General features: G+C 37.8%; 7 protein-coding genes across 10 annotated transcripts; 5 read left to right on the top strand and 2 right to left on the bottom strand.

Annotated features, from left to right (window-relative positions):
- Window positions 1–21,701: 21,701 nt before the first annotated feature.
- Window positions 21,702–22,512, bottom strand: LOC116158235 (ferritin light chain-like). The gene has a single exon (XM_064485280.1). It carries the CDS (start codon window positions 22,334–22,336, stop codon window positions 21,809–21,811), a length of 528 nt encoding a protein of 175 aa, XP_064341350.1. The 5' UTR covers window positions 22,337–22,512; the 3' UTR covers window positions 21,702–21,808.
- Window positions 22,513–23,705: 1,193 nt separating this feature from the next.
- Window positions 23,706–41,639, top strand: ALB (albumin). Of its 2 annotated transcripts, XM_064485353.1 has the most exons (16): window positions 23,706–23,728; window positions 25,781–25,818; window positions 26,554–26,611; window positions 27,586–27,718; window positions 29,022–29,230; window positions 29,783–29,915; window positions 30,761–30,858; window positions 32,391–32,520; window positions 33,434–33,648; window positions 34,797–34,929; window positions 36,050–36,147; window positions 37,302–37,440; window positions 37,984–38,207; window positions 39,396–39,528; window positions 40,139–40,206; window positions 41,466–41,639. In XM_064485353.1, exons 1-15 carry the CDS (start codon window positions 23,721–23,723, stop codon window positions 40,178–40,180), a joined length of 1,791 nt encoding a protein of 596 aa, XP_064341423.1. In that variant the 5' UTR covers window positions 23,706–23,720; the 3' UTR covers window positions 40,181–40,206; window positions 41,466–41,639. The 2 variants fall into 2 exon arrangements, with proteins under 2 accessions (XP_064341423.1, XP_010981066.1); XM_010982764.3 differs by lacking the exon at window positions 23,706–23,728 and having other exon boundaries at window positions 25,691–25,818.
- A 13,782-nt stretch (window positions 41,640–55,421) lies between these two features.
- On the top strand, window positions 55,422–74,466 carry AFP (alpha fetoprotein). The gene is made up of 15 exons (XM_010982772.3): window positions 55,422–55,896; window positions 56,433–56,484; window positions 57,425–57,557; window positions 59,499–59,710; window positions 60,831–60,963; window positions 61,915–62,012; window positions 64,363–64,492; window positions 66,145–66,362; window positions 67,993–68,125; window positions 68,667–68,764; window positions 69,338–69,476; window positions 71,124–71,347; window positions 72,481–72,613; window positions 73,907–73,961; window positions 74,318–74,466. The coding sequence occupies exons 1-14, from the start codon at window positions 55,812–55,814 to the stop codon at window positions 73,949–73,951; spliced, it is 1,833 nt and encodes a 610-aa protein (XP_010981074.3). The 5' UTR covers window positions 55,422–55,811; the 3' UTR covers window positions 73,952–73,961; window positions 74,318–74,466.
- Window positions 74,467–82,836: 8,370 nt separating this feature from the next.
- Window positions 82,837–101,765, top strand: AFM (afamin). The gene is made up of 15 exons (XM_010982784.3): window positions 82,837–82,955; window positions 85,080–85,128; window positions 85,433–85,565; window positions 86,271–86,482; window positions 86,675–86,807; window positions 87,414–87,511; window positions 88,281–88,410; window positions 91,145–91,359; window positions 94,338–94,470; window positions 96,435–96,532; window positions 97,603–97,735; window positions 98,477–98,700; window positions 99,535–99,667; window positions 100,840–100,901; window positions 101,612–101,765. The coding sequence occupies exons 1-14, from the start codon at window positions 82,868–82,870 to the stop codon at window positions 100,873–100,875; spliced, it is 1,815 nt and encodes a 604-aa protein (XP_010981086.3). The 5' UTR covers window positions 82,837–82,867; the 3' UTR covers window positions 100,876–100,901; window positions 101,612–101,765.
- Window positions 101,766–105,322: 3,557 nt separating this feature from the next.
- LOC105091321 (alpha-fetoprotein) lies at window positions 105,323–142,898 on the top strand. The gene is made up of 14 exons (XM_010982794.3): window positions 105,323–105,407; window positions 106,547–106,598; window positions 106,746–106,887; window positions 108,216–108,427; window positions 113,370–113,502; window positions 116,415–116,512; window positions 117,529–117,658; window positions 120,143–120,357; window positions 121,816–121,948; window positions 123,575–123,672; window positions 125,917–126,055; window positions 128,513–128,739; window positions 137,973–138,105; window positions 142,006–142,898. Exons 1-14 carry the CDS (start codon window positions 105,323–105,325, stop codon window positions 142,048–142,050), a joined length of 1,842 nt encoding a protein of 613 aa, XP_010981096.3. The 3' UTR covers window positions 142,051–142,898.
- Window positions 142,899–144,214: 1,316 nt separating this feature from the next.
- On the bottom strand, window positions 144,215–192,440 carry RASSF6 (Ras association domain family member 6). 3 transcript variants are annotated; one of them, XM_031470532.2, is made up of 12 exons: window positions 192,167–192,440; window positions 179,611–179,708; window positions 164,214–164,292; window positions 160,209–160,348; window positions 155,131–155,228; window positions 153,570–153,754; window positions 150,424–150,525; window positions 149,947–149,998; window positions 148,729–148,847; window positions 148,531–148,628; window positions 148,383–148,431; window positions 144,215–147,549 (listed from the first exon to the last, which is right to left on the bottom strand). In XM_031470532.2, the coding sequence occupies exons 2-12, from the start codon at window positions 179,673–179,675 to the stop codon at window positions 147,526–147,528; spliced, it is 1,011 nt and encodes a 336-aa protein (XP_031326392.1). In that variant the 5' UTR covers window positions 179,676–179,708; window positions 192,167–192,440; the 3' UTR covers window positions 144,215–147,525. The 3 variants fall into 3 exon arrangements, with proteins under 3 accessions (XP_031326392.1, XP_010981115.1, XP_010981108.1); XM_010982813.3 differs by having other exon boundaries at window positions 144,215–148,431; window positions 192,285–192,440; XM_010982806.3 differs by having other exon boundaries at window positions 144,215–148,431.
- Window positions 192,441–273,422: 80,982 nt separating this feature from the next.
- Window positions 273,423–276,481, top strand: CXCL8 (C-X-C motif chemokine ligand 8). The gene is made up of 4 exons (XM_010982823.3): window positions 273,423–273,580; window positions 274,397–274,532; window positions 274,817–274,900; window positions 275,324–276,481. Exons 1-4 carry the CDS (start codon window positions 273,517–273,519, stop codon window positions 275,343–275,345), a joined length of 306 nt encoding a protein of 101 aa, XP_010981125.1. The 5' UTR covers window positions 273,423–273,516; the 3' UTR covers window positions 275,346–276,481.
- Window positions 276,482–288,358: the final 11,877 nt, after the last annotated feature.

Below are 288,358 nucleotides of genomic sequence, written 5' to 3' on the forward strand. Positions count from 1 at the left end.
GTTAAAATTTCAAAGGTTACCATGCTGTGGTTTTAGAATTTGTTTAGAGAGAAGCAGTGATAACCTTGACTCTCTCTCAATGGAAGTACAAGTTTATTAATCTGAGGCCCATCATCTACATTTTAATCATTAATGTTTACCTCGAGATGCAGGTAATCATATTCTACCATACGTTATTTGGTTCCACAGATGGGTGACTATATTTTATGTTTGCTTTTTCCATGCCCCACAATTTTAAATTGTTCCTTTTAGAGTTTAATTTTAATTCAGTTTTACTCAACTCAGTATCAGGTGGCCTAACACAGTCATTGGTGACCTTCAGTGGTCTCTGTGCAAACAACAGGCTTGCAACTTGATTACTAAACTCAAGTTTAGACTTTTTCCTGTTTAGTTTCTTAGTTGTGGTAACAGAAATATCTATAAACCAGATATCTTGCTTTTTTTAATTGAAGAGATCTTTTGTGAACTGGCTAACAAAGACTGTGAGCCAGATCTGCTGAAGGCCTTCAAAAGTCAGGAGGGAAATTCAAATGAAATTCAGACTGTAATAAGAAGGATGGCAAAAAAATCTGAATTCCTCATGGGACCTCCACTTTTAAAATATAATAGCAAGTATCATTATAATATTGAGTGGAACTTCAGGGTTATATTATTTTTTTTCAAGGTTAGGTTACTTTAACCATAGTTAAATCAAGTTTGCAACATCAGGAGTTTTGAGTCACATTTCCTTCCAGAACTCTGACAACACACTTGTGGTCCACCCTGCCCCCTGACCTTAGTTAATGTGTAGGGAATCTGAAGAGTTCTGTGAGTCTGAAATAATCAGTGTTAAGCATATGGATAAAGTCTGTGGGCTCTGTGAATCTCAGGCATGCAGTAGAATAGATGGCAAAGAGAACTGATGCTAAAGCCCAGCTGCCTGGGTTTGCATCCTGACCCAACTACTTACTAGCTAGCCGTGCACCCTGGAACAAGCTAAACTACTTAACCTAATGCTTCATGCTCCTCGTCCATTAAATGACCCATTATAATAGTACGTGCCTCAATTGTGAGGATTGAATGCGGGCATAGGTGTAAAGTGATTAGAACATGGCCTGGTCCATCATAAGTGCTATTTAAGTGTTTCTTTGGAGGAATAAACACCCATTTCCCCTGCCTGATGCTGTACAGCCCTACTCTTAGGGACTTGCTAGTTTTTAGACATGGAGAGAAAAATCTGCACTTTATAGTGGTTTCAGAGAAATCAAAATTGTGGAAAGTACTTTATGCGTCATCCAACCCCATCCCTTCATTTTATAGATGAGGAAAAATTGAGACTCAAAGAAGTTTAATTACTTGTCCAACATCACTTTAAATAAACTCCTATTAGGCAGGTAAACCCATTATAGCTTTGTTACTGATGGATATCCTAATCTATCTGGGATTATGAAATATCCAGATTGCTTGAGCCCCCTTGAATTACAAAGACCCACCAAGCTGAACTGAGATCTAAGAGCTTCAATTTACCCAGTGCTACAAAGGGAATAAGAAAACCTAAGTAAAGCTTGAGTTTCCTGATTTGCATTTACTGTCTTTCTCTGATTCAAGATGTAAGATCAAGAAAAACCTATTTAAAAAGAGTATTCTGACTGTATTAGATAAAACACTAGAAAAAATTTTATTGCAATGCTTGCTTCAGCATGAAAACTCCTAAGTACATAAATTAACTAAATTTAGTTTAATTCAATTATCCATAAAAAATCTTGTATGCCATACTGGGGAAAGCACACATAAAGAGATAAGCAGTAACAGATGTGTGTATTAAGGGAGAGCTATTCCTTATATGGAGCATTTCTAAAAAAGTATTTTTTCCCTAAGATTTTGATGTATGTTAGTTCTTTGTTGGAGCTAATTGAGTCTCTTCTTGACCCTCAGATGAGTTTACTTTTTTAAAAATTAAAGTATAGTCAGTTACAATGAATCAATTTCTTGTGTACAGCATATTGTCCCAGTCATAAATATATATACATATATTTATTTTCATATTTTTTCATTAAAGGTTATTACAAGATATTCAGTATAGTTTCCTGTGCTATACAAAAGAAATTTTTTTAATCTATTTTTATATGTAGCGGTTAACCTTTGCAAATCTCAAACTCCCAAATTTATTCCTTCCCACCCTCTTCCACTGGTAACTATAAAATTGTTTACCATGTTTACGAGTCTGTTTCTATTTTGTAGATGAGTTCATTAGTGTTCTCATTTTTGTTTGTTTCTTTCTTTTTCTTTTTCTTTTTCTTTTTTTTGTTTAGATTCCACATATGAGTGATATCACAAGGTATTTTTCTTTCTCTTTCTGACTTACTTCACTTAGAATGATGATCTCCAGGTCCATCCATATTGGGGCAGATGGCATTATTTTATTACTTTTTATGGCTGAGTAGAATTCCATTGTATAAATATACTACATCTTCTTTATCCAGTCATCTGTTGTTGGACATTTAGGTTGCTTCCATGGCTTGGCTATTGTAAATAGTGCTGCTATGAACATTGGGGCTCATGTATCTTTTCAAATTAAAGTTCCCTCCAGAAATATGCCTAGGAGTGGAATTGCTGGATCATAGGGTAAGTCTATTTTTAGACTTCTGAGGGATTTCCATACTATTTTCCATAATGGCTGCACTTTATGTCACTCTCCTAAAGTTCAATACATATTGGCGATGATAGATCTTTAGAAATTGCAGATTTAACACAAACACAATTTTAATTATTTTCAAGCAACTCTGAAAGTCCTTTGCATGTACAAGTTGTGCTAAGACAGACATTTTAATTAAGAATATTGGGATGTGGAATGAGTCACTCATTCTCTCATTCACTGAATAAATCAAATAGTTGTTCTGCACTTACTATATGCCAGCCAGTCACCTAGGAAGTCTAGCCAGTGCCCAAAATATTTCAGTATTGTTTTCTGGGTTTCTATTTTTCATGGTTTTTCCAGTCACTCATTACTGTGATACTGGCAAATTCAGAGTTAAGAAGACAATTTTAAGAATCTACTTACTATATATTCTCTCATACATTTTGATCTTTAAAATGATATTTAACATGGAAAGGTCCTTGTGACTAGGTCTGATGAATTAGGTGTAATTTACTTTTCTACTGTGCCTGATTCTCTAATTATTTGGCTGATACCACATATCTCTTGGTTTGTTTTCCCAGCACTCAGAATACCATCTTTTGTGTTAATTTGAATGAAATCAAGTTAAATTCTGTTTAAACATGTCCTGAATTCATTATCTCTATAATTTCTCTGTTGGTATAGCTAACTTGCTATGGCATATACTCCTAAACATAAACTTTGTTACAATTTATTCTGAAAATTCCTTAATTTTTAGAGTTTTAAGACCAGAACATCAGATACTACAATGATCTATGAATTTGATGTATATTCAGAATTGACAGAGTGTGTGAGAAGGTATGTATGATCTCTTAGGTATTAAAATTGGCTGATCAAGTCTGATAGCAATTGATAAATTCAAATAGATTTGTTATTTGAAGCAGTGAAGCTTTCTATATTGCTAGATATTGCCTTGACAAAAGATGTCTATTAATTTGCAAGGAACAAGTTCATTTAGATTTGTATTCTGCACTCTGAATTGCACAAATAATCCTGTTAAATGGAAACAAAACGCTAACTTCAAAAATAGCCTTTGAAGCACTATATACAATAGCCAAGACATGGAAACAACCAAAATGTCCATCTACAGATGACTGGATAAAGAAGTTGTAGTATATTTATACAATAGAATACTACTCATTGGTAAAAAATAATAAAATAATTCCATTTGCAGCAACATGGATGGACCTAGAGATTGCCATTCTAAGCGAAGTAAGCCAGAAAGAGAAAAACACCATATGATATCATTCATATGTGGAATCTAAAAAAGAAAAGAAAAAAAGGACACTAATGAACTCATCTATAAAACAGAAATAGACTCGCAGACATAGTAAACATAAAAGAGAAATAGACTTGCAGACGTAGTAAACAATCTTATGGTTACCGGGGATAAGAAGGTGGGAAGGGATAAATTTGGGAGTTTGAGATTTGCAAATGTTAGCCACTATATATATAAAAATAGATTAAAAAAACAAGTTTCTTCTGTATAGCACAGGGAACTATATTCAATATCTTGTAGTAACCTTTAATGAAAAAGAATATGAAAACAAATATATCTATGTATGTACATGACTGGGACATTGTGCTGTACACCAGAAATTGACACATGGTATCTGACTGTACTTCAGTTTTTAAAAATGGCCTTTAAAATACCATAGTGTCCTAATCTAAGGTGAATATTTGTCTTATCATTGTAACTTTTCTAAAATGAGGGAGCATCTTGAAACTAACATGTGTTTGTTTGTTTTTTTTGATGAAGTCCAATTGACAATTTTTTTTATGTATCTTTAAAAAAACATTTGTTTTTCGTGGGGAGGTAATTAAGTTTTTTTTTTTTAATTTTGTTTTTCAAATGGAGATGCTAGGGATTGAACCCATGACCTCATGCATGGTAAATATACACTCTACCACTGAGCTATATAGCCTCCCACCCCAAATGTGTTTTTTAATGGTGTCTTTCTTCCTTCTTTCCTCTACTCCAAAAAAAGTTATTATATTAAATTATTATTAGATTATTAAACTGCATCTATAACTGATGACATATTAAATTGGAAGAATAATGTAAATCAAATGGGATATGAGAGGGTCAGTTTTTATTTCATTTCAATTTCATGTAAGATATATAATTAAAAAGACAAATTGAACAGCTATTCCAGTGGATTTTTGATTTTGCTGGCATTTCCAATTTCCCATGATTTTTGCTAACTACAGAATTCTAGTACTGTATCATGTCACTATACTCTCTACACAGACTGGATTTTATGAACATGTATTAGAAACTGCATGTTGAAAATATTTACTTTTGACTTTACTCAACAATGATGTGTTGAGAACAAGGCATTTTACTTAACACCTTAGCATAATTCTTGGCACTCTGCAGGCATTCAGTAAATATTCATGGAATGATTGACTAAAATAATGAATGCTCAATATATTTAAAAATTAAAGGTTTCTCTAAAAATTCTTACTAGGATATATGATTAAATTCTATGAATATACTTAACAATGAAGTAAAAACAGAAGGACATGTAGCAAATCCAGCTTGTCAGATTGAATCAGAAATCTGACTCCCATTGTTTAAAGAAATAACTAGTAGAAGCTATTGAAAAATCACATGTGTAGTTATTGAATATGAGCAATTATATTTAACACTGTGACTATATATTGAAAAATATGTATTTTGAGATTTGATGATGTCACCAAAATGAAGGAACTTTTGAAAATGGGTTTTATATCTGATTTCTCCTGAAAATCTTTTAATGTGATTTATAAATAATAGAAAAAATAGACCTGAATGATTAACTATTTGATTTTTAGATTATTTGTACTATCTTGGGTTCTTAAATGTATCATACATTTGTGAAACCGCTAGCCTTTGCTAAAAATCTAGATCAATTTTCAAAGAAAAATAGTTTTAATTTACTTAAATACATTTGTGTGTTTTGTAAATAAAGCAGCTGTGTAAGAATATTAACTTTCCTTAATTTTTTCTAAGTCAAATTTATTTCAATTTTGAACATGCTCAAGTGGAGCAGTTTTCATCTCCCTCAGTTTGGGATTGCTGAAGACACTCCCCCCAGTCATTTCCTCTCTGGGTCTTGTTCCCTCCCAAACCCTTCCTGGAATAGAACAAAGGGTCCTTCTTTCTCTCAAGATACTAATTTTTTTCTATATCTTTCCTACACTCTTGGAGAAAAAGAAAGCTTCTCAGACAAGTCTTTCTCTCTGATCTCTAGGGACAATATTCCTATATATTCTCCTCTCCCCAGCCTGATAGATTGTTTCTTTTCTCTTCTCATGTCCTTTGCTTTTCCCCAAGTACTTCTCCCAAACATTTGGTCTACTTCAGGAATACTTTCAGTTCCTCTAAGAGCTTAAGTTTTAGAAGCCAACGTCGAAAAAGACTTTTGGTCTTTTCATCCTTTTACATCCCTCCTCCAAAGCGTTTAGCACAGAAAAGCCTAACTTCTTATGGCAAAAATCAACATTTTCTGAAGAAAGGAAGAGAATTTCCTAGATAAAATGTTATCCCATCACATAGGTACTAATATTTTATTTTATGGGAACAGGTCACCTTCAGTTTGTGAGTATTTGGTAAATATCCAGTGATGGTAGTGTCAACCCCCCAAATTTGGGGAATTTTCATATAAAATAAGGGGGATCCTGAAGCATTCTTTAGTGTCAGATTAAGATAGAAGGTAAGGATCTTTAGAGAAATGATCGCTCCTACAATGTATTGGAGAATGATAAAGTAGAACTGCTTAACAGTGAGACTTAATTCATTTAAAAAGTTTTAAAATAGTGCTGAACACCAGAGGAAACATGAATAATACATAGTAACTATTATCTCTTGCATTTAACACTGAGACCGAAGTAATTCACTCCAAGTTCACAGACTGTTAGGGGCCGAGTTCAGAACTGACTCTAGCTCCTATTTTAACATTCATCTTATATCAGAATTCTGCTAAGTGCCTGGCACTATTCTAGGCACTTAACATGTATATATAAATTGAAATAAAATAACAAAATTTTCTAGTATTTTAAAAAAATTTTCGACAATGAGTGTGTATATGTCCATGAATAACTGAAAAATTGTGCTGAACACTGGAATTTGATACATTGTAAAATGATTATAAATCAATAAAAAATGTTAAAAAAAAATTTCTCCCCTTAGGGATTCCATTATTAGTCTTGGTTGCTTTTAACTGTGCCATTTTAAGATTCTGAAACAGGGAAAATGTAAAGGTTCTTCACAAAGAATGTGTAGGTTAGCCTTGCAAATGTTTCCTGGAGTCGCCTGTTCACGTAACAGTAACAAAGAATAAGATAGATGTGAGTGGCTGTGTGTATTCTCTCTTTCGTTTTCTCTCTCTCCACCAAGAGCATATCCTGTTTGCTAAACATATTGGACCCTTCATTCCCATTTTTTTGCTTGTTTTTTTTTTTTTTGACACCATAATTGCCACATACACATGTACCTGTGTGCTTACAACATGCAATAGCAATAAAAATAGATACAGTAATAATAGCCAACATTTACCAAGTACTTGTTATGCACCTGGTGCTCTCTAGGCACTTCACATGTATTAAATCACTGAATCATTTAAAACAAATTCATATCCCCCATTTATAGTTGAGGAAATTTAGGCATAAGTTAAGCAACAGGTCAAATGGCAAAAACTAGTAAATGGCAGCCTGTGAGCTTGGTCACTTCTCTCTGAACGTAGAAGTGGCATGTAAGAGCTGTGTGGTCTTCTTGTACGTCATGAGGTTTTGACAGCAGATCAGAGGAGAGAGGACTTCTACAAACTAAGTTTAATGTCCCTGGAATCATTTTGCTAATTTGTGTGTAGTATGGCACCCACTGTGATATTTTAAAGACTTACCACATTGGAAGAGGTAAATTGATGTCAGGTATTGTAGAAAACTGATCTTATAATCCCTTGTGTTACTTCACCTTGTTGTCCCTTACAAATGCCTCTTCACTGATGTGTTAAGGGGGCTCAGCAGAACATGTGAGACATAACAAATATTTTAAAGTATTTCCCCAAATTAGATCATGTCATATTCAAGTTAGTGATTCTTAGCATTGAAGCTTTTCAGAGCTGTTAGCTGTCACCCACATTATAGAATGATGGGACTCATTTGTTGACTCTCTATCTGGTAATATCTTCCTGATTGATAATGCAAATTCCAGACTCAGCATTTCTTCTCCCCACAGCTAGGCTACTCCCTGGAGGTCACTTTTGTGTGTGGACTTTCTGTAATTCATTTGCCCAGAGTATACTTTTCAATGGACAGAGTTCACTCTTTGTTGATCAGAGTTGTAAAGTATTTGCTGTCTGCCTGAGTTTTGCAAATTATCTGTGGTAAAGGATTAAAGTGTAAACATCAGGCCATTGGCCTTTAACGCGATGAATGGCCTGATGTTATAGTTTAAAAATCTTGAAATGAATTCATTCTTTAATATATTTAAGGGTTTCTGCAGGATGCTTTGTTGTATGCAAAAGGAATTAACTATAGTCGGGGTGATTCTAAGGTTTAAGGAGTTTGATATTTATATATATTAAAATTTAAAAGTACTATGAATGAAGTGCTTTTTGCTTGTATTTCTATTCAGCACTTATGGCCGAATGTCTTTTATTATAGATATTTTTTTGGGCTGTCTCTGCTTTTTACTTTGTAAAATCCTTGGGAGAAATTACTGTACATATGGATATTTTTGTGCATATCATAAAGACTCAAAATTGCTTTAATACAGTGTATATTCTCAAGACAGATTTTGAACTATTTGTTCAAATTAAACACAATTACAAATCTCCTTCATTATTTTCACAAGATTATTTAAGTTTTAGTGTCGAGATAGATAGGTATGGTTGCCAAGATAGGCACTGTATCATTAAATCAGTGAGTATATGTGATTAACCAATAATTGTTTGTGAGGATAACCAAGTAATATTACACAGAAATGTCCATTTGCAACTCAGTGGGACTGCAAATAAGTAAAAGTAGAAATTTATTATCTTTCCTATCAAGGTAAGCCTGGTTTTGATTATGTCACATGTATGTATAATCTATCAACAATTACTGAGTGAATTCTCACTGTATGTTTCACTATATATTTATCTCTATTAGGTACTATTGGTGATATTTCTATCAGGATGTCTAACAGATATTTCAAACTTAACAAAGTCAAACAAAACTATCAATTACTTTCCTTAAACCTGTATACCTTCTTCCACCTTCTTCTCCATCTGTCCCCCAAGCCTTCCCCAGCTTCATGAATGGCTCCAGCATTCTTTCATTTTTTTAGGTCAACACTTACAAGTCATTGTTGAGTCTTTTTTTTCCTTCACACCTCACATCCAATTTATTGGTAAGAGCCGATAGCTCTACTCCCAAAATGTATTCAGAATCTGACCACTGATTGTCTTTTCCTTTGCTATAACCCTAATCTAAACTACCATCATCTCTTGCTGGGCTGCTTCCAAGCCTGTTGGTTTCCCTACCTCCACTCTTGTCCACCATGATCTACTACATCCAGAGAGCGATCTTTCTAAAATTTGTATTAGATCTTGTTATGCTGCTGCTTAAGAATTTACCTATATGCTTTGCACAACCACCAGGATAAAGTTCAAGGTCTTTACTGATGTCTAGGGAGTCAGCTTCTGTCTCCTTCTGAACCTCATCTCCTTCTACTCTCCCCTTGTTCACTGCACTATAGCCATCCTGGCCTCCTTTTTGTCCCTTCCTAGAGCTTCTTCACTTACTGTGAATGCCCCTCGCCTCTACCTGCAGTCTTACCATGACTGTCTCTTTGTCATCATACAGATCTCAACTGAAATGCCACCTCCTCAGACAGGTCTTCTCTGACACTCTCATAAAGTCATACCCCTTTACTAGTCACACTCTCAGTACCTGATTTTATTATCTTCAACTTATCAGCACATAAAGTTAGCTCTTTATTTATTTATTTGTTTATTTGCTGTCTTTTCTACTGGAATGCAAGCTCCTTGAGGGCAAGGAGCATATATATGTTTTGCTCAATGCTGAATCTACAGCACCTGGAATAGAGGCTGGCACATGGTAGGTCATCAGAAATTTTTGTTGATGAGCTGGCTTACTGGCCTTTTTATTCTTTTTGTAAAGCAAAGGACATGGAACCAGGTATCTGTGACTTTTCTAGTCCTAAGATTTTGCTTTAGTCTCTTAAAGCTCTGTTGGTCTGAATAATGAGGATAGCAAAATGTTCAGGATGTACCCATACGCTAAAACCTATAGTAAGTCACACCTCTGACCACCCTGCCCCACAGAGCTCTCTCCGGCCTTTTCTATGTGGACAACTTCAGAGTCTCTAAAGGGCAGTGTATAGTCAGCCATATGCTGTTTTGCCTTCTTAAAGTGCTCTTGCATGTATGTCTATAGGTATAGTTTCATTTGAACACTCTCAAGGTAAGAGCCTGTGCTGGTCCCAGCCTGCTTTTCCTCTGGTAATAGTGATACTACTAGCTAAAATCCAGTAAGTGCCAATATGTGCCAGGCACTGTTTATGTCTGACATGCTTGAACTGCTTTAATCCTCACAGTGATCTCATGAATTAACATTATCCCCAACATTAAGGAGATATAATCAAGGCACAGAGAATTGAAATAGCTTGCCCAATTCCACACAACCAGTAGTGAGGCTGGCGTTTAAACTTGGGAAGTCTGTTCCTAAGTCTGTGCTTTTAACTCCTGATAATGCCTCATATAGTACCTAGCATAGACACTAGAAATATGTGGGAAATATAATAGACATTAGATATTCATGTGACTACACTGAATGAATGAATGACAGAGAGAGAAAAACATGACGTAGCAGTTCTAGCAGTGGCTGTATTATCTCATCCAGAAAAATGCCCAAATAATTACTACTGAAAGGATGCACATTACCACCAATGCCTTGTTTTTCCTGGTTGCTACCTTCACGTGGCTTGCATTTGTATTTTTAATTCCAGTCCACTCTGTCTCTGCCTAATCCAGCAGTTTTGTATCTGAGTACCCATCTGTCTTCAAACAAATTCCATAGATGTCTTATCTAACCTCTTGAGCTTGAAAGGCAATCGTTAGTACAACTAAACTGAAAACAACCTCAAACCTAATCTTCCTAGGATGAGCAGGACTTTGTGTGGCTTAGAAGGACTTTGCTTTTAGAGTTATGAAAGAGTATTCTTGCTACAGGGCTTCTAGAAGTGGCAAAGCAGTAGTTGAAGAGAATGTAAGTTAAACTATTTTAAGATAAAGCTTTGTATGCCTGTTTTTAAACCAGTAAAATAAAATAATATGAGACAGTAGATTCCAGGTTTAATTTATTGCCATATTATCTAAAATCTGAAATATTCATGGACCCTTTGCTGTCTGATTCCCAGCGTGGTTGCCCGTGTCTGTTTTCCTCTTCAGCTTGCTCTGCCACCTCCAGCAACTCTCTTGGCTGCTGCAGCCACTGGGGTTGTTACAGGAAAGGTAAAAGGCAAGGCCTCTGTGACACTTAGAGACCTTATTTTAGGAGAGCAAAGAATAAAGCATAAAACAAGAAGGGTAGATCCTCCTGCCAGCTTCTACAGCTCAAACCCAAGGAAAAATATTTCCACTGCCAATGCCAATGGATGTAGATTTGCGAATGTAATGGAAGTTTTTAGAGACTATCAGTAGAGAACAACTGCTTTAATTTTTTGAAAGGTATCATAGATTAGATCTACACATAGATTCAATCTGTACCCTCCTGACCCCAGACCGTGTGACTTCAGAATCCTCGCTCTGTTTCTCACTAACTGTTGACCTTGGGTAAGTTACTTAACTTCAGTAACTTTACCTTAACCTCAGAGTCCTCAGTTGTAAAATAGAGATAATAACAGTGCTGGTGGCCTTATGAGGTTCTGAGGAGTGAATGAGCTATTGCTGAGCGCTGCTGAGAACAGGAATTGGCACGTTGTAGGCTCTGTGTAAGTGTCTGTTAAATAAGCTGCTGCCATTTTTCTCCTGACACACTCAGCAATGCCTCAGTACAGTTGATACAGTTCTAACCTAACATAAAGGCACTTGAGATTTTAGTTAGTGTTTGCAGTCTCATCGTGAATAAACACAAAATTTCTATTATTATTTGCAATATTAACAATAATTATGCTTTCACTGAGATCAAAGAGTTGATGGAAAATAGGCTAGGAACTGCTTCTCTGTTTACTCATCCATTCCCTCAACAAATATTTGTGAATGAATACTTATAAATACTACATGCCAGGATGTATGTGTAATATTAAATTACTTAAATCTTAAATTTGCTAGAGATGCATGTTTAATAATCTTTCTTAGTTCTCTGCACAATGCAATCACTTTGCATATTTTTACTCAGTAAGTTTAATTAAAGGGTTTAACAACTCTCTATTAGGTGTCTAGTACTGGCCTGAGATTTTGTGGAGAATACAATAAGTAGGACAAATCTTTACTCTTATAAAAAATTACAATTAAATCATAAAATTCAAGAGTTATGACTAAGAAATGAAACAAAGTCGTAAAAATGTTACAAGAGAGCGAGAAGACTGTAAGACTGAGGGAGAAAATGCTAAGTATGCTCTGAAGAGTAAGAGGATTTATATAAATAGAAAGCAAGAAGAAGTCATCTTGGTGGGAGACCACCTAGTACATCAAGACTTTGGTCTGGAAATGAACTTGATATGCTGGGAAAGATGAAGATGACCTTGCAGCACCTCGCACAGTCTTCCCTCTCATGGTGTTGTGTACTTGGTAGGCTTGCAAAAAAATATTACACTGAATATTACTGACTTAATAGAGAACTTATATGTGAAAGAGAAAGAAAAGATTATGCTACAGAGATCATTCCTTCATTTATTTGTTCATTTATTTACTCATCCATTCAACAAATATTAAACACATGTTATATGCCAATCATCTGCTATCCAGTGGGGATATTGCAGTGATGGAGAAAGATAAAGCCTCTGCTTTCGTGGCTGTTGTAAACTAGTGGAATCAGATTCCTGAACATTTTGAATACCAGGATAAAGAGCCTGGAATTTATTTAAAATGTAATGGGGAAATATTAAAAGACTTTAAGGAGAGGAAAGTTATAGAATTAATCAGAGTATGTAAGGACTCGAGGTATGTATTAACTAAGAATTTATTGTAATAACTTAGGCATGATTTGGTGAGAGCCTGAACCAGAGTTGTGTCAGTGTTTGGGGGGATAAGGATAAATGTGAGATTTTAAAAGATGGATCCAAACTATTTAAGGACAGACTGGATATTTGAGGTTAAGGAGAAGGAGGTATTAAAATTACTGTAAGTTTGTAAAAACGTGTCACATAGAGAATTAGGTAATAATAAGCCAAATGGGTAAATTTGGGAAAAAATGAGATGAGGGTGGTGGGAAGATGACAAATTGACTTTGAACATATTGACATCCTGAACTTATGTCAAGTGGATTTTAAGGGGAGGAATAAATCTTCAGGTGTCTTGACAGTGACCATAGTAAAAATTACACTTCAGTTAATGACTTAATACAGACATATATAGCAAACATTTCACAAAATGATGTTTATCCTACTATATGTAATACATTCTGATCAATTCTGTTTATTTTATTTTACTAAAAAATGCTGGTCATGACACAAAATTTATTTTTTGTGACCCTGTTTGAAAAACTGTTCAAAAGGTAATTGAAAATCAAGATCTTATTGTGGTTGGTGGGTTGTAGAGATTCTTGGCAATAAGGAGTAAGCTAATACAGATTTTGGATTTTGCCATAAGGCATTAGAAAATAAGTTCAAGTTCACAGGTATAGAAATTCTTAGATGATCATGGCTACAAACAGAGACTGCAGCACATGAATAAGCTAGACATACCCTGGAGTGTGGATAACAAAGAATATTAGAAACAGCCTGCAATCTAATCATTTTTCCCCATAAAACGTGTTTTAGTTTAAAAAGAAGGGTATCTGTATTAATGTCTGACTACACCAGAGTTTTCCTGTTGAGTAAAGGAGTGTTACTCATACCCTCCCCTCCTCATCCTTGCAGACACATCCCACATTTGCTATTTCCCAGGAATATGCTCACAATTTTAAGGTATAGTCAAAATGAACCAGAGAAACCTCTGAAGGGACTGATTTAGGTTGTTGTAGCTGTCAGTTTAATTTGGCTGATGAAGAAGTAATAGCACTTGTGTGGTAAGGGATCTTAAGTTTCTCTGTACACGGCCTTACTTCACAGGGTGGTTGAGTCATTGGAAAGATTTTCATATTTGAACTTGTCCAGTACCCCCTTTGTTTGCTCACTTAAACTGCATACAAAAGAATATAAATGGGAATTAGTATTGGCTTGGGACTTGGATCTGGGTGGGGAGTGCAAAGAAGTGTCAGCCATATGGCAACAGGCTAAGAATTGAGCAACAGTCTGGGCAATGAGTGTGGCTGCTGGGCCAATGGGATATCACATTGGGCTATTTACACAGATCTCCATATGCCTAATGGCAAGAATGTGTTAGCTTCTTTAGTGGGTCAAGATTGAAGTAAGTCAGCCTCTGCTGACATGTTTGCCTCCATTTTATCCCTCTAACTAAACTAATTCCCAGATTTGCTACCAATAAGATACAAAAAATGTGGGAGGACATGCAGTATCAATATCAAGTTGCTCATGGCCTCTTACCACGTGAGTGCAGTTGACTCTTGCTCAGTCAGATTAAACTGACAGTCAATGAAAGTTTGGAATGGCTTCCATATCCAAGGCACGCACTGGATCTGGTGTTAGATATAGTGAGCACAACACACAGGGTGCGCTTTCAAGGACCTTGTTATACTGGGGATGTAGGACATAAATTGCAGCATTTCAATTGTAAGGAAACAGTGATTGAACAACCGTAATGATCCAAAAAAGAAAAAGAGAAAAATAAGTTTCTGAACAACCAAATAGACATTCCAAAGTTCGAGTACCAAAGTTCAGGCCGTGAGGGCTATTTACAAGGATCAGTTAACCTCTGTCCTGGTGGGGCAGGACCTGCATGGTGAGAGTTGAAGAACTATGGAACCACTGCCTCAGGGTCTGTTCGTCACTTGGTTACCTGTCTGAGATTCCACTAGGAATTCACTGACAGAGCAGCAGACCTTCTAAAATGCCTCTATTTCTAAAAAGATTAGGTGTGGTTTTGTACATGGAATAGACTATTGAGGAAATTTGGGGCATGGGACTGAGATTTAAAAAAAAAGACTTAGATTTTGTGGAGTTAGTTTAATAAAGTTGTTTATCTTTAACACCCACTTGAATTTGCCCACAAATTCAGAAATGACAGTTTTGGCATGAGGTACCCACTAGGGAGGAGGCACATAGAGTAGAGGTGGGTGCCAGTAGGGGTCTTGGGGCACCTAAGAGAAAAGTAATACTGGAGTGCATCCAGGACATGCATTTGAGGTGTTCAGAGGGCAGTGGAATGGGAGAGAGGATTTATCACGGACCACAGTGAGGGCCTGGAGAGGGAGATGAGTACCACAAACAGACTTTTCTTACTTTTCAGTTTAGCCCGAGCTAATAAGTCTCTCTGCTCTAGTGCATGCCCTCATGTTTTTTGACTGCTGCAACTTTTTCCATTTGCCTCAAATATTCAACTCCAAGACCTTCATTCTCAGCAATCCTTCCCTTACGGAGAAAATAAAAGCCACAGTCAGTGGAACCCTTGTCATTGGCTTCTAAATGCTCATCAGTAAAAATTTTCAGTGACTCTCAACCCTCTTTAGTTGCCTCCCTTGGCATCAAAATTTCTTGAAAAGTTATCTATACTGGGCTTATTTATTCCACGACTCCAATTTACTTTTCCAGCCACTCCAGTCTGGTTTTTGGTCTCATCATTCTATTGAAACAGTTCTATTAAGGACATTAGTAACAATTTTTTTTTCCCAGTTCTTGTCTACTATGCCTGTCAGTAGTATTTGTAACTCTTTACCTATTTCACCGTAAACATTCTCTTCCCTTGGATTCCCTGGTATAATAACACTGCCTCTTCTCTGGCCACCTGTTCTTTGATCTTTGATCTTTCTCAAGACTCCATAACAGGCTTCTCCTTGTCCCATGCTATTCTCTTCCCTGGCTATCTCAATCTTGCACTGTTTGATGACTCGCAAATAATATTCCAAGCTTAGGCCTTGCCTCTGACCTCTAAACTCTGTAACTATCTACCTGAATGTCTCTCTTTTTTTCAATGTCCTTTTATCACTTTATTTTTTAATTTATTGAAGTATAGTTGATTTATAATATTATATAAGTTTCAGGTGTACAACATAGCGATTCACATTTTTTAAAGATTATATTCCATTGATCATTATTATAAAATATTGGCTATATTCCCTGTGATGTACAATACCTTGTAGCTTGTTTTACACATAGTGGTTTGTACCTCATAATCCTCTACCCCATCTTGCCCCTCCTCCCTTCCCTCCCCATGCTGACAATCACTAGTTTATTCTCTACATCTGTGAGTCTATTTCTTTTTTGTTTTTTAGATTCCACATAAAAGTGATAACATATAGTATTTCTCTTTCTCTGTCTGACTTATTTCATTAAGCATAAAACCCTCCAGGTATATCCATGTTTGTTGCAAATAGCAAAATTTATTGCCTTTTTATGGCTCAGTAGTATTCTATTATATATATGTGTCTTTATCCATTGTTTGTTGAGGGACACTTAGGTTGCTTCCATATCTTGGCAATTGTAAACAATGCTTCTGTGCACATTGGGGTGCATGTATATTTTTGAAATAGTGCTTTCATTTTTTAGGGGGGGATATGTACCTAGGTGTGCAATTGCTGGATCATAAATCTTATATGTACTCATGTAAGAGGCCTCTCTGGGTCTAGAAGAGGTCCAGAGCTATTCTATTTTCAGTTTTTTGAGGAACCTTCATACTGTTTTCCACAGAGGCTGCACCAACAGTACAGCTAACAGTATACAAGTATTCCCTTTTCTCCGCATCCCTGCCAACATTTGTTTTTTGCAGTTTTTTTTATGATAGCCATTCTGACAGGTATGAGGTGATATCTCACTGTGGATTTGATTTGCATTTCCTAATGATTGGAGATATTTAGCATCTTTTCATGTACCTATTAGCCATCCGTATGTATTCTCCAGGAAAATGTCTATTCAGCTCTTCTGCCCATTTTTAAATGAGGTTGTTTCTTTTTTTGATTTTGAGTTGTATGAGCTGTTTATATATTTTGGATATCAATCCCTTATCAGTCATATCATTTGCAAATATTTTCTCCCACTCAGTAGGTTGTCTTTTTCTTTTGTTGATGGTTTCCTTTGCAGTGCAAAAGCTTTTAAGTTTAATTAGGTCTCATTTCTTTATTTCTGTCTTAGGAGATGGATGATATTGCTACAATTTATGTCAAAGAGTGTCCTGCCTATGTTTTTATCTAGTAGTTTTATTATTTCTCATCTTACAGTTGGGTCTTTAATCCATTTTGAGTTTATTTTTGTATACGATGTGAGAAAATGTTCTAATTTCATTTTTTTACATGGTGATGTCCAGTTTTCCCAACATCACTTATTATTAAAAAGAATGTTTTTCCCCATTTTATATTTTTGCCTCCTTTGTCATGGATTAGTTGACCATGTGTGTGTGGCTTTATTTCTGGGCTCTCTATGCTGTCCCATTGATCTGCATGTCTGTTTTTATGCCAATACCATGCTCTTTTGATTACTGTAGCTCTGTAGTACAGTCTGAAGTCAGAGAGTGTGATTCCCTCAGCTCCATTCTTCTTTCTCAAGATTGTTTTGGCTATTTGGGATCTTGTGTGTTTGCATACAAATTTTAAAATTATTTGTTCTAGTTCTGTGAAAAATGGCCTTACTGTTTTGATAGGAACTACATTGAACCCATAGATTGCCTCGAGTAATACTGTCATTCTAACAATATTAATTTCTCCAAATTCTTGAACCCTGTATACCTCTGCTTCTGCTTGTGTCATCCTCAATTTCTTACAGCTTTCCAGAGACAAATTTATTCCTAGTTATTTTATTCTTTTTTGATGTGATTATAAATGGGATTGTTTTCTTAATTTTTTTCTGATAGTTTGTTGTTAGTGTATGGAAATGCAACAGATTCTGTATATTAATTTTGTATCCTGCAACTTTACCAAATTCATTAATGAGCTCTAGTAGTTTTCTGGTAGCATCTTTAGGATTTTCTATGTATAATATCATGTTATCTGCAAACAGTGACAGTTTTACTTCTTCCTTACCAATTTGAATCCCTTATATTTCTTTTTCTTGTTTTCGACATCCCTTCTCAGATTTCTCAAAGATGCCTGAAATCAAACATGTCCAAATCATACTAATAATATTCCTACATAGTTCTGGTCTTTGTCCAATGCTTCTTAGACCAGTAAGTCATGTCACACCATTGTATTGTACAAGGCAGAAAGCTAGAAATAATCATGACACCTCTGTTTTCCTCACCACCCATTTTCAGTCCATTAAGTCCTGCTAATTTTATCTCCTTGGAGTTTTGTGCTGGGGAGGACCAGCACCCATGTCTGGCCCCCCTCTTTCTTCTGCCTATCCCTGGCTTCCTCCTATACTATGAAGGGGCCTTATTTATGAACTTGTGGAAACTCCACTCATTATGTCCCAGCTCTGTCCATACATCCTCCAAAATTTGCCTCATGGACACTACTCAGGCGTAGGAGTAAATGCATCAGTGATATGGTCTGCCCATGGGAAGATGTACTTATGTAAGAGGCCTCTCTGGGTCTAGAAGTGGTCCAGAGCCATTTGCAGAGGGAGTTCAAGGATTAGGGTACCTGAATCATGATCTAGAAAAGGAAGAGAACATACCCTTGATTTTGTGATGAGCACAGCTAGAAGCAGAATATAGCTGGGGCAGAAAATAGCTGGAAGAAGCCAGCGGAGGCCTTTGAAAGCATGGATTTTAGAGAAGGGGATCTCTTGCTTGGGTTCTAGACCAGTATCACTCCTAAATATCTGTTCAGCCTGTCTACTTCTCTCCATTTCTGTTCCTTTGATGTAGCCCAAGATCTCATCACCTGTTGCTAGAACTATTGCATCATCCCCTGGCTAGTCTTCCTGTATATACTCTTGCCTTTTCTAGTCTCCTCCTTACACTGCAGCCAGAGTAATCTTCTGAAGCATAAATCAGATTATGTCATTGGGCTAATAAAATCATTCAACTTCTCACTGCTTTTAGAACAGAAACCAAAAATACTACTGTAGCTAAGATGACGTACAAAGCCAGCTACTCTCACATCTCATCTCACACTGTGCTTCCCCTTAACTCTGTGTCTAGACTCTCTCAGTTTCTTTCATGCTCTTTCTTTTCTCAAGCATTCTTTGCGCTTTCTGTCTCCTGTGCCTGGAAGGTTATTTTCTTCCTTTTACTTCATGCCCACTTAAAAAATTCTCAATTTAAAAGTCATGTCTTTGGAAAAGCCCTCTCAGACTTCCAGGCACATGGAATTGTTAAATAAATATGGCTTCAAGCAGGAACACTGTTTTATCACTAAATAATGGAACTATTTCCCCATAGAGGTTTTGTAGCTTTCTACAAGGACAATATATTTCTTTGGGCTTTATAATATTAAAATGATCAATCTCATCCCTAGCTTTGCCTGCAAATCCAAATAATTGCAAATTCAGCTTTTCTTTCCTGCCTACCAGCCTGCCTTTCTTTTTACTCCTGCAGGAAATTTCATTGTCTTCTAAACTCGGGCCTAACTCTTTGCTTTCTACATTTTGGCTTTTTATCATTTAGAAATTACACATATTTGTACCCTCCTTCTCTCAGTCCTCTACCTACACATTCCATTTCTTTAGGTGAAGTTCCTTCACAAGCAAAAAGGAGACCAGAGAATACAAATTTGAAGCTTTATAGTCTGTCGAGTTGCACCGTTAGCTGAAGGGGTTAGAGCCCACACATCTTATTTATGCATGAGACTGCCCTTGAATTTAGAGCTTCTCCTCTGACACTTCTTATCAGCCCAGGAGTACCTCAGGTTCTACATGCACAATACTTTACAATGTTGCATTGTAATTACTTTCTATGTGTCTATCTTCCCAATTTAAACTATGGGCTTCAGGACCTAGGGAAGTCTTCAAGAACTTCAAGACTGTCTTATTAATCTTTTGTTTCCTCAGAGCCTAGGCAATGCTAGGCATTTAGTGAGCACTCATGCATTCTGAGCATGAATGAAAGACCAGGTGGTGCTGCTCTAAGTAATCAGTAATAAAACAAGTCTCAAACATTGTTTTCAGAATTGTGCCCTGTCAGCAAGAAGCCTGGTGTTCCTAAGTAAATAGTGGGTTTGTTGATGCTAGGACAATGTTTACTTTTAGATACCATGATTCTTGATGTGCACTTTTTGCCAATATTCCATGTAATAGTGAAGAAAAATTTGAACTCATCGATAACAGTCATTTGCTTTCAAGACATTAAATGCTGAGAAGCTAATTTACATAATTTTAATGAATGGCTATCTAATATAAACATAAAAATTGAAATTGAACTGAAATAGTAATTGTATTTATTTCATCTAATAATTTAAGCTATTGATATTAAATATACTGAATATTGCACAACTTTGAATCAGAAGCATTTTGGGGAGAGGGTATAGCTCAGTGGTAGAATGTGTGCTTAACATGCTCAAGGTCCTGGGTTCAATCCCAGTACCTTCATTAAAAATGAACAAATAAATAAATAAACCTAATTACCTCCCCCCTCAAAAAAACCAAAAACAAACAAAAAACCAAAACAAACAAAAAAGGAGGGAATTTATAGCTCACGTGGTAGAGCGTATGCTTAGCATGCACAAGATCCTGGGTTCAATCCCCTGTACCTCATTAAAAAGAATAATTAAAATAAGTAAACCTAATTACCACCCCAAAAAGGAGAATTTTGGAAAGAGAGTGCCATTGTCAACATCATATGTTATTGAAGTTACTTCTTTATGCTATTGAATGCATATTTTTATTGCAACATGTTTTTATCAAATAAATATTTTTGCAAACCTGTATTATTCTAATAAAAGAATTTTGTTCTTTTCAATGTCTATGTAATGAAAAACTAATTTTGAACAATTCAATGCTTATTATGTGCAATAATTATACTTAAAATCATTTTGAAACTATTTATGTTACATAGTTTATTATAATTAGGCTAGAGATGAATTTCCCTTAAAAGAAAGAAAACTAGGCCAATTATTTATTTGGTATATTTCTCAAAAGTTACAAGTTTTTTTAGATCAAATAATTCATTTCTTGATGTTAGCCCATACATAGATTCTTGAAAAGCTGACAAGAATTTCAAGACAAATTTCAAGTCTCAGCTGGATGACAGACCAGAGAAGTTTTAGTAAAAGTCCAGCATTGGGAGATTTTAAAACATCTGATAAATTGTAAGCTTTAAAAGACATCAAGGAGGAAAAAAGCTTATCCTTTAATAAAAACTTTCTAAGTTTGATCCACAGAAGTGTTAACATAGGCATATTTTAGCCACACCACCTTTGTTGTTTTATAAAAGGTTAAAAAATAGTTTCATTTTGTAATCTCTTTTTTAAATAGTAAGTCTCTTGAATTACGTTTGAAAAAAAGTACGGAATATAAATTCTCAGCAGTGGATTAATTTCTGTTTGATTTCCATCTGTAGCTATTATTATGATGGGAGTTACTAGCACTAATTTCAATTTCTATGTTTATAGACCCTTTGTTGTTAACTTATGCAAAGAGTGGATAAATACGGATTTCAGGCATTAGTTACATTTTTCTTGGGGAAATGATAAAAATACTAGGAAGTGTCATTTTATTTCTATAATTTAGACAAGGTAAAGACCTTTCCATTTCTTTCTTTCTTTCTTTCTTTCTTTCTTTCTTTCTTTCTTTCTTTCTTTCTTTCTTTCTTTCTTTCTTTCTTTCTTTCTTTCTTTCTTTCTTTCTTTCTTTCTTTTTAGCCGTTGCAAAAAGCTTTATTGTTTCTATTTGGTCCAAGGCTTGGGAGAGGGCTCCAGGATAGTTAAAAAGCTGCCTGGTAACTGCAGAGAGGCTTCAGGCAGAAGCCATGACACCAGAGGGGCTCCGTAAAGGCCGCTGGGTTGCAGAGACTCCTAGTCGTGCTTGAGGGAGAGCCTTTCGAAGAGACACTCACCCAGCCCAGCCTGGGGACCAGAGAGCCTGCGGAGGTTAGTCAGGTGGTCACCCATCTTCTTGATGAGTTTCACCTCCTCATCCAGGAAGTGGTTCTCCAGGAAGTCACAGAGATGTGGGTATGCGTGGGCAGAACCCAGGGAATGCAGATCCAAAAGGGCCTGGTTCAGGTTCTTCTCCAGGACAGTAGCAGCTTCCATAGCATCCTGGGTTTTACCCCACTCATCTTGAGATGGCTTCTGCACGTCCTGGAAGAGGGCATGGCCGCCGCGCTGGTTTTGCATTTTCAAGAGACACTCGGCACCGTCGCGCTTCTCCTCAGCCAATTCGTGGAAAAAGTGGCCAGTGTCCTCCAGAGCCACATCGTCTCGGTTGAAATAGAAGCCCAGAGAGAGGTAGTTGTAGGAGGCCCGCAGATGCATGTTGACCAGATGGTTGACAGAGGCCTCAACCTCGCTGGAATAATTCTGACGAATCTGGGAGCTCATGGTTGATGGGTAATAAGGATTTAAGCTCGCAAAATGGTGTTGGCTGGTCCCAGAGGCTGAACATAGCACAGTGGCTGGTTCTGAAGGATGCAACTGGAAAAAAGGTTGAAGGGTGGTTAGAGGCTGGAGCAAGGGGCGTTCCTGGGTCTGTTCCGCCCAAACACTGTTGAAGCAAGAGACAGATCTGCGGGACCACCAAACTCACTTCAAGACCTTTCCATTTCTTAAAAATGTTAACCTGAACTAGACAGAGAGTAATGCCTGAGGGGCCACTGGGCAAGTTAGCAATGAACATATTCTCAGATTTGGATCCCAATTCCCTAACTTGATATATTCATTCTCACAGTCAGGACCTTTTCTCATCTTATGACTGTTTCATTGGTAATATGGAATCACAGAATGTTCAAGGTAGATGGGACCTTAAAGATAATTTAATCCAACTTGACCCATGTGTCATAAAAATATATACAGATCTGTGTGTTTGAGTTTGGAGCTAGAAATTGACAGTGATTTGAATTAAACTGTATAGTAAAGAGTTGAGAAGTTTGAAATAAATTGTTAAGAAATCTGAGTGAAAGTAGACTTAAATTCTAGAGACCCAGTGTAATATGAGGAAAGGTGGAATAAGGAACCATCCTACCATTAGAGTTTTGAAGAGAGAAGGATTTAAGAGATGGGACAAACCAATGATGGTCATCTAGTGTGGTTTTTATAATGTGAACTTTCTTTTCTTTGTCTTCTGTGACATTTTCAGCAAAGAGTTTTCCCACTAATGCAAGTGGGTATTTTAGAGGGATGGTTTATGGAGGGAGATGAGGGGAAAGTTGATATTTGGATTATATTACAATTTTTTTGCATTAGAAATGCCTATAAGAGTTTATACATGTTGGACAATTTTCTTATTTTTTAATGGGAAATGTATCTTCACAAGTGAATAAGAAATTAAATTGCTTACCATGTTTCAATTGGCTAGTTTGATGGTTAATGGTCTTTCACTTTTCTACCCTTCTGTATTTGTTAGAAAGCAGTCCAGGGCCTTCAATGATAGATAGGATTTATCTTACCTGTCCATGGATGTGGACATCCACACACATGTCCTTAGTACAGTAGGAAGAACGCTAAGAAAAGATTTTTACGTTCTTAGCTTTCTCTCCAAATAAATCCAATTTCCCATATTTTGGAATGACTTTGGGTTAAGTAGTTGTTTCAGGAAAGTCTCTGTTTAAATACTGAGGCTATTATCAGACATGGTTGTCACATTTTAATGCATATGTTTCACTTTATTTCTAAAAGAAAGCAACCCAGAAGTAGTAACCTATCACAAAAGGAGATGACATAAGGACTGGACCAAGAAGATGGACAGATGGAGGGAAACCTGATTTGAATGACATGGTGAGAAGCTTCAGGAATGCAGAGAGTAGTCAGAGGGCATAGGTTTAAGGTTATGATGGGTTAGCAAAGAAGTGGGGAACTGGTCCCAAGAGAGATTTCATCTATTTCAAAACTGTGCTTTTTCTATCTGTCAACATGAGTGCTTTAAAAATACTGGACAAAAGGGATAAAGGGTCAGGTTTAATCCCAGTTGTATTTCAACTGTTATTTTTTTCTCTTCTAAATGATCAGTACATTATTGTTCCTTCCATATTGAAGTAATCTTCTTAACCACTCTCTCTTTAAATTTCACCCATAAAAATGGGAGAACATTGAAAAATTTTTGGAGCTAGTTTCCTATTTACCTAGAAACTAGAGTCTGTAAGCCATATTTATAACTCTTGTTTTAAATAATTACATTTACTCTCATACCATTTTCCTTCGATGACTAACTGAATATGAGTTTAAAAGGTTGAAGAACAGAATATTTAGAAATAACCAACAATTGTATAGTTTTATTCTTCTCAGTACAGCATGTACATTTAGAATTAATACGAGAAAAATGTAAGTATCCTTACTTTGGGAACCATAAAATGCAAATGTTCAAGGGTTTTTTATTAATTAAGATAAGTTTTAAGCAGATAGTGTTAAGAATTAAATATTTTAATTTCTCAACCATCTGTTAATCTTTAAAAAGGATACACACGTGGAAAACACATTATTGATACTCCAAGGAAAGATTCCTTCAGGACTTTTCAATTTTATATTTGGAAACTATGGGACCTTCATTAAACATAGGACTTTCAATTTTAAGTTTCTAGAATCACAGTGAATTTGATTTTTTTTTTGTTTTCTATTTTTACCGTTATATTACAATATAATATTGCAGTGCAAATTAGATAGAGAGACTATTATTATTTTCACTTGTTAAATAAAAAATATGCACAAAGTATATATATGAATGACAAAGGTCTGATTCTGTGAATTGGTAATACAATTATATCCAATGATAAGAATTCCATGTTTGGTCAGACCTTCGCAGAAGACTCATAAGGAAAAAACTTGGGTTGAACACTTACTTCAAATGAAAGATGCCTACTTTTTCTTGGAAGCAAAAAGAAAAATTGACATAATTTATCCAAAAGGGAGAAAGGAAAAAAGTATGAAATAGGGATGGAAAGAATATGATGCCTGGTAAAGAAGATCTAGGATTCTTATAACCACTAAAGTTATAATCAGACTCAGCCTGTCCTGTGTATATTATGATGGCAAAGATCATCATTACTGCCATTGCATCCATTTTCTTCCTCATGTCTTCTTAACTGAAAGTTTTATGACAGATACCCACATTGCCTCTGAGTACTTTGTGCCAGGGACTGGATCACATGTGGGCTAGAGCTGAGATGAAAATGTAGGACTTCTGAATACCCATTTGAGTTGTTACTGTTGCTATGGCTTTTTCTTAGTTTGCATCTGAAACGTCAGCTTTTTCGGACAAAACGGTTTCAGAAGAATGAAAAGGCATGGAAGCCCTCTAATATGTGTGTGTGTGTCTGTACATTTTTCATTACTTATCAGTAAAAGCATATTTGAAATTAGTAATAGATACAGTTTGGAGCTTAGCTCTTTTTTAGTATGTCTTATTTCTGAGCTAAGTCTTTGGTTCGGTTAAATTTTTGCAAATATTGAAACTAAAATGTTCAAATGACAAATCACAGACGGAGGACATGGTAATGGTACAAATCGTTTAAACTCTTATGTAAAAATTGATAAGGTGTTTTACATAACTTTAATGAATTGACAAGGTCTTGTAGAGAAAACAGTTCCAGATGGCAAACATACGTAAGGGATTTAGTCAAACAATTTTTTGGCAAGAATGCTATGAATTTTGTAATCATTTGTGAGCCAATGAAATACAAAGATGAGTCTAGTTAATAATCTACAATTATTGGCTAAAGAAGTATATTAATGCTGATTTCCCTCTACACATCCTACCTTTTCTCTTCTGTCAGCCTCGCAAGCCTTTGACACAATGAAGTGGGTGACTTTTATTTCCCTTCTCTTTCTCTTCAGCTCTGTTTATTCCAGGGGTGTGTTTCGTCGAGATACACGTAAGAATTCTATTTTTCTATTGTTCAACTTATTTTATTTTCCTAGTAAAAGAAAGTGTCAGTAAACCTTGAATCTTTAATGAAGTAAGTTTCCCTTTAGCGCTTATTTCTGGACTGTTATATTTTGTATTTGTGAACCCTTAAGCAGTCATTTTATTAATATATTTCTAACATCCTAGGTGAAAAAATAGTGAGAATTGTTTAGTATTTATAATTTCCTTTTGCACATGAAGGAGCTTATGCAGAGTGACTTAAACTTAACAGAATATAGTTGAAGATAGAATTCAAAACTTCAAATTCCCAAGGGCCTGTCCACTGTACCTTAATTTATAAAAACAAAACAAAACAAAACAAAACCTGTATTGTTAATGTTACTACTAGAACTTGTATTTCTATTTTTCACTTCGAACATTCCTCTTAGTAGGTATTAATAGACACTACAAGAGCATTAGCTTTTATCTGAGTTTGAATGTAAAGCTATAAATATTTAATGATTTTAATGACTTTTTTTCAAATAGCATCATGGTGATTAAATAACTCTTCTGTTTAAATGCAGAAGAAATAATTCACCACCATCCTAAGATTTTCTGTAGGGATCAGAGCCCAATATCTTGAAACAAATGAATACCTAAGTCAAATGGAGAGAAACAGAAAAAATAGTATCTTAAACAGTTGTTTCTTCATAATTTAAGCAAATCTTTTTATTTTTTTGTCTCCTTTTTTTCCCCTCCCCAGACAAGAGTGAGATTGCTCATCGGTTTAAAGATTTGGGAGAAGATGATTTCAAAGGCCTGTAAGTTAAAATATTGTAGAATCAAATTTAATGTTTCTAATAGTGTCAGTTATTATTTTGAAGTCCTTATATTCCCCTGTCATCAGAGATTCTAGAACAGCACTGTCCAATAGAATTATCTGCATTGATGGAAATATTCTATATTGGTGTTGCCTAATATGGTTGTCACTGGCTACGTGTGGCTATTGAGTACTTTAAATATGGCAAGTGCAACTGAGGATCAAAAATTTAAACAGTATTTAATTTTAATTTATTTAAATATGTATTGTCACTTGTGGCTAATGGCAACCTTATTGGACAGTGTAGCTCTGCAGCTCTTATATAACCTGCATGGTGGAAAAGATTTTACTGTGTGGTTCCTTTAACAACTCGCTTACTACATTCCTTTACCTAGCAAATCGTTCTGGTGTTTCTTGAGACCATTTTAATATTTTTTAATCTAGTTAAAAAGTGAGAAAATAGCTTATTTTTCAAGGTCTGTCATATCCTACAGCCTGATTAAATGAAATATGTGCTTGTGATTTTTGTTTTGTTTTAAATAGTTAAAGGGCCAGCAGGGTATAGCTCAGTGGTAGACTGTGCTTAGCATGCAGGGGGTCCTGGATTCAATCCCCAGTACCTCCATTAAAACAAACAAACAAATAAATAGTTAAGGGGCCGATGTAATGCCCCAGTCTTAACAATTAGGTCAATTTACAATGCATTTTGCTCGCCTGCTCTGTGTGTATGTATCTACTGACATGCACAAACATATATTTAGATATGGTGGAAATACACATCCTCTTTGCTTAGAAAGCCACATATACCTGGTTAGACCTCCGATAACAGCTGGTGTGAACAGGCTTTCTGGATAATAGTAAGAAAGATGTGTAAAACAGGGAACATACACAGATGCACAGTTTGTTTTCTAGCATTGCTACCTACTGTCTGTTAAAATTTTGTTATGCTACCCTTTTCTATGTCCCTTGTTTCAGGGTGCTGATTGCCTTTTCTCAGTATCTCCAGCAGTGCCCATTTGACGATCATGTAAAATTAGTGAATGAAGTAACTGAGTTTGCAAAAACATGTGTTGCTGATGAGTCAGCTGCAGATTGTGACAAGTCACTTGTAAGTATATTCTGATTTTGAATAGTATTTCTTCTTTTAAGGAATCCTGAATGTTTAAAATGAAAAAAAAAAAACCCATTTTAGTTTTCTCAAGTATTACTAAATGGCTGTATTTGTAAGCAACACTCAAAAGTGGGTGCAGCCATTGTTTCCTCTCTGGTAGAGATGTCCTAGCTATACCCACAGTTTTAAAACATTTCTTTAGTGAGAACACGCACAAGAGTCATAGTATATTTAAATGAAAGTTTTTCATTTGTAGAAATCTCTTTTTAAAATTTTAAGTTAGATTTCTTTTCATAGAGGCTACTAATGGTGGCATAGTTTTTATCTTCAGAAAGTACTCAGCTGATTTCTGTGCTGATTTTGTTACCTGGGTAAAATAATAGTATAGCATGTTTTCCTCATTTAGGAATATTCATGTTTTACATACAATAAAAAAAATCAGGACTTTGAACTTCAGGTATTTTCAGAGAGATCTTCTATACAAGGATAGAGCTTTATGTTTCTCTCACCACTTAATCTATACCTTTCTGGGGACAGGCAATTTTTTATTTATCACTGAAGCCTTCCTTCTTATTTCTCTCTATATGTACTTCTGCCTCAAGGCAGAATCAGTTCTTTAACTCTGCACAATAATATGGCTCTAAATATGAATTTTTAAAAAAATTAATAAATTCTGTCTTGAGTAGAATATTTCCCCTGAAGTTACAATTACTTTCATAATATAAATTAATGGGCAGAAAGGATTCATTTAATGGAATGTGCTTTGAGTCAAGTATTTCTAGAATTAAAAAACCTGTATTTTAATGCTTAATTAATTAAAACTTAATTAATACCCAGTAGATAGTGTTACTCCTCAGTTTTGAATGGTCTTTACTAAAAAGTTGGACCTCTTAAGAAGCAGCAGCTCAAACAAGACACTATCTGAATACTTTCCTCCCTAATGTGAATTCATCTATTACTTAGAGGATTATTTTTCCTTGACTTTTTATTATAGTGATCACTTTCCTAGCCTTTAGTCTCAGGTAGAAATAGGAGTTATGTTTATTCCTTAAAGCCATTGATTGTCTTCTTGCCCTTCTGTTTTATTCACTGTAAGTAATAGTGTCAAGTTAATTCTTGTGAAAATTACACATAGATGGTCAAATCAAGGGAAACTCTCTAAACCTGAGGAAAGAAAGTGAATTTTTATATGATTTCCTAACCAAGGTTTACTAGGATATGAATTTTTTAGTACTGTGTTTTGGGTATAAGGAAAATAAAATGCTGCCCAGCAATGTGAATCCTGCTCTCTTCCATTTAGCATACTCTCTTTGGAGATAAACTGTGTACGGTTGCATCTCTCCGTGAGACCTATGGTGAGATGGCTGACTGCTGTGAGAAACAAGAGCCAGAGAGAAATGAGTGCTTTCTGCAACACAAAAGTGATAACCCAGACCTCCCTAAACTGAAGCCAGAACCCGAAGCTTTGTGCACAGCCTTCCAGGAAAATGAAAAGAGATTTGGAGGAAAGTAAGTAATCTGATTTTTGTGCTTCAAAATTAAAAATTAGGGAATAGATCAAGACTCGTTATAACAATGACTATTACAAAAAAATATTATCAATGTTAAGATGAAGGTTTTGTTCTAATGACAATGTTCAAAATTTTCAAAGAAATAATATCTGATACTATAAAATTCTACACAATGAAAAAAGTCCATCAAAGATCTTTAGGAGTTGATTGAAACAGGATATGATCTGTATGAAAATATGTGAAGTTGGCATGTATTAAAATGTTATAAAGATATATATTTAGTATTCTCAGAATTTATTTCATCTTAGTCAATAGCAAATCACAGAAATTTAACTATTTTATGCATGTGTGTGTATATATGTATAAATTTAACCTTTTCACAGACTTAAAGAATGACAAATGCAAGGTCATCATGTACAAATTGCACTCAGTTGGTGAATTAGATGTCTTTGGGGTTTGGAGTCTCTGGGGAGAATGTTAATTACAAATGTTCCTGTAATATTGTCTGCTATAGAAAAATGACTGTCTGTTTTTCTGTTTAAAAATTTAGATACCTATATGAAATTGCCAGAAGACATCCTTACTTTTATGCCCCAGAACTCCTTTACTATGCTCACCAATATAAACACGTTTTTGAAGAATGCTGCAAAGACGCTGATAAAGCTGCCTGCCTATTACCAAAGGTATTCCCCAGAGAAGAATAAAAGAACAAATTGATAATCAATCCTTAGCTTTGGGGCATCTTAAGGCTAGATTTAGGAAACCTAAGCCTCTGAGAGAAACTTCTTTACATGGTCAAAAAAGCCTTCCTCCCTTTTTTCTCCCCTAAAGATCTTTCACCTTTTTTGAAAGTTATGACTTCCACCTTCCTCCTTCTAAGATTTGCCAAAGTGGATCTGGTAGAGGGAATCACTGTGTATGTGTCTAAATATCCCACCTCTTTTTATGGTGGTAGTTGCTATAATGAAATAATGAAACTCATTTGTAAAATTGCACAGCCAAGAGGCACAGTTTTTGTTCCTCTTTTCATGAGACTTTTTTTTACTGGGTAGGGAATTCAAAGTGGGGGAGAATATAACTGCATCTAGAAGCCTGGGTTTATTTATTCATTCCATAAGTATTTATTTATTATGTACTGTGTTGTCTTTTCTAGGGAGTTTATGGATATTATGAGAGTTGGTAAAGGAGGGATGAAAATAGATTGTATGCAAAATTAAGAAGTCAGCAAAATTCTATTCCCTGGGATATTAGTGTGCTCTGTTTTTCCACTTTTCCTTTTAGTTCCCTTTTCCCTGGCAATGCCTCTATGATGGTTCTTAATTACCTAAAAGTTTCCACTATGACCAGACTGACTTTTCCTCTTCCTACACAGCAAAATAATTATTTGCCAGCAGTGACTACTTGGGAATTTAGGTGTAAGTTACCTCTTTCAAATTTGCTTTGCCATAGTCTCATCTGAGCTAATGAAGGGGTGTTCTTTGGAGAGTTTTTCTTTTCTAACTTTTTCAAAATTATTTCTTTTTTGCAGCTTGATGCTTTAAAAGAAAGAATATTGGCTTCATCTGCCAGACAGAGACTCAGGTGTACCAGTATCCAAAAATTCGGAGATAGAGCTCTCAAAGCATGGTATTTTAACTTAATTTACTTCTTTATAATGATGTAAATGATGATTCAGTTGACAAAATTGTACATTTATATGTCATTTTACACAGTGCTTTTATATACATCTTTTGGGTTGTCCAAAAGGTAGAAATTTGACAGATGAAAACCAGAGCATCAATGACAAATTGTCACTTTTTATCACATGTTTTCTAAGTAGTCGAAAAATTTAGAGGACATCTTTTTTGTTCTCCCAGGACAGGTGTTTAAACTTTCATGTGTTTATAGTGATTGAGATCTTAGTATAATGGTCTACTACTTTTATAGAGCTGTAGTCAGGATCTTTTATTTAGTTTTATCTCTCCTTAACCCCCAACCAATTATCTGAAAGTGTCTGTTTATCTTTTTATGTGCTGATAATTAATTTCAGCCATCAAGATTTCTTCTCACTTTCTTGTAGCACCATTTCTGCTCTCAATCTCTTGTTTTTACCTAGGCTTCTGTTTTTGTATTATTAGCTAGTTCTAGAAGCATCCTTCAATATCTGAGCCAAGGAGCTCACCCTTCTGTCCACCCCCAATCCCTCACTTTCTAGTCAACAATGAATCAACACAAACAGGAAATAGAATGAAAAGAATAGATATTTTGCAAGCTTCTGGGGACTGTCACTTGAACTATCTTGGCTGTCATCCCTACCATCTACACCACCAAAAGCAACCAAATCAATAAACCTTAACATAAAATGATATAGTTAAACAGGCTATGATTGCTTTGGGGAAAGAAGTTAACTTTTATCAGATTTAGGCAACTCTGAAATGATTTGGGAAAACATGTGTATATTAGCCTTTTATATCTTGTCATCGAGCTTAGAGACTGTGCTAAATCAATTTCTTGGTAAAAGTGTGCTTAATCAAAACTCTAATTTTGTAGAAGTTATGAAATTTCTTTTCTCAGAGACCTTTAGAAATCAGGAAGAATGTGTTTTAGTTAAGAAAAGAAAAAGATAACTGGAGCTTGTATGGTTCATGAACCTCCCAGTTCATAAAATGGGTTCATATGCATTATCTAATTTAATTCTCACAACATTCTTTGGTTTGGCATGCTGTTGTGACTCTGTAGAGGCTGACGCTCAGAGAGGCTAACATCACACTTGCCTAGGGTCACACTATTAATAAGCTATAAAGCCAGATCTGGAAGTCAGTTCTGTGCTCCAAACCTGATGCCTCTCAGCAGGTAGCCTGTTTTGGAATCCCTCTTTGATTTCTGCTTTTATGAATTACTGGGTTTCTGACCACCATACACATTCTTACAATGGATAATTCTGCCCAAAGGAAACATTTCATCTAAGATAATGATTTGGTTGAGAAGTAGCATTGAAATAAGAACTAATGAATTTTACAGATTATTTCTCCATTATTTTGTCCTAAATTTTCTTGTTATATGTAGTATTTTCCTAGTGCTTTCACATAAAATGTTGCCACAAAATATTATGTTTCACATAAAATATTAACACAAAATATTATGTTAATAATATTTTGATAGGAGAATTTTCTTTTCAGGTCAGTAGGTCACCTGAGCCAGAAATTTCCCAAGGCTGATTTTGCAGAGATTTCCAAGATAGTGACAGATCTTACAAAAATCCACAAGGAGTGCTGCCAAGGTGACCTGCTTGAGTGTGCAGATGACAGGGTAAAGAATCCTCAGTGTGCTTTCTGGTGACTTACATGCTCAAGTTGGTAGAATCAATTTGTTCAGCATCATAACAACTGAGAGTGGGTTGAGATTGTCCTCTATGCTCTAATCTGCTCAGTGCTCTCCCTGCCTTGTGACACATTTTTAAAAAATCTGATATCCTACTCATTAAATGATTTGATAAACTCATTTACTAATTTATGATGTCTTTTAGTCATATTCTAAGTGAGAACAAAATCTTAAAACTGAAATAAGACAGTTATAAAGGTAAATTTCTAAGAAGATTATTTTGAGGAGGTGGGAGGAGTTGGAAAAAGGCTAGATTCTGAAGAGAACTTTGGAAATTATATAATTTTTCTCTATATTCTCCCTTAATTAACTCTTCATGTTAAAAATACAAATATTTAGTATGCTATCTGTTTTCCTCAAACTGAAAATTATGACCAAATATCAGGATTCTAATCTCTCAGGACACTTTCTGGAAAATTTAAGGCAGCTATTCTACATGTGTAAGTAGGGTCTGTGACTATGCTCTTGACTAATTTTTCAAAAATCTCTAACATTTTATTTAGTCTTTTGAATTCAAAATGCCTGCACTTAATTTTGGGTGAATATGTGGTAAAACAGTACTGAATTTTAATTTAAAAATGTAAATGCTTTAACAGTAGAAATATAAAATTAAATGAGCCCCTATTACTAAGTAGATTTTTTAATCAAGTGGAAATATTTTAACAGTTGTACCTGAATCTCCAGGCTTAGCAGCACAGACAGAAAATGTTCACAGAACGCAAGTTGGTACATGTATGGTGTTAGAATACAATGAACATATTCTACCAACCTAATAAAAGTCTGGGGAGAAAGTGTATTGATGTCAATTTACATTGAATGATGTCCATCAACTTGCTTGTAGGCGGATCTTGCCAAGTATTTTTGTGACAATCAAGAAACAATCTCCTCTAAACTGAAGGAATGCTGTGAGAAACCTCTATTGGAAAAATCCCACTGCATTCATGAGGCAGAAAGAGATGAGATGCCAGAAAACCTGCCTGCAATAACTGAACAGTTTGCTGAAGATAAGGACGTTTGCAAACACTACACGGAGGAAAAAGATGTCTTCCTGGGCATGTAAGTGGATAAGGAATGATCCTTTCATAGTTTTACATGGTCTCGAGATTTAGGAAATTGTTTTAAGCTTTCCTTTGGAATTGCTACAATTTTCATGTTGCCTACAATGTTTCTTTATTCTTTCTTCTCCTAGCCTTTAAACATTTTTGGAAAACATTAATTAGTTTTTAAAAACTATAAAATAATACATGCTCACGGCAAATGCTTAATCAATAGAGAAGAGTACAAAGTAATAATAAAAGTCTATTTTTACTCCCCCACCCTACACCTTACGTCTTAGAGATATTTCTGAAAATACCTGTAGAAATATTTTGTGTATATGTAAATTATATACATTAGTCATTCATGCATTCATTCAAAGAGTATTTCTTGAACTTATAATATATATGTGTGAATATATGTAATACATCTTTGTTTCTGTATTTATCTACCTATCTATGTATCTATCTGATAGCAGCAAAGAACTATGAAGAGAAGTATGAAATCTATTACCAGGTGCTTTACATTTGGTTAAACATACCAGAGGGCCAGTACATGGCAAGGCAGCATATAATTAAATGACAGAATCAATGATTATATAAAGTCAGTAAGAATGGTGAATAAACTTTGCATTTTATTGCTCAATTATAATAGTATTTTTGCACTAAATAATATTTCATAAAACTATGTATCCATCAAGATTTTACTCATACAGAGAGGAAAAAAATTTTAGAATATATCTCTATTTATCTATCAGAGCCTTTTTGAGGTGTAGTCCAAATCAAGCAAAATATACCTTATAGTAATAGGTGTCATTCATCAAACGTTTAATAGGTGCCAGACAGCATGTGTTTTGCAGAGATTATGTCATGTATTTCTCCCAACTCACCTTATGATATAGATACTATTATTATCCCCATTCCACAGAGGAGAAAACAAAGGCTCTGATAGTTTTAATAAGTTGCCTGAGGTGATGTAGTAAAATAAATGACAGAGCCAGGATTTGTTAGATTTAACTCTGAACCTCCCAAGTCCTTAGTCACTAAGCTTCACTGTGTGGGGTTTAGTCAAATTCAGACCTTTCGAATATGAGTTACTTTTGTGGTTAGTTATGTGGTTTTTCTTGCTCATTTGTCCAACCAAATCTATTTTATCTTCATCTTAATTAGGTTTTTGCATGAATACGCAAGAAGGCACCCTGAGTACGCTGTCTCATTGCTGCTGAGAATTGCCAAGGAGTATGAAGCCACACTGGAGGACTGCTGTGCCAAAGATGATCCTCATGCATGCTATGCTACCGTGGTAAGTTTCCTGAAGGAAAAAAAAATGTAACTCTTTGACTGATGATTCCAATAACAGGAAAGAAAAATAATGCAAGAACATAAAATGTTATATAGTGCAATTTAGGTCTTTCCTTGAGATGGTTCAGATTCTGTGCTTTTAAACATTATAGGAATCATAGCCTTAAATAGAAAAGAAAGATCTAAAGAGAGCAATCTCTAATTTCACAAAATCTTGAACATGCTTTTTTCTTTTCTTACACTGCTGAGAACAAAATAAGGTAAAGTCAAATGTTAATTAAAAGAGATTTAACTTAGATATAAAGAAAGTTAACCTTGGTTCCACATTTTGTCAAATATCAAGAATTAGCATCTTAAGGAAGATTGTGAAATCTATTAATTCAGAATATTTTCAAATCTTTTTGAGAAGGTTTAGGGATGGTTTTATAAGAAATTAAGTAAGGAGAGGAAAACTGAAAAGTTTTGGAGACTTTTAAGATGTTTAGCTATGTTAAAATAACATTTTAATATGTTTTAAGATATTTAGCATTCCTAGCACATATACTGGTTTTCAAATTGAAGAATCAGAGGGAAGTCATTTTTCCCTCTACCAGGAACCTGTTATATGCCAGGTGACACACAGAAACCAATGACCAAGGTAAAATCTCTTAGAAAGCTCAGAATACAAATGGAGAGATGGCTGAATAATATTGGTGCTTACATTCATAGCCATTGTTTACTGAGCTTTTTACTATGTTCCAGGCTCTGTTTTAATTCCATTAGCTCAGGTAGTTTACACAGCAATTCTCTGAAATGAGGACCATCATCGTCTCCATTTTAGAGGTGAGGGTTCCAAAGCATGGAGATGTGGAGTAAAGCTGCACAGCTAGAAAGTGAGTGAGGTGGCCTGGCTCAAACACTGGTAGTCACACTCCAGAGTCTGACTGTTCTTAGTCACTTATCCTATGCAGTCTCGCCAAATAAATGGTTTAAGTGTATTATAATAGATTTGGCATCAAAAGTGTATTTATATGGCTTTGGGCAGAAAGAAGGAAGGATCTTACTCTGCCGAAGAGGGTGAAAAACAACCTCCATCTGTTCCTCAGATAGAATGCTAAAAACACAGTTCTTTCATTTTTCAGTTTGATAAACTCCAGCATCTTGCAGATGAACCTCAGAATTTAGTCAAACAAAACTGTGAACTTTTTGAAAAACTTGGAGAGTATGGATTCCAAAATGAGTAAGTATTTTGCTTATTGGCTATTTTTTCTTGATCATTTAGTAAATATTTAAGGCAATATATAGACCACCCATCATGGAACTTTTAATCATGAAAATAAAGTATGTATTTATAATCACTCTCTGTCACAAAAGACTGGAGAAAATGAGATAAAATAGTTGATGAAATGAAGAGGCCTGTATTTGAGTGAAGTTTAAAAAATTGATCTCTTAAGACTGGGAGGAAAAATGTCAAATCTTGGGATATAGGAACTGCGGATGCCCTTTGAAAGGTAAGGAGTAGTTTACGAGCAAACAAAATATAGCAATGGTTCACAGAGCAGGAAATAGTAGGTCTCGAATAGAAGTAGCTCAATAAGATGATAGATTAATGTCCTGATTAAATAGAGCCACATTATTCAGTAAATATTTATTGTTCAGCTTACACATGTTAGCACTCTTCTAGCTATCAGTGCTAGGAGTAACAGCAATGAACAAGACACAGTTTCTTCCCTTGAGTAGATTCCAGTCATATATTGGCTTTCCGTGTATTAGCACTCTTCTAGCTATCAGTGCTAGGAGTAACAGCAATGAACAAGACACAGTTTCTTCCCTTGAGTAGATTCCAGTCATATATTGGCTTTCCGTGTGTGATTAGCATTTGCATGTGGCATTAGATTAACATTTCATGTGGTGATTAGCATTCTTATTATTAGTAGCAGTAAATTATTATTAGTAAACTATTATTACATGTTAGCATATTATTATTACATGTTAGATACCATGTCAGGTTGATTGCATACTTTGTTTCTTTTAATTTAATCCTTATACCATCCCTATTGATCTTTCAAATTTAGTATAGTGCTGATATAGATTAAGCTCTCAGTAAGTTTTATTGAAAGAAAGATACAATTAATAAATATTTTAATGTCACTGAATTATAATAAGTCACTTTCCTAAGATTATACAGCACAGATGAAATTCAAAGCTAGGCTTAATTAGTTCTCAGGACGAAGTCTTCACCCACATTACCCCACCAATCTAGAGACGAAGATAATTTTACAAATGGAAAACCATCTTCATAGATTTTTGGCTAAGTATTCTCTGCTTGACCTATTATGTTATAAAAAGACAGTTTCTTGCCTGGCTGAAAGGATATGAACTATTTTGTTACAGCATCTTAGTTCGTTACACTAAGAGACTACCCCAAGTGTCAACTCCAACGCTCGTGGAAGTCGCAAGAGGCCTAGGAAGAGTGGGCACTAAATGTTGTACACTTCCTGAATCAAATAGAATGTCCTGTGCTGAAGACTACGTGAGTCTTTTAAAATATAATAAAGTTAAAAATGATGATTCTTTGCTTTTAGATGTGAACAAAGCTAACTTTCAGAAGCAGGGTGTATGTATGTGTTGTGTATATGGTAGTGAAAGCCAGGACTTGTTCACCTATATTATCCTGACCATCAGAATGAAGATTTATATACAATTCTAAAAATGATAAATTGTTTTGAAAAATTTCCATGAATTTTCAATGTTCTATCCTGGCATTTTCTAAATTATTACTTTTTGGGGTCTTTTCTTTAATGTATCAGCATAGGACTGTTTCTTCCCTACTCTAACACATATTTCAGGACTCACCTCAAATTTTTTAATCAATTGTTTTCTCAAGTAAATTATTCTTAAAATGTAGCCATATTTGATTAAAAGAGAAAAGACTGCTCATAGTCCCTTATTACTTGTAGTTCTAAAGATAAGCAAGTCACTGCCTCAAATCACCCCTGGATTCAGTGTTGCTAGTTAAAATATAACAAAACTTTTCATTATACTTCTGAATTTCTGCTCTCTGGCCTATTTTTAGCTGTCCCTGATCCTGAACCGGTTGTGCGTGTTGCACGAGAAGACACCAGTGAGCCCCAGAGTTACCAAGTGCTGCACAGAGTCCTTGGTGAACAGACGACCATGCTTTTCTTCTCTGACAGCCGATGAAACATATGAACCCAAAGAATTTGATGAGAAAACATTCACCTTCCATGCAGATTTATGCTCAGTTTCTGAGCCTGAGAAACAAATCAAGAAACAAACGTGAGGAGTATTTAATTACTGCATATATTTTAGTCTTGATAGTGAGAACTGTAAATTGAAAAGAGCAACTTTTTCTGAAGTAGTTATATACCTTAAGCACTTAAGTATTGGCCATATTAAGCTGATAAAAGTTTCAAGAATAAAATGGTGTTTTGTTTTCTTAGCAAAAGAAAAAAAACTGTATCATAATCTTGCCTCTAAATCATTCAGAATAGTCTTGTGGATAAAAGCTGCTGTAGAATAATATCTTAGCCTAGCTCCAGGAAAAAAGCTGAAGAATTAACTGAGGCATTTCTGCAGATAGCAAATCAGTTAGTAGAAATCAGAGGAGAATTTATTTCTAGGTATGAATGGTTATTTTCAGTTTGCTCTATGGCAACCCACAGGTAAGACAAACCCTCAAGATCTGACTTTTGAGAATGAAACTTGGATTAAAAACATCTGGGATTGTGAGTTCTGAGGCTTCACTCCCTATTACTGTCACAAGGGGTTATAATTGCATGAAATTTAGCAACATAAGGTTGCTATGATCTCTGGTGGCTTCTGATTATGACCATAGACTTAAGAGTACTATTGCAAAGCCTATCATCCCCACATGACCCTCTCCCTAGCACTGTTCTCTCTATAGATGCCAATGAAAGAGAACCACCAGCTCCCATGAATTTGAATAGTCTTATTTCCTGTGGCCTCTCCACAGTTAACTTTTAATGGGGCAAATTACAAAAACCAAATATAAAGATTCTCAGATTAGAAACTTTTAAAGTGGAGCCCAAGATAAGTAAGTTTTTAAGGATCCTTTTTAGCTCTTAAATAGCTATAAAATTCAATATGGCATAATTTCCAAAATGTTAATAGCGGATAAATGCAACGACATCATCCCTCCCGCTGATTTACTAGAGAACGATTTGTTGAGATTTACTGACACTACAAATGTTGAGCAGTTTACAGTCAGTGCTTAATTTGATCCTTCCACTAACCCTGTGAAGGTGGATTTTATTCTCCTCACTATGTAAATGTGAATATTGACACTTATAATGGTAAGCCTGGGCCTCAAAGCCAGAGTTGCCTGGCTCTAAGATTTATAATCTTAACCAGCAGTGCTACCATCTTTACCATCTCCATTCTTCTTTAGTGAGTAAACTTTTTTTTTCTTTTTTTCTTTTCTTTTTTGTTTTCATTCAAATGCAGTGCACTCGCTGAGCTGTTGAAACACAAGCCTAAGGCAACAGACGAACAACTGAAGACTGTTATGGAGAAATTTGTAGCTTTTGTAGATAAGTGCTGCGCAGCGGTTGACAAAGAGGCCTGCTTTACTGTGGAGGTACTGGCGTTGTTTGTCTTCATGTTTGTGTGTCTCATTCCCTTTGCTGTTGCATTTGATCAGGCTAGGGATTAGTGCTTTAAGTGTCTGAAGGACACTGTGCATGCAGAATAGAAATCTTATCAATTGTCTTACAAAAGACTGAAATAGCTCTTTTTTAAAAAAAAAAAATCTCCTGCTTAGTATTTGTTCTCTTTCCAAAGTTGTGATGTTTATATATAGATACAAATATTTGTAAGGCCTGAAATCTTCTGGCAGAGACATTACCAAGCGAAAACATTAATCTATTTAAGCAATTTCTTGAAAAATGCTGATTTGTGATTTGGTTGAATCTCAGTGCTTGGCTTTACAGGGTAATGGGGTAGTTTACAGTTAAATGTCTGAATCATTTACTATTTCCCCCTACGACTTGACAGTAATTTTTTTTATTCCTTTGGGGGCAATTATGCCACTGAGCTTCCTTCTAGAGATTCTAGTACTAAGCTGGAATTAAAGGATGTGATGTATGTACAATTACTTTGTAATCACCAATGGCTGTATAAATGTTACTTTTAAAATTTTAATAGTGATGTTAATATTTTCCCCACATCTGTCATTTCTTTGTATTTAGGGTCCACTTCTTGTTGCTGCAACTCGAACAGCCTTAGCCTAAAAACAACACAATCATAAGCATCTCAGGTAACTATACTTTGGGTTTTTTTTTTTAAAGTAATTATAATAGTTACTATTAAAATAGCAAAGATCAAATGACCAGTGCCAACCACTGTTCTAAGCTTGTTATGTATATTAACTTCTTTAATTCTCAAAATACTTGCTTGAGTTGAGTACCATAAATATTCTCATTTTGAAGATGAGAAAATGAAGGCCCAGATCAAGGGATAGGTTAAGTCATTTACCCAAGGACCATCCAGCTAGTGAGAGATGGAGCCAAAATTCAAAATTCAAACCAGAGTTTGAGAGTTAACCATTGTCTTGTTCTGACCTAATATGACACAGAAGACAGTCATTCAGCTAGGCAGCAATGGTTCAGCAGTGGAATATGTTAGGTAACAGGCCAGACCATATGAAGGTGCATTTTTGTATGTAAAAGACCAGTTGAATATGAATGATTTTGCATAGTTCAACCATATAGCTCCAGAGCACATTCATTTCACTGGAGAATATAAGTCTATCTTCTGTGAACTTCTACTATAAGTCAGTAATCTGCTACTAAGTTTTCAATGTGTCAACATACTGAGCCTTAAGAGAATTTCTCGTCTTATGACAAAAGACTCCCTTTAAAATTTAGTTGTTTGAACATGAACATGTTTTATCCATTTGGTTATAATATTTTGGGGGAAATTAAAAAATAGAATAACTTCCTTTTTTGAAGCAAGTTGTTCAACTATTTTTTTGCATGAATTATTTCCATATTTTTCAAACCAACTGTGATGTTTATTCCACTTTAGGTTTTAACTTGCTCATTGTCCTTATGGCAATACATACATATAATGCATTCAGGCAAGGAACCAGTTTCATATCTCTGCAAATTTGGGCATTTCAAATGTGATTTGTTTTAGTCCTACATGGCAAGATGTTCTTCCTAAAGGTCTAACTTTGAGAAGACAACTTTTTTGTTTGTAATTAACTTAGGTGAGAAGAAGATGTTAAGTAAATGACTGAGAGTTGATGATGAAAAGCCTGTGATGTTGAAGCTTGAGGAGCCTGATGACATCAGTGACAAAGAGGGGTCTATACAGTCCTTACTGGTGTGTCCTCTTAGGGGAGAACACAACAGATGTATTCACCTGCCATGAGTCTAGGACAGGCTTGAGTCGTTTTCACTGGTAGAAATTGCAGAAAGACAATCTAAGCAATTTAGCATTCACTTGAATAGGTTTGAAAAAAAATGCCATTTTATAAACAGTAATTATATTTATCCTTTTGTTGTTCTTCAGCCTACCCTGAGAAGAAGAGAAAGAAAGAGAAATGGAGACCCAGAGCTTATTCATCTGTTTTTCTTTTTCTGTTGGTGCTAAACCAACGCCCTATCTAAAGAACACGGATTTCTTTAAACATTTTGCCTCTCTTCTCTATGCTACTATTAATAAAAAAAAATGAAAAGAATCTAACATAATTGTCCATGACTGTTATTTTTCAAAGATGTGTTGCCATTCTGAAATTTTTGTAAGTTCTGTCAAAGTCCCACTGTTCTCTCTTCCCCCATCTCAGCAGAGGACTTCCAGTTCCTTCTGGGTTAATTATGTAAAAGAAACATTAATATTGTTCTGAGTTATGGATTATAGACATTCAAAGGAATATTTTAACATTATGATAGTTTCAAATAAAAGAATAGAAACTGTGGTATAGGTAAGGCATATAAAACATGGCTTTTTCTTACTACTATAACCCAATAATAAATGTGAGGGACCCAGAAGGTAGAAATGATTGTAAAGATACAGTTGTCCCCCTTTTCTGCAGGGAATACATTCCAAAACTCCCAATGGATGCCTGAAATCCCAGATAGCACCAAATCTTATATATACTATGTTTCATCCTATACATACATAACTATGATAAAATTTAATATATAAATTAGGCACAGTAAGAGGTTAACAACAAATAATAATAAAATAGAACAATTATTACATATACTGCAATAAAACTTATGTGAATGTGGTCTTACTCTCTTAAAATACCTTATTGTACAATTTTAATGCCTTTTCTATCTTAACTAAGCACTTATCACGCACTGTGGCTGTAATTTTTGCAGTTTGGGATGTGATAGGAAAAATAGCATGAATTTTTTTTCCCTCCTCCACAACTTTACAGATAAAAGATTTATCCTTACTATTCTTAACAACCTCAGCCCGATTCTTTTTCTTTCCTTCTTAAGTGGAGAATTTTCACCTTTTCACTTAAAGGAAGTGCTTCATAGCTTCTCTTTGGCATATTGTAATTGCCAGCATTACTCCCAGTGCACTTTGGAGGGATTATTAAGTAAAATAAGGGTGGCCTGAACCCAACTACACTGATACAGGGACAGCTGATCTGATTACTGAGAAAGTTACAGGTGACTAACAGGTGGGGCATGCTGGACAAAAGGATGATTCATGTCCTGGGCAAGACGGCATGAGATTTCAAAATGCTACTTGGAAAAGCATGCAATGTAAAACTTATGAATTGTTTATTTCTGGAATTTTCCACTTCATATTTTCAAACTGTAGTTGACCTGAGTAACTGAAACTACAGAAAGTGAAGCCGTGGATAAGGGGGACTACGGTACTAATTGAATTAGGATAAAAGCTGACCCTAGAAGAAATTTGAGGCAGTTTAGGATGACAATACAAGAAAAATGTAAGACCAAGTTTGGGGATGCATCATTGGAAGAGAGGATTAGGAAATCTGGACAGAGTTACAGTAAAAAAATGATTACAATATATTGAACTGAGGGAGTACAAGTGTTAGAACGTGAAATTTTGTTGTAAAATATTAAGATGTTATGCTCAATACTGAGCCTCTTTTCCATCTTCCTAGAGGTTGCTACTGACATCAGACCATTGTCTATGAATTGACACACTTAAAAATCATTTACAGCCTTACTAGTTTGAGTATTTTTTAAATTTGTATAAAATTGATTTCATACTAATGCTACCAACAGCTTGCTTTTTTTAACCCATAGTAACGTTAATTCCACACTCCCTCCCCATCTACCCCCAACCCCTACTTTGGCCTCCTGTTGACTGTATCAGATATTTTTCCACATTTCGTTGCAATCGTCACAAAGGTCAAAGATAGCCTTTAAAGGGAGAAACTGGCTCATGGAAGCTCCTAGAGCTAGACCTAGAAATTTTTGAGTAAGGCATTTCCACAGAACTGGATACACATGGGGCCAGGTCTGGGTGGCACTGCAGCCCAGGCCCTGAAAGGGAACTTAAAATTTTTGAGAAAAGACTCTCTAGAATGTGGGACTCCAAGATCCCAGCATCACCACTCCCCCCAGGGTCAACCAGATTCCCAGAGGAACATAGACACTTGACCCAAAGAGTGATCCAGGAGCCCAAGGCCCTCTCTGGTTCTGAGAGGTTGGCCTGGCAAGTGCATCATTCTGACTGGTTGGCTGTTGCAGTTTGTCTTTTGCTGCACAGTGTGGAAGATTGGGCACAAAAATGGTGCAGACACACTAATGCGTGTGTGTGTGTGTGTGTGTGTGTGTGTGTGTGTGTGTGTGTGTGTGTGTGTGAAGCGCTCTTCTCTTCATATCACATCAGAGGATACGTCATAGCCACACGATTTATCACCAGGGATGCTAAGATTGAGCACTTGATTAAGGGAATGTTTGCCAGGTTTCTCGCTGTAAAGTTTTTTTTCCCTTTCCATACTCTATGTTTGGAAGGGAGTCACTAATTCAGCCCACACTCAAGTGAGGGAGGGAGAGGATGAAGCTTCCAGAAGGGGGGAGTATCAACATCTATTATTTAGAATTCTTGTGAGAAAGATCTGTCACTTCACTACATTTATTTATTTAATCATTTATATCAATATGGATTCGTGTATATTTATTTTATACTTTGGGTTATAATTCAATGCTACATTATTTATTTTGCTATTCAAATTATTCCAGCTTTGGCCTTTGAGAGTTCTTGCAGGTTGGCTCCTGTGCCCCTTGACATGCTCCCATACTTTCTTTGCTTCTTTTGAATGATTCTTATTCTTTGGCACTAGAGATGCTCTGGGTTCATCGTGTATTTTCCCTTCCCCAGACCTGGGAGCAGCCATGTCTCCAAGGAGTTCTGGTTCTGTTTACTAGAAAATGGTATTAGAAACAAGAATCTGAGCACTGGATGTGCTTATTGCTAATGTGGTATCACTATTTCTAGACTCAGTGATCAGAGCTAAGGGATGTAAGTTTGGATACTAACCCATGTATATACATATAATGTAATTATTTCAATATCTGTCTATCAAAATATGAGTTCATACTGATGTCTCTAACCACTCCAGAACCACAGAAATCATTCGAGCCTTCTCCCTTTGCAATTCCCTCTTTGATGGTGAGAAACTTGTCTCTCACTATCTACCATGCATTTTTTTTCTTTTTTTTAAATTGAAGTATAATTGATTTACAGTTTTGTGTTATTTTCAGGTGCACAACAAAGTGATTCAGTCATATATATATATATATATATATATATATATATATATATATATACACACACACACATACATATACACACACATATATATACATATATATTCTTTTTCAGATTCTTTCCATTATAGGTTATTACAAGATATTGAATAGAGTTCCCTGTGCTATACAGTAGGACCTTGTTGTTTATCTATTTTATATATAGTAATGTGTATTTGTTAATCCCAAACTCCTAATTTATCCCTAATCTTCTTTCTCCTAAGTTTGTTTTCTATGTCTGTGAGTCTGCTTCTGTCTTGTAAATAAGTTCATTTGTATCTTTTTTTTAGATTCCACATACAAGTGATACAGTATTTGTCTTGTCTGACTTACTTCACTTAGTATGATAATCTCTAGGTTCATCCATGTTGCTGCAATCTTGCATTTTTTTCAACCCCAGGATACATATGAAGGAGTTTCAGAATTGTTGACCCATATCTCTATTTTTATTTTTTAATTTATTTTATTTTCTTATTGAAGTATAATCAGTTTACAATGTTATATCAATTTCCAGTGTACAGAACAATGCTTCAGTTATATATGAACATACATATATTCATTTTCATATTCTTTTTCACTGTAAGCTACTACAATATCGAATATAGTTCCCTGTGATATACAGTATAAACTTGCTGAACTATTTTATATATACCAGTCAGTATCTGCAAATCTCAAACTCCCAATTACCCATATCGCTATGTAAAACAAACTTACCAACCAGAATACAGTGTCTATGTACAGTTTCTTTTGTCTTTAGCCTTAAAATTTCCAGTCAAAATATCATTTGCCGAAGTTACTTAGGTCAACTCCATTTCCCGCATCCTCTTAAGTAAGGTTATGACTGGTGAGTTTTCTGTAAATCACTCACATTGGACACAGGATGAGTTTAGGATCTGGGCAGTTGACTGATCCCTGGGCTTGAGCTGCACGTGTGGTCCCATCTATCAGCTCTTTGTTGTCTGTGTTCCCAAAGGGCAACCTCTGTTTACCATATGAAAATATGGCAGGAATGGTGGCAGAGGGGCTGGCAGGTGTCCTTTACTCAATGTGCTCCCTGACACTGGCACCGAATGTGGTCACACCAATCTCTCCACAAACTCCATATCAAGGGTCAAGCAGTGCTCTGGAGACCACCACTCCTTAATGCTCTTGGGCCCTGCCAGTTGATGTCCTCTCTTGCTTTCATCAATGTGGTTATATCGTGCTCCTCTGGATTGGTCTTAAGCCAGGCCAAGCATCCCTTGCAGGAATAAGATCACTCTTCTTGTTTCACCATAGGTCCTTCATCCATATTCCCTATTGGTGGCTGTGTGTGGAAACTAAGAGCATAGTTTAGCATTGAAAGAGATTGCACTCTAGAAATGCAGTGATTATGACCTAAGAGTTCAGGAGAAAATATGTTTGGAAGATGTGTGACCTACATTTATGCTAAGGAAGTCGTAACAGTGAATTTAAGATGACCAGAGACTTGCATTTGTGGTAATCATTGATGAAGCACAATAATAACATAAAAGAGAGTCATGGAAGTCAGAATTCATCATGATATGATGGATGCTAAATCATCATGAATAATGCTATAACCGGGTTAAATTAAATAACTGATAATAGAGAACTGTAGTGGCAAGAGGATTTATTCATTTCAATACAAATTAGCTCCAAGAAGCCAACACATCATGAGCAATAACAACAGCATTGCTATCTTTTTTTCTTGAGATGACAGATATAAAATTAGCCAGGAAGGATATGCATTTGACAATAAGGAAAGTAGTACCAACAAAGAGGTGGTATGTGGACCTGAATAGGAAGATGTGGTGCCTGGGCATTAGGAAGAATCTTCATGTTCTCTGACTGGACAATAAAGAAGCATGTAAGTATCACTGCTCTGCTCATTGTTCTAAATCTTAACTGATAAACTAGGAACTTCACTTAAGTCCATGCTGGAGTTGCATAAATCCAGAGGACATCATTAATGCAGAATAAAATGTGAAGTCTGCCTCCTGGAGTAGAACATGGGGTCAGTTATTTTTATTACAATTGTTAACATTTTAGAGATTTGGTTTATGATGGGGCGGCTGACAGTGTGATAAGACTGCTGTTTTATAACTGATGTGTTGGATATGTGGGAATCACACATGGAATCACAACATTTCTACCCTTCCCTTCTCACATAACAACTATCTTTGCTTCCCTTAGTCACTTGATAAAGTGATTCAGTATCTTTTCGATCTTTTTTTCACCCCTCCTTTGATATTCTAATCAGTGTCCTTTTCACCCTATTCATGAACACACTGTGCTTTTTCACGCATGCATTCCTCCTTCTGCCTGGTATGTCTTTCTCGCTCTTCTTTATCTGCTTAACTCAACACAAAGGTCACCTTCTCTGAGGATATTTCCCTGCATTGAGTTAGTTATTTCCTTCTCTGATGCCTTGTTTGCTTTTTGAACTTGACTTATTATAGCATTCACATTTTATTATAACTTGGTAGATTTTATATGCATTTTAAATATGTGAAATCGGAGTCCTACGGCTGGAATTTAAACACACATAGTTCTGACTCCTGAGAGCAAGTCCATTTAATAGTATCAATTCATTTGTACATCTATCTCCTTAACTAGCTATTGTTTCTTACCAGAAGGGATCATGAACCAGAAGTTATGTGTTGGCACTTAGCATAACCTGATATATAACAGATATTTGATAAAAATTAGCTGAATAAATTGATTTATGCTATGGGCTCTAAATATTCTAAACTACAAATCATAGACTCCTGACTTAGAGCAATTTCTTGGGCTTCCAAAAATAGTAGATACAGTAAACTGAATTTTATGTAAATTTGAATTATGCACATTTGTGCTTTAAGATAATAATAATGATATATTTTATTTTTAAAAAGTTAAATAATGAAAATTCCCCCAAGTTAAAATACATCAAGAACTGCATATTCAAAACTGATAGACCTAGTAACTTTCCCTATGATGGTGTCACTTTTGCATCAGTCCAACCGATCTAAAATTATCCCTGTTATCTCTCTTGTGTGAGTGACTGATGAATAAATACACGAATACTTGCCTGGCACCAAAGAAAGTGCTCTAGCACTTTGAGATTTATCTTTTGGGAAGAGTAAGCTCTTTCTCTGACTAATTAAAAATTTTATGTTCAAAAAATGTTACATATGATGATTGATATATATGTAGATTAATAACCATTTTTTCATTGTATTTAATTCAGGTGGACCTTGTATAATTACTTCAGTACTAGACTATAAGCAGTTACTTGCACAGTTTCTGAGAAATGCTGCATCAAATGAACAGATCACATTTTTAAATATTTACTCTTTATCTCCACTCAGATCTTAGTTCTGTTTGTTGCAAATTTCTTCTTTCATTCACTTAATCAGTTGATATCTGGACCCTAGGAACTGGTTCCTTAAAAACGCTAGACTTAAGAATTTCAGAGAAGAACTGAATTAAGGAGCAGGATCACTGGAGAATAAGGAGTAGGACAACTAGGTGCTGAGAGTGACAGAGAGAAGAAGCCCATCCTGGCCCTCACCCACCTCAGATGGAGTAATTTGGTTGGTGATTTGCGAAGCCGCACGGCTGAGTACCAGGAGGCATCAGAAGCCACACACATCTTCCATTGATGGAAGGGGGCATCAGCAAGGCGATGAACACCCTAACATGTCAGGTAAGGTTAGCCATGTCACTGGGCTGGGCTCTAGAGCACTAGAGTAGTCTGTCAGGGGTCAGAGGGCAGGGTTAGCTCCAGAGGCTGGTACAAAGAATACGTGTCAACACAAAGAATACTTCTTCACTACGGGAAAGAGGATCCCTTGAGGTTTTTTAAATTGCAACAAGGAGGAAAATGTGGAGCACCACAGGCAATACACAGATACTCACTCCATGGCTTCTTCCCAGGGCTGAGGGACTGGCTCTTCTACACTCAGAGCTGTGTTGGATGAGAGAGCAGGCCTCCCTAACTTTGTGTTGGGGTGGACAGCAGATGCATTTCCTGACATAAAACTGATTCAGTGCAAGAACGACCGTGAGGTACTGAGGATGGGAATGGACATGCGCTCTAAACCATTTCATTACCTTTCTCACGACAGAAGTTGTGAGGCCACAGGGCAGTCCACTCACAAATTCCTTACCCCCCACAGAATCCTGGAGAGCACATATGTCCTTATTCTTTATTAGGACCATCAAAAGCAAGCCACATTTCTCCAAATAAAGAGGACTTGTTAAGAAAGAGGTAGTCTATGTTCTGGGAGGCATTGTGATTGGCTTAAGAACAATAGATAATAATTCTACTTTTTTTTAATTTCATATATTGCTCATGGGAAGAATGTATATTTTCAGGTGTGTGTGCGTGTGTGAGTCAACTTGGGCTCCCATAACAACATACCATAGACTAGGTGGCTTAAGCAGCAGAAATTTATTTTCTCATGGTTCTGGAGTCTGGAAAGTCCAAGATCAAGTTTCTGGTAGGGTTCAGTTTCAGGCAAGTGCTCAGTAGCTGGCTTGCAGATGGCCACCTTCATACTATACCTTAACAGAGGGGGAGAGAGAGAGAGAAAGGCGGACAGAGAGAGGGGGAGGGGGAGGGAGAGAAAGACGGAGAATGCAAATGCAAGAGCGCTCTCTGCTGTCTCTTCTTATAAAGACATTAACCCCATCACAGGGTCCTCTGCTCATGACCTCGTCTAAAGCTGCCGAAGGCTCCTTCTCCAAGTACCATTACGTGGTGGGTTAGGGCTTCAACGTATGAATTTTGGGGGGGCACAAACATTTAGCCCACAGCCGTGTATGAGACCTCTGGTCCACGCAGGGGGCTTTTCTGAGTCTCCTGTGACAATGAGCCGTCTCTCAACCTTGCTGAAGGAAGGAAGTATCCAGCAATTATGCTGCTGATGGCACAAGGCCAGAGAACCCCTTCGTGATCTCTCATACCCCGCTGTGGCGACAGCAGCTGGGAAGAGAGGGGTCATAAGTAGTTCCTCGTCAGAGAAAGTATATGTCATTACGAAGAAGCATTTAGAAAGTACTTGTTTTTCTATGCAAGTTTTTTCCCCCTAGGACTTTTGGGAGATGCTCTCCAAAGGTTGGTTGTTTTCCTCAAATAGTTTATAATCTAACTTGGTATGCCAGTTCTGCTGTTTTAAGGACCCATGCCTAACCCAGCAGGAGAAGCCAACTCATTTAAGGACAAATGCTGTTAACAGGACATAGATTTTTGTGGAATTTGTTTCCGATTGGCCCTTGACTTACTTTGCTGTATCTCTGCTTGGCCCACATTGATGTTTTACTTCACCCTGGTAACCTCGAGGCACTTCTGTCCTTTCAAGTTTGGCAGGCAGATTGGTTGCCTTCTCTGACTCTGATCCCTCTCATTTTGTCCCCCTGTGGAAGAGAGGAAAAACACAACATCCCCTGCCCCCAGCCCCCACCAAAAAAGAGAGGCGAAATCCCTTTGTTTATGGAAAACAGTTTTCTTTCTCCTTTTCTCTTTCTTTTTCTTCTTCTTTCTTGCTTTCCTTCCTTCCTTCCCTCCTTCCTTCCTTCTTTCTCTCTCTCTTCTCCCTCCTGCCCTCCCCCACCCCCTTCTCTTTCCAAAAGAGCTTTTGGAAGCAAGCAAATGTGAAAAATAGCTTCCCTGCAACCAGAGCATGATTCAGATAGGCTCCAAGTAAACAAAGGGAGAGATGGTTTGCTCTGCCTGAAAACAGTAATAGGAAGAGGAGATGAGAAAGATGGGGTTAGATGAGAAAGATGAGAAGGAGGAGGGAGGAGAAACCAAGAAAGGAGAGCTTCACATGAGGAGCCAGGTGGTAAGGACAGAACCTGAAAAAGCTGTTTCAAATATTGATTTCACATATCTTTTTTTAGACACCTTTATTATTGTATGGTTCCTGTACTGCTTTTAAATATCTTGATGCAAACTTGCATTGAGAGTTCTATAGAAAGTGGTTGAGGCATGTCCAACATAAGGTTTGGGATAGGGAAGGGGTAGCATGGATAGTAGAGAAGACAAAGCGCAGATAAGGAGAATCTAGCAGCACAAGGAAAGAAGAGCTAGACGTGACAAGTGTAAGTGAGATCAGTCGTCCCCTACTCCTGGATTCTTAGAAATCTGGGGAGGGTGGTGATAATTCTGTTTGCTCTCTGTAGGTGGGATCAGCATTGGGCCAAATGTAATCAGACCTCAAGGGACAAGAAGACCCTATTGAGCTGGAGGACTTTGGAAACATTCATCCTGCTGGAATTTGGCTTATATCTGCCTATGGAGTCTGTTTTAAGCTCTACGACTTGCAACCAGAGTCATCAGCTTCCTAATCAAGACCCTAAGTACTGTCCCCTTCTCATGTCTGTCCAGGGCCCCTAGACCCTGAATATCAGCACAAATATAAATGTAAACATTTCAGTAATACTTTCTGGTGAGAAAGGTATGAGTGATGTGTCATTCATTTATGTCAGATGAACGAGTGAGGACAGTTAGTGCATAAATCCTGACTACAACAATCCAATTCAGTGCCACATAATGTCCACTTACAAGGGCTCTGCTTTTGTGTCAGACTTTGTGCTAAGCACTGCAGGAGTCATAAATATGAGTCCTTGAATCCAAGAAATCAACTATCTGCGTGAGGAAGAATTGCATAAGCTTGCAAATGACTGTGAATGTAAGATCAAATGACTACTGTCATGAGAAAACGTTCTGAAAGGTGTTACGAGTTGACAAAAATTAGAGTGTTCTTCTCTTTCATTTACTGCTAGAGGGTAATCGCAGATACATTCATGGGGAATTATTTCATGTAGTCCTTAAAGGATGGATAAAGTTCTTACAAGCATCAGTGAGGAAGGGGAAGAGAGATTTTAAAATCCTAAACTTTCAAACAACCAACCACTCAAAACCAACAAAGAAAATAGATCCCAGAAAGAATAAGTAGTCAGGATTGTCTGAAGAGAAGACTTCTTCTAGCAACTGCATGTATAGCTTAGTTGCTGTGAAGAAGAGCACCTCTAATATTTAACGCTAACAGCGATGCTAATTATGATAATAATAATTCTTATCTTTTTAATTGTCTGTTAGGTATCAGATACTTTAAATACATTATTTCCTCTTTACATAAAAGACTTCGGGGGAAATATTATCATTTTCATGATACATGTGAGAAAATTAAGAGTCAGAGAGATTAAGTTACTTGCTCAAGGTCACATGGCTAATAACTGCACAGTCGAGATTAGCATCTGTCTGATACAAAAGTCCAGTTTACCACACTGTTATTTTTGAGCTTCATAGATTTGTGGAAAGGTGAGCAGAATCAGAATTAGAGCAATGGAAACACATTTGATGTGAACTGTGTACTTCGGACAATACTTTGCTCAATGACACGTCCACATCCAGGGTTGTTTGCAGTTGGTAGACAGACTCTGGTTCACAGCTCCTCTTTTGTCGCTTAAAATTTGGTGTCTCAAGGTACCTCTTCTCACCGCAGTCTCTCTTTATTATCCCATCAAAGGGCTGTGATAACCGTCTGTACGCTGATGATCCCTGAATCCCCATCTCCAGCCTAGATCTTGCTCCATCAGCTTCCCTAGTAGACGTCTTAAAGGTATTCCAACTCGCAGACCGGTATGTTTTGCTTAATAATTACACTAAGTTAACAGAAACCACAGTAAACTGGTCACTCTCTTAAACTTCGATACATGCAAAACTGAACACACACTCAATAAGTTCTTTTGATTTTATGTCGCTCATGTCACTTACCTTCATCCACAACTTTGATTCCGCATGAGAATTCACCACTCTCATACAGGCCACTAATTGGACCATATTATTGTAAAACTTCCTAACTGGTCTCCTTATCACAATCTTGGCTCCTTTCGTAACAAAGAGATGGTTTCAAAACACAAATGCGATTTTTATTAGCTCCCCTTTGGAGTCTATTACCTTAGGATGAAATGTAAACTTGATTTAAAAGGTGTTTGACATAGAAAACAAACTTGCGATTACCGGGGGGGGGGGGAAGAGGGTGGGAAGGGATAAATTGGGAGTTAGGGATTAGCAGATACTAACTACTATATATAAAACAGATAAACAACAAGGTTCTACTGTACAGCACAGGGAACTATATTCAATACCTTGTAATAACCTATAATGGAAAAGAATAGGAAAAGGAATGTGTATATATATATGTGTGTGTGTGTGTGTGTGTGTGTATAACTGAAATATTATGCTGTACACCAGAAATTAACACATTGTAAATTGACTATACTTCAATTAAAAAAGTTATTTAAAAAAGGCCTTTGAGATGTGGCCCTGCCCACTTTGCCAGAAATTCCCTTTATAGAGTAAATCTTCTCATCTTTAAACTTTGTATTTTATTGAAATTGCATTTCTCCTGGTTCCTTAAATATGCTATGTTCACCCTTACTAGTGGGCCTTTCCACTGCTTTCTACTTTTGCCTGGGACACTCTTCCTTCCCTCTTTGTTTGGTCCACCTCCAGTTTTTCTACTTGTCCCCATTAATAGGTTACTTCCTCCAGGAAGCCTTCCCTGACTCCCTCCAAAGATGTCAGGTGTTCCTCTTCTCACTTCATTTATCACTGCATCCATCACACCATGCTGTGATTGCTGGTAATCAGTGTCTGTTTCTCCTGTTAGATGGTGAACTCAGTGAGACCAGGGGTGGTACCTATTTCTTGTTGCTGATTATTTCTATCAAAGAAAAGGGACTGAAATATAGACTTTATCTTTTTATTGAATGAATAAATAAAACTCTCATCTATTAAATGCTACTCTGCGCAAGGCCCGATTCTGAGCCATTTACACTCATTAATCTATTTCAGGAAAGAATTCTATCGCTATCCTTATTTTATAGATGATAAAAGTAAAGCTGAGAGAAATTAAATAACTCACCCAAAGTTATGTAGCTAATAAGTGGTAGGGAAAAAATTCAAACCTGGTCCCCAAGCCCTTAGGTTTAACCATGACACTGTACTGCCCTTCTGATTACACAGCAGGGAATAGCAGAGATCTGCTCAGAAACGGAGAGTATGGAAGGAGATTAAAGGATGACACAAACAAGGCCAATATGTGATAGAAGATTCAACTGGGCCCTGGACTGACAGTAGCCTGGTGCTTCTGGTTTAGTGTTATTGGCATCCTAACGAACTGGTAGCTGACACAACACATATCAGCTTAATGTGCACATACTGTTTGTTGTTATGTGTATATGTGTGTGTATACATGTATGTATTTCTGTATTTATAATATCGAAATAAGCACACTTCAGTAAGTTCCTACAATTTGTAAGGCATTTTGCACAGTCTCCTCTAATCTTTTGATGAAATGATGGGATTGTATTGCTCAGTTTTGCAGATTGTGTGTATGTGTGTGTGTGTATGACATTTGAAATATGGTTTTTAAAGTTACAAAGATCTCAGAGTGTGTAAAATATGAGATTCTATAGTGTAACCTCTTCCTCTACCTTAAATCCCTGTTTTTGGACAAATACATTCATCCTTTATTCAGCAAGTGTTACCGAGTGCAGATAATGGACCAGGCAGTGTAGAAAGCTTGGGGATATTTGCTTCATGCCTAGACAAACTGTATAAGTTTGCTCCATAAAATGGTTCAGTTCTTCACAACCAATGCCTTTGCTTTCTTATGCTAATATATTTGAGTAAAGAGCCCTCTCTAGGGATAGAAGGAGAGTGGTGTCCCATGAATATCCCAGTGGATAGACGAAGTGAACGATGCCTCTTGCTGAGGGAGTAAGGAGCAAGGCCTGTTCCTGTTCCTTAGGAGGTGAGACCTAGAGTGGCCACACGTAGCGGAAAAAGAACAAGAACCAAATGAATGGGAATTTTACTTGGCCAGCAATGAAGAACTTGTTCATGTCATAATAATTCTTTTTATCTCCTAGAAAGGCTGGAAGTTTATGTGAAAAGACATGTCTTTTATTCCACACTTTTTTTTTGAGGGGGGTGGAATTATTCTCTCTCTATTTTTTCTATTTTCCACTTAGTGATACATTACAAACATTTTTCTGTATCATTAACTATTCTTCCACAAAATTATTTTGATAACTACATAATACTCCATTTTATAAATGCATCATATTTATTTATTTTCTATTGTAGCTGATTTGGTTTCATAATCTTAACTTTAGAATAATGAATCATTTGTGAAGCTTTAGAAAATACTGATGCCAAAGATTCTGATTTCATTGGTCTTGGGTGCAGCCAAGACACTGAGAATTTTAACAATTACTCTAGTGACTTTAATGTGCAGCCAAGACTGAGAACCCTCCTAGACAGGGAGGTTACAAGGTGAACCTCTCCTAGAATCAGGTGGTGTTCGTAAGTATTTATTTAGTATTAACATAATCATCTTGAGTTGCTAAACGAACAGTGCAGCTCACCCACATCACAGTTTGACATACATGCAGAATTACTTTACAGCAAATGAACTTATTATAGAACTTGGCTCGTCAGAGTTTGTGTTCTAAATTTTCTGTTCAGCTGTACATGGTATACTAAATTCTTAAAAAAATTGACCTTATTGACATACAGATCAGGTGAAAAGGATTTTTAAGCTAAAGGACACACTAATCAAGCAATAATCCCCTGCAATGAAGAGTCTGAGTTGGTCAAATCATGTGCCCAGTTCCTGGCATAGAATAGACATTCAGTTACTATTTTTTAAACAAATTAGTATATTTAGTTGAATTTCATACAAAGTCTGATGTCTTTTGTTTATGGCCTTATTAACTTCTACTATACAATGTAGGGAAAAGTCACCCCTTTGAACACTCCATAGTTTTGAGAAGAATATTTGTTATATTTGCAAAATGGAATGAATTTGCAAGTCCTCCCCCACCCTTTCGACCCCAAAGAGGTCTTGTCCTTGAACATAAAACACAAACAATCCCTATGTTGTTAATTATTAAGCAAGTTGTACATTTGCAACATAAGGAAATAAAGTAACCGCTATACCAACAAAAGATTACTAGTTAACAGGCATTGCTAGAGAAGAGTATAAAAGAATTTCAGCATGATTTTCAATATTCTTCCCTCATCACCACAATCACAACGAAATAACAAGCAACCATGAAGTGGATAGTATCAATTTTTTTTATTTTCCTACTAAATTTTACTGAATCCAGAACAATGCATAAAAATGCATATGAAATAGGTAAGATATTTTGTATTTTCCTTTTTTCTCTTTTTTTCTATATCATAGTTCTTAAGTTTGCATTTATTTATTTGCCTTGATTTATTGATCATACTTACTGTTCCACACAGAGGAAAAATTTTAATTGGTGAGTATCTTTAAATGAATGATAAACTTGCATCTTTACAAGAGTATAAGAGTTTTACAAAATCATGGCAGTGCTTAACATTATCTATGAGTGGTTCATATGCTCCACATTGAATTAATTTTTGGTACATAATTTAGAACATCACAGTCCAGAGGAAAACCAAACAACTAGAAGATTAAAAAAATCTGGATTTTAGTGTTAAGTCTACTATAAATTGTTCTTGTTAACTTTATTCCTTAGGTTTCTAGTTTTCTCAAGTACAAAATTGAATAGGTGATTCCTAATGTCTTCTCAGTTTTAAAATTGTGTAGTTTTAACTTAGATACAAACATTTATGTATAACAATGATTACTTACTTTCCTGACTAGTTGAAAACACCATTTCTCATGAGGTTTATCTTGCTTTCCAGCATCCATACTGGATTCTTCCCAATGCTCTGCAGAGACGAATTTAGTTGGCCTGTAAGTTTTGTTGTATAAATGCACTTTAAATATGCAAACCAATGAAAATTTTAGTTACGTAATTAAATAAAATCAGATAGCCCTATGAGTTTTTAAAAGTACAAAAGCAAGTTAGACGATGTCAAGAAAATTATTTATATTGAATATCAAATTGATATTGAAGAGGTTGAACTGTCAGCCCATGCTTTAGATGCTAACCTCAACCTCTAGATTCCTTGAAATTCTGTGGGACAAACAAAATCAGATTTTAAAAATTGAAGAATAATGTCTGATTGATGGCAACTACATATGAATTCAGGAATTTTTCTCATCAATACCAATAGGACAACATTGTAATATTCTTTATTCTGAATACTATATCATCATAGTAGCGAGCAATAAGAGGTAAGATGTTCTATTTTTGGTTATTTGTAGGGGATATGTTGTTCTCTTGAATGCTACCTTGCTGCTCCACACTTCTAAAGTTTCTGATAAGGAATTTAAAGCAGTGTGTTACTGATACTGCTTGCAAACAGAAATCTGCTAAAACAATGTTTTGGGTCAATCCATGATCAGACTTTGATCATGCTGGGAGCAGACACAGGTAGAGAATCGATGATCAATTCTTTGTTTAAATTAAAAAAAAAAAAACTGTGAGGAATATAGATACCCTTAATTACAGGCATACTGCAGTTAGTGGATGACCACAAAAAGAGGAACCACTCTTATGGGAAATCCACTTATTTTCATTTTTAATAGATATATGCATATTTATGAGGTTAGAAGACAAGAAGAAGACAGACATTTCTCCCTGGATGGCTAGAATTTCACATTAATTTTTAGCAAAATCATCCCCTAAATTGGTCACAACGTAACAGAAAACAAAAAACAAAAACTAACCTTGAGAAAAAGAAGCTTGATATGTCTGCTCCTTAAGCATTTTAATGTATTTTTGTTTCAGAGCCACCATATTTTTTGCCCAGTTTGTTCAAGAAGCCACATACAAGGAAGTAAGCAAAATGGTGAGAGACGTACTGACTGTAATTGAGAAATCCACAGGCAGTGAGAAGCCTACAGGGTGTTTAGAAAACCAGGTGAGTGAATAATAGACAAAAAAGCACTATGAGATTTGACCAAAATTCAGCATGCAGAAGAGAAGATGCAGAGATGGCAGGAGAAATAAATACATTTAAATATTTGAAGACTTGTTGAAGGAAAGAAGGCTTAGGTTAATTCTGAGTTGCTGGAGAGGGCAGAAGAGAAAAAATGGGTGTCCGTTGTGAAGAGGCAATATCTGCGTGGTGACAAAGTGCTAAGGCTCTGAAATAAGACTAGGCAGGTAACTTAACTTCTTTGAGCTTTGGTTTCCTAGTCTATAAAATAAGGGATAATAATAGCTTCCATTTCCGGTTGTCATGGAGATTGATATAATACAGTAATAAGAGTTAATTTTTGTTAAGCACACAATGTGACAGGCATTATTCTAAGGAGTGTTACGTACCGATTGATAACCAAGGTACTTTATGAAATGGAGCATAGCACTGATGAATCAGAATGAATGTGCAGTGAGCCAGGAGACCCTGGCTGGGGCTTATTGGCAGAATATCAGCTTTGCTTGCAAATTTTAATTTATTCAACTTTTACGATAATCCTAGGAGATAAATACTAACCTTCCAGTTGGGGAAGTTGAGGCACAGAGAGGTTAAGTAGCTTTTCTCAAGGGAGCCCAGACCACGATTTAAATGAGGACATCTGGCTGCAGAACTAACACCCTTTGTAGCTTTGTTACACTGTACTCTACACCAGTGCCCCTGAGGTGCAGAGCACAGATGATGGTTGCCAGATTTAGCAAACTAGCAACAATAGCAAAATATGAAGCCCACTTAAATTTGAATTTCAGATGAGTACTTTTTAAAGTATAGGATATCCTAGTATAGATCAATAAATCGTATTTATTATTGTTTATCTCAACATAGAAAAGAATTAAGAACTTTATCATTGTTAGAGCTGCCCAGTTATGGGAACAAAGTGCCCAGAGAGCGCCCTGTCATGATGGGGTTAACAAAGCGGCCAGAGACAGTGTATCAGGAATATTGTAAAAGAGATGCTCTTTTGAAATTGATGATTTACTAAAAATCCCTATTTCCTGATAGGAATTCCTGCTTCCCTATTTTTAGCTTGTCCTGATAATCTAACAACATACATAAAATAAACAAAATGCATTCTGTATTGCAACTTTACATCCAAAAGAAAGGTCCAAGGTGGTGTTACAGATTAATGATTTATCATCATAAACTTAAAGGCATGATTTTTATGTGGATTGTGAATTGGAAGTCTTAGTGAAGATTTCCAGGATTCTGTCAACATTAACAGTTATAAAAGCTAAATAAAAAGTTTCCTGAGATGAATGAAACAGCACATTCCTCAAAGGCATTCTTCAGACTAGTGGTGTCATCACCGGATTTTAGTAAAATTAAGTCAACAAAGAAGGATTTTAAACATTCACAATGTACATTTTAGCTAAGTCTATTATTATGACCCATGGAAAATATTTGATGCTATTTTTATTTCGTTTCAAATCCTTTTGATTTTTATCTGAAAATAATATTCAATTTTAGATCGGTGTCTTATCATAAGAATTCTACATGGAGTATCTATGTTTGAAAAGTGATTTGTATAAAACAGGAAAGCTTATAGATCATAGAACCAAACTGTTGATACCATAAAAGGGAAAAATAAAATATTTCAAACTATTTAGGAGGAACAAACTATTGCATGGCCTTTTTCCTTTTGAAAGAAAATAATTTTGTTTAATAGCCACATGTATTACTCAAAGTTGGAAACTAAATTTCATTTCCCAAACACATCAGAGAAAGATATCTCATCAGGCTGAAGCTCAATATATCAGAATATATAGGGGAATTATTTTTCTAATCTATAGTTCTGATTCTGGATATTAGAAATTTTTTCATGTGTTTTACAACATTTTAAGGTAAATTTAGTTGTCTTTCAATACAAATAACTTTTTCTTATAGGTGTCTGCCTTTCTGGAAGAAATTTGCCATGAAAGAGAAATTCCTGAAAAGTATGGGCTTTCAGGCTGCTGTAATCAAAGTGGAGAGGAGAGACATAACTGTTTCCTCGCACACAAAAAGGCCACTCCAGCATCCATCCCACCCTTTCAAGTTCCAGAACCTGTCACCAGTTGTAAAGCCTATGAAGAAAACAGGGAGTGGTTTATGAACCAGTAAGAATCTGGTTTAATGATAGATTAAGACCCCAGAAAGCGAGCAGGACTGAGCAGAATCTAGAAAGTCTGAAATTTTCAGATGTACTTTAAAACATGGGGAAGTAGAAATAGTGTTTGGTGTTGCATCTGCTGAAGTCCTATCCTACGAAATTAGGTGAGCAGCACCAGGTGTAAGTTGGTCTCCACAGCATGTAGATGGATGTGGTATAGACTACACCCCAGACCCCCCAGTTGTTCCTTTAGTCTCTTGCTATACACATTGTTTTTGCCATTGTGATCTCTTCATTTTAGTTTGCCCAAGAATATGTTAGTATGACACAAAATGACTCCTTCTGGAGCCAGATATTTGGTGTTTTGTGTTCACCAGATTGCCTGGAAATAAAATGTTAGAGATCCAGGAATGTTTAAGATACACAAACATGCCTAGCATTTATTGAGTTCTTCTTAGGACGTGTAGGAACCTGTGTGTTTGGCGCACATGATCAGATTAATGCTCAGAAACAGCCTCTCCAGTCTCCTTGTCCTCTTCCTCTTCATTCTTTTTCTTCTTCCTAGTTTGCAGATGAGGAAATTGAAGCTTAGAAGGATAAGACAACTGGATGAGGGCAACACTGCTAGTACACTTCCAAGCTGGGATTTTAACCCAGCTTCCCAGTTGGGCAAGCCTGTGCCTAACTCTTCATCATGTCTCTCGTCCATGTTGCTGCCTCATCCAGCGAACTATAGCACCTGCCCTTAGAACATCTCTGCTGTGGAGAATGCCCACGTGGATAATCCAGTTCTGCATGGATGAAGAAAACAGACCCCACCTTTCTGTTTCACTTAGTGGAGGTCTGGCCTTGCTGGCCTTTGAAACACGTCTGAGTAGGCATGTTGACAAGGATAGTTTAATAAGAATCATAGTCCGTATTTCTGCCTGGTTTGTTCTCATTATAGAGTGTTGTATTGGCTGTCAGAGTTTTCTTTTTCTTGGGGGATCTTTAGTGAGGAAAAATTTGACAGCAAGTGGGAAAAATAGGACTCTTTTCTGAAACTTTAACCAATTCCAGAGTCCAGTCAAAAGAACAGCCCTATTTTTATGTGTTTGTAAATCTTACCACTCCCTTTCATTTCACAGATACATCTATGAGATAGCGAGAAGGCACCCCTTTTTGTATGCACCGACACTGCTTTCCTTGGCTGCTCAATATGACAAAGTAATTCCACCTTGTTGCAAAGCTGAAAATGCAGTTGAATGCTTCCAAACAAAGGTATTACATTTGTGTGGGTATCTGACCCAATATTTCAAGCTGGCTATGACTTATTAAAACCAAACAGAGTTAAAAATGAAAATATGCTTTGTGTGCAGACTCATTTTCAGAATAGAGCATATTTTAGCAGCCTGCTATTCTTTGGGCTAAAAAAGGTGGGTTTTCTGGTTTTTTATTCATTATTTTATCTATTCATTCAGCCCACAATTATTTTATTATTAGGGAAGTGAGTTTGTTGGGGTAGAGAAAGACAGAGGTAGAGGTGATAACATAAATGAAAGAGAGAGGTGTAAGAGGTGAAGGAAGGAAGGAAGAGAAAGAAGACAGGGCAGAAGATTAGGAGGAAAAAAGGAAGAGCCAAAGGAGGGAGAAAAAAGTGGAGGAGAAGAATGATAAATGCTTTAGACTCACTATTTCTTTTAAACCTTAGAACAATTTGAGGTATAAGTATACTTGTCATTTAACAAGCAAAGAAACTTAGATTTAGAGAAGTGAGTCATTTTCTTAGGTTCAGAGAGCTCAAGTAATATCCACAATTAATGACCTGCTGCCTAAAGTCCTGCAACAAAAATTTCCTAAGAATTGTGACTGGTCCCAGAACGTCAGGCTGTGATGCAATCTTATTTTTTGTGACTGAGCAGACATTTAAGAAATGGTCAGGCTTCAGTTTGTTCAGAATGGCAGTTTATTCATTATCCCAAGTATAAAAATTATAATGTTTTTGTTTTAAGGTATTTTTTTTAAAAAATAAATCTGTCTGGCATAAATGTATATAAACCTACCTAAAAGAAATAGAAAATGAAGAAAGTTCTGCAAAAATGTATTGCATTTATAATTTTTAGTAAAAAAATTCTTTATAGGGTTTCATGTTTTACCTGTATCTGTTTTCTAATTATTAGAGCCTATAAGGAAAAATACATCTTTTTTTGAAGCCTTGTTTTTTCCATCTAGGCAGCGTCAATTACCAAAGAGTTAAGAGAAAGCAGCTTGTTAAATCAACATACTTGTGCAGTAACCAGAAATTTTGGACCCCGAACCCTCCAAGCCATGTAAGTTTAAACTCTATCTAGGGAAGAAGGTGAGATGGGCAAAACTACCACTTTGCAGTCTGAGTTCATTTTTCTCATTATTACTGTTGTAGAGAATGAAGTTTCCTTTGACTATAGCTGATGTGATTAGAATTATGAAATCTTAGGATAGGGAGAAACAAATCAATCTGTTGTTTAACACTAAAGTCTATCTAGATGAGGTAATACTTAGAGAAGATGTCGAAGATTTATATACTATTCACCTGTTCTTGTACATACTCTTAAGTTCTGGCCTGCAATCAATTTTTACTGCATAATTATACCACATTTCCCCAAATTCTCTACAAAGTAGATTAGCCTTCCCTATGCATCATTTAAAATTTTTGTCTTAACAAGAAATTCTTGATATTAATTCTGCTTCCTAATCTGCTGTAAGTCCATTATGTCCATTGTTACTTCCTATGGAAATATTCACCTGAGGCAATAATATTAGAATCTACTGTCCAGAAGAACACAAAACTGTCATCTTTGAAGAACTTACATGTATTTTCCTAGCTGACAAAAGTGTGTAACTCACTGATGTTTGTCTTCTTGTCCCAGCTGCTAAAAAGTTGAGGCAAATTTGGAGTTTTTCAACTGACCATATTAACTCTTACACTTTGCATATTTGCCTTCTCCCTTTTTCCTTAATTCTATCTATCTATCTGTCTATCTATCTATCTACCTATCTATCATCTATCTAATATACTTCTACCTCATCTATCTTTTTTTGTTAGGATGAAGAAGAATATTAAAAGCAAAACAAAAAACAAAACAAAACAAACAATACAATCATGTAGTTTAACCGCTTCATTTTTACATATGAGCAATCTAAGGTCCAGAAGGATTAAAGCAATTTATCCAAGACCACATTGCCACTGGTCATAAGAACCAAGTTTTTCTAGATATTTGTCATAATTTATTGCCATTACATCTACTTTTCTGCTATGTCAGTGACCTTTAATTGCCTGTATCCTGACAACTGGGACTTTGAGGTCAAGGTAAGAATCAGAATCACCAGTGTTTTAGAGCTCCAGTATGACAGCCACCAGCCACACGCAGCTCCTGAACATTTAAATGTAGCTAATGTGAAAGAGGAGCTGTGTTCTCAGTGTAAAATATGCATCAGATTTCAAAGACCTAGTATGAAAAAAAAATGTACAGTATCTAGTTAATTGGTTTTAATGTTGATTTCATATTGAAATGCTATTATTTTTGATATATTGGGTTAAAAACATACTATTAAACTGAATTTGACCTGTTCCTTTTTACTTTTTAATTATTAGAGAATTTTAAATTACATAACTGGTTTAAAGTACTTTTCAACTTTTATGATGAAACATTTCTTGTATAGAAAAACATCTGAGTTGCTCATTGAAGAGTATTTAGTACACGCATCCAAAGTTTATTTTTTTGTTTGTTTCTTAAATGGCACATTTAAAAATACTGTATACAGTGAAGACCTAGATTAAGGTTTTTAGTCATGGATTTAGTTCTAAGACTGATTTTTCTTGGAAGATTATACTTTACCCTCCAACTCTATTAGAAACTTAAAGATCGATTCATGATCTGCTTTATTTAAATTTATCTCAGTAATATGATATAAGTTATTACCGTAATGACATTATTTATCGTTTGCTATTCATAAGTGATTAAAGTTAAATGTTCTAATTTATTTAAAAAGAAAATCCGCCTTCACCAGTAGCAGCAACAATACCAGTTGCTCTTGGGAGTAGTGATTTCACCTAGATCTCTCTTAAAATTTACATGAAATATACAGAAGGAATAAGTTTTATTTCTCACTTCCTTTTTGTGTCACACTACACATCTTGGCATGATGACACATCTGCATGTTTAGTCTGCTCCACTTTCTCGTCCCATCAGTTTGCACATATGCACCCCTCCCTGTATTCTCAAAAGTATTATTTTTCTCCCAAGTGAAAAATGAGTATCATTCTTATAGAATTTTCCATTTCTTAATTGCTTACCCTTTTTAATTTTTTTCACGCACTCAAGAAAATGATCCCAAATACCCAGCATCAGAGTTGAATAGCAAAAAGATAGATTTCATTGCAATTCACAGGGAAGGTTTTTGAAAAAGATAAATCAGTTCCAAACCATTTGTAGGGCTGTGTCACAGTTTACAGAGCCACTGCTTTGAAAGACTGGGCTAGAATTGGCAAAACTTACAACACGTTTCCTTTTCTTTTTAAACAACAAGAACATTTCCATTCTTTCTCCTTGGAGCCACTGCTATACTAATACTCTATAAATGTTATTTAATTTTGATTGATGATCAAGATGAATTTCTAATTCTTTTTTTCCCCTCTAGAACCCTTACTAAACTGAGTCAAAAGTTTCCCAAAGCGAATTTTACTGAAATTCAGAAACTGGCCCTGGATGTGGTCCATACACATGAGGAATGTTGCAGAGGAAATGTGCTGGAGTGTCTGCAGGATGGGGTAAGAGTCCTTCTTGCTTCCTCTATTTCCACTCGCTTTTCTTTCCTTTGCTCTCATTCTCAATGGGAGAAGCCTGTCTGTCGTGAGTTAGTCATAGGGTATGGTAACTAGCTGACTGACTGAAGTCCAGACTGCTTGATAGTAAAACTGAAACCATCTTTTGTTGAATCTGCCTTTCACTTAAGGGATGCTCTCCTCTTGCAAGACCAGTGCCCATTCATTCTTCTAAAGGAGATGATATCCTCTCAGGTGGTCTCCACACAGGCTCTTGGGAGCAGACTCTCTTTACTTTTAATATATTTGTTTTCCATCCACTTGTTCTTTCACTTGACATGTATATATTGAATGCATGTTGAATGCCTTCCACATGCTAGCCACTGTGGGGGACACCTGTTATGAAGACACATACTGACTTCAAGTGGAAAGGTGTGACTGAAAGGCTCTAAAAGACTTAAAAACCAAAAACCAAAACCCCAACAACAGACTCCTCAAGTGTGCTATAGTCAGTTGCAATTTAAACAGGGTGGTGTAGGTCTATTTTGAGCCAACCCTAGGCTTCCTAGCTAGATATTGTGCAAGAGGCCTGTCTATCCCCAGATTACTCCCTCTCTGGTCCCCTGTGATATACCTTCTTCTATGAGGAGGCTTAAAATCATTGCTCCTAGGTATTCAGATGGCTTGAATCCAGGGCTGGAACATGGTTTCCAGAAGGTTGAAAGTGAGGATAAAATGCTCATTTCAGCCCAAAGATAGACTTGAAAGTCAGCAAGAAGCCACATCTGCAGGGGAGACCTAAGGGTGACAGGCTTTGAGCACAGGCAGAGAATCCTGGGGTGAGGAGCTAGGGAAGGGGAACTGAGGACGCTGCCCCAGAGACAGATTCCTACTTCATTTATTTTTCCTTTGAGAAGCATTTACCTTCATATTAAGGATGGCAATAAGAATAATTCTGTTTCTTCTGTGAGGTCAGTTGTATTGGTTTTAGTTGACAATTTTCCTAATTTGTGTTGTCATTTTTTAAACTGTAGTTTTTTTCAATTTTTGGAATTCACAACCACTCTTTTCCTTTAAAGTGGAAAAAATGATTTCAGTATGGTATCTATGTTGGATTTTTAACAGCTGAATAACGGGTTCTCATTGTTCCTGCTGAGAATGCACAGAATTTTCAGTCCTATGACAGGAACATTGGAAGCTCTGCTTCTTTCAGGCCACTTAAGTGCCCTGCCATTTCATTATCTATAGACTGCCCTCTGGAGGTCATAATGGGTTACTGCAGACTGTTTTGTTAAAGATGAAACAAAGTTTCCTCTCCACGTTACAACATCAACAAGAAATGTTCAATAGCAAATTTCAATTTTAATAGAAAGATATACATTAACGTGCCTGCCATTTGGTTTGAGGAGCACATATGTCTTTTGTTTTTAAAAGCCTCCTATTAGAATAAAATACTAGATTTTAGCTGACAACTATGAAAAGAATTGAACAAACGAGGCTTTGAGTGAGGAAAGTTAAAGCAGAAGAAAGCACTAAAACGGGAGACAAGGTAACTGTCCTCTTCCTTCTTCCTTCCTTCTTCCCTTTGTAGGATTGGCCCTGAGGTCCTGAATAAAAGAATAAATGTTTAAAACTTACATTTTATTTTTCCGTAATAGGAAAAAATTATGTCCTACATATGTTCTCAACAAGATAGTCTGTCAAGCAAAATAGCAGAATGCTGCAAACTGCCCACCACGCTTGAACTTGGCCACTGCATAATTCATGCAGAGAATGATGACAAACCTGAAGGCTTATCTCCAAATCTAAATAGGCTTTTAGGAGAGAGAGATTTCAACCAGCTTTCTTCGAGGGAAAAAGATTTCTCCCTGGCAAGGTAACACACTCTGTACATATATGTTCACACAAGTAAAGATTATTATGTGACTGACAGTTTTGTGTTGTTGAAATGGTTTCTGAATTCAGTATGTGAGAATAATGCTAGAATGTTCTGAGCCAAAGTATATTTAAACAGATATCTAGGGAATAAGGAGTGAGATCTCTCTTACACTGATGAGATTTCCACCACTGCTGTTATTAACTGGCTTGCTTATGAGATTGCATTTTGTTCTGTATCTGTTTCTCTGGAATCAGAAGCGTTGTCATCCCCGCATGGATTACTTGCATAAAGACCACCATTGGACATCCACATAGGATACGGATATTTTTGTAATAAGAAGGGCTCATATAATTAAAAATGTGCTTTTTCACTGTGCTTGTGTTAAAAACTCTTCCCAAATATATGCTTGCATAGAGTAAGCAGTATAAAATAATGCTAGACAGAATGGCTTGCATTGAAACAGTTTGTTTGCTATTTATTGAATAGCAGTAATATATGTTTTATTTCTGTAAGGAAATCAAAACATGTTTAGAGACATTTGTAGTATGGTAGTTTGTTATAATTGACGGGACTTGTTCTCATTCTGTTTGCCTTTAAGGGGAGCAAGCAGTTAATGCATTTTTTTTTTTATTGTACAGTGTGTATCAATGGACACTATTAGAGGAGGGATTTGGGCAGCTCTTAGGACATTATACTTAATGATCTCCAAAGGTCTTTCTATATTTAAGAGTGTGCTTTTAATGTAGTAATGAAAATAATGGTACAATTTCCTTTTTAATATTCCCTGAGGATATTACTCCTTTGTTGCATTAAAATTAGACATGCACACATTGTTCACACAGCTAAATCAAATTATGCAGACAAGAACAATGTCCAGATTTAAGAAACCCATATTGACAATACTATTGGTGGCAGAACTAATACGATCTATTTCTACAACTTGGAAATACAATTAGTAAACTCAAGAATTCTCTTTAAATTTCCCCATTTGTATACATCCGAAAAGGATTGTTTATTTAATAGAAGCAGTTCTTCAATGAGAAATGTTCTGGGCAGTAGAAATTTTCTCAGCTGAGAGTGACATTTTTCCCCCAGACAGTTGTGTGTCTTCCTTCACTCAGGTTCCCCTTCCAAAAGAGCCACCCAAAGAGACTTTTCTTGACTCTACACTCTAAATTGTGTCACCCCCCCTTGCCTCTCTTCTGCCTTCCTTATTTCTCTTCATTGATTTATCACTACCTAAAATCAGATGACCCATTTCTTGTTTGCGTCTGTCTCCCTAGAATGCATGCTTTTGAGAGGGCAGACATTTTATCTTATACATTACTGAATCCTCATTGATTAAAGAAAACGCTTGCATAGAGTAAGCAGTGTAAAGATATTCATTGGATGGATAAATTTAAAGTCCATAATTGAAAAGCCAAAGAGAAGGGTGCAAAAGAAAACAAAATACCATTTAGAACAGTTTGGGGGTTATAATTTTTACTGATATTCTTGCTATACACAAAGTTCAAATCATATTTGATATCTAGGTTAACTTATTTGAATTTTAACTTCTGCATGCCATATAACAAGAATAATTTGTCTCTTAATTCCAATAACGTGGTATTTTTCACACATATTTCAGATTTACTTATGAATATTCAAGAAGACATACTAAGCTTGCTGTCCCAGTAATTCTAAGAGTTGTCAAAGGATACCAGGAGTTATTGGAGAAGTGTTCTCAGTCTGAACATCCTCTTGAATGCCAGGATAAAGGGGTAAATTGCTCTGGCTTTTTAGGGAGAATCTGAAAAACTAGGTTGATATCATGCATTAAAAGGGCTGTTTGTTTGAAAGCATCTAGTTATTAATGAGTAGTTAGCTAGTCTATTAATAGGTAATAATTTCTCTTTAGATATTCTAGCTATTAAGTAGTGATTAACTAGTAGTCAAGAACTGTTGGCTTATTTTAGAAATAAAAATGTTAACCAAAAGTTCTTGGATGCACAGAATAAAAATAATACTCATTTTTGAATAGCTCCAGAAAGGCAAGAATGTTGTGTAGAAAGAATTTCAATTACTCACCCAAAGATTGAGTTCTGCCATTGAATAACTTGGTGATTCACAAAGTTTTAAACTTAATCTTCCCAAAGTCCATTTGCTTTAATTCTCACAATTCATCTTTAAGAGTTAAAAAAAAAAAAAACCCTCTAAAAGTGATATCATGATAGAATAAAATATTTTTGGTCAATTTTTACATACAAGGTTATGTGTCCAGAAAGAGAAAAAAAATGTATGCAATAATGCTTGTATTTTCAGGAAGAAGAATCGGAGAAATATATCCAGGAGAGCCAAGCGCTGGCAAAGCGAAGCTGTGGCCTCTTCCAGAAATTAGGGGAATATTACTTACAAAACGCGTATGCTTTTTTAAACAGTATTTTTCATGATTTAAAATGATTAACTGGTGAGGGAAATACACATCTAAGTTAATTGCCCATGGCCACCCTGATTTCAGCCCCTTTGTCAGATTCAAAGTCAATGTAATTGATGGCCCAGTTTCCCCTGCAGGAATCCCCATCCCCCTCTCGCAAAGAGCAACAGAAGGCCTGTGAAGTCTGATTTACACTAGCTTTGGGGTCGCTAAACCATGCAGACTTTTGCAGTAAAGATATCCGTTCTATCATAGTCTATCATAGCTAAAAGCCCAAAAGATCAAAGTTAATATCAATGCAACTGCTCAAGTTGGAAATAGGCGTCAGCCTCCTGCCTGGAGTTTATCTTCCCATTGTGATATGTTGGTGCCACAGGAGTATAGGGAGTGGTTATTAGAGTAAATGCACCTCAAACTGTTGGTCCAGATACCACGTGGATGAAACAAATGAGCTGACTTCACATCTTTTGATGCCAGGAGAGGGTCCTTGAAAAGTGAGGAGTCCAGAAGGAAACTCGTGAGGGACTCAGCAGGATTTGGGGCAATCTGCTTCTTTCAGGTTTCTTGTTGCTTACACAAAGAAAGCCCCTCAGCTGACCCCACCCGAGCTGATGGCCTTGACCAGGAAAATGGCAGCCACTGGGGCCACCTGTTGTCATCTCAGTGAGGACAAACAACTGGCCTGCGGTGAGGGAGCGGTGAGTGTTCCGTTTAGTCCCTTCTTGTGTCTGCCCTGTTTGACTTGGAATAGCCTTATAATTCCCATTGAGGGCAGATGGTAAACACCAATGTGGAGATGGCTTTACTGGACTTGTGTGTTTGGTTACAGTTGGAGGAGTGTTAAGAACTCAGCCCAGAATGGTTGGCTTGTAGGCAGGCTTCCTGTCCTTCCTGTCCTTCCAGAATGGCTGGTGGAAGTGCAGTGAGTCTGTTCAACAATGAGCAAGACCAACATGTCACTCCATTCATGATTTCACCAAATATCCACTTTAATGTTAAAAAAGGAAAAAGCTTCAACTTTGTCAGATTTAAATTAGCTATTTTATTTTTATCCATATCCATAGTTTTGTCTTTTGTGGTTTAAATTTCTGATTATATTAGGGACAGTTTATTATCTTTAACAGGATATTGGGTAAAGGTAAGTTCCGTGTTCTAAATACTAAAATGACTTTCCAGCTAGTAGTGCCAATTGCCTTTACTTCTTACTGTCGTTAGTGCCACACGTATGATTCCAGGTTTGGGAGGACGCAGGGACACAGGGTAGGGTAATGGCTCAGCAGTGTAGGTTCTGGGGGTCTCCTGCCTACATTCCTGCCCTACTTTCGCCCCTTGTTGGCCTTGTCTCTGGGAAAGCCACTTGTCTCACTAAGCCTGAGATTTTTCATCTGACATTTGAGAATAAAAATTGTGCCACCCTCATAGGCTGGCTGTCTTAAATGAGGTAATCAGTGTAACTCACTTAGGACTAGCCTGATACACAGTAGGCCCACAAAATATGTTGGTCCTTATTACAAATTATTACTGGGTGTTAAAGAAATATGTTTTTTTGCTAGGTATTTCTTTTTTATTGAATTATAGTCAATTTACAATATTGTGTTTGTTTCTGGTTATCATAGTGATTCATTTGTGTGTGTGTATATATATATATATTAGTTTTCTCTTTTATTATTTTTAAATTTTTTGACTTACAATGTTGTGTTAGTTTCTGGTGTACAGCATAGTGATTCTATTCTATGTATATTCTTAAGAAATACCTTTGAAGTGTGGAAGGTAGGAGGATTCTATATTAGGAAAGCCTGAGGACATACATGCACACACACACACACACATACACACACACTGGCCTTATTTCTTTTAAATTAGGACCATATGTTAGCTGTACATAAGTATGTATGTATGTGAAAGGGTTAGGTTTGTGCTATTCTTACCTTCAGAGAGTGCTTCTCTGAATCCCAAAAGTAAAATAGGAAGCTCAACTAGACATACATGGGAAAGGTAAGCCTTGTATTGATTTCCTGGGTCAGGGCAGAGAATTTTCCCCTTTGGAAATTATGTATGTAACTGGAAATGTATTTCAAATAACTAACACAAACAGCTGAAGGGACTGTCTTCAGCATCACCTGTGGAACGTTGGTCCTTAAATGCTGAAGTTTATCCGAAACATATGGGTAAATAAGAATTGACAATATGGCAGCACACGATCCTACACAGACAGCAAATTTTCCTGTAATATTAATTACAAGTTACTGGACATTAAGCACTATTGCAACAATTGTTTGGAATCCTGAGTCAATCCTGTGGCGAATGCTCCATGCCCTCGTTTTCTCTCTCATTCTGCTAACTAGGCTGACCTTATCATCGGACAGCTATGCATCAGGCATGAGGAGACTCCCGTAAACCCTGGAGTGGGCCAGTGCTGCACCTCTTCGTATGCCAACAGGAGGCCGTGCTTCAGCAGCTTGGTGATGGACGAGACCTATGTCCCCCCGCCATTCTCTGATGACAAGTTCATCTTCCATAAGGATCTGTGCCAAGCTCAGGGGGTAGCCCTGCAAACAATGAAGCAACAGTAAGAAGCTGTTACTTGCTTGTCTGGAGAAGACTGACAACCCTAAAGAGTGGTTGAGGTTTCCACTTTACACACCCAACACTCCTGGGCTCACCAGGGGAACATTATGACTCCAAAGCACTTAAAGTAACTTTCAAGATGGTCTTGTCTCAGTGTCTTCAGAGCCTCTACTCTGGAAAAATTCACTGGGGCAGACAATTTCCCGTTCATTAAAATAGTCTCCATTTGAGCTATTGTTGTGGTGAATTTTGGGATTGAGGAAAAGGAGGCAATCTATTTTGGGCAATTAGGATATGTCTTTGCAGTAAGTCTTGGGTACTTTCTTTCCAAACACTGAAAAAACTCCTTTGAATATATAAATTTTTACATTATTTACTCTTTGAAGAGAATAACCATAATATTTGCTTCAACCATGAAGTCTGGATGTCATGAAATAGAATGCACATTTCAGTCCTTGTGGGAGGCGCTCTGTGATGATGATGGTAATGCAAGTCAGTGGAACTCATGTTCTCCAAATTCCCATGCATTTTAATACTGCCATGCTTTGTAAAAGGTCTTCCTTCATTTTGGAAAACCTGTTCTGCCCTCTTATCTGTGTCACAGTCTGAGGCATGTTTCAAAGTACGGTAAGAATGCTGCCTTCCCTGGCAAGTCTTCACTGTTCCCCCGTCAACATTAATTCCAACATGAATGTGTTACTAAATGAGTAGTGCAGGCAATTAGGATGGCCCGTGCTCGGGTAAGGGTGTGACAATTGTGAATGGCAGGGGTTTAGAAGTCTGGGCCTTAGTGTATGGATAAAACATATTTTAAAAGAGAGAACTGGAAAGAATATTTTCGACAAAGAAAAAACTGTATTTCACTACATATAAGTATGGTGCAAGTACGAAATAGTGCTTCATCTACAATCTGTCCAAGTCTAGACCAGTGGAACACTTGCCATGTTTCTAGCTTCAGTCTTTCTAATAAAAGTATTAGGCAAGATATATGTGAAAAGTCTGGTGATGGGTTGATGGAATGAAGGTTTAGGGTGAGGATTGCTAGGGCTCTGAAAATTCTCTACTCGCATGGCTTTAGAAAAACACCATTGCATAGCAGACTTCCCTTGTATACTGTTTTGTTTTAACTCATAGGTTTCTCATTAACCTGGTGAAGCAAAAGCCACAAATAACAGAAGAGCAGCTCGAGGCAGTCATTGCAGATTTCTCTGGTCTACTGGAAAAGTGCTGCCAAGGCCAGGAGCAGGAAACCTGCTTTGCGGAGGAGGTATGTGCAGCTCTTTTTAATTCTCAAAATACTTAGTATGAGATTTTCTATAATGAATAATCAGAAGAATACCCCACTAACTTATGATTTTAAAATAATGCCAGAGATATTTATATTTAATTTAGAAATAGATTGAAGGACTTTACAATATTTAAAAAATAATCATGGCTTTGTCACTAAATATTAGGAAGAACTGTAATTTCAGAATATATTAGAAGAATTAGTAAATTTGATTTATTTCCTAGTAGAGAAAAATGCAAAGTGAATATATAATTAACTGATGATAATTTAGAGAATTGCTAAGCTAAAAATGATCAATTCAGCTAAATGGATTAAAAGGATTTAATAGCAAATTAATTGTGCAAACAGGATACTAGGAGAATATTTATAGAAAATATACTGAACTCATTTAAGATCAAGCTTTTGAATATTAACAGAGTGGTAATTATCTTAGTATAATTATTTAGCAATTTAAGCCGGATTTGTAAATTGGCTACATTTTGTAAGCCTTCAACTTCTAAATATAGCATCACTATATTTTAAAAAGATATTCTATAAGTCAGGCTTTTTTCCAATTTCATTTGGCTATCTCATAATGTAGAAGTTTAGATGTTTTGTTGTGTGGACTCCAAAGATGATATTTAGAAATGTTGAGTTTTTCAAGAGATAATAGTTAAGTGTGTTTGAGTGTATATACTTATCAGTGTGAGTCTGTGCTTTTGGTAGGATGGAGTGGGCATAGATAGCCAAATCAGATAAAACAAAACTGATAAAATAGATTTGATGTAAACCATTTCTGATGAATATGATACAAAAAGATTAATGTCCTCTGTTTTTGAGAAGGCATTCATTTACATGTAGAGAACATTAGCAAATAGTAGCACAGCAGTGTTTTCTCTGCAAATCTTTTAATTTCTATGACTGATTTGTAGAGAAAGAGGAGAGATGAGATGAGGCTTTTTTCCCCCATTTTTTTTTTATTGAAGTGTAATTGATGTAAGTATTATGTAAGTTACAGGTGTACAAAATCGTGATTTACAATTTTTAAAGGTTGTACTCCACTTATAGCTATTATAAAATATTGACCATTTTCCTTGTGCTGTACAATATGTCCTTGTAGCTTATTTTATACATAATAGTTTGTACCTCTTACCCCCCTACCCCTTTATTGCGCCTCCCCTCTTCTTTCCCCCTACTGGTAACCACTAGTTTGTTCTCTATATCTGTGAGTCTGCTTCTTTTTTGTTATATTCATTAGTTTGTTGATGATTCTTCTTTATTTTTAATTTGAAGGGTCCGGCACTAATTTCAAAAACTCGTACTGCTTTGGGAGTTTGAATTACTTCAGGTAACAAAAAATGCAGACAATGCTAACTATAAAGTTGGTTCTTTCCAAGTGTTGATCCATAGTGAAATACATCCTAAGAGCTAACATTAAATATTTTTCTTAAAATTAAATGCAATTAAGTAAAAAAGTTTATTTTAAAAGCTTGGAACAAAATTATGCCTGCAATGTTAGATTAGTGATTAAAACTAACTCAGAATTCTTTTAGGTTATTCAAAGGTTTCAGAGAATTCCATCAGAAGACCTTCCTATCTGTATATCTGATCTATATCTGACTGATATATCTGATATAAAATAAAACCAGTTACTTTATGCATATATTAATTTAATTAGTATTTATATTTTTGTTCATATTACAGGTTGAAGAGAAGAAGGCAATAAGTCTTTATTGTTTGGTGGAAATTTTCCCTTTTAATTCTAACTGATCTGTGCTTTTTGTGAATTAAAGAAATGATGAAGGCTTTGTGTGAGATTTTCCTATCATATAAATAAAGTATCTCTAAATGTTTCCTTTTTCCTTGCTTGCTTATTTATGAAAACTTCTAGATAATTTTTTAAAATAGTTTTTATACTATGTTGTAGACTATTGTCCACAGCAGATTCTAGTTAAAAAGCACTGAATATTGGTTACTGTAGGAGGTTAAGACCACTCAAGGATGGATTTATGACACCAAAGGCTAGATTATGTGGTGAACTAAAAAAATGTTCCCAAGTTAAGCACTGTTTGGTGCTGCTAGGGCACACTGTTCATTAAATAACCACTTAAGTATTCTAACAGATAAGTTGGAGATGAGAAAAATCATTATGTTTTTATAGGATCACTCAAGAATGATGCTACTCAAAATTTAACATCTATTTTTTTCTTAGTCTTGTTCAGTTCTCTATTGATAGACCTTTTAAAACACAAGTTTTAACCACACTTAATTGTTTTGATTGAATGTAATTAACATTTTAATCAATTATTATTATTTTTTATTCTACAAGTGTTTATTGAACACTCCTTGTGTACAAGGTGGTGTCCTGGGTACGGTCACTGTCCTCCAATTGCTTTAGTCAAGAAGGAAGCAACTAATAACAATGCAACAGATTATGGCCATTATAGAGGGGGTGACATGTTGTTGAGAGAATCAAAGGGTGGGTGAGACCAGTTTTGACTGGGGAAAGTCACACTGCAAGAGATGAACATTTAAGAAGCATCTTCGAAATGAGTGAGTAATCATCAGTTCAAGTAAAGAAAAAGGCAAATACGTGAAAGAGGAAAACATGGGCTATGACAAAACATGATGAATGATTTTAGGGCCGCAGAGGGTGGGTAGGAAAGGTATAGATATGGAAGATCAAACAAGATATGCAAACTATGTAGGATTGAGTAGATTTTCATGAGCTTTACTCCAAGGGGTCTGGTCAATGCCTTGCAGGTAACAGAAGACCAAAGTAATATCTAAGCAGGGAGGTTACCTTTTAAGAATATAACTCATGAGAAATGGAGGATGGGGAGTAGGGGCAGGTGAAAGAGTGGAACAAGGCAAGGTCAGTAAATGGTGACAAAAAAATCAGTCCACCAGTAAGGAGGCTGTTTATTGTATTAGCTTTGAATAGAAATCTAAAAATTACATTCATGTTTTGGCCTCTGCTGCAGGAGAAAACATTTGCTCAGAGCAAAAAAACGTGCTTTCAGTTCGAACTCAATTGCTTTGTACTTTACATTTTTCTTTCAATTCTGTTGCAATATCTGTGGACTTTGCCTGATTTTGGTGTAATTCTAAAAGGTATTAACTTAGAGATCACAATAAGATAAAGTAGAGTTCAACATTAAAGTATTTAATAGGAAAAATGATTTTTTTATTGTTAAGAGGAAAGTTCAAGTAAGATAAAACTGTTTGGAAAATTTATAAGCCAAATGATATTTCACTGACATAAATAAGGGGAAAAAATGATGGGAAACACTAGAACAAACTGACAAAATACAATAATAAATTGGAGATTTTAGAACATTTCTACTTCTTAGAAAAACCAAATTAAGCAAACAACAAATAAAGACTCAAGGCAGAAACGTGTCTAGTCAAGGTTGCCAATGACTTCCATGATGCAAGGTCCTGTAGTCATTTCTCAGTCTTTGACTTACCTGTGTTCTCTCACTAGAATCTGACTCAATTGATTACTCCCTTTTCCTTGAAACATTTTTCTACTTGAGTTCTGGATCTTATTGGCTACATCTTCTCAGTCTTCTTCATTGTATTTTCTGCAATTCTTTGACCTCTAAATGTTGGAGTGCCCCAAAGCAGCTGTTCCTGAATCTGCACTTTTCCCAGGTGATCTCTTATAGACTTGGTGCATTAATACCATCTAGATGTTGACAACACATGTTTATATCTCCAGCCTGGTTTCTTCCTTACTTTCTAGCTCTTGTGCCAGCTTCCTCCCTGACATCTTCATGTTGGTATTGCAAAGACAATCCAAACATAGCACATTTTAAACTGAACTCTGTCCCACCCCAAATTGGTGTCTCCCTCTGTTTTGTCCATCCTTCTAGTTGCTCAAGCCAGAAACCTTAGTGTCATCTATGGTTCCTCTGTTTCATATCACCCTACATTCAATCCACGAGCAGAGCTTGTTGGTCCTATCTTCAAAGAATATCCAGAATTTGACTCTCTCCCAGTATCACCAGTCTAAGCCATGACCATACCACACATGGGTTATTGCAATAGCTTCCTAACAGGTCTCCTTAAATGGACCCTTGCCTCATCCCAGGCTTGAGACTCCACATAATAATTGAAGTGATCCTTTACATCTACATACATTATGCTACTTTTCACTTAGTGGCTTTCCATCTTACTCAGAGCAAGGTCTCTACAGTGGCTCTACATGGTGATAGCTTTCTGCCATTTTCTCTTTCTTCTTTTCCACTGGGTCCCTTTGCTCGGGCACAGTGGTTCCCTTGATGTTCTTCAAGTTACCAATTAATTTCCTGCTCAGAGTTTTGCCCTTGTGATTTTTCTTCCTTGGAAACTGCCCTCAGATATGTGTGGGGCTCACCCCATCACCTCCTCAGGCTTCTACTTATTATATCACCTGCTAGATGAGCAGTCCTTCTTGACTGTCTTATTTTAAATTGTACACCTACCTTTATTCCCCACACCAGTTATCAAAATCTGTCTGCCTCCGCTAGTGTAAGCCCCGTGAGGACAGGGCTTTCTGTTTTGTTGACTTCTGTTACCGTCAGCATAAGAACAGCGCCTGGAACATGGTAGGCATTCGGTAACTATTTGATGGATGTGTGGATGAATACACATGCCATGGGCTGTATTTTCTTCTAAGGTGGTGAACTAGAAGGGTAGCTAGCTCGATCTGTAAAAGTCACACTGGGGAGAAGGAGAAGCATGGGTCTGAGAAATTGACATCAAAAACACAAGAAACCACTGAGGAGGTTAAAGACTCAAGCTTGAGGAGAGGATGTATTGCTGTCTCGTGGCTACTCTAACAAACGACTGCAAACTTGGTGGCTTAAAGCAACAGCTTTCTCTCGCTCACGGTTCTGGAGACCAGAGGTCTGAAATCTACCAGGGTAGTGCGCCCGCCCGCCACCTCCATGCCCCCGGGGCTCTAGCGGAGCGTCCATTCCCCGCCTCTTCCGGCTCTGGGGGCTGCCCCGGCAGTCCTGGGCTCGCTGCTTCCCTCTAGTCTCTGCCTCCATCTTCTTGTCGTTGTCTTGTCTGTGTGTCTGGATCTGCTCCTTCTTCTTCTCTGCCTTAGGTCTCCCCTTGCCTTTCTCTTAAGGACCCAACTGATAATTCTTATCTCAAGATCTTTAGCTTAATTACATCTGCAAAAGCCAGATTGCCTGGTGTCTACAGGATAATATTAGGATAGGACTAAACTCTTGCTGGGGTGACAAACTGTTGAAAATAGGTGAGTATAGTCCAGACACTCTTAAAAATGACTCTTCTAGTCTCTCTCCCTTGCCATGCCCTACTGCATGCACCAGGACAGGAGGATTACCATATAAAGAATTTGTCTCCTCCCAATGACGCCACTTTTAAAGAGTTAAGGGAGATTACAGAGAATTGCTTGATTATAAGGAATTAAGCTGGTAATATATGATAGTAAGATACTTGGAAATCCCCAAATGTTCATAAACTAAATAACACACTTCTACAGAACTCCCAAACCGAAGGAAAAATAAAAAGGGCATTTAAAAATATTCTAAATTGAATGAAAATGAAAACACAGCATATCAGAATTTGTGGGATACCATTAAAACGGTATTTAAGGAAAATTTATAGCACCAAAGGTACTCTATTTTGTAATTTATAGCATGCTGTTATCCTCAGTTAACTTAGAAAAGAAGTTCTCAAACCAATGAACTCAGATTCCACCTTAAGAAACTAGGGAAAGAAGTATGAATTAAAACAAAGCAAGCCAAAGAAAGGAACTAGTAGAAATCAAAAAAATAGAAAATGAAACCAAATGCTGGTTCTTTGAGAAGATCATTACCATTGATAAACCTCTAGATGGATTTTTCAGAAGAAAAACAAGAGAAAAAAACCAAATTACTGGTATCAGGAATGAGAGAGGTGACAACACTTTAGATATCAAAAAAATAAGGGAATATTTTAAAAAATATTTTGCCAATATATTTGACAACTTAGATAAAATGGACAAATGCCTTGAAAGATACACACTACCAAAGTTCATTTAAGAAAAAAATAATCTGATTATTTCTATACCTATTAAAGGAATGGAAAATTTAGTTAAGCTCATTCCCTTAAAGAAAACCCCAGGCTTCACTGTTAAATTCTACTAAACATTTAAGGAAGAAATAATACTAATTCTACACAAACTCTTCCAAAAAATTGAAGAGAAGGAAATACCTTCCAATTTATTCTATGAGGCCAGCATTACACTGATACTGTCTTTCTGCCATGTGAGGATACAACTAGAAGCTGGCAATCTGCACCCCAGAAGAGAGCTCTCACCAGAGCTGGTGCCCTGACTCAGACTGCCAGCCTCCAGAACTAGGGGAAGTCAGTTTCTGCTGTTGATGAGTCCCCCACTTAGTGGCATCTTGTTATGGCAGCCTGAGCTGACTCAGGCACAATTCCCTCTACCCAGTTCTCCCTTTCTTCTATAGATGACTTTTCTCAGTTCTTGGTTTATCCATTCTCTTATTTTTTAACATTTAAGCAAATATGTATATAAATACATTCCCACTGCACCATTTTATCTATATTACACAAGGGATTACATATTATGTTATATTGTTTTATACCTTTTTCACTTAAAAACATAATCTTGGCGATCACTCCACATTAGACTTAAGTTTTTTTCCTTCATTTTTTTTAACAGCTTCACAGAATTTCTTTGTGTTGCTCTGCTATAGTTTATAATTGACCTTCTATTGACGGATATTTGGATTCAATTTCCAATCTTTTGCTATTGCAAATAATTGCAAAGAATAACCTAGTGCTTTAGTCATTTAGTAATATTAGTAGTATATTTTTGGCATAGGTATCTATTAGAAATTTTTTGTCTCAAAAGACAAATACTTATTTTTGTTTTAGATTTTGTCAAATTCTCTTCCATAGATACTGCATCACCATTTTGCATTCCCACCAGCAGTGGATGAGAGGACTATTTTCCTGCAGTTTTATCCACAAAGTATGTTGTCAAACTTAATTTTTTGCCAATCAGATAGGTGAGAAGTGGTGCTGTGGTGTTGTTTAAATAAGCATTTCTCTTATGATGAGCATCTTTTTTTGTGTTTAAGTCCTTTAAATTCTTTTTTCTTTTTGTGTACTCTCTGCTTATATCATTTTTACTATTCCCCTTCTATCAAATCCTTGGTCTTTTTTTCCCCTTCAGATTTCCAGGACCTCTTTGTATATGCTGATAAGATTGCAGCTACCTTTCCTCGGTTTTTCCTCTGAGTTTTTGACTTTGCCTACAGCACTTTTCCATGTACAGTCTTAAAATGTTTTATGTAGTTGAATTCATTACTGCTTCTGAATTTTGTGTCATAGGAAAATTTTTCCCAGTTCACTTGTGTTTCTTCTAGTACATTTACCGTTTTTTCCTCCTTTTTACATTTGGACCTCTGATCTATTTGGAACTATCCTAGTGCATGGAGAGGCATTTGAATCTAATTTTAGATTTTTAGTTTATTGTATATGTCTCTCTCTTGACTTCCAGTACCACACTGTTTTAATGATTATGCTGTTTTAGAATGCATTTTATTATCTGGTGGTGCTGCTTTGCGCAACCCCTCACTTCAGTAGCTTATTTTCTCCCTAGAATTCTTGTGATTATTCTTCTCACTCGTGTATACCCCAGTCAGTGGATAAATGCTCCAGCTTCCCAGTCTCTGCCAGGACAATTCCAGGAAATCTTCCACTTCTCAGACAGCTCCCAGGAGTCTTGCACCCAGGTGCCTACACCGTCACTCTTCTCAGTCACACCTGCTTTGTTAGCGTTTCTCCCTTCTTGGTCTCACTTCCTCCCTTCTGCATCCTCAAGTCACCTTCCAAATAAACCACACATCTTTGTCTGGAGGTCTGCTCTGGGGGCAACCCAAACTAAGAAAGAGTCATTTTCAGATTTTGACCCAGAGGTAAGAGATCCCAATGACTGTGACCCGAGTATGCTATGTACCTGGGTGTGCTGGTAGAGAAAGGGAGGAGGGAGCGGAGTCCTCTAATTCAGCTGTTCTGAACATAGCGTTTTAGCTTGTTCTCTTGATTCTTTCCCTATAGCCTATGTCTGTTCTTCATAGTCCTTAGACTTAGAGCTTCTCTGAAATGCCCTGGGAAGGGTTGACCTTATCTTCCATATTTTGAGCTGAAGTTCCTTCTTATTTATTTTCCCAATCAACTTGATCCCATCTATTTTAATTTCCAGGATTTTCTCAAGAGTCTGAGTGTACTGCTGGCTCACTCTCTCTCCCCCCAGCCCAGTGTCTTTATGTATATGCATGTGTCTCTACTGTTGAAGCAAAACTTCTTAGGCTTATTTATCTGAGTGTCAAAATGTATTACCCACTAATGAAGGAGTTAGCAGTTAGATAATTCCAGGCAAATCCAAAATGACCAGAAAGAAAAGTAGTTTAAGTACATTAACCTTTTAACTAGACACAGACTGCTATTTCATTTCATATGGTCATAAAAAAAATCACATTCTTACAGTGATAGGGAGGGTTAGATTTGTGGAGCAGATACATTGGAGCTGTCTTCTTACAATTGCCAGGCATGAACCAGTAATCAGAAATAATAAGTAACACATCTGGGAAGAAAATAAAGAAGCTAATTGATCTAATAGTTGAATATACCTAGAAGCAGGTTTTATACCTTTACAAAAGGCCAATTAGAGGTCACCAGGATCAGTAATGTTCACTAGTTGCCACCAAAGATACTGACCAAACCATCTGCATAATTCTCAGTATGGGGACAGAATCAATGTCTCTGCCTCTACCTCTCTCTCTCCCCACCTCCTCTGTTTCCCGCTCTCACTCTCTTCCCCTCTCTTCTCTCTTCCTTTGTTTTAGTTTAACAGGTCTGTTCAGCCTACCATTTTCTGTATATGATATATAAAATTTTAGATTCTGCTCTTCCTCGAAATATGATGTAGAACTACTTCTCCCTGTTACTGTATATACTTTTTCTTCATTAGTTATAAAAACACAAGTACTAATGTATAGCCTGACTATACTACTGTTTACTTATCTATAAGTAATCTGTGGAGTGACACTTGAAACTGTAAATATGCTATTGCCTGATAGTTTCTCACCAGTGACTTCAGCATCCATTCGTGAATCTGGTTTAAATCAGTTGTTACTATGAGAGTTACAAATGAGTATTAACATTTGTTAGTTGACATTCTTATATAGATGTTAAGAGTTTCCCTTCCTCGACTTTTGATTTAATTTTATATTGGTATAGATTCATGAATTCTTTTTTCCCCCAAATTTAATGGGTTATATAATACATTCCTATCATTATTTTATTGTCCCATTATCAAATTGTCCCATTGGCTTCTGTCTTCTTTGACATGTCCCCATCATGACATGTCCCCTTAGTTTCTGGCATGTTCTCTGCTCATTTTATACTTTTCATGGCCCAGCCCTGGAATTATCCATTTCTCTAAGAAGCCCAGGATTCTTATGGTAGAGAAAAGTGTTTAAAACCTAAGAGGTGTGCTTCAAGAGTGCTAAATAACTACCTGGTTGCTATTACTTTCAGGCCCTTCTAGTGGACATAACTAAGAAATAGATTTTTTTTTTATCATATACTAAAAAGTATTTCCATATTTAGGATAATGTTCTTAGTATAAATTCCCAGAATTTGAGTGATTGGTTGAAATAACATGAATATTTTTAAGACTATCAATCCTTATCATAAACTTGTTTTCCAAAAGTTTTGATTTTATGGGTACTTGTTTTGCTATATGTTTACCAGAATTAGATCTTAATTTTTTTCTTTTTTATATTTCTAATAGATATATAAAAATTATATATTTTAAATTTAACTTCCTTTGATTACCAGTGAAGTTTAGCATCTTTCTAGGTATGTTTCTTCTTTGGTGAATTATTTATTCTAGCCCTTTTTTCTTTTAGCACTTGTAATATTTCAAGATTTTTTTTTTAAAGTTGTCTATTTGATTAGGTACTGTGCATACTTGACCTGTGGACTTTTTTTTCTAACTCAATAGATTTTTCCAGTGAAACACAGAGATAATTTCTTCCTAGTTAATAATTAGCAAAAAATTCTGCAGTGTGATCAAATAAAAATCAAATATGAGGTATATGAGAAATAGGTTAAACAAGTTACTTTTTTACTAATAGTGTCAAAGAATAATATAAAAACTTGATTTTCCTCAGTTACATTACTTTCTTTTGTGAATGTGTTATCTAAAAAAAAATGAAACAATTAAAACTTACAGGTTTTGTTATTTTCTTTTTCTTTTTGACTGAATCCCTAACTCTGCCCACAAAGCCTCAAGATGTAGGTAAGAAATTTACTTGTATGTCAGCTAAGGAATGACTAAGTTGGGATAATTTCTATTTTTTCAACCTTGTTTTCTTTTAATTTAAGTTTTTACTTGCTTTTTCTTCCCTTTCCCTAGTTTATATATAATGATCAGATATCCTGAACTAACCTTCCCAGATTTTATATTTTGGTGGTCAGGTTACCCTGTCTATAGACAGAGGCAGTTATGGCACCCAGCAAATGGTCACCAGCCTCACGGCAGTGTTACTGGGAAATATAAGTCAGATTTGAAATTGTTGGCATTTCTTGCAAATGTGTACAGTGTATGGTAACAGGGAAACATTAGGTATGAGCTGGGATTTTTCTGGAACCTTTGGTTGTCCGATGAATGTCCTGACTAGATGGTGAACAGCTTCACAGTATGCAGCACTCTGCTTCTTCCAGCTGTGCAGTGTGTAAATGTCCCCAAGCCTGTGCCCCCCCAAGCCTGGCCGAGGCAGCGTCAGCCTGGAGGACATGGGGACTGTTACATTTCTTCTACTAAAAGGGGAAACATTTTGAACTTCATCTATTCAGAGGTGTCTTTTTGTAATCCCTCTGGTCTGAAAGGAATACCTTTTTGTAACGTGAACAAAGGTGCTATAAGTATTGCAGTGACCTTGAAGATCTGGACTGTGTCCAGACAGTTAAGACATTAACTTGGAACCCACACCACACCCCCTCCCCAACCATGCCTGTTAGTGAGCCCAGTCACAGTGTTGAAGAAGGTGGTCATTCTTGAGTATTCCTTCTCCTGGGCCCCTTGCAACAACTTAGTAAAAAACATCTTGTTGATTTTTGTCTCTAATATCTTTTGCATCCGCGTTTTCCTTTGCATTTCCATTATTCCTACCAAAATACATATCCTGCCAATTTCTCAATAGAATAGTTGTAGAAGTCTCCTAGTGGGCTTCTTGCTTTTGTCCACCCACCCATTCATTCTTCCATCCATGTATTTGACAACTAGTTCTTGTCACTTTCTATTTGTCAGGCACTGTGGAAGATCCCAGCATATCAGACATACCACTACCTAGCTGATGCTTCTTAGCATATAGAAATGGTGATATTACTATTCTGTATAAACTCTTTCAGTGGCTCTTCATGGCTTCCAGCTGGAGCCTAAATTACTCAGCTTTAGATGAAAGACCCCCATAATCTGAATGCAGGTTCTTTCTACCTTAGGTTCTGTTATTACTCTTTATGACCCACTTTCTCATCAATCGCAGGATTTCTTACTTTTGTGTTTTTACTTACGACCATTCTTTCCACACAGAAACATGAGACTCCTTATTCCTCAGCTAGCTGAAATCCTGCACATTTTTTCAAACTCCATTCATATGCCCCTCCTCCTATAATCCTTTCTCAGTTCCTCACTTAGAGATCATAAAGCATTCCTGGCATTTAGAACGTCATGTACATTCTACACTGGCTTATAGTCATGTTCCTGAGTCAAATGCACTGTAAGAATACTGAGGAACCCCCTGAGGTCCAGGGAAGATATTTTAGTCATCACTGATTGCCCATAGTATCCAGCGTAATACTTTGCAAAAGTAAGGACTCCATGAAAGTAGTCTATGTGAACACATGTAAATGTGCTCTGATTAGTATATGCTCTCTGGGAGGGAATCAATGATTTTAGACTAGTCCAGAGGTCGCCTAAATGTCTGTCTGGCTAACATTATAAACTTTACTGACCACCAGCATGCTGCAGCATCATCTCTTGTCAGGCACTGCTGTAGCATTGTACCACATAACAATGCACCTTCATAATACTTCTCTAGTCATACCTGATACATAGCATGGAGATGGTGCTTGTGTTTGACATTTGTGGCTGGGGAGCCATCAATAGCAAATCTGATGAGTTTGAGATTAATTCAAGTCCATCAACTTAATATTTTTTGAGCACATAATCAACTAATATCAACACGTAAGACCTAATACTTCATTCATATGACTTCTTTACTTCACGTTATACATGCCAAATTATTTTCTACCATCAGATTTTATTTTCTACTTTATAAATTTAGACATCACATACTGTCATTTATTGGGAAAATGTTAAAATATCAGGATATATAGTAACGTAAATTTCTTTGCTTTTCAGATGATGTCAGTGTCACCAAAAAATTTATAGAGGAGAATGTTGAATATATGTGAGTTTCTCTAAACTCATTTTGATGATGATGTTGTTTATCATAATCTCATCTGATATCTTCCAGAAACGTTAATGCTTCTCAAAAGTAATTTAAATATAAATTATATCAAAAAGTAAATATAGTATTAATCATAAAATTTGGATAAGGCAATTGAATCGTCAGGAAATTGTAAAACTTACAGCCTTCACACTTTGATAATTTCCTGAGGTTAGTTAGCAAGTGAGTGTTCCTATGAGTTTTTGTTGGACATACATGGACATTCTGCAGGTCATCATTGTGTACTCTGTGTGGACTATTGCAGCACCATCATTGCATTTGCTCAATATATTCAGGAGGCATCCTTTGAAGAAGTAGAAATGTTGGCGAAAGCCATGACAGAATACAGAGATAAATGCTTGGCTGACAGGACACTCCCAGAGTGTTCAAAATTAGCTGTAAGTAAATCATTTGCATTTCTTAAACAAACAAGCTTATTTGTCAACACTGAGCGAATTTTTGGCTCGGAAATATAAAAAGAGAGATGCTCTGCGCTCCTGTTTTTATTTTGCCCGACTGCAGAATTTAGGATAAGGCACTTCCCAGGAGGGATGCAATTCTGTGTTATGATGCCCAGGAGGACTTGGCTATGAGCTTGCAGTCCATGCCATGTGTACACAGGCAGGAAGGCAGCCAACAGCCTGACAAAGCCCGCAGAGGTACAGCGGTACCCTCTCCCCTGCCTCTCTCAATATGTGCTCTACTGTCACAGCCCCTTTTGTTGCCTTCCCCCAAACAGAGTCACCATCTGAATCTTTAGAAAACTCTTACTAAAACTGACTACTTAATACTTTACCAACACATTATTATGTTCTGTCCTTGACACTTTGCAAGAGTAGGAAAAAAGTCATTGTGTAAGGGAAACGTAATCAGTAAAGAAATAGGAAGAGGTTAAAGGGCCTCAGGTTAGGTTAGAGAAAGGGCCCCCAAATGTGGTATGGTTATCAAGGTATGGGTCAAAATGCTCTGCTGGTCATATTGGGAAAATTGGAATCTGTTCCCCGAAGGGTAACATACCACCCGTTTTCTCCCTTGTTGTCATCTCAGAAGGCTGAAAAACTTTACAATGAATAAAAAGTGTCTTTTACTTTTCTGTTGTCCAGAATGATGTTTTACTGGAAAATATATGTGCTATGGAGGGGCTTCCACAAAAGCATAACTTTTTACACTGTTGCCGTAAGATTGACGTAGAAAGAAAACTCTGTTTCCTCCATAACAAGAAGGCTGACGTGGGATTTCTGCCTCCTCTCCCTACTCTGGATCCTGAAGAGAAATGCCAGACTTTTAAAAATAACAGAGAATCTTTTCTAAATAAGTAAGTTTAATGTTAGTAGAAAAATGATCTAATTGAAGAATTTATCTTAGGCTAAATCCAATATCTATACCAAAGGAACATAGCTGGCTTCATTGATCACAATTCGTTCATTCTTCCCTTCCCTTGTCTACCATTCCTTCATTTTCCCTGTTTTTCCCCTTTCCCTCTTTCTTCCCCATTTTTCTTTTATAGTTATATCTATGAAATTTCCAGAAGGAACCCCTTTGTTTTTGCTCCTACACTTCTAACCGTTGCTGCTCGTTTTGAGGAGATGACTAAAACCTGTTGCGAAGAACAAGAAAAAGCTTACTGCTTTCGCACAAAGGTAAGTAGCATATTTATTTCATTAAAAAAGGGAGTCACTCCAAAACTGTAGATTTCTCCTTAAAATTAAATGATAGCAAAAGAGTTGTTTACCATTTATCCACCATTCTCTTGCCAATTTCACTGGTTTTTCAGCCCATTGACCACATGCTACTGATTTAAATTTCTTATTACCTGAGACATTTGAAAGACAATCGCTCATTTCCAGGGTCTCTCTTCTGGCTTTGTCTTCCTTGTAAATTGAAAGGAAGTCCTAGTAAGTAAATAACCAGGGTAAGAATGACATTGTATCCTTTATCCTGGACGAGTCCTCTTTTGGCCACCCACAACATTTAATCATCCCGGTAGAGATGGACAAGCTCACAGCGCACTACCCCACTCATCTTCCCACCAAGTGCAGCTGAGTCATTAGGAAGACTGGCTCCACCTTTTTAATGTGGTGCAAATTTATACTTCCTTTGATATATACATTTCCTAAGATAAAAATCTCTTGGATTTTCTGTTTCTGAGCAAACTTTGGAATTGTTTGGTTGGCATTTAGTTAAGAAATAAGAGAATAGTGGGATTTTTGCTGTTGCTTCAACAAAATTTTTTCTTTATCCTTCAGGCAGAACATTTCATACAATATTTAAAAGCATTGTCTTCTTATCAAAAAAATGTCTGTGGGGCCCTTATGAAATTTGGACCACAAATCTTACAATCTATGTGAGTTTTATAATATGTGTCTTGACTCTACTTTTATTTTCTTGTGTGTGTCCCATTTTTGTTACATCACTGATGAATTTTTATTTATACTCTTTCTAGTTCCCCGGGGGTTTTGAGGTGGGTCTCAGTCTGCGTAGATTGCTCAGAACCAGGACATTATGTCAGGATGAGAAAAGACCTGGAAGGTGGGGAGAACCCAGAGAGAAAGAGGGTTACTTCTGAGATATTTTTGGTTAGTTGGGAATCTGAATGGATCTGGGAGTTCCTAACTACGGTTTTAAAACCTCCACATGCTTTAGACATGACTTAACATCCATTTTGATTTTAATGACTAGGAGACAACCTTCAGGGATAAATTTTATCTCAAAGGCTCACCCTAATCCATTAGTAATGGTGCTAGTGCAATGTCCTGTGGAAAATTCTGAGATTTCAAATAGATCAGAAGGAAAGGTTTCTGTGATGGATTATCTATGCCTGCCATGGGCTCACAACAAGAAATGACGCTATAAAAATTATGCAAAAGGGCACATCTCTCAGGCCTTTTTTTTTTTTTTTTCCAGTCCTTATCCAGGACTCAAAATATCAGCCTAGGATTTTCAAAACGATCATGTGGGCTGTGAAATAGATAAACCACTATTTGGTAAAGCCGTCGGTGAAAAAGCAAGGGTACCAATGTCTGCTGCACTATTTACACTGCAACAGCAAAGAACTCCCTCTTGTCTTACTTGCTGTTCAAGTTGTTTCCATGGTTTACTGATTCTCTTTCCAGAAACACTGCTGTACTTAGTCAAAAATTCCCCAAGATTGAATTTAAGGAACTAACCTCCCTCCTCAAAGATGTTTCTTCCAAATATGATGGATGCTGTGAAGGCGATGTTGTGGAGTGCATTCACGGCAGGGTAAATATTTTATAAAACCAAGTAAAATAGTGATTTGGGACAGCCATTTTTAAATTCTGAAGTTGCCCTAACATGTGACTACTTACCACAGTAAAATCAGAATGTGAATAAATTGTTCAATAATAACATAAAATAAATAAAATAAAAAATAAAATGCTAACAAATAAGCCCCATTAAAACTTTGGAGTTTTTTATACATGGGGTTATTTTTAGATGACTCAGAAGATTCTATCTTATATGGCTAAGTGTGCATGACACAAACTCCAGAAATTTAGAATTTGTGAGCATTCATCTAGGCCAGACTAAAGTTTCCTTTAACATTGCAAATTCTCTTTTAGAGATATTGGAAATTTAACAGTAAAGGTCAGAAAATGATTTGTTATTATGTTTTTAAGAGCTGCTTTCCCTGAGTTTCTTCAGGCTACTTAGGAACCATCTTTCCAAATAAGTGGATACGTTCAATCAAAATAACTCTTAATCTAGTCTCTAAAGGGCATATACTAGTAGATATATTGTTGACCTAGCTGAAGTTGTTCATGCACGCAAAGGTAATACAATTTCATTAATTTCTAATGAATTTCAATAATTTTAATAATTCTAATTAAATTAGATTTTTTTCTTAGAGACTTTTAATTCACTTTACTGTTTCTAATTCACAGCATGTTAATTATGTTAATTAGATAACTTGAATTTTAGAATATGGAGATATGTACATTTTATTTCAAGTAGTTGACAATAGTTGTCCCCAAGAATTATTTTGTCCTTAACTGTTTTCCAATGAAAAGCAATCTCAATCACTATTACTTTTGTGCTGGTTAATTGTTTATGAGGATGTTGCTTTATAATATTAAGTATAATGTACTGAAGTAGGCTACAATTGAGAATTTTTCTATGAAGTTTGGAGCTGAGACTAAGGAATCATATCATATTCTTAATATCCTTTTATGTGATGCCTTTATGGAAAAATAAGAGGAATTGTATTGTCATTCATTCAAAATAGAAATGAATTCTCAGACAATAAGAGATAATTCATTTCTTTTTAATTTTTTTTCAATTAAAGTATAGTCAGGTTAGTGTTGTGTCAATTTCTGGTGTACAGCATAATGTTTTAGTCATACATATACATACATATATTTGTTTTCATATCTTTTTTTATTTTATAGGTTACTACAAGATAGTGCATATAGTCCCCTGTGCTATATAGTATAAAATTGTAGTTTATCTATTTTATATATAGTAGGTAGTATCTGCAAATACTGAATTTCCGATTTATCCCTTCCTACCTCTTTCTTCTGTAGTAACCATGTTTGTTTTCTATCTCTGTGAGTCTGTTTCTGTTGTGTAAATAAGTTCATTTGAGGTTTTTTTTTTTTTTTTTTTTTTTTAGATTCCACATGTAGGTGATATCGTATGGTATTTTTCTTTCTAGCTGTGGCTTACGTCACTTAGAACGACAATCTCCAGGTCCATCCATGTTGCTGCAAATGGCATTATTTTATTCTTTTTTATGGTTGGGTAATATTCCATTGTATATAAACACCACAACATCTTTATCCAGTCATCTGTTGATGGACATTTATGTTGTTTCCATGTCTTGGGTATTGTATATATGCTGTATTGGGTGCATGTATCTTTTTGAATTAGAGTTGAGAATTCATTTCTATTTTGAATGTGTTGCCTAGAATGATGCCTTAGGTGAGCTGCATATGTATTTGCAAAGCTTGGCTCCCTGGTTCTATGTGGTTTGTTTGAAATGTGGTGACAACCTCCATTCCATTTCTCACCTCAATCTAGAGCTTCATCTCATTCCTCAGCCTTAGTGTTCCTCAGAAGAAGATTCTAGGCAGGAAGAACAGCTTGAGCAAAGTCAGAGAGGTCTGGAAAAGCCTAGTGCTTTATGAACACAACATAGATCACGTGAAGCTAGAAAAGAGAGTAGGAGGAATGTGCAGCCTCATTCTGGAGAGTCAGAGAAGGGACTAGGGACTAGATCAGCTTTTAAAAAATCATGTAACTAATGTGTAAGCAAGATAACTTCACCTTTTCTTTTATTCCCATAACTTTATATGGAGGTCAGAATTGAGATAGAGTCAGGAGAGGGGACAGAGTAAGGTTTTCTATTTTGTACATGATTTGGTCATTTGAACAGCTTCAAATTAATAATATCTGAAGGAAAATGACAATAATGAGTAGAAACCTTCTTACATTTGAGAAGTCTTCATCTGGTAGTTGCTGTAGTGATTTATTTGTTTACCATTCTTTCATTCACTTATCAAATATTTATTGAGTTTCTACTACATGCGTGGCAAGGTAGTTTCAGGCCCTAAGAGGAGAAATCCAGGATCATAGATATTACAGTAACATGTCCTTGGTGGCCCTCATTCAAGCACAGGTGAATGCTTATGGGAAAAAAACAGTATTTAGAATTGAAAATGACTATGTATCACTGGAGTAAGGGTAAAATATTTAAAAGATTAATATTTAACAATGAATGTGAATTTGTGTCTATTTTTCATAATTATATCATCTAAAATCTTGAGAACTAAGGCTCACATTAACGTGAAAATTCATTGTATTAAATCAATACAAAATTTAAATATTATCTACCAAATTAGCTGATGAAACAATTCCAGACAACATGCCAGTGGTTGATTTTGTATACTATTTATGACAGTAAATCTAACCCTGAAGAAACTGTGAAAATAAAGTCACCTCTCATTCTTATTTGATACAGAGCAAAATTATGAGCCATATTTGTTCAAAACAAGATTCCATCTCCAGCAAAATCAAAGGGTGCTGTGAAAAGAAGATACCAGAGCGTGGCGAGTGCATAATTTACTCAAATAAAGATGATAGACCTAACGACTTATCTCTAAGAGAAACAAAGTTTACTGAAAGCAACAATGTTTGTGAGGAAGGAAATGCTGACCGCGGGAACTTCAAGACTGAGTAACTTAACTCTATATTGACATTTATAAGACAAACAGGAACTTTTGATTTGATCTATTTTGGCTAACGTGGGTGGAAGGAATAGGAACCTTTTAAAGCATTGGGTATCACATGATTTAAAAAAATCATGGCTATAGTATATAGTCTTTTTACATGATTTTAAGAAAATGCAACTGTGTTATAGTGATGGCTAACATTTATTGAGTACTTGATATGTGCCAGACAATGGGCTAAGTATAGGAGTATCTATTTTAATTCTCACAGTCATGTAAAGTAATTATGATTTCTCCCAGTTTTTAGATGAGCAAACTGAAGTACAAAGAAGTTAAGTAACTTGTTCAAGGTTCACAGTTACAATATGGCAGAGTAAAGATTTGACCCTGGAGGTCTGACCTCAGAAGTTTCAGGCTTAACTTCCATGCTCTGTCATCCCACAGCCATTCAGGGGAAAGACTAGAGGATCTGGAAACAAAAGGCATAGAGTTGAGTCCTGGCTGAGTCACTGGGACAAGTTAACTTCTCTGTATTTTAGGTAATCATATAAAAAATTCATCTAAGACTATTCCTTCAAAGTTTATAGGTAATGAAATATAATCCAGGGACTTGGTTAGACAAGGTTTTTATCCCCAATAAACTTTCATCAATAGGAAGACTCATCAATAAATGAGTGCAAGAAATATTCTATAATTTCTAACAGTACCAGGCTGTACAATACAGGTCATGTGGGGACAGAGGAGAAAGTCCCTGGGGGCCCTGGAAAGGCTTGATGGGGAAGAGGTACTTGAAGGAATTTTGGTGAGCTAGACAGAAGGGGTCACACCGACAGAAGCACAAAACTACATGGCGTATACGTGGTTGTAAATAGGGTTTCTGCAGTGAGAGAAGAGGATAGTGAGGGGTAGAGGGGTCAGATCACACAGGCATGCTAAGTAACGAGATGCCACTGACGGGTTTTCACTGAAGAATAAGGAAGGACAAAATCACTTTTGTTTTTTAGAAACTTCATCTGGAATGAATCCCAGTTTGGGACTTAGGTGGTTGGTAAGTAGTTCTCAGACTCAATGAGATGGGACCCATGGGGGAAGGTTTTGTGGGAAAGAATATGTTTGAATCCGACCACATTGACTTTGAGATGCCTGTCAGGTAACTAGTTGGTAACATCACGAGATGATTTTATATGTGAACCAGGAGCTTTGGAAGGAGGTCTGGATTGAAGAGACAGGTTACTGAGCACCTAGCAAATTTTAAATGCTTCTTGTCTATTAATTAATTTAATTTTCAAAATGACCTTCTGAGGTTAGAACACTTTTATAGCCTCATTTTACAGGCAAGGAAACTGAGGCATGGAAGTTAAGTAACTTGCTCCAAAGTCACACAACTAATATGTGGTGGAACCAGTGCAGATTCAAACACAACAGTGTGGCTCCAGCCTCCTGCTCTTCTGACCATGGTGCTCTATTGCTTCTCATGAGTCATGGATACTGAGTCAAATGAAACTAAACGATAGATGTAATGCATTCCACTTGTATCTGATGTGTGCTTGCTGAATGGAAGCGATTTGCATCCTCATCCTCATCATCTCCATCATCATCACTGTTACAACTAAGATAGGGATAGTTTGAAGCCTGGGGAGAAACCATAGTGCAACAAGGGACATGCTGAGCCAGAAACAGTAGAAGGTGCAGTTTTTTGGGGTGTAAACATTTGAGGCAAGACCCCAGCAGATCTGCCAGTTTGGGGTAGGCTTCTGGGAGGTTTTGTTTGCAATACTTTGGTGGTGTGTTTTTAGGTGTAATTTTATTCCTGGGGAAATGTTCGTGGCTTACATGAGCTATTAAGGGGAGACGTTGATTCTCTGAAGGTTAAACACCATTGCTTTAGGATATGGGAGTGCATCCCACAGACAGGTGGAGAAGCAGGAGAGACGGTGTCAGAAAAACCAAGAGAATTGAAGGCTGCAAAACAAAAAGAGATGAAAGAAGTCCCTTGGGCTTGAGGAACTTTTGTGAGGTATTGCTCTCACAAAACATAGACCATTTTTATTTATATTGTTTGAATAGACAAGATAGTTACCTGAAGAAGATTATACATAGCACAGCTGAGGTACTTAAAGAAAACACCTCTCTCTTGAGAAGAGAGACAGCTTAGTTTAAAAAAGAATGAAGTAGGCATCCTGTAGGACTTAGGTTCAGATTTTATGCTTCTATTAATAGCAAGGTGCTAAAGTGGTCTGACTTGGTTTCCTCAGCTTAAAACAGTACTTGTCTTGAGAACTAGGTGGATTTAAATGAGAAAGTGTTTATAAAGGCTAGGAAGTGTATCTTTGTCTTCTATGCCCAAAGCTTGATCCAGTGCCTAGCACCTACTAAGGGCTTAATAAGTGTTAGCCTCATCGCACTCCCTCTCCTGCTTTCTCCCCAAATCACACCCACCTCTACCCTCACTGAGGCCATGGAAGCCACAGCCAACGATTTAGAGCTGCAGGGGTGATTACGCTCATATTTGGCAAGTGACAGTAGGAGGTAACAGACAAAGGATGCTGCATAATCTCTCCTCAAGGTGGCACCAGGAATGGAGACAAAGCCATATTTTCATCATCTCAAGATGGGATATCGAAATGCATTTTCCAACAGAATTATACTTGATACGTATTTTCCAAAGCATTGGTGGCATGATCTACTATTGCTAATGCTTTATGGATTAAATCATTCTAATAATTAATGCTAAATACCTCTAATCATTCCATCCCTCCAAGTAAAAGCATCGTTAGTTTACAACATGATATGGAAGAGAATCTTTGCGAAATGATCTCCTTTAGTCAAAATATCTTAAATCACCCCCTGACCACACCAAAGGAGGAACTTTGCATTTGAAAGCGGACTCAGTATTAGATGATGTGACTGGGCTAAAAGAGAGCAGGATTTGGTGTTTCTCTCTTTCTCTAAATTCTAATACACAAATTATTTTACACATCACAGGTTTCTTTATGAATACTCAAGGAGACACACAGAACTGTCCATACCAGAGCTGTTAAGAATTGCTGAAACGTATGAGGATCTCCTAGGAGAATGTTGCAACACGGAAAACCCTCCAGACTGTTACAGAGATGCGGTAGGTTCCATCCCTGTAGGCTCAGAGAATTCACAAACAAAACAAAACAACAAATGCTTAAAAATGACCAAAGTTTTACTGTAGTTCAGAGGATAGAAAACGTGATTGACCAATCTGAGTCTACCTTAAATTCGGTGTAAGCTGATCATTGGGAAGACCAGTATCAACAGTTTGGGTTATGCATAAAGTTTTGAACTTTAACCCTGTGTCTTGATGCAAAAAACTCTTTCCATTAACATTAAGCATTTGTATTTTTATTTATGAACTCTATTTTCTTGAGACATATTGAATTTTTTTATAATTGCCAAAATAATAAATGATTATCAAAGATGATTAGGAAAGTACCAAAAGTTACAAAAAAAAAAAAAACCTCAAAACCTTTCTGATTCTGTCACAAGAAATAGCTATAATTAACATTTTCTATATATATATGCAGATATGTGTGTGTGTATGTTTAAAAGTAAAATTAGAATAACATTTTTTGAAGAAATCTTTGAATCTGTTTTTTATTTAGTATCATAAAAAACATTTTATATTATTGAACAGACCTCAAAATATACTTTATTTTAAATAATGATATCCCATCATAATAACTTATTTAACTGCTCTCTTACTGTATAGTGGACATTTATTTAAGTTTTCAAAAATTTTATGTCAACCTAAGTATTTCATCCCATTTATCTTTATTAATATTTATGGTTATTTTCTTAAGATAGATTATCAGAAGGAAAATTATTAGGTCAAAATATATAGACTTTCAAAAAAAAATTGATAAAAATGGCCAAGTTACTTTCCAGAAAGTTTTTACCAACATCTAGTCCTATAACGGTACTTGAAAACGCTTTTTGCACCCCCCCATCTTCACCAACATTGCACATGGAAATTAACTTTGCTTGATTTACATGTAAAAAATAATGACTGAGTTTGAAGAATTTAACTGATTTTTAATGAAATTAAGCTTTTTCCATGTGACTTTAGCTATCGTAGTTATAAATTTCCCAGATCAATTTGTTCATGTTGTTTACCCATTTTCCTGTTGAAATTAGTGTGTTTTTTAATATCAGTTTACATGCACTCCTTATGTATTACAGAAATGAATTGACATTTCTGATTTGTTTCTCATTTATTTGATATGTGCTGCTTTTGCTTTATTTAAAAAATTACTTCCATTTGCCAGAAAAGCCAGTTTACACCCATTCGTATTTGAGCAAGAACTAAAAAGACTTGTTTCAGCCCATCTTTGCCGCTCTTCCTAATGAGGAGGTCTATTCCTGATCCTTAAATGAATCGTAGTGCTAGAAAATTCTTTTTATTGCATGGAGACACAGTTCATCCCACAGCATCATCCACTAGTGTGTAGCTTTCTCTCTGGTGGTCACTTAGTAGAGGTCCAATTTTATGCCACATGAGAGACAGTTTGTCAAATATTTGAAGACAATTATTGGCGGTTGTAAGTTCCAATTCTAAAGGATGAAAAAGAAGGTATAAAAAATACATGTGATTACATGTAATTAAAACTGTTCTGTAGCAACACTGACTTTCTGGGTGAGGCTAGGCAAGTCTCTTGACTTCATGAAGGCAGATAACAGCTGCTCTGGCCACTTCAAAGTGAGAATCATAAAAAACATTTTACATTATTAAACAGACTTCAAATATGACCGTTGTCAACATCAGATTTGAATTCTGCTTTACAGACTGGAAAGCTTTATAAAATGTACAAGGTAATGTTGATGAAAAATGTGAACTTTCAGATTTTATCAAAAACTACATCTGTGTCTATAACTATAATTGAAAAGATTCAAATTCTTACATACATAAAAAGTTCCCCTGAATTTAGTATAATGTGTGGTGATGATAGTTTGAAAATACTATATAATTTAAAAAGGCTATTAGACAAGTTGACATGAAGCTTCTGATTAAATTTTAGATAAAATCTTCATAAACATGATTGCTCTTATTTTCAGGAAAACAGATTCAATGAGACAACTGAGAAAAGCCTCAAGATAGTACAGCAAGAATGTGAACATTTTCAGAATTTGGGGAAGGATGACTTGAAATACTAGTAAGTGGTTTGCACAAGTAGGTAAACACTTGTGACCAGGGTAAGATAAAGAGTACCACAAAGTGTCAAAAATTTAGCTCAAGCTTTTAGTTGTGGTGAATTCATAAACTCTGGGAAAGAATAAAAACCCAAAAGTCAAGAATGCATATTGAGGTGTCATATTAAGTCTTCAGCAGGAATGAGGCTAGAAATTGAAGAAATATAGGATAGGATTCTGGACAAATTGATTCTCTGATACTTTAGTTTTTGTTTGCACTTGCCTTTCTCACTCTCAACCCAGAATTTCTGAAGTGTGCCCCATGGCAGGTTTGGAGGGTGGACTGGATCAAATTTAGGTTGTTACAATTTCCAAGGAAAAGATGGTTTTCCCAGGATTTAAGCCTATCTTAAAGAAATAATTTAAAGTTTAAGTTTAAAGAAATAGTTTAAAGAAATAATTCTGGATGTGCTTACCACTTTAATATTTATTTTTAAAGTACTCTTGTGAGCATTCATGAATAAAATGAAGTTTGTTCTGAATTATCTTAATTAATTACCATGCTAATGTATTATGTGTTGAAACCAAACATCTTCAAATCAAAACAGAACACAGTTAAAAAAATATGATTTCACTATTCCTGCATTCTGTTAGCTGAGAAGTCAAACTCAGCCCATTAAAGATTTTGTTTCTGTCATCTCAGAGTATCTATTTCCAACATGTATCTATTAAATTTTCCCTTTAAAATATGTATTAACTCTGCAAGGAATTTCAAGCAGGATTTCACATACTAGCCAAGATATTTGCTGCCAAGGAGCTCCTATACTCATAGGTAAAACAAGATGGGCAAATCTGAGAGTTTCTGAGATTATCAGGAAATTAGAAGGAAGCTGAAATACAGAGATCTAGGAGGCAGGGTGCAGGAAATCAGGGAGCAAAGAGACTGTTCTCTACCTTTTTATGAGAGAGCGGAGCCTCACGTTGCCCTTACACTGGTTGCCCCTAGACTTGAAGGGATGGGGTTCCAATAGCTAGACAAGGGGAAACTGGTGTCTGCTTTTGTTCAGAACCAAACAGACAAATGTTCCTTCAGCTACCTCATCAAACTCACAAAGATAGCCCCCCAGCTGTCCACTGAAGAGCTGACCTTTCTTGGCAAAGAGATGGTGATAGCATTGACCACCTGCTGCACCCTGAGTGAAGAGTTTGCCTGCGTTGATAATTTGGTGAGCACGGCCCACATACCTGACTACTCCTAAAAGAAAACAGAAAGGATATCTGCGTTCCCTGATTCATAGTGATTATCCATCTGCCCTCTCTTCAGTGTTTTCACATTGTTTAGCAAGGAATGTTCAGTTCTCCTTTTTGGCTCACTGTGTTAAAATCCTAAAGAGGTAAAAGGGAACGTCTTAAGTATTTTCTTGGGTTTCTTCAAATCATCTTTCTTACTTCTTGTTTATATTAGAAGTAATCATTAGGGCAAATGACTTGGAGTCACAATGTTGTTTCAGAATGATAAAACCTTATAAATTTAAGTATGTTACAAATTCTCCCTTTTGCCCACCCTGGGTCAGTAAGAGAATTGCTGCTTCCAGCCCAGCCAGCTCTTGGGTGAATCTCTTTAGGGATGGGGTGGACAGTACCTGGAGGACCATGTCCCGGGAGGGGAATAAATTTAAGGGCCACAGTGTCCTGCTGCCCCTTTCAGTTGGCTGTTTGCAGCTCTGTTCTCACAACCACAGATTTGCATGCATGCTAGTAAGGGTTAAGCCATAGGCATTTGTACTGCTGTGGCTTCCATTTTTGTTACAATGCCATTGAGGACCCCGGCCTCTGCTTTTCTTTGCATGTAGTGCCACATTACGGGTGAGTGGATTTTTCTGACTAAAGTTGATGGTGCTTTTAGAACGATCTAACTGTTCATTTAACCAGATTTCAAAGCTCCGTTGTAACTTTCATTGGTACAGATGGATTTAGTTCTTGGAGAGTTATGTGGAATAAATGAATATCAAAACATCAACCCTGCTGTGGACCACTGTTGTAAAACAAACTTTGCCTTCAGAAGGTCCTGCTTTGAGGGCTTGAAAGCGGATAAAGCCTACGTGCCTCCACCTACCTCTCAAGGCTTGTTTACCTTTCACACAGACTTGTGTCAGGCCCATAACGAGGAGCTCCAGAGGAAGAAAGACAGGTACCAACATTCTCTCCTGTCATCTTTTACTTCAGCCTGAAGACACATCGCGGATCAGTGAGAAGGTGTATTGTGAGGGACACGTGATTTTGGTGCCATAATCCTGTTCCTTCTGTCTAATGGTCTAAGTCTCTTCAATTATATGTTAAAATCTAGCTAGTCTTTTCCTTTACTTGAGACTTGGAATGTCCACGAGACTGTAATTTGGAGAGGCGAGTTAGGGCAGCTCCAGAAAGGCCTATGGTCGGTTCATACTGGATCAGATTTCCTTGAAAGAGTGTCACAGATGATTGTTTTGAGAATCTCTCTCAACGTTTGAAGGTATGAGAGGCCCCCAAAGGACAGGAATTTTGCTTTTGTTTTCTCAGGCAATGCTTTAAATGCCAAGGAATCAGATCTTTTTTCTTTCTTTCTTCCTTTCTTTTTTTTTTTTTTCTTAAATTTAAGCAGTGTCTATACAAGTGGACTGGAAACAGTATTTGTTTACTGAAGAAGGGGAAATGGAGGTTGTTTTGGGAGTCAATTATCTAGAAAGATCAAATGTAGTCACATATTCTACACTACTGTGCAAAATGAAGACTCACTATATGTTAAATTTTTTAATACAATTTTATCCATGCTTACAAAATCCTCAAAAAGAATGTCCCCATGGAATCCATCCCATAAGTTTAACCAAATTCAGGAAATCCTTTCAAACATGGAATATTTTAACTTTAGACATTCACCCAAAAGGAGATTCCTAAGACATGTGATTCTATATAGCCAGCCTTTTGGAGAAGGAGGACTTTAGAAAGAAATCATGAATTAATTCTATTTGACATTGTTGGGTCACAGGTTTCTGGTCAACTTAGTGAAATGGAAGCCTGAACTTACAGAGGACAAGCTGCGGTCACTGCTGACCGATTTCACTAAGGTGGTGGCCACGTGCTGCAAGGCCGAGGGCCCCGCAGCCTGCTTCAGTGAAGAGGTACGTCTAGTTCTTTCCCCCCGAGATTCCACTGGCATTGCTGGGCACACAGAAGGAAGCAGAACTCCCCGTAGGACACTGCTTCCTCCCAGCCCCATCTGCCGGGCTGGGGAGGTTCCAGAGCACAGTCACCGCACAATCACAGGCAGACATCTCTCTGACGGGGGGGGGGGGGGGGGGGGGGCCTGGTTCCCTGGCGGCAGCATGGTCAAGGAAAAGATGTCAGGAAAACACGGGTTCTTATGCCGGCGGTCTTGGTCATGTAACTTAATCTGAACTGCAGTCCATCATCTGTAAATGAGGATGGAAAGAATTATCCTTGAATATTACCACTCATTTTTTAAAATATGTAGTTCAACTGACCTATCATATCAGCTCCAAAGGGAGGGAGCAGGAAGGACATTGGGGTGGCTGCGTCACCTCCCCTGGCTTTGTCCCAACATCCCTCAGTAGAGAATGCCTGTGTGTGAAGTGAGGAGGTGTGAGGGGAGGGTGGCAGAGGAGAAGCAAAGAGACATGTTCCTTGACGGGTCTCACTCGGGTGATGGGGTCCGCCGGCTCGCTCCCGGATCCTCCAGCGCCTGTGAGTGTCAGCCCCGGAGACGGCTCCTTGGAAGGGTCTTTCTCACTCTTTCTTTCTTAGCCACACCCACTCCCCTCCAGACTCACGATTGGTGCACACACGTCTTTATTCACATTCACATGCTTCGTGCACACTCACAGGCACACACACACACAGACACACAGACACACACACACACACACACACACACACACACACGGCATTCATTCTGGTTGAGAGCCCTCTGCTTTTCCCAGTGAGTGTTTAGTCTGTGGGAATTTTTTTTTTTTTTTTTGGTCCCAATTATCAGTTTTTTTTTAAATCGTGCTTAATTTAATTAAAGGGTATTAATCAATATCTAGCATTTACCTGCGTGAGTGTGTGCATTGAGACTGTGGAGAGGGAGGGGCGGATTCACTGGCAGTTTGTAAAAGCCTGGGTGTATCTGTTCCCAAGTTTGCTTGAAGTGTTCACTGTCTCTTCTATAACGTGGGAGTGGTTTAACTTCCCAAAGCTCGAGACTACATGCTTCTCTAAATTTAGATAGTAATGTCTTAAATTTTTCTTCCTGTGTGTTTTTATTTCTTTCCTTTTTTTTTTTCCTTTCAAGGGTCCAAAATTGGCAGCCAAAAGCCAGGCTGCTTGAAAAACATCAAGTAAAACCCACCACAGGTAACACCCTCTATCTTCATCAGTTGATGAAGGTATTGCCATCTTATCTGGTCACCCGGCTTTTCCCCTCTCAGGCTTCCATGTCTGTCTCTGGTTCCTCCCACATACCTTGTACCTAACAGACCCCAGTACTGGTCCTGTGATGTTTCTCTGGGTCTCAGTTACTCCTAATGGGGTGGTGCTGCTGCATTTGTGTCAGCGTTTCCCTTACTATTCCAGCAGTTTCTCAGTAGCCAAAGGCTCTCACTCCACCTTTCTGCTGTTGCGCTCAGGTGTCTGGACCAGAAAGGAGAGGAAGTTGAATCTCTGAATGTTGACAGGGAAGAGCAGGAGTTTGGGATGGGCAGACAGGCCTCAGTAAATCTGTGCTAAGAGTCTTGCTGCAGCATTTACATCAATGAAGAGTGATATGTTTGTGATTCAAAAAGATATATTAAAAAAAAGAAAAAAGATATACATGGGATGCCTTCTCCCCTGCAGTTTATGTAAGATTCATTTACAAACTTTGGGAGCAAAACATTGTATAGATATAGCAATGACGTTCAATGTTGTGGAAGAGAGACCTGGACCCCCACAGAGAGGAGGTTTGGATCTACAAAAGGCAGAACATAGTTAGCACGGACAGTTGTTTATATACATGACTTCCCATCATCCAAGTTATAGCATGTCATATTCTTCTGCTGCACGACATACTATTTTTCTCTTCCCAGGTTGTGGAGAAAAGGAAGAAAGACCAACCTGCCTGTTTCCTAGCTGTCCTGTGGTGAATTACATTTTCTGAGAAGAGCACAGTGGAAGGATTCTTCTGGAACCTTTACCTGAAATCATGTTATTGCAGCAAGCAATAAACTACAACATTATAAAGTTATTTCTCAAAGACTGATTGTCATATGTCAACTTGATATCAAAATTAAACAGTCAAGGGTCATTCACTCCATCAGCACCTTTGGCTCACGGGCTAGGTCTACTCTGCTACCTTTTGGAAGACAGAACTCTGAAATAGCAGTTGTGTGGGCAGACTCCTCCCAGATTCTCTTCTTGCTGCTTCTGGGAAGGAAATGGGAGTTGATGGCACGAGACATGTCCTCTACTTTTACTGCTCTTACTAGCTGGCACTGAATGTTTTCAGTGTACCAAACATTGTCCCAGGTATTATCTCATTGAATCCTAACAACTCTGTGAAGTCAACATCATTTTTATTTCCACTTTACAAATAGGGAATCAGGCTGGGGGAAATAAACTAATCTGTTCAATGTCATACAACTAGTAATTGGTAGAACCGAAGTTTGAATTTGAGTCCTCTAATCCCAGAAGGATATTCTTAGCCAGTGTATACACAACCTCTTAGGGAGGGCCGTGATGTGTGCGTTATGTAATCCATTATTCAGAGAGAGGGAAAAGTGCCCGAGGCATCAGTGGCCACTCTTTTCTTTCTCCATTTCACAACACAGTGGCTGTTATGCCGGGGCTGTGAGTGCTTGGTGGTGACATCTAAGGAGAGGGAGGGTTAAGATGTGGGAAGCCAGGACATGAAGCTTGGTCTTCGGCTTGTAGCCTGATCATCCTGACCCTTCTTCAGACCTTTAAGGTTTTTAGTACTTCAACGTCTGAAATTGAAGATGATGATGGTCTGATAGATAATATATGAAAATATTCAGAGTTCTTTTGGTTTAATATTTAGAGCATAGCCTTTGGGATTCTCATTCATTTATTCAACAAATATTTATTAGATTCCTACTGTGTGTCAGACATTGCAGATACTGATGTGAGCCAACTAGACATGGTTCTTGTGTCCCACGGGCAGAGAAGAAGCAATCACATGGGTGCAGGATGGAAAAAGACCCCTACTCTGGGTGCACGTGGCACCGGCACTCAATCTAAGCTCAAGATGCTGGGTGGGGGCTTCATATTCCCACTGCCATTAACCTACTGAATGGCCTCAGACACAAGTTCCCTACAATCTAAGACCCCCTTTTCTTGGTGTAGGTTGGGAGAATAGTCTCCATCTCATAAAGACTTTAAAGAATGTATTAAATTAGTGTGTAAAGTACCCAATACAAAGGTCAGCAGGTAATAGGAGTTTAATTCATGAAGCTATTTTACCCTTTTACCATTTTCCTAAACACTCCCTTTTATTAATGAGGGTAACAGGGAAGAAACTTATACTTAAGTAAAGGATAATAAGTTGAGTAAAGAGAAAGAAAACAGAGCACTGTTAGCTAATTGAGTTTGGTACCTGCAAGTGGATTGTTCTGTGTCCAATGCTGTGCTCAGAGCAGTGGACATGAAACCAGAGACCCGGGAACCTGCGGCCACCATGATCTCTGTTATCACAGAGGAAACGGCCATATGGCTCTTTCTGCTGACGAGCCAGAGAACACACTGAGAAAAAGCAGGTAACCAGTGTGAAGTGAGGAAAGGAGGAAGAGGGATGGTTTATTCAAAAGTCAGATTTTGCCTGGTATTCCACTGCACTGAGAGGATTGTGAACAAGGGCAAGTCCCACTTACTCTGTGTCACTCAGAACTCATACTAACAAATAGAACATATCTGACTCACTTGATGCAGGAAGAATTTTCTAGTAGCAGGGATATTTGTAAATGGTCTATAATGAGTGCCAAGACGTTACATGCGTGAGCAGTCGCCACAGGTTTTTGATGGGATCCAGGCAATCAGTCTTGGTCTTTCTAAGGGTCCTTCAAACTCCGTTTCTATGACTTGGACAATAATTAGGTTTGCTGTGATAACAGTATTTTTAAAAAGTCATCATTGTTTCTCGGACTTGTATGCCATACGTTTTTGATCTTAAAGGTCAGCATACTCTCGTAGAGAACAAATTCTGTGCTGTCTTTTGAATTCTATCACAAAAACCATTCCCTTGCCTTTGCTTAAAAAAATCCTATGACTTGTCTTTCTTCTGGTCTGAAATTCCACCCTTAATCGTTAATAGAGGACTTAACATCTTCTTATGTTTTTGAGAATCTCTTACTCTGAGAGAAGAGTTTCCATGAGAAGTTAATTTTGTCTGACTTTTTAAAAAGAGGAATTAGTTTAGCACACATATAACAGGTTTTTTTTTTTCTCCTTAAGTGCAAGCTCCAATCAGTTAATAGTGGCTGTCCTGTGGCATTGTGCTGTGAATGATTCTAAGGCTGAGTCTAGGTTCAGAGAGAAAGAGTGCAGTGATCAATTAGTAATGTCTGCAGTGGGTGACAGTCTGACAGCATTCACCCAAAGGATTTGCCATCCCTAGAGAAATAGGTCCATTTCTGATAGTTCCAGGAGGCTTAGAGTAAAATCTCAAGGGGACAGCTCTAAGGATGCAGGATAGGAAGATATGCTGAGAATTAGGACCATTTAGAGGACCCTGAAAATCATGATGAAAACCTGCCAAAGATGGCCTTCCCTTTACTGAGCCTGCCTTTCTATCACACAGGGCCATCTATATTCTTTACCATAAGCCAACGTGTCCCAAATCTAAATAATAACAGATTTGTTGTTGTTGTCTTTAGGCAAATATATCTTTGCCCAGGAAACCAGAAATGAGACTTTGTGGGGAGCAGAATCAAGCAATAGACTATCAGCCTTAAAGATGATCTGGTCCAAACCCTCCCTCTGTAAATGAGAAAGCTGAGGACAGGGACAATTAAAGTAGTAACCAGTGGTCTCCTGTTTCCAAAACTTTTGGACTTTATGTTTATCTTAAACTTTTTGTTCAATTAGTAATCACCTGTTTCTTGCCCTAGACCCAAGAAGTGGATGACAGGCGAAGTGGAAAATAGCTGAGGAATGTTGGGACCTTAGCTTTCAATACTAGCTCTTGGGTGGTGTAGGTTTTGACATTAGACAGAGTTGAATTTTTACCTGTGAGTCTGTGAGCAAATTATATGACCCTGAGTCTTCATTTCTTATTCAACAAATAAGAATATTTCTATCTAACTATAGTCATATAAATTAGGTCGTGTTCCCTTGAGTTTGTTCCCCACTCTCTCCAGGGACTTGAAAATGTGCCCAGCACTGGAATGGGGCCCTTAACCATTGATTTGAATCTCGGATAGTCATGTTTACATGATCTTCTGCAATTTTAGAACTTTGTACATGTCAACAGGCATTTCTAGGAAGTGAGACGTTTACCAAAAAGTGTTTATCGATTACTGTATTACAAGATCAACATGATGCAATCTTGAAAAGACAAGTAGATTGACATGACTCAATCCAGTATTCGTTAATGAATGCCATCTATCAAAAATATTTCTTCATTTTCATGAATTTCTTTAATTTTTGGAGGGTCATAGTGGCCTGGAAAAAGTATTCACCAATAAAAGGTTAATTATTAATAGTAATTCATTGGAAAGAATATAAAAAGATTCTTTAATTCTCTCAAATGATAGAACACTTTCTATAAACGTTCATCTGAAATGATGAAGACTGTTAGATCCATCTCTCTTCTTGTTTTCTTCAGCTACATTAACTGTCAGACTCTTCAGAGAAGTTTGCTAGATGCAGGTAGGGAAACTTATTTATAACCTATACCTTCCATGTGCTAATAAATGAGGCATGTTGACTACTAACATGTATATGGAAAAGCATATGTTTCTCAGTGCTCATCACTGTCCAATAGTCATTGAAAATCGCTAGAAATTAACTTAGTGGATACGGAAAGAAAACTAATATACTGAGGCAACACACACACAAGAAGGTCTCATTTTTGCCTTACTTCCACTCTAGGTGAGAGAATGATACATTTCAACTTGTCTTTAAAATTGGACAAATTATTTTACAATGTGCTTATAGTAGCAAGAATAATACTATGAGCTACATTATTCAGTACCTATTATGTGCCAGGCACTGCACTCAATGCTTCACACATAATTTAAATTAAATTTTCATTTAATCCTAACAACCACCCAAAGTAGTAGAACTTATTTACATTTCATAGCCAGAGAGACAGAGACTCTTGAGTGCTTAAGTTAATTTTCCAAGACCATATTAAGTATCACAGCTAGCTATTGAACTCAGAAGAGCTGTCTCCAAAGCCTTTTCCTGTTAACATAGCAAATAATAATGGTTTCTTTATTCAATAGATAGCTCTAAGTTCTCTAGAAGCGATTGGTATAAGAGAGAAGCCACTTCTTTCAATAGAGAACATGCGTATGTGTATGTGATGAGTTGAGGTGACGAAGATGAAGATGATGAGTGAATCCAAGATGTATGAGATGCCATCTTTCCCAAATTAAGCCTGACAAGGTGTTAATGCTTATACTTCTGTTCTTAATACTATACTTTAATTTTCTTAGTATTCTTCGGGTGTGCTAGTAACTCCTAAAGTAAAGAGCTAGATAACCAAAAAGCCAAGTTTAATTAATTCAGAAGTGTCAGTACAGGTACGTGCAACTTATTTGTAGGCCAATGATAGATTTCAACTATATCATGTATTTGAATAGAAATAAATTATTCACAGAACACAGTTTAAATACAAGGAAAGAAAATTCTTGTAATTTGTTCTGACTTATGATGTAAACAAAAACAGATCTGGAAATTTATGAGTGAATAAATATAGATTTGAATTATAAGAGGATTTCGGTTTGGAAAATTTCATCTTTTGCCAAAAAAAAAAAAAAAACCCAACTCTTTTTTTTTTCCAGCCATGCAGCACACTAATAACCAGGATTATCTAGAGAAGAACTTAAGAGATGTGTGAGTTTTATTATCAATATTCTTTGGTATGAAATTTAAAATCATGTTAGTTTTGGGGGGCAGGGAGTAGGGCAATGATATAACAGGATTGGTGGAGGAAACGAGTTTGATTCTATCTTCAGCATTCACACCAGTGTTCTGTTACAGCACTAGTATTATGGTCACACAGTTTCTCCAGAAATTGACTTATGAAGAAGTACAAACGAGTGTTAAAGAGCTGCTAGACCTTGCAGAGAAGTGCAAGAGCCTCCAGCCACATGAATCACCTTCAGAATGTTGTCACCAACTGGTAGGTGAATTATGGTCTGCCCTTTTCTCTCTATTTTTTTAAAAACTAAATTGCAAATAAAAGATGTTGTTAGGAGGGGGCATGATAGGATAATTAAGCAAGGGATTTTAAGGCAACAATATGTACTTGAGACACCCTCAAGATATAATCTTTGTTGGTTTATAAACCTACAGTTTTTCAGTTCATACCTGGGAGATAAGACTGAGAACCAAACACTCAAAAGAATGAATTATACCCTGGAATGCTCATTTGTTAATTTAGGGTGGTTACTCTGCTGCTGTCACTAGAATATGCTTGTCTGAGAGCTTCAAATCATGATTCCTGGGAAACTGAAGTACTCATTTTGAAAAGTTTCTAAGAGAATAAGAAAAAGAAGAAAAAAGTGAATATTATTATAGACTCTTTTCCACTTAGTAGAAAATCTTGAAAATTACTATTATCTCTTAGAAAGTATGTCTCTCTTGTGATTAAAGAATTCTTGATAAACACTAACATATTCTTACAACCTGTACATTTTTGATCAATCATTCTCCTGTGAACAGTTTAAAATAGAAATGAATAGTTTTCTTCTTTATTTACATATTTTTTTCACTCCATCTTCTTGTACTAACACCTACTTTTTTTAATCTAGACTCTAAGTAGTCATAGAAAAATCATTGGTTTTATTAGAGATACACTTTAAATGAAGCACTTCTGTCAGTGGCCAGCCCCACTTATTTTATAGTGGTTTCTCCTTATTTTCACTTCAAAAGATGACCTTTTCCTGCCCTTATCCCCCAAATCTGGAAACATATGTCATTTGAAGTCTACAGCATCCTACACATTTACTGCCTTCCAAAGGTATTTGAAAACTAACTGAATCATTACATTTCCATTTGAATATTTGACACTGAATACACATGCCTCAGAGTTCAATTCTGAAAATAAGTTTCTATGGAAACCAAACTAAAAACAATGAAGAAGCAAGGAAAGCAAGCTATCATCTATTTCTTGGTAAATGATTCTTATTAAAAATACTTTGATTTCTTTGGGCCCTGGATATTTTGGCTTATGTTTATTTTGATAGCTCTCAGCCATATGAAAATGAAGCACTTATATAGGTAGAGAGAGAAGGATAAATCCTATTTGGCCAATGTCCAGCATGTTGGAATTTAGACTTAACAACCTAAAAGGCTTTTGTTCAAAAGAGCTATGTCCAGGGCCTGTTGGATACAGAGTGTAAGATTATGCACTCAATTGCCTTTTCTTTGTAGTAATTCCTTAACTTTCCTGTGGTTAGGAATGTAGACCACACATGCTTCCCTTTAAGTTAGTATTTTCTCCTACAGATGACCACCTTCCTAGAGCATATTTGCAATAACCAAGGAATAGCTGACAAACATGTATTTTCTGACTGTTGCAATACAAATAACACGGCAAGACACAAGTGCTTCCTATTACACAAAAGGGATGATGCCGGTTACAGTGATATATTCCAAATTCCAAATTTTGAGCAGATCTGTGAGATGCACAAAGAGAATCAAGTGTCAGTGAAAGAGAGGTAAGCCACTTTTCCTTGCCTGGTCTTTGAAAAAGAGTATTTTTTAATTTTGAAGACAGATCTCTCTCTCTCTTTTTTTTTTAATGTAAATGTCTCTGAGCACACAATGCTTTATTACAAAGATTTAAAGTAAAAATTTGAGCTATAATATATTTTTTCTCTGACAATAGAATGACAATATGGTCTCGGTGAACCCTAGAGGATGCGAAACTGTCCGTGCCATGAAACATTAAAAATGCCTAGGATCTGTAAAGAACCCATCTCTCTAAGGGTTAAATTGGTCAGACCAGTAGCAAATGATGTTGAAAAACACAGTCAAGTAGGCAAAGCACAGTAAATAGAGTATTGGGAACACAGAACAGGTAGTAGCTCAAGCAAGAGGCTGGTATTTGGGGGGTTCACCAAGGGATAGCAGGAGAAATACCTGATAGCCATGGAGATAGAGCCCATCATTGGGAACCTGGAAATAAGTAATAATTGTAGACTGGACAGAGATGAGTTTTTTGCTCAAGAACTCTGTATAATTCCCACCTGGAGTGGAGAGCATTATAGCCAACGGGAAGACGAGCTCATATTTTGGTTTGCTAGTTAGCATAGAGGTCTGTTTTTTGAGAGTGGAGTGTGAACAAGTGACTGGGGCTTAGAGGCAGGAAACCAATACCAAGAGAGGTAGAAATGCCAAGAGAAGTGTAGGCTTCAGCTCTCAAGGAAGGCAGCTCTGGCTGTCTTACAAGACAGGCTCGGACACGGGGAATATGGGAAAGATCTGATTGCCGAATCTAGTGCAAGAGGCATGGTGGTGATTTGATTTCAGATTTTAGACATGGAACTCTTGACCAGAAATTAATGAGCAGACAGGATGACTTGATGCTGAATAACATAAGCACCTTTAATTTGCCCACACAGGGCCAGAATTGCCCCAGAGATTCCTGAGCCTTCCAAAAGGAATTAAACGGCCTCAGTCACTCAGGGAGAAAGGACTAAGGGACAGGGGATTGGGCAAGTTCCAACTTGTCTGACGTTAGGAGCAACCAAATGAGAAACTGAACTATGAGCTTGGCTACCTCTGTACTGTAGTGCTATTCACTCTAGGTGAGAATTATAAAATCAGATTTGGGTAGAACATTCAGAGATTAAAAATCTAACCAATACTCAGGCAGTGAATCTAATCTCTTCTTGAATACTTACTATTTAGTCAGTAATAAAGAGTTGTTTTGTATGCTACTTTAACTTATGTGCATACAGCTATAAATATTCAGGAGAAAAGTAATTTTCTATCTACTTGCCGTATAATTATATGCCAACAATTTTATTTAATTCTCAACCAAGGAAACAATAACATATCAAAGCTGGAGGAAAAGTCAGATATTTGGGACCTATCAAAAGACAGCATAGCACACAGATACACAAAACCTTAATTACTGTACCTTTGAATTATCTAAGGAATTTTTAATAACAGTTTTGATTATTGTGAGATTTTATTATTTATATGACTGTAGTATCAAACTTCCAACCTTAGTGAGATGCTGTGTTACCTTACAACAGGGACATTCTATTTTTTAAGTGACTTTAATTATTAGAAAGCTTTTCCATATACTAAGTTAAACTTTGCCTTTGGAAATTAGTTTGGTTCAATACCAAATATCCTCTAAGGGAACTAAGTTACTGTAGCACAAAAATGAGCCCTTAGTTTAACAGCATACTCAACAGAGAGCAGAGGTATTGAATGGCTCCAGTAAAATTTCATATTGACCAAGAATTTTGCCCTATCTTGGGTGGCAGGTGTATCTTGATAATCAATTCTGCTTTTCTTTTTCTGCAAGTTGGGCTTTAGAAACTGCTGAAACAAATCTATTGGCTGAACTTTCAAGAGTAAGGTTTGAGACACCTTGATGAGAGTGGAGAAGGTTTTTTGGTTTGTTTCTGCAGAGCTTAGACCTACTTTTCTAAGTCTTGTCCAATCACTAATGAATAAGTTCAGTTCCAGAATTTGATCTAGTTTTCCCTGTCCTTGGATTGTGGATGATTTTCCCTTCATAGGTTTTTTAAAAAGCAAAAGTAATAATCCCAGGATAAGCTAAATTACACTATGTTGGCAAATTACCTCTAATTTTCAGCAACTTAATGTAACAAAAGTTTTATTTTTCACACAGGCTCTCTGGCCAGTGTTGATTGGTAGGATGTCTGCTTATCATAGTCACTGAGGGACTTGCTGACAGAGGCCCCATCTCAACACCTGCCTTCCTGATTACCGTGGCAAGGGGAGGGGATGGTAGTAAACCATGCATTGCCTCTGAAGTCTTTATTTGGAGTAACACTCATTGTTTCTACTCACATATTATTAACCACGGCAAGTCACATTATCATGCCTCACTTCAGAGGGGGTGGGAATGTGCAATCCTATCCTTTGCCTGGAAGGAGGGGAGGTGGAACTGTTTGATAAATTACTCTAATGGCCACCATTTTGATCACTCACCAACAAGAAAAGATTTCTTGCTCTTAACCTATGGGAAATGCTAGCACAGGATTGCTATACATATCAGCTGTTAGATAAAGTCTCTGCTGAGGCTTGGTTAGTGTTTCAGGCCTCCTGCAAAATCTCCCATCTTCGTTAGAGCAATGTCTGGCCATGTCTGTATCTGTCTCTAAGCCTCAGAGAGCTGCGAGAAATACTCTTCTGATGAAGTTCCGCATGGATATGGTCCCTGACCCCAGAAACCCTAGCTGTCTTTTTTAGTGTGATTTAGTTTCCTAGCTTCTGTAGAACTAGGGGATCCTAGTCAAATATTTCAGGCACTTCTTTGGCCATTTGTCACAAGCTATAATTGCTTTTTCAATCATTATAGTGAAGGCAATAGTAGCAAACTTGTCATCAGACTAGACTTCAATGGCTGCTGCAATTGTAGCCCTAGTTGGCATCCCAAGAGGAATGGCAGTTACGGACGTTGCAGGAGTAAAGCTTTAGACACTATCCAAGGAGTGGGCGGCGGGAGGAACCTACCAGCGTGCCATGCCTGGTCTCTGTTCTTTGTCTGTCACTTTCCCCATTGTCTCTTTAATGCTGAGATGATGCTTTTTATCTATCACTTCCCTCATTGTCCCTTTAATGTTGAGAACCAGGGCCACTTTTTTCTGGTGACTTAGGCTTACTTTGTAGACATTACATCTTAAAACTTCACTAGGGGCAACATGGTAATAATCAGGATGGACTCGGCTATGCTGTGGTAACAAGTAAATCCAGAATATTCAGTGACTTAATTCAATAAATATTTATTTCTTGCTCATGGTAGTCTAAATTGGATGGTTCTCTTAGGTGACCCTCGAGGAGGCTGGTTCCTGGCTAAAAACCTATGCGTGGTTTTATGTTTTTGTTTTTTCAGGCAGTCCTGACAGTAGGCATTTATAAATGACAGGTCTCAAAAGGGAGAGCTGCCCTCCTCACACCAGAATTGGTGCACAGCCAATGCATCGCCGTCTCTGAAGAAGTTGCAGTCAAAGACTGGCTGGTGTGTGCCTATGAATAGCTGCACTGGGAGTCAAGGTGCCTGCATTTGGAGGCCTTTTAATAGGGGGCCTTTGACAGAGGCCTTCTTCGGTGCCTCTGCTGAGACTTCCTTATGGGGGGATGGAGAAAGACTTAAAGAGAGTTTTCAGCCCTTTGACTCAGTACTCAGATCTTTCTCCTCTCCTTCTCCCTTGCCCCAGGGTCCACAAAGCTGCAGGAGCCTTTTGTCTGAGACTCCCCCAGGACTGAGCCACCCCATGTCTGTGGCGATCTGCCTGATTCTTGCTTGGTGCAGGTCCACAGCGGGGGAAGTGAAGTTGGGGCGAGTAGTCAGCTTAGCGTTTTGCTTACACTATCCCAGTATGTAGTTAAATCCTTGACTCTTACTTTCATTTTGGCTTTTTGTCTTCATTGGCTACTCTGGCGCTCGGCAGCTCAGCCTTCTCCAGCTCAGCTCAGCTCCTGACAACTCTCCTCCAAGGGGTAACTCAGGAATGAAAGATGCTTCCATGTTGGAGCTATACCATCTGGAGCATGTGTTTCCAAGGTTACTGTGAAAAAGAAAGAGGGAGAGTAGGGAACCGTGCAAAGTAATTAATAGCCAAGTCTAGAAGTGGTGTATGGTATGTTTATTCATATTTCATTGATTAGAACTCAGCTAGATGTTCCCACCTAACTGCAAGGGAGGCTGGGAGAGTAGTCTTCCTGTGTGCATAAGAACGGGTCTGTGTGAGCATTGAGCCAGTTTTTGTCTGCAATGTCAGCTTTTACGGGGTATTTGTGTATGTGGCGGGGGAGGGGGTGAGTAAGTGATTTGCACAAGTTTCGTGGAATAGTGTGAGGAGATACGATTATAAGTGAAAGGCAGACCTGATGCCCAGGCTCTACAGTGAGTGTGAAGAATGAATTAGAGAAGGAAATAAAGACTGGGATTCAGCAGCAAACCAAAGCACTGAGTGACACATCTTGGAGGACAATGGCATTATCCTTCCTAGTCTAGAAAGAACTTATGGGTGATCTAGAGATTCCTCTTCACCCACCAATAGCTTCAAATTTAATTCCCCTTCACCAGGTGTGCAATCATCTATTTATAATCAGTTGAGACTAAGGAACTTCTGACCTTCTACTACTTCTATAAAAATGAAGAGTTTTAATTAGTTAATTACTTCATTAATTACTGATTTTTTCCCTCTACTGGCCCAGAAGGTACAGTTGGTCACTTCATGGGCACTTGGAGAATGTCTGACCAACCTCACAGTGACCTATCAAGAGTGAACATTTGATGTATTTAAGTACAGTGCCATCTCATCTCTGTCACCAGGAAATTCTACAAGTTTCAGGTCAACAAATCTAAATGGACACCAAGTTTTTAGGACGCAGTGTCAGCACATGTTCTTGAATTCCAAATTATATAACTTTGTATTTGTCAAATTACAGGTACATGTATGAAACGTCTAGAAAGCACCCATTCTTGTACGGCCCCACTATTCTGACCATGTCAGCTTGCTATGAAACAGCTATTCAGTCATGTTGCCAAGAAGGAAATAAGACCGAATGCTTCCAGAGAAAGGTAAAATACTCTTAAGTTAACTGTTTTTTAGGGCCTTGTTGTGCTAAATGTGGCCTGTGGACCACAGGCAGGTGCATTACCTGGAAACCTGTTAGAAATGCAAGACCTGAAGCTCTTCTCTAGCCCTACTAAATAAGACTTCATTCTAACAAGGTACTCAGGCAGTTCTTATAGTCCTTAAAATGAGAGAAGCATATCTAGTGTAGCTATCACTTCTTAATAAAGATTTAATACCCCAGTTATTATTGCTGAATAACAGAACACCCCAAAGTTTAGTCTCAAAACAATAACAATCATTTATTATCTCTCGTGGTTTCTATGGGTCAGGGATTCAGGAAGAGGCTTATCTGGGGCATTCTGGCTCCTGATTTTTCATGTGCCACACAATGGATGGATCTGGGACTCTGAGGGGCTGAAGCACTTGGGGGTTGGTTCAACGTCTCTTTCTTCTCATGTCATCTCAGTGCTTCTGCATGTGGTTTCTCTGGCTTGGCTAGTTTGGGCTCCCTTCCAGCACGGCAGCCTCAGGGAATAAGACTGCTGATACGTGGCCAAAGTCTCAAGAATGAACATTCTAGTGGATAAAGCAGAAGTTGTATGGCCTGTTCTGACCAGGCCTCAAAAGTTACTTCTGCTATACGCTATTATTGGTTGAAACACTGTAAACCTCACCAGTTTGAAGGAGAAAGTAAATAAACTGTAAGAAAAGCTCATTGTAAGAAGAGATGAGATAGAAGATATTTTTGTAGCCATCTTTGGAAAATACAGTTCGCCACACTTAATTTTAACCAGGTGGCCTTTTCTCCTTTATTGAATAGATGTAAATCAGTGATTAGTTCCAAGATAAAAGTACTTTTTATGCATGCTCATTAAAGTTTATAAATATCAACATAAAATAACCATCTTTAGAGGGGGCACCAGATGGATTTTCCCAAAGGTCATACTGAAATGAATAGTAGTTTGATAATCATTTTGAAAAAATCCCTCAAGGTTAAGTGCAGTGCCACTTTTTTCTTGCTGTTTTCTTTGATCTTCTCAGTGAGAATTTCTCTCATATTCCTCTCAACCCCTATTTCTCTATTTCCCTAAACCTATTTCTCCTATTGAGCTTCTCCTCATCATCTGCTTTGTGTAAGAAATTCAATAATGTATTGAAAGAGTCTCTAACGTATGCCAAGTACTCAGTGATCATCGCTATTATCATTAAAGCTATATATATATATTTCTTACCTTCCTTCCATTCTTTCCCTGGTGAACTCCAATTCCTCCAGAAGCCAATTCTGAATTCCTAAGCAGGACAGTCTTTTTTTCCCCCTTTTTATTTCATATTATTAAAAACAACAAAAAACAAGTGATTGTGCAGACATGTCTCGTTACCTGACATTTCTGAAGAATGAGCTTTTTCATGGGGGTTGGTTTTTGTTTATTTGTTTGTTTTAAGGTAATCGGTTACAAAGTTTTCTTAATCTTAATCCTTTTCAGAGGAAATTAATGCCCCTATAATTTAAGCATAAGCAGGTGCTTTTAAGTTAGCCAAGAGGTCTTTCCTTGTCTCCCCCACTTTGTGATGTTTGCAGTCTTGCTGCTTCCAGGATGTTTGCTACTACAAGTTCTTCCTCCGAGTAAGTTGCGTAGCCAAGTGTGTATAAAGTGTGCCTGATCAGAGAATGCCGTTTATGAGTTAAGTCTTCACAGTCTTTCTTATGAAGAAGTGGATAAGCTTGTTTGTATTTGATTTCAAGAGTCTAATACAACAAAATAAGGATAAAAATGATATTTATAATTACAAAATATAAATGACTATTGTGCCAGTTCTGTGCTTTGAAAATTGCCTCTATATAAATTTTCTAACTTGTTCTTAAAAATAGGTGAGGTGCTGAAACCTGAAGTAAAAATAATATATGGTCAATATCATGTTTTAAGTGAAAATATAAATATAAATTTAAAATAAAATTTTAAAATATTACTTATATTCCCACCACACAGAGATACTGATTTTGGTATATTTCCTTTTATTCATTTTTTTCATTCACAGATTTTTTTTTACTCTTATTTTTTATTGAAGTGTAGTCGATTTACAATGTTAGTTTCAGGTGTACAGCAAGGTGATTTAGTTATACATATACATACACACATATATTTATCTCCAGTTTCTTTTCCATTGCTGCTTATTACAAGAAATCGAATATAGTCCCCTACATTCACAGATTTTATTTTATACATTGTTGTGATCACACTTAATATATAGTTTTGATTAGAGACTTAAATATACATACTTTTCATTAGAAGTATACATCTTTTCAAAATAATGTGCCATTATTCACTTAACCATCACCCTTCTTTTGTGATACTTTGTCTCCGAAATTTTGCTACCATAACAGAACATGCATGTTCTTCTTTTTGCATAATTATGTTTTTATTTGTTTAGAAACACTTATTTGCAATAGAGTTTCAAAAGTCAAAATCCTGGGTTAAAGAATATGAATATTTTGGGGGGGCACTCCAATTAATATGTATTATAAAACGAGCATGTATTTTAGATAAGCATTTGGAGACATGTTCAGGATGACAGAGCTAGTAACTTGAATAAAACCAGAATACAAATGTAAGACATTATTGGAATTTATTTTAGTGGCTCTTTGGACTTTTGTTTGCTCATTTTCTCATTTATATGCCAAATATCTAAGTTCTGGGACAAGTGATCTCTGGGTGAGATGTTATTTTATTAAAAAAAAAAAACAACTCCACCAAGTTATGCTTTTGCATTTGGCTTTGTAGATAAGACAATAAAAAATTTCTAATTTTGAGGAGATACACAATTTTTATTTTTATCTCTTCCTTACTAGTGATGAGATGAACTTTTTCTGTTATTACCATATTTCTTTGATGATGAGTCATTTTTCTAATTACAGCTAGAACCCATCAGAAAGTACATTAGAGAAATATCTTTGAGGCATCACCACTTATGTGAAATTGGGATTAAATTCAACCACAAGGTAGCAAAAGCGGTGTAAGTTACCTGTTTAGATTTGTGCACTTTGTTGCTTTGGATCACCCTCTTTGATTAAACTCCTTTGAAAAATCTTTTATCTTTCGTTTACTAATGCCTCTCAGTATAAACCTGGTTCCTTTCTCTACATGTCTGCTACTTGCCTATTTGATAGGGCACACAGGGCTGTGCGTGAAATTGCACAATCCTCATCTTCACCCACGTCTCCTGCCTCAATTTCTCCATCATCTCAAGTCCTTTAGGTTCTTCTTCAGTGCACAAGAGGTTCTGTATATTCAGATGCAAGCACTTAATTGTTCTGCACTGTAAAGGCTGGAGGACAAAAGGCATATTTCTCTTGGAAGATAGGAAAGATTTTGGCTCTAATGTCACCTAGAACAGAAAAAGCAAGTGGTGTTTTTTGGGGAGTAGGGATGGAGGAGTGCGAGTTAGGAGGAGAATAAGAATCTGATAATACTCAGGCCCTTCTTTCTTGGCTCAGATTGTGTTTCTTTCCAAGTTTATCCCGGAAGACATGCATCTTCCTTATTTCCCCTTCTTCCCCAATTTAGGACACGTTGGGCTGCCTGGAAGCTCAGTTCTCCTTACAAGGCAGGCCCATTTTTCATACTTCTAGAAAAATTTCAGGGATGTTGTTCAGTTGTCAACAGAAAGGGGCAAGGAAGAACCAAACCTCCTATAATTATTGTCTTTATGATAAAGAATTTTATTTGAAAAGTCAGGTCAGATAAATTCCCAAATTACCTATCTAAGCAACTCAGATTTTTTAAGCAATAGTTTAAGTGATGAAAATGACTATATTTACACAATTCTGAACTGAATTTTCATTTGGTGACTTAGATCTCTGGCTCTGGGTTCTATCACTGAGGAAATAGAAAACAATTATAACATATTACTTTCTTCATCCCTCATTTGTAAATATGTTTCTATTTTGGTTACTTGGTGAACTAGGATTAATTTTAGAAAGGATTGAATTCAAAATACTGTTTAAAATGTACTTTTTTTTTTTTTTTCAGGGAACTGGTTCTGTTGACTAAAAAACAACCGAAAGCTAACTTTTCTGAAATTGCCAAACTGGCCACGGATATTAAAAATCTGCATCAGACCTGTTGTGAAGGAAATGCAGCAGCATGTGTGTTTGGCAGGGTAAGAGCCTCTTTTTCTTAAAACTCACTTCAGTCCTTAAAATACCTGTAATTCTTAAGTAAAAGTGTCAGTAATATATAATGAATCTAAAAAAGCAGTTGTCATTTCTCAATGTTATCAGTAGAATGGTGTCTCCTGTCCTCTCTTCTCAGCTCATGTGATAATTATTTTCTTCCTTTTCCTTCCTCCCTCCCTTCCTTCTTCCCTTCTTCCTTCCTTCCTCATTCTGTCTTACTTTACTTTATTCTTTTATTCTTAAGATTTTAGAGTTGATCTATAATTTCTTTCCAAAGTGGGATTATATTTCATTCATCTTTAAATCTTGAGCAAATCCTGGAATTGCAAACTATACCCTCAGGCCACATCAGCCTGGAGGAAAGAAGAAACAAGCAAAACAAAGATGTGGCATCAAGGGGTGAGAGCCGTGGGGCATGGACAGCTTAGAACTCACTGGCCCTACATCCAAAGTCTCAGAGATGGTGGGAGAAGTTTTCAGTCTGAATAGAATGCCTATATTCTTACAGTTTCTTTCATCAATTTTCTTTCTCTCTTCTATGACTCTTAAAATTAGTATTCTCAGTAAATCTGTTCTTGCCTTTTCCTTTTGTAACCATCCAGCAAGGAGTCACTCTCCCCTAAGTCACTGCTGGGCCATAAGGACGCTTCCTTCCAGCCTCACAGCTAGGTGGAACCTAGTCAGAAGTGATTTATGCCATTTCTAGGCCTGGCCCACCCCGATGTTCACAGCAGCACTATTTACAATAACCAAGACATGGAAACAACCTAAATGTCCATTAACAGATGACTGGATAAAGAAGTTGTGGTATATTTACACAATGGAATACTACTCAGCCATAAAAATAATAAAATAATGCCATTACAGCAACATGCATGGACCTGGAAATCATCATACTAAGTTAAGTAAGCCAGAAAGAGAAAGAAAAATGCCATATGGTATCACTTACATGTGGAATCTTAAAAAAAAAAAGAGAGAGAGAGAGAGAAATAAACTTATTTGCAGAACAGAAAGAGACTCAGACACAGAAAACAAACTTATGCTTACCAGAGGGGAAGGGGGTGAGAAAAGATAAATTGGGAGTTTGAGATTTGCAGATGCTAACTACTATATATAAAGTAGATAAACAACAAATTTATACTGTATAGCACAGAGAACTATATTCAATATCTTGCAGTAACTATAATGAAGATGAATATGAAAATGAATATATGTATGTATACGTATGACAGAACTATTCTGCTCTACACCAGAAATTGACACAACATTGTAAGCTGACTATATTTTAATTAAAAAAAAGAATCGCCTTGCCAAATTGCCTCCAAACTGAGAGCAATGTTAGAACCCACAGGCTGGAGATGGCAGAGCCTCCGTCTGCCTGGTTCCCAGAACTACTGCCTAGAGGCAGTTCACTTCCCCTTCTCAACAGGGACTTACTGAGAAAGAAACAAATTTGATTCTTTCAAGCCACTGAGAGCAGGTTCCTCTCGTAACTAACATACACGTTCTCCCTTGTCGGTCTCAACCTGACCTCATAACGTGGATTCAATTAATCACTCTCAGATTCGGATCTTCAGTACATTCTTCTTCGTTCCTGATCCCTTAATCTACGCTCCCAGCTGCTTAGAGGAAATCTCCATGCAGACGCCTTAAGTCATTTTAGCCCTATATTCCAACAGTGAACTTTTTGGCTTCCCTTTTAAACCATTCTCCTCAAACCTGTTCTTTTCTCCTGAATATCAATTTCAGTAAATTTTGCTGCCATCAACCCAGTGTCCCATATCATTCTAGATTCTTCATCTTCACCCCACTCCCTGCCTCCAATTGAATTATTGTTTATTAAAATCTTGTCACTTCTACCTCTTAGGAGCTCTGAAGTCTACCCAATCACTTTTTCCTTCCCAAGTATAATGTGTTCATTTCTCTAGCAATTTCTTTTATAGTGCATTATTAATGTCTAATTATTTAACTCTCCAACTAGATTGTGATTTCCTTAAGTATGGAGACTGGCTTGTTCACACACTCACATACTTATTTGTGTGTATGTGTGTATAAGTAAAAATGTAAGTGTAATGGTAATATAATAGTAATGTATATAGAAAATGACAGAGATGGAATGTTTTCTAAACTGGGATCCTAAAACAATAACAGTACCAAGTAATAAAACTCTTCATTTGTATTTTATTGGGTTAAACATGGAAACAATAATGCAATCTTCCTTTAAGTACTTTAAGAGGTGTTAAAAGAGCTTGTGACACTTGAGTATGGTCACATAGAGAGGTTTCTTATTAAAATGAGTCACTAGAATGAGCCTTATTAAAATGAGACCATTTTGGTATCTCAGTTTGCCAAGGAAAAAAGCAATATAAGATGCCAAGTTTTTCTCTGGTTTCCTACTAATAACAATAAAAATAAATACGTTCAGAATGAAGTCATCAAAAATAACTGCTCCCTTTTATGTTTTATAGAGCCAGCTCATGAACTATATCTGCTCACAACAGGCCATCCTATCCAGCAAGTTCACTCCATGCTGTGAACTGCCAGAGCCATTCCGAGGGGAATGCGTTATCACCTCGGAAAACGATGACAAACCTGATCTCTCATCCCTGCCACTCAGCAGGTTTACAGAAGACCAGTTTGTGTGCAAACAATTCACAGACAAGCAAGATGACTTCCTACAAGAGTAATATGATTTTCTATAAAAATCTTAATAATAGGATATTGTATATGTGGATTCTTTGGTAGAGACTGCAAACTCGAATGATGACACAGGCTAGCCAGTGATGTGAGTGAACAGTTAAATGGCCAAGAGGAGATGTGGATTCAAGGTGGCAGCTACTATTTGGTTCTAGCTACTTGTTGCTATATGGGAAGACAGGCTTTGGGTGGTAGAGTCAAGTGCATTTTGAGGAAAGCTGGAAGTCTCTTGATTTTTACATATTGATAAATATTGATAACTAATATAGAAAATTAAAAAAACGTGTCAAGTGTGTGCCAGCTTTGCTCTAAGGGACTTAGAGTCATCTCTAAGTAAGAGCTGGCCAGCTCTTCTATTCTAATTAATTTAATACCTAACATCAAAGCCATGGTGCCATGGTGTGGCATTTCAAGATTAAAGAGTTGGAGCACTCATATCTCTGGTGACCATTCAGAAGTGCAAATTAATTTGGACATAAGGCAAACTGATTTCCATATACAATATTAAGACAGTATTGCTGTGTGACTTAAAGATTTCCAAAGTCGCTTTGTGAAGTATTATTGGGAACGACTAAATTCCAACAAAGCATAAGATTGAGTTTTCTTCAAAGTTTTCTACAGAGTAACATTAGCTGTATTTCTGAAATTCCATTTGACACTGGCTTATAAATGTCACTACCTGAACTCATTTATCCCTAAACTTGCATCCGGTACTGAAAAAGTTGATAGGCACGACTTCCTAGTGGAAATCACATTAGACCATGAGTAAAAGGCCTGAGTTCCAGGCTAGCTTGGCCATGCATCAGCTTTGAAATGCAATTCAAGCCATTTAATTTCCCCAGGCTTTTGGGTTCCAACTGTAAATTGAAGCAGTTGGATAAGATCACTTCCAAGGTCCCTCCTGTGATTCTATGATTCCTTTGAAAATATTCTAGTATCTAAGTTTCTCTTTCTTGTAACACCGAGGAATGTGGAGATTATGGACAATTTATACTTGAAAGCTTATGTGAAAAAATAGGGGTAGATGGTAATTTAGAACCTAGTCAGCACTTTCTTACAAAAATTTGTAATATTTATAAAATCTAGTCTCAAAGATCATTGAGAAAAATATTCTCACCCAACCACTTGAAATGAGTTTCTAGTAAAAGTAAGCAGAGACCCTGAGTCAGGAACTAAATCTTACCAGGATGTTTTAGGTTCAACTTTGGGTTTGCTACTCACTATTGTGTAAGTTTGGAAAAGTCTTATAATTTTATTGATTTGGTTTCCTTATCTCAAAATATAGCCAATAAAACCTCCCTGACACTGTCCCAAGATATTCAAATCCCTTAAAGTCAGTTAAAGTACTGAATAAATGTCATAGTCATAATTGGCTTTTGAAAACGAAAAGCTATGGCTTCTGAGTTTTACTGCTTATTTTCTAATGTGCTTCATGTGGACACAGGTTTCTTTATGAATATTCAAGAAGACATCCAGAGTTGGCAGTTCCAGTGATTTTAAGGGTGGATACAGTATATCAAAACTTACTGGGAAAATGCTGTAAATTAGAAAATCCGCTGGAATGCTATAGCCATGGGGTAAATTCCTTTTTTATTTTTTAACCTGTTACTCATAAGAGGTTACAAACCTAGGGAACAGTCCAGTGTTAGTGCATTATTAGTAGTGCCATGCTTTTGTAAGATAATTATGCGTGCGTGTTCTTTCTAACTGTAAGCATTACACAAGAGCTATGATTTCCATCTAAACAAAAGGCCACATCATCACATAGTAATAACGCTCTGTGCAAGCCACTGCCTCGTAGATTCTGTGTTTTATGAAAACTTCTCTGTGCAATCTCCTTTTTAAAGTTTGCTTGGCACAGTAGCACGAAAGCACAGCCAGTTAGGGTAGGGGAAGGTTGACTGTTTTCACTGAGCAGGCCTGGAAACTGTCCCTACCTCAGGCCAGAAATCATACTGTTCACAGGCAGGAGCTCCTGTTGTGCAGTTGAAACAGAAGCAGCAAGTGGCCTCACAGATTTCCGACCAGATGATCTGTTATCCGCGGGTTCGCAGGAGCCAGGTGGCTCTGGCTTTTGTTATTCCAATCAATGGCTTTTGTATTTGTAGAGATGTAGGGATGGAGGGCAAAGGCATTTCTTTTTCCTGTCCGGGCTCAAGCAGATCCACCTAGCATCTTTTTGTTCCCGGAGAGAAGGGTAAATGAATGTGATTTAGTCTGTAGATTAGCACTCTTTCATAGCATCACCTGTAGACCTCCACAGTAGTCGTTATGATAATTGGCCTTATAGGAGCACGGATGTTTAGAGTTTACAAAGTAGCTTTATAACCAGTGTCCTATTTGATTCTCATGTCAGCTTGATAAGATGCGTGACATCAGAAGAACTAATACATTTTATAGATGAGAGTATTGCGTTTCAGAAGGTTCAAGTGACTTGCCCAATGTCACACAAGCAGTAAGGACAAGGCTATGGGTTAAGTCCAGGCAAACAGTTTGCAAATCGGGTAAAATTTTTACTATAACAAACACTGCTTATTAGGATCAGTGGACAGGGTCTGAGGTCACGTAAGCTGATAACCAGTGCTCCTACCAAAGAGCTGAGTCTGCAAGGTCACTTTGTCTTCCCACTGGAATTTTATTTGCATGTTTCAAGAACTCTGAATTTGCAGTTTAGCTCTGAGAATTCCATGTGATTCACTCAGTGGGTATTTGCGGAGTGCTTTACTATGTTCAAGTCTGGTACACGTTTTATTAAACCTGACTTCTTAATACCTATCTATATTTCTGTATGTATATCTGAACTGTTTTAAATGAAAATGTATTATTAAAAATCACCGATACACACACATACATACACACACCCACACTCTGATCAACTGAACTTAGATCTATAAATTACTTTAAAGGACCTCTTCCTGGCTTGATGAATGATTTGCTTTATGCTTGTAAAATATGCCATTTAAGCCCACAAGTGAGTTTATATCACAAAACTGATATATATCAATCTGGCTGTCCCATGTTTTTCTCCATAAAGTATGTTAATGCAAAGCGTGTTTTTCAAGATTTCCAAACATGCTAAGTAAATAAAACTCTGGGTTTAGGAAAACAGTTACATTAAACTATTACAGACAGAAGATGGTTTTGCAACCTTATCTTAACATATATTGTTGCAACAATAAACACCGATTATGTGTATTTTTCAGGAAGAGATGTTCCAAAGAGTGGTTTGTGAAAGCCATGAACGTGTGAAAAATCAGTGTGATTTACATGGGAAATTAGGAGACAGTAACTTCCATGACAGGTATGCTTCCAAGATACTGTCCAGATTTATGCTTGTTAGCGAGTTTTTGTTAGTTCCTGCTGCTGAGTGTTGCAAAGCGTCTACATTCAATCTTAAAATTTCAGAGGCCAAGGTAAAAGTCGGTTCAGAATTAACCTAGCTATCTTTGTCTTGATAAGATAATTGTCCACACAACCTTGGGTGCTTTTCTGTTGTTTTTCAGGCCCGTTTCCAGGTACCAATCAATACCCAGAGGTCAGGGAGCCAGCAGACCCCGCCTGCCTTCCTGCAATCTCCTAGGGGCCTCTACCTCCCACCTGGATATTTAGTTTGGGGCTTTGCCTGTAATTTGGAGTCAAGGCTGCAACCGAGATCTAATCTAGGGTTTCTTTGTCAGTTTCAAGTCAGGTCAATATAGCAAATACATTTTTTTCACCATCAAGAGTAGAGGTAAATGTATACCTTAGTTATTTGCCAGAGGGAACACCCAGAACTCTGCAGAGAGCCTGGAAAATCCCATTGTTTTTCAAAGATTAATATATCAAAGAACAAAAGTCAGTTTTTAGTAATCTTTAAGATTTTATTGTAATAGTCTGTTAAGAAGCAGAGTACTGGGGAAAAGTTCAGTTTGATACAGTGCCCCATAATATTGAGCTTACATTAAATGTCCAAAATAATGAATCCAGAAAAATTTTTTTTGTTTCAGAGAGAATGTTTATTTTTGTTTTTACTGAAGTATAGTTGATTTACAATATTGTGTTAATTTCTGGTGTACAGCATAGTGATTCATTTATATACATATATTCCTTTTCATACGCTTTTTTCATTATAAGCCATTACAAGTTCTTGAATATAGTTCCCTGTGCTCTACCCTAGGACCTCGTTGTTTATCTATTTTATATATAGTAGTTAGCATTTACAAATCTCGAACTCCTAATTTGTCCTTCCCTAACCTTTTCCCCTGCCTTGGTAACCGTAAGTTTGTTTTCTACGTCTGTGAGTCTGTCTCAGAGAGAATAGTTGCCTTGTTATTTTTCTTTTATGTTACGTTTAGTTGCTGATGCAAACAACAATTTAGTTTAAGGATTAAGCTTGTGGCTCTCAAACTTTAGAGTGCATCAAAATTACCTGGAGGGCCTGTTGAAACACAGCCCATTCCTAGAGTTTCTGATTTAGTAAATCTGGGATGGAGCCTGAGAATCTGTATTTCCAACATGTACCCAAGGATGCTGGTCCTGCCAGTCCAAGGATCACACTTAAGAAGCACTGAATTAGGCTGACTCTTTCACTGGATGTTATAGCTAAATTCTTCCCCTAACTCCACTATGATAGAAATGCAGTAAATGATTCTGACATTTTCTTGTCCTCAAATCCGGTTCAGTAGAGTTGTTCTCATTAAAATCTCTCTCCACGTCCCTCAGTTCCCACTGCTGTTCTCCTAGTTCCGGCCATCACCGTCTCTCACTTGAATTACTGGCATGACCTTTTCTTCCCTCATGTGCCTTTTGCCCAGCTCCAATCCAATCCATTCTTCTTATAGCAACCATAATTATTTTAAAAACAACATAAATCTGATTCTATAGCTAAGCTTTTTCCCTCCCCCCTTCTCCAGTTCTCAATCCCCCCAGTCAAGAAAACAAAATCACCTTCCGTGACTTTCCACCTGCTCTCCTCCCAGTTTCACTCCCTTTCACGTGGCTCATTTTTAGTTACTGTCGGATCTCAGCTCACACGCTGTCTCCTCCTGGAGGGCTGCCTGACCTCCCTGCGGTGGGGCCAGCTGCCATTCCGCACGCATCTGTTGTGCGCTGTACTGCTCCCACTGCATCCAGTGTGCTCATCTCTCCCTGACTAGTGTGTGAGCCCCGTGAGAGTAGGAACTGTTTCCTGATCGTTGCTGGAGCTCCTAATCCGCCACGTTGTAGACAACCGATAAACACGTTAATGGTCTGTGCATATATTTATTTCAGAACCTGTTTACTCTGAGTCTGATTTTGCAGCCATCCAAATTAGCTATCATAGTATCCTTGACAAGTAGAAAATTGATGGATCAGAGTGGAGCAATATGTGAGATGGAAAGAGAATTCCAGGCATATTGAATAATCCATTGGGCCACCAGAGCAAGAACTAAAAGGACAGACTTACACCCAACGTGGTAACTTATCCTACCTCAGAGAGAATGTCAGATGTTGAGGAGCACTTTGTTGAATTCTTCATTTTGACCACATAGCCTTTGCCAGGAGTAAGAGGAAATTATTCTTTCAGGCTCATAGTCCTTTATACTAAGAAAGCCCCACAACTATCTGCTCAAGAGTTGGTTGTATTCACGAAGAACATGGCAGCTGCTGCCACCAAGTGTTGCCCATTGAACGATGAGCAACAGTTTGTTTGCCTGGAGGACTCGGTAAGCACCTCTGTGACTGCATGTTTGCCTGTTGTTGAGAGTTCTCACCTCCAGGCCCAGCCAGCAATCTCATGTCGGTGGACACATCCATGAATTGTCAATGGAACCTAATAATTCTGTTCTCAGGAGAATCAGGTCAGTTCATGCCAATTGTCTTTGATTAGCAACAGGGATAAGACTGGCTGTCAGTTTGCTACAATTGAAGATGTCAGATTCACCACGCCTTTTGCCTGTTTCATATCCCCAAGGTCTAGTCCTTGGATTTTCAAGTCAACAAAAGTGATTTTGTCAGCAACATCAAAGGTACTGCCGATTTTAGACTAACTCATCCTAAATGAGTAGGAAAAAGCACCCAGTCTTCCTCCTGTGTGTCTCCTTTACTCTCACATGATTACCCCACTCACCACACTTAAGACAGCAGATATGTTGTTTTTTTCCTCCACAATGAGCACTGAGTGGCCTGCAGTTTAACTCCATTCTAACACTATCTGCCTGGAGAGACCATCAGACCCCAGGGGTTGAAGGCTTAGTTCCACAAGACTGTTCCCATCCCATTTCAGATGCCAATCAAAAGTCCAAATTGTCACTTGTGTTTCTAACTGATTAGCTGTACATCTGAGGTTTCTATGACCCCCTCCTTGGGTTCAATTTGTTTGCTAGAGCAGCTCATAGAACTCGGGAAAACATGGTTACCTGTTTATTAAAGGATATGATAAAATAAACAGATGAACAGCCAGATGAAGAGATGCAGAAGGTTAGCACTGGGAGGGGCCCGAGTGCAGGGGCTTCTGTCCCTGAGGAGTTGGGGTGTGTCACCCTCCCAGTATGTGGATGTGTTTACTCATCTGAAAGTTCTCTGAACCCCATACTGTTGGGATTTTATGGCAGCTTCCTCACATAGACATGACCAATTATTAAATCTATTTCCAGCCCCTTTCCCCTCGCTGGAGAATGGGGGGTGGGGCTAAAATTCCAAGCCTCTAATCATGGCTCCGTCTCTTTGGTGACCAGCCCCGCTCAAGGAGCCCACCCAGAATCACCACATAAGAAAGAAAGGTAATTCTAGTGCTCTTATCACTTAGGAGTTTACAAGCATTTCAGGAACCTTGTGTCAGGAACTGTGGTCAAAGACCAAATATTTCTGTTTTCTATTATCTCACATCAAACTCAAAACTGTTAGCATCATTAGAATACCAGTGTGTCCATTTGCAATGAACAGTTCTCTCCAATGGCAGAGATAATAGAGTCTAGTAACTAGGCTACCTTTTTCCTGAATCAAATTACTAGGGAAGTTGAATCAGGACATGGGTATTCATGCAAACAGAATCAGAGGAAGGGCAGTCTTGGGGATACTTCTTCCAGGCTATAGGGAATAATTATGAATTATTCACCCCTCTCAATGGAGAATATCACTCCAGGGACCTGGATGCTCAAGACTCTGAGATCTAATCTCTAGGTCTCTCTCAAGTGGTATTATCTGAACATTACTGAATTCTTGTTTGGTGACAGCTTTCTCTGCCCTATATTCTTGGTAGAGCTTCTCGCCTATGCTAAGTAAGTCTTTCTTCTGATGAAATGTAGTTGTTTTGGCTGCAGATTTAAAACTTTTTGTTATATAGCTCTATTTTCCTTCTATTTTATTATAAATTTATATTATCTAGTCATACATTCCTTGGGGAACTCTTTCATTTTGATTTATATATGCCTAAGAATGTTTTTAAGTGAACTCTTCAGTTAATTCTAAAATGGATAAACTCATGTGTTAAATGCTGATGCTCACTAGTCTCCCCACATACATAAGTGACAGGGAATTTGGGTGGTCATTATACTCAGAAGGTCATACAGGCAGGCTTAGACAGTATCAGATAAGAATCAGACACCACACTGGGAGCAAGGCAAGGTGACTGGGCTAGAAGGGGACAAAGAAATGAAGGAGACAACTAAAATAAGATCCAGGGACTCCCTTTCTCATTTTTTTAATTCATTTTTTGGTTAATTCAACAAATAGTTATACAGCATTTACCATCGGCCAAGTTCTGTGATGGTTATAGATGTTCAGTCATAAAAAAATAGAAACACACTGGATTTGAGCTTTTCAAGTAAGAATGCCAATCGTCAGTCATAACTAGGTCAAATTAGTCATGTTGACTTGAGATTTGATTTTAATTTGATGGAACATAAGTAACTCCTATCTCAAGTCAACACTGGTCTATAAACTGGATTGGGGAGGAATGGGGAGGAGGGGTCCATGGATAATCACCTTGAGGGTGACAGGAAGAAGGAAAGACAAGGCTGAGGACCAGAGGAACTGCACCCGATGCTCTTGCTTTTTCCTTGACAGTGAAATCCAGACTGTGCTAGCAGAAATTAGAATTTAAGAATCCTTTCCTATGGATTAAAAATACTAATAATGACCATAAACCTTATGGCTCTTATTCTAATTCTCTCCTGGGAAAGGCAAAGCTAATTCTTGGAGCTTTATGCAGAAGACATGAGGCAGAGCCTATCAATGCTGGTGTGGGTGACTGTTGTGATGACTCATATGCCTTCAGGAAGCCTTGCTTTGATGATCTGCAAGTCGATGGAACTTACATTTCTCCACCTTTATCCTGTGACCAAGTCCTCAACCTTAAAGAAGACTTGTGCAAAGCTCAGGAGGAGGAATTACAAACTGAAAAGCAAAAGTAAGGATCTCTGTTTAACTTGTTCTTTGCTGCCAACAAGGGAGCAGACATAGAGAACTGTACACTGGGTGCAGATACAAATATTGCATAATGAGTGGAGCAGCTAAATGTTATATTGGAGGTCAAGGTGAACTTAGAATATTCTGTGGTTTTGTACTTAAGTCTATCGTAGTTGCTACCCCAACTTGATCAGTTAATGAGACTGAAGTCTATTGATCAGAAAATATTAACAGAGATGTACATTTTTTTGTGTATTTTTTTCTAAAATGTGAACTTTAGAACATTAGTTTTTTTTAATTCAGGTATAGTTAGTTTACAATGTTGTGTCAGTTTCTGGTGTACAGCATAATGCTTCAGTCATGCATACACATACATATATTCATTTTCATATTCTTTTTCATTATAGGTTACTACAAAATATTGAATATAGTTCCCTGTGCTCTACAGAAGAAATGTGTATCTATTTTATATGCATTAGCTTTATAATGTGTTTCATACAAAAAAATTTCATGTTCAGAGTTTGGGAATACTGTATTTCCTTGCTCCACTTAGAAATTCATACCTTCATTAACAGTGGAAGTCAGAGAAGTCCTGCAATAAAGTAATCTGATTAGCTTGTTCTAACTTGGCCTCCTTTGGGCCACAGAAATGACTAAGATTCTACAGGACCTGCATGCTGGGAAAGTGCTTTGGAACATTCCATTAGAGAGCTGTGTGTCACCTCCCAGTGTGCCGCTGCTTTCACTACCACTTCTGCTACTTCTACCAGGAGTGACTGTTTTCTCTGTTTGGAAGAAGCGGTATTTGGGTGACTAGTAGTGAGTGCCAGCTGCATGATAAAGTAATGCCTGTGAATTCAACTTTTTGCATCTTCGATTTCCTTTCCCCACTCTTCTACCCTCTTTAATGCAGTTTCTTGTACCAGATAAGGCTTTCTAGTAACTTCTCAGAATATAGAAAAACAGGGCATCACTGGAAACTCACAATACTGGAAATAAGTATTTAAATGTCATATATATCCTTTCTATGAACATATAATATCAAAGAATAATGAAAGTGGAAGGAAGCTTAGCTATTAATCAATGCTTCTCACCCCAAGTTTAGGAAATCCTTCTAAAACATTGTGCAGTTTCTCCATGAATATTTCCAGTGATGGAAAGGCCATTTGCTTAAAGCAGCCTATTTTATATTTAGATATGGTTAATTTAAAAGCTCATTTTTTTGGTGAAACACAGATATGTTTCCTTGTCACTTCCAACCACATTTCTACATCTGAAGCTGCAGAAATACTTTAAAGGTATTCTGTGCTGCTGAGTAAGGGTAGACCCCTTTCATGTAACTGTCATCTGAGGATGAGGTATGGTTGTTGCACTCGATCTGCAGATGGATCTAAAGGGGAAGCTGAAAGGAATGGTGTGCAATGCTTTCTAAAGTTATATATATGACGATGGAAGTGCATATATGTGCGTGTATGTATATAAAAAATACATGTGAAAACATTTATAAATTAGAAAACTTTGTGACTATAAGTCGTTACTTTACAAAGCACTATTCCAATTTGGTTGCTGTTACTGATACTGAAGCCTATTGGTCAGAATTGTTGCCAGTAGAATATCATCTCCTTATATCTGAGCAGGGCTCCCCAATGTGTGTTCTATGTAAAAAAGTGGATGAAGTCAGAAATCGAATTCAATCTAGTGTTCTTTTCTATTCCTGCTTTCACAGCATCTATTAGAATATTTAGTAATTCCACTATATTGTCCACCCTTTTGCCCTCCTGCTACAGCAGCCCATTGTCAAATTTCTTTTTCCCCTCATCCTTTCTTCATATGATATGTGAGTTAATTTTTGCTGCATAATAACTCACACCAAAAATAGATGGCTTTACACAGCATCGGTTAATGTTGCTCAAATGTCTGAGGGTTGATTGGATGAGTCTGTTGACCTGGGTCAGCCTCAGCCATTTTTAGTGGGGCTTGCTCAAGAGTCTACTGTCAGCTGCTAAGTCAGCGGGGAGCTGGCGGGCCGAGGCTAGGCGGCTTTGTCTCTGCTGCCTGTGGTCTTCTGTCCCCCAGGAGGCTAATCCAGGCTTCCTCATGTGGTAGCTGGGAGGGAGGGGAAGTGTGGAGGCCCCCCAAGGCCCATGTCTGGAACCATGCAATGCCCATTCTGCTGTAAGGGAGGTCACAGGGCCAGCCCAGATTAAAGGGGTGTGGAAATAGACTTCACTTCTTGATAGGAAAAGAGGTGGAAAATCATACTGTAAAGGATATGGATATAGAGAAAGATGGACAATTGGGTTCATGTTTGTTATCAATCTGCCACATGTGGATCATTAAGGGAGTTGCTGAAACTACAGCAAATGATCAATGTCAAGACAGTGGTGGAGAAAGAGGCAATTAACTGGGTCTGATGTCATCAAAAATGAAGGGGCATGACCAGGCTTTCTACACATGGCATAAATAAATAGGGGTGGGGATGTTAGAGTTTGATGACATGGACTTTGAAAGAGCTATGGCATTTAAAAGAGGACAAGGGAGAGATATGTTGGAAGCAGTAAAGGAGAGCTAGGTGCTAAGGTTAGTCGTGTTCAAACAAAAATAGCCTCCTCTTGGAGGGTCTTGGGGAACACTGCATCTTCTGGGGAGCCTCATGATTTCATACAGAGCAAGAAATAGAAGCTCAGAAAAGAGGATGTGGATTTAGTGAAATTTAGGGATGAGAAAGCTTCAAGTTACAATGGAGACAGCAGATGAGTTAGGGAGGACCAGGAAAACAGGGGATGGGTCTGATTAGGGATGTAGGAGCATCAGTGTGATGGCAGAAGGTCTGGGAGACTTGGATTTCTGACGCTGAATGAGGTGACTAGGGCATGCCTGGCTTGGCCTGGGAAGCAGCACACGCAGCACACGCAGCCTTAGGGCAGCTGGTCTTGCCTTGGCTTCTCAGAACATCCCGTGATTAAGATCTTACAAGTGGTTGGCATTTTCCCTGATTCTCCCGATCCCACTCACATAGATGGATTGAATGGAACACTTTCTATTAGGTGTTAGAAAGGAGGCTACTTGTCTGCTGCTGCACACAGAGAAATGACTTTCTTAGCAGCATCAACCATCTTTTCACCCCAACCCCACTCCTAAGCCTGGACCCAAGATATTGCCATGGTCCAGGCATTTTCCCTTGGAATAGATTCTGCTGATAATGGAGGCGATGTTAGAGGCCCCATTTGGAACTGACTGAGGGTGACTATTTTAGGAAAAACCAAAGGGTGCAACTCTGGTTACCCTGAATCAATAGGATGGATTGAAAGCATGCCCCCTCCTGGCAGTGGGGCAGTTCCCCTAGAGTGCCCAGCCATGCTTCCCGCCCTCCTCACAAGCCTCTGATCTTTCCTCAAAGGAAAGCAGACCAGGGTCCTCAGAGCTCCTTCTCCCTCAAGATCATTAGAAGAGGTAACTTATTTCTAATCAACTTGTTTACTCTAAGACTTGCTCTTGCAGGGTCTAAATATTATTAGTCCAACAATATCATCTTGCCAAGTGAGGCAAAGGTTTTGTTGCCTTGGGAATGAACACATTCTCATGGTCGGTAAGCACAAGGTTGGCACTGGTTCTGTTTTATCACAGTACTTAAAATTCATAAGCCAGCTGACCCCTGAAGTCCTGTCTTCAGTTCCCAAAGTGAGCTGATCACAAACTAGACTTTCAAACTTTCCAGTAAGTATCCAAAGACCACTGTAACACTTAGTTAGCCATTCTTTCTTTAGGCCAGGCTTGCTGTGAGAATATAAGGAGGAAGAAGTCAATCTTACCTCTAGAGTTCAGGCTTTGCTTTCTCTTGAGGAAATCCTCTGGCATGGATAGGTAGCCTTCATGTATGTCATCTCACCAAATCCTTACCTCAGATTTATGAGGTCGGTAATATTATGACCCCATTTTCATCGTGAGGACACTGAGGCCAAGAAGGCAGGAAGACCTGGTGTGAGATCATGGAGCAGGTCAATAGGTTGTTGAGCTGGAAGCTGCACCCAGGCCATCTGGCTCAAAGCACATGTGCTTAATTACCAACATGGAGTTGTTAGTGTGCCCTCATCAAGGAATTATAATGCTGCTTATAATTTTTAAAACATGAGGAACTCTTCACATAAGGGCTAGATTATAAAAAAGTGTGAAATATTAGGAAGTGGCCTTGTTCTGCTGACTTCACTGTGTTTTTTGTATGGAGAAAACAGTGGCAAAGAGACAGCTAATGTAGAGATTTCTGGAATATTCCAGGAGCGTACATACAGGGAGTCAAAGGCCACATTTGAGAAAACCCATCAACTTTCTGGGACAGTGGTAGGGGCTCTCTCCATGCCTTTCACCCCTGTATAGAGCTGGTGGACCATCATAGCATAAATCAACACACACACAAATGAAAAAAAAAAAAAACTAGTGAAGGGGCTCCGAGAGGGGAAGAATACAATTCAGCAGGATTACAAAGAGAAGGCAGAAATAAAGTTATGGAATAAGTTAGAGAAAATAAAAAGAAAATAGAAGTTCAAAGGAAAAGGATTTAAAATCCAATTAAGAAAAATACTGAGTTGAAATGTTAAGATTTAAGACAATATAAAGACCAGAATGTGCTTTAAATGAAATGGTGGATAAATGTAATGAAAAGAAAAGATTAATATCATAGAAATGAAAACCTGAAAACAACTTCATGGTATTGAGTATTAAAAATAGGACTTAAGATTTGAAAAGGTAAATTAAAAATGTAAAACTACATAGAATTAGGAAAAATATAAATAGAATTAGGGAAAATACCTTAAAATAGCAGTCAGGTTGATAGGTAGAGAGATCAGGGTGGAGGAGGGAGGATACGAGCAGGAGAGGTAACTCAGATCATAAGTATGTGACAAGTTATTGTTGTGGCAGGGGGTCCAGCTTCCAAGTAGCAGAGTCCCCAGTTGTAGAAAAGGTAGCCTTTAAGTCTGGAGTGTCAAGGAGAAGTAACATGGCATGCTGGAATCCTTGTTTTGAATCTCATTCCCAGACCTGCCTTCTCATAAAGGGAACCTTTTTTTTTTTTTTTTTTCCCTTGCCTATCTCAATACAATGGGAGTGTTTCTCCTTGTTTAAATAAGCAAATGCTGGCTGATCTGGAAACTCAGCAGTCATGCTCGTCTCCCCTCTACTGGTCCCTCTGGGGAAGTGCATTCAGAAACCAGCTGACCCAGCAGGACAGAGGAAAGCAGTTCTTGTGACTGAGGCTTCGGTGAGAGAGGGGAGAGAAACTCTTGGGCGAGACTAGAGGGCTTGGGAGGGGCCAAGCCAAGAAGGCACGTGGCATCCCAAAGCTTGTGAGAAATGAGAAGAATATATATGAGGGAGCCTTCCCACCTCCTCCTTTAGGTTTCTCTATTATTGTTAAATTGACAGCTCAAATCCTTATGGAAATTATAAAAATGCTTATCAGTTAGTTGTTGAATGAATGAATGAATAACTGAATAAGTAGGAAAAAAGCTGTGACAATGCACCATTTATTGTGGAGGTCAAGGAGAAGGGAGACCATGGGTGGGAGCAACCAATAATTTGAAATGGAAGCAAGCTCCAAGTTGGGCTATTATTATAATTATTCATTATCTTTGTTATAATCTGATGAAATAATTTAATTATTCATATTTTCTTTGCCACTATTTATTGTCTTCAGTATGCTAGTTACTATACTCAGCCTTTTAATATAGTATTGTTTTTGGTCCTCACAAAAGCCTTGCAATGTAGGTGTTTAAATTTTCCTTTTAAGGATGAGGATCAGAGAGGTTCAGTATCTCACCTACCATCACACAAACAAGTTAGTGAATGGAGGACATAACTTGAGCCAAAGTAAGTTTGACTTAAAAGTCTGTGCCCTCTGTATGACGTTGGAAGGGAAGCCCAGATTTTGCATGAACTGACAGCAACCTTGCCCACCTCCTGTACCAGCTTGGGCCACTTTCGGTGCTGAATCCCCTAAGTCAGACCACGGAAGCCCCAGTGGGTGCTGGGAAGTCGAGTAATCTCACTGTGTAGCTGCTCATGATTATTAGTTTCCATAACCTGCGCCTGAAGCTACCCTGTGCTGTTTTTGTAGAAAAATATATTCTGAGACAGAAATCCACCAAAATTCTGATGGGAAGTAGCCTGTATTTCTCACTTTGAATAATTAATTTGTTAAAAATTGATAATTATTATTCAAAGATAATATCAACTGTTTTGACTATATATCAGACATAACCATACACACTTGAATTATATAGAGACAAAAGCAAGTACAGTGTTTTCTTTCAAGTGGGATTTAAATTTAAATCTAACTGGAAGATTGAATGTGTACAGCATAGTTGGATTAGGAAATAGAGTGCTTATCCTATTTTCTTTCTTTTTAAAAGATTGATTCATTTTATTTTTAAAGTAACACATAACCATTGCAGAACATTTTGAAAATACAGGAGAGAGAAGAAAATCATAACGCTTTTATTCTAACACTGCAGAGATACTCATTATAACTATATGCATAGTAAGGAATAAACAGTGTCAGGTATGTACCCAAGTGCACACTCCCACAATTGCCCCGTCCATCAGACTGTGGTTCTAATATGTAATAATGCAAGTTTGGCACACTCTTGATACTACCTGATGATACAAAATTTCAGTGCCAGCAGTTGTCCCCAGAACCCTCAGGGATGAGCTTACGAAACTCTCTGCCCCCTCCCACCCACCAGGGATTCTCCCGTGTGCTTTGCCTGGCATCACTCGTGTGCCCCTGGGAACAGCCATGCCCTCCAGGTACTGTTGTCTCCTGTTGTCCCTTGAAATGACAAAGCTGCTTTATGTTTTGTTGTAAGAAAAAATAATACCTTCCCCCAAGTCCCAGGATGGTGTACGTTTGGCAGGTGCCGTGGCAGTGCTGCTTGTGTCCGTGGTGTGCAGGACTTGAATGAAAGTACTCTTACAGCCCTCTTTCTAAGAATTATCCTGATGCCCTATAGCTCAGAAATGAGCAATGGAGGCCCAGCTGGGGAACCACTGAGTTACTCCCGTCTTCCAGTGACCAGGTCTTTCTTACTGAGTGGAAATCTGTGACCCTTCTTGTCTCAGGATGAATTCTCACAAATAGTTCCCAATCCTCCTGCCTTCCGGGAGAGAGGCTCCCCTCACTGGCTTGTAATGTACACCCAGATTTATATTATTTTCAAGGAGTTGAAACCACTGTTACAAATGCAAAGTGGAGATGATATAGAGCCTTGTTAAAGAGGTAACAGAGACCATTGCATGAGGTAACATTTATAAATTATCAGCACATTGTCTGAAACATAGTACATATCAACATACTCAAAAGATGTTGGCTGTTATCATTATTTTTAATGTAGTTTTAAAATTATAATATATGCATTTTTGTCACTAATTATTCTTTGAAACAGCATTTTAATTGCACTCTACTATTCCATTCTATGGGTACCACAGCAAATTTAACCTCTCCATATTGCTGGGCATGAGACTTGTCTTCAATTTCTAACTATCATAAATGATGACAACGAATGTTTTTGTACATTTGTCTTTGTCTCCTTTCTGATATTCTTCTAGATTCCCAGGACTTAGAATTAGGGGCAAATGTGGAGTTAATTAAAATCTTTTAGCTTCTTTGACTCTGTCTTGCTAGTGCTCAGAGGATACAGTGACTACAAGCTTCTCAAACCCGCCTCATCGTTGTGGTAGTTTCTAGAAAAAAAAAATTGGCTTCTGCTTCCTTATTCTTTTTAGTCACGCTGCTGCTTCTGCTTTGTCCATCCTCAAGGCAGGGTTGGCGTGGGGGTGGGAGAAGGTGGAGCTGAAATGGGAAGTTCAGAGAGGCATGTCCAGGGGCTACAGTGTTACTGGATATATATTTTTTTCTTTTAAGTATAGTTGATTGACAATGTTGTGTTAATTTCTGATATACAGCATAATGATTCGGTTAAATGTAAATATATACGTCTATATTCCTTTTAATATTCTTTTTCTTTGGCAGATGGTGCTGGATGTATTTTTCATTGTTTAGATGGGATCAGGACTCTATGTCCATGTGGCCAGGGCTGCTTAGGCAGGTCTTGTGAGCATTGCTTGAATAGGCCGGGCCTGGGATTTGCAGAGGGCTGTGTTTGCGCCTCTGCTGTCCCTGGCTTCCCTACCAGCCCCTGCCTGCCCTGTCTGTGACCCAGCTCACTCCGTCCAGTGTAGGTGCTGGTGCCACATACCTGCTGGGGGTTTCACTGTTGGCCACTGCCGGGCAGCAAAGGGTGGCTGGCATCTCAGTTCAGGAGTTAAGCAACTCAGCCTAAAATATTTGTGGATCCCTGGTTTAGAGTGTTGTAGAAATGTCTACTTAGAGTCTGAGATGTTTTCTTTTATGTCTGTTTAAGTACAAATGGGGCCAACAGGTTTTATCAATATGAGTTTGAAAATGAAGAATAAGCAAAGGTTTTAAGTAAGCAGTAAAATATAATATCTATTAATGTACATTTTCCTCACTCTTCATTCTTTGTTTTCTTTTTAGTTAAATCTCTCTTGGTATAAAGTAGTAAAAACAAAGAGAGAGAGAGAGAGAGAGAGATAAAGACAACATTGGGAGATTTGGAATACCATTTTATTAAATAGACAGAAGCCAGGCTACAATTTTGAACAGTCAAAGTGGTTGAAACAGTGATGTTCATATAGTTGTGGGGGAAACTCATTCTGTGAGGGAAATCTGAGATGACTGTCAAGCCATTAAAGTTTCAAATTAGTTCATTGGTTTTATCATTAATAACATATAAGGGGCCCCCAACTTCCAGGTGTGTTATACTTGGAATATTTCTTAGAAAGTTAGTTGTTAGAATAAATGTTGTTCATAAAAAAAATTACAGGAAAAACTAATTTGCTGTATAACCTATGTACCATTCAATACAATAAAAATAGAAAAAAGTTTACCCTAGTAATAATTACATGAAGATAACTAAGTCTCCTATAATAATTATGTTGATGAGATGTGCTTGAAGAAAAAGATGTTGACTAAAACATGGAGACAGACATTGTGAAAACTATGAAAACATCAGGGCATTTTCAGGGCCTCCAAACTTAAGAGGGAGAGCTATGCAAATGTGTGGGTGGTGTGCAGCTTTTGATAAGTAAGGCAGGTTTGCAGGCTGGCCTTCCAGAACTCAGGGAGTGCTTATACTTTGCCACTCATTTCTGATTCAGGCTCCTCAGCAACCTTGTGAAGCAGAAACTACGTGCAGCAGAGATGCAGTTCCAGCCAATTCTTGTGGATTTCGCTCACCTGGTGGAGATGTGCTGCCAAGCAGAGAAAAGTGAAATGTGTTTCCAAGAAGAGGTAACCCTGTTTCCATGTCTATTCTCTTAGCTCTGGTAGGGTTTATTAAAGTAAAACAAACAAACAAACAAACAAACAAACAAACAAACAAACAAACAAACAAAAAACAAAACCCTTCTCCATTCCAATCATGAGTGAATTAGGAGAAAATCAGTCTAAGTGGATTGGTGCAATTGACCATATTTGGTTTTAACATATGTTAACATTTATGTCCACTTGAGGGAACTAGGCATGTTAGACACAAATAAATATGAACACAAGAGTCACGACACAAGATGGACTGGGATGTTCAGGGTTGGGGGTGGGAGGAAGAAGGATGGTTTGAAGATTTTGGTCATTGTAAATATAGAGAAATTTTAAAGCACTAACAGTTTAAAGACCCACATAGGCCAACTGGAGCTTTGTTCTAGAAATTTCTGGAAGTATAATCAAGAAGAGTCACCAAATGTAGTTTGGAGCTTAGCTAAGGAACCAGGTAAAAAGATTTCATTTTCTTAGTGGCAGATCGTCAGAATAGCGATAGAAGAATAGAAACAGAAAAGAACAATGGCCAGAAAAAAGTGTCTATCTGTGCACACACACCAAACTGACCACCAGGAGACTGTTTTCTGTAATTAACCTAATTGCATATAGTTAACAAGCAAGTGATTTTTCACAGAGTGATAACGTTGTGTGACTTAAATTTCTCAGAGTATCATGGTAATCTCACCATTATTCTGTGGCACAGAAAATTCATGGAGGGGACCTGGGTTGGACCACTGTCCCAGAGACATGACTTGAGAGGCAGAAACTTGGATATACAGTAGGTAATAGTATCTAAGTAGAAGAATTCAGGTGTATAGTTAATAAAATAAAATAAAATAAAATAAAAGGCACCCCTATAGTTAAAACAGGCTACCAGACCAGCTGATACACAAAATAGAGTCCATTTATTTATTTCAAAGCCTTTTTACTTTTTGTAAAGCATTCAGAAAATATATCTCTACCTGAGTAACAACCTCATATCCACACAGATAAGCACTTTTGCAGGAGGGCCTATGCCTGAGAATTCCTAAGGGAGTTTTCTTAACCTGTTCTTGCTCTTGAGTGTGAATGCTTCTTGGTTTGAACTATTTCATCACTAGCAGAAGCGAAGAGACTTAGCCAATTAGCAGTGTGTAGATGTTCCAAAGTTAGACTAACTGCTCCAGGGATCTACAGGAATCTTGTTTGTTTTCCTTTCTGAGATTATAATAGTCAACTATGTGAACCTGTTCTGCCTGTTAAAAGAGAAAGTGGGCAGGTTTAAAGATTACCTTTCTAGTTGTGGCTAGTGGGAGCATAACACATTTTTAGACAAGATGGAAGACATATTTTGAGAGGTAAACCAGAATGCAGGAACGTTCTAAGAAGAAAAAAGGTGAACCAAAGTAAATGTGGGAATGCTGGCAAGAATAAGAATGGACCAAAAGAGAAGGAATAAAATAAGAAACTCAGTCATGCAAAGTGAATTTGAACTTCCCAAAGAAAACGAATCTCGCATTTCATGAAATAATGATGTGAATTGTAGGCATCAGCAGTTTAAAGGAGAAAATTCTACTCACAAAAATTCTCTCCTCCAGGTCAGCAGGGAATGATAATTATAACCTGAGGTATTTATCCATCAGCTAACAGAACATAACATAGAAGAAAGTTAACAAGAATTAGCAGAAATTTGGGCAGGGTTGAAATGATGTTTTGAAAATAGTACATGAAATTTACCAACAAAAACACTAAGTTCTGCTTTCAGACGTGACTTGACAGAAGTTCATGTGAAAAGACCTGTTGGTTTAAGTAGCCTATACTTACGACTTGGTGGGTCTGCTATCAAAGCTACTGCAATCCTGGGATGCACTTCTGGGGAAAAAACAAGGTTCAGATTAAGCAATGTGATAATCACAATCATATGGATCAGGTCATTCTGGGATACTGTGTTTAATTTCTTATGATGCATTATACAAGTTTTACAAATTATGCAAGTAATATATGAGCAAGGCAAAAGTTCTAAAAGAGGAACAGGGGTACATTTCCTATTCCTATAAGGCAAGCAATTTTAAGTTTTCACTTTTAGTACTCCTGGTGATTACCATCATTACTTTAATAGCTTCTTAAAATATGACCAGTCACTTACAGAGTATATAAATAGTAGGATCAAATTTTGGGAAACCTAAGTAAAAATTAGTTCATTGAAAGAACAGTAGTGACTTCAGAAGTCTCTAGGAAGTTCGAAAAATAGTCTGAGCAGCAGATAAGAACCAAAGCAGCTTAGAAATCAATGACTTTCTGGTATGTTACTGCTGGCACATCTCTTCATGGTACTACTCTGAGCTCCTATGTCTGCATTTTGATACATTGATTGGTATCATCCCAATGGCTTTTCTTTTTCAGAAATTCACCAATATCTCTTACATTGATGATGGCTTTTTTCCTTTTTAGCATCAATAGGCTTTATTCTTTTTTGGTATTTTTTGCTGTTATTGAACTGGGATTTTAAAAGAGTTGACAGATGATACATTTTAAAAGGATGCTGGCAAACTGTTAGATGCAGCAGTATCTAGAATGGAAAAAGAACTGAAAAGCTTGTCACAAGATACGGAGAAATAGACTGGTAATGTGTATTGCAAAGTCTTAGGATGGGTGACATGTTAGCAGTCTCCCAACATGTCCAAGATTATAGGGAATCAAAAGGTGGCTAATTTGGTCTCAGTGTAAAGAAAATATTTCCTCTTACTTTTCTCTCTTCTCTGCATTCCATCATATGAGTCCATGTTTTACATTTCAAAATCTTGCTTGGGCCCTGCCTCAAGATGTGGAGTTATCATCACTTCTCATTTCACACAGGGCATTCCTCAGATCCCTTCCTTCTACCTCATCTTTACCAGAAAATTCCACCCCAAACCCCAGCATTTGTTATTATAACATTAAAAATTTACCAAGGAATAATGGAATAAATGAAGTCAGGAAGGACTGATAAGGAGAAATATTACCTCCTGCACTATAATTAGGTTTGAAGAAAATGAACAAGGTAGAATATGAGAATTTTGAGGTTAGCCTTATTGGAAATTTTCCCATGAACATTGATGTAGAAAGTCATGGGTTACCATGGAAGGAAGGATACCTAAACTCCAGAAGTAAAATGACTTCAGTCTTCCTAAACAATTTAAGTGTGGTGCTGTTTGAGAGTGGGAAGAAGAACTGAATTGCTAGACTTCTAACCTTTTTCAACAGGATCCTAGAGACTCTTGGGAGTATAAGTCATCTCTCCTGTGTGTGTGTGTGTGTGTGTGTGTGTGTGTGTGTGTGTGTTCATGTCTTAGCAGTGGAGTTCGAGGGTTCCTATCCCCATTTAGCTAGAAATTCCGCTTTTATCTGCTTGGGCTTCCACAAATGCTTTTTACTTGAATACAGACCAGACCAGACAGGTACAAATTGGGGAAAGGGCTTGGACTCGATGTCAAGGTCTATACCAGTGTACATGAAGGCGGTGGAGGTACTCTGATCAGTTTTAGTGGTGATGTTCCTCTTGAGTTCCTGTACATGCATGTGTGGTGATTTGGCCTGGGATTAGCTTAGAGCTGTATTAAAATGCAGCAAAAAGCTGGTGTTGATTGTTCGTTTTTACCCTGCAACAAAAGAGCCGCATATTTCTGTGAGGAGGAAGCAAATTTTTACTTATTCCAAACCTGAGGTCTTGAAAGTAGATGAAGCATTGCGGTTAGTTAAGTCCTTAAGCCAAGGCACGAGGCCTGTGAGAGATTCTAAGACCTTGACAAGCAGGTGTATCAGAGTCCATGCAACAGGGAAGCCTTAAAGACTTTCTGTTCAGGAACCAGAGCTGTTTTGGTGTTTTCTCACAGATGTCCTTATTTGCTTTTTTTTCAGGGGTCCAAACTGATTGAAAAGTGCTGGTCTCTTTTGGGAGGCTAAATGATACCAGAAAATGTCCATGTAGGATCTTTGCTGAGAACTGCATTTTGTTTCTCATGACTAATGAAATGCACATCTAGTATTCAAAAGAAGAATCAACAACATCATTTTTCATCTGTTCCCCTGTGTTACTCAAGAGCACTAGCTACTCTGCACTAAATATCTCCTTTCCTACTCGGCAGAGAAATCTTCTTATTGTAACACTCATTCAATCCATTTTCATCCCTCCTTTCTCCCCATAAGCTTTCTACTTCTCAAAAGCAACAACAGAAATATGAAATCAAGGGGCCTCTCAAAACCCTCAGGTGGATATAATGGGCTGCCACATTGACCTGGGACCTGGCTGCTGGATTTCCAGAGTGAAAAGACCCAAAGTGCCACTTAGGGTTTCTATCTATACCACTACTGAAAATGATTATTGATGAACTGAATGTGTTTTATAATAAAGTTACCAAAGGGGCAAGGGGGTGGGGGAGGGATAAATCAGGTGTTTGGGATTAGCAGATAGATATACACTACTATAAAATAAACAACAAGGACCTACTGTATACCACAGGGAACTATATTCAATATCCTGTAATAAATCATAATGGAAAAGAATGTGGAAAAAAATATATAAATAATAAGTTTACTTTCATAACTCTATTCCCGTTCATCTGTACCCTAAATATGTGATGCTGACATTGTCATCAAGAGGCTCTAATATGTGTATAAGTTGAGCTTTCGGTAATGATTTGCCATAGGAGTCTTTTCCCTGGAAACCCTGGCATAAATAACATAAAGGACTTACTTGGATTTATTTTTCCAGATTTGTGTGTGTGTGTGTGTGTGTGTGTGTGTGTGTGTGTGTGTGTAATGAAGTAAAAATAAGCAGTGATTCTAGTGCTTGCTAAGTAAATGATTTTGATTAGAGAAAATATTTAATTCTCATTAGAGTGCTCTTGATTTCAGCTTTTTTCTCATTCTGGTAATTTCAACATGCGTGCATTGCAAATTAAATCTGATAAACATTGAAGTATCTATTGTGTTCGATGCACTGTGCTGGGTGTTGCAGGGAATAATATGAATATGACATGACCAGATCACTAAATAATTTGTATAAGATATAAACACATAATGAATTGTAATAATGGGCAGCTTTCACATTTCCAGTGTCAGAGCGAGGCTAACTGATAATGAGGTACACAGGAATGTGAGATCACACATCGCCACAGAGACCAGCAAAGTTTATGGAAGGAGGGGCCTTGGCCAATAACTAGAAAATACGCATGGCTTTAACAGATAGATGTGGTAGAGTGGAAAGTGAACGGTCAGTGATTCAGTTTGGTGGGTTTTAAGACAAGAATGAAGTACTTGTGGGCAGTAAGACAGTGAAAGACGAGGCTAGGATGCTGGGTGGGTACATATTATAGTTTAGTTATAACAGCTAATATTTATCACACACTTCTTATGTGCAAAGTGTCAGCCTTAAAACGTATTATTCCTATAACTCCTACAACTTCTAATGAAGTAGGTACTATTAATCCTATTTTATAAATGAAGACACAGATAGAATGCCATTGGAGGGTGTGTAGTTTAGAGTATTATATATATTCTAGTGGTTAAGAATGTGGATTCTGAAGCTGTAGATTCAAATCCTACCTCCCTCTTCTACTAAAGAGTAAAACCAATCTCCTAACCTCTCCACAGCTTACTTTCTTCAGCTTTAAAATTGGGTTGAAAGACTAATTTCTCATGGGAGTGTAATGGACGTTATGTGAGTTGATCTATGTAAGGCACTTAAATAGTGCTTGGCAAGTAGTAAGTGCTGTTAGTTTGGACGATGTGAAAATGCTGCCTTTATAGGTCAAACATGGACAATTTCAAGTGGCTCAATCTAATAGGTTAGCTGTTATTTAAAAGATAAATGGATGCTGCTGAGGGGTTTTGCCCTCTCGAATTGCATCCTATTCCTTTCTTTCCTTTCACATGTAGATATCTCAATACAATAGATACATCTGCCGTCTTTTCCACTTCATCGACTGCCTTGCAAATGGACTTCTTTCCCCTTCAGTTCTTGAAGCCAACCTGAACAGCCCTAAACAAAATTCCATAGTAGCACTGCCTAACTGAATAGTACATATAGTCTCGAGATAACAAAATACACCACCATATCAAGGAAAACTATACGAAAGATTCTCTATTTATTTAGCAACTGGATCAGATTTGTGAAAAAGGAGATATATACAGGGGATTTTATGAAAATATTACAGATAATTTATTTGCTCATTCTTTTATTCATTGATTCACTAACTCATTCAGTCCTTTATTCAAACTGATTTTTATCGAGCACAACCCATACACAAGACACAATATTAAGTTTGGCGAAGTACACAAAGATGAAGTGACAGATCTTCTACCATTAATAAATATAACATATTATCTACAGTTTGAACTAGTATGTAACTGGTAGTGAAATATTTGGACCACCTAAAACAAAGATGAATGGCTTTGTGACAAAGTTTATTTTCTTGTATTATGCAAAGATGACTCTGAAGTGAGCAGATTTGTCTCAGAAATTATATCAGTTACCTATTGCTGTGTAACAAATTATCCTAAAATGTAGCAGCATGTTATAACAAACATTTCTTCTCCTCCTCTTCCTCCCTCCGCATCCTCCTCTTCCCACTCCTTCTCCTTCTCCTTCTCCCCCTTCTCCTCTTCCTCCTCCTCCTCCTCCTTCTTTTAAACATCTCTTATCTCACACATTTTGGGAGGGTCAGGAATTCAGGAGCAGCTTAGCTGGGTTTTCTGGCTCAAGGTCTCTCATGAGGTTGCAGTCAAGCTATTAGACAGGCTGCAGTCATCTGAAGGCTTGACTGGGGCTAGCAGCTGGCCCACTTACACAGTTACAGTTGGGAAGCCTCAGTTTCTAGTTGGCTTTTGGCAGGCCTCAGTTGCTGTTATACAGGCCTTTCCCCAAGGCTGCTCTGGATGTGGCAGTTGGCTTTCCCCACAGCAGACAATCCAAGAGAGCAAGCAAGGAGGACACAAGGACTTTTATGATCTAGTCCAAAGTCACACTCTGTCACTTCTGCTTTCCTCTTTTAATCATAAATTTTCTATTTTCTGGTTTAAAAAGTAATACATGTTCATTATAGAATATTTAGTTAAGTATAGAAAAAATACAAAACATGAATCACCCATAATTCTACAAACCAGACATAAACACACTTGGTTTTGGTTGGTAGGGTGTATGTACAAGTGATATTATGCACACACATATAAATATATCTATATATCTTATGGATAATTATTGAATATTTGTGTATATATTCTTACCTAGATACATAAGCAGAATTTACTTTTATAATTAAAATTTATTAGACAATAATCCTAAGGGCTGCATAATACTCTACGGGTAAATGTTTCTTTCCTTTAATCTTTTTTTTTTTTCTATTTTTAAACATTAGGCTATTTACTTCCTTTAATCACAGTAAATAATGATCTTTACATAGTGTCTTTGTATATCTGATTATTTCCATGTAAGATCCTACAAGTAGAATTGTAGGCTGAATTTACTAAACTGCTTTCAAGGAAAATTATATCCATTTGTATTTCTACCAGTAGTTTAATTGCCCATCTCAATGCAATTCGTTGAGTATTTAATATTATCATTTCTTAATCTTGTCTAGTAGACAGAACAGTATATTTCAGTTTTATTTACTTTGTGTTTTGTTAACAGGCCAGTTATTTTATTGCCTCTCTGCTCCAAATTTACTCTTTGCTGTTGGCTTTGTGAAAACGGATGTGGAGCCTTTAAACGTTTTCCTTGCAGTTTACATGTCATGCTTTGTCGGTAGAGGGCGCTGGAGAAACACTGCGGGAGGTGGTTGCTCTTTCCCAGTTCCTAGGAGCTGGCTGGCTAGGTTCACTGGGAAGCTGATTTTCTTCCTCTACTGCTCTGCCCAGAGTGGTTTCTCCAGTGCTAGTTGCCTGTAGGGTGCAGCTTTCTTTAGTGTTTGTTCCTCCAACCCCTTTTCCAGCTTTCGATTTTGTTTGTGGTGGCACAGCCTGGAGCCCCATTGCAGGTCTGCGCCCTGGCTCAGATCATTTGTCTCCACACCTTCTCAACTTGGTGCATGCTCCCAGAGAGGGCCCTGTGGGGCTGGACATCTGATAAGCCACCTGCCTGACCTTTGTCCCATGCAGCCTCAAAGATGCCACAGCCTAAGGCCTACACAGAGTTGTACTAGGTCCCTGCAAAGGAGGCCCCTGCAGATCCCAGGCCTCGCGACATGGGCAGCAGCACCCCTGACTCCACCTGTGTGCCTTCCCTTCAGCCTCGGCTGACCTGTGCCCCCAGGCTTTGTTTCTTGCAGACCTTCAGACACAGACACTACGTGATCTGGGCCTTGTGCCTGCAGAGAAGGCCCAAGCCCCGCTGCGCACCTGCCCACCTGGCCCTGACCCCTGTTGTTCCTGCTTGTCCTATAACTGTGGCCCTGCTGTGTCCTGGGCAACCGGCGGGGGCCGCCTCCCTCCAGTGGGCTGCAACCGCGGCTTCTCCGGTGAATTCTGAGCCCCTCCCCAAGCTTTTCCTTTGCTGGGTATTCTTCCCTTAGCCTTAGGGTGCCCTTTAACGGTCTCTTTCCATCTTTACAGTTACTCTCCTATCATCACAGCTAAATAATTCCTTATGTTAAACTTCCCCTATTTAAATGACTGTGTGGTTTCTATCTCCTGATTAGACAAGGACTAATATAACTGATCACGATTAAGATACAACTTTTTTTCACATACTTAGTAGCCATTTGCATTTCTTCTGTGATTTTACTTTTCATGTCATCTGTCTTATTTATTTTAAAATTTTTTTCTTTCCAGACTTAGTATTTTTCTTTTGTAGACTTTCAACATGTTAAAGATGAATCTTTTGTCATGTTTGTGGCAGATATTTGACACTACTTTAAGTAAGTTTAATGAATTTTAACTATTACATTTGCCTTATTTTAGCTAGATGAGATTACTTTCTTATTAACTGATAGATGGCAGAATAAAGATGCAAACTTCTGTTTCACTCAAGAAAGAAGATTTCCTAGGACTGAAAAGGCCATAGCATACTTTTACTTTCATCCGGCTTAGGTTTAGGTGACCCTGAGAAGTAATGCCTTTGTCTTAAACATGTTTCATATTTTGATAATTGATCTTCCAACTAGATTTATTGCCTACAACCTTATGCCTTGTGGTATGTGTAATGCAATCAATTTAACCCAAGGCTTATGAGGAATGCAAGTGGAAATAGTTTTGAGAGTGGAAGAAAGATGCATAAAACTCCATTTTAATATAGAGCTCATAAATAAGGAAGTAGATGATGACTGGTGGCATTCTCAGTGCTTTTTCAGATTGGCTAAGCAGACTTGAAGTACCTTGAACGCTGTCTTGTAGAATGAGTTGCCTTGGAGGGAGAGGGCCAAGCTCCAGATTCCCTGCCTATCTTCAGTTACCACAGCTCGGCATCACCTGCATGCATTCAGCAACAAATGGTTATTATGGGCCACGTCTTAGACTAGCTGATGAGACACAGTAAATCTCTGAGGTATGTTTATTTGGGGAAAAAAAAAAAAAGAAAACTACTTCAACTGACAAAAAAAAAAAAAAAGCTTAAAGGCAGTTTTGAAAGTCATCAGTAGAACAGAGGAAAAAAAAGAAAGGCTCAGGTTGAGAAAATTACAATTTAGATTTCTTAACAAGAGCCATAGTCTTTTCCATCCCAAAAGATAGACAGCTCTGATGTTACAGATAACCCAAAGTCACCTACCCACATAAAGAAAGCCCTAGATTTTATGAAAAGGCTAGAGTTTTCAAGGAGCTGTGAAACACCATCACCACCAGATTCCTTGGTGAGGTGAGGGGGCTGCTTTTTTTTATCTCAAGAGCTGGCAGCTTTTACTTCTGAATTGCTTTCAAGAGTTGGTCGATGATATTTTAGTTCTCTTGACAGTTGAAGCTAAAAGAAGTCTAAGCTGCGTGCTACCTGAAGATGCCATTGAAATTTGAGTTCATTGAGGGTTTCACTATAAAAACTTGTTTGGAATACATAGTATCCAAGCTTATTTCAGTTACTGAAACTAAATTCAAGTTCCTTTCAGTCCAACTGTGAACCCTAGTCAACCTCATCACTTCAAAGAGAGACAGGTTTTTTTGACATTCAGTTTTCTACAGATTCGAGTTTATATGTATTTGTATGAATGCAAGCATAGAATTTATGCACTCAAATAGTAACACCATTCCAATTTTGTTAGTTTTAGCAAAAGTGACGTGTACTGCTAAACTGTTGTTTCTGTTTTTATTACCCCTTTACTTTGAAGACATTTCAGTATGATTGCCTTTTCTGTACTGAATCTGAAAATGAGAAGGAGAAAAAGTATTAAAAATTGGATACATTTTGTGCGCTGAACCTATTAAAGGACCAAGCAGCCCACATGCAAGCTCTTGACTTACTTTGCTATTGTTCTTTGAATCTCTCTTTTCTCTTCTTCATTTAATCTTTGAAGGATGGATTCCAGGAGAGAAAAATGAAAATTAATGTACTGAGCCACCTGAAAGGGAAAACAAAACAAAACAAAAAGCAGAGCATTTGTGTGAGAGGTGCTGAGTCAGGAGGGAGCAAAGACAGATTCAGGGTGATGGTATCCATACATCGCTGCTAATTTCTTCTGCATCTTTATCCATGAGGAAAATGCGAGCATTCTCTTTGGAAGGCCCCTGTAGGAGTCTATGCAGTAGTGGAATGTCTGTCTTCTTCAGCCTCTTCTGCTCTGCAAATGAGAAAAAAGACCAACTACAGTCAGGAGTCCATCCTACAGAAAAACAAGATAGATCCTTTGTCCATTCATTTTGCTTCCTTATCTCACTTTGAAAGATTTAAGAAGAACATACAACAGGAGGCACTCACTCAAAAAACTGAATTGAAATTAAACCCTTGAAATGAACTAAAAATGGACTTCTTTTTCTTGCTGAATGAATACATATATATGTATATGTACATATACACACACACTTAGAATTTAAAAAAAGTATATATATATGTATATATATATATATATATTTCTTGTGTTTAAGCTTTCAGTTTATAAGGATTTTAATTTTGTATGTGTTTGGAGATCCAGCTTTTATTTTCTTATAGTCGCTCTGTATCAAAATGTATGACTTTATTCTAGGCAATCTCCAGCTCATTCTGGCACTTAAATTATAACCTGAGCTATTTCTACAATTTAACATTTACATTTTTTTTTTCAGTTTTAAAGCTTTGAAAAATTTCATTTCAGTATTGCCTTAGGGTTTCTCTAATCTCTCTTTTACTCTCCGTTCCCAGCACCCACCCCAGAGTCTCTTCCCAATGTCCTGCTGCTAACCTTTCGACCCCACCACAAGGCTCTGCACATTTCTCCCTACTGAGGAAGATATAACACTCCTACAATGCATCAGACTCTGTGCTAAAGTAATAACACCATCAGGGAGAAATAGTATGTAACGATGACTCTAGTAAGAGCTAGAATGCTAAGGGAAGACAGAAAAAGAAAGATGTACAGAGCTCAACAACTTAAATGCCTAACAATTCCTGAGAACTTTCCACCTAGATTCTCCAGGGCTCTGATCGCCGTTCACATGAATTAACGCCTGGCTAACAAGCGAATTTTTTTGTGTTGTAAACTCTTTTCAGATACCTTAGTCTTAGGTTGTCTTCCCCTGAAACTGTGAAATATGAATAATCTAAAACACTCCCCACCCCCTCCCATCTCTCTTCCCTCCTTCCCTTTCTTCCACAGAATGAGGCATACTGTCTTCTGTCTTCCCTGTGGGCAGAAAATGATAACACACTGAAGTCGTGTAAGAAGAACCACCAAGCTTTCTTACCTCCTGTTGCAAAAATTATGTAAAGTGCAAAATCCTGGGCACTGTTTTCAATCTGTCAATGGAAAAACATGAACAGACATGAATTCTTTGTTGTCAATGTTTTCTAAGCCAACCAGACCCAAATTATATATGTTTCCTCACATTCGTTTTTCACTTTCAGACATAAAACCTTCTCTGCTCCGAGAATAATGTAATTTCTCAGGGCACAGTTACCAAAAGGTATTATACAGTTGTCTCTTGCTATCACAGGGGATTGGTTCCATGATCTGCTGTTCCCAAAATCCATGTATAAATGGACCCACGCAGTTCAAACCTGTGTTGTTCAAGGGTCAACTTTATATAGGAAAGAATTCTTCAGAACTGAACATTTAATTTAGATTTACATGTTTATAGGTCTTTTTCAGAAGAATCCATTTATGTGTCTACAGTTAAATTATATACAAGATATTTATAGCTCAGTTCAGTGATAAAGATTACCTTAAATTTTTGGAGAATTTGCTTTATTACTTCTTCAGTTCTCATATCACTGTTTATTCTGACCTTAGTTTCTGATCCAAAGGCTGGAGTAAAAATTGATGTCTAGGAAAAAAAAAAGATGGACGTAATTTTAAGGACTTATATGACAACTAACAATAGTCAGCATCTTGAATCTGGCCTTCCTTTGGGCAAAAAAGTCCAAGATCACCAATTTAAAAACTTGTTTTCCTGTTTTGGTTTCTCTGTTGTTACTGAATATTAAGTATTGTTTCTAGAGAAAGTTAGGTAAAACATCATTTGAGAATGTTCAAAACATTTTCGCTAGAAAATCACACCATTCTTCAGTGTAGTTGAAGATTTCAAAATTCTCTCCTGGTTGGGAATAATTGTTCTAGGCTGTTTTTTAGTTTGAATTATATGAAATCACTCCTTTTGGGTTTGGTCAGAAATTGTCCAATGTAGGCAATTTCATACGGTTCAGCCTGTATCTCACCTGGGGGTTGGGGTCAAAGTGCTGCTGATGGAACATGTAGAACAATGTTTCCCTCAAGTTGCTCTAATCAAGCCTCTGCCTTTTAGACAAAAGCTTCCATGGTCAGAAGAGTTGACATATCCCTCTTGGGGATTAGTAACGCACCATAAAAAAGTCATAAAAAACATATAATTTTTTAACTCACAATTTGATCATTATTCTTATTTTAAAAGAAATAAAATCCTGAGAGAGATGAAAAAAATCTAGTGGAAAATTTATTTAAAAAAATTAAAAAAAACTGTTTTAGGAGGGAGGTAATTAGGTATTTATTTATTTTGATGGAGGTACTGAGGATTGAACTCAAAACCTCTTGCATGCTAAGCGTGTACTCTACCACTGAGCTATACCCTCCCCACTAAATTTCCAGAAATAAACAACTCATAAGTTTTAAATTGTGTGCCATTCTGAGTAGCGTGATAAAATCTCACAGCATCCTACTCCATCCTGCCCAGGATCCCCAGCCATTGACAGTGTCTGCTGCTGACAACCAACTGTTGACATCGTCATGGCTTGATGGTCCAAGATCACCAGAAACAAATGACCCTCCTCTTAACACAAAGTCAGCACAATCAGGTCAATCGTATCCTAATGCTGAGTCACAATTCCTACATCATTCACCTCACTTCATCTCATCCCGTAGCCATTTTATCATCTCATACCCTTACAGAGGTGAGTACAGTCCAACAAAATATTTTTAGAGAGAGGGCGAAAGAGAGACCACATTCACATAACACTTTTTACGGCATATTGTTATAATTATCCTATTTTATCACTAGCTATTATTGTTAATCTCTTATTTTGCTTAATTCATAAACTAAACTTTATCATAGGTCTGTATGTGTAGGAAAAAACATAGTATATACACAGAATTCAGTACTATCCTCAGTTTCAGGTATCCACTGGGAGTCTTGGAATGTATTCCTTGGGACTGGCTGTATCATAGTCTAAGCCACTGATACAGGTGTTGTTCGATGTTGGCATTATCTAGAGGTTTCATGATATGAAAACAACTTAAATTCCTAGATGCCCATCACTGCATATGCATTGATAGAGTGCTTTGGGTTTTGGGGTTTTGTTTTCTGCTAGTTATTATATTTCAGTGAATAACATTTGTATGTATGTATCTCTAGTTCCAGCTTGATCTCTCTTTCAATCAACAGCAATAAAACTAACGTAAATTGAATTCTTCCTTCATGCAGACACTCTGCTAAGTGCTTAACTCACCCCATTCCAGTTAATCCCATCAACAACCTTGTTAAGAAGGAAGGGTGAGGGAACCCAGGTTAAGAGATTGAGTCATGTTTAAACTTTTCCCAGCAAGGATTTGAAATCAGGGCATCAGGCTGCAACACCCTAGCACTTAACTACGTGCTGTGCTGCCAGCTTAGTGCCGGTTCATCCTCAGCACTGGGGTCCCGGCTGGAAGCTGCTCATTTGGGACAATGTGGCTTCCACAGCCTTCTTTAACACAAGTCAGCCCACGAGATGATGACATAGACCTTGATTCTGAGGAGAAGAAGAAACTAGGACAATTGGTAGTTGCACATCTGTGGGGGACTGTCAAGGGTACTTTATGGCCAGGAGGAAATTCTTGAGCCAGAAAAATGTCTATTTTGAACAAAGAATTCACAATGGGGGTTTCTTCCCACCAGTCTCCAAAGGAACATATGGATACCTTCCGAAAGGTAGAAGAAGGAATAAGGTAGAAAGTCTTATAGGAAAAAAGCTCAAGATGAATGAGTCAATATTTTGCATTAAAGGGGTTAGAATGGTGCCTTGGATAGAGTGAGTGCTTTTTAAGCATTTATTAAATGAATGGATGAATGACTTACATGATAAATTTTGAGTTCTAGAAAAAAAAGTTATATTTCCTACCTTCAGTAAAGCAAAATGTCTTACAAATACCATGGAAAGGTGCATATAAATTTAACAGATATTAAGAGAAAAAAAATCAGAATAAAAATTATATAAACTGCAATTGCACTGTGTAAATGTGAACTGTATATATATAAGACATAGAAAATGAGGAATTTGATTTCTTGGAATAAACAGGACTATAGATGAGTTTTCCTTTTATTTAAATATTAATGTTTGAATGTACTTTGAACAGCCATCTTCTGTAGCACTTAGATTATTCTAGTGCTATGTGTGGCTGTATTGGTTTCTTGGCCCAAGACCTAAGCTCCATGCTGGCAGAGTTATCAACTGAATCATCTTCATATTTCCAGTGTGTGGAGCGTGGTTAGATACGGTTCATCCACCACGTTGGTTAAATTTGGGTTCTGGCCTCAGACAAAGCTGGGTTGGAGTTCAGAGTTGCTACTTAAAAACAGTGTGACCTGTGACAAATTGCCTAACCTCTGTGAACCTCAATTAACTCATATGCAACATAGGGAAAATAATGAAGTATTTACTTCATACGATTGTTTTAGTGATTAATGAGAGAAATCAAAACAGTTTAATGCCTAACACATAGAGAGCACCCAATACTAACAGTAGTATTATATTTAAGAGTATAATTATTATCACTTTTAACTGCAAGTTGAATTGAGTGATATTGTTAGCACAAATAGACAACATTATTTTAAATGATATTAATGGAATGGTAACTCACTTCATGGTTATAAAAATGTCCGTTAATAGAGGCCCGATGCGTCTGTCTGTCTTTTCTGTCCAACATCGGGGGCTTCATCCTTTTTCTCACCAGGGTTGCTTCGCTCATGGTTCTGTAGAGCAAGGGGGATTCTGGCTCTTTACCTGCAGGAGGCTTCAGAGTGCTACTGTGATAAGATGAATAATCTGGGAAGAATAAAGGTTATAAGCCCAAGTAATTTAGCTGCCCACATCTTTGCAGCCTGGGTGGATTTGGTTATGTATTTAAAAAGGAATTATGTAGCTAAGCAGTGGACTATAATGCTTTTACACAGAAAATAGTAATGATCTTGTTTAAGAATAGGGCTGTCTGGTGACACGTGTTCCATTTTACCTTGGAATTTTAATTCTATTGTAATTAGAGTATCATCACATAAGCATGTGATATTTTATATTTCTCTAGCACTGTTGCTTTAATACAAGTAGATTTTTGTTGTATCTTTGGTGCCAAGATATTCGGATTCCCCTGTGTTAGATGAATGTCAAAGGACTAATTAGAAGGACGCTTATATAAAAGATGCCAAAAGGCCATAAAACAAAAATAAGGAAATCCTGGAAGGCCCATCATGTTTGTTATAAAATCTGAGTTGTTATAGAGACAGTAGAGGGGGTTGAGAGTGCTTTGGAAAAAAATAACTAAACACTGGAAGCTGGTGGTAGATTCATGAAGATAATGCCAGCAGGATACCCTGGTTCAGTCTGAAGTCAGCTTGGTAATGTCACCACCCTGGGAACATGAACCCCATCCCCAGCCTCAGACATCAGCTCCTCCTTGGATCTCTATACACTAAATGACAACAAAAATGAAAAATACAAGATATCATGCCTGACACTTTAGGGCCTCAGTAAATGACAGATCCTAATATCCTCATTACTACCACGTCATCGCTATTATGACTATTGATGTCACATGACAGGAGCTGGCATTTTCCACTGGTTTGTCAAGTTTGATTTGAACTCATTTGATGTTCAAGCGGATTTCTTTTTTAAATAAATGCTTGAAACAACCCTATCAAATATAGTGATTCCAGGATATCTGTCTCTTTCTGAAAAGCAATGTTAAATAAATATCTATTAACTAAAATGTTCAACTTCTAAAAAGATGTGGAATTCAGTCTGAAGGGCTTGATCTAACATAAAAAGCTACTGAATATAATAAATAATCCTAATCCTCGGGGAAAATGTTGAACAATCTTCTGTACACAAACTTTATTCAAACCATTAATTCTCCCTAATCTAATAAATCTAAGTGACTTGATATAACTTTAAAAAAATGTTTTTATATAGCAAAGTAAGGTTCTTAAACATCATGTGAGCACTGTAGTGACTTAAGTTAGATGCTCCAAGAGATATATATATATATATATATATATATATATATATATATATATATATATATATTTAAGTACAGAATGAATCCAATAAGTAACACTATATATAATGTTAAATTTCAGAGAAACATTAGGATTCATGCTTTACATTAGTTAGAAAAATCTCCTCATTAACAAGAGTTTGATACTGACCTTCCTGGGAACCTGTTACTTCAGACACTGGAATCTGGGTCCTGTCCAAATCACTAATACGGTAAAGATCATCAAATTCTCCCCAGCGTGTCATTCCCCTGCAAAGTAATAAATCTTGTAAGTGAGATCAAGTCTATTCATAAAAAGGGCTGTGACGGTTTTCAGATTTACAGTATTAATATAGTACTATGGGCCTCTGTAGGTGGACACATTATGCTAAGTTATAACAATTTTTTATGTTATTAAAATTATATTCATACCAGTGTGGTCAGCATGCATGTTGAATACTTCCTGTACTGATTCTGAGCATATTTTGACACAATAATTCAGTTACACACTGAAACACAAGGTTACATAGATTCTGTAAAACATATGTGCCAATGGAATTAGCAGAAACCAACATAATCCATTCTTATACAGATATCCCACAGTGCTCTTACGAGAGTAGATGCAAATGTGTTTGTTCTGCCAACTTGCAATGAGTTCCTCGTATTCAAAGCACTCTTAGGTAGAGTGATTCTAAATAAGTTACACAGCCTATCTTTCAGGCCCTTGGGCACTATGAAGAATGCAATTTACAAAAGGAGGAAAGTGTATAGAAACTTCTTTTCTGGAAACCATGATTTATATAGGAATACTAACAATTTTCAATGCATTCTAATGCCCAGAATAAATAAAACTGGGCAACTGCTTATCTTTACCAGTTGGGCAACACTTATTTTTATTTTCTTTATCTGGCTTTAGATCAGTTACTTCTCTGTGCATTTATCCTTATCTGTAAAATGAGGGTGATTATAGCATGAGGTAGGATAGGGTTGCTGAGAAGATTAAATGAGTTAATTTGTGTAAAATCCTTGAAAAAGGGCCCAACACATAGTAAGCACTCAATATGTGCTAAAAATTATCATGATCTTCATTGCCATCCTCACCATAACCACCATCATCTGTATCCATTTTATGATGGGCCAGGAGCCACTAGGGATCCAAGATACTCCTGGCTCTCTCCACGGGAAAGGACACTATCATTGCTGGCACCAGTCGTAGTCCTACTAAAAGTCTCTTCCATAATGTTTGTTTTCCTGTGGCCAAAAAACATTCACCCCTAGGGAATATGCGGCATTAATTCTACCCAAATGCCGCTGGTGGCCACAACACAGGTGCTTACCCATACTAGTGATGGGAAATCTGAATAAACAGGATCTTTTTTTCCCCTTGAGCTTTGAATTCCTTTGAAGTCTTTTTTTTTTTTACAACTTTCATATCTTTTGAGCCTCACAATAGCAGCCTTATGAAGGAGATAAGATAATCCTAATGTATTTGTTAATTGATTTTTTTAGGAGGCTCTACTATCCAGAATATAGCCAGTCAAAACAGATGTCTTAAAAGACCAAGCATTACGGGTAATACCTTCAATTCAGAGGAGAACTATTTAGGTTCTGGCTCAGGCTCTAGTTATTCTGTAACTGATAAAATAATCAAGTTTCCCCATTCTATAGATTTAAAAAGAAAGATTGTCATAAAAAGAATGCTAGCAATGGACAGCGTAATAGCAATGGAAAGCGTAATCTAAAAAGGCAAAGCAACCCGATGCTGTTTCCCACGGGGGAAGATGAGGCAGCCCACGTGTGCTAGACCAGTGATGTGCTATAAATTCTTGGTAGTCCTGACCCACTTGACATCTGTCTTCACTTTCTCACAGCTTATGGTGTCACACAAATACAGAGGAACAAACATGGCTAAATATGTTCAGTGTTTGGCCTTTTTCCTCCCTACCATCTTAGGGAAAAAAAACCCACCTGTTTTCATCTCTGGATTGTGTAATTTGTAGTGTCACCACATACAGCGGTGCACATGATTAAGCTTGAGGGCAGTTACCTGGAGTTTTCCAAAGAAAACTGGTTGGAAATTTATGTAATATCAAATAGTTTAACTTGCCCAAGCATGGGGCTGTTAGTATCGCTCTGACCAAGCCTGCAGGATGTACACTATTAGCAAATTGAAACTGTGGGGAGGTTTTCTAATGAGCTACAAAATAAAAAGGAAGTAGAAATTTGATAGACAAATAGAAGGTGGTCACTTCTCTACACATATTGTAAAAAAGGAAAAATACTATTGATGTTATTCAGATGTACACCTGTCCAGTTTCTGCTCTTTATGCTGCTCTGCCATGACTTGTGCACAGCGTGTCAAAGCTGACTTCGGAAAGACATCAGAAACATAAATGAAAACTGGTGCAAACAAACATAGCCTTAAGAAAGGCTGTTTTTCCGGAAGATTTCCAAAACAAAATACTTGGACCAGATATGAGAGAACAAAGAACTGCCCACAGAATTGCTTCCATAAAGGATCACAAGTGATTGCAGATCAAACTGGTTTATTTAAAATTTTTTAACATTCCCATTAAGCTGAGTCAGTGTGACTCATTTCAAAGAGAATAAAACAAACTAGCTTGACAAACTGATGATTTTTCTCCAAGGGTGAGCTGAAAGAAAAGATTGCAGCCCTTCCTGCAGCTGAGTACACAATTGCCACATCTTTCATTCCACATTCACCCACTGGAGATGTTAAATCTGTGATCCTGTGAGAGTAGATGTATAGGTAATGCCCAGAGAAACCCAGAATGGGAAAGGGACCAACAGGATGTGTTGCGGCCTGAGGGAATGGTCCATTTCCTTACGCAGTTTCATTCAAAGCTCAGAATTTAAACGAACACCACCATAAGGGTGGCAACAGAGTGAGAGTGTCTAGGATTAGACTGGAGCAAAGTATAATACTAACGTGTTATGATTGTGTGCTGATTCCCTATAGTGCTATGCACCCCACTAGGGAATCAGAAGCCATTCCAAATGACGCTACACCTTCCAGCTGAATGTTCAGCTGCTTCCCACAAAGGATTCTTGGCTAATTAACCACAATTGAATCTAATCTTGCTCTTATGTGCAAGAGGAGTGAGATCTTTTTCTGACAATTCTTGCCCACCAGAAAAATCCGATATGCTGCAAGTGTACACTTCACTTCAAATGTTCTCCCAGCAAGTCTCATGACTGTGGCAAAGGGCAAGCGAAGTTTCCTAGGGTAGTCTTTTTTGATTTTAAAGGAGATAATTCCTGTTTGATTCACAGCAATGTTCTGATAAAGAATGAAAAAAGGGCAAATGGATTCCATGGAAGATACATCATGAGACTGTTCATCTCTAATCTGCCATAGAATATGGAAAGACATTAATATAACTTGTCTACCTGGGCTCCTGAAACTCATTCTCAAATTTAGCATTTCTAGGAACAAGTGTTTTGAATTTTAATTTGAGAAATTAAAAAATTATCTTGGGATATCCATTTAAAATTATTACGGCTTTATGTGATAAGTAGCTTACTGCATCTCCTTGACATCTTCTCATAATTTTCCATACTAATCAAGTTTTCATAATTCACATAATTAAAATGCATCAGAAGGAGCTGGCTGCTCAGAAGAATTTGAATTGAGTTCTTAGGTAATATGAAGAATGATAGCTAATTTTTCCTAATTCATATCTTGTACAGTTTCCTAAAATCAGAGCTCAGGGATAATTTCTACTTTTAAATGATGCTCCTAGTCATTTAAGATCATCAGCCCCGTCAATCATCTAGTTCCTGCAGGTGAGGGATGCAGGGCTCTGTCAGGCTGCCTAAGTCTCTGGTCCCTCTTCTGCCCTTTCATACATCCTGGACCCTTTGCCCATCGTTAGCTTGGATAGGAGACTAGTCACATGGTAGCTGGAGACAGTTCACATAACAGAGCAGAGGTAAGTTAACCACCAGGATTCTGTGGACAGCATTCAACACTATATTTTGAGCTTCTTCTTTGTGCTGGGCACTGGGATAAAGATGAATAAGGCATGCCCCTCACCCTTGAGAAGCTCACAGGCTAGAGGGGGAGGCAGGTGCATAAAAATACAATGAACGGCATGCTCTGAAAGTGATACAGAAAAGTTATCAGTGCACCTACTCCAGACGGAAGGGTCACGAAAGGCTTTCTGGATAACATTACAGACCTGAACCTGAAAGGAATGGTGGAGGGGTTGTGCGAATAGGATTTCGAGAAGCAGGTAGACTTCAAGGCAGAGTCAGGAAAGTAAGAAACTTCATGATGTGTAGGGAATTACAAGGTGTTTAGAATTGCTGGAGCGTCACGTTTGAGAAAAACTGGCAACGTGCAAGTCATACAGCAGGACTTCAGTGTTTTCTCCAGAGGAAAAGTGAGGCTTCCTTCAAGGTGACTTCTGATTTTCCTTAGTTATGGCCTAAGGTCAGACTGAGGAAAAGGTCCTGGCTGCTCTCTCTCCATCTTCTCCCTAACTAGAACTCATCTAGTCATGGACAGGAGGATGGATGAAGAGACGGCTTGGTACCTCCACGTATACACAGAAGGAGATGAGTCAGACAGTCAGGATTAAAAAGGAAGGGAAGAAGGGAGAGAGGAGAAGAACAAAAAATTTATATGTATGATTTATTTGGGAATATTTATTAATTTTTCTAAAAATTATAAAGGATAATGAAAATAACAGTGCAACTTACATGTTCAACCCACACAGAAGACTGCTGTGTACATTTATTGCACTTCAAATGCATTTTGTTCTGATCCTGTTCAACAGGACACAGCAATCAGATGGAGCATTAGTTAAGTCTCCTTTCCAGAAAGCAGGAAAAGTCCTTTGTTCCAAGGAGAGGAGAAATTTAAATTTTATCCCTGTTTCTTTTGGCAACAAGGCCAGGGCTAAAGAAATCTTGCCTTTCCGTTTTGTCTTTTCTAGTGAAAGAATGCAGTCTTCCCGGAAAGGAGGAATGTGGAGAGAGGACAGAGCACGGACTCTGGCGCCCAGAGACCTGAGGTCCAGTCCAGCTCTGCGCGTGGTATCAGATCTTGCACAAATTACCTAACCTCTCAGAGCCCTGGTTTCTGAACACCTACTTCCTTGAGTTGTTGGGGGATTAGATGAGACGGTATTTAAGCTTCAGAGCTTTCATCCTCAAGAATGCACACAATAAAGGTAAACACAAAGATCGTTTTCTAAGGACTGAAAACCATAAAAGATAGCTCACCTTTTGGAAAAGACGTCTGGTGACTTGAGCACAGTGAAAGAAGGGATTTGCTTCTCATCTTGTATTTTCAGCTGTATAGGCCGTTTTACTCCCCAGAAAATGTCCAACATTCCTTCAACAATTAGTTTGCCATCTTCAGTCTAGGGAAGAAACCAATCATCTCAAACATTTTTTTTGTACTATTTATGGCGGGTAAATGTTTTAACTGAAATGTAGAAATGAAATCTGTAAGACATCTTAACTGATAAAAAATAAATCCCCAGATGGGATTGTTTGGCTTTTAAATTTATGTACCAATCAATTCTATTTTTGAAACATTCTTTTATTTTTGAAAGCAGCTCTATCCAGCAAAGTAAGTCACAATGGTAATGAAATGTCCACCAGAGGGCATAGTATGCTAAAGTGCTTTCTGAACTCTCGATTCTTCAATTAAGTAGAAATTTAATTCTCTAATTCTATTTAATTTAAAATTAAAGCAGAATTAAAAACTGTACTAAAGTAGAAATCAGAAGAACAGCTACTGATACTCGTTTAGTGGCTGTTTTCTCATTTCTGAACAGGAAAATTTTAGCTCACAATGTTACGCAGAACAAGTAAAATAATGTATGTAAAAACAGTGTAAAAAGCATAACAAATTATATTTTTGAAAAAAATTTTAAAAATTCAGTAGCACTTGAATAATCTTTTAAGCTGAAAATGAAACATAAGAAGGAAATTCCATACAAACAAAGAAAAATCAATAAACAGGATTAAACATTTACTTAGTCTGTGGATGTAAATATATATTTTTAATTAAAGTATAGTTAGTTACAATGTGTCAATTTCTGGTGTGCCACATAATGTCCCAGTCATATATATATACATTCATTCTCATTAAAGGTTATTACAAGTATTGAATATAGTTCCCTGTGCTATACAGAAGAAATTTGGTTTTTATATATAGTAGTTAATACTTGCAAATCTCAAACTCCCAAATTTATCCCTTCTCATTGCCTTTCCCCTGCTAGCTGTAACATTGTTTACTATGTCTGTGAGTCTGTTTCTGTTTTGTAGATGAGTTCATTAGTGTCTTTTCTTTTTTTAGATTCCACATATGAGTGATATTATATAATATTTTTCTTTGTCTTTCTGGCTTGCTTCGCTTAGAATGACGATCTCCAGGTCCATCCATATTGCTGCAAATGGTATTATTTTATTTTATTTTATTTTATTTTATTTGGCTGAGTAGTACTCCATTGTACATATATCACAACTTCTTTATCTGGTCATCTGTCAACAGACATTTAGGTTGCTTCCATGTCTTGGCTATTGTAAATAGTGCTGCTATGAACATTGGGGTGAATGTATCTTTTTGAAATAGAGTTCTCTCTGGATATATGCCCAGGAGTGGGATTGCTGGATCATATGGTAACTCTATTTTTAGTTTTTTGAGGAATCTCCATACTGTTTTCCATTACAATGGCTGCACGAAACTACATTCCCATCAACAGTGTAGGAGGGGTTCCCTTTTCTCCACAGCGTCTCCAGCATTTATCATTTGAGGACTTTTGAATGATGGCTATTCTGACTGGTGTAAGGTGATACCTCATTGTAGTTTTGATTTGCATTTCTCTGATAATTAGCCATATTGAGCATTTTTTCATGTGCTTATTGGCCATTTGTATGTCTTCATTGGGGAAATGTTTGTTTAGGTCTTCTGCCCATTTTTGGATTGGTTTGTTTGTTTTTGTTATCAAGTTTTATGAGCTGTTTATATATTCTGAAAATTAAACTGTTGTCAGTCACATCATTTGCAAATATGTTTTCGCATTCTGAAGGTGGTTTTTTTGTTTTGCTTATGGTTGCTTATGGTTTCCTTTGCTGTGCAAAAGCTTATAAGTTTAATTAGGTCCCATTTGTTTATTTTTGTTTTTATTTCTATTGCCTGGGTAGACTGCCCTAGGAGAACATTGCTAAGATTCATCCAAAGAATGTTTTGCCCATGTTTTCTTCTAGGAAGTTTATAATGTCTTATCTCACATTTAAGTCTTTAAGCCATTTTAAGTTTATTTTTGTGTGTGATGTGAGGGAGTGTTCTAACTTCATTGATTCACATGCTGCTGTCCAATTTTCCCAACACCATTTGCTGAAGAGATTGTCTTTTCTCCATTGTGTATAGTCTTGCCTCCTTTGTCAAAGATTAATTGACCAAAAGTTTGTTGGTTTATTTCTGAGGTCTCTATCTGTTCCACTGATCCGCGTGTCTGTTTCTGTACCAGTATTACACTGTTTTGATGACTGTTGCTCTGTAGTATTGTCTGAAGTCTGGGAGGATTATTCCTCCAGGTTCATTCTTTTGCTTCTGCTATTTTTTAAAAAAATTGAAGTACAGTTGATTTTCAATGTTATATTACTTTCTGGCATACTGGTACTCTCCACAGCCTTTATCATCATCTAATATACTACACATTTTGCTTTTTTGTTTTTTCAACTAAAAACGTAAGCAGCAGGAAGGCAAGACATTCTGTCTAGTTTCTTCATTGCTATATCTCTAGCTTTTAGAACAGTGTCTGGCATATGGTATACAATAAATATTTGTTAATTAATCAGAGATTAAGAAAGGTACATGTTATTCTCCATGGACCTCCCCCCTTGAACAGTATCCATCACTGTAGGTAAGTCAGAGACTTGGAAAATTTTGGAATTCTAACTTTAATGGTGGTGAGTAAAGATGGACAGATTTTCTCACTGTATAGTTTACTTCATACAATTTTGAAATATTATGTAACACATAAGACATTATTTTAAAAAATAAAGTGATGTAAACTGAGCACTGATTCACCAAATAGGGCAGAATGTGCTTCAGCTTGTATTTTCATAAAAATTCAAACATTTTCCTAAAGGAAACTAACTTAATATAATGAATTTTGTGGAAACTATTCACATTCCTTTTTTATTTTGCAACATTTTATTAAAGTTTTGATTTTTCCTAAATTTTATACTTTCACAATTACATATATTAGAGATCTAAGATATAGGACAGTATTGAAATAGTTTAAAGTTAGATCCTCTTCTTTATAAAGGGGTTAGTTATTTCCTACTTCTGTATATTACCACATTTGAAAAGGTGTTTGAAATATTCAATCAAGCTAAATCACTTAATCTCACTAGTAAAGGCTAGAGTGGTTTGTAAATTTCCTTCTGTCCCAACTGCTGATTTAAGTTGTCAATGTTGTACCACCATATCTGAAGATCTGAAACCTAGGGAAAAAGTTCTAATGTTCCCTGGGACCAGGAAGATATTGTAAAGATGTGAAGTGAGCCCCATTAGAAAACAAGACTGAGTGGAGAATGAGGCATTAAAAAAATAATAATAAGGCCAGTTTCTACAGTAGCCTGCCAGTTGCACCCTTAAAAAATGCTTTCTAGACTCAGGACTTTGCTGAATTGTTTAACATTTTAAAACTGTTTCTCTAATGTTTTAAAATTTGTTATTATTATGACATAGTACACATTCATTTGAATCTAACTCATTCATTTTTGACAACCAAATCAAACGACAGCTATGTCATAATTTATTTGAATAGTCTTTCATTGTTTGGGTCTGAAGATATCTTCAAAATTTTTTTCCATTATAAATGATATCACCATGAATATCCTTCTATATGTATCTGGTACATTTGTAAGAAAATTCTAGGTTAGATTTCTAGAGAAATTGCTGTTCAAAAGATATTCATATCCTGTTTTCAAAGTAGAAAGCAAATATGTCATCAAAATTATTTTAAAATGTTTTCCTATTCCAAAGAAGCTTAGTAAGTCACAGATGTTCCAGGACTGGGATTTTGTGATACAATCTAAAAATACAAATCATGATCAAGTTAAAGATCATGTTTAATTGTTTCTCCCAGACCATTTGTGCTGCTGGGCTGTGGACTCCAACTTACCCTGACTCCTCTGTGCTTTTACGGATTTTCTTTTTCCTGTGACTCAAACTCAAACTATACTGCATGTCTTTGACAGACCTACCTGTCCATATACAATATGCAGGTTTTTCTGGTTCTTATAAAAGATGTTATAGGTCTTCAATAAAGAATTAAGTTGTTCCCTAAAAAAAAAAAAAAAAAAAAAGCATTACATTCAGTTAGAATTAGTCTTAGGCTCTTTGATGGTAAAAGGCAATAATGATGCTTTCAGTTCATAAATGTATGAGACAGAAAGACATAGTTCACTGGAATCTTTACTGTTCTGTCATTTTAACATAGGCCATTGAAAGCTGAAGCCTTCTTAGGACCTCAACAAATGCTGAAGGTGCTAATTTATAAATAAATAACTGAAGAAAGGAAAATGACTACAGACAGAAGTAGTGAGGAGAGTGTTCTATAGCAGGAGGCAGTCATAAAACAGACTTTGTTTCACATTCCTTTTTTATTTTGCAACATTTCATCAACCTAAGTTAAGCCCCTCCCTAGTATACACCTGAGATTGTTCCTCCCACTGGGGATGCAGCAATGTTCAGGAATGGTCATTGCTCCTAGCATCTCACCCTTTGTGGTAGATGGGCTCTAGCAGTGGGAACACTGGTTCCTGCCATCTCTCCTTCTGTGCCACCACAGCTAAAGATGCCTGTCTCACCTTCCCTGCTGGTCCAAGCTATCTTCTCACACCTGGATTATTGCATCAGTCTCCTAACAGACTCCCCATATCTGTTGTCTATTCTCAACAGCAGGAGTTATTTTCATGAAAACCTGATCATCTCTCTCCTTTGCTCAAAACTTTCCAAATATCTTCTCATTATTAGAATAAAAGCCAATAGCTTCATTGTTAGAATGAAGCCAATGACTTCCAAGGCCAGTTGTGATCTGGTCGCTGTTACACCTTCCATCCCATTTTTACTTCTCTCCTCCACTCACTACTCCTTGACGTTCCTTGAGCATTCTGGGAACATTCTCACCTCCCGGTCTTCATACTTGTTGGCCCTTCTGCCCAGAAGGATCTCCCTGCACCATCACACTGTTATGCATTCATTTTCTTTAACTACTCCAAGGAGACCTTCTTGACAACCCAATCTGAGTCTGTCTTCTCCCAGCATTCATCTCCCACTTTCCTCCTTACCTCCGCCCTTTGGTCACCTTGTATGTATTTTACTTATTTATCTTATGTTGTCTCCCCCGCTAGACTGTACCTCCAAGATTACAGGCATGCTTGTGTGTTTTGTTCATGCTATGTTTTGTGTGCCTGGAAGAGAGCCTGGCATGTCCTAAGAAGTCAACAAATACTGGTTGATTGAAATGATCAGAAAAATTCTTATTTCTAAAACAAAACAAAAATCAGACAAAGAATGGAAAGCCTTTTTTGTATAAGCAATTTTATGGGGGAGAAATCTTATATTAAACTTTCAAATATATCAATCACTAAAATCCCTTTGATCCTCAATATCTGTCTTCCTCCCATAAGAATACTGGCTCCATGAGGGGAGGAGATTTTGTCTATTTTATTCATTGCTATCTTCCCAGAGCTTAGAGCAGACTTGCTCCTAGTAGGCTCTGATTCAATCCACATTTATACATCCCAAATGACAGAATTCGTGTATATTGATTTTTATGTTTGAGATCATGTAAACATACTTTGCATTTGACTTTCCCACTTGTAATTCTTAATGTGCACATTTCCAAGGATCAACACTCTCCACACCAACACCACATTAAAAGAAAATTCTACAGAATTCCTCCACGCTATTGTTCCAGTTCCCAATTGACTTACTTTAGAATTTCAGTGTTAGTGAATATTTCTGTTCTAAATGTCACTGGGCACATGAAGGATTTTGCTTCATTGAAGTCATTTCTGTGGGATAGTTTCTAAAAATTAACGTACTGGTAAAAAGCATGAACACTTTTATCCCTCTCATTATTGGGTGCCAGGGAAGCAAACGGAAGTTTCCAGGTCACTTGGGATGCGACTCCTGATATGCTGAGCTGGGAGAGTTGTTATTAAAGCAGATGGACTTTTACATAATCTTATTCCCTCAGCTTCTGTTTCTAATAAAACTGCACGACAAGGTAGGGTACAAGTATCCTTCAAAGTATTTACCTCAGAACTATGTTTAATTAGAAAGGTTATTCTCTGGAAACAAGCTACTTAGAAAATGTTTCTTTATCTGAACAGAACCCGACTAAATATTTCTCCGTAGAAATAAGTCTCCAGATGACCTAGGGAGTCAGCAAACTCTGGTCCCAGGCCACCTGTTTTTATAAATAAAGTTTTATTGGCACATAGCCACACCAATTTGCTTGCTTATTGTCTGTAGCTGCTTTCCTTCTATGACTGCAGAGTTGAGTAGTGGTGACACAAACCATATGGCCCACAAAGCCTCAAATATTTATTATCTGGCCCTTTACAGAGGTTGTTGGCCAATCCATAGAGCATGTGTAATGCAGGGTAGCTGAATATTATGGCAGTCTTCCATATTTTCTTACCACAGGCAGGATCTTTCTGGCTATCAATGGCACTTTGAAAGATTTTGGAATGCGGAAGATGAGTAGAGTTCACTAAAATAGTGTGGGGATAAAATTAGGTACATTAAATGGTACAATAAAGTGAGGAATTTTCTGGTGAATGCATTCCAAGTATTAAAACATCATCACATTTTAATCATATGTACCTTACCAGAGGAACGTCCGAAGATGATTGGTTTATGTACCTAATGAAACAATAGATCCAACAGAATACTGGGGATAAATTATAGCCTGCAACATTCTAATTTGACTTGTTGTTGTTAGGGGCACAGGGAGCTGAAGAGTTATTGTCAAGTTATTGTCAAAGTTATTGTCAAATCGACATCTGCTGACTGCTGCACAATTTGTCCTCTAACAGAAGACCTGCCCTAATGGTCATTCATTCATTCATTTGCTGTGTGAGCTCAATCAAGAGGCCTCAGTCGGACTCTGAGGGTGGGTGAGAGCTTCAAGGAACAGATGCTGCCTGTGGTGCACTTCGGAGGGGAAAGATTAAGCAAGAAGAATGTGAAGAGCTTACGAGGCAAGGAAAATATTAACAAAGACATTTGAGATATTGCTATAGTTCTATTTGGGAGAAAGCTCAAAGAATTGGGATTCTAAGAGCAGAGCATGTAAAATGGGGATTGGTGAGTGATGAAGAAGCAGGCAGGAACCTTGTAAACCACACTGCAGGCAATGGGCAGTTACTGGAGGTTCAGGTGAGAGGAAGATATGATACTCCTAAGGGCCACCAGGGGGCTTAAGACAGACTTAGGACAGAACAACATGGAGGCAGCAAGATGAGTGGAACCACTACAGTGGTACTCGGGTAGAGGGTAAAGGCTATGTTCTGTGGAAAGGCAATCAGAAGTCCCTCATATATAGAAGAATTTGAAGTCTAGAAAAGACCTAAAATAAATATAGGAATTATTTGGTTTAAGAGATCCAAAGGCAGTCACTAAAATGTTATCTAGGCAGCCCGCAGTCAGGAAAGGGGACATTGATTTAATATATGTGGTGACTTGGCAATGGTAAGTGTAACAGAGTCTCTTAGGACCCACTTAAATGTTCCCTATGGGCCTCCCTACCTCATAAACAAGGGGGGAACATCATCTGTGTATCTTTCCCTCTCAGCCCCGTAGAGCCTCACCCACCTAGACCAGACTGCTTAGCAACTGTTCAATTGCCCTAAATATTCAATTGCCAAAAGCTATAAAATGGATGATAAGAAATGGATTCCATATCCAGTCTTCTCAGTCTACAAATTTTTGATGTCTGGAAGCCACAGGGACACCCAAGAAGTCGACACGATACAAACAGCCTATATACTTTATGTGTGATACATAAATTGATTTCCTAAGAGCTTGTTTTTGGGGAACATGAGATACTGTATCATAATATATAAAACAAGGATTTAAAAAAATATTATCACACAGTATATAACATGAATAGTGTTTTTAACAAAACTAAGGGATAACAAACTTCCATAAAAATGGTAATTCTAACTAGACGAACGCATAGAATCATAAACTTCCCCAGGATAGAAACTGGCAACGCACATTGGCAGTGCAGAGAGAGGATTCTGATAGATGCCAATGGACACCCAGAATTATCCATTATGGCTCCCGGATGAGCGCTAATCAGGGAGAGACTTAACACAGGGGCGATAGGTGTAGGGGAAGGATGCCAGGGCCCCTCTTCCTTTAAGGTTCCCTGTTCCTTTAAGGCTCCTGGCTCAGTTTTAATGAGTAATAGTGGACCCAGAGCTGACTGTAAAATTCTTAGGTGTACTTTGCACTTTGTGGTCTGAATTGCATCTGCTCAGCAGATGGGAATTACCCACATTCTGACGTCTGTTGTGAATAATGGACTTAGCAAAGAATGAGTTCCTCAGTCTTACCACGCTATTTGGCTGGCCGGAAGAAAACATTTATTTGATTTTATAAACTGTGATATGCATGGACACTGGACAGTGTGATGGGTAGAAGTGATTATGCTCTGAGTCGATAGAACGTCAAGTTTTAGTTACCATACCAATTCTCTCATTTTGGTAATTTACAGCATAATGAAGTGGATGTCTCATCCCTTTCCTGGAAACAAAACAAACAAACAAACAAAAAAACCCACAAAAGAAAACAGAACAAAAAAGCCCTGTCTCACTCTTTACTAAGTGATTCTTACAAGTTGGACCTAATAAAGGCAAGTCAGAAACACTGCTGTATGTTGTAGCCGAGCACAAACTTCAGAGACTACCACATGACACAAAATAAACTTCAGTGGAAAACACAACCCAGTGTGGTTCACCATAGGTGTCTTTGGCCATGGCTGTGCTTCCTGAGCTTGTGTTGTTTCTGCCTCTTGGAGACTTGCTGAAAAATATTCAGGCTCCAAGCCAGGCAGCCCCTGAGCTACACCAGAAACAGCATACTGCTGGTGTTGCCATGTTTAAGAGCAGGGACCTAAAACACTTGCAAGAGTCTCTTCAAAAGATGAAAAATTGAGGCAGAATAAAAATACTAGCTTGCTCTCTTATGCATTTATTTCCTTCCCCATCAATTTTGTTCATAATGTTAAATTTTAGACGTGAGCTTAACAATTATAATGTCAGATTCAAAAAACTGCATTTAAAACTTAATTCATAGGTACTTTTATTAAAAAAAACATATTAACATGTAAAGAAAGCAAATTGATCATTTTCTGGGAAGTAAGGTGGTAATTTTAAAATTTTCTGTGTTGTAGCTCTGTATACTTTCCAAACTCTATGTAATAAGTACATAAAACATTTACAATGTTGTCACGATTTTACTTCCGTAAAGATGTAATATAAACTCCCATATGTTTTTAGAAATGTGACCCAAGAAATGAAGACAACAGAAAAGAGGAAGTAAAACCTCATTAAGGTATTTGCCAAGACAAATCATCATTCCATATTGCTGACGTCTGCAAGCATTAGCAGAATTCTCTTAACCCACTTTATCCTTCATTACTGTCAACTTGAATCCTGGAATTAAAATTGCAAACTCCTGCAACCCCTCTTCCATATATGGCCACAGCTCTGAGTCTTTCTGCCTTTGGCCTCATCTCCCGAATCAAATGATGAGGAAAGAAGACTGCTTTTCAACCTTTGCTTAGAGACTCTCCTCAGCTAGCAAAGGAGGTTATTCATTTCCATTGCAAATGAAGGGATTGGGTTGCGCAGTTTGAATACTGAGAAGCTGGGAATAGGAGGGCTATTTCGATTGAAGTAAAAATGCAAAACCTAAATGATCAAGGAGACCCGAATTTGTCTAACTCTCCTGACTTCCTTTGAAGGGCTGCCCTTTTTTTTTTTTTTTTTTTTGAAAAGGAAGGGTTTTTAACATCTCTAGCAGCTCTGCTCAAGTTCATTAATTATTGTTGTGGCTGGGATGGTGGTGCCTGTGATCTGTTTACCTTGTTCTTCCAGGCAGTTCTGTCCTAAGACCCTAATTCTCTCATCAGTGCTGGCAACTGATGATAAAAAGGACCTGGGAGTTTCCTGAAATCTATTAGTAATCTAATCATAAAGGTAATATAACCAGACTTGCCTCCCCTCTGCCACATAACCACCCCGCTGGCTGCTTTTGGCCATTCTGTGACTTTCATAATTCCCCGGCATTCATCTTTTCAAGTCACCCCTGTGAACAATGGGCCTGGAGTCATTAGTGGATAGATTTGTCAGCCTTTCTCAGGTCCTCAACTCCTAGAACACAGATAAGAGCACAAGGATTAAAAATTAAGGAATAATTTCACAGTATTAAAAAGAAACTTGAGGTGACCAATGACTGGTTGCTTGATTCAAAAACATTCAAAATGTTTTCTTGATTATGAAAACTTCATCATTTGAGAAAGGGGCTTTAGCTACTCAGAACAACTGTCACTAGAGGTTGACAAGACATGAAGAGGGGATCACAGGGAGAGGCATCCTTTATTAAAACCTAGTGCTTCTGAAGAAGACTGGGATGTGCTTAGGTTTGGTATCTGACTTATAAGAGACTCATTCTATAAGGGTAACTGTCAGTACTTGATACTTTAACACACTAGCATGTTTTCCAACAACCCCGGAAAAATGGAAGACACTTACTACTCCCTTTCTCTCTATGGTTTAGCTTCCCTTTCCCTCCATGGAAGATTTTTATGAAAAAAAATTTTTTTAAAATTCACAGCCTATTATTCTAGTTAGAGCTGCCTCCACATCAGACTTTGGTTTCTGTTATCATATGCAGCTGACTTCTTAGGGGCGGCCCAAGCAGTTTGTGGACGGAGAGGAAAGAATGAAGCAAGTCCATGCTCTCTAGTCTCCTCATCTGGTGTAAAACACAGAGAAGGATGATCTCTGGCTCACAGCCCTAACAATTCTCGAACATCAGATTTTTATATTTCTGTTCTAATCCAAAGCAGGGACTTGACCCCCACTTTGATGAAATAGTCTTTTTTTGTTGTAGTGGATTGTAGATAACAAAGGAACATTTAGAGCCCAAGAAAATACTGTTTGAAAACTACAGAAAAAATTATGTGTTCCCATATGTGTGGACAACATGAAATGTGGTGGTCCATGTGCTATATTATAGGTGGTCTAAAACTGGAATTGCCTGAAGGGCTTGTTGAAACAGATCGTGAACGGCACCTCCAAAGTTTCTTACTGAGTTATGTCTAGGGGGGTCCTGAGAATTTGCATTTCTAACATGTTGCCAGGTGATTCTGATGCTGCTAGTCCAGAGACCACACTTTGAGATCCATTCTCTTAGATCTGAGGGTGCTGAGAATCCTGGTGATCGTATCCTTTCAGGGGAAGGGAAGTCTCTCTCTGGCAGACTGCAGGTTGAAATAGGTGGTCATTCCAACTGAAACTAAAATGGTTACACTTAACTGGCCTACCAAAGCTTCTGCCTCCTCCATCCATCCCCTCTGTCACTGAAGTAAGAGGCCTGAGAACACTGTCCTTGCAGACATTCCTTGTGAGGAATTCCTTCTGGAGGTTCTCAGGGGGATACATTCCCTTGCTTTCTCCAGGCTCCACAGTCTGCCCAGATTCCTTGCCTTCAGGTCCCCTTTTCCATCTTCAAAGCCAGCAATGGCCAGGGAGTCATTCTTACTCCCTCACTCTGATATGGACTCTGTCCACATAGCTCTCCTCCTCTCCCACATTTAAGGACCATGGTGATCATGTCAGGCTCATCTGGCTAGCCTCCATATTTTGAAGTCAGCTGATTAGTACCCTTAATTCCATCTGTAACCTTAATTCCCTTTTGTCACGTAATGTAAAATATTCAAAGGTTCAGGGGATTAGGAAGTGACATTTTTGGGTGGCCAATATTCTGCCTATCATGGAATTTAAGGATGAACCCTTCTATCCACATATTGTCTGAATGCCTGGGAGATATCTGTTAGAAATCAGAATCTATATTTTGACCAAAATCCTCGGGAAACTGGGATATAGGTTAAGGAGCGAGAAGCCCTGATGCAGATAATCGCCTTACTCCTAGGTATAAAACAGTACTAAGGGTAACACATCAAGGCAAGATACTAAAGTCATGACTTAGTTTTTTGAGGTTGGATACTCCCATGACCATCATCAACAAAAAGTTTATTGAGGGATTACCATGTAACAGATAATGTAATAGATGCTAGAGATACTGCAAGACTTAAAACCGCTGAGGCCCCTGCAGTAATGGGACTTAGTTTCTGGAGGAAGAAGATTGGAAAAAAAAAAAAACCAAAACAACCACCCACAAACCAAAAGAGCAAATAAAGAAACATGCTGACTTTACATAGCGAAAAATGCTAAGAGAACAACAAAACATCATCCTGTGATGCAGCCCATTAGAGAGGGCATTTTAGAGCAGGTGATCAGGAGGCCTGAAATATTAAACTGAAACCTGGATAATTGGAAAGAGCCAGCCTTGTGAAGAGTCAAGGAGCGTGTCCCAAGCAAGAGATGCTAGTGCCACGTCCTGTGTGCAGGACTAAACTTGGCATGTTTGAAGGAAAGAAAGAAGGGAAGAGTGGCCCAGGATGAGGTTCTAAAGTCCCCCAGGCCAGATCATGCTGGACTTTAGAGAATCCTTAGGGTAAGGTAAGAAGCCTGCAGCAGGAAGCTTTGGAGGGTTCAAGCAGAATACTGTGCTCCACTATAGAGAGACATTCTGGTGGCTGGGCGAGAATGGATTGTAGGGGCAGGGAATGAAGCAGGGGGTCTAATTAGGACGCTGTTGCTGTTGTTCAGACAAGAGATAGTGGTGGCTTGAACCAGGTGGTGAGAAGTTGTTGGTTGTTGGAAGTGGAGCTGATTGGACTTGGCTGTGGGGCTGGGTATAGAGATGAAGGAACGGAACAACTAGGTTGGTATCTAGCTTATACTGGGATCTTGCTTCTCATTGTTTCATGACTTAAACTTTCATGTCAGGTTTTTCTAGTAGATACCTTATACAGTTTTTTTTTAAGCCAGTTAAAAAGTAAACACAGGTGTGCCACACAACACCCGTCATTACTGGAGTAGATACAGGCTGGCTGTAAAATAACACCCTTTGTGTATGAACAGCTGGGGAATTTTGTGCTTATTGAGGATAACTACCTTGATTTCACAGTCCGATGCCCCTTGTTCCCTTGGGATGGGGAAACACTCTGTCTATTCTGTTCATGAAGCCTTTCGCTTATTTTATTGATATGGCTTTCAGCATCTTGGACCACTGGGATTGTTTCTAGATTTTCTGAAACACAACAGGTGGTCAGTGGTCCTCAGGGCCATCTGCTTGAGTGTGAACTAGAGACAGGAGCTTTCCTGACACCCCGGCTCTTACAGGGCTCTTCTGTGATGCCACCATGACTTTGACTACTGATTCTCCTTCCATTTGGGGAAAAAACACATTAAGCAACCTCCCTGTTTCTATTTTGGGCATTTTCCCTCTACTCTCTACACTCTATCCAGAATATATAGAACATAAGTAATCGTATCATCTACTTTGCTTAACATCCTTAAATGTATCTCCACCACTCTTGGGATAAAAATCCCAAACCCCCATCACAGCAGGTAAAGCTCTGGTTGGCCTCTCTTCATCTTTAGCCTCTTTTCAAGAGATGCTTTTCCCAGGCACACTAGGAACTTTCACTCACTGGAACTCCGTGCCCCCTCTGGCTGTGAGGATGTCCAGCAGACCCCATATATCAGGAGTACTCTCTCGCTGACTCCCTTAAACCAGTTAGCTACCTGATGCTCAGATCTGTGGACCCCCTGGCTTAGGCTAGATCCTTATTCTCTCATAGGAGTGGGTTCCTTTCCTGCTGAACACTTATCTCAGTTGGTCGTCGGGCCTTTAGCCCTGTGGTTCTCACTGTGATTCCCAGAGCAGTAGCATCTGCACCACCTGGGAACCTGAAGTTACATGTACAAATGCTGGCTCCAGCCTGGACCTCCTGGATCAGAAATTCTGGGAATGGGGCCCAGCAGTCTTTATTTTAACAAGCCCTCCAGTGATTCTGATGACGGCTCAAGTTGAAGACTTCCAGCTTCAGACCACAACTTCCATGAGAATAAGGTTCTTGTCTGTTTTTGTTCAAAGCTGCTCACCCTAGCTTCTAGCATAGCATCTGGACCCTGACGTGCTCTCAGTAATTATTTGTTTAGGGAATAAAATATTGAAAGTTGAATCCTGACCTACTTTTAGAGGAGGAGAGATCTTCTACCAGTGTAGCTAACACGACCAGAAATTCAAGTAAACTCGGTGTCATCTATTTCTAGTCTTTGAATCTTGACTTCATCGGACTTTCTATTGAAACATTTTCAGTGTGTCTTGGGCACATGGATGTTCTTGTTTTTTTAATGGATGAAAGTGATCAACTAGGTAAATGTGGAGTAGATGAATTTTATTGAGAATAACTGTCATCCTGATACACTCAATGACTGTTGACAATATATGCTCATTGAAAATATTGGATATAAAGCTTAAGGACCTTTTTCACCTTTCTGGAGGTGACAGTATTGACCTTTTGGTGAAACTGTGACATCCAATTTCTCATAATGAAATTTTATTTTTGCAAGACATCAAATATGAATAATGGGAATTTTTTCATAATTTTTAAAAAAACAAACCCCACATGGAAAAAAATTCCTCAGTTTTAAAGGAGATGGTCCTATATGTGTTTCAAACTTTTTACCCCAGCTTTAAAAAGAAAAATCCTGACTCCTATAAAAATATGTTAGGAGGGCTCCCTTCTCCTTTATCAAAGAAGGAAGTCCAGCAGCCTTGAGGAGAGCAGTGCCCTCTATTCATACAGCTACCTGCAAGGCACGCTGGAGCTTGCAGTGTTTGCTCCAGTTCCTTTGATCAAGAGAAGACCCTGGCTGTGGAACATGGGCAAATGTTACCCTCAGGCTCTACTGGCTAGGTAGGAGGCAGCCTCTGGAACACTAGCTCTTTGTGCTGAATATGTGCTCAGAGGAGCAGATGGCTGGTTCCTTTGTTTCAGCAAAGGGTGCCAGCCAACATGCTTGCAAAATGAAACTGTTTGGAATGATGCACTTTCTGCTAAAATTTATTACATCATGCTAATTAAAGTGAGTTAGTAAGGACAGGAATGCACACTTGCCTTGTGGCTGCAGTTGGAAGAGTTGCAGCCTGCGAGGGTTTATATTAGGTTCCTAAGTGGGAGAAAAATTCTAACAGATTCTGAGAGTGGAATCTGATTTGCATTCTAAAACAGATTTAACCTTCTTTTTGGTATTTACTCACCCCTAAAGTGCCCTTATTTCAATGTAGGACCTGAAATGAAAATGCTACTTTGAAAGCAACCATATGGGACCATTTTTTTCCCCAAATAGTCACCTCACTTAGAATATTTACCATGTGAAGCAACAGAGCAGCGATAACCCCAGGCAACAAAACAGCAACTGGAAACTTAGCCATTTGAGCATGAAGCTAACTTATGCTAATACTCTTTAGTCAGGGAAGTTGCTAAACTCAAGAGAATTCTTATCCAGTAGTAAGACGTAAATATTACGTTGCTTACTGTGTTATTCAATCAAGATCTCTTATTTCATGACCATATGTAGTTCTCAAGAAATTTGTTGAAAGCAAAATTTCCATTAAGGAGATTCTATTTTCCTATTTTCATATATTTCTGTGCATGAAAATAAACATCCCTTAATAAGTTGGTGATTTCTGTCTTGTTTGCCAGAATAATGCCTCCTGCAGAGTAGGAGCTGAATTATTAGGTGAGTAAGTAAATGAATGAAGGTGTTTGCCAGATTTATGACAAGCTGGGTATCACAGGTGGTTAGTGGTGCCATTAAAATTTCTGATGACTATTTTGTAAAGATTTCCCCCTGCTCCAGAAGTTTTGTTTATTTTAAGTGGTCAGACGTTCTCAAACTTTATTCCTTTCCTTCTCTGAGCAGTGGTTCCTAGACTTCCGGATGCATCAGAATCACCTGAGTAGTTCTGGGGCGGAGCACAGTGTCTGCATTGTCAGCAGGCATCTGATGGGGAGGTAGGCAGTCCATGGCCCACATTTTGGAAATGCTGTCTTCAAGTCTAGTGTTTGTATAAATGCTGCATGATTTTATTTGGAGTCTGGAGTGCCAATAATACATGGACACTAGGGCCTGAGAGGGCCTCAGAGCTATAGAAGATAAACAAGTTCTCAATTCAGTCAACTCAAAATATGACACAAAATAAGGGTCGCTAGAAATGCAGACACTTCTTTGAAAATATCCTCCTCCCAAATTTGTGGCTTCATTGTGACGTGTTTCATTATAAGCCACTCATAAAATGGGAATGCATACAGGTTTTCAGATTTTGTTAGTTTTCTCTCTCCTTTTATACTTCTAATCATTAGAATGTATTTATCAAGAATATCTTCAGAGGTAAAAAAATTACAGAGTTCTGATTTTTAAAGGTATTTTGTAGGAAAGTGATTGATAAATTCTGACTGAGGGCTATGGCCGTCAAAACTAACTATTCATGTACCACTTTCATGAGTTTGGCCAACTCCAAGTACCATCTCTTATCACTTAATATTTTTCTAGTTGACTCTTCTTTTAAGTAAGTTTTTATTTGTCCTGTGCAATAATGTTTGTGAAATCAAAGATTGTATGTGCTAGTTATATTTTTCTAATACATTCTTTAAGTGTTCAAATAAAAAAATAATTATCTGTGTCCAACCTAAAATCATCTCATGTACCAAGGTCATCCTGATACCCCACCTTAGGAAATAGGACACAAAAGATGCTCAGGTCTTACCTTCAAAGGGCTTACCTTCTACCTTGGGAAACCAAGCAATTTTATGAGATAATAAAACAAGCTGTTGGTGGAGGGAAAGCGCATCAAAGTGTTTTAGAAACCCAATTAGTAGCAATAACACGAGATTTACTTGGATGCTTTTATCCAGTAATTCCACTACTGTGAACTAGCCCTTGTGCTATTCAAAAAGCTTGAAGCCATCTTGAAGGTCAAAATTAAAGGAATGTTTATGACATTTCTGTATCATTGAATGCTACAGTATCATTAAGATCATCTTTAGGAAGCTTTTTTTTTTTAACAGTATGGGGAAATATTTGCAGCACAGTGAAAAACAATGTACAGTATAATCTCAATTATATAAAATAGAATCCTTAGAAGATGAGGAATATGATAAAACTCAACAGTGCATTTTTTTTCTGAGTAGTGAGATTATGGATAGTTTTTATTCTTTTAATCTACATGTTTCCAGATTTTCTCAGCTCTTATAATTAATCTAAACATATAAAATATAATAATTTATAAAATAATCATAATTTTTATATTTAGGAAATAAATATTTTAAAAGAACAATTTCACTAGTAGTTAACAAGCTAATTAAAATCTTATTGCCATTCAGGGAGGATTTCATGGGAAAAGTGAGGAACTGAGACTGGGAAACTATAAAATATTGCAAAAGAAACAAAAGTTGACTTGGTAACTACCAGTGTGTGGAATAGGTTTTTGTTTCAGGGAAAAGCCTTGATTTTCATACTGTGACTACATGAGATGAATAAAAGGAAGGACTGGTTATCCAGGATGAGAAGTTACCATCGGCTGATCAGGGCTAAAGATGAAATAGACATAAATCAATTTAGAACAGAACCAGGAGCTTCATGAAGGTGGAAGAAAGCTGTTCTAGAGAAACTGAGGATTCTAGGAACAGAAAGAACCTGGAGAATAAAGAGAAACACGCGTATAAATAGCAGAGATTGGGAAGAACAGAACTACCCCTCAAAGCAGACAAGAGTTAGGTAGGGCACTGGGGCTTTTCTAGGACATTTGTCTTGAGGCTTTGCTGGGGAAGAGAAGTCCCAGTTCATGGAGATGCAAGCGAGCACAGACAGGGGACTGTGGATTGCTATTTGGATTACGTGGTGCCTGTTTAGAGTGTATTTTAATCTGATCTAAAGGTTTGAGTGAGAAAAGACCCTGCTTCCTCAGGAATCTAAGAGGTGAAGAGCAGCTGCACTGCTGAAGTAGCCCAAGGGAGAATGGCCGAGAGGTGGGCCCCAGGAGTAGTTAGCAATGCACTGGAAGAGGGAGATGGGAATCATGACTTCATGTGCTGAACGGAGTCAAGCAGAGTTTAATAACAGGAAAATACGTACATGGGTTTGTACAATCTTTTCTTATGCTGTGTACTGTTCCTTCTCGAAACTTCCCTCCCAGTGTGATAAATCTCTTTTCTAGGTTGACTAAACTTTCCTGGTTGCACAGAAGACATTTAGGCAAAAGAAACGCTGGTGCAGACCCGGAGCTACTGTTTTTGGAGACACCTCTGTTGCTTCCGTAATTTTCTCTGGGAGGAGGCAAATGTGGCAGGGGGACATTCTTGGGGGTGGTCCTGGGCTCTTATCCTGATCTGCCCCTTCTGTCATCCTCTTGCCTTTCATCCACAGCCTCTCCCATCTTCTCCATCATCTAGCTTGAACCTCAGTCACCTCCTGCTTCTCCTGCAGATCACTTACATCCTTTTCTCATCTTTTTTTCTTTCCAAACTCTCATCTCTCAGGTCCTCTCAACAATGTCCATCCTGTTACCATGTCCATCTCTTACCACTCTCTACAGTCTTTCTGTCTCCCTTTTGTTTTTTGTGGATATTACCTCTTCTGACCTTCATTATCAGTCATCTGTACTTAACATTTTAAAAATTAATTTCTCAGTCTTCCAGTTTCCCATCTCTCCAACTTCCTTCTTGTTCCTGCATCTCCATCAACACTTATTACCTTGACATCCCAAAGTGGTGTCTCATATAAATACCTGCTACGTCACTGCTCCTCCTCTCTGTTCAGAGTCCACATTCCTTCTTTGCATCCAACATACTTCTGCCTTGCCTTCTTGTCTCCTGGTTTTCCATCTTCATTTCACTCTTTTCTAACCTGGGACCTTGAATCTTTTCTATTCACACTAATTCCCTTGGTGATCTTATTCAATCTCTAATGTTACGCGTCTAGGACTGACCCCCTAATCTTCTCCCCTAAACCTGCTCCTCTGTAGTCTTTTTAATATCAGAGAGTGTTAATCCACTTGTCTAGACCAAAATCTTTGATTATTCTCTTTCTCTCATATTCCACATCTAATCATTGAGGAAGTCCTATTGTCCCTTCCTTCAAAATATACTCAGAATCTGACCCCTTTTTCCCTACTTCCATCACTGCCACCTGGTCCAAACCACCAGCACCTCTACTCTGGCCTATCAGCTCCTTGATAGTTTCTCTGCTTCTACTTTTGTCCCCTTTTCAGTCTGTTCTTCAAGCAGCAGCCAGACCAATCCAGTCACTCATGTACTTAATATTCTTCGATGGTTTCTCATCTTGTAAGTGGGAAAGATGACTGTATCCTTCTTTTAGGAGGCTGGGGTATACTCCACAAATGATGGAATAGTAGAGTAACATAACACAGGTGTATAGTTACCTGGTAATGAACGTCCTCTCGTTGATGAAGATCCAGGAGGGGGACTGGTGAGCCATCATGGTCATCTCTTCCCCCTTTCTGAGATCATGGGAGGACACCTTAAAACATTAGAATAATATTAATGGTATGTTCCTGTGATGCATTCATAAATTAGTTTCTGACAAAGTGAAATTGTTTCTTGTGTCCCTAGTGTGTGAAAGTATTTTGGGGGGAGTTTTTAAGTAGAGTTTAACGTATGGACATAAAGGTTTGGTTGGGGAGGGAAAGAAAGAGATTTTTTTTTTTTTTTTTTTTTTTTACCACGTGCCTGCTTTGGGTCCTATGCTTAGAATGTGAGCTGTTTTATGGATGTGATCTTATTTACTCCTCAGACCATCCCAGCAAGGCAGGGGTGTCATTATCTCCATTTCAGACACTTACTAAGTAGTGGAACAAATGATTTGAATTAAGGTCTGAATGTCTTTAAGGTTTCCTCTTTTTTCTTTTTACCAACATTGTTTTTGCAGTTTGGAAAAGGTTTACAGATTAATTCTTTTGTGATTTTCTATAAATTGGTCTGTTCTAAGATTCTTTTCAAAGATTTTTTTCCTATGTTTAAGGCAATTAATACTCAGAATAAGTGAAATGTTCTCAAAAGTCTTCAACTATAAGAAAACAAACTTAGAGTTTAAAGTTTTAACTGTAACTCACTTTGAGTGGGTTTCTAGGAGGCATCCTCCGAACCTGCTCTTCATGGTTATTCACATAAGTCACAAAATAATTTGTTTCGGGAACACTGTGTTGTTTTCTCTGTCCTCTTCCAGCCCCTCCTCCACCCCTATAAGCTTTACAATATTAAGGTGTTTTACTTTATTCTTATTACTCAATATGTGCTTTTGAAAAAAATCAATTTTACTCTCTTTTGATATTAGTTTCCCATTTTAAATTGAAAATGATATTCTTTATATAATTTAGGGAAAATAGTAGTAAAGGAAAAAGAACATACAAATGTTCCTCTGTCATGTCAAAATTTAATTTTCAAAGTCTAAAGAAAGATGACAAAGAGGGTATATGAAGAAATACTAGAAGAGCCAGAAATACAGAGATTGACATATGTTTTTCCCCTTGGTGATCAGTTTGAGAGACTGACACCTGTGTAACAGAGCGACAGGAAGAAAGGCAGACCAAGCAGAACAAGAGCTCTGAGAGAGAACAACACAAACCACGTGCTAATGATTCTCAAATTTGTAAGTGGGTCAAAGTTGTGCTGATAATCACGCTAAAGTTGATGATAAAATGCTCCTGGTGATAAAATGTACCCAGTATGTCTCACTTTGGCATAATTCCCTATATAAGGAATCCTATTTCCAAGTTTTTAGTATTTGATTTGGAATATGTGCTAAGATTTCCTTTTTCATTTTTCAGTTTATCCACAGTTCTGCTACAACCAGGAGTTAGTGATTTAAAAGTGATTCTTCTGCTCCATCCCTGCAAATGCACAGATGGGCTTAGGGTGTTTGAAGCTGCTGGTTCTTGGTACAGAGCTTATATTTTACTGAGAATACAAAAAGGGGAAAAGAGAGGCCCCATGAGGAATTCTGCCTGGCTGAAATAATGTTTTTGTAATTTCTTTCATCAATGGTTTATAGTTTTCTGTGTGTAATTCTTTCACCTCCTTGGTTTGATTTATTCCTAGGTATTTTATTACTTTGGGTGCTCTTGGATTTGAAGAATCAATATTGTGAAGATGGTCACACTGCCCAAGGCAATCTACAGATCTAATGCAGTCCCTATCAAATTACCCAGGACATATTTCACAGAACTAGAACAAATCATAATAAAATTTATATGGAACCATCAAAGACCGAGAATTGCCAAAGCATTACTGAAAAGAAAGAAAGAAGCTGGAGGAATAACTCTCCCAGACTTCAGACAAAACTATAGAGCTATAGTCATCAAGACAGCATGGTATTGGTACAAATACAGACATATAGACCAGTGGAACAGAATAGAGAGCCCAGAAATGAACCCACAAACTTTTGGTTAACTAATCTTTGACAAAGGAGGCAAGAATATACAATGGAATAAAGACAGTCTCTTCAGCAGATGGTGTTGGGAAAACCAGACAGCAGCTTGTAAAGCAATGAAGCTAGAACACTACCTTACACCATACACAAAAATAAACTCAAAATGGATCAAAGACTTAAACATAAGACGATACAATAAACCTCCTTGAAGAAAATATAGGCAAAACATTATCTGACTGTTCTCCTAGAACAGTCTACTCAAGCAATAGAAATAAAAGCAAGAATAAACAAATGGGATCTAATTAAACTTATAAGCTTCTGCACAGCAAAGGAAACCATAAGTAAAACAAAAACACAACCTACGGAATCAGAGAAAATTTTTGCAAATGGAACCGACAAAGGCTTGATCTCCAGAATATTTAAGCAGCTAATACGACTTAAGAAACAACCATACAACCCAATCCAAAAATGGGCAGAAGACCTAAACAAGCAATTCTCCAAGGAAGACATACAAATGATCAATAGGCACATGAAAAAATGCTCAGTATCACTAATTATCAGAGAAATGCAAATCAAAACTACAATGAGGTATCACCTCACAGCAGTCAGAATAGCCATCATTCAAAAGTCCACAAATGACAAATGCTGGAGAGGCTGTGGAGAAAGGGGAATCCTTCTTCATCGCTGGTGGGAATGCAGTTTGGCGCAGCCACTGTGGGAAACAGTATGGAGATTCCTCAAAAGACTAGGAATAGACTTACCATATGACCCAGGAATCCCTCTCCTGGGCATATATCCAGAAGGAACCCTACTTCAGGATGACACCTGCACCCCAATGTTCATAGCAGCACTATTTACAATAGCCAAGACATGGAGACAGCCTAAATGTCCAACCATGGATGACTGGATAAAGAAGAGGTGGTATATTTATACAATGGAACACTACTCAGCCATAAAAACCGACAACATAACACCATTTGCAGCAACGTGGATGCTCCTGGAGAATGTCATTCTAAATGAAGTAAGCCAGAAAGAGAAAGAAAAATACCATATGAGATCGCTCATATGTGGAATCTAAAAAAAAAAAAAAAAACCAAAACAAACAAACAAAGCATAAATACAAAACAGAAACAGACTCACAGACATAGAATACAAACTTGTGGTTGCCAAGGGGGGGGGGCAGGGTGGGAAGGGATAGATGGGATTTCAAAATTGTAGAATAGATAAACAAGATTATACTGTATAGCACAGGGAAATATACACAAGATCTTATGGTAGCTCACAGAAAAAATATGACAATGAATATATATATGTTCATGTATAACTGAAAAATTGTACTCTACACTGGAATTTGACACAACATTGTAAAGTGATTATAAATCAATAAATAATGTTTAAAAATAATGTTTCTAAAGTCTTCCTGGTTTTATATTTTATAGTAAAATTTCTAGAATTTTTGGACAAAAATTAGCTGTCTTGCTGTCATATTTTAAAATAAAATTTCCAGACTTGTGAAAAAAATTCATTCAGTTTGAAACTTCTGTTTATAAAACAGCTCAATGTTATCTTCTTTAAAAGGATATTGAATTCCCAAAGGTTTCTACAATCCTCAAAGAGGTATTTTGCAATCATTGACATTTTTTTGGCAACATGAGAATACAAGATAGCTAAGTTAGAGAAGAAATCCTAGGGCAATGTTTGGAGGTGTGCAGAAAATAGGAAAAGGTACTATGTAAACAGAAAAACTACAGAAACTGTGGCTCAAAGAAAGGAAGGATCAGCCAATTTGGTAAGTCTGTTTCTGGAGTATTTCTAGAAAGAATTCTTTTCTGTATGATTTTGTGCAAGGGAGCACAGTCCTTCTATTCCAGCCGAATTCCAACTGGCTGAACCCTGCCCCATTCCACAAACAGTTTTAAGTTGCCAGGCAGCCAAAATCAAGCTCTGACTCGCAGGGTTGATTAAGTGTGACATAACATCCTTCAAGTCTCCTTCAGGCTCTGAAAACTGTGGTCTGACATGAATAATATCCTCTTTTATGTCTTCATATAAATGGCATTAGGGTGTGACCAGAGATTTTATATGATGTTTTCCAGTCATTCCATTTTGTAGAAACCAAGTATTTTGTTACCATTGCTTCAGGCCCGTAGAATCATATAGGGAATGTAGCCAGAGTAGAGAGGTAGGCTAGAGAGGAAATTTCCATTTTTTATTTTAAAAAAGAAGCGGAAGGAATTTCTTCCTTTTCCTACTGAATCAGGTCATTTTGGTTGGGGTAAAGTGTGTGGAAGATGTTTCATGTTGTCTTTCTGAATACCAGTCCCCCCCCCCCAAAAAAAAGAAAAGAAAAGAAAAACGAAAGAAAGAAAAAGAAGGAAAACAAAAACTATTTTCACAAAATCAGTGATGCATATTTTTCCTTATAGCACATTGTTAGCTTGAAATCATGTAATCTATTGGAAGGCTATGAGCACTCTAAGCTGAATGCTTGACTAGTTCCCCTAATGCTTTTACTGTTTTGTTCATCACATCATCTTGTTCACAAACCTTCCTGGGATTTTGTTCTTAGCAAATACAGCCCATGTCCCTTAACCTGACATTTCAGGCTTTCTGCAGCTCCACCCAAACCTACCTTTCTAAACTCAGAATTGAAGGTTTCTTTAACACCAGGCCTTCTAGTCTATTGGAATTGCGTATCATCAAGTCTCTTCTCACCATTTCCCTTGTACCAAAGGGCCCTCGTCCCTGAAGGCCCTAATCTCTGCTTCCTTCCAGTCCCTGCTCCAGTGGGACCCCATCAGTTCCCATAGCCTACTTCCTACACTGCTGTGAGGCCGCTTTCTGCTGCCCACTGGTCTTGTCATCACTGATTTACACCTTAACTCATTTTCTACTCATAACCTCTTGCTCCAACAGTGGTGCTCCTTTAGTTAAGAATGTCATTCTCTTTGACAGCACATCATTGGAAGGAGGTTTTGTGGAGGACTCATGCCGGAAGAGACAGAAGCTTAGCCAAGCAGGTAAATGAACTCTGTAGGTCAGAAGCTCCGTGGGCATTTTAGGCTGCCTTGGGACAGAGAGAGATGCAGCATGCTCCATGAGCCCAACCAGTCCCAGCTACTCACTCACAAGATTTGGGCTGGGCTGTATGGTTATATAGCCTTTGTTCTTACTTCTAAAGCCCAAATTTTGCCCATAGATTTTTGTCATTAAAATCATCCACAGAAAGAGTTTGCAGAAACCTTTCCTTAGTGAGATTTCCTGACAGTGGTCACCTCACTGCCCAAACACTACCTTCTCCCTCCTGGGTCCAGATTATTTACCATCTATTCTTTTAATTTCCTCCCCGCTGTACCCCTTCGTCCACATTCTAATGACTGGTATCTTGCCAAATGGTTCATTTTTCTCTCCGCATTTTCTCTGCCTCTTAGCAGCATTTGACACAGCATTTGACAAAGTTGATTGTTCCCTCCTTTGAAACACTTCTTTTTTTTTTTTGGATACTTTTGAAACAAAAGAGAAAGCACAACAACCTTGCTTTATTTCCTTGCTGTCTCATAGGTCTCAACTTTTTAGTTCCTTTGCTGACTCCTCCTTTATATGATCATGAAATGCTGACTTGTTCTAATAGTCTGCCCTTAGCCATCCTCTCTTTTCTATCTACATTTTCTTGTAGGTAATCTAACCCATCTCCAGCCCAGCCTCTCCACTGAGCTCCAGACTCAGGCCACTACCTATTTAGTCTCTACATGGATAACTATCAGGCATCTCAATATCAACACGGCCAAAACAGTACCACTGACTTTTTTCCATGCTCCAGAATTCCCTCCTTTACAATTCTTTCTCATCTACCCAACTGGGCACCAAAACTAAAACTTACATTTTTCCTTTTTTATCATAACCAGATTCCAATCCAAAAGTAAGTTCTATTGATGGCACCTCCAATATGTAACTCAAGAGCTTTAATTTTCAATGCTGCCACTCTGAGCCAACACACTGCCACCTTTCTCCTGGATTATTCAATCATCCTCCTGACCAGTTTCCCTGCATCTGCCTCATGACCCATATTCCATTCTCTATGCAGCATCCAGGGTGATCATTTTAAAGACTGAATCAGATTTTGTCATTCTGTGCTTAAAACCTTGCAAAGATTTTCAAGAGTGAACTAGAATAAAGTATAACCTCCTGGCGATGACCCACAAGATCCTGTCAATCTGTTCGATATTCATTCCCTTCATTATTTCCTTCATTGGTTACATTTCGTCTACATGGCCTTCTTTCTGGTTTTCAATCACTCCCTAAGCTCATTCCTGCCTCCGGGTTTTGTACTTGCTCCTCCCCCTACTTGGAGCACCTTACCTCAGACTTTCACATGGCTGCCTGTCCCCATCGTTCGGGTCTCAGTCCCTGTGTCTCCTCTCTCGAAGGCCCTCCCTAAGCAAGTCTCCATTAGTCACAACCACATTATTTTCCTCTAGGTCCATTATCAGTATCTGAAGGGATCTTATTTACTTACATTGTCTGTCTTCCCCAACTACAATGTGAATGTCTTAAGATACGGACTTTTTGTTTGTTTCCCCGGGTACACCCAGTTCTTAGGATTTTGCCTGATACACGGAAAGCATTTAATTAATAATTGTTGAGTGACTGACTAACTGTAAAGTTGCAGATGTGGCCCAAAGGATTAGTTACTATTAATAAAACTTTTCTTGATAGTTGACGTGATATTTTAGCTGGCACTAGAAGTCAGGGATATTTTGAACTGAAGAAGCACAAAGTGTAAATTGACAGTGATGGACAGAAGAATCATTGCAGTGGCTTCTTAACTGGCTTCTTCTCTATTTGTATTCATAAAAAAATTAGCTAAGGTATCATTAAAGATAGCAAACATTACTATGTAATTATATTGTCAAACTCATGACCTATGCTGAAGCAAGTCATAGCCAGCTTCAGAAGACGTGATTAAAGAATTTCAAAATCCTTACATTATTCCCTGAACTTGGAAAGAAAGACAGTTGAATGGAATTTATGAAAGAAAATAAAAATAGAATAAAATTTTTGTTCACAGGCAGTATATGTTAATTAAATAAGAAATAATAATTGACAGTGTCTCAATTCAAAAATTGGCTAAACAAAATATTAGAACAATTGAAATACCTGAAAACATGATCTGGTAAAAGTCTCACTCTTGATTGCTGAAGTGAGAAATAGATCTATGAATTCCAATAGTTTTCTCTTTCTATTCCCATTAACCCTGATCCATTGCAAATTAAAATCTGGTAGGGCCCTTGTGAATAACACCTGAATTATAAAGTCTTGGTTGATTTAAGGGTCTGAGGTGGTTTTCTCAAAATGTTTAAGAGAGGAATAATCAGAGGTCATGATTAGCAGAGATGGAGAAGATTCTTGAAAAAAAGAAAAATTATAGGTCTAGAAGCCTAGGGGTCTTACTTTGGACATTCAGAATTATTTTGGTAGAACATGACAAACATGACTTGAGGAGGAAGGTAGTTGTTACAAATCTATGTACTTTACTGGGAGGGTGAATCACACAGGGCTCTCCCTTCCTGGGGACAGAGATTATTGACTTAGATTGTGCATAAAACAAGATCATTTATTAATGTTTGGCTATTTATTTTGTAATTTTGTCCAGACAGTAGAGCTCAAGAGATAGGAAATTAGATAGGCCAGTAATTAAATCATGGAAAAATAAACGATCCTGGAGGTACTAGGTAGGTCTAGGCTCCAACAGACTTTGGAGGCTCACCAGAGAAGGGAAAAGGCCAAGGAAGTAGAATTGGTCTGAGCAGGCAGCAGGGATCAGGAACCAGAGAAAGCAGAATAAGTCAGCACCAGTATTTGGGCAACGCTGAGAACAGAGAGGATCTGAGAGCATCCATGGCTCACACCCCGCCCCCTGCTCTGTATCCTGCCTAGACATGGACTTGTCTGGACTGTCCAGTTGTCAGAATGAGGCCAGAGGATGGGAGGTGAATCCAAGCCCAATTAACTCAAAAAAGCCAGTTATTTAAAGTACCTTCCTCAAGCATGGATTAATTAAATCATTACTTGTTTAAAAGTGGAAAACTTGGTCCACTGTTTTGTACAGTCAAAAAAGATTTCATGAGTTCCTTCTCTGCGTTTGCTGTGTTAAGCCAGGAAGGGTAGCCTCTATCTGTATCTGCAGCCCCTTATTCCTGAGGCCAATGGGTACAGGAAGTGGCAAAGTGGTCATAATTTTATAACAAACTTAAAAAATACAGGCGCTAACTTCCCTAGTCTCCAGCCAAAGAGAATTTCCTCTGCCTTTGAGCTTTCACAGCAAAATATCTGCCCCTTTCTAATTACCTGCAGCTTTCTTTCCCTAATTATGTTTTATTTTACTTACTTTTACTTAATTTCCTTTAGAACAGGATGATTGCTTGTTTTATTTGTATATCTCCTAAAATGGATACATGTATGCAGGTATATAGATAAAACTTACATAAAATAATGACTATCTGTATATTCAATATAGGGAGAGATGTACAAAAATGTTAAAGGTAAAACTGAGAGCTATGAAATTATAAGTGATAATCATTTCCTTTTGATTTCATATGTACTTTCTAAATCATATACAGGGAACATATCTTACATAACACACACCATAAAAGTTACTAAAAAAAAAAGAGCAGAGAGTATTATATTAGATTAGCAAGTATGTATTTCAATTATGAAGTAAGATTATATTAAAGGCTGTACACATGGAGGTTTTAAAAAACTTATTATTTTGACCAGAAGAAGCAATAGAAAGTTATGTATTTAGCTCTAAAACAAAGCTGCTTTCTGTAAGCTCTGGCCCAGAACCTTGGAGTAGAGAACAGTTATATACAATTATATCATTTCAAGGAAATGAGACAAAACATCTATAATTCTAACCATTATCCCATTCCTAGAAAACAGGAAAAGAATCAAGAAGAATATGGTTTCTGGGAAGCACTTGGCTCCATATTTTTTCTAAAGAATGTGCCTCATTTGCAGAGATGGTTAAAGTTGAGAGTTGGAGTACAAAAATGATCACTTTATTAAGTGATGTTGATTGCAGTTAGGAAATGTTTGTTTTGAGATACAAATACAAATGTATTACAGTGCTTGTATTTAAGACAGGACTAAACAGGATGCGGATGTGGATCAAACAACCAGACTTCTGTGTCAGTCCCACTGGGATCTAATTTGCAATGTCAAACCTTTAATGTTCTATTCATATTTACATGGCGTTAGTGCCATGTGCTTTATTCTCCCCAGAGTGCCCTCAGGGAGGTGAGAAATGCAGAAGCAGTAGGAAAGCAAGTTAGTTTTAAGTCACTTCAGGACCCGAGGCATCTTGGCCACCACTCAGTCTGGGAGGGAGCTGCTTGGTCTGCCAACGGCATCTTCTGGAAGTGCTGCTGTGGGACAGCTCGAGGATTCTCTGCTCCCCTGGGTTTCCAAGACAAAATTCTAAGGTTGATTTCACAGGGACCATGGCTCATTTTTCCTGTTCATCTGTTGGCTGCGAAAGAATCAGCCCCTCCTCCTGTTGAGTTCCATCTACTAGACTCTGGGATGATGATGGAAAAGTTGCCCTTCAGCTATCTCAGCTACAAGACAACCCCATCATCTCTTAACAGAGAGACATCTTCATGTTCAACTACTGACGGCAGTGGCATTGGTTCTTTTGGTACCTGAGATGATGTTATGAAATGATGAAATCACTACATTTGATAGCTTTAAAAGACTGATTTTGACAACAGAACCTAAGCCTCTCTAACACTAGACTTTAGTGCAAAGAGAATATTCAAAAGAAGTTTTCTCAGAGGTTGTACTTTCCATTGAACTTTATTTGACTATTTTTAAAAATCTAAACTTTTATATGAAGCCCATGTTATCTCTAACAATGCTAAATTCCCTGTCTGCACTGTAACCAAAAGTCTGTCCAAGTATATTGACTCTTATCACTAGATTTCTATTTCAGTGAAAAGTATAGGATGCTTCTTATTTTAGGAAGTTAAAACAAGTATCATGTTTGAAACCTTGAATTGCATGTTAAAAAGACATATGACGTTTATGTTATACTATTTCAAATATAATTGAAGAAGCTAATTTTTTCTTAATCATTGCTGATTATTTCTCTCTCTCTCAGTTGACCCAAACATTTAATAGTGTATCACAAAATGTTGTAAGCATTAGAAATGGTAGAAAAACATTTGTATTCTAAAATGGACTTTAGGAAGACTAATACCTGGTTATGTGAGATTAACAAATAGGTTAATCTCAAATTAATCTCAAATATGGTTAATAGATTTATCTCAGTTGGGGCTACTGTTTGTTGTTTAAACATATACCTATTGAGAAATATAAAATCAAAAAACTTGGTTTAAGTTCTAAAAATATTTATTCAGCATAAAGGTATATTTCCTCTTTGAAAAGTGTTTAGTGAACTGGTTCTATAATTTATTCTAAATGGGCTGGGTTATTTTATAAGTTTCTAGCTAAACTACACTAAACACAATCAAACCCCAGAGGACAGTAACATAGTAAAGTTCAGTTTGGTTGGCTGTAGAATCCTACCTACAATTCTCCAGTCAATATCCAATTATAAAGATGGGAGAATGGGGAATTGGATGAAGGTAATCAAAAGGTAAGACTTCTAGTTATAAGATAAGCAAGTACTAGGGATGCAATGTACAAAATGATAAATGTAAGTAACACTGCTGTATGTTACATATGAAAGTTGTTAAGACAGCAAATTCTAAGAGTTCGCCTGACAAGGAAAATTTTTTCTATTTCTTTAATTTTGTATCTATATGAGATGATGGATGTTCGCTAAAGATATTGTGATAATAATTTCATAATGCATGTAAGTCAAATTATTATGCTAGACAGCTTAAACTTATACAGTGTCCTATGTCAATTATATCTTGATGAAACTGGAAGAAAAAAACCAGTTCCTTCCAGCTCTAAAAAATATCCAAATAACAAAGTCCATAAATTGGGGAATTTTGACTCTGTAATTTGAAAACAGAAACAATGATAATATTAAACTAGGATCAACTGCAAACCATTTAAGGTTTTATCTAAAATAAAAAGATAAAATATCATCGATGGAAATACTTTGCTAGTCACACTTACTAAGTTTATCCCTTTCTCCAAGTTATCCACATTAATTAAACTATCAGCAACACTAACAAAAGTGTCCTTTAAATGAACTTTCATAAAGTAAGTTCACTTCCCTGTAATTTAAGAGATAAAGACCAATGAAACACAGGTATCATTCTTTTATGTTTCTTGTTCATAAACACAAATAAAAGTCTATATGACTTTAATACAAACAGTAAAATATGTGTTATAGTATAAGGACATAGACTAAACAATCTAATTTTATCAAAGTTATTCAAGGGCAATCTCTCTTATAAAACCCAAAATTGATGGGTTTCTCTGCAATTATAAAATTAGTTTCTTTTCAGAAAGAACAGATTCACATAAATGTGACTTTTCCAAAGTAAAAATGAATGAGTAAAAAATAAGTTTGAATTTATGCCACCACATACTATGTTTGAAAAGTGGCCAGAAGCCAGATAATTTCATTGCTACTCAGAGGTAATGTTTTGTCCATTTGCCATTTGCTCACGTGTCCTGGACCCACTATCTGGAAACCAATCCATCTCCAGTTCCCCTATACAGTCTGGTCTGGTCTCACCAGCTCAGCTCACTGTCCCTGACACAGACCCTTTGGCGAGCTGCAAATTTCTTAATGCTGATTTGAGGCACTATTTGTAGAAGTGTTTAATTCTCATCAAAACCCTATTGGCCAATCCTGCTATGATACTTATTTTATAGATGACAAACTGAGGTTTGGCTAGATTAAGTAACTTGCTGAGGGACAAACAAGGAAGTGGCAAAGGCAGGATTTGAACCTGTGGTTCTCCTGCTTCAGAATTTATATCCTTAACTCATGGACTCCCATTTAATTATGACTATTTTTTCATTGTTTGGTGCAGTCTTATCAGAAATCCTTTCCAAATTTTGTGTGGATGTAGGGGTGGGGTGCAGGGAAGTCTCTGTTGATTTGTGGAAAATAATAAAAGTGTAGCTGAACCCTCAATTAAAAAGACCTTTCAAGTCTGCTGATTGAATACAACACTCTAACCATAAGGATACTCAAAAAGGTGGGGACGTCATTCAGGAGTCTAGTGTCTTGAGGTTACTCTGTAAGCACAATTCCAGGTAGAGACTTTACTGAGCTCTAGCTACCCCTGTTAGAAAAGGGAGGAGGGGCTGGCGGCCACACTTACCTCCAGGCCCTTCTTTCTTTCCCCTCCCCTCTCCCCACATGCTTACCTTGATCCGGAAAAGGTATAAGAAAGATCAAAAGGAAAAGTGTGTCCGGGTTTCGGTCTGCTCTGATACATGCACGCCTTCAAGTCTGGCTGCCTGTGGCTTCTGCTTTCTAATAATCTGCCCTTAACTTGACCTCGGGGAGTAGATTAGAGGGGTTCTTTTCCCTACCCCATTTTTCACCTGTTACTCACACTGCGAACAGGAGGGGAATTTTAACCGTAGTTACTGCGCTGAACCTGCTCCGGAGAGTTTGTTCCCCTTGCTCAGTCGCCAACTCTGAGCAGCGTCGGAGAGTCGGTGCTCGCTCACCTGTCCGGGAGGTGGAGGTGGAGGTGCCGGTGGAGGTGGGAGCCAAACGCGGGAGGAGGGGAGGCACACGGAGCCGGAGCGGCTCGGCTCTGCGCCTGGCAATGCCCCTCCGACGGATGATCATCGAGCCCAAGAAGCTGTTAATTATTACTCCTTTTCGCCACAGCAGGGAAGTGTTAGAAACCTGAGCCACTCCCTGAGCCTCAGTGCATGTTGGGAGTGTTTACTTTCTTTCCTAGGAGCAGCTGATAGGAACACTCCTTTGCTCTCTGTCACACGTCTTGAGGACAAGTGAACTGACATTCTGGTTAACGCTTTACCCACTGAATTGGACGGATTCTAATCGCTCCTCTCCGGTCTCTCCCGACTTGGGAGAATAGCCTGTAAGAAATGACACCAACCAGGACTGAGTGCCATTATTCACATCTTTCTTATTAACATTTTGTCTTTTAATTAGAAATTTCTTAATTGTTTCCCTCTTGTTCTTTTGCCACCTCCTTTCCCTACTGGTACCTTTCCCCCCACAGCAGTGGTCCCCACACCTTGGAGCGCCCCTGAGCCACCTGCGCGTGGTGTTAAACTCACATACCCACGGGCCCGGCCGCCTATGAGACTCCGATTTAGTAGGTTTGGGATAAGGGGTGGGCATTTTTTTTTTTTTCTTTTTCACAAGTGCCACCGAAGAATCTAGTAGACCTCAAAATTTGAAATCTATTGTAACAAAAGTATACAAGAGAAATGAATAGTAATTTAGTCACTACATACTGAACTGGATGTGGGGATTTTGCTTGTCCTCAATGCCTCCAATTTTAAAAAGTCCAGTTAACTAGACTTTATGGTGATCATTTTGCAATACATGCAAGTATTGAATCATTATGTCAGGCACCTGAAACTGATGTAATGTGTCTCTTAAACCTCAATTAAAAAGAAAGCACAGGGAACTATATCCAATACCTTGTAATAGCCTATTATGAATATGAAAAGGAATTATATGTATGTATACCTGAATCACTATGATACACGCCAGAAATTAACACAACATTGTAAATCAGTTATAATTCAATTAAAAAAAGGAATGGATAAAAGAACTGACAATTTAAAAAAAGAAAAGAGCTACCTCTTTGAAAACTACCAAAGGCCAAAGCTTTTTGTTTTTATTTAAAATTAATAAAATCAATCCCCAAAGAAGGAACCAGAGACTCAGAGACACTCAGATGACACATGCTGTGGAAGCAGTGCTTTTATTTACACACACACACACACACACACACACATGCACCTTTTGGTATCAGTGGTACTTTACCTGTTTCCTATGTAAAGTAAACATGATAATTTTTAAAAAGGTTATTTTTACAATAAAAGCCTCAGAGCCATCAAAAGGAATTAAATTTAATTCCTACAATGAGTTCTGTAAGCAGAGTTAATTTCTGGTGTCCTTCGTGTTCAAATGTCAAATTAACAGACTGACCATCACTCTAGATGTGCAGGTTACCTGTTTGATATAGTACTTTAAGGATTCTGTATGTTTGAAAGGTCAGATGGTTTATCTAGTTAACTTGTGGTGTGTGTGTGAAGACCAGGAATGATCAGATTTGTCTTTTGGGGGGCTATTTTAATAACCTGAACAAAATCAGGAAAATGGGCTTATTGGACCCCAGAGATTCTACACCACCATGTATGAGGACAGTATGACTTGATATTACCTGTGGGTAGTAATTTGATTGCCATGTTGGCCCCCCAGCCCCCTAGAGTGCAACCGCTGGTTCAGACTGACCCTTGAATGATGACTAACAGGACCTGCAGAGTCTACATCTCCTAGGCTCCAGAATGTCTTTGTTCAAATCCATGCTCCACCCCCATTGTCTGCATTGTTTATTCTCAGTATCTGGGCAACTTTGTTTTGCCTTTTTAATCTGCAAGCATCCTTGAAGTCTTTATTTTGATTATTAGCTTCCAACTGGTTTCCTTTGGTTAGTTTCAGTAATTCCTTTTGCTTTGGAGTATTTAACCTTTTGTAAATTTGTAATTTTTATTTTGTAATGTAAAAACACATAATTACACATATGCAATGTGGAAAATTTGAAAAACATAGACATGGAGATGAATAAAATCATCTACAACTCCGTCTCTCAAATATAGTTATCAAGAACAATTTGGTAAAAGTCTTTATTGACATGGTTTCTCTATGGATATTTACCAAAATGCTATTATATTTGGCTTATTGTTTTACAACCTGCTTTCATCACATAAAACATATTATGAACAATTTACCACATGTCCAGTCAGTGTTTTTTTCTTTTTTGCAATGTGATCTTAATTAGCTGTACTGTATTATACCATATGGATTATACCATTATTTATTTAATGTTCCTTAATCTGAAAATTGTATTACTATAAACAATGCTGCAGTGAAAGTTTATATGTAATTGCACACAACCGCAATTATGCCTTTTAGACACTTTTCAACAAGTGAACTTGCCAGGTTAAATGAATGTATATTTTTTAAAGAATTTCTCTCAAAAAAAAGTGTCAATTTTATACTCCTGGAGTAACTCCTGAATTATTTTTCTTCTTTTAAATATTTACTAATCTGAGGGATAAAAAAATAATATTCTATAAATATGTATATTATTCATTACCTCTAAGATTTTATTTTTATTTATTTATTTATTTATTTATGTATGTATGTATGTATGTATGTATGTATGTATGTATTTACATTGTCTTTTTTTTGGGTTGGGGATAAGGTTTACTTTTATTTATTTATTTTTAACTGAGGTATTGGGAATTGAACCCAGGACCTCATGCATGCTAAGCATGTACTTTACCACTGAGCTATACCCTCCCCACTGAACTCTTTGATTTGATCCTATATTTTTGCTTTTTGTTTATGTACTCTTTGTTCATCTTTTCTGTATTGGTTTATAAAATCTCTTTATATATTTATCACATCAACATTTTGTCATATATGCTGTGACTGTATTTCCCAGTATTGTTTGCCTTTTAATTTTATTTATGATAGACTTTTGACCTACAAAAGTTAAAAAATTTAAATAGTCAATCCATTACTATTTTCTTTATCACTTACACCCCAATGTTAAAAAGTTTTCCCATCCTTAAAGTATATATATATATATTTTTTTCTTTTTCTTCTTCTAGTTTGTTTATTTAGTCTCTGCATCTCCACTGTCCCCTAGATTGGACCCGCATCACTTCTTGTGCAGATGCTACAAATGGCCCCCTAACTGGTCTCTGCCTCCACTCTTGTCCCACTATAGTCCACTCTCCACCTGTAGCCAGTCTCATCTGCTATAAACAAAAATCAGATCACAGTCCCACCTCTGACGTCCTTTGCCAAAAACCTTCCTGCTAGTCCTCCTCTGCATTTACGATGAAATCTAAACCTGAGCTCCTTCCCATGGCCCCTGAGGCCCACGTGACCTTGCTCTTCCTATCTCTGTGACCTTTCCAATTCTCAGTTTGTGGAGGACTGACTCTCTACTTGCTGCCTGGCTTTGAGTTTTGTTCCTGGAACAGACCAACCTGGTTCCTCCCTCCTTGCCTTTGCACTTGGTATTGTTTCTGCCAAGAAAGCTCAGCTCTTGTCACAGCTGCTTTCTTTTCATTTTTCTGTTTTTTTTTCCTCAAATGTTACCTCCTCAGAGAGGCCTCCCATGACCGTTCTATTTAAATAAGTCTCCCAGTCTTTTGCTATCACAGTCCCATGTTTTATTTAATTAGTAATTTTATTGCATTAATGATAATTAATAATTATCATTATCTGAATGCGTTTTATTGTTTTGTTTATTATTGACAGTATATTTATTATTTTGGGTGATCTGTTTATGTTACATCTCCTCTTATTAAAACATAAGCTCTAAGAGAACAGAAAGCGTGACCACTAGGCTTACGGCTCTGTCCTCAGTGCCTGGAACACTGACAGGCCCATGTCAGAGGCTTAAAAAACATCAGTTCATAAGCAAATGATGGTGGCTTACTAAATATGTGTTGAGTAAATAAATATAAACCATACTTTTCCCTGACTTGAAGTGACACTTTTATCTAGTACTAAGGGCATATATATTTTTGAACATGAGTCTAGAATTTATATTTTGCCCCATTGACCTATGTAGGTACACTGGCATTGGTTCCATAATAATATAATAATAATGATAATAATAATAATATAATAATAATAACAACAACAACAACAATAATAATAATATAATAATATAAGAGCTTTATAGTACAGCTTAGTATCTGGCAGAATAACTCAATCATCATTTTTCTCTAACATTTTCTGGGTTATTCTGGCCTTGTGATACATAAATAGCTGCTCACTATGGAATATTAAGGATTTAGTTTCTATTTAGTGAATTTGCCATTTACCATTGCCACTGGCCATTCTGCTAGACCAGCAGGCTAATCCATATCAGCTACTGATGACTTCTGGTCCTGGAGATAAAGGATCCCAACAGTAGATATTTTTCTCATTTGATGCCCTCTTTTAAGGCATTGAAGTGAGTAATAGCTCTGATTTGTTCCTGTCTCTCTCTATCCCTTGGAAGGACTTTCCTACACTGGTTTTGGGCTTGGCCATACAACTTGCTCTGGTCAGTGGGTTGGTACCCAATGTCATAAACAGACGTTTGAAAACTTGTGCTCTAGGACTTACACTCATGTTGCTTTTGGGCCCTGCACAACATATGAACAAGCCTGGGCCAGCCTGTAGGATGACGAGACACGCTTGGCTCAGCTGCTTCAATATCCCAGCTGATAGCTGATACGCTAAACTGTGGCTGACTGAGGACCCAGAAAGGAGTCCAGGTGGGAGCAGCAGAACTGCCAAGCCGAGCTCAGCCCAAAGTGCCAACCCACAGAACTGTGAGCTGCGTCGATGGCTGTTGTGTTAAAGCCACTAAGTTTTGGGGTGGAGTTTTTGAGCACAGGCTAACAGATCCATCTGGTGTGTTTTTCTCATGCACATACACACATGCACATACATACACACTAACATACTGTTAACTGGAAAGTGAGAGAAATACTTAGATCACAGTGTGTTTCTCACACAATCCTGCTGCAGGGATAGAAACAGAACAGAAAGAAGGAGGAAAAAAAGAGATGTGGGTATCATTAGATTGGGTCATTTTATATCCTGCTAAATCACTCTTCAAAAATATTTAGAGATGATTGCAACTTGAAGGAAATACAAAAAGAGCATGAAATTGCCTGATTCTGCCACTGCATGACCCAGTTGCCATGGGCCACTCATCTCAGCTTATTTCAGAGCCTTCTAGCTTATCAGGTGTCTGAGGCTGCACTGGAAGCATAGGCTACACAATGATGCAAGAAAGGAAGCCATGTGGCTGCACAGCGAGGGGACTCCCAGCAAGAACCTAGCTAGGAACTGCCTCAACAAGGAAGCCACACGTTCACAAGATTGCAGCATGATAACTTGCTTTTCCAATGTATAAAACTTAAAATAACTATATTTTACATTTGGGAATTTTGCCATAGAGCCCTTAATAAATGCTGACAATAATATTAATTCTCTGGGAAAAATCCCAACATTTTTCTTGAACTTAAAGAATAAACCATCATTTCCTGTTTAAACTGAGAAACATTTAATTGTCCTTTTATGAAAGTAAGGAGTTTAGAACTTTGACTGAAAAAAATTTTGTTGTTGTCGTTGTTGAGAAAAAGAAGATAAAGGAAGAAAAATTCCCTTCTAAAGTTCCCCTAAAAATTTAATTAAAGCAACGCTGTTATGACGCACAGGTCATTTAAACCTTTTATACTGTTGTTGAATTTTTTAAAAGCCTCACCCTTCTGCAATTATTGCGTATTTTGTACTTAAGTTGACTTTTGAATCAGGCTGTGGTTTGTCCTAATGACTGGGATGAATGGAACACAAAACTGTTTTTACAACTTGAACAATGAAAAAATTCTGTTAATTTAAAAGTGATAAAATAATTTCTATTTCTAATGCATTTGATTTTTCTCTGAGAGACAATTTCTTATCTTCAATATGGACTGATTTTCAATAGTGTAATGGCCAGGGGAAAGCATTCAGCTTAGTCAGACACTGAAAAATTACTAGGATGTGAGAGCAGTCTGGCTGGGGTATCCGTCACCCCACTGGCTAGGCGTTGTCCCCTTCCTCCCTCTGTCCTCCATGCATGTCCCTCCTGAAGCTGTGTGCTCCCCTAGGTCAAAGAGGATGACCTTCCCTGACACGGGAGGACCCATCTTTGGTCAGGGTATATGAGCAGCTGTGCTCCCTACTCAAACCACCCAACCAGCTCTCAAGGTCCATTTGTCCGAGAATGTGAGGCAGTCATGCTTTCAAGACTCCAGACACATCCGAATGAGGCACTATATGTGGCCGTCTGCCTTTCTTTTGGAAAAACGGACAAGAAAAAAGAAAAATTACTTTGAGCCAGGCAGGGGTAGAGATGATCATACAAAGACAAATAAGACAATCTCTGCACTTAAGGAACTAAAAACCTACCACATCAAGATGGACTCCCTTCAGTCTTCTCTGCCAAAGGAGGGAAGAGATTTCAAAACACACATACTTTCCAAATTCAGTGACAGAAAGAAACACAGGGCATAATGGTGTTTTGATAGATTTTAAGAGGTGGGAGGCGCAATTGTTTTTGTAAACAAATGTACCCTTTAAATGAATAGAGAATCATTTTCTAATAAATGAAATGAGCAGTAGTCATTCTCTCAGCCTAAATGGTACTACCCTTGAAAACTGACAACTGTGTGCAAAACATAAAGAAATTCGATGGAATATGACAATGATTGTTGTTTTTCTAAATATGACATTTAGCCAATTTGATCTGTATTCCATTCTGTTTCTCCATTCCTTCTCCCCGACACACGCACTTCTTAATACCCTATAGGACATCTCTTCAAGTTTCAGAAAAGAATTAATAAAATAATAGTAACAATAATAATAATGCATGAAAAATTTAATTCCATGTGAGAAGAGCTTATAAGCAATTAAGGTCAAGTTAGCAGTTGAATGGTACTAAAGGTCAGGTTGTAACATGGACATTCTTTAAGGATGTATTGTAGTGGTGACCATAAACCTGGACTATTTGGTTTGATTCCCAGATAGAATACATGAAATTAAGAATTTGCTGGGAAATCGTGGACATATGGATGCTGAACAACAGAATCCTTGGTAATGCAGACTGTATGTGGTATGTTCTGTTCCTGTACTACTTGCCCTGTTCCTAAAGGACCACATACTGAGAGCTCCATCACCTCACATACATTCAAACCATCCTGTTGCTCATAGCACATAGTTGGCTTAGCAGTCATACTGGAGGTAACAAAATGTGTGTGTACTTTTTTTTTAAGTTTTTCATTTAAAACATGTCATACATAATGGCAGACTTAAAATGTTATAAATTAACTATTGTTTTTCTTAGAAGAATTCATGATTGCTTTCTGTCCCACCTTTAACAACTCCAGCTACATCTGGGTCATATATTCTAAACACTGATGTTTGTATAATTTCAGAAAACAAGATATAGCTGAGTCTGTGTTGGTTACAAAATGCAGCTCCTGGAGTATATCCTCTTTGTGACTTCCGGGGGTAAATTCTTGTGACATCACATAGATCACAGCATACTGGCAGAACTAGGTTAAACACTTAAGTAATGGAATCACATATCTTCTGGGTAGTGTCTGCTCATTAGTTAGAATAAATGCTTATCTGGGATCAATGTCAGTCTATCTGAACCACTTTCATTTAGGCTATATATTTTTTCTAATTTCCACAGATAGTCATTCTTTGCTTTTGATGGCCAATATTCTGCAGTTTTGCTGCTTTACTTTCTGTTGGTCCAACAATCCCAGGACTCTAGAGGAGTAGTTCCCAAATTTTTCCCACATAATGATCTAGTTTTTCTGTTTAAATTTTATCGAGATAAAGTTTATACATAATACAATGCACCCATTTTAAGTGTACAGTTTTGAGTTTTAATAAATATACACACCCTATAACCACCACAGCAATCAAGATACAGAATATTTCCAGCATCCCCATATTTTCCCTCCTTCCCCTTGTAGTCCCTCGCTCCTACTCACAGGCAGGTACTGATCTGCTCCTTACTGCGTATAGACAATTTGCTTGTCTCAAAACTGCACCTATGTAGTAACTACAGTGATATTACTTAGCTAGTACTTGGAATTGCTGCAGGTTCTGATGAAGATTTATTCTCTTACTTAGCAAATGTTTATTAAGCTTCTACCACGCATCAGACATTTCCTGCCTATCTTTGCAGGTGATGATGGTGAAAATGGAGACAATTTCACAACTAGATTTCACAGGTGAAATTTATATTATTGCCAATACGCAATGGGAAAGTTAAGGGAAGGGAATACTCTGAGTACATTTCTTTAACTCTCAGTTTAGACAATTGGATTTTTTTTTATCAAGTATTGAGTCTTACTGAGCATAGCTAATATATAATAAACTGTACAAAATTAAAGCATACAATTTAATAAGTTTTGACATATGTGTGCCACCATGGAACCATCATCACACTCAAGATAACCACCATGTCTATCAATCACCCGCAGAAGCATGCTCATGTCATTTGTAATCCTGCTCCCCATTCTGTCCACATGAGAATCCTAATTGTTCCACATCTTCACCAATGCTTGGTATGGTTAGTCTTTTTAATTTTAGCCATTCTATTAGATATATAGTGGTATTTCATTGTGGCTTTAATTTGCATCACCCTAATGGTTAATGAGGTTGAGTATGTTTTATGGGGTTTTTTTGAGTATATTTTTGTGATTATTTGAAGGAATTTTCCCAATTCTTTAACACTCTTCTGATAAGACCAGTGGTGATGTTGACAAATGTGATTCTCTGATATTATACAAAGAAGTGTTTTAACATTTGGAAGATCTGTGTAAGTCAGTAAGCCAGTATTTTCCAAATGACCAGTACAATAACGTCACAGAATCTTGCATGGGTAAAAGAGCCATCCAAAGTGCAAAACAGACCCGAGGATTTTATTGTATCAAAATATAAAAAGTTCATTGATATAATTTTAGATTCCACATTGCAACTAACTTTTAAGGAATTACTACTTGTTGAACTTTGGTGTATTATCAAAAAAGATTACCCGCAATTACCTAAACATTCTAAAAAGGAGAAGCTGTTAAGATACTCCTCATTCCAACTGTGTGTATATATGTATATATGTGTATGTATATATATATATAAAACTATATATATTTGAAATATATACATGTCACAATTATAACAGTTTGAATGCAGAAACAGAGATGAGAATCCAGATGATTTCCACTGAGCTAGACATCAGAGACATTTGCAAATTATCAAACAATGGCACTCTCTTCTCTAGCTGTTTTTGTTTTGGAAAATATGGTTCTTTTTCATAAAATATGTTATATAATTTATATGTAATGAGTTTATTTTTTAAATAAATAGGTAAATCCAAATTTTTTCTCAGTTTTAATTTCTAACATGGTCAACATTGATAAATATAATCTACACAAGCAAAAGTTCTTTGGTTTTGTAAAGTGTAAAGGGAGGTCCAGAAATAGGGGAAAAAAAGAGAACTGCTGACTGGAAACAAACAGACAGGTGGAACTTTTTTTTTAATTTTCATTGCTTTTTGATGACTTAGATTTAATCCTCAGAAGCAAACTAAATGGAAAGTTTACAACAGAAAAAAATTACATGTCAGTGCCTTTTGCAAACTGAGCCGTGACAGAGAGGAACTGGCGCTGCCCCTCAACCTGACACCTTCCAAGCAGACATCCACAGTGCCCCTGGCAGTCTGGCTCTGGGAAGGGGGAGGCTCTGTGTGTTGAGGTCGCCTTGCCCACCGCTCACCCCGGCCAGCAGTCAGGAGCTCCGCCTTGCTGAGTATTAGATATGGGACTAGTCAGCATTCAGCTGGTGTGTTAAATACGCATGTGGATGACATTGCTCAGAAAAAGTCTTCAAAGGGAAAAGAAAAAACTATAATTAAATCTTGAGATTTAGTTTCTTAACCTGTCCGAGTCTCCTTCATCTACAAAATGTGAATAATATCCTATGCATTGTTGTAAACGGATTAGCATTTGAAAAACACTTGGCAGAAAGAAGGCACTTAATAAATGATATTTACTTTTTATTTTTCTTCTGAGAGATGATATAGAATTAGTTTCTTAGATGTTTTCCAAGTGCCTGTTTAGTCAGGGGCTCTTAGTTTTCTATCTGCAGGAGTAAGCAAGGAGGGCAGTAGAGGGGGAGGGACAGGGGAAGCCTGGGACAGGGGAAGAGGAGAAAGAGTGGTGCAAACCAAAGCCACTGATGCCTAGAGAGGTGGATGGAGAGACAACTACAAGAGAAGACAGGTAGACAGGACAGGGTGCCTCCACGAATTCAAAAGTTGATAAACTTTGCATTGTCATACAGTTTTGCAATTGTTCTTATTTTGTTGTTTGCCAGACTCCATTTCCTTGGCATCTCTTTTTAGGTTATTAATTTAAAATTGATTTCTTTTCCCAAAATGTCATGGATTTGTTGGAGGCAGCACACACAGGCAGAAAGAACTAGGTTTGACTCTCAGCTCTGCCAATTTGGGCAAATTAATTACTGTAATTTATATTACTGAGTCCCTACAATGTCCCTGATATTTCAGTCATTTCTGATGATATGGTGGTGAGCAAAGGCATCTGTAATCCTTGCTCAGAGTATCAAGTGGAAGACAGACATTATTTAAAAATGACACCAATGAATATATAATTACACACTTAGATAAGTTCTAAACTGTGTTATAATTTAAAGGGGATTGGGGGAAGAGCATTATAGTCAGAAGGAACAGCATGTGCAAAAGATCTGGGGCAGGGGACAGCAGGCAACATGAAAAGATTGAGAAAAATCAAAGGGAGCTGGATTGGAGACAGTCAAGGAGAATGCAGAAGCCTCAGTTTCCTTGTCTATAAACTGGAGCTAACACTGTGTAGGACTATCTCATGGATTAGTGAGAACATAGGATACTGTCCAACCAATAGTGGCTAGTCGTTATAATACAGGAAAATGGAGCGTGAGAGGATGATCATGCCCCAGGTCTCTGTCCCAGGGTGCAAGTGAGTCCCTGGGATGTGTCTCTCCAAGTGAGGGTCCTTGGCTTCACTCAGGAAAGAATTCAAGAGTGAGCCATAGTAGAGTAAAACTAGATTCATTCAGAGAGATGCACACTCCATAGGCAGAGTGTGGACCATCTCAGAAGGCAAGAGAGTGTGATAGAAGAGCCTAGGAGATGCAAATTCCATAAGCAGAATGAAAGCCATCTTAGAAGAAAGAGTAGCCCTGAGGTGCAAGGGTTGTTAGTGTTTATGGGCTCAGTAACTTCACATGTTAACAAGTGGGAGGAGTATTCCAACTACTTTGGAGAAGGGGCTGGGACTCCCAGGAATAGGGCCACCACCCACTTTTGGACCTTTTATGGTCAGCCTTGAAACTGTCATGGCAATTGTGGGAGTGCCACTTAGCATGCTGTTGTATTACAATGAGTGTATAATGAAGCTCAAGGTCTTCTGGGAGTTGAATCTTCCACTACTGTGCTAATTGCTGTGTCATTTTTTTAATGGTTGTGCCCTGCCCCCTTCCCTCATGTCTCAGATGGTGGCTACAATTAATATTATGTAATTGCTGCAGAGATGAAGACATTTCTCTAGTCAACCTTGTCTTTAACATTGTAGTTGCGCTCAGCCTTCACGATGGACCACTGACAGATAACTACACCTCTGCCCCTGCACGGCTTAGCAGACCTGTAGCTTCCGGAGAAGGCGGGGTGTTTTCTTTTGGTCTTGCACTGTGTGAGATGCCTGTCAGTGAGCAGAGGAATGTCAGAAAGGCATGGTTGAAAGGAAAGAGGGAAGAGGTCAAAGAAACTCGATGTTCTAAATCCTTTTTCCTCTGACATGTCTTGAAATGTGACATTCCATTCCCCTAATCTGTCATTTTCTATCCTACAGGCAAAGGTTCCAAACTCTCAACATGTTCCTTCAAGCAAAGGTCTGAACAAGGAAACTAACTGTAGAAAAATCTGTTTTGCCTGTTTTGCCCCTCCTTCCAACATATACACAAGCACACCTGTATACATATATAAATGTGAATAAACACACATACACACATAAGGTCTTCATGATCTTGGTGTCAAGATGTGAATAAACTTCTTAGGGTGTTGTATACAATTTAAAAAGGCTTTGAATTAAATGATGCTTTCAAATACTGTAGCTATTAAGGGCAATAGACAAAGGGAAGAGTGTTTTAATTTCTACAGCATCTTTCTCTTCACTGCCTCACTCACAAATCTAAAGAATGAAGTAGAGACTTCCGGCTTCTGGGCTAGTGTGTCAGGAGCTTGGAAGTCACCACTCTGTCCTAACAAGTAAAATGCTGAACAGACTGAAAATGCAACAGCTCTTCTTAGATCTGTAAAAGACATGAGGTCACAAGGCCAACCACTTCGCTCCCAAACTGGGGAGACCCACAGGCAAATACAGAGATCACAACTTTCTCCCCCTGCAGGGGAGGGAAAACTGAGAAGCATTTGTGAAGTTCACAGTGGAGATTCACAGGCTCGCTGAGAGACGGAGACCTAATCTTAGACTAAAAATACTCCTCCTCCCCCGACGCCTCACCCCCACTTTGCTGAAGGTCAGTTACCTCAGTTCTTTTTCATCGGTAAAACACGTCCTGTTATCAAGAAATAAAACTACAAGGCAGTTTGAAGAGACTGCACAAGCATGAGAACCAGAGTCAGATATGGTAGGAAAGTTGGGACTATCAGACCAGAAATTTAAAAAAAAATGTGATTAAGAAGTTGTGGTGTATTTATACAATGGAATATTATTCATCCATTAAAAAGAATAAAATAATGCCATTTGCAGCAACATAGATGGACCAAGAGATTATTACATGCAGTGAAGTGAGTCAGACAGAGAAAGACAAATATCACATGATATCACTTATATGTGGACTCTAAAAAAAGATAGACACAGACAAAAAACAAACTTATGGTTACCAAAGGGGAAAAGATGGGGAGGGATAAATGAGGAGTTTGGGATTAACAGATAACATAGTACTATTTATAAAATAGATAAAAGACAAGGACTTACCCGATAGGACAGGGAACTATATTCAGTATGTTGTAATAACCTATAATGGAAAAAGAGTATCTACATGTATAACTGAATTATTTTGTTGTATATCAACTATACTTCAATTAAAAAATTAAAAAATAAAATAAAATAAAACATTAAGAAGAATAAAGTCCCTTCCCCTTTCCTGTAATCCCTCAAGTCTGTTGACAAACTCTTCCCCCCATTACAAATCCCCTACAAAGTTAACTCTGTGGCTCTGTCTACCAGTTCAGCAGATAAATTGACTAAATTCTCCCTGAGCTGCTGAGTCAGGCACCATCAAATATATATATTTTGTGTTTTGTAATGCACTGTGTTATAGATGTTAATAACAGAGAGTCTGCAAGAAAATAGAACACTTGCTGCCATTCTAATAAGTTTAGATCAACGTTTTAGGGATGAAAGTAGCCAACATTCTGAACCTGTAGTAGGCTGATTTTTTTTCAATACAACTTTGTTATTTAAAAAAATTCAAATATACAGAAAATTGAAAGACTTTACAGTGAATATCCATATACTTACTGCATGGATTCAGCAATGAACACTTCAGTACACTTGATTTTTAAATTGTATATCTTTCCATCTATCCATTCTTCATCATCGTCTTATTTTTTGATCCATTTAAAGTAAATTATAGAAATCAGTTTTTTTTACCCCTAAACATCTTTGAATGCATATTGTTAGCATTATTAACTAGAGTTCAATATTTATGTATAAACCAATATTGTTTCTTTTTTTAGATATAATGAAATGCACAAATCCCCAGAAATTCCCATGAAGAAAGGGAGAAGGTTGAGACTAGAAGTAGATTAAGCCAGTGGTTCTGAAACTTCAGTTACACAGGGGATGCTTATTAAAAATGTAGATTCCTCATTACCACCACCATCAATGCACAGAGTGTGAATGTCTTAAGTCTAAGGCAGTTTAAGAAACAACATTTTAAATAAACACCCAGATGATTCAACTATGGGTAATCAGGGGACCCACCCTGAGAAATATTTGATTGAATAACTTGCCCAAGTTCACCTAGATAATAGCATACACGGACTAGAACCATGTCTAACTCATGAAAATACATTCTTGAGTGCCCGATTTGTTCAAGCAGCGTCCTAGGCTCTGAAGAGGCAGTGGTTCACAGGGTAGATTGAATCACCCAGGCCCTTTCAGCTATAACATGCTGTCTCTTTCTAAATGAGTCTGATGAAGATTTCTTGAGATGAATTGTGCTTTGTGGTGCTTCAATCTTAGCCACCGTTATTAAAGAAAATGATGATTATGGGCATCAATTACAGGCAACCATCTGAAAAAGAAAATGGCAAAAGCACTTTCTCTAAGGCCATTCAATTAAATACAATTCAAATCTATATCATAAGATATAACTCAGTTTAATGCAATTCAATACTATACATTACAGTGCAATACAGCAAAAAACAAAAACAAAAAACAACACACAAAAATGCATTCCAACCCAGTGCAGCATCTCACTGCAGCTGCAGTGCCATGGCGTTCGTGGAGACTGGGCTCAGGTCTTGGGCTGTGGTGCTCTCCAGTGGCAGAAACTGAAATGCTTTTTGTGGCGGCTAAAGAGTCACTTCCCACTGAATGAGAACTCTCGGCAAACATCTGCTAGCATGGAAAGGAGCCGAAATTCAGCTGTTGGCTTTATTATACAGCAAAGGTCACGGAATAAGAGACTTTAAGCTGCCACTTGAACTGCTGATGGAGTAACTAATTGTGCTGTCCATGCTGCTGATTGCCTTCACCATATTCTTTTGATTCATGACATATAAAGGGAGAATAGTAACCAACCTTTTCTCCAGCCTGAAGATAGGAAGCTGCAGTGGCAAATGTAGGAGGAGGGTTAAAAACTCTATAGAGGACTAACAAAATAGAAATATAAAAATAAAATATATAATAGAATATAATAGAAATAGAAAAATCTGTATTGTAGAGTCATCTTCCCCCCGTGGTTGGAGAGCAGCTATCCTATTTGGAGATAGCAAAGAGAATGTTGATGAAGAAGAATTCCATGTTCTACAACATGTACATGCATATTCATAGTTTTTAAATTCATATTTATTGAGCATCTACTCTGCTTCAGGTCACATGAAACACACACACACACACACACACACACACACAGCCACTGTATCTGAATGTTAGGCTCCTTTTCCTCCCTGACACATTTGCTGAGGATAATGAAAGCTTTCGTGATGCCAGGCACGTGTTAAGTACCAGTGGAGCTCATGGTCGTGGGTTGACTCCTTCACCTCCTTTGCGGAAAGTGTGTCCTCTGATTGAATGTGGTATTATGTGGGCCCCCACATCAGTGGAGTCCACTTAGGTGCCTCTTGACACTCTCTTGCCCCTGTTTTGATGGAAAATAGAGAAGTATGGTAATCCTGGCTTGAGAGGATCATGGTGATCAGGCCTTTAGGCTCTTAGAGAACCAGGAACCTCTAAGACAAGCAGAGGTGCCAGATGAAGAGACAGGAAATCTACAATGGATATTGAAGGGGGAGACTGTGTCAGGTGCAATTCCAAGATCAGTGCTAGTGGTGGGAACTGTGGTTCTTCCCACTTAATTTCCTTACCCAAACTTCCCCCAGAAAGAGAGATTCCAAGAATCCTGGAAGAGCTGCTCCCTGTATTTGTGTGAGGAAGTAGATGCAGGCAGTGCTGAGGGTGGACTGCAGTGGACATAACTGTACCCCATGTTCTCCTCCATCGCCTGGGCTACTGGACTACTGTGAGCAGTTGGCCTTCAACTCAGACCCCTCAGCGATTGCTCCAGCGCCACGGAGAGCTGACCTCACCCGAGGTTGTCCCCTCTGGGCTCTGCCCACATCCACTGACTGATAAGGTAGAGGTATAAAGAACCATTTGACTCCAAGCAGGACAACTCTGATGGGTCATTGCGGCTCCAGTGATGATCACTGAAGTTAAGACTTAGTAGACAAGCTAGAGGACTTAGACACAAATTTATTTAAAGCTTCTGCTATTGTTTGAATTAAGATCCTATTAAATTTTGATTACCATTAATAATTTTGATGGTAACATCTTAAGCATGACTTTTTCTCTTATTAAAAAAAAATCCATAAAATAAAGTCTCAGGATCAGTATTATTAACTCAAGCACATTTATATTTCTCTACCTCCTGACTGCTGGCATAATTGCTTTTCAAAAGGGGCATGCAGGTTTGCTGTGGCATACATCAAAATCTATGTTTCTGTATAGCCCATGCTTTGTAAATAACTCCAGCTCAGGTATTTGTGGACTCTTAAAAATTCTGCCCAATTTTTTTTTCATGTGTAAAGAAATTTTTTTTCAGTTAATTTTGAAACTTTGTGTTGACAAAGTCTAAAAAATTTATCTGAATTTGAATAACTCAGATGAGAAATTTTATCAACTTGCTCTAATGAAAGTGCCTGTTAATAAAAAAATTTCCTACTCACTTACCTTATAACTTTTAACATATATGTACCAGTATATATATTTACATATTTCTTCTTTTAAACAATTTTACCATAGAAACGTTTATGCAGAGATGACAATCCAGTTTCTGTTTGTCTGGTGCACTTCTTGTCATTTGATTGCATGGCATTTTGAAACGTTGAGGTTTCCTCCTGAGACAGGAAGGGGGCAGGGCACAGCTATTCAAGGAATGCTACAGCAATTAACATCAAAATGGTGGAAGATTCAACCCCTAGTAGGCCTTGAGGCTCAGGATGGTGGGAAATTTGACTTCTAGTAGAACTTGAGCTTCATTTTAGGCCCATTGTAATATATTAACATGGTGAATAACATGCCCACAGGTGCCATGGCAGTCCCAAGACTAGCCACAGAAGGTCAAAGAGTGGGAAATGGCCAACTTCCTGAGAATCCCAGACCCTTCTCCAGGCTAGTCAGACTGGTCCTTCCATTTATTAGCATATGAAGCCACTGAGCCCATAAAAACTGGCAGCATGGTGCCTCGAGGTTGCTGCCTCTCTGTCAGTTTGGAGACTGCCCACACTCTGTCTGTGGAGTGTGTACCTACTTATACTCTAATCTGAGCACCCAATCCCCACACCTCGTGGTCTTTCTCTTGCCTTTCAATGTATCTCTCTGAATAAATCTACATTTACTCAACTGTGGCTTGCTCTTGAATTCTTTTCTGTGCGAAGCCAAGGACCCACACTTGGCGGGGCACATCTCAGGGGCCCAACCGAGACCTGGGACACAGTCCTTCTCACGCCCCACATCCATTTTTCCTGCATCACTCCGAACTTGAGCAGAGCAGCAGATCCAACTCCCTGTGGGTAAGTAGAAAGACCAACGAAACACCTGCATGAAGTAGATGGAGTTGTAAATGGGACAGAGGTTGAGAGGGGTTCCGTTATGACGGCAGAAGCTGTGTACAGATCCAATGTGGGGGGGCCAAATTTTGCAACTGTCAATAAGTGAGGGTCAATGGAGAGACTGAGTCATGCTCTATGCATATAATTCTTTGAATTTCTAGAGGAAAAGATCATGGGGAAGTGGTTTTGAATAAAATGAGAAACAATCAGTTTGGTCATGTTTTATTTCTCAACATTGCTTCTTGTTCTTAGAATAAAAGGCACCTATGACTGATCACATTTCCTCCAAATTCTCAGAAAATGAAGCTTATTTTCCCTGAGTTTGACAGAACTTGTATGTCACACAGTTATACAAGTTGGTGAAAAGGAATATGACTGACTCAGTGTGAATGCCTTTATTCTTATGAACCTATCATGGTGAATTTCAAATGATAAAATCTAGATGAGCTGCGTAAAAATGATCTGATCACCGATTTGGTCTGGGGATAACTCTATACCTCTTATCTTCAGGAAAATGTCCACAATGAAGCATTTATTAGAACTATAGCGTGTAGAATGTAAATCCCTCATTTAAAAGCATCAAGGTTGACAGTATTGGTATTTATTTATCAATGAAGAGTTTTCAGTTAAAGAAAACCTGAGTCAATGGGACTTAAACAATAATGTGGATTTAATGGCTCATATAACTGAAAAGCATCAGACATGTTCTGGTTAAGATCTTGGCTCTATCTCATCATTCTGGCTTTATCTGCAGCCAGGATGTCACCCTGTGGTCACAAAGGGGCTACATGCTTCCTTGTCCATTTCCAGGGTAGAAAGTAGCACTTTTCACAACATCAAATGATATTTCCTATTCTTCATGAAGCTTGAAATAAGGAACATTGACTGTTGTTGCAAACAGTGTGAAAATATGCTGATCGACCATGCCCTGGAGCCAGAAGTGGGTAAGTCCACTTGAACATTTTGGTTACTGCGTGATTACCACATTGTACTGGTAATCCTTAAAGGAAACTTAGAGATCTGTTGGGCAGGGAAAACAGAGGGCAGAGATTGCTGATCAGTCTCGTCCAGGGCTTTCCATTTTAAATCTTATCCCTAGAGGAAGTGATATCTCATTTTACCTATAAGTGGCAGTATTGGGCTAAAAACATAGGCTCTAGACGGGTTGGAGCCATTCAAGTCTTAGGTTTACTATTACAAGCAATGTGGTTTTATGCAAGTCAATAACCTCTCCTTGCCTCAGCACCTTCATTTGTAAGATGAAATTAGTAGAATCTTCCTTGCAGAACTGCTATGAGTATTCATTGGAATAATGTGTATACAGCCCTGAGCATGGTGCTTGTCCATTTCTAAGAACTTGGACCAATATGTCTGCACATGAAGCAGCCCTTTGATGGACTCTCTAAGGCATCCCTTTTATCTGCTTGGGCATCTGCATGCTTCCAGGGATATTCTGGAGATTTTTCTTCCCATCCTTGGGGCATTTTATCAGTTAACTAATTTATTTTAAGTGGACTCAGTTCTTCAACCCAGAGACTAGGAGTCTAATACTGAAGAAGTGATACATTATGGTACATTGTGGTGCAAATGCTCCCCCCCAAAAAGCCCGCCAGGTGTTTAAGACGTGGAGTTTCTTTTGCAGTGTAAATTTCATTCTTAAATGGTTTGAATACAGGGTAGCAGGAGCAGCTTATCGGGCCTCCGTAGTTTCCTGTTACGAGGTTACCGCAGAAGGCTGCTAAACCCATGCAGAGCAGTAATGTTTTGATTATTCCTCGCTTGCTCCTTTTAGCTCAAGTAATTGGAAAGCTGAATATACTTACATGGCAATAAGAAAGTAATTTTCTTTTGGCCTGCAACTCTTTTATTTCATTTAATTTTATTACAATTTAATTTAAATCACTTTTGGTGAAGTGGGGAGTTGAGGGCAGGATGAAAGGAGGCAAAGTAACCCTACTTGTTTTAAAACCCATGCAAGTGACAGCTAAAAATGGAGCATGGACTACACTCCTTTGGGAAAATCTATTTAAACTTTATAATGTATAAAGTAGGTGAATTAGGGTGATGGCATCAAATAACTCTTTGCTTTTCACAATGATTTATCTAATGTGTTTATAGAAGTGACAACCTTGGGCAATTTGAAATATGACTTGTGCTTAAGTACATGGAAGCAATTAGATCAAGGGAAAGAACATCAGCTTTGGAGACAGAAAAACCAGTCCTTAAATCCTGACATGACTGTTTATCAAATGTGAGACCTTTGAAAATGCCTTAATGTCTCTGAGCCCTCAGTTTCCAAGTCTGTGAAAGAGGGACAATGATACCTTCTTTGTAGAGTTTATGGAATAATTCAAATAGATTAGACTTAATTGTCCAGCACAGTGAATGATAAGTATAAAGAGCACAAAAATTATTCTTATTTATAGAGATTCATTGAACATGTGAGTTGTAAGAAAGGACCTACTACATAAAGTAAAGCACGCCTACACTCAGAATTCTATGACTTCTTGTTGCACGTTCTGCCTCTGATTGCAAAGCATTCTTTTGTCACAGGATCTGCTGCTTTGGTTCTAAAACTGAGAAGCTTACTAGTGTCACTGAGGAGAGCAAATAAACTGGACTGCCACCATCAGCCCACTGAACCCGTGCTTCCCAGCCTTGGCTGCACTGATTGTAGTCATTTGGGAACTTCAAAAAACCTCCGTGCTCCAACTGCACCCCAGAACAATTAAATCAGAAGTTCCCAGGGTTGGACTCAGCCATCAGTGTTTTTAAAACTCTGCAGAAAATTCAAAATGAGGCCAAGGTGGAGAATTATTGCTGTAAGCTACTGCTTCTCTAATTGTAATATGCATGTGGATCACCTGAGGTCTCGTTACCTTGCAGGCTCTGATCCGGCAGGTCTTGGGTTGGGCCTGAGCTCCTGCATTCCCAGCACACTCGTAGGCGATGCCAATGCTGCTGGTTCCCGGACCACACTTTGAGTGGCCAGGCTCTAAGATGCGTATTCTCCTCTCTCTGCCACCATGCAGGCCTGGGAAAAAAATTTTTTTTTATGAAAGATGTTTTCTCTTTCCCAGGAATTACTCTTTTTCCCCTTCAAATGTTTTGAGCTATAATTGACATACATCACTGTGTAAGGTGAAGGCGTACAGCATAATGACTTGACTTCCACGCATTACAAGATGATTTCACAATATGTTTAGTTAATGTCTGTCACCTCACACAATTACAGATTTTTCCCTTGTGATGGGAACTTTCAGGAACTACACTCATGGCAACTTTCAAATATACCATGTCTTTTCTTTTATTTATTTTTGTTTTGGGAGGAGGTAATTAGGTTTACTTATTTTAACGGAGGTACTGGGGATTGAACCTAGGACCTCATGCATGCTAAGCATGAGCTCTACCACTGAGCTATACCCTCTCCACCTCAAATATACCATACAGCAGTCTTAGCTGTAGTCATCGTGTTGTACATTACATCCTCAAGGCGTATTTGTCTTTTAACTGGAAGCCTGTACCTTTTGACCACCTTTGTATCTAATTCCACTACACCTTACCCACCGCGCCTGGTAACCACAAATCTGTTCTCTTTTTCTATGATTTTTTTTTTTTTAAAGATTTGACCTGTAAAGTGATACCAGGTAGTACATGTCTTTCTCTGACTTATCTCATTTAGCATAATGCCCTCAAGGACCATCCGTGCTGTCGCAAGTGGCAGAATTTCCTCCTTTTTTTTAATGGCTGAATAGCATCCCTGTGTGTGTGTGTGTGTGAGTGTGTGTGTGTGTGTGTGTGTGTGTGTACATTTTCTTTATCCAGTCATCTGTCAATGGACACTTTGGTTGTTTCCATATCTTGGCTGTTGTAAATAATGCTGCAGTGAGCACTGGTATGCACATACCTTTTGAATTAGTATTTTTGTCTTCTTTGGGTAAATACCCAGAAGTGGAATTGCTGGATAGTATGGTAGTTTTATTTTTATTTCTTGAGGTATCTCCATATTGTTTTCCACAGTGGCTGCAGGAGAGTTCCCTTTTCTCCACATGCATACCAGCATTTATCCCTTGTCTTTTTGTTGATAGTCTTTCTAACAAGAGTGAGGTGCTATCTCATTGTGGATTTGTTATGCATTTCTCCCAGGAATTGCTTTTACTTCTGAGGCCACTGTCATCTTCATCCATGACAGTAGAATGTTATTTTTTCTCCAGGAGTGTTTCAAATTGCTCTACCCTTCTTAAAATAACTTTGACTGGTGAAAAACATATACCTCTGTCCTCAGTACAAAATGACTAACAGTTTTTTTCAAGGAAAAATTGTTAAAGTATTTTACATAATGTGAACATCTTCAGAAATTTATTTGACTGCTCTGAAAATTTTTTAAAGAAGCTAATTAATGTACAACTAAAAATCAAGAAGAATGCTTATTCATTCCATTTTTTTTTTAACATGGGAAGCTATTAAGGAATTGTTGATACTTCTGATATTTGGATTTGAATCCCTAAAGCAGCTTTAAACTGAACTGTCCTCACTCACCATAAAAAAGAATAAAATAATGCCATTTGCAGCAACATGGATGGACCTGGAGATCATCATTCGAAATGAAGTAAGCCAGAAAGAGAAAGAAAAATACCATATGATACCACTCATACATGGAATTCTAAAAAAGACACAAATAAACTGAACTGTGTTGTCTGGGATCATCTGGCTAAACTCCACTGGTCAGTATGCCACCAGCTGCTCTACAGCTGATCTCAGCTTCTGGCACAGAAAACAGAAACTCCTGGCCAGATCTGGGACTTGTCCAGGCTGTATCACGGGGATATCCACTTTACTGGTGGACCAGGACACCCTTTAAAGGAGAGAGCCAAGACAGTTAATATCCATTGCCTATTTTCTCAGTTTTTACTTCTTTAGACTGGCATAGAGGACCAAGCCAATGGTGTCTGAGTCAGATATATCTAGGTTTGAAATCCCAGCCCTTCCTATTTGCCCTCTTTGAGCCTGGGACAAGGGACTTTGCTCATTTGTGTAAATAATTGTGTATTATGATTACATAACAGGAAATCATGAAATGATGGTTTAAAGAATGTGCTCAACAACTTGACCATGTTATCAAGGTCCTCCTGATCCTATCACATTGACAATGTGTTTCATCACGGTTCCATGATGGCCGTGGTAACTCTGAGTCTCATACCTGCACAGGATGGTGTCTTTGGTAGAAAGGAGGCATGTATCATATACCTTGATTTTATCAAGGAAGAAAGTCCTGCCCAGGAGAATTCCTAGTGGACTGTCCTGTCATCTAACTGGCAGGAATAGGTCACAGGTCAATCCCTGAACCGATTACTGGCAAAGAAGAGTGAGATTATCGTGATGGACTTAGACCACTCGTAATTCATCCCTGGGCAGAGTTCAGACTGTCACATTGTGGAGAACACATGGCCAAGTCAGGATCCTCTTAGCAGGGAAAAGGGGGAGGAGAGTCTATTAGATTGACAACGGTGAGTCTGTATCACACCGTTAGCAGCTGTCTTTCTTTATTGTTCAAACTATCTCTGAATTAGGCAGTTACACTGGCCCATGGGGACCATCAGCAGGCTTGTCATCCCCAAACAAAGCCCTTGTCTTGACATTAATGACTACCCCTTAATTCTTCTCTTACCATACTTCAGGCAGCTTGGCAGTTACCTTCCAGCTTGTTGAGAATGTAGCAAGTGGTGTTGACTGTGTCAGCTCATGAATTGGCATTATCTGGCCCATACAGAGCAGATGTGGGGATTTTTCCTAGCACAAAGCCCTCTATTCTTCCCAAGCTTGTTCCTGCCCATTGGTCCCAGAGTCCACAGCTGAGGGATATCAGTAGTGCTGGGAGCCAGCTCATCACATGCTAAGCCTCACTGATGCCTATGTCTGAATCAGAGCAAGGCTTGAGGGCTCAGGGTTTATTATAACTTGTTTGACTGGTTTTCATGGGCTGACTGGTGAATCTTGACAGTCAACTCATTTCTCAGTTTGAAAAAGATGGAACCACTGTGTAATACTAGACATTTCTTGAAATGATTACAGATATATGAGGAAAGCTTGAGGGAAGTGAGAATCCAAAATACATTCTAATAAGGAACTTTAGAATATAATTTTCTGAATGGCAGAGACCTGTGATTTCTCTATTATCAGTCCCTATTGGTCACTGGCTGCAACACTTTATATTCTGTAGGGACGATCCTCAGGGGAGCTCACGATGCCAGGTACCCTTCCTTTCTCCGGAAACATGAGCACTGAGGGTCAGAGGGGCATTTGCGCATAGCGGCTCCTCTGGGGGTTATCCTGACCTTGCACTCTCTTGGTAAGCAGTGGTTCTATGAGGGCTGGTCATTCTGGCCAGTTAGTTTGTGCTCTTTCTGTCATTTTCCACCTGACTAGCTCTTGTAATCTTCCCAGATCAAGAACTTCCTCACCTAGGGTTCCTTATGAGTAACAGTTGCCTTGGGCTTAAAGCTGACCTTTGAAGAGTAACACTGAGTCAGAGTATGGTGATGACAATCCCAGATTCTGGAGCCTTATGTTCCGGCTTCAAATCCCAGCTCTGCCACTTGCAAGTTATATGACCTCAAGTGAATTGCTTCACCTCTTTTCACTTCATTGACTCACTTTCCTCACCTACGTCACAGGGCTGGAAGGAAGATTAAATGAAAGCATTGTCTGCCACAGAGAAACAAATGCGTAAGTAAGATTATCATCCTTTGTGTCCATCCCAATTCAGACATATAACAACGTCAGCAGTTGTACATGGAGCCTGTACACCAGTGGCATCAACTTAGAAATTTGCTTGACTTTGCAAGACAGGTGCCCAAATAATCTGTACAGTGATAAATGTGCTCGCCATTTTGCATCAAAATTTTGTTTTAAATTTTCTTAAATATCTTTTCTATAATTTCTTTATTTTCAAGTTAAAATATAAGATTTTCAAGAGCTGGGAATTTCTCTCTTAATTTCTTCATATACCCAATGCAGAGTGCTACATACATCTCCAATATAAAATGGACTGCTTTCAAAAAAGAAAAATTATTGAGAGGCAAGCTCTTCACAATGCCAAAACAAATAACCAACCAATTCAGTCACAAGGCTCCTAGTTTCAGGACAGTTAAATTCTAGGATTGATTCCACTGTTTTCAGTGTAATAATCTGACTACTTGATCACATAATCTTCTCACTTACCATCCACATGACTTTAAGATACCTAGACCTCATCATTGCCTTTCATCTTAAACTGGGATTACTAATGGTTTAACTGATGACAGAGGTTGTAGTATTGAGGAATAATCCCTGCTTAGAGATCAGAAAGACTCATGAATAAATCATATGCAGTTAGAAAATATTCTGACCGATGAAATATTGAGTTGGTTTTATTCAAGTAACACCAGAGTTTCTGATCATTGGAAACCATGTAAGATAGGTAAAGTGCTGGTGAGACATGGTAGGTATCCTGGTCTAAAAGATAAACTTCTGGTTGTTTCTCTGGTCATTGAAAACTGCATCTATTTCACTTGTACACAGTTTATTGTAGGTGACTTAGAATGAATTATTTCAGCAAGGTAGTGGGTCTGGCTCAGGTAGACAGTGCAGAAGAGTTATTAAAAATAGGGGGAGGGTATAGCTCAGTGGTAGAAGCCCTGCTTAACATGCACAAGGTCCTGGGTTCAATCCCTAGTACCTCCATTAAAATAGATAAATAAACCTAATTACCTACCCCACCCTCCAAAAAAACCTACAAAATTTTAAAAAAATAAAACCTTAAAAAAATAAACAAGATAAAAGTACTGGCTCTGGAATTGGACTCCTTGGAATTAGATCAAAGCACTGACACACTTCCTGATGTGTGACCTCATCTCTGTAAGGATCTATTTGCTTCTCTGGAGAATTGGTATAAAATAGTATCTACCTCATTAAGTTACCATGAGCCTAAAATTTGAGAATGTATAACAAAGTGCTGAGCCCAGAGACTGTAAAGAGTTCACTACCTTTTAGCCATTACTTTTTACTATTATTTGAAGACACTCTCCACTTGACTCTGCGTTGGCAAATAACATAATAGTGAAAAGAAGGCTCTTCCTGATTAATACCAAGACCTGTTTATTTGGGGAACTCTAATTTGTGTTTTATTAAATGATTTTAATACTGGTGAGACCAGAAGGTCCTGGAATTGGATACCCACCCTGTTCCTGTCAGAACCAGTGAGTCAGGTTGAGACTAGCTGCCTGCCACATTTTTATACGGTTTCCACCTAATGAGGCTGCCTTCACCCATTGCTTTCTTTGATCAGCCAAGGACCTATTGAGAAAACTCAACACATGTGAGGGTTCCTGGAAGGAGGAAGTAATTTGCCTGAAGCCAAGTTTCTGCACAACTACTCCAACTGTCTTAATAATAACCACCTTTAATGAGCATCTGTATGGACTGGCACTGAATTAAGCACTTTACATGCACTATCCTGCTTAATATTCATAAGAACCTTTAGGGATGGGGCTTTCATTATCTCATTTTCATATGAGGAAACTGAAGTAAAAAGAGGTGTGTAATTTGTTCAAAGCCACACAACTCAGAGCTAGGGCATGCCCTGAACACCATACAGTGTTGGATACAGGGACTTTGTGTCTGAAAATTGTTTCTCTGAGGCTTGTAGTGTGCATATACTTTTGGAAGGGCAAAGATGAACTTCTGTTGAACTTTTTGTTTTTCTTTATTTATATATGACTTTTTTAAACTAAGGAATGGCTTCTTTCCTGATAGAGACATCAAAGAAAAAAGACTAGATAGAAGAAGAAAGGCTTACTTTGGTCACTTACAGACTCAACTCATGTTTCAACTGCTTTCAATAGGTTTCCTAAATCTCCAGGGTTGGAATGAATCACTTCATTCTCTGCGCTCCCAAAACAGCTTTTTAAAAGACATTTACATCCTGAACAGGGTTGATAATAAAAATATTTAACAATATTTGGTACAGATGCTGGCCAAATGCAGAAGCAAGGGCTTGGAGCTTATCTGTGCTGGTCATTAATCCTTTAGTTCCTGGATGCTGGGGAATTCCTGGGGGTCCCAGGCTGCTGGCATGACTGAGAAGCACTCGGAGGACAAGAGCAGTGGTTATTTGCCAAGCAGTACGGAAGCATGTAGTATTTTAACAACTACTAAAAATGTGTGGGAACAGGGCCTATTTCTTTCTTGTTGAGATATAATTGACATATAACAACATATTACTTTCAGGTGTACAACATAGTGATTATAAATTTGTATATATTGTGAAATGATCACCACAATAAGTCTAGTTAACATCCATCAGCATACATAGTTACAGATTTTTTTCTTGTGGTGAAAACTTTTAAGATCTTTCTTAACAATGTTCAAATATATAGTACATTATTATTATCTATAGTCCCCAGGCTGTACATTATATCCCCATGACTTATTCATTTTATAGCTGGGAGTTTGTACTTTTTAATTCCCTTATCCCATTTTGCCCATCCCTCTCCTCCCTGCCTCTGGTAACCACCAATCTGTTCTCTGTAGCCATGAGCTCAGTTTGGTTTTTGTTTTTATCTGTCTGTCTATCTATCTATCTATCTATTTATGTATTTATGTATTTATTAAAGATTCCACATATAAGTGAAATCATAGAGTATTTCTCTTTCCCTGTCTGGCTTATTTCACTCAGCATAATAAGCTCACGGTCCATCCATGTTGTCGTAAATGGCAAGATTTCCTTCTTCTTTATGGCTGAATAATATTCCATTTCCACTGTGTATATGTGTGTGTGTGATAAAGAAAATTTATATATAAATATATATATATTCCTTATCCATTCATCCATAAATGGACACTTAGATTTTTCCTATGTCTTGGCTATTGCAAATAATGCTGCAAAGAACATGGGGATGCATGTATCTTTTTGAGTTAGTGTTTTTGTTTTCTTTGGATAAATATGCAGGAGTGGAGTGGCTGGATCATTTGATAGTTCTGTTTAAATTTTATAAATAAACCTCCATAGTATTTTCCATAGTGGATGCACTCATTTATATTTACACCAACAGTGCACGAGGGTTCCTTTTTTTTCCTTATTCTTGCCAACATTTGTTACATCTTGTTTTTTTGGATAATAGGTATTCTAACAGGTATGAGGTAATATTTCATTGTGGTTTTGATTCGCATTTCCCAGATGATTAGTGATACTGAGCACCTTTTTGTGTATCTGTTAAGCATTTATATGTCTTCTTTGTAAAAAATGTCTGTTTAAGTCCTTTTTTGCCCATTTTTAATCAAGCAGATTTTTGTTGTTGTTTTGCTAGTGAGTTGTATGAGTATCTTATATTTTGGATATTGACCACTCCCTTATCAGAAGTATAGTTTGCAAATATTTTCTTCTGTTCAGTGTGCTGCCTTTTCATTTTGCTGGTGATTTGCTGTGCAGAAGCTTTTTGTTTGATGTCATCCTACTTGTTTATTTTTGTTTTTATTATCTTTGCTTTTGGTGTCAAATTCTAAAAATCGCCAAGACCAGTTGGCAGGAGTTTTATTTTATTTCAAGAGTTTTATGGTTTTAGATCTTATGTTCAAATCTTTGATCCATTTTGAGTTGATTTTAGTGTCTGGCATAAGATAGTGGTCCAGTTTCATTCTTTTGCATGTGGCTGTCTAGTTTTCTCATCACCATTTATTAAAGAGACTGTCCTTTCCTCATTGTATATTCTAGATTTCTTTGTCATAAACTAATTGGTCATATATGTGTGGGTTTATTTCTGGGTTCTCTATTTTTTCCCCATTGATCTATCTGTCTGTTTTTATGCCAATACCTTACTGCTTTGATTACTACAGCTTTGTATGTGATATAGTTTGAAATCAGGGCATGTGATGCTTCCAGTTTTGTTCTTTTTTCTCAAGATTGCTTTGACTATTTGGGTCTCTTATGGTTCCATAGAAATTTTAGAATTGCTTCTTTTATTTCTGTGAAAATGTCATTGGAATCTTGATAGGGATTGCATTGAATCTGTAGATTGCTTTGGGTAGTATGGATATTTTAACAGTGTTAGTTCTTTCAATCCACAAGCACAAAATATGATCATTTCCTTTTGGCAAGTCACTAGCTGAATTTTTGATAGCTACCTGCCTCTGGAAACTTTCCCTGACCTCAGAGGGCCACTAGCTGGCTATAATTTTATTTTTTCATTTTTAGGAAGCCACAAAGCAGTTTTGACCCATGTCTAGCACTTTGATGGGTTTATCCTGGAGGATGGTCCAGCCAGGAAAAACTAAATACCACACACATACACAGAGGTACATACACAAATCTGTCATAGATGTTCAGAGATTTGTGTCGGTTTCTAATTTGTGACTCACTTGGGAAGTACGGAGCAAACTTCTTCGTGATCTGTTGTATCTGGAGCCAGAAAAAAATGTGAAGGGAGTCTGGGATCTTATCCTTTGCAACTACAGTGTACTTGTGTTTCTGCAACTGTGTGTTTGCTGGCGTATTAGTGGTGGTTATTTAGAAAAGTGTGCTGTGCTCAAGTAAGTTTATGAAAGATTGTGTGATACTATTAAACAGGTCTCTTCAGAGCCTTTATTTGACAATGTTCATCTTGAATTTCCATGAATTAAAGTAATCTAAATGACTCTAGAATCTTTTTTTTTTTTTTTAATGGAGAATCTTGTGGAACCACTTTCCTGTGGAACACATTTTGAGAAACCCTGCTAAAAATGTTCATGTGTGTAAGCTCAGGGTTAAATCCAAGCTCCACCACTTAGGTGCTGTGTGACTTTAGGAATGTTATTTAAACTCTCTATGCTTCCTCCTTTATCAGTAAAATTAATATAATAATGACATCTACTTCATAAGGTTTTGTTAAGAATGGTCATGGTTAACATTCAATAAATATAAACTGTTTCTTTGTAAGAAGATACTTCAGTTTTGCATAGTTGGGTTAGTTTCCTCAGCTTCATGTAATTTAATCTTATTTCTTCTTAAATGGTCATCTGCTGACTTGCGGGGAATCCCACCAAAAAACCAAACAGAAAAAAAAAAAGAACCTTGACCGTTGCTTGGTAAGCCATGCTCACATATGCTGTTGACCTAATGATGCAGCTGAAAAATCACACTGAACTATGTAAGCATTAAAGGCAGCAAGAAGTTTCTTATGTGATGAGAGGGGTCCATGCCATTCCTCTCCCAGCATACAGGCAGCTCATATTATATGTCTATAATTTTGAGTTCTCAGGACCCAGGAATTCCTCACCTGGGGCTCAAAGTTTATTCATGAGAAGCCATCTAGCAGGGCTGCCTCTGTAGGTAAATGACTGAAGCCCTTTTTCTCAGTTTCTCCGCCTCTGAGAACTCTGCAAGCCAAGATTCAGATTTTTCAGTTATGTGACATCAACTTGGCACTTAACCAGTTTTAGGAAAAAGAAGACAAGAAGATGTCAAATGGTGGTAAAAAGGGTAAAAATTGTGGCCAATGAGATGATGAGGTGGGCATGATAAACAACACTTCTTTTCCCCCTATTCCGCTGGCTACCACTGTGGAATTTGCGCAGTCAGATCCTGCTAATTAGTGATATTGAGCATTTTTTCATGTGCCTATTGATCATTTGTATTTCTTCCTTGGAGAATTGCTTGTTTAGGTCTTCTGCCCATTTTTGGATTGGGTTGTTTGTTTTTTCTTATTAAGTCATATGAGCTACTTATATATTCTGGAGATCAAGTCTTTGTCGGTTTCAACATTTGCAAATATTTTCTCCATTCCGTAGGTTGTCGTTTTGTTTTACTTATGGTTTCCTTCGCTATGCAGAAGCTTGTAAATTTAATTAGGTCCCATTTGTTTATTCTTCCTTTCATTTCTATTACTTGGGTAGACTGCCCTAGGAGAACATTTTTGAGATGTATGTGAGATAATGTTTTGCCTATATTTTCTTCTAGGAGGTTTATTGTATCTTGTCTTATGTTTAAGTCTTTGATCCATTTTGAATTTATTTTTGTGTATGGTGTAAGGGAGTGTTCTAGCTTCATTGCTTTACATGCTGCCGTCCAGTTTTCCCAACACCATTTGCCAAAGAGACTGTTAATTATCAGAGAAATGCAAATCAAAACTGCAATGAGGTATCACCTCACACCAGCCAGAATGGCCATCATTCAAAAGTCCACAAATGACAAATGCTGGAGAGGCTGTGGAGAAAAGAGAACCCTCCTACACCGCTGGTGGGAATGCAGTTTGGTGCAGCCACTGTGGAAAACAGTATGGAGATTCCTCAAAAGACTAGGAGTAGATTTACCATATGACCCAGTCATCCCACTCCTGGACATATATCCAGAAGGAACCCTACTTCAAAATGACACCTGCACCCCAATGTTCATAGCAGCACTATTTACAATAGCCAAGACTTGGAAACAGTCTAAATGCCCATCGACAGATGACTGGATAAAGAAGATGTGGTATATTTATACAATGGAATACTATTCAGCCATAAAAACTGACAACATAACACCATTTGCAGCAATATGGATGTCCCTGGAGAATGTCATTCTAAGTGAAGTAAGCCAGAAAGAGAAAGAAAAATACCACATGAGATTGCTCATGTGTGGAATCTAAAAAAAAAAAAAAAAGAACATAAATACAAAACAAAAACAGACTCATAGACATACAATACAAACTTGTGGTTGCCAAGGGGGAGGGGGTGGGAAGGGAAGGACTGGGAGTTCAAAATTTATAGATACTTACAGGCATATGCAGAATAGGTAAACAAGGCTTATACTGTATAGCACAGGGAAACATATACAAGATCTTGTGGTAGCTCACAGCAAAAAAAAATATGACAATGAGTATATGTATGTTCATGTATAACTGAAAAATTGTGCTCTACACTGGAATTTGCCACAATATTGTAAAATGACTATAACTCAATAAAAAATTTAAAAAAACCTAAAAATCATAATAAAAACAGCAATTAACTTAAAAAAAAAAAAAAAAAGAACCCGCTGCTTTCTCTAAAGGAATATTGGACTCTGGAAAGACAAAAGCATTCCCCTTCAAAATCATCTTCCTTCAAAATCATCTTCATAGCTTCATACTCATCTTCCTTCCAAGATGGTCAACCAAAATCCTTGTGTTACAACTAACTTAACAAGCAGCAGTAGCAGTAAGCCTGGGGGTGAGCCTTGGTGGTAGCATTGTTGTGTGTGTGTGTGTGTATTTTAATGGAGGTGCTGGGGATTAAACTCAGGACCTCATGCATGCTAAGCATGTGCTCTACCACTGAGCTATATCCCCCCAAAAGAGGGTACAAGTAAGAGAGAGAGTGCCTAGAAAGTCCTGTTTTCTGATCTGTGGAAGAAGGTGAAGGAGTGGGAAGCCCCCCAAACCCTCACCCTGGGAGATGTGGGTTTAAACAGCATCTGTGGGATTTAGGCAGCATACGTGATCCAGCCTGCAACCATTCCAGACACATAGGTGGAACTGATCACCTAGAATGCTCAGGATGTGAATGGAGAAAGGGTGGGAAGATGGCAATAAAGGAGAAAGTTGAAAAATATTAAAGGGACAAAATTATTAGGAGTTTAATCTTGATTAGTTATTAGGGGTGGGTGGTAGCAGAGAAGGATAATTCTGCTTCTAGCTGACTATGTTGGGTGACTCCTAATGTCATCAAAGGAGAACGAGCAAGTCTGGGGAGGAAATAATGAGGTCAGATTCAAAAAACTGCACTTAGGTGTTGACTATCAATTCCCAAAAGCCAACCAGAAATACCTGTTAATCAAGCAGCACTAAGTTTCTTAGAACTCTACCCACTTTTTAGTGGTATCTCAAAATGGTGAATTAAGTCAGGGAAGCTGTAGCATTTTAAGGCCAGGTTTTTTCAAGGAGAGGGGTGGTAGGGATTGGTGGGTACACTGAGGGGTACACTGAGGCAAAGATCTTGAAGTGAGACTTGATGAAAAAAGCTGCTAAGTCTTGATAAATAAACTCACATTCTTAGCTTCCTGGAAAGAGTATTTCCTGGATCAAGAAGCTAAGTTGTTTTGCTTGGTGTCAGCACTGTTTACCGTAAGGATACAGTAAGTGTGTGTACTTCCACTATTGTCTACTTCAGGGAAAGGAAGTTCTCAAAATGTTCATGGGATATTCAAGCAGACGAGTCCAACAGGCTGTCTAGAAACTTGTGGTAGAAATGGAAAGAAAGGCTTCGAGTCCTCTAAATACAACACACTTTCTGATACAATAATATCAGACAAACCTCCTCTGGGGATATCCTCTATCCAGGATCACTCAGGAAACTAAAACTTATAAATCCTCCCTATACATTAGCGACTTGACATCCAAATCCAAGAAGGAAGGAGAAGGTGAACATTTTCTTCTTCCTCTCTATTTCCTTTAGAATCTGTCAAGCACATATTTTTGGGGGCAGGGTGTGGAAGAGGGAGGCTCCAGGAAAGGTTGGGGAAGAAAAAACTGTTTAAATAATCACTAGATTTTATTAGTATTTTAAAAATGTAAGCAAGCTTCCTGAACCTAAGCAGTTAAGCCAGATCATCCAAACCAAGACTGGGAATAAATAAATAAAGATAAATAAAATAAAAGGTATAGTTTACCTGACATATCAGTTCCTACTCTCAAGTGTCTATCCCTAAACTATAGCCATCGCTTTGTTATCAAAACAATTAAAAGTGTAAAACATGCCTTGTAAATGGTCCCTCTAGGAAAATTATAGCCTTATGGTCATTTCCAGGAAACATGAAACGAATAAGCTTCCATACTGTCTGTGACCTGTGATTGTCTCCTGAGAGGAAGCCACTATCAGGCCTTTGGAAGAGGGTGCAGAGGGAAAATCAGGGGTAGAAAACAGCCTTAACAGTTTCTTTCTCCACCTGCCTGTTTTGGCTTATTCTAAAGGATGATCAGATATATTGGGTGCATTTAATTAATTCAGTCAACAAATGTCTGTAAGGACTTACGGTATACCAGGCACTGCTATAGGTGCTGGAATACAGCAATGGACCAATGGCAATCCCCGCTCTCCTGGTGTTTACGTTCTAGTCACAGACACAAGAAAACAGAAACAAGCGAATACATTAGGTAAATATATATGTCAGCAGATTATCAGGGCTATGGAAAAATACAACAGATGAGTGGATAGAGATGAACAGGGGAATGGCACTTTAAGTAACCCAGAGATATGATACAGGCTTAGGAGCAAGTTTCCTCATTCTCAGGTTGGGATTTTTTTCCATTACAGCATTTTGTCTTTTATGGTTTCCTGTTATTGCCTCATATTCCAGAAGCATCTTCCCTTTTCTTAAGCAGCAGATATTGAGATGAAATACATGGCCAGAAAATCTGAAATTCCAGAGGGCCAAGGCTGAGGCTGGATGGAGGAAGATACAGTGATGTGCCAAACAGTCATTTCAGACAAACGGAAGTGACTGCTTTTTTTTCTCACTATACTGAGTGGTGAGGTCTTTTTTGACTTAACTTGTTTTATTGTCAGAATTTATTAGCTTTTCTGGCTTAAGAATGATTTAATTGGAGCTCTCCAACAGTTGGTCCACAGGCCTCTGGAATGATAGAATAGTGTCAGTTGATATTTTAAGGACAGTAATCAACTTCTTCCCTACCAGTCTCAGAGAATGATTTTAGGTAAAGATCACTATTATCTTGCTTGCCTTGACTAATGAGAGAACAAAGCTGCTATTCATGTCAACCAACTGTTTATCAGTAGACAAAAGGACACATCTTAGGCAAACAGAAACCTCTGCTCAAAAAACAAAGGAACAAAGTTTTGACTCATCACTTCAAGTGTTGTCTTTTAAGAGGTAACTTTAGTATGTATGACTCGTAAAAAACAAATACGCACTAAAGAACAAGAGTGAGAAGTCCCCCGGTCCTTTGGTAGGTCTTGGTCACAAAAATGTATAAAGCATATTCTTATTTTATATGCAAACTGTTCAATGGATGGCTATCTAAATCTCCACCTCTCTTTCTCATTTTCTTTTAAAATTAAAAGAAGTTTTGATACCTCAAATGAAAAGAGACATGGCAACTGTGGGGGGCTGGGCAGTGTGTCAGTAGTTATATAGAGTGAGTAATGGTTTGGTTTCATTTTTTCAAGTATAAGATGCAAAAGCAAGTATCTTTGCAAAGCACAGCTCTACTCCACCCCAAATCCATGGTGGAAAATAATATTCCCTGCAATCAGAGCAAACAAAAGTATTTGCATAATAGTCATACTAACCAAAACCAATAAATAACTCCATTGAACTCTGCCTGCACACGATTTGCATAGATCTCATTGCATAAAATTTGCATAGTACACGCACCTCTAGTCTTTTCATTTCATGTTAAACATTGAATCCGGAAGAACTGTTCTATTTTCCTTGAGGTTGTTATTTCTTGATCTTTTCCTTATGCATGTGCTTTTTCCCTCCCTTACATTTTAGTCATCCTGATGGAAGGTAAGTGGGGAAAAGTGGACCAAAAAAAACCCCAAAACTCTTCACACATTCTTTTAAGGAGCCTACTATGTGTCAGACTGTCCTAGGCCCCCCACATACCAGTGATCTCCACTCAACTGGAGTTTACATGGGATTGGGAGGGGGCAGAAGAATAAACAGCAGATACATGAACACAATAATTATTTCACATTGAGGGGGTTGAATTAGTTTGGATGTTCACAAAATGCTTCAGTTAGATGATGATGATAATAGAACTATGAGCTGAAGCCACGCACAGCTCTGGGGACAGAGCTTTCCAGGCAGAGCACAAGACCTTAAGACAGAACTGAACGGGGCATGTTTGAGGATCCAAAAAAGGCATGGGTGGCCTGAGTGTCTCCTGAGATGCAGAGGTGGTTTAGAGTTTGAGCACTCTGAAGGACAATCATAAGGAGTCATTTAACGGAGTACTTTATTCTAGTTACAGTAGAAAGTCATTGAGAGTTTTTAATCAGTGCAATGATATGATATGATTTACTTTTTAAATCATCACCCTGGCTGTTGTATCCAAGTAAAAAATGGTGATGTGTGGACTAAGGTAGTAGCAGCAAAGATGGAGAAATTCTGACAGGTTTGAGAAGCATTTTGAATGTAAAGGTAAGAGGACTTACTGATGGATTAAATGGCAGTGTGTCAGGGAAGAGAGATACTGAGGATAAGTGTCTGGCTTTTGACTCGAGCAACTTATCCATCCCCATGGCTTCCTCAGTTTGGTAAATGATATCAAATGATAATGGTATAATTTACCAAACTGAGGAAGCCATGGGATAAGCCAGTTTGTTGAGGGAGTATTAAGAGCTCTGTTTTTGCCCGAAGATGCTGGAGAAATCTCTAAGAATTCCAAGCAGAGAATTATTACTAATGATACCTTCCATTTATAGATTATATCATATCTTTAAAATGTTTTACTTGTATGAATGATGGGTTGATTGCATGGGCAGATGGAGAGAGCTGGACAAGAAGGAGACACGAGTGAAGAGAGGAGGGGGCGCAGAAGCTTGGAGAAGATGATGCTCACCGATGTGATTGCTGTTGACGGTCACACCAGGCAATCCGGCCATGCTCTGCCATGGGCCCCCAAGAAGAAATTCACTCCCTTTTCCTCTCCCGTGTCATTTTGCTGGAGACTGAGATGAAGCATTTTCCAGAAAAAAAGAAAATAGCAATTGACTTATACATCCTTTCTCTTACAATCTTCATCTGACTTTGAAACTCAAGCACACTTCTTGGTTTATTTGTTACTCCAGTTGTCACATGCAGGCTTCGTAATCTATGAACTCCTTGGTTCACTGAGTTCTAAGAACTAGGAAAAGAAAACACATTCCTACTGACAATAGTTCAGCATGTACCTCTTTCATACTTGTATTTCAATAAATATAAGTGATTCAAGTGATTCATTTAAAGAAATGCTTTTTAAACCATGAAGTAACACTGAAGGCACATCTTATCAATGATTTTTTGTCTTTCATTCACTCAATTGCCAACTGAGTTTTCATTTTCAGAGGAATGTTATTTAAAGTTAGCAGATAGTATTTAAATCAATGGCTATTATATTTTCAACCTTTTATTTTGAAGTAGATTAGTAGGAAATTGCAAAAGTAATACAGAGAGGTCCACTGTCCCTTCACTTGCTACTGACTGTGATTTAAAAAAAATCTTAATGTATTTGCCTTTAATTAACTTGAAAGGGCAAAGATTTTCTCACAAGTAATTAGGTTTTTGGTGAAAAAAAAATTTATTTTTGCATTTCTGTTCTATATTTATCCAGAGTGGAATCACTGGGTCAGAGAGTATGCATATGTTGATTATTGGATTTTTACTTATAAAAGTAGTACATGTTCACTGTATGACATTTTAGTAATACAATCACAAAAAATGAAACTACTTATAATCCAAGAACTGAGATATAAGTAAGTAATATAAAAATTGATGTATAAATGTTACCTGTGTGGGTGAGGGAGGAGTGGAACGAGCTTGTATGGAAATCCAGTGCCACAGAGAACGTGTTACTTTTCAGAACTGAAAGAAGTTCAATATGACTGGATCTTAGAGCATAAGCAGGCTGTGTGACGGAAGGCCATGCAGCACTCGATCGGGGCTTGTAGCTCCCAAATTAGATTCAGTCTTTATCCTAAGAACAATAGAAAAGCCATCATAGAACTTTTTAGGGTGAGGAATAATATAATCATTTTGTGTTTTAGAAAGATCATTTCTAAAAAAAAAAAAAAAAGATCATTTTTGCCTGCAGTATGGAGAATGAAGTAGAGTGAAGAAAGATCTGAAGCAAGAAACAAGATTTTTTCAGTACGTGGACTACTGAAATGTCAGTGGATTAGAAGTCTTGGTTACTGATGGAATTTGGAGGGTTAGGAGAGAAGCACGAGTCGCGGAGAGATTCTGGTGTTCTTGCTTGGATGACTAAGTAGCTAGTGGTTCCATCCACAAATAGGAGAAGGGGCTATCCAGTGTCAAGAGGGAGATGATGAATTAGTTTGGGATTTACTTGGTTAGGGTTGAGCCATAAGTCATCCAAGTAGGTGTGTCCAAGAGACAACAGACACATAGTCTTCAATTCAGGAAAGAGGTCTGGCTTGAAAATATGGGTTGGGAATTACTAACAAACAGATTGTTAGTTGAGTGTGGGAAATTCTAATGAAAAGACTGGAGAGAGAAACAGCAATATTTTAAAACAAGAGAAAAGAGATTTTGCAAAATAAACTGAGATAGAGAAGAGAAAACAGCAGAACCGGAATTGTGTAACACTGGGGAAGACGAAGGAAGGAAGATTTTCAGAAACAGGGGAGTAGGCAGCAGGGTCAAGTACTCCTGTGTGGGCACATGGAAAGGAAGAATAGAAAAGCTAGGTCTGCCTACACACCCACCGTCACTATTTTAATTAATATAAATATTCACAGACCTCTAGAACTATGAGTTTCTCAAATGCAGAGGACAGTTATACTCACCACTATGTAGGTGGTGACGACCCCAAATGATATTTTATTAGAGAAAGAGGTCGACAACATTTGGACACAGATTGTCTTCCCATCTTTGTGAGTGAATGTTAGGACTGGAAGGGCCATGGAATGGTGTCAGAGGTGGGCTGGCCGGACCCAAAGCACTGCGGAGTGAGGGGCTAGAGAGGTGGGGGTTGTTCCTAACCTCTGAAACCTCCTTGAGGCCAACTCAAAGGACTCCTAGGGAGAAACAGATGGATAGGATTCTGAGCTGATCTCCTGGGAGTGATCACAGGCAGGAGGTGAAGAGACAAGCTGATGTCGGCACTTTATTTGAATGAAATTCAGGCAGTAGGAGGCTAACATTCTGGAAGAGAAAGCAGAAATGACTGCAAGATATGTCCTGACATTTTAGACTGTTTGATTTTTAGGCTCTTATCATTAATAATCCTTGGGAAGAAAAGAAATGCACTGTTGGTACAATTTTTTTTTCCCCAGGGTATCTAGAGTGTTTTAGTGTTATTACAGCTTTTGTTTAGATAATGTTTTGACACGGTCCAAACCAGAATGCTAATGGCCTAAATTGGAACACTTTCCTGCCTCTTTCACTGTCCCCCAGAGGGGGAGGTAGACTCTCTCACTCCCTATTTAGAGTATTATAAATATTTTTTAAATTACGAGAAACTGAAAAAGACAAAAAATGATCTGAGGACCTCAGGGGCTGAGCTAAGCCTGCTGGATCCTGCTATCAACAGTAAATTTGCTATTTTTTTTTTCTTAACTATACTTGTTATTATCTTTTGTTCAATTCTATAAGCATGTGATGTCCAAAGCATCGTACTAAGCTATCATACAGAGGAACACAGATAAAGACATGGCTTTCTCTCCCTGAGAACAGACAGTCCCATGAAGGCAGGGTCAAAGTCCCTCGCATTTATCTCCACATCTTCAGCACCTTATACATAGAAGGTGCTCAGAAAATATTTGCTTAATAACCACTGATTGCTGCAATGAGGCTAGGCACATATCCAAGTAATTTTAATTCAAATTCTTGTTCCAACTCTTTCAGAGCTGACTAAAGTGTATTGTGCATGACCTTGGGCCTCAATCAGTATCATTTTTACAAGCAAAATACATTTTGTCCATAATCTGGAGCTGAGTTTGCTACTTTGGTCTCATGGACACTGTCATATTTACATGTTAAATTTGAAAGCTGCTATTATGCAGATGTCTCCATGCAATGTTTGATTTCATGTCTGCGATATCGAGTTATTCTTTGGGAATTAAAAACACTTGCACAATACAAGCATTTTGTGCATATTTGATATTGAAATACAAGAGTGTCAGTGGCGTGACTTCACTGAACAATCAATAGAAACCAAATACTTAAAACCAATAGCACTACATGACTGTGTGTGATGGCCCTTTGACAGACTGTATTTATGAGCTGGTACACTTTGTTTTTAATAAAAGGTCAAGCCTCTTAAATTACAGGCTTTCTAAAATTGAAGTTTGATCAGTTTACAGAAATGTTGTGTTAGATTCTGGTGTACAGCGTAGTGGTTCAGTTATATATATATATATTCCCTTTCATATTCTTTTTCATTATAAGCAATTACAAGGTGTTGAATATAGTTCCCTGTGCTATACAGTAGGACTTTGTTGTCTATCTATTTTATATAAAATAGTTAGTATCTGCAAATCTCAAACTACCAATTTATCACCCTCCCCAACCCCAGCTTTCCCCCATGGTAACCATAAGCTCGCACTCTGTGTCTTAGACTTCTGTAAAAAGATGAAGCATTGAAATGATTTTAAATGATCCAATTAGGATTAAAATTTCCCTTTAAAAGAAAAATTCTCAGACAAGAGGATAATTCAACAAATACTCCCATTAATGATTTTAGAATTTGAAATGTATTGAGGTGTATAAAAAGGAGTGAACAAAAACCACTCCACACCAGTCCTGTGCCAGCCCTACCTGTGTCACCAATATCGTGGTCTTTGGAAGCTTCTGCTTCTGATCCCTCATCTGTTAAATGAGTAAGTTATGTGGAAACAGTTGTCTACAACCGTGTAAATTTACATGCCTCTGTATTATAATTAAGATTTTGTATTATTCCCTATGATTTAAAAACGAAATGGGGAAGTAATATAATATCTTTGCACATACAATTTAGTGGAATTTGATATAATAATCTCTCCATAATATAAGGAAGAAATAGAGGGAAAGCAATTTGTAACTAAATAACATATGTTTTATATAAATGTTCAAATATAGATACTTTAGAAGACATAATGGAGCAGACAGTGCTTGTACCTATTTATGAGAAGTAAATTTACATTTGAGAGAAGTAAGTAGTTCCTAAGCCCCACTCTATACAAGGAGTACACAGAAATGACAGCTCAGGAGTAAAAACCAATATTAGGATAAGTAAAAACAGACCAGGCTGACTTGTAGGTGGTAAAAGGAGAGAAATGGAGAAAATAAGGAAGTATGACACTTCTTTGACAGCTTTATTTGCTGTTTCTTTGTAAAATCTTTCTTTAATCTTGATGGTTTCCATGCTTACTCTAAAAAAAAAAAAAAAAAAAAAAACTGTTGGCAGAGTGAGCAAATTAGTCATTCAAATACCATGGGGAGATAAGCAGAATAGAGAGTGCTAGCGGATTGCTGGTTTTTATAGTGTAGTTAGGAGGCTTCCCTGAAGAGGAGCGTTTGCACAGGGAACAGAAGGAAACAATAAAGATTATGCAAAGCAGAGGAAGACTCAGACTCCTTGGGAGGGGGTGGGTTTGGAATGCACGCTCAGCTGCAGGGCGGCCAGCTCAAGATGGCAGACACAGTGCAGGGGTGGGGAAGTACAGAAGTGGCAGAGGATAAGGTCAGAGGAGCCTTGGGGTGGGAGGAGAAGAGTGTGTGGGGACTTGAAAGCCACTGTAAGGACTTTTGATTTTTAGTGAGCTGGAAAGCCACTGGAGACACTGAGTTTAGTAGTAACAGGTTGAGACTTTACAATCCCACTCCTGGGCATATATCCAGAGGGAACCTTAATTCAAAAAGACACCTGCACCCCAGTGTTCGTGGCAACACTATTTACAATAGCCAAGACATGGAAACAACCTAAATGTCCATCGACAGATGACTAGATAAAGAAGTTGTGGTATATTTATACAATGGAATACTACTCAGCCATAAAGAATGATTAAATAATGCAACTTGCAGTAACATGGATGTCCCTGGAGAATGTCATTCTAAGTGAATTAATCCAGAAAGAGAAAGAAAAATACCATATGATATCACTCATATGTAGAATCTAAAAAAAAAAAAAAAGACAAATGACATTATGTATAAAGAAGAAACAGAATCACAGACATAGAATACAGACTTGTGGTTGCCGGTAGGGAGTAGGGTGGGAAGGGATAAACTGGGAGTTCGAGATTTGCAGATACTGACTGGTATATATAAAATAGATAGACAAGTTTATACTGTATAGCACAGGGAAATATATTCAATATCTTGTAGTAGCTTGTGGTGGAAAAGAATATGAAAATGAATATGTGTATATTCATGTATGACTGAAGCATTGTGCTGCACACCAGAAATTGACACAACATTATAAACTGACTATACCTCAATAAAAAGGCTTTTTTTTTTTTATTCATTCAGAAAGAATATGTTTTCAACTGAGCATAGAGTGTAGAGGTATAAGGGAAGCAGTAGGTAAACCAGCTAGACCTTTCAGGAGGCTGTACTTCACGTGAGAGATGAGGGCAGTGTGGGATTTAGTGGTAGCAGAAGAGAAACTAAGGAGCAGGTAGCTGAATTTTAGATAGATGTTAAATAGGCAGCAGGTAGGAGCTGTTGATAGGTTGACTGTGAGTTATGACTGAAACCAAGTTTTCAGCTTGAGCAACTTGAAGAATAGACTAAGCTATTTAGTGAAAGGGAAACACTGAAGGAGAATCGGGCTGTGTACAGGAGAGGGAACAGGAATTTAATTTTGTACATTCCATATTTAGATGCTTTTTTTTTTCCTGTTTTTGATACACATGTCAAATCACCTTTTCTCTTCTATCAGTTAAAAATACAATACAGAATAAGGAAAAAATTATAAAATATTCATTAGCAAGAATACTTTGGAAAACTTTAAAAATCAATTACTAATTTAAAAAAGCAAATGTTAATTACAGCAAATAGTTTTACTTTGGACTTGCTTAAGCAGGTAAACTAAAATAAAAGTTTGGATAACTTAAGATACATCTAAACATATTCCAAAATTTCTGATTTTTAAAATTTTTTTTAACATTTTTTGTTGATTTATAATCATTTTACCATGTTGTGTCAAATTCCAGTGTAGAGCACAATTTTTCAGTTATACGTGAACATACATATATATTCATTGTCACATTTTTTTCTCTGTAAACTACCATAAGATCTTGTGTATATTTCCCTGTGCTATACAGTATAATCTTGTTTATCTATTCTACATTTTAAAATCCCAGTCTATCCCTTCCCACCCCCCACCCCCTTGGCAACCACAAGTTTGTGTTCTATGTCTATGAGCCTGTTTCTGTTTTGTATTTATGTTTTGTTTGCTTGTTTTTTAGATTCCATTGATATATTTTTAAAAGTGTACACATTTGTATGCATATGCTCAATTTTTTGACATGCTTTTTATGCATGCAAATGGTGATTGCAAAGAAGCAACTGAATAAAGGGGTATGGAATTTAGAAAGAGGTCTGCTCTGGGCATATAAATTTTGGATTTACCAGTATAAAGTTGGCACTTAAAGCACTGAGGTTGTATGAGATTGTTAAGGGAAGGAATGCAGAGAGAAAAGAGGAGAGATCAGAAGATGGAGGCCTGAATTCAATAAAGCGGATGTATCTGTGGCGACTGAGAAGAGTAACAGAGAGGTAGAAAGGGAATCAAGAGACTGGTGTCCTGGAAATCCAGTGAAGCAGGTGTTTGTAGATCAGTTGTGTTCAGGGCTTCTGGTTGATTCAGACGAGGACTGATAATGACAACTAGAATTAGCTACAGGTCTTTGGTCACTTTGACAAAAATTGTTTATATGGAATAGTGCTGATAAAAGCCTTAATGAAGTGAGTTCCAAAGAGAAACAAAAGTTAAGACAGCCAGCGTAGACCTTCTTTTGAAGAATTGTACTGTAAGTGGTCTTAGAGGTATAGAATTGTACCCAGAGGAGGATGAGAGGTGAAGAGAGTTTTAACAGATTTTTATTTATGATTTTTAAAGATATGATATTACAGAATGTTATATGTAGATGGGAATAGTCTGCTAGAACAACACTATCCAAAAGAGCTCTCTGTGAGTTAGAAATGTCCCATCATTTATATCTGTGCTGTCCTATATAGGAGCCACTAGTCACATGTGGCTATTGAACACTTGAAATGGGGCTAATGTGAGTGAGGAAGTGAATTTTTAGTTTTGTTTTATTGTGGCTAATTTAAGTCATTTGTTAAGGCTTGAAAATCTTTGGATTGTTCAGCAGTCTCCTGTTTTCATATATGTATCTGGACTGCAACCCTTTCCTGACACATTCTCATGTAGATAGTTTTTGGCATCTTGCATTTTTTGAGTCATAAAAACACACCTAGAATAATAGGCAAAGCTTTATAAGTGGTTGTATGTCTATGCATTTGAGATTAGGACCCATAGCAAAATCAGTAGCATGAGTTTAAATTCTGGATTCCCAATCTGCCTTTTAATAAGAGTCTATCTCTCACCTACTATCTCTCAAACACTTATTGCAGTTAACCCAGAGCCCTTTTCTAATTTTCAAGCCTTGTGGAAAGAATATGAATCTTACATTACAAACTTAAGTATATGAGAAAATTCACATTCCTTTAAAAAAATATTAAATCTGACCCTACTCCTTATCCTCCCAGAGTTGTCGGAGTTTTAATTTCAGTCATTAATGGGACTCCTTGGTTTCTACCACCCCACCTCCCAGATACAGCTAAGATCTCAGGAGACATGCAAAAGAAAACATTTGGAGAGTGTTCCTCTGGTCTTGCAATCCATAAAGACCTCTTTTCCAAGTCCACCTTGTCTGGTGAAGTACAGAGATGCATGCTTGGAGCACAGACATCTTTGCCAACTCCAGATCTTGGGTCTAACTTTCCTAGGTATGAAATCAACCATTTCCCCAGAGCCCTGTCACCTCTCTGGGGATCTGAGAGAAGTTCAGCATTCTCATTTCTAGTAGAAACTCAAATCTTACTGTCTTTCCTAGTCTTGGAAAATGTAGCTTCTTGCTTTCTTAAGTCTCTTTCTCTTCAAAGACACTTTCCTCTTTCTCATCCCCCAGCAAGATTGCTAGCATAACCTTAATTACTTTCGGCTTCTCCAAAAAGAAGAAAATGCTAGTTTTTAGACTTCTTCTGCTTTGGACCCAACAGATTTGGAGCTCCCCCGAGGCAAGAGAGCACAAAACGCACAGGGAGCATAGAACGTAGACTCGTAAGCCCATGAAGTGTCCCACCGCGCTGGGAAAGGCCGTCACCGGGCTGACGGGAACCTTGGTCCTGTCTTCCAATCAGCTAGGTGTGTGCTGAGGGAGCAAAATCCATAGAGCACACTCTGAAATCCTGTGCTGTTTCTAGTCCTCTCTGTCACTCACTTCATTGGTGCACCATCTCATCTAGTTAGAGCTTTGCCACTAAAACTCAAGGTGGCGTCCAGCGGCACATTGCAGGATTAACAATGTACCCTCCGACTTGTGCCTGGAGGAAAGCAACAGCAAACTCCCCAGGCCTGTTCTTGCATGACGGCAGCCAATCTAGCTTCCTTTCCTAATGCCCTACTGACCCACTAACATTCCTGAGGTTCTGAGCCATGTCATATGATCACCTAAATGACAGCTACCCAGGAGGTTAGACCCCAGGGGAGGAGACACGTTTCTGCTTCACTGATTTGTGCTGTGATCTCGATGTAATGGTACTTAGAATAAAGGCAAAGATAGTTCTGGGAAAGAGAAACTTCCTAATTCATGGGGCTCACAACTTAAGCCCTATAACAAAGGGAAACTTTTTTTTTTGACTTCGTGAATAGACTCTAAACAGCTCCTGGGCCATTGAGTTTCTTGGACTCTGCTTGTTTTTGAGCCCCATGACCTGCCTTGAGGACAGATCTGTCAGCTTTCCCTTTGTGTTCTGTTCCAAAGCCTTCGCAAGGAACAAGGCTATGGATACAATTTTACTGGCTGAATTTCACATTTACTTTCCCAAAGAAATTTCTGGAAATAAGAAAGAAATTTGTTGGTTCCATTTTCACTTTAGTAAATTTGATTTCTATTGAGCCCATTCTTAGCATCCTTTGATATGATAATATCACAATAAATGATAAAAGCATCTTCTTCAGTACAAATATCACAAGGTAGAGAGTCAATGACTCATGACACTCCGAACATCCAACATCAACAAGGGAGGGGACGGGAGATGAAGGTCTTGTTTCTTAACAAACGCCTTTAATTGATTAAATCTAAAACGACACTGCCATTTGGTGTCATCTAATGACTAAAGCCTCACTAGAGTTATCCATCAAACATTTATTCTGTCCTACCACAGACCAGCACAGTTTATGCATATCCATTATTGAAATGGTCCAATGTTTGAGCTTCTTGTTTGTTAAGACAAAAGTTCAAAGGCAAAACAAATCCAGACATGTTCAAAAAAATAAATTTCAATGTTTCTGAATGTCTAATACTTAAAAATAGGGATCAGATAGCTGGTCTTAAAATGTCAAGAACTTATTTCCTGAACTTCCATGGTAAAAAGCAGAATGTTTGGCATACCCATTCATTGTCCTAGGTGGTACCCCCTCTAGAATAGTTAACCTCACTTCTGGGACTTGTTTATTCTTTCTCCTTGAGGGAGCTGAGATATTTAAAAAAATAGTGGAATTTTAAGTGATACCCTGTTTAGCCCCCCCCCCCCTTTTTTTTTTTAGGTTGGGGAGATAATTAAGTTTATTTATCTATTTAACTAATGGAGGTACTGGGGATTGAGCCCAGGATCTCGTGCATGCTAAGCATGTGCTCTACCCCTGAGCTATCACCTCCCCTGCCGAATTCAGCCTATTAAACAGCTGTTTATGGGGAAGGGCATGTAAACCTATTGTACATTTTCTTTTTTCTTGTTTCTCCTCTTGTTGCTGTTGTTCTTCTACTTCTTCTTCCTCTTCCCCCACCTCCTTTTTCTTTTTCCTCTCTCCTTCCTTTCCCTTCTTTTTTTCCCTCCTCTTTCCCTTCCTCTTCCTCATCTTCCCTTTCCCTCTCCTCATCCTCATTCTCCTTCTTCTTCTTCTTGAGTTTATCAGTTTCCCTACCCTTCATGGGGCTCTCCTGTGCAGTCACCTCCTCCCAGATCAACCCTGACCCACACCATACCCCCAAATCCACTCCAGGTAAATTAAAATAAAGGCAGAGAGAGGTGAACTAATTTGCACAAGGTCACACGTCTGACAAGCGAGGCAGCTGGGATTTAAACCTGGGCAGTCTGCCCCTAGACTCTGCTGCTAACCACCAGTAGCAAAGAAAACCAACCACCCATAACTGTGTGGAATGCCACGGATGAGTCACACAGACATATTGTGGAGCAGAAAATCAAGACACAAGAATGAAAACAGGATGATTCTATTTATATGAAGTACAAAGCCAGGCAAAATGAGCTGCATTGTTTAGGAATGCATGCACAAGAAAGGGCAAGGGAATGATGCCTGAGAAGAACCAGAAAGTGTTTACCAGAGTGGGCGGAGGAAGAGGCTGGGGTTGGGGCGGCTGCTCTAGGGATGCTGGTAATATATTATTCCTTGATCTGGGTGGTGGTTACACATATGTTCACTTTTTAATACTGTTTTAAACTGTAGATTTGTGTTTCACTTATTCACCTAATAAATCTCACACTTTTTTAAACAATGGAGGGAATAAAGAAAACCACAGTGAGAGAGAGGAGGTGGCCCAAGAAGGGTCTGCCAAGGGTCAGGGTCACAGAATTCTGTGTGTAAGTGTTAATGAGCTTTTCAGTCTTTAACCATGAAATTTTGCAAAAACCTCCCCAAGTTGTCTGGTTTGGAACAAGGAATTCTGGTGTCCTGGGGGTCCAGACAGAGCAGTGTCGATTCTGATCTCTCTCCCTGTGGACCATGGAGAACAGAACTACCTGCCTCCCGCTGAGTTTTGAGGCCCATGTTATAATCCGCATGGACAGCTTTCTCTCCTGCCTGCCTTCAGGGGCCTCAGAATCAACACATCTGAAACAAAACTCATCAGTAGCAGAATGAATTTTCACAATTCGTTCTTTTTCCTCCTGGGATTGAGTTCGTACAGGCTGAGATGACAAAGGGAGACAGACCACAGGATTGTTGATCTGGGCAGCGCACAAGATTTGATTGTCTTGCAGGTGGCACGTTCCCCCAGCCTAGCTCCCTGTCTCCCTTCACTCCTCTGTGATTCAGCTGTGGGAGACTTGGAGATCAAGGGCTGATAGTGAGCTCAACAGGGAGGGAATCACTAGAAGTCCTGAGAGAGGGGTATAAAGCACCAAAGGGGCTTTGGGATGAAGGGGGGAGGAAGGAAGGGATATGAAGTTCCTCGGCTGACTTCCATGGGACGGCCAGCTAGGTGACCAGAAGGCCAACCACCGTGACATTGTTGCAGTTAGCGAAACGTGTGAGCGAGGCAGTGGAATAGGCCCAGAAGCCACTCCGGACTCCCAAGCTATCCCGAGCTTATATTTGCTTTGAAATTTTTTCAGCTGTGTGTCAGCCTAACATTTAGGCCATGTGGGACAAGGACTGTGCACTTCCAGCTTGTCCTCAACAGGGTCACTGTCCTGGAGGCTCCAAGTATATTCTGATTACTAACCTATAAACATACATTAAATATCAAGTTTCTGAGCAGGGCCCTGAAAGCCACAGACTGGAGAGTTCCTTCTGTCATGGAGCTCACACTGTGGCCGGGGAGACAGACAGGCCAACAGGGGAGCGTGGTGCCAGGACTTAGGCCCTGGGTCAGACCCTAGTGAGGAAAGGAAGGAGTACACCTGACCCTTGTCTTTAAGGAGTGCACCGGGAAGTTAGAGTAAGTCAGCAAAACAGAGGGAGAGTGTTGTGTTTCATGTGCAGCTCTCCCTGGTGAGTGCTGTGCTTGAGGGGAGAGTTTTGGAAAGAAATTCTAGAAGAAATAGCTGAAGAGCTGAGTTTTGAAAATAGATACTTTCTATGATTATTTTGTATTTTACCTTTTTGAAAAAAGTTTTCTTCTATTTGTATATTTTTTCTTCTCGTAGATATCCTAGAATAGTGCTCTGAACCCAGTTAGTGCATAATGAGGTGGGAGAGAACCTTTCGGGGATGGGCCTGGGGTAGAGTTTCAATGGTTTCAATGGTTTTAAGGCTTCCAGATGAGACATCTCCACCCAGGGTACAAACATGTATTTCTTTCAGGTATACTTTCTTGGAAAATGAATGGAATAACTTTAATTAAAGTCATTTTATTATTAGAACATTGTTAGTTATTTATTACTAGAACATAAAACAATGGAGCATGATCAGTTAAAAATGGAGAATTATGGTCTTGCCTTTCTTGAATCCTCAGCAGGTCTTTGTAAAAACTACAACCCGAAGCAGACCCACTGTTTGATGGTTTAGGAACCCAACCTATCACACCGACATTTGTCAAAACATTTACTTTGTTTAGTTTCAAGAATCTTATTTTTTAATTGTCAATGCAAAGGGAAAATCTATATTTGTTTATTGAAGAATTTCTGAAGTGTTGGAATTCTGACACTAGGAATTCATTTCCCCACGTGCACTTATCACTTAAGAAACATCAAATTGCTCATGAATTAATAGACTGACAGCTGTTGTCATTTCCTGTCAGGAGACTTTGGCAGTTGGGATAGGAGGAGACGGCACACGAGGTATCGTTCATCATGTGTCTTGGAATATGTTTCTGAAGGTCTGAAGTTTACCTTAAATTTATAGGAACAAATGCCACTGAATTGATAGAGAGGAATCTCCATCCCAGAATAAGGCTGTGGGGTAGATGGTGGTTGCGAGAGTGCCTGCGATGCTTCACCTTTAGCTGTGACTGCTTTCGCACATGCACTGACTCAGGATCTGCTGCGTCATGCTCTGTAGCTCCTTGTCAGGCTTATGACTCAAGAAACTGAAATATTAGCCAATTGAAGTGTTGTGCAATTCAGGCTGCTCACTCCTAGCACGTAAACTTTTGGGTAAAATCATCTGTAGCCTCAGATCTGGCAGCCTTGGGTCCACTAAGAGGAGCAGAAACAAAGCATGAAGTGAAAAAGTCTGACCGTGGCTGCAAAGGGCAGCAGGATGCCAGGAGACGCAAGGTCTTGCTGGTCCCCTCTTCTATTGAAACAGCAGGTTCATGACAAATTTATGCAAATGCGACATGGGACCTCATTTCTAGACGGCAATTTCTTTGTGCCAAATGTCTCCTGGTTTTCTTTGGCCTAGACTATGGATGATATTGGCTTACTTTAGAGGGTAGCTCTTCCAATTTTCCTCCCAGCTAGGGCCAAGGAGAGTTTGTCTCACAGAAAGGCCAGGGCCTTCCATGCAGGACCGGGAGTGAGAGAAGTCCCGGGGCAGGGTGAGAACACCAGGAGGCTTCAGTGACGTTCTGTTCCTTTCTCAACCACTCCCTCCCATCTCCGAGTGACTTGGGTTAACTTAAGGAATAGTAATTATCATCTAAACCTGGGAACAGAGGGGCCTGGCACTTGAGGGTGAAACCACATCTCAAGCTCCAGCTCAAAAAATAAATCTCTTCTTGTGACTAATAGGGTGTGAACACTGACTCCCTAAAGTGAAATGGCAGTGGCCATTAATATATTAAAAGGAAGTTTTATTAGAATAAAATAAATATCCAGAGAAAGTGAATATTCTACAGTAGGAGAAGTATAGCCCCTTGGTCCTGCTGGAGCCCATTGTTCCCAGGTGTCACATAGTTCCACCTGCCATGTTATACGAACATCCACCCCTTGGGAACTCTGTCTTCCACCTGCACTGTTCTCCACTGAGTGGCTCCAGTTTTTCCCCCTTAGCTTTCAATGGTTAGCTTTACCCATCCAGGCAGCTCTGTGGCAGAGGATGTTTGTTCCAGGACTTTGTTCTTATTAGACTGACTGGTGAAGGTGGCTCTTTTGGCACCAACCAAAGGTCTAGAAAGGAAGTGTTGAGAGATCAAGAATCTATTTCTCATGGACCAGACATCCCTTCCCAAATGTCCTCGACTGGTGAGATATTCTTTATGCTCAAACTACTATGTGTAGATTCCAAGTAGGAATTCTCAGTGATCAGCTCTGGGTCCACTTTTATTGTCCCCATCTCAGTTCTACCAAAAACATCATTCCATGCAATGACCAAAGAAAGTCTGCATGCCCTAGTGTAAGGTGTGTTAAATTATCCTAAATAAAGGTGGCAGGAGGTAGCATTTACAAGTGGAAGGGAATCTAAAAAATAATCTACCCCAACTCTTCCAGTTTTCTGATGAGCAAAGAGAGGTTCAGAGAGGTTACTCATTCAAAGGTTCTTGTTGGTAGGTAATCAAGTCCCTGATTTCTGCTTCTGAGCACTGTCAGTTACACTGTGGCGTCCACTATGTTAACATTATTACAATGTATATTGAGCATTACTAAGTTCCAGGTACTAATCTAGATAGTTACCACTCCCCTATAAACAAAACAGACTTAATTCCTCACTCTCATGGGAACTTATGTTTTAGCCCCAGCTTGGTTAGCTACTTTGATAGATGCCATGAGAGCTCATTTCCCGTGATGCTTCACAGCACGCAGACCGGCCAGGTGTCTGCAGCAAAGAGGGTGAGTCACCAGAATTCTGCAGAAGACCCAGTTTGAGGAAGTAAGGACCAGGGCAGGAAAGCACGTATGACTTTCTCCTGCATTAAAAATCTTGTCTTAAGCATTTCTGTTGAATTTTCCTAAGCCAGGGTAGAAATCCACAGACCTAAGACAATTTCCCTTTATGAAAACTGCTTGGTAAAGTATTCACCCTGGTTTTGGCTGCATGAGAGGCCCTGAGGGAAGGGGTAGAGAATAGGCAGTCTGCTGTTCCTGGGCCTAGAGGATTGGGCCCCCTTCTCAGCTCTGTGCCTGAGCAGCTTTGCAAAAAATAAGTTCTTAGAGCTGCAATTTCTAGTGATCTCAGTGCAAACAATTTGCCAACTATGAATTGTCCCACTGATATGAATGATTATAAATATGCATTTTGATGTCTGCATCATTGAACTTTGAGATTACAGTAGAGCAAAAGTGCCAAAGCGTGTGAAAATACAAATACACAATGAGAATCTGCTTTGGTCTAGGCAACGTGCTGATTTTTGTGTGTATGTGTGTGTGGTTCTAGTTATTTATCTTTCATACCAATCTTGTAAAGAGAAATTATTAGTTTATTTTATGGATAAAATAACTCAGCCTCAGAGAGTCCCACAGGCAAGGAGCAGAGGGGCTGGGATTCTAATTCTGAAAAATTTGACTTTATACGTGTGCTTTAACTGGACTAAGTCTGCTCATAACCTATAAATAATACTGCCATGGAATCTCTTAGGTAAATATTTTACTAAAATGCAATTTTCCTGGTATATGTAGTCTTACATGCTAGAAATGATAGCACTTCTTGGCTAAAGGGGCCTTTTTAAAGTACAAAAATATACAAGGATCACTTATGTTTTTTAAAAAAGATTTCTCCTCATATGACATTTACCATCCTTTCTGAAAGTGGGAAAGAAACTACAATAGAAAACTCCACCGGAGGATTAAGGTGTTAGTTTGAAACACCACTTCTACTAAGACGATAGTTAGGCAAAAATTGGTGAATTATTCATTTCAGAAGATTAGTTGGATCTCTGACAACTTTCATAATAATAACTACCACGTGGTGATATTTTTTACATGGCCTGATGTTGGCTGAGGTCTTTACATTGATCTCAATCTTCCCAGCTCCCCTCTGAGTCTGAAGTGCCACTGTTTCCCCTTATAGACAAGGAAAAGGAGACAGGGAAGTGCAGGACTGGGCTTCCGGGCCAGGCAGGGCTGCCTCCACTGCTGGGTTGACAGCTGACAGCAAAAGAGGAATGCTGATGAAAACATAGAAAGATTAGGCAAGATTTCTAAGGATTGGGTCCACTCTGACGAAGGTCTGGTCTTTCTGAGTTCTATCATTGCTTAAGCTATTCCAAAATATGCATCCTCATGTTTAGGTGAATAATTATGACACCAGTGACAACTATAAGAACATTTTGTTTTTCTGTCAGGATGCTGAACAAGGTTTACATCATTATGAAAAAGGAAACGAGTGCCTTGACTAGGTTTGAGGAACAAACCTGCCCAAACTATCAACAACTCTTGAATTCCAGCCGTGATCAGTGCCTTGGGCAATTGTTCATGCTTGGTCTGGAATGAGAGCAGAGTTGTAAAAAATGGAAAATTTAAAGCTTTTGAATTAAAAAAAATAAATAAATAACTAAATATCAAAGGCTGACAGCTCACAATTGGGGAGCATTAAGAGGCAGGCAGAACTAGGTTTAATCCTAGCTGTGTCATTCACACAGTGTGATCTAGGCCAAGGTTTTTAATCTCATTGAGCCTCAGTTGCTTTGGTTGCTAAATGAGGATTCATTCAACAAATATATATTGAATTCCCACAAGGTGTCAGGCACTGTTCTAGGTGCTGGACACAGTTGTGAACACGACATCCAAAAATCCTCATCCTGTTGAGTTTATATTCTATTGTGTGTTTAGGAAGAAGGAACAATATAGTATGTCAAATGCTTATAAGAATCAAAGAGAACAAGAGATCAAGGACGGTGTGATGGTGTGTCTGTTTGGGGAGAGATGAAGGACTGAGGATGGTGGACAGTTAGAATTGTAAGTTGGATGGTCAAGGAAGTCCTCACAGAGCAGCGAAGACTCCAAGGAGAGAAAGAGAGGGAGTCATGCAGATATCTGAGAGGGGACTGTTCCAGCAGAGGGAAGAAGCGAAGACTCCAAGGAGAGAAAGAGAGGGAGTCATGCAGATATCTGAGAGGGGACTGTTCCAGCAGAGGGAAGAAGCGAAGACTCCAAAGAGAGAAAGGGAGGGAGTCATGCAGATATCTGAGAGGGGACTGTTCCAGCAGAGGGAAGAGCTAGTGTCAAAGCTTTGAGGCAGAATTCTGCCTGGTGAGATCAAGGGGAAAAAAATCTGGGTGGCTGAAACAGACTGAATGGAAATGAAAAGAACATGGGAATGACGGAGGCATCAAGGATGTCATCACAGTTTTCAGACTGTGAAACTGGAAAGCTGGAGCTTCCAGCTACGGAAATGGGAAACTCCTGGGGAGGACCACGTATATCATTTTGGACGAGTTAAATCTTAGATTGTTCTTGCTGCCCGAGTGGGACACCAAGAGGCCAGCTGAACAGTCAAGTCTGGAGTTAGCAGAGGGGATCAGGCTGGACGTATAACTGTGGAAGTTGTCAGGTATTAAAGGCATTTCAAGTCACTAGAAGTGGTGACAGGAAGGAAGGAAGACGTCCAAGAAGGATGAGAGAGGTAGAGGCGGGCCAGGAAAGTGCAATGACCTAGAAGCCAAAGGAAGAAAAGTAAACTGAAGAGGAGGGAGTGAGCTGCTAGGTGAAATGCTGTAGATAAATTAATACTCTTCTCACATTCTGGCATGAATTAAACAAAAACAATATTTGTACAATCAGCATAATACCCAGAACAGCACTTGGCACAAAACAAGAACCCAGTCAATGCTTTTTTAAAAAATTTCTAAATAATTTATTTGGGACTTTCCAAAGTAAAATTCAATCCCACTCATAATTTCATAAAGATAGTTTGACTGCTGATAAAATGCATGACTTTTATCTCTGAAGGTAGTGAAACTTAGGAAATAAAATATTTCATAGAGGAATTTCATAAAAGTTTACAATAGATACTCTTCTCCCCATAAAATGTATTTATACTTTAATAAAATGTAATAGTGAGAAATCAGATCTGATGTACAGAATTTTTCTTCATAACTGAATTTTGAGGAATAAGTCATTTTATGCATTAAGGGGCAGATAGAAGGAGAGAGGGACAATGAGAGGAAAATGGACAAAAATAAGGGATTCTTCATACGTAATCTGCTTGATACTCTGTCAGGTGCCTTATAGGTGCATCTCCATTAACCTGCACGTTGACCCTGCAAATGGGAAACGGCTCTTCCCAACCACCGGGTACAGGCCAGCCCGAGTGCACCTGCTGTGCTGATACCTGCCGTGTGAGCTGTGGGCTGGGAGCCTTCCCGTGCGTTTTCTCCAAATTCCAAAACTCGTTTGTCCTGAGGAAGAAGCTATATGAGTTATTTATTTGTACTGAAAAGTGCAGTGACTAATGGCTGGAGATACATGTTTGTTCCCAGTAGTAACTTCAGCCACAGCTCCAGTCAAAGTTTGGAATGATACGAGTAAGTATACGCAGAATCAAAATTTTCTCTCTCTCCTGGCTGAAGTCCTTCATTTCTTAGTTGAAGGTAAGTAAGATAAGACTTTCTTCCAATCATATAACCAGATGACAAGGAAAGGATTCGGGGGACACAGCCAGGGTTGCCAGGTCTCTGCTCTTGACTTGGATGCCCACACACAACCCCTCTGAGCAGGTGAGCCTAACTCTAAGGAATGCTCTTATCTGTGTCATCTGCAGACTTTCTGCAGACTAGATTGTCAGAAATGGCCATAAGGCTTTGCCTGTGGAGACGAATACAAAGATTGAACATAGATATTTTGAGTAAGTCTAGTGACTCATAGATTCAGTTTGCACAGGACACAGGTTCTTCAAGGCCAAAGTCATTAAATGGGGTTCCCTAAGCAGGTGTGAGATCTTAGGTGGTGCTTGTATGGAGCTGTGCTTATTGCACTGTGGGTGGTGGTGGTGGGGAAAGTGTAACCTTATTCATGGGATCTGTACTGTATCAGGTGATAAATTAATTACCTATTTTTTTAAACATCCATCCTTCTAGAATGTGAAATCCCCTGAGGGCTTAGACTATGTTTACTGTGGCCCAAATTAGAACCCTCATCACCTAGTTTATAGTTAGTACTTAACAAATATTTGCCATATGAATGAATTCTGCTTCATCCCACCTACCTGACAAATCTCAGTCCTGTTGTCAGCTGAGCGATGCCCACTTAGACTACTTTTAAATGTCATCACTTTAGACCAAGGAATAGAGAAACGTAAATAAATTGCTCAGGAAAATATAGATCCACATGCTTTGGGTTTTTTTTCCCCCAAGAATGAAAAGACATTTAATTTAATGATACATTTTTGAAGCCGTAGGATGAAGAGCAAAATGTTGCCATTGGGAAACTGAAGTAGGTCTAAGTCGAGGTTATTCTGAGAAGTCTGCAGAGGGTGTAATGAAGCAGCATGGGTGTTCCAAGACTCACTGGAAATATGGTGTCCTGCTGGGTCTGGAACACTAAGAACTACAAAGTAGTTTACTTCATCAACGTGTACAGTTAAGGTGCATGACAAAATAATTGTTCTTCTGAGACAGTCTTTTTTTTTTTCATTGTAAACATCTTTCTATTTTATTTTATTTTTGGCAGGGGGAGGTAATTAAGTTTACTTATTTATTCATTTTTTTAGAGGAGGTGCCAGGGATTGAACCCAGACTTCATGCATGCTAAGCATGTGCTCTACCCCTTGAGCTACACCGTCCCCCACTATTTTATTTTATTTTTTTTTGAGCCACATCCTTTGAAATCCAGAATTTTCAGTCAGGGGGACTATTGAACCTGTGGACTGTATACTCTGTGAGAGCAGGAGCTGCGTTTATCTCACTCACTATTTTATTCCAGACTTCATATTATCTAGCCTATATTAGTTGTTAAGAATTAGTTTTTAAACCATTAGCTTATCAAAAAAGGTATTTGATGGACAACACTGATAAAAGTGGACTGAATCAGTATTAAGAGAGTCATGAGGGTCTTGTGATGAGCTCCACCAGGTGAATTTCTCTTCACCACATTTTTTTTTGTGTAATGAATAGCTTCCCGAGGCTGGACACACAGAAGACATTCAAGAGATACTATTTTAAGGTAGATTTTTCTCAAATAAACCAAAGGGATATCAAAAAAAATTCCTTAATTAATAGGAAATGGGCTGAGTCAATAGGACAGTTACAATACAGACTTGTGTTCAGAATATGATTATCTGAAACAAATTTAGTTTTATCTTGGATCTCTATGCCAAATGCCTTAAGAATGATTTTGTGAAACTCCAGCCATTTCAACCACACCTTGACGTGTTCAAATACCAAATCTTTGTTGATTTCAATTGCAATACTCTATATAATGTTTAGGCAAAGGCTAAAAACAGTTTAGGTCTTAAATGTCATTGTAAAGAGTAAGTAGTTTTATATATACTTATGAAAATATTTTAATCTTCAATAATATCTGTATGGGTATAAACAAAATTAGACCTGACAGTAGCCTCACTGAGATATAACAGGGTCCCTCAAAGCTGAAGAAACCGTAACATTGGTAATGATTTTCATTCATCCCCAGAAAATACATACAGTTACACTTTGTTATGTCAATGGTGTCCTTACAGCTGTAATGCCAGTTATGGGTAAGTGCCCAGTAAAAACAGAAACAAATAATACGTTTTCATCATTTCTTCTTCATCCATAAATTAGGCTGTATCTGCTATTCAACTGTATAAAGATGAAATACATTATTATAATTTTCAACCTGGTAACGGCAATGATTCTTAATCATTATTTGGAACTAAAGAAATGGCAGTGAAGCCTTCTAAGTGGTCCAGAATTGGTCTAAAATGCAAGCTGAGCTACGTTTCAATTTGGATGCATACAGCTAAAGGGAGCATGTTTTATTCTGAGCAATTTTACTTTTAGAAACTCACCAACTTGCAACTTGAAGAGGATTAAATGGTGACAACAGTCATGCAAAATAATTGACACTGCGCCTGGCTCAAATGGGCATTTGGAAATGTTATGCCCTGCTGCTTCTCCCTCCCTCCTGCTTCACTTCTTGAGAGCTCTGAATCTTGACTGTTCAGCTACTGTATGTCTGGGCATCATGACTATTCAGCTCCTGAAAGGAATGCCTTTTGATGTTGACTCTAAGTATCTTCTTCTCACTCTTTCCCTTCCTATCTTCTCTTCTTTCCTTACTACTTCAAACTCAGACATTCAAGTAGTGGAAGGTTGGTTAGTTCCAACATGATAACACCTAGGCCACTGGGCACATGAAAGATGCTAAGTAACAATTAAGAAAAGAAAGAGAGAAAGGAAGTGGGGAAAGAAGGAAGGAAGGAAAGAAGAAAGGAAGGAAGGAAGAGAAAGGAAAAAAGAAGAAAAGAAAGAAAGAAAGGGAAGAAGAGAAGGAAAGGAAGGAAGGAAGGAAGAAAGAAAGGGGCCCTAAGATGTTAAAGGCCGTTGCTAACCTGTGGTATTAGACCTAAGATGTCAAGGAGGAGGCCCTTTCCTTTTGTACTTTCCAGGATCCTGCTTCTCTAATCAGCATGCTCATCTTAGGAATGAAAGCAGGGACTCCTCTAAGTGATTCTTGGGCAAAACATCTTCATGAACCATTACCCTCAAAAGTAGTTGTGATGTTCAGGTTGTAATTGGAAGCTTCAGAGTGACCTTGACCAGATGAGACAAAAGCACTCTAATGACCCCCCTCCACTTCCTGTATGACATTGCCCAAGTCTTTGGGCAGCTTCCTTTCAAATGAGAGACTATGTCAAACTTCCTATAGTATCTTTAGATTTCAGTTGGCTTTTGTTTTCTTTCTGGGCTTAATATCTGTCTCTACTTGTGACTCCAGGTTTTCATCTGGGGTTTAGATCTGTATATCCTCTGGGTCCTAAAACTTATCCTCATTGTGCTTCTGAACTTAGTGCTGTTAGATCTTGGTTTCAGATATTTGTGCTTTAGTTTCTGATTATAGTTCTGACCTTTGTTTTTTGGGGGAAACATTTGCCCTTCAAATTGTGTCCCTTAATGTCTGTTCCCTTATTCATTCTTTCCTTCAGATGACTACTTGCTGAAATTTTCTTCAATATTCAAAGTCTAGTTTAATTGCATTCTTTTCTGAGAAGCCTTGCCCAAACCTCTCAGTTAGAATAAACTTCTCTTCTCTTGGCTTGTTTTCTGTATCAGCATTTCTTCAGTTTTTCCTTAAATGTGAAACTATCTTGCAGCAATGCCCTGGACAAGGTAGTATCCTCAACTTACTGAATTGAAGTGCTGGTTCTTCCACCATCGTGATACCTCGCAGTGGTCAAAGTTCAAATGCTGACTGTAAATGTCACCCAGACTAAAGCTATAGGACTCCTGGCATGCAAGAACAGGCGTGTTTAATATCAGGCTTTTTGGTGAATCTCCAAACTTGACCATTATTCCAAGGAAATTTAAAAAAGATTGCTCTATGAGGTCAAATGCAAAGCACAGGACTCAAGAATGGAGTGAATTTTTAAGAAGACTTAAAATCAAGCTGTGTGCAGCTGTGAATTTCATGGATAGAATGTCCATAAATTTGTTTTCCAGTTCCTGTAAAACATGAAGGGGGCATCAGCTAAAATTAAGAAGGGCTAAATATAGAGAAATGTAAAGGAACTACGACTTTTTATGCTTCATGACTTTTTGTACTTCATGAAGTCATTCTTTCAACCTACTACTTCTTAAAGAAATTTATATGAATTCACAAGTGCCCTTCTAGTATCCTTTAGCTGTGGTATTGTAGAAAGAGAACTTGACTTGAAATCAGTCAGTCTGATTTAGGATCTGGCTTTTCACTACCAAATATGGGCAAATGGTAAAGTCACTTAAAGGCTCTGATTCTCATTTCTCCCTGACCTCCTGAAAAACGGGGTATTATAGATCCTGCTGGTGCCCACTCCTGTCTCCTTTCTTATGGGCTAGTGTATTTATCCCCCAGCTGCTGGGAGTGCTGGCAAATAATGACTTACAGCTGCCGTCCTGCCAGGAGAAATATCCTTGTACGGGGTGGTCACACACCCACCTTCTTCCTCTGATAGCTCACCGTCAATGAGCAACTGACATCAGTGATGGGGAGTAATAATGTCTATTGCATAGAGTTGTTAGGATGAAATAAGGCAGCATACATGAAAATGCCTAGGATGTTAAAGTGACTGTTAAATATTAAAAAAGAAAGAAAGAAAAAGAAAAAAAGAACTAAGAAAATTGTCACCTTGTATTGCTAATCCATAAGGTTAGACTCATGGTGTCAGAGTATACTCATGACCTTTTACACTTCCTAGATCAGAACTCTGGGTGGAATGGTTGGCACATGTAAATAACATTTGTGTTCTCAAAGGAGGAACCAGCTTTCTAAATCATCAGAAGAAATGCTGTCTCATAGCAGTGCCAAGAACATGTGGGGTAAGAGGATGTCCTCCACGTTAGACTGTCTTCCTTAACATCTTCCTGGTTAGTTACAAGTATTCATACTTTCAATAAGTAGAATGTTTGACATGACTACTCTTGACCCACTGGAAACTGCTTTAAGATTTTGTTGGATTTAGGTCTTCAAAATAAACAACTATGAGTAATTTTCTCAGAAATGATAGGGGTAATAATTGTGCTATCTACTGAATGCCTGTTGGGTGTTGATTATTCTGCATGCACTCATCATATTGGTTAATCCTTCAAGGTAGTTAAAATTATCCCAAATTTGTACACAGGAACCAGAGACTCTGTCATTTAGTGACTTGCTGAAGGTCATGCCACTGGTGAGTGTGTCAACTCAGGATTGGAAGCCAAGATCGTCTGACCATACATTCTTTGCTCTGTAGGGCTGAATTAGGGCTACCTGGAGATAAGCCCAGGCCCATATTTTTTATTTCATAAGTTAGGCCCAAGCCTGAACACCAGAACATGGAAGAGGGGTAAGTATCATGTTATAAAGAACCAACAAAGAGATTATTTACAAAGAACCAACAAAGAGATTGTAAAGAATCACTAAAGGAGGGCCCTTGTCTACTGGTGAATCACAATTGAGGAAATGAATGGCACAATTATTTCATAAAACATGAGAATGAGGGCTAAGGTGAGGGACTGTTCTTAATACTCACATGTTTCCCAGTTTGGGAAAGAAAATCCTCCCAACCCTGGGTGCACGATTGCTCAATTTTTCAGTGTCCTTGTGGGTACATGGTTCAAAGGTAGCAAGAAGATGTGGGTAGTGAGAAGTTTGGCAGATTCGGCTGCTGCAAAAAATAAACACAAGTTACTGAGAGTGGGATCAGGTTAGCCTGAGTGAGAAAGCCAGGTAAAAACATTATTGCTAAACAGAAACGTTTCAAGTCTCCCATGAAATATTTTTGGCACTATCTCCTTTTTCAAAGAGTACTCTCCCAGGCTGGTTACCTCTGGAGGAATGTTGACCGTTTTCTCTTTCAAGGATGACGCTCAGACAATATGGTGCCTGCTTATGTGAATCTGTTCTGAAGACACATTTCAGACGCATTAATGAAGGACTCATGAACATTCTCTCAGGATACACAAATTGTATTCTTAATGATAGTTCTAAATTTAAGATGCTGATAATGATTGCTTATTAAAATATATCTAATTTGGTGTTAATCCAGCTGATATTTGCTGGATAGATTTACTGATATTATTCCTCATCACTGATGTCAGCTGCTCATTGGCCACTCTCTTTTTTTCATTCCTATTTATTTATTTATTTCCCTAAGGCTGTTCAAATGACCCCCAGCCAAGGGAAGAAAGGTCAAAATGATGTACCAGCAAACTAAAGACTAGCTGACTTAATAGCGTAGTTTAAATAAACAACAAGTTTAGGCTGAATATAGGGAGAGCTCACTATAAAACTGTGCTGGTAATGCTTGGTTATCCTTTAGACCAGCATATTCAAGCCTGGTTTTATTAGAGCTCATGTATCTTAAAGATGCTATGATTTTAAAACAAGCACTCATGTCAGAAATGTGAATTCTTTTCTGAAATCTACAAAATTTCACAGGTTTTAAAAATGAGAGATGACACAAAAGGAAAGCATATCATGGCATCGTTACAGCTAACTTGGAGAAACTTCAACTTTTTGTGGGTAATTGGATGGAGAAACTTTAAAGAATATGACATTTACCTTTTCTGACAGTTCCATCAAATGATATCAACACTGTTGAGGTTCCATGTGTAAATTCATCACTAGAACAACTGCAGAAAGGAACGATAGAGACAGGTCTAGCCCTCTAGGTTAGCAGATGAAGAATCTTATGTCTAAAAGACATTGAGTGGCTTTCTCAAATTTGCAGAGTGAGAACTCAGAAACCAATACCCTGACATCCCAGCCAGTGTAGATGGCCTGGAAAGTACTTCAAGGAAAGGAGAAATTGAGTAAAAACATTTAATATGTTTAATTATCAGCCTTTAGTATTGCAAGGTAGACTTCATTATCTGGGGTTTATCTGGTCTGGTGAGCATGCAACAAGATTCTAATAGTTAAGATTTCTATAAATACCTTATTGTGAAAAAGTGACCCAAACCTCTGAATGAGAGGGAAATAAAGGGAAATGATTTGTTTAGGTCAGTCCATTAGATGAAACCCTAAATCCAAGTCAAGTTACTGGAAAGATTCTTTATGGAGGTCTTGACGTGTAGATTAATTTTAATGCTATGAATAATGTTGTCACTTTTAATGTTTAGAGGTTTTGTCCCACTTGTAAGTAGAAACCCCCTGCTCATGAAAAACATGGCCAAATATTCCTATCTCCTTGAATTGTAGCTGCATTTGAAGCTTTGTATACACAAGCGAAAGATAGAAAATATAAGCTGCAACGTAGAATTTGGACTAGATGTCTTCTATGGAAACTTAAGGCTCTCAAGTCCCAAGTGTGACCATGAGCAACCCAGTAATTGCTCTCTCTTATATATAAGGGGATTGCATGAGATAAACTTGTCCACTCTACTAGGATGTGCAAATGGGAGAAAAAACTTTCCACATTAATAATTATTCATTAGTGGTCTCAGTACTCCAGAATCCAAGTACCATAGAACTTAAAAATAGCCAGAAAACAGAGAGGTTTGGGTAAATCTTTCTCAAATAATTGTTATAACAGTGGGAAACTTGGGCAAACAAGGCACACGTCATTATCATCATAATTGCTTCATCAGGCACATGCTGCCGATTGTGCAGTTTCTTTATTATGATGCTTCATGGGCTAATGCTGTTCTATCAGGCGGGCATCGGGGCGAAGGCAAGAGACTTGGAGACTCAGTCCTGGAAGAGCTTTGTAGCTCATGGGGCGAGGTTAAGAGGGCAGGCTCTGGAATTTGATATCAGAGTTAGACTCTTGCTCTCTCACTTAGTCTCTGTGGGACCTTGGACAAGCTGCCTAACTTCTTCTGCCCCAGGGTCCCCATCTGCAAACTGAAGACAATAGTAATATTGACCTCTTAGTGTTCTTGTGAGACTAACTGACTTACTACATGGAAAGCACAGAAGAAAGTTCCTGTCACACAGAAAATTCACTGTTAAATATTCTTTTCTCTAACTGCCTAAGATTTTCATTTAATAGTTGAGGAAAGTGAAATCCATCAGGATCAAGTGAATAGAGCTTTATCTGCCATAGATTTAAATCCATGCAATTGATTCCAATGCTTGCTACCCTGTATAATGTCATCTGGTAATGATAGCTTGTTTTGGACTTTGAAAATCACTTTTTTTTTCCAGGAAAAAAAATGAGTTCAATCTGATTCATATGATCCAGCATAGGATTACTTCAAGTCTGGCCTTATAAGTCACTGGAATTCGTAATCCTCTGTGTGTTAGGAGAACTGGGAATGTCCTATGACCAAAATAATTCCCCTCCACCCACTGATGCTTGCAATACTCTTTAGTGTAAGGATTTGTTCCCTGTTCGAACACATATTTTTCTACTAGGGAGGACATGTCAAGTTTTATTAATCACTTCTGTCATATCATAAAAAGCAAAGTAAAAGGGAAATTTTAAAAAAGGGAAAGAAGAGAAAACAAAGATTCTGGACCCCAAGAAGGAGAGCATAGACTTGGGGTGGCTTAGGAACTTTGATATCAGACTTTACCACATTGATGCTTATAATCAACTCTTCACTTGACTATTCCTAAAGTAACGTTCGTCCTGGAATTAATGAGGCTAACTCTATTTGCAATGCACTAAGCCACGTGGTGGGCACCGTGGAGGAGGTAGACAGAGGCTCTGTCCTCACAGAGCGCCATTCTAGTAGGAGACAGGAAATAAACACAGAGTGGTAACTACAACAAATCAGGAGAACTGATGTGCGTGAGTAGGAGTCAGTGGGAAACCACAGTAGACCAGCACTCCTCACTCTTGCGATGAAAGTAGCTCTACTGATGCATTAGAGTGCAGAGGCAGCCTAGGGGTTTGGGACCAGATGTAGAAGACTGATGACCCATTCAAGTGTGCAATTCCTTTGAAAGCATTTGTTTTAACTTAAAGATTCAAGCAATATTTTATACTTAGTAATTTTTCCTCTATTATTTTAATGCAATATAGAAGTAATATTTTAATTTACTTTACATCACTTTACATCCATTAAAATTGATGCTCCAGGGAGATGCCCACATCGATCCATGGCTTCTTGTACAGTCTGGTGTAATGTGTAACCCTGAGGACCCGGGTGCTCCAACCTGGTGCCTGGTCGTATGCAAGCATGCAGCCTAACACCTGCAATCTTTCCTGGGTCTCGTCTCCATTTGTCACCACCAGTTGCCTGTAGAGTCCATTAAGAGCTCTGAGTCATGGCCAGGAAGGAAGCAATGTTAGCATGGCCAATGCTTTCTTTTCCATACCCTAGTTATAACCTGCTGGACATCCCAACACCATTTGGCTCAATAACTGGCAGAGGGAGGGGAGGATCAGGGAAAAATTAAATTCATGCAGAAGCATCATGCTGGTCATACCCCTCTGGAGTTCTTGGCACTGTGCACCTGTTGTGAGTCTAGCTTTCCGATTTGAAATCTGATATTTATAGGTTTGTTTTTTGGGGGGCTAAGCAGCATAAACAAGAAGGTGCTCATATCTGGTCATCTGGGGAATACACAGAGATAAATTGAAGCAAAGTAGGAGCATTCTCTGCTCCCCCCACTCCCCTTCCTACTTTGTATGGGAGTCGGAGTTTTTATAATGATCATATTATGTTTTCTTTTGTTTGTACAATAAGGGAAATTATGTTCTAATTTGTTATTATTTCTAAGCTGAACTGATATTTTGTATTACAAAGTATTTATTTTTCAGGTTGAACTTCCTCAATGTAAATGTTGTGTTTAAAATCATATTGCTATCACTAATATTTAGATTCAGTGTTGAGACTTTTTATTAATAAAAATTCATTTGTACCTAATACCATGCCTAGCATTTAAAGGTATTCAATAAATATTAATCCAATGGATGGATGAAAGAAACACACTAATGAGCAAAATTAATTATAGAATCGCTTTTAAGAACATAGTGAAAGGTGAAAGAAAGCACTACCATAATGATATTCTAGGTAAATTCTTGACATTTTTTATTAATTATGCATTTTAGCAAATTAATATATAAGATCAAATCATCAAAACTTTAATTAAATGGCTTTGTCACTTTATATTGAAAATCATTTTAAAATTTTAAATGAGTTAAATGAATCACCGTTTTATCACTCTGTAATTTCGGTCAACTGTCATTACTAACGTTTGATGTATGTGTGTGTCTCTACGCACGGCCTTGAGATTCTCTGAATTCCAGCTCAGGATTGAATGATGTTGGTGAGAGTGTTTCTTTGGGCTGAACCTAGGACTGTCCACTTCCTGCTGGAGTGACAGACCGGAACTCCTGAGATTTTATTTACTGGTTATTGAATTACCACATATGCCAAGTACGAGGCTAGAACTCAAGAAAGAGCCACCCGAATGGTTCAAAGCAAATCTTGTTCTATTTTAGGAAGGAGGGAAAAGGGTCCTTTCATCCCCATATTCTATATTGCTTATAGGTAGAAATTAGTTGAAATGTGTCTGCATTGTTGGTTACCTTCATTTTTTTTTCTTTTTGCTGATTAAGTCTCTATAAGCCATCTAGTTAATTACTGATTATCCATGAGGTACACAACTGAATTGTCATTTTCTAGTTCAGCTCCCTACATGTGTTCATGTACTAATTTGTGCCCTGGTAAGTATGGTGCTAAATGAAGAAAGAAAACAGAATTGGTGGCCCCATAAAGACTAGGCAATTGCAAAAAAAAAAAAATTAGGGGAAACTAGGCACTGAGGGAGCGGGGTCCTCCTATTCCCTTGCTTCCTCCTTTCAGCACTGGGAAGAAAAGCTAACTTCTAAGCTTAACGCAAGCTTGCCTCAGGAAATTCAGAGGGTCTTTGAAAATATGGCACAAGCATGAATCTGTTTATGTTACCACTATATTTGCAAGTTTTTGTAGAAATTACTTAGACGTAAATTATTAGCACATTTTAAAAGACTGTCTTCACACCTACAAGTTTAGCGTGTAAAAATGAAACCAGAACAATTTAGGGAAGTGGCTTTCTGTATTTCTGGGAAGTTAAATGAACAGTTGTTTACCTGCATCTGGTAAATTCAGATTTAGATTCGACATGTCATCTGTTTGGTTAGTAGGGAAGTAGATAGAACAGAGCTTGTCCCAGGAAAGCTTTATTAGGTCACATGCAAAGGGATTTTCTTTCCATGACATTATATTTTCCTTGACGTAAAGTTCTGCCTTTTTTGCTCCCTACCCTCTACCAGAAATACAAATAATATGCATACCGAAAGCATTTTTGCCAAAATTTTAAGATCAACCTCATATAGCTTCCTCTGTATCTTTTTATGACTCTTAATAGCAAAGTTAGAGACATTTATACAGTTGATGACTTATCCACAGGAAAACAATGCCTTATTATTAACTTTTGAGGCATCTGTGAGAGAAAATTCATTGAGGAAAGGGGATTTAAAGGGAGATTTCCAAAATTTTCAGGAAATTAGACACATGGTCAAGGGACTCACACCCATGACTCCTGTAGCATGTCTGCAAACTGCATTGCACAGGAATTTCTACTGAGTCATACCGCGGGGATCCATGACAGGGGAGCCTGCAGGGGAAGCCGACTGTAGATGGTCACATCACGATGCGGCTGAGTCAGGACTCCTGGAAGTGTCCCTTTACTCAGGGGATGTTCACATGTGGTCATCATCACTAGAATCCTGGAATTCATTTCAGACCTCATTAAGCAGAAGTCAGTGACCAGAAGGGGGAAGCAAAAGAAATCACTTAGGATCTAGTCATTTGGCTATAGTGGTAGAGCTTGAAGTCTGTTCCCTGGACAGATAATTTCTGGGAACTTCAGAAATGCAAAATCTCGAGCCCCCCAGACCTTCTGAAACAGAAACTCCAGGAGCAGAGCTGCAAGATTTGTGTTTCAACAAAGCTTCCAGGCAGTTCTGCTGGGCACACTAGGCTGGAGGTCCACTCACAGAGTTAGGAGAGAGCAGATCAGGAGACCTGAACACAGTGGGGCAGGTTGAAGGTAAGGTGGAGAGAATGCTGCTGCCTACAGCTTGTAAAGGATCAGTAGGTTTTCCGAGCAAAGAAAAGGAGGGGGTGTGGAGAAGGGTGTTCCAGAATGTGCACTGGGCTCAAAGAGCCAAGAATGGAAGAACCGAAGCCAAGGGAGGAAGAGGAGACAGACCCAGAGACTCTGGAGAGGGGCCCAGTGGAGAAGGACTTTTCTCAAAGCGAGGAGTGTAAACTTTATCTTGAGGATCACTGAAGATTAAAACCAGGGAAAGACGTGGTTAGATCTGCAGTGTAGAAAGTGCACTTGGCAGAAATGAGTGGATGGTGGAGGGATGAAGCTGGAGGTGAGACGAGTGAGGAGATCTCTTGGTGACCTGGACCAGAGAAAGGAGGGCTCAGCCTAGTATGGGTGAGGCTGGGAAGGGAAGAGCCCTAAATAGAAGAGATGTTGAAAGAAAGTGACTTGGAAAAAACCACGTGTTATAACAGATTATAAATGCTCCAAATCATAAAGTGTAGGTGCTGACTGATAGTAAACGCTGACAAAGGAGTGGAAGGTGAAATAAACAGAACATGCAACTGTCTGTACAGCACGATACACATTTTGAAATATACGCTTATAAATACAATCTTGAAAGGTGTATTATCAACATCTTTATCTCTGGATGGTGAGATTACAAATAATTTTTTGGTTTCTTCATTTCCCAAATTTTTAATACTGAATGTGAATCGTATTTAACTACAATTGTTGAGGAAGGAAAGAAGAAGGAAGGTAGAAGGAAGGGGCTCATTTGAGGAATAAATGAGATAATGTATGGGAAGTCAGAATGGTTCCATAAACAGAGATAAATTATATTCCTATGGGAATATTTTAAACTTAATCTGTCTTAAAAGTGCCTATAAAGCAGCCTTGACAGGCTATGAGCTCAGAAACACTGTGGGGCAGCAGGGGTTGGGAGGGGGAAGATTGGGTATGAGGTGGGGGTCCAGCCAAGGAAATAAGGAGGCTGTGCCCTCCCTGATGGTCCGCTGGGTTAGCCAGAGCTGCAAAGGTCACCAGAAGGGGATGTCATCCCAGGGAAGCAGTGGCCTTTGAAGTCTGACTTCTTGGATGGAGGTTGCCCTACCAACGTCGTGCCAAAACTGTCTGCCCAGACAGACCCTGCCCTGCTCCAGGCTCTGCCTCACTGATTCAGAGCATTTGCTGCTCTAGTTGTTAAGATAAGTAGATAATTTGAATGTGTTGGAACAGAGTTATGCCAAAGACTATTCTTTGATTGTCTTTGCAGGTACTTTTTTTCCCCCCGGTCCATTTCCCTGCTATTGGACACACAGTTCTAAAAATAATAACAATAATAATAATGCAAGAAATCTACACGTCAACAAGTTATGCTTGCCAGGGCTCTAGCACCACTAGGTGATGAAAGGAAGTTTTCATGCCATTTATGGAGAAGTAACAAGTGGCTAACGTTCCAGGAAACCATACTAATAACAATAGTGAATTCTATCGTTTATCACTATACTGAGCACTTTACAAACATTATGACATAATTCTCACAACAGTCCTATCAGTTTTTTTTTGAAGAAAAAAAATTACTACAGGTGAGATAAACTGAGGTCTCAGGCATAAATGATTCTACAAAATGTCAGAACCTCAATTTGAACTAAGATAATTTTAATTCAGAAGTCAATACTAGGAGTTCAGAAGATCAATGGTGTTGATCATCACACAACAATGAGAGTATAGTTAATATCACTGAATTGTACTCTTAAAAATGGTTAAGATGGTAAATGTTATGTTGTGTGTGTTTTACCAGAATTTTCTGAATAAAGCTGTCACCATTGTACACTGCACTGGTGTGCACTCCAGAGATGCTCTGATGTGACTGCATTAGTAGTCCTTGGCATTAAGGAAATGCATGCTTTTCGGAGAGAAAAATGAAGGTGCCCTAAAACCTTTGCTCATCTTCTTGTTATTCATCCTTTTCTCTCTCTCCTCCTTTCACCCCTTCCCACCCTGAACAAACAGCCAAACAGACAGACAGACAGACAGACTACTCCCTTCCCCACCATACACATGCACACGATCTACTGCCGTAGTCTCTGCCCAGCCATGCTGCGAGGCTACACCTTAAACCTCACGGAGTTTCCAGATTGAGGCAATTTAGAACAAGCGCACTTGACCCTTACACTGCAAATGGGAGAAGAAGCATCTAAGAAGCCGAATTTCCAAGAGTCTGTGGAAATTCCGATGAAGATACAACTTCGGAAGGGAGGAGGTAGATGTAAAAACACATGACAAGCTCAGGAGTTTAAATGCTGCAGCAACACCTGTCCCCCCTGTACACACAGAGTAAACAAACAAGTGAACTGGTACAGTTCCAGAGAAATGAGAAAAGCTGAGGATTAGAAGACACAACACCCTTGCCTGAACTCTTGGCTGTGTTTCCTGAAACTCTCCCAGCCCCACCTTTTGGCAATTCTTTTGTAGACGGGAGGATGATGTTGCTGTTTTCTGACCATAAGGTAGGGCTTGTACTGGGGCATACTGAACAGCACAAGGATTCTGTGTGTTCCCCTTTGCCATCTAGAAATCTCTTTGCAGTGCCACCTAGACATGATATAGTGCAGCCTTGGCTTTCCACACGTTGCATTACCAGGCTGCAAGACTCCAAAAGCACCAGGGTGAAATTCTTGCGTAGCCAAGACTGCATCGGGAACACTTATGTAACACAGGAAGGATTAAATCTTACTTTTTCAGAATTTCTTTTCCGCTCAACATAGTATATTTAGGAAGGTGGGTAGCATTCTGCTGTGCTGTAGGGTTCCTCCATGAATCCCCTGAAGGTCAGGGTGAGCCTGAGCCACTTCTTTTTTTCTCTTTTTTAAGAATACCAGTCAGACTGAAGAAGAAGAGGGTCAGAGAAGAATGAAGTTTGCACAAATATATTGCATATATTCATGCTATTAAAAATGCAGGCAATTCATAGTGCATTCAGGCTCTGTGTCCAAGATGGGATAAACAGTTCAAAGTTGAATACTACATATCTTCTGTTTTCAGTTTTATAAATTGGTGCAGCCACTATGGAAAGGAGTGTGGAGGTTGCTCAAAAAAACTAAAAATAGAATTACTATATGATCCAGCAATCCGCTTCTGGGCATATATCCAAAGAAAGTGAAATCAGTTCCTTGAAGAGATATCTGTACTTCCATGTTCATTGCAGCAGTAATTATTCACAATAGCCAAAGTATGGCAACAACCCAAGTGTCTGTCAATGGATGAATGGACAAATCAACACACTGCACACCTTAAACTTACACAGTGTTATATGTCAATTATATCTCAATAAAGCTGGGAGGAAAAAATTGTTATATAGATATAAATAGAAATATTACCCAGACTTAGAGAAGAAGGACATCTTGCCATTTGCAGCCATGTGGGTGGATCTAGGGCACATTATGCCAAGTGAAATAAGCCAGACACAGAAAGAAAAGAAAAAAACTTTAGTAATCTCACTTGTATGTGGAATCTAATAAAAGTTAAATACATAGAAGTAGAGAGTAGAATAGTGGTTACCAAAGATGTGGAGGTGAGGGAAATGGGGAGATGTCTGTCAAAAGGCACAAAGTTGCACTTGTGTAGTAGAATAAATGAGTCTAGAGATCAACTGTACAGCAGGGTGACTATGCTTAATAACACTATACTGAACACTGGAAATTTCCTAAGAGAGTATGTAATAGGCAAGAACAAATCTGACTCCAAATTAGATCTGTTCCTTTAGCTTTAACCCTGTGCTCTGTTTCCTGTGCTTAGTCATGCTGGTTCTGCACCTTTTGTAAAAGAAAGTTGCCTATAGCCTGAAATATACGAGATGGCTCATTCTCAAGACTCTGACCTTTAAGGGTGTAACACCTTTCCATTCATATAAAGATAAAAAGTTGCAAAACAGAGAATAACATTTGTCTTGTTGAAGGTTTATAGATACATTGCAATATGACCTATGTGGAACTAAGGATTCCAACGCCAAGATGTTTACAACAACCAATCACACCCCTCCCCTTTTTAGTATAAAATGAGCCTGAATTCTGACTTGGGTAAGATGGTTCTTTGGGAAACTAGTCCACTATTTTCTTGGTGAGCTGGCTTTCTGAATAAAGTCACTATTCTTTGCCCCAACAACTTGTCTCTCGATTTATTGGCCTGCCGTTCCATGAGCAGTATCAGTTTGGACTCAGTAACAAGTAGATTTCAGGTGTTCTCATCATACAAAAAAAAAAAAAAATTGGTAGGAGATGATATGTTAGTTTTACTGTAGTAATCATTTCACTATGTGTGTGTGTGTGTGTATATATATATATCAAATCATCATGTTGATCAATCTAAACATACGCTATTTTTATTAAAAAAAAAAAACCTAGTACAGTGAATGGCACACAGTAAATATTAGTCTATCCCTCACCCCATCACCTCCTTCCTGCCTCAGTCTCCTTTGCGCTACCAGCCACAGTAGTAACTGCAACTTCTTGCATCTATGGGTGTAATTGAGGAGCTCCGAGGACGCAGTTGGGAGAGTTCTGTTAAGCAAGAATTGCCCCATACCCCAGTAATTCTGCAACGTTAGTTTAGATACTTTCTCAAGTATCTAAGTTAATGAAGACTCCATCCTCCCAACAGCTTACATTTAAAGTCTTCATCATCTATGAGTTTTCTTTTTTTCAGAGCTCATGCCCAATCTATCAGGATTGTCAGCTGTCTTTAAAATAAGCTAGATTCTGACCACCAATTGTCACCTCTGCTGTTACCACTCTGGCCTGGTATAAACACTTCTTATCTCCCTTCTGGCTTTCCACATAACCTCTCACTGATGATCTTGATTTGCCTTTGTCCTCCCTACAAACTACTCCCCCTCCACCCGCTGCCTCTACACAGCAGCTCGTCAGATCATGTCACTGATTTGTTTCCCATCCTTCAATGGCTCTCCATGAAGAATAAAAGCTGAGATCCTCATAATGACCTAAAAAGAGTTATTTATTAAGGGAAAAGATGTGTATTACAAAGTAAACAGAGTCTATATTTTATATATAATGTAGATAGCAAAAAATAGCTTATAAATTATAGAATGTTTTTAAAAATTATTATCATTATTAAAGCAGAAAAAGGGGGTGGGGGTAGACAATGAATGCAGCTGTTCTTGGTGTTTTCAAGGCCAAACTGCTGTGGGAGGTGGCCTTCCCTACCGGGCCTTCCCTACAGTCTGTGCGCCCAGACCAGAGCTGATGCCTGCTGTCCCCTGCAATGCTCAGGGGGCCATGATTGCCATCATTCCACCAGCTGGCCTGTGCCACTTCAAATGTGGCTTCCTGCTGGCCTCCTCAATTTGCATTATTGGGATAAAGGAATAGCAGTAGCAAATAAAAATTGAAGATTAAAAAAAAAAAATCAAAAGCCCTACTTGATCTGGCCCCTTCTGTCTTCTTTTCCAACTCATTTGTTCCTCCCCCTGCACCAGCCATACCAGCTTCCTTATTGTTCCTCAAGGACACAACCATGTTCCCACCTCAAGCTGTTCCAACTGTCCCTGGGCCTGGAATATTCACCCATGCAGAGACTTAGCCAACTTCTGTATCTTTCAATTCTCAGCTCAGTCTCAACCTCTCAAGGACACTTCTTCTGACTCCCCAGTGCTGTAATCTGCTCACTCTCACCCACCTGTCCATCTGTCCCCTTACACCAGCTCCACAGGGAGCCGCTCCTATTCATGTCATTCACTAGAACTCTCAAGCAACTAAAAAGTGCTTGGAATATAGAAGGTAGACTCTGCAAATATCTGTTAAATAAGCGAGTAATGGGAAAATTGGGGTCTCTTTACATATATTTTGAGTGATATCCATTACATTTGATGTTTTGCCTTTCTAACAAATCAAATGGGCTTTCTTTCTTTCAAAAAAGTTTTCCAACTCCAACCACATTTCTTGTTTCACAATAAAAAGTCAACAGCTGCAACTTCTCTAAGAGTCATGAGGAAACCAAGTAAGAGGAAACAATGTCAAGAGAGAGGGGAGCACTGGGACCATTTCCTCTCATTCCTGGAGGGTCTTGGAGTCTGGTGATAATTCACACCATCCCCATGGCCTCTCATTCTAGGCTCTTTCTTCATGAAGCCCATTAAAATTAAAGCTCTTCTCCTCTCAGTGGTTGAGAACCTTGCAAGTGACACTTTTTAGTTAACTGTATGTAAAGGCAGGTGCGAATTCTCTTGAAGTTTTGCAGAATCTCAAGTTTGGGAGAGTGTCCTTTTCTGGCACAAGTGGACAAGCTGCCCAGGGAAAGCTCCCCATCTATTGCACATGTACTTCTTAGAGTAAAACATCAGGCAGTAGGGACTACATAGGAAAATTCAGCGCATTTGACAAATGAAAACCTGAGGCTTTGACAGGAGGAGAAATGAGTTCTTCTATCAGATTATGGTGTCCCTCTCTCCTCACTGAATCAAGTTCCTCTTCTCCAGCCTTCTCAATCCTCTCAGGCAAGAGAGGTGGGAGAAAGAAGGGAAATGTACTCAAACCAGGTCTGTGAGACTTACAGACACATGAGAGAAAACTTCAAGAGAAACTTCCTAGAGTCGGCACAGAGTCTCTGGACACCTTGTTTAGGTTCATATCCTAATTCTGTCTCCCACTTGCTGGGTGACCCTCTGCCAGTTACTTAACCTCTCTGAGTCTGTTTCCTCATCTGTTAAATGGGAATAAATAATACAAAAATATATGGCTATTGTGAATACTATGAAAAATAAAACATACACTGTAATAAGACTCTATTAGTACAATTGTGCTTGAGTGAGGAGTCTGTGCTCTCACTGCTAAATCTGAGTAAGTCAAGCTCAGAAAAGAAATGTGCCATTTTAATTCTCATTAACCTTGGCTTTCCAGTACCGGCTTCATTTCTCTTTGGGTCTCTTCCATGTGTGTTTTCAAGGTCCTGCTTTCCTGGCTGGGTGTGCTGTTTCTTATCTATTTCTCCTCTCTCCTGCCTGTTTTGCATTTATTTCCAGCTTTGTGGGAGATTGTGCCAGTGGTGTTTTCCAGGGCTCCCCACTCCCTATGGTTGGGGGAAAAAGGAAGTGCTTGAAAAGTTCATCCACCAGGTTTGGAGTAGACAAACAGATTTTCCTTTGTTTCAAAACTCCGCTAGGTTCTGTGGGCGGTGATTTCCTCCTTCCTGGTTTAGGGACCACGAGGAGGGATTTAATTTTGATGAGTAATATAATACAGTCAAGAAAGAGAAACCTCTAAATGTGGCAAATAGTAAATTACGCTAGATGAGAACATAAACTACCTGGAAACAAAAGGGGCGCCAATCTGGAAATCAGAGGACATAGATAAAGAAGAGATGGATAAAGAAGTTGTACATCCTTGTTTTGCATATATTGGGGGAATTCTGAGAGAATTCCCACATCTCTAAACCCATACACAGTCTGAATTATTTTCTAATTTTGCTTTCTTTTTATGTGAAAACATCACATAGATTTTTCTTGGATTATGTGTCTACTCAGCAAACTGAAGGGAATTATGAAAGAACTAAAATGTCCCGCTCTGTCTCAGCCACCTTTTGCCACTGGCTCTGCCTTTTAGCAGATTAGCTAAGGAGATCACATCAGATGAACAGAGTACTCAGTCTTCATCTTCTTGGATGGGTCTGACCTTCACTCCTGTGGATGAAAACTAAAGGTCATTCATATCCTGAACTCACTGAATATGAAGATTCTAGTCTTCCTTCTCATTCTTGTCCTCATCCATCTCCATGCTCTCTTTTGAGAACTTCAAGAATTGTTTTCTGGAGTCTCTGTCCTGGACAGATGCAGGGGCAGCAAGCAGCAGTCAGAAAATATCATTTCTCTTTCAGCTGACTTGACTTAAAGACAGTAAACTCAGGATTCACTCATGATTCTCAAGTGTTCAACCTCCAATACACCTTTTATTGATTTCACTCCTTAAGAGTTTTTAATGGAGGCCGGTAAATTCTTGAAACTTGATGCACAACTTTGTACTTAGGTGTATTTAAGGGTAAGGAGAGAGCACATCATGGTTTCAAAGGCTTAAGTGGTTAAAATTTAGAAAAGTTAAGAACCACGGAGGTGACACCTTCAAGGGAAGCTAATCTGTTTAGCCTTAGCACGTTGAACATTAAGTAGACTAAATCTGTGGGACGCCATACAAGTTCATTCACTGGCCTCTGGAAATATTGTTTGTGTTCTGGACTCTCCAGAGTCTGTGAAACACAGGCGATGAGGAGAAGAAAGCAGCAGAACCCTCCTTCATAGTGGATGCTAGTCACTGACCCATCCCTCACCCTGCCTGCTCCATTGTGGCTCTTCCCCCAACCCGGGAGCAGCCTGGAAGGGCATGGATGGTTAATTCACCAAAGGAGGAAATTGCTGCCTTGCTGAATGGTGACTGCTTTATCTATCCACCACTAAATGTGAGCATGAGCTAAAACTGTAGTTTCCATACTGAATTCTCCTGGGTTTGTGTAAATAAAACAATTGTCTCTGACAGGGAACAGAAATAGACAAAGATAAACATTTTCACTTCCTTTTGTTGATATTGCTCTTGGTGGGAAAAGAACTGGGGAATTTTTACTTTCATTTAAGAAATGTTCACAGAGCACCCGTTTGTTGTAGGCACGTGGCTAGAAGCTGAAAAACAGTTTAAATAAGCGGACATGGTTTCTGACCTGGTGGAATTTCCAGACAGGTGAGTAAGACATACATCAACAATCACACAGATAGGCTAAGCTTTCTTTAACAGAATCCAAAGAGGAGTTTGCATTCATGTCAAACTGGGTCTTGAACACTTCAACAATTTTTACGGCCAAAGTGGGGGAAAGAATGAGCTACAGCGAAGCTCACATCTTGAAACAAAAACTTAAAAACAATCAAAGTTTTGAGGCGACTTGTGAGAAATGAAATATAGAAATTACAGCATAAGCTCGTTTTTCCACTTAAGCTACTTTCTTTAAATTGCTGAGTCTTATCTCAACCCAGTTTTTAAAAATATCACATGTGTATAGAAACAAAAGAACAAAAGAATAAGCTTTTAAGAAAAGAGGAAAAATAACCTTATAAGACTACACTACCTTTAATCAGCATTTTTAAAGCCTTTTCTTTCTCCTGTCACTTGACTCAATGGCTTGTGTGGGTTGATTACCTCAAGACATAATTAAACACACGCATAGGTCCAGTCATTTCTAATACAGCAACTTCCCTTTCTGCCAAGTGACTTCATTTCCTATGATCTTTACTTCACATGAAAGAGATCCTAGTGACAAACAATATATAATTGCAATTTCAAAGATACATATTTTATAGTAAACATTGGCATAAACAATCTCTAAAACTTTTGTTTAATAAATCTAACAAAGAAATGACTACAAGTAAACAATTGCATGTATTTGTTTATTTTTTCTTATTGAAGACAGGCTGATCTTAGGTCTCCCAAGTCTATAATAAATGCCGGTTTCCACAACCAGCCTCTTTCTCCAATCCCATCTTTCAAACGCCGTCTCAGAATCTTCACTGATTTGGGAGATAGAATTGGCAACGATACTCAGTTCTCTGTGTATATCAACAGTATTTTTTTTTTAAGGCACAAACATAAATTGAATTTTTAGGCATAAAAAAGAAAGCTCTATAATTAAAAGGAAAAAAAGCAGCCAGATGTCAGCTTTAAGAGACCTGTTGTGTCAATACATTTTTACTTTTTGATTGGTATTTTTTTTTAAAAAATGTGGTTCTTCCACTCTAGGCAAAGTTAAGTGTGACTTAAGTGACAGATTAGAGGGGGAGAAAAACTGACATTTATTGAGTACCTCCTATGGGGCAGTCACCAGTCTTAACATTTTCTGTATATTTCCTCACTTAACTCTTGCTGCGATCCTATGGAATTATGGTTATTCTCATTTTACAGATGAGGAAACTGAGACTCAGTGAGGCTAAAATAATTTCCCACAGTTGTTTGGCTAATAAATGGTGGACACAGTCTTGAAGGCAGATCTGACTGAGTCCAACACCCACGAAGACCCTTAAATTTAAGTTATTCAGATTTGATCTGGCTCAAAACCAACGCATTTAGCTGTTTCCATTTTCTAGCTTGTCAAGACTTTGAAAAATGTCTTTTCTTGAAAAGGTGGGACACTTTTAGCAGTCTGAGCCAACTTTTCTTAGTATTTTTACCAATTGTTAACTGGAGATAATGAAATTGGAGATGGGACTGAAAGACACTGGAGCAGATTGTTATCATATTTTATTTACTATACTTTGTTAAGTACAAATGTCTTTTATGCACAAAAAGTAATAACATGTTTAAAATCTTTCAGTTAACTCCTAGTTTTATTGACTAACATTTCAGGGAGCAGGTGTTTTATGTTTACGATCTCAGCGTCAACACATTGTAAGTCAAACTCAGTGATACATGTTTAGCATTTGTCTGTGGGTCTCTTAACCTTGAGGATTGTTGAGCTGAGACTAATTTCCTTGAAAGGAGAAAAAAATTCCAGGTTCAAGTTGAGACTTTACTACTGGGATTGGGAAAGGTGGCACAGATTTCAGCAGCAGCAGAGGAAAGGCCAGCATAGAATTGGCTTGCTCAAGGTCTCTCGGTTAATCAGCAGGGGATAAGATTCAAACTCAAGTTTGCCTCACTTCAAAGCCCATTTTTTCCCCACCACATTCTGCTTTATTATGTGAATACAACTTAATTTAGGCTTACAAACAAGCCCCAGTTCTAAAATACCTGTTTGAAGTGGGAGTGGGGTGGGGAGGTGCTGTGTATGTGCATGAATTGTTTAACATACCCCAAAAGACATTCAGTTGACCCGAGGCTGACAGAAGAAGAAGAGTTACTTATTGATGTGGAAAAGGTAAATGCCTGTCTTTGTCTTATCTCTTTCTTGAGCTCTTCCCTTTCTTGGCTGATAGACTTGGTCCCACGGCTATGATTAAGCTCTCTGGATGCTTTTTTCTTTGTTAAGTGCTGGTTGGAACTTAAATGAGCAAATCAATGGTCAAGAGCCCTATGAACTTTGCATTCATCCCTAGAGGGGGACAAAATAGCATTTGTATTTATGTGCAGCTTTACTGTTCACTCAAACTTTTTACCCTATTCTGTTCTATTTTGAAGCAGCATTTCCTCGAACAGGATAATTAGCCCTTTTCCCCCTACTTAATCCCATTTGGTCTTCTCCTTACTATGCAATGACTCATATGGTTACCTTTATGGAAATGGGACAAGACCAGAACGACTGCCCCCTCCAGTCACTTGGTCTTTGTCCATCCTTGCCTCAGATGGAGAGAGTCTTGGGACATGACACATCAAGGTGGCACTGTGAGAGATCGACATTTGCACAGATGCCCTTTCGTCTTACAAATGATGCTCCATTCCAAAGGCTGTGAACATGTAGGTCAAACAGAGCTCATTAGCTCAACCTCTAAGGATGACATCAGGTTGCAAAGAGGAGGAAGGGAAGAGATGAGGAGATGGGCCAGAGAGGGGGAAAGAGGTGCTTAGGTAAGTTGCACAAACACAAAGACAACCCTGAGAGAAAAGTAGAGGAGCGTTTGCAGTTCCTCAGAGCTCTGAGTATCTTAGTAGTGCCCCTGGTATAACTGGGTCCTAATGATGCTAGACTGAACCTTAAGGGTCTGTCCATATGAGATTATGTCTTTGCTGAACAAACCAACATTACTGAAGAAAAAAAAAAACTGGGAATTTTCTTTAAGATTCGGCTCTTGCTTACATTTCTGGCCCCAACTTTTTCTCTCCTCACTCCATACATATTTTCCGTACAATGCTCAATAATTTCAGGAACCCAACTGGGCCACATTCTCTTACATGTCATTACCTTGTACTTGCTTTTCCTTTCACTAGCAAAGCAGGCATCCCTTCTCCCAACCCCCTTGGTCTTACTCCTACTCATCACCAATACTAGGTCACAGTCACTTGTTTGTATAACTAATTGTCCATATCCTACATTAGACTGCAAACTCCTTGAAGTCAGAGGCATCCTTATTTACATAGTATTCATATCTCCTACTACAAAACGTGGTATTAGAAGATAATCAATATATGGCAAATCAATAAATGAACAATCAAGTTCCTAAAATAGTAGATTTAAAAACAATAAGAACTGCATTGTAAATAGTAAACATTGACTTTGCTACAGAAGTTGATATAATGTACTATTTTGTCTTCAAGTCTTATGTTGGTTGGAGAAAGGAAAAAAAAGAAATATGGTTGTTCAGAAGACTACCAACTTCTTTGGAAAGCACTCAAACATGGCATTACTTCTCAACACACACTTGTGTGGACAAACTCACTGTTCTATCAGTCTCCCTGGGAAAGAAGAAGGATGTTGCATCAAGCTGAATTCATTATAAATTGTGTACTTGTCCAGAGGTAGGCAGACTTTTACTATTGTAAGCTTCCTTCCATAGTGTTCCTTTTCCAAGGAAGTCCAGACTAATCTCTGAGGACTCAAGAGGAATGGAGTAAGAAACTTTCAGTCATACAAAGATGGTTTTGTGTCCTAGTGTCCTGAATATGCTTCCCTTTATGAATATGCTTTGAGACCAGGATTAAACCTAATAAGTTTTGGATGCATGAGCTCCACCACTACTGAGATATATGAACTTGAAGATGTAGTTTCCTCATCTGTAAAATGAGGACAATATTACTTAGCCCATTGTCATGAGGATTAATACACACACACACACACACACAGATTCCCTGACATCAAGTAAATCAAAATGATATTTAAGAAGTTAGCTGGAGTCACTACACAAATCTTTCATTAAAGGAAAATTTCTCCCCAAACCACAAGTATTCACATTCTGCTGAAACATCATTCGTCTTGGTCTAATTTTCAATAATTCTTCTGTCAGAAAATTTAATTTAAATCCTATATCACTGTTTAAACTAGCTATTTCCTCAAGCAGTTTTGAATTCCATAGATTTTTAAGACTCTCTGTACTCCAGATTTTCAATCTGAAAGGGCAACTTGAACTCAGATATAACCAGATTTTAATCTGGAGCTTTAAATTTTTAGCAAATCCTAACTCAAACTGGTGTTGTTTCTATTTTATTATATTGTTTCATTACATGCTGTAATCTAGCTTTACTTGGTATTTCAGAAACCAATCTTTCATCAAGAATCCACTAAGGCAAAATAAATTTTTAGGAAATAATTGTTGGTGGAATGGCTTTGCAGTTTGGAAGTCAAACATCTGACAAAAATGAGAAACACAAGCCATAGCTTTTGGATTAGATAGGAATCCATCAGTGTAAAAGTTAAGCCAGGAAGTTTGCATATATTAACTTGATGAGATAGGTCGAGATTTTTAAACTCAGCTTCTAGCTATAGAAACTGGAACGCAGAAACGTTAAAAGCCACAAAAGATTAGGTGGCTGAACTAGGGTTTAAACCCAGATGTTCCTTCCACTAAGTACACATTACTTACCTTTCTATTACACGCCACCTCATCCCGCCTCATCCAAGTAACCCCAGCGAACCACATCCTGGGACATAAACATGTTTTATTCTATCGCTTGAGTGTCTGTGGACAGTATCCTTATCGAGAACGTGCTGCTGCTCTTCATCCTCGTCTATTAAAGTCCTGCATCCTTCGATACCCTGCTCAAACGGCTATACCCTTGTTGGAACAAACATCATGGTACCATCTGTCTGTTTCTGTAATATAACCTGGCCCTTATATTGCTTTCTTCTTCTGATGGCCGAAACTTTTTAAAACCAAGTACTTAGTCTTCTCCACTTCTAGATTCCCACATTACTCAGAAGTTACTTGATAAATATTTGTGGAACTGAACTGAAAGATATATCCTTTCAGTCTGTTAAACATACATTAGAAAAGACAAATCTTTTGAAAAGTTGTAACCTGCTCCTTGAGAGCGGTAATCGTTCCTGGAAACTTTCCAGAATGCTTAGGAAAGGACTTCTCATAAATTATATCTCCACTAAAAGTGGTTTGCTCAATTACCTTCTCTATCACTACAGCACGTATAATTTACCTAAAGAAATGATTGTGCCATAAAAGAATAATCACAAATGACCTTCCTCTAACAGCTGCCAGATGATACTGTGATAAAGTGAATAAATAAAATAAAAGGGAAATAAAATAAAAGGGAAAACAACTGACAATCATGGATCAAACTGAGAAGATTGACTATTTTAAAACTATTTTAAAATGTGTTTTAAAATAAAATCAGTAAAGTGGAATTACTTGAAAGAGCAAATAAAACTTCAACCATTGCTGAAAATTTGATAAGAAATTAATTGTTCGAGGAGTCCGATGACTCAGGTCTGCCCTCAAAGGGCGGGTGGAGGGTTGCGTGGTGTGGAATTTCCTCTAACAGTGATGTAAGGATGATGGTGCACATGTTCCCCACTCTTTCGATAATATAAAAAGCCACAGGAGCTCTCTGTCCAACACAGGTCCTCTGGGACAGCAGAGCTCACAAGCGTCTAGGACAAGAGCCAGTAAGAAGCCACAAAGGACACACTCTGTGTAAACATGACTTCCAAGCTGGCTGTTGCTCTCTTGGCAGCTTTCTTGATTTCTGCAGCTCTGTGTGAAGGTAAGCATATTGTTCTGATCTACAGAGTTTTCCTGTGTCTAAATGTGATCCTCAGATAGCAAGATTATCTTTAATGCTTTGATGACAAGCCTCCTTTTTATTCAGGACAAGGAAACCATCTTTGCAGTCATTCAATGTTGAATTGAAGTTTTAAATTTTTAAGTAGGATCTTCAATATTTAGAAAAGTATAGTTTGATTTATATAGACATTCTGCTCCTATCATTCATACTCTGTAGTATATATATATTTAACTAAGTTTATAATTTAGGGTGTATCTTATTGGATGCCACAGTTACACCTATTATCTATTAATACTGAATAGGGTAACTCAGGTAATTCTACTCCATGTACTATTTTATTGACAAGCTTCAGTTGCTTTTTGACTTAAAGTCACCCTGACAGATTATAGATCTTGTTGGGATCCCTTATATTTCTGTTAACTCTTTCTGAAGGCAATTTCCCTGTTGATGGATCTTAGTTTGCCTACCATAAATAGCACTGTGGTAACACAGAGGATTATGCAATGTCAAGTAAAAGAAAAAGTACCACGAGGATGTCAACATTGCTCAAAGACTACTCCAAGTCTTTATGTAATCTAGTGTTGTTAGAAATGACTGTTTTTAAAACAAAGAGAAAGATTGGGCTCAGGACCTTAAAGAATATCCAGCCATCAATTTCAGGAGTAATTTTGCTAAATATGTGATGTTTACCAAACACACGGTCACCAAATAATTGCATTGGAATTAACAAGGGCGTGGCTAGCAGAGGCGTGCCTGTTCATGAGATCAATCCTTAATTACTTTTTTTTTCCACAGCTGCAGTTCTGTCAAGACTGAGTTCAGAACTTCGATGCCAGTGCATAAATACACACTCCACACCTTTCCACCCCAAATTTATCAAAGAACTAAGAGTGATTGAGAGTGGACCTCACTGTGAAAATACAGAAATCATGTAAGTAATCTCAAAAATGATTAGATATTTTACTTTAACAAACTGAAGATAAGGAAGATATGGAAGAATCTGACAAAGTTCTAGGTATTAGGAATACATAGTGAGCAAAACAGAAAAGAAAAATTATTTGTCTGCATGGCATTTAATATGGTATCTTCCATGACTCATCACTGAACATTGGTTTAGACTTAGATTTTATGCCTGTACTTAGGGACCCATGATTTGAATGGCACAAGAATGTTTGAAATCTACTAAATATTGATTTTAGTCATCTCTCATTTCAGTGTTAAGCTTGCCAATGGAAGAGAGGTCTGCCTGAATCCCAAGGAAAAGTGGGTGCAGAAGGTTGTGGAGATATTTTTGAAGAGGTAAGTTTGTTTGCTTGTTTTTAATTTAGATTCCTCATTTATCCTATGACATAGAGTCCAAAAGTCAGCCTATAAATTTTGTGCTGCTGCTGAAAATTTTATCTTTTAAGTATCTGCTTCTTTGATTAAAAAAAAAAAATAGCAGCAATAATGAGTCTGTTGTACTCATGCCTGGGAAGGCCACACACCTCAGTATGTCCGGGAAAGTATGGGTTTATGCCTGTGCTTGGCTCCCTCGATCACAGAAGGTTCTGGCTTAGATGACAACATATCTGGTCATTTATAGTTGAAAATGTAGAGTATTTCTAAAACATGGATATATAAGACTATTAATCTCTATATTAAATATATTTTTAAGAATCATACATCCCTCCTTATTAAAACATTGTTCATTTAAAATTTTTTTATTTTATTTATTTTCAGAGCTGAGAAGCAAAATCCATGAAAACACCCTAAAACCCATTCTCCATGGCTTCCAAGAATTCCTCAGTGAAGATGCCAATGAAACTGCAAACAAATCTACTTCAGTGCCTTATGTACTGTGTGGGTCTGGTGTAGGGTTGCCAGATAAAATATAGGATGCCCAGCTATATTTGAATATTAAGTAAAATTATGAATATTTTTTCAATGTCCCATGTACATTGTTCCATCTAGGACACACTTATATTTTAAAAATTATTCATTGTTTATGATAAGTTCAAATTTAGCTGGAAATCCTATTCTTGTTTTTGTTATTGTATCACATCTTGCAACCCTTGTCTGCTGGCCAGGATTCACGTGTCTCTCTTCAAATGCACCTCACTCTTCTTTATTCTTTATGGAGAATAAGTTTCAGCCACCATCCTACCTTACAGAGATGTAGGGGCATGTGGCTGGAAGCACTTTAACTTTAATGCAGAGTCAAGTAAATTATTTTCAAGTGTAACTTATTCACCTATTTATTATTTATGTATTTATTTAAGCATCAAATATAGTAATGTTTGTGCACAAATTTGGAGAAATGGGAAGGAAGCAACGTTAGTAAGATAGTATAATGATGGTAGTGAATTTATATTTATTTTAGGTATTAAGTGATGTTGAATTACAGACCTATTTTGTTCAAGGTTGTTATAATATGACCATAGTTGCCAGATTTAGCAAATTAAAAAACAAAGCAAACAAACAGGGCACCCAGCTAATTTTCCCTTCTGATAAGCAATGAATAATTTGCTAGTATAAGTACATCACTATTTATCTGAAATTTTAATTGAACTGGCAATCTTACATTTGATACTTCTGGTCTGGTCACTGCAAGCCTTATTTTGCAGTGCTGTGTTGAATCACCCGAAACCTGAGTTAGGACGATTTTCTCAAAATAGCAAAAATTCACCAGACAATAATTTCTTGCTAATTCTTATTTATTCTGAGCAATTAGATTCTCATAATTTTATTTAAATTATTGTATAGTTTAACATCAACTTTACTTTTTGACTTTAAGATGCTTTTATGTGTTCCTAAATAGACTCTTTCTATTGTTTTTGATAGTATGAAAAGATGAATGTAACTATAGCATATTTAAAATAAAATTCATTGTCAAAGTCATCCGAGGTTGTCTTTGTCTTTCTTTGTAGTTTTAAGATTTGTTGTTTTCTTTTTTTATATTAAAAGTCATATTTTGATTTAAAAACATAAATGCATATATATACTACATTGCATAATAATGATAATCATATTTATATGCTGTGTGGAAAATTACAAGATTTTATTTGTGGAAAAGTATAACTCCTTTCCAAAGATGGGTTACAACCAGTAGTCTTTTCCATAGAATGATGGAAATTTTCTCAACTCCCCACTGTGTACCATTTTGCTAATAAAGGTGACTTCAGATTTTCAACAGATAGCCCAGGGGCCTATACAGCCTAACTCAGCTGTACACTCAGTGAAAGAGGGAGGGGGTACACATTACAAGGCAATTCTCAGCTGATTGAGGAATACTGACACATCTGAGGCAAAGAAATTTAAAATATGATTAAAGACCAAGCATATTTGAAAACAAATCAAACAAAACTCTTAAAAGTAAAAACGCAATATAACTGAAAACCTCAGTGGATGAGTTTTATAACAGCTTAGATACAGCTGAAAAGAAACGGGAATTAGGAAATAAACCCAAAGAACTTTACCTGAAATTTATATCAGAGAGATAAAGAGGTAGTAAATTGGAAAAAGAAAAGACAAGACAAGACAAGACATGGAGGAGATGGAATAAGGTCTTATTGATGTCCAATTGGATTTTTATAAGCAGACAAGAGAGGAAAGGTCAGAGACAATATTTGAAGTGACAGTGGCTGAAAACTTCTTAGAAATGATGAAAAATAATAATCCACAGTTTCAAGAAATTCAATTTACCAACTCTTAATTTTACATTCCTACTCAACTAACAAGGATCTTAGAACTTTGACATTTATCCACCTCCCAGCTCATTTACTATTGCTGCTGGGTATTTTAAGTCCACTTTTTTTTTTTTTTTTTAAAGTTCCACAATGTAAAGTGAGGAAGAGAGTCCTCTTTCATTTTCACACTTGTTAGTTCACATTGCAATCTACTTTTCCTGTTTCTTTAACTCCTTACAATCACTCTGGGTTCCTGTAACTGCCATTTTTTTCTCTGAGTCAACATTATCTATCAGTAATATGGTACAAAATCCATTGTCTTTTCTAATTCCCAGTGCACATTAACACAAAAGTGTGCAGCATAATAGAATTAATTAAAGATTTGTAAACGATGCACAAGGAAGAACCAAATGAAAATTCAGCCCTGGTGTTCATTGCTTCTAGAATCATTGTTTCCCACTGAGGGTAACTTCTCCCTGCCTGGAGTCCTTCCCAGGCTATGTTGTGGGGCTCTTTTCCCACAGAGTTGAGTTCTTTGACTCTTAAGTATCTTTTGGAGAATTTCTGATTGCCCCAACTGTAAATCTTGTGGGAACTAATAAGCCTGCTCTTTACTCTGTTACATGGAAAAAAATCCTATTTGTTGTCTGCTATCTTTGCAAATTCACTTCATTTCCATATTCTTCTCTTGGAATATCAGTGCCCTTGTCCTCCCCTTTGCAGTCTCTCATCTTGTGGATTGTATTCACAGTGAGTAAAACAAGATAACGAACAAATCATTTTAATAAAATGATAATAGGAGAGATGCAGGGGTCTTCAGAAGCAGTTAGCAAGGAGTTATCAAAGTGAAGTGGCCTAGGTTTCCCTAAGAAAATCTAAGCCAGAGTCTGAAAGATGAGTAGGAGTTAGCCAGCCAAAGGGAAGAAGGACCCGGGGGGAAGAGTGGGCTAGAAGGCAGGGGAGAAGTAATTTCTGTGATCTGAGAAGTGAAAGAATTTCAGTATGACTTGTGTTTGGCTTGAAACAGAACAAGTGTTAACAGATAAAGATATGCTAAATGGACTATGGAAAGCCCTAAAGGGCTTAGATTTGGAATTGAAAACTTCTAATGGATTCCAATTACCTTTATTTAAAATCACCAGCATTATAAACCATTCTTCCTGGGTCTCCTAAAAAGAAATGGGAAGCCATAAAAAGCAACTCAGAAGTATGATCTTGGGGACTTTTTAATGGCATTTGGAGACTGAATCATCAAAAAACTCCCAATCTTACACAAAACCTTTTAATGTGTTAAATACCCATCTTTAATATGATCAGTGTTCAACCCTGAAGGCAAAGTGAAGACATGTGCACCAATCTGGTGAATCTTAATAACAAATATATTTTTAAAATATCAACCTCTTAATTTCATTTTTATCACTTTTAAAATATGCCAAATGATTTTCCTCATGCTCTCATATGTATTGTCCCTGTCTTATAAGACAACAAATTATTCCACTGAAAAGGCAATTAAGTGGATCAAACTGCAGATTAAGTGTCATGTAAACAAGCCAAAAATGAAAAATGAAAACGAGTAAGAGAGAGAAAACATGAGAGCAAGAGAGCAAAGAAAAAGTCAGTAAATTTGCTGAATTGAAAATTTGTTTCATTTTGCTTCCACAATATTAATAAAATTACATATATAGACACAAATTTTATTTGTATAGACATAGACACAAAGTTGAGCATACAATCTATTATCCATACATTTAATCTATTTGTGTATATAACAAATTATAAACCAAATTTTCCAAGTAGAAACATGAATGTAAGTATAGAGATACACATACATAAAGTAAAAAAATGTGGAGAGATAATAAAGGGTTCACCTCAAAAGTTGAATTAAGTGTAAAATACTATAACACATACATTGTACATACAACATACAAATCAAGTAATTTTCATAATTGCTCTTATGTTTGCTAAACATGAATCAAAAAATAGATTTATAGGTTGAAGTTACCTAAGCAAAATCTTTTCTTTCAAGATTTAGTAAGTGAGTAAATAATTATTTTCTACTGTAATAGATCTATTTGGTCAGCCAGGCCAGGTTATGCTTGAAAACTTCAGAAGAAAGGATGAAAAACTATTTTGCTTTTTGCTTACGGTAGTAATACAGCTAAGAAAAATTGCTTAAGACTGCATTAACCCTGCAATAAGGGAAAAAAAACTTAAGATAACAATTTCTCAATTACCCACTTAAAAAGACCATCAAACAGCATTTGTCCCAAGTTTGTTAACCACCAGCTGAATTTGCAAAGATAACAGACAACAAACAGGAAATTTTTCCATGTAACAGAGTAAAGAGCAGGCTTATTACTTCCCACAAGATTTACAGTGGGGGCAATCAGAAATTCCCCAAAAGATACCTAAGAGTCCAAGAACTCAACTCTTAATCAGTGGAGAAAGAAGGCTTTCTATGTTCTTTGCAATCCCATAGATAAAAATCAAGTTGGATAAATACTATTGTTACAAGACTTTTTAACATTATTTGGTAAAATGATAAATGGACTCAAAAGCATAGCATGAAGTGGGGAGAGTATAGTTTAAGTGGCAGAGTGCATGCTTAACATGCACGAGGTCCTGGGTTCAATCCCCAGAACCTTCTCTAAATAAATAAATAAGTAAACCTAATTACTATTCCCCACCCCCACAAAAAGCATAGCATGTTGGAAAATTAAGATGGGGAAACAGTCATAGATATTTCCACTCCAGGTTTGCTTCAGAATTTATCTAGAGGAGTATTCTGATAGCTTTGTGCAGGATCATGGTGCTGGGGCTAAAAGTAAGCTTTTAATGTAACTAGAAATTCCATTGCATAGGGCATGATTAAGCTCATATTTTAATCATGTTATGATGTGATTCTACATCCTAAATTAATCTTCTGCCATTCATCCCATGCTCTTCAAAATGCTTTTACATTTATATTTTCAGGGTTCCCTGAAAAGATATGTCCATGGGAAAGCATTCTGTAGGTAGCCATCTCTGCATCTCTGCCTAGATTTCTTCTTTACGCTTCCAAAGGCACTCAGCATGCCCCTTTACAGGGATCCCGTGTAAGGCATGTTTTACTAAAGTGAAAACTTGTTTCTTCTCAGGTCTCAGAGGTCTCGAGAAGCGTCCTCATGACATATGTGAATCATCCCTCCGCTAACTTTCCACACTTGTTTTATTCTTCTGTAGTATATGCCAGTCATGCTTTGTAAACAGCTCATTCCAAAATTTTCTTAAGTGGAATTTTACTATTGATCCCATTTACAAATTTATATCTGGATAATGAAAGAAAATCTCATATTTACAAAATCTTCCTGTAAAACTTGAATGAGGCCTCTGTGCTAATATGAAAAAAATTCTGAATTGAAATAATATCATCCATATGTAATGTTACATAAATTTTATATAAGCTGTGTGATTTTTTAAATCTATACCTTCTCCAATTATTTAAAAATTTAAGCAGTTTTTAGTAAACAAAGATACATGAACTCTGACAAAAATATGGTATGCTCTGTGTGGATTTATTTGGAACAGAATAAATGCCATTTTTATACTTGCTTTACATATAATATAGTACATTAGCTTTTACAGATTTTAACTTTTCACATTTTGACTCCTGAAAAATCTATGGCAGAAAGGAGTATGTGTTGACAATTTTGATATTGCTACACCCGTAACTGAACAATTAAATTGAGCAAAAGTAAATGGATCGCTAATAATTGGAGCCAGGTTCCTCACTGTTACAGTATAAATTTTCAGATAAGCAAGGGGAGGAAGCAAAAATAATCCATGAATTAAGAGTTGGAGACATCAGTATGAATTCATGTTTAGCTTAATATAGATACAAATGGATACATATAGAAATACTTATGGATATGTGTATATGTGTATATAAACAGGTTAGTACACACAGACATACTTCTTTCCTTTGTCAGCTGAGACGCCCAAGAAGCAATGACACTCTAGCAGCCTCAAGCACACCTTGCACCCAGATCTTGGTTTCTAAAACCATTTTCCAGTAAAACAGAACAGTGCTCCTTGGAGGAATGTCTCATCAGGAGACTGGGGAAGGAAACATACAAAATGAGTTGTGAGCATCTTCCATCAACATAAAGTAAGAAAGTGCTTTTCTCCAAAAAAAATTGGTGAGGGTATGCCACAGAGGAACAGGGGCCAACTGAAAGCTGGAACAATGGCCAAAGCTGGAATAAGTTGAGAACAAAATAAAGTAGTATATTATAACTCAAAACCTAGAGCAAATACTCATGAGTCTATACTGATATGAATCATTGAGTAAATAAATAAATGCAGAAGAGACAAACCTTTCATGCAGAAGAATTCCAAGTAATTTACATAGATACTTCTTCCCCAAGGTGAAGCATAACTATGCCCTCCTGAAGTGGGAGCGGTGCAGAGTGACTTCATTCCACAGAACACGGTACGGAAGGGAGAATAAGAAGAGCAAGTTCATAGTAGGGAAACCTGAAAATCAGTACATCAGCCAAGGTCAACAACATGGTGATAAATCGTGTTGATAGAATGGCACTTTACCTCTGTGGTTTTCCTCCTAAAATCCCTGTCTAATACTGAGAAATACATGAGACAAATTCCAATAGAGAAGCATTCCACAAAGTACCTGACCAGTGCTCCTCAGAACTGTCAAGGTCATCTTAAACAAGGACATTCTGGGAAACTACTACATCTCAGAGGAGTCTAAGGAGACATGACAATTAAATGCAATGTATCCTGGATTGATTCTAGGACATAAGAAAGACATTAGGTAAAATCTATGAAAATCTGAATAAAGTATGGACTTTGTTTAATATTATTTGTCTTAGTTTGGGCTGCTATAAAAAAGTACCATGGACTGGGTGGTTTATTAAAAAAAAACAGACATTTATTTCTTACAGTTCTAGAGGCTGGAAATCTGTACCAGCTTGATCGGGTTCTGGTGAGCATCTTCCTCTTTGCAGTCTGCCAACTTTTGATTGTATTCTCACATGGCAGGAAGCAGAGAGCCAGAGCAAGCTCACATCTCTTTTCACGACAGTAATGATCCTATTCTAGAGGGTTCTACTCTCATATCTGATTTTCTCCCAAAGGCCCTACCTCTTAATACCGTTTCATTGGGAGTTAGGATATCAACATATGAATTTTGGGGAGTCACATTCAGTCCACAACAATAATGTAACAATATTGGCTCATTAATTGTAACAAATGTACCCTGCTAATGTAAGATGTTGATAATAGTGGACGCTCGAGTGGGGAGGGTACAGCTCAGTGGTAGAGTTCATGCTTAGCACACACAAGGTTCTGGGTTCAATCCTCAGTACCTCCATTAAAATAAATAAATAAATTTAATTATCACCACCCAAAAATAATAGTGGAAACTGGGTTTGGGATATATGGGAACTCTCTGCAATATCTTCTCAATTTTTCTGTAAATCTGAAACTGTTCTTTAAAAATACCTATTTAAAAAAATAAGTGCGGGAGCCAAAAATAAATGAATAAAAAACCTACAGCAAGTAGTAATTTGTAGTTTTCTGCCAGTAACAATGAACCTGGTGTGTGGGCTTTGAAGCTGATGTGTGGAGAGCATGTTCCTTAGGTAGTGATGGAGCTAACATGACCATTAACAACATTTGTACCGCCTTGTCTTCCCTTCCTTGAGGTCTACTACTGGAGTATGCTGGAGTTTGAGAATTTGCCGAATTTCTCAAACTATGTCAAGGGTCTACCATAATAATGATAATCATATTTGATGACCATATAAGTTAGAGAAATGTATGCAGCAGGTAAATGCCATCAACAGGAGGCCATAGAAATTGTGGTAAACTGGGGACACATGGTTTGCCTAGGGTCATAATAATTAAAATTACCTTGAAACACAGAAACTTCCAAGTCACACTCTTTTGGCTGCCAGTTTGGACCACAGAACTGACTGAAAAACTAATCCCTCAAAGCAATTTTTTTTTTTTTTTTGATAGTAAAAGCCAGCACTACAGGTATTCCTTCTTTAGTTAAGCCCATGATTCTGTTCATGTCTTAGATTAGGATTGGATGATCAGTGTTGGACCACATATGTTAAACACAATGTTTTAGACTTTTTTGCATCTGGAATGGTGGAGAGAGTTGAGAAATATACAGTGCATTTTAGTAAATATGATTTATAAGTCAAATTATCCTTTAATTCTACAATATGTGCAATTTAAAAGAAATGCACCAAAATAGAGACAGGAACTGAAAGAAATTAAGAGAATAAAGTGTTAATGACTGCCTGCTTTACACTCTATTTTCCCCGGCTACCTGTAGCTGCCTCAGCAGATGGCCTGAGCCTGAGCCTCAGTCTTCCCAAGTTCTTAAGCTAATACTGGCAGGACAAATAAATATATAAGTACCATTATAGGTTATTACAAGATATTGAATAGTAATATCTTGTAATAACCTATGATAAAAAAGAATATGAAAAGGAATATATATACATGTATAACTGAATCACTATGCTATACATCAGAAACTAACATAACATTGTAAATTGACCATACTTCAATAAATATACATATATATATGTACATAAGCACCAAACCACTTTTCTTGAACCGCATGTTTTCTTGCCTTGCTCTCTGCATTGACATTCTCAGCTTCTGGCCATTTCTTTTTCCTCCTAAAGACATTTCCTCACTTGTTCTTTAGATATAATAACTGAGATTGAATTTCCAGTACCTCCTTAACTTGCCCCTTGAAATATGTCCGCCTCTGACAGTTCAGAATGTCCTCCAGTTCAATTCTAACATAACCTTTGGATGTTTTTAAGGCCTATAAAACAAGAAATATGGCAGCTCAACACAGAGGTAGTCTGGCAGTGTATGTTGAGTAGACATAGGGGAGGAATAGTTAACGGAATTTGGATAAGCTCTACTGGATTCTCAACTTATGAAACGTAAGTCTGAATTCAAGCCTGCTCTGTTTCTTTGCCTCCTTTTTCTCCCTTCAAGTTAGGAAATTTGTATATAATTCTAAAAATCTTCCATCTGTCTGTATCTGTTTATAAATTTATCTAAATATAATCATCTGTCTGTCTATTTTTTAAGGGTCACCTGTATTCCCTATTGTGTTAAAAACTTATTTTTTATTGTGATAAAATATACATAACAAAATATACCATCTTAACAATTTTTAAGCTTACAGTTCACTGACATTAAGTATACTCATAGTGTTGTGAAACCATCATGAAACTGTATCTCTAGAACTTTTTCATTTTCCCAAATTGATACTATGTGCCCATTAGACAATTTCTCCTCATTCCTCCTTCTCCTCCAGTCTCTGGCACCCAGCATTTAATTTTTCTGTAGCTATGAATTTGATGACTCTAGAAGCCTATTATCAGTGGAATCACAAAACATTTGTCATTTTGCGACTGGCTTATGTGACTTTGCATCATGTCTTCAAGGTTCATCCCTACTGTACCATGTGTCAGAATTTCTTCCTTTTTAAGAATAACTTTCCATTGTATGTATGCACATTTTGTTTAACCATTTACCTATTGATGGACATTTGGGTCTTTCTTCCTTTTGGCTACTGTGAATAATGTTATGAATGTGAATTGTGAATAATGCTATGAAAACTGGTGTACAAATATCTGCTCAAGTCCCTGTTTTTAATTCTTGGGGAATATATCCAGAAGTGGAATTGCTGGAAGTTGTGGCATTTTTATTTTTTTGAGGAAACACCATATTGTTTTCATCTGCAGCTGCATCGTTTTATCTTTCCACCAGCAATGCCCATGATTTCAGTGTCTTCACATTCTCACCAATACTTAATTTCTTTTCCTCTCTCTCTCCTTTCCTTCCTTCCTTTCTCTCTCCTTCCCCCTCTCTTCTTTCTTCCTTTCTTCCTTTCAATAGATGTCTTCATGGATGTAAAATAGTTTCTCAAGCTGGGTTTGATTTGCATTTCCCTAATGACTAGTGATGCTGAGCATCTTTACATGTGCTTACTGGCTATCTGTGTATTTTCTTTGGAGAAACGTCTATTTGAGTACTTTGCCCATTTTTTAATTGAATGTTTGTTTCTGTTGTTGTTGTTGTTGAGTTGTAGGAGTTCTGAATATATTACAGGTATTAACCCCTTATCAGATGTATAACTTGCAAATATTTTCTGCCAATTCCGTGGGCTGCCTTTTCACTGTTGATAGTGTCCTTTGCTGCACAAAACTGTTTAATTTTGATGAAGTCCAATTTACCTATTCTTTTATTTTGTTGCTTGTGCTTTTGGTATCATATGTGTTAAAACTTGTAATATTAGATCTTTCCCCAATTGATCTGTAGGATTTATATTACCTAATGTTTAACTTTAAGAAAAATATATTTTTATGAGGCAGCAAAATCTTGAGAGTCAAAATGCAAGGAATTCCTAGACCCACATGGGGACTGTTCTCTTGCTCATGGGTGTTTGCTTTATCTACAGGGAAGGACCAAAGACTCATAAGAAAAATACACAATTACTAACTAAGCTCTCTGAAGAGGCTCAATTTTCTTTTCCTCTCCTGAAATCCCCCTGCCAGGAATCACTGATGTGGACTCTTACTGTATGGAAGAGAGTATAGGAAAAAAAACTGCCATAGTAAAAAGATTTTAACCTATATAAATATTTGAAAAACTTTACAGTTTTGATTTGGGCTTAGAATGTACCATTTCTTAACTCCATGTTGCAACAATCATCACGAGGTCTTTAAAACTTCCCAAGATTCCGCAATGCTGAGCAACTTCTATCCTTGTTTTTCCCCTAGAAGCTTAGGGCGGTCCCAGCCACTGAGGGGTATACTACTGATAGTAACCATGAAGTTGTTTCTGAATTCTGAACTTCTGTGAAAATGGTAAGCAAATAATACCAGATATTTTATGCAAACACTATATTACTACAAAGAGTTAGCGACAAAGACACTTTTAATGAAATGTTTCCTTACTTTCAGCATAACTATTTGCTCTTCTGAAGGGTAGCAATTCTTGTGTTTCATTTTACACAGAAAAAGAACTATCTGCCTTTGTAGTTATTTCACCATTCAGAGACAGCATTGCCACTAAAAGTTGTATATAGACATACTAAAAACTATAACCGAAACTTCACATAAATGTTTCATGGACTCTCTTTTCACAGGGGTCCATGGTACATGCAAAATTAAGCAAAAATATTGCTCTAAATAGAAGAAAGACAGTCCTTACCCTACTGAATTTTAATGTAAAAGGCTTACATCCTTTGAAGGTCTGGCAATTAAAAAAAGTATAAATTAAACGCGTACATTGCATTTATGCTTTTACAGTCTTTCACTCTAGTACACTTTGAGAAAGGAAATATTATCTCATTTTGAAATCGGTAAGACTAAAAGTCAGAAAATCTAAGAAACTTGCTTAAGTTTAATTCAAGCCAAAGTTTGAACTTAGGCTTTCTGGTCCCCACACCAATCCTGTCTCTCCATTATATTACAAGATCTTGTCAGGTCACTCAACCAATTTCACAAGAATTCAGTAGCAAACATCTACTAATCTCTGTGCTGGAAACTTCAGGTAATGTATCTGAGTGAGTAAGATGCAGTTCTTTTCCTTAAAAAGTACTGGGTAGAAAGTCATCACAGATACTATTACTGGAAGTAAGTGCAGTCAGATGTGCTGTTTCCCATAGATGTTGACAAATGCTGTGCGACTTTAAATCCTCGTAGACAACCACCATTTCTGAGTAAGGATGCAGTACTGTAGCCATTATCTTTATAACCTAGATGTTAGCTGGAGCCCTCCTGCCCTTGAGGATCTGGTTAAACTTGACCTAAGTGCAATGTCCAAGGCTTTGTTACAGTCCAGAATCTGTTGCACGTATCCAGTGAGATTCTAGAACTTCCTTATTCTGCTGTGATCATCAGCACTCCAATCCCAAATCCTCACCAGGTAATATCCCCAAACACATGCCCCAAAGTCCATGCTGTCTGTTCATTTAGAAACCCGTCATCATACGAGTTAGGGAGGAAAGGGGCCCGCTGACAATCAATGGTCCTCTACATCTCTGATTCATTTATTCTACTCTCTTTCTCTTCCTCTCTTTTCCCAAGTTTTTCTGCTTTCTCACACGTAATAATTCTACTCACATTTAGCACGCTTTGGAAAACTCGCCTATTCTCCTATTTGCCCATTACAGTATTTTTGTCAAAAATTACAATTTTATTATGCTGTACACCAGGAATTGACACAACATTGTAAGCTGACTATACTTCAATAAAAAAGAATGCCATATTAAAAAAAAGAAAAAATTATAATTTTACTTTTATGGGGAATTCTGGTAAATAAAATATTTTGTTTTCAATACATTTTCCTCTCTTTCTCTTTCTCTCTCTCATCTCCACTCTCTGAGAACATTATATTTTTATCAACTGAAAGGATTAGTATTTTGTTTAACTACAGCATAATCATACTCAACAATCTATAACTAGTATCTATGGAAAAGTACTGGAAATAATTATGATGGATTTTCACTAGGAATTCGTGAAACTACTAGCAATGCTAATGTATTGTAGACAGGTCAAGATCTTATTTTACCGTTATTGTTGTGGTAATGATTGTGGTGGTGATTATCTACTGATATTCTTTGTCTTACGAGATCACTTTAAGAAGTATTAACTCTGGAGGAGGGGATAGCTCAGTGGTAGAGTCTGTGCTTAGGATGCATGAGGTCCTGGGTTCAATCCCCAGTACCTCGTCTAAAAGTAAATAAATAAAATACATAAGTTACCCCCACAATACATACACAAAATGTATAAGGGCTTTAAATGTTATTTTTAAAGAGAATTTTCAGTCTCTAATTCTGCAGATGTTAAGTCTAAATAATTATTTTCTAAAAAACAAAAACTAACATGAAATACATTAAGAGCCCATGACTTATGCCAAAAGTTGTGAAGACTATAAAATATATAGAATAAACAAAACATATGTTCGCATTCTTTAGGGTTTGTCAAGCACTGAATCATGAAAATGCAGAGTTGGGAGGGTTGTTAATAATCATGTAGTAACT

Source organism: Camelus dromedarius, chromosome 1 (genome assembly GCF_036321535.1).
Source record: "Camelus dromedarius isolate mCamDro1 chromosome 1, mCamDro1.pat, whole genome shotgun sequence".
Lineage (NCBI taxonomy): Eukaryota > Metazoa > Chordata > Mammalia > Artiodactyla > Camelidae > Camelus > Camelus dromedarius.

What these genes read in the sequence shown, in the direction of transcription:
- LOC116158235 (XM_064485280.1), bottom strand. Translation starts at nt 22,336, where the DNA reads ATGAGCTCCCAGATTCGTCAGAATTATTCCAGCGAGGTTGAGGCCTCT.
- ALB (XM_010982764.3), top strand. Translation starts at nt 25,740, where the DNA reads ATGAAGTGGGTGACTTTTATTTCCCTTCTCTTTCTCTTCAGCTCTGTT. An exon ending in AAAGATGTCTTCCTGGGCAT is followed by an intron (nt 33,649 to 34,796) that starts GTAAGTGGATAA and finishes CATCTTAATTAG; the next exon opens with GTTTTTGCATGAATACGCAA. An exon ending in AAACAAATCAAGAAACAAAC is followed by an intron (nt 38,208 to 39,395) that starts GTGAGGAGTATT and finishes ATTCAAATGCAG; the next exon opens with TGCACTCGCTGAGCTGTTGA.
- AFP (XM_010982772.3), top strand. Translation starts at nt 55,812, where the DNA reads ATGAAGTGGATAGTATCAATTTTTTTTATTTTCCTACTAAATTTTACT. An exon ending in AAAGATTTCTCCCTGGCAAG is followed by an intron (nt 66,363 to 67,992) that starts GTAACACACTCT and finishes CACATATTTCAG; the next exon opens with ATTTACTTATGAATATTCAA. An exon ending in TTGAATGCCAGGATAAAGGG is followed by an intron (nt 68,126 to 68,666) that starts GTAAATTGCTCT and finishes TTGTATTTTCAG; the next exon opens with GAAGAAGAATCGGAGAAATA.
- AFM (XM_010982784.3), top strand. Translation starts at nt 82,868, where the DNA reads ATGAAACAATTAAAACTTACAGGTTTTGTTATTTTCTTTTTCTTTTTG. An exon ending in AGAGAATCTTTTCTAAATAA is followed by an intron (nt 86,483 to 86,674) that starts GTAAGTTTAATG and finishes TTTCTTTTATAG; the next exon opens with TTATATCTATGAAATTTCCA. An exon ending in CTCCAGAGGAAGAAAGACAG is followed by an intron (nt 98,701 to 99,534) that starts GTACCAACATTC and finishes GTTGGGTCACAG; the next exon opens with GTTTCTGGTCAACTTAGTGA.
- LOC105091321 (XM_010982794.3), top strand. Translation starts at nt 105,323, where the DNA reads ATGAAGACTGTTAGATCCATCTCTCTTCTTGTTTTCTTCAGCTACATT. An exon ending in GAGAAGAACTTAAGAGATGT is followed by an intron (nt 106,599 to 106,745) that starts GTGAGTTTTATT and finishes GTTCTGTTACAG; the next exon opens with CACTAGTATTATGGTCACAC. An exon ending in TGGAATGCTATAGCCATGGG is followed by an intron (nt 121,949 to 123,574) that starts GTAAATTCCTTT and finishes TGTATTTTTCAG; the next exon opens with GAAGAGATGTTCCAAAGAGT.
- RASSF6 (XM_010982813.3), bottom strand. Translation starts at nt 179,675, where the DNA reads ATGACCATGATGGCTCACCAGTCCCCCTCCTGGATCTTCATCAACGAG. An exon ending in AGTAACAGGTTCCCAGGAAG is followed by an intron (nt 153,755 to 155,130) that starts GTCAGTATCAAA and finishes TATTCTTCCCAG; the next exon opens with ATTATTCATCTTATCACAGT. An exon ending in CATAATTTTTGCAACAGGAG is followed by an intron (nt 148,848 to 149,946) that starts GTAAGAAAGCTT and finishes TCTCATTTGCAG; the next exon opens with AGCAGAAGAGGCTGAAGAAG.
- CXCL8 (XM_010982823.3), top strand. Translation starts at nt 273,517, where the DNA reads ATGACTTCCAAGCTGGCTGTTGCTCTCTTGGCAGCTTTCTTGATTTCT. An exon ending in TGTGAAAATACAGAAATCAT is followed by an intron (nt 274,533 to 274,816) that starts GTAAGTAATCTC and finishes CTCTCATTTCAG; the next exon opens with TGTTAAGCTTGCCAATGGAA. An exon ending in GTGGAGATATTTTTGAAGAG is followed by an intron (nt 274,901 to 275,323) that starts GTAAGTTTGTTT and finishes ATTTATTTTCAG; the next exon opens with AGCTGAGAAGCAAAATCCAT.